Here is a 288,358-nt window from a genome sequence, read left to right on the forward strand (position 1 = left end):
AAAAGGAACCCTTTCACAAGAAGGAAGCTAGGGCTCAATCCAGACACTTGATTTCAGATGTTTGAGGGCACCTCCCTTGGCCTTCATCTGCTGGTCAGGTGGGTGGGTGACTTACAGCTCCTGCATGGTCCCAGCCAGGCCCATCTGGGAGTTTGAAGAACTGAAATACTGAATTGATTCCACAGGATGGAGCTTGCCTTGATGGCCAGGAACCCACAGCAACAGGATCCTGAGAAAGGCCTGGAAAAGGTTTTTGCCAGATAAGTGCTGGTATGTACAGTGGTGCTCCCTCCTGCTCTCTGCTGAAGCAAACAGGGTTTGTTAGTACACATGCATGGAAAAGCCATTCCACTGTTGTTCACAAATCCAGAGAACTCCAGGGGTTTTCAGCTACTTGGGCCAAAGAGTAAGACTTGCCCTTTATCCTCATTCTTCCTTTCACAAAACAATGTGGTATAACAACTCTCGAGTGTATATGAGTTAGACATGGCAAACAGTGCCACCAAAAATCAGCCAGTGCTGCATCTGCCAAGGAAATCCTCAGATTGGAATCCAATTCTTTAGATCAGAGCTGCTTTAGAAGTTGCTGGTGCTTATGATAAGATTCTTAACACTAATGTGCAGAAAATATCATAGAATCTTATTGTGGGCAAAGCTGTATTATTTACCTTTGAAAGATCCATAGAGTATGAAAATTAAAGGGAGTCAGGAGTTAAGCCAAAGCTCAGTGAAACAAACTGGTGCTGACATACACGGATAATGTCAACTGATAGCTTTTTGGCATTATGTATTGTTTTATAATTAGGTAATTAAAACAAGTCTGTACAAACTTTAGCTTTCAGGAAGCTGTAAAGATACATGTAAAATTATATTTAGCCATTAATTTCTTGTCAAGTCTGTCATGCTTTCTCATAAAATGTTTAATAAAGAAGCTTAAACATGCACAGTCTCATGCATTTCTTCTAGAAACTGAGGTATGTAGCAGTGCAGCCCTTGAATACCAAAGTACAATAGTAAAAATATATAAAACTCTTTGCTCTTCATTCTTTTCAAATTGAAGATGTTATTACAGCTTTAATCCTTTAAAGGCAGGAGAGCACTTAAGTCCCACCAGAAGCCAGTCCCACTGACTTGGCTGAGATTGTGCAAAAATGCCAAGCTTTTTAAGCAGGTTCTCTAGACTGAGAACTAAAACTGCTGGTTACTGTTCCATTGCCAGAAAACAAATCCTTAGACTTCACAGGGAAAAGAGATGTCATTTGAACCAGCACAGGGTCTTTTTTCTGAGTCTTGTAGGTCCAAGTATTGTACACAATATACAGACAGCTCATGGCAGACATGGAGGAGCTGAGGATGAATGAAGGCACAACAGCAGATTCATAGTAAAAAATAATCAGAATAAAAGAGTATAGAACAGGCTTAAACTTAGGATATCAGTCTAACTCTCAGCTGCACTTGGAAGTCAATGAAATTTTGTATGTGTAGCTTGAAGACTAATTTCTGTATATCTGAATATTCAATTATTTGTCTGTATATCTGAATTTTCAATTATTTGTCCAGTGGACCCAGGTTCTTTTAAAAATATGCAAACTAACTTGCAAAAAGCTTTCTGTATTTTTTCAGGGACTAATGGTGAGGGGTTTTTGCACACTACTTTTAGTTTCAATAGACTGACATTTTTCACAGAATCAGGCACCACAAGCTATACAGAACAGACAGAAATCTATCATGGACATATTTTGTGCTGGATATTTCCTTCCAACATTGAATAAACTAGATGGAGGAATTAATGTAAAACTAAACTGCATTAAAACAAACTGGCAAATCGTGGATGCAAAAAGGGCTGAACTGACTGATATGAAAATTTCCTCAGTTTTGAGTTGTGGGCTTTTTTGGGGGGTGAAGACTGTTGCTGAGCAGTCCATACTGCAACAGTCAGACCCTTCCACAAAGATGTAGGTTGCTGCAGCCACATGCTTGGTCCATTAAAAGTGCTTAACTATCCAATACATGTTTGATCTAAATGCATTTGGCTGCTCACAGCAGTAAAACCTGTAGAATTTCTAAGGGCATGTTCATTACTAATCTAACCTGAACTTATCCTGTTTGCAGCTGCTAATATCCGAAAAAAATACAGATAAATGAAACAAAATGGGTAAGACATAGGCAAACTGAATGCTGCCAATATCGATTGCTTTGCATCTTGCCTTACACAAGCAGTTTCCCTTCACTGGGAAAATACTGCTGGCAATTAAATGAACCTTAAGGTGCTCTGGGGGCTGGCACAATTTTACTTCCTTTGTTTCTCTCATGCTTTATTTATGACCTGCCAAGTGCTTGTAAAAGAAAAGCCAGGGCTCGCTCTCTCAGCATTTCACAAGGTTTTTTAATTATTGGAGCAAAGCTTGAACGTTACTAGCATGCTTTCCTCTTTAAATTTTAGGTAGAGTACCACAAAAACAGTAAAATAAGCTGACATACTGGTATCTAAAATGTTTTTCTCTTCCTGACTGTGTTGTTATAAAGATATATCAATAGTGACAAGGGGCTGTGGTCATCACCAAATCTGGATGAAGGTTGCAGTTTTCCCAGTGCACATGTTAACTATTTGCATAAAGATACGTACAGTTATTGGAGCTTCCAAAGTATAATTCTTCAAAAAGGACTGGTCATAGTAGTTCCAATGCAAACTCCATTAAAACTTCAGTTTCAATTTTATAACTCATTCTCTAAATTGGACAACACAACAACAGTGAGTTTAAAATACTCTTCCTTTTGTATGCACCTCTATTGTCAGTTAACCATGTTGTCCCCATCCCAAAGGACAGTATGTGTTCTGCTGAGTAGCTAAAAATGTGGTTTTAAGAAGGTTTAGATTGTCTTTTGTAAAAAGGAGATGTGAAGAGATTTGGAAAACAGTGCCATTATAGGCAAGAGAAGTCATAAATTGCCTTAATTGTTTATGTCTTGATACTTCAGCTTTTAGGTAGCCAGAATTGGAATTGTTTGCCTATCAGCTTCCATCTCCCAGTGATGGAATAGATGTGCTGTAGCTGCTGGAAACAAAGAACTTGAGGTTCATCATGTACTTTGACACTGGTACTGGCATGCTCTGCAGAAAAAATAATAAACTCTCAGCAAGGGATCTAAAAGTGCATTTGGAGATCCAAGCCCTTACCTGTGTCTTTGGTGACACTTCTTTATCTGTTTTAATCCACTCACCAGAGGTAGTTGAAACAGCAACCCAGTCTAGTGAAAGGTGTCTCTGCCTACAGTAGGGGGCTTGGAATGAGATGATCTTTAAAGTCTCTTGCAATCCAAACAATTCAGAGATTCTGTGATTTTCTGTGTATGGGCCTATTGACGCCCCACAGGAAGGAGGGAATCAGCCAGGCTGGTTTTAGTTAACTCTGTAGAACGGCACTGAGACCCAAATGCAGCACCAGCCTGGCGCCTCCTGCATCGAATTTATGGGACTCCTGAGCACTCTCATTTCCTCCTCATGAGCCATTTCTAGCACATTCTCTGTCCTGATTGCAAAGTAAATACAGTATGTTGCTTGTGACTGCTGATTTGCAATGAGAATTTAGTATTGTGGCTGGGAGGCTCCAGAAGGATGGCCAAATCAAGGCTAGGTTTCTTTGCAGTCAGATTCTCAGTATTTTATTTCTGGTTTTTGTGTTTCTGCATGCAAACACAGACATATTTACATTCCTCAAGCATAGAGAATGACAATCCAACTTTAAATTCAAAGAAACATATGGGCTCACATGCCTAATGCCACATCTCTATAGTATAAGTATATTACCAGTCCACATAGGTTTTTTCTTCCTTTAAGGTGGCTTTATGCTGGAGGAGGACAAATGATATCTGGAATTACCTGGAATTAGACCAATGTAGCAAATTGTGAGCTATGTAGCAAATTGTAAGCAAGAACTGATTTAGCAATGATAGTTAGATCTCCAAACTTTCCCTTCTAATGGGTTTGTAATGGTTTAATGCTTTGGTTTCAGGCTTTTAGGCCCTCAGTGTCCAACATGAAGAAAAACTTGGGCCAATATATGTGACTGACGGAATCACAAAATGGAGTTGGGACACACAAAGCTCTGTTTGGGACCACAGGAGAGCACTGTAGCATTGAAACTGCTATAAACACACTAGGTCACATTTAAAGTAGAAAATAAATGTAATTGGGACCAGACTGAGGGAAAATCTCTGCATCCTCCAGCAATTTTTCTTAATGTGATAGATTGCAATATATTTTTCCTACTTGCATCTCAGGAAAAGGGAAGGAATGAATTCTACTAGGCTGTTTCATCTGAGGGAGTGGAAATTCACTGTGTAGACTTGGATGAAAGTTTTCACTCTCAGATTCTTTGCAGAATAATAGCTTTGTAGCCAGAACTTAACAGTTCCTTGAATAAATGAGGCCAGTCAGGCTGGAGGGGCTGGAGGTGACTGCACAGCCTTGTCAAAGTGGTTGGGGAGGAGGGTGCAGAGCAGCAGGGGCAGCCACCAGAGAATCAACATCTTGAGGGGAAAGAGGCCCCTATCAGTGAGCTGTGGAGTCACACTTCAGAGATTTAATACAACAGGCAGTTGTAAGTGCTTAGAATTAAAAAATTACCTTCATCTTCTGCAAGTCTTGTTCTGCATGAGTGGTGGGTCTTGGCTGGATGCTGGTAGCCTTTCTGGCCTGCTTTCATTATAAATTACTGTTTAGGAATTGTTGGCTTGTCCATAAAGCAGTATGGGTTTGTTTTTTCCAAAGATCATGTGATAACTGGAATCATGTACCAGCTGTAATTTTCTTACTTCTGCCTAGAACATAATATTTTGACACAGCAAATAATATGGATACCTACTGTTCTCATCTTGCAACAAACAGACCACCATGCAATGTTTCTGAGCCCTCTGTCTTGTTTAAGAAATGCTCCACAGTAAGATGCCAGCTTCTCTGGGCTTGCTGCGCCTCATTTTATAATAGATATTCTTTCTCGAGATTTGGGTTGCAGGAACAGGGAGACTGCAGTAGAAGAGAACTTTGCTAAAGGAAAAAAAAACCCCAAACAATCCCTCCTAGCACTTGCACAGAGCTTGGAAAATGTGAGTCAGGTCCACTCTCAAGCTCAGAAACCAGAAAGCAAATAAAAGAACCTAACAATGTTGCCCAAAATAAATAACCACAGTGTGGAGGCACCTAACTGGGGGACGTGTGGAGGAGAAGTTACTCATTTTTTTTAATCCTCAAGCTTGGCACATCTGCCACAAACTAAATAAACGAATTGTTGTTGGAGTCAGGAAGGGACAACTAATGTAAAACAGGCTGAGATATAAATTAGTAGTCATGGTAATCTGTCACAGGTGAGTGCTCCTCAAAGAAGTGACTTGAAATGCCAAACAAACCTTCTACTGAAATCCTGGGAATCTGTTTATCCAACCACTTCATTTTAATCTAAGAATCAGCTACAGCTACTATGAAAAATGCATACAGAGAAATAGAAGCACTTCAAACTGTTGTAAAATCATTAGTAAACTTCCTTCCATGGCTTCCCTGCCATCATAGCACCTGTGCAGCCATGTGCAGTACCCAATCACAGGCAGGCCTGCCTAAATCAGAAGCCATGAAAATTTAAGCACTGCTTTTTTTCTTTCTAAATTCCACCATTTTATGGAATACAATTCTTTTTCTTTGCAACCATTGGAATTATCAATGGCAAAGAAAATAAAAGGCTAAATTCCTGCATAATCTTCGCTCCAATGATGGAGTTTGTGGTTTTATGGAGAAAAAACCTACTCATGGTGCAAGACCAAGGATAAAACAATAACAGCTGGTAACAAGTATATGGGCTCATCTTTAAATGCTTTCATACTCACAGCAACTGTTTGAGCAACTTTGCCAAAATTTGTCAGGAAATGTTATATTATTTCTTTATATTTGTTCTATGGGTTAGTGCTGTCTTGTAACATTTCAGTATCAAGACAGTACATTAGGCTAAAGAAGGTGATCATATGAACACTGAGCAAACTGTTAAGTAGCTGTCAGAATGACTGGCTCAAACCAACAAAAGATTAACACTCCTAACTTAGACCAAATGGGTCGACCTAATAGACACAAATATGTGCTCTGAAAATAACTGAGCGGGGGCTGTTTCCGGAGGGCTTGAGGAACACTATGACAGTAAGTTTGTTCTTACAGTTCAGCCAGCCTTAATCATCACCTCCCATTTCTCACTTCAGATTACAACTGTCTAAAAAAATTACTTCTGTGTGAAGCACTGATAAACTTGGAAAACAATGTGGTGGGTTGACCCTGGCTGGATGCCAGTTTGCCCACCAAGGCTGCTCCAATACTCTCCCCTCAGCTGGACAGGGAAGAAAAAAGTGTAACAAGAGCTTGTGGGTTGGGAGAAGGACAGGGAGATATCACTCACCAGTTATCATCATGGGCAGAGCAGACTCACCTTCGCGACATTTGTTTAATTTATTGTCAATCACATCAGAGTAGGATAATGGGAAATAAAAACGAAATCTTAACACACCTTAAACTGCCCCCACACATCACACCCTCCTTTCTGGGCTTAACTTTACTCCCATTTTCCTCTCCCTCCTCTCTCCCAGCAGTGCAGAGGGATGGGAATGGGGGTTGAGGTCAGTCCATCAAACATTGTCTCTGCCACTTACTCCTTAGGGAGAAGACTCCTCTCGTTCTTCCCCTGCATTCCCATGGGAGACAGTCCTCCAACAACTTCTTCAATATGGGTCCTTCCCATGGACTGCAGTTTTTCATGAGCTGTCCCAGCATGGGTGGCCCCCAGGGTCACAAGCCCTTCCAGGAAACCTGCTCTGGCATGGGTTCCTCTCTCCATGGAACCACAGTCCTGCCAGGAGCCCACTCCAGTGCAGATCATGGGGTCACAACCTTCCCAAGGCATCCCCCTGCTCTGGCTTGGTGTCCTCCATGGGCTGTGGGTGGATCACTGCATCCCCATGGTTCTCCACCGGCTGCAGGGGCACAGCTGCTTCACCATGGGCTGCAAAGAAATCCCAGCTCCAGCGCTCGGACCACCTCCTGCCCCTCCCTGTGTGCTGATCTTGGTGTCTGCAAAGATGCTTATCTCACATATTCTCACTCCTCTCTCCCCACTGAACTTGATGGTTTGGCTTTTTTTCACTTTCTAAAATACACTACCCCAGAGGTGCTGCCACCATTGCTGATGGGCTCAGCCCTGGGCCTGTGGTGGGTCCATCTTGGAGCCAGCTGGCATCGGCTCAGTTGGACAAGGGGAAGCTTCTGGGGTCTTCTCATAGAAGCCACCCCTGTAGCCTCCCTGCAACTAAAAACTTGCCACAAAAACCTAATACAGCCCTTATTTTGTGAGATGTACTGACTGCTCAGGCCCACATGGATTTGGTCAGAACTCAAGGAATAGTGCAACTTTACATTTCTTTCTTAGGTATGAAGCTGAAACAACAGTCCTAGAGGCTTTTTTGAATCTCTGTGACCTGTGCTGTTTGGGTATAAGAACAAAGCTCATTTGTTTGATGCCTGGACAGTCTTAACAGAACTAAATATCTTAGAAAATCTTTATTTAGATTTAATGGCAGCAAATCTAATTAACAGTTGTATATTAAAGACTTGAAAGTCTCTGATCTCTTAGAAAATCACCAATACTGCCAAAACTGCAAACTCATAAAAACAAGGAGACTGATTTACGTTGAGAGATCTTTGCACTGAAGTAGTTTATGCAATTTCTTCGAAAGGAAAATAATAGCTGTAATGAAAAACTAGCAGGAACACAAATGTGATTAGAGGGCCAAGCCTCTTGTGAAAGCATGAAATATTGGAAGAACTAGTAATGCAGGGACTTGCCAAGTGTAAGCAGCAGAATACTTCAGTATCAGTTAGATACTGCAAAGTTTCAGGTATCTTCATGCTATCATAAGGAGGAATCTAGGAAACATATTTATACTTTAACTACAGAGTTCTAAAGGCGAAACTGTGCCCCTAGCATGGGTGGGTACAGCCCTGCTCTGCCTGGCTGCCAAGCGACGAGGGAAGCCTGTGAGCGCCAGGTAATGTGAGGCTGTAGCATATTTTTCACATTTCTCTGCAGCAGTACAGACACTCCTTGGTTCACCTGATCTGATGTGCAGAAAGGAAAAAAGAAATTGCCATACTCCACTGAAAAGGAGAGCAGAAAAAGCCAAGGTCACCTACAAGTATCATAGAATCACGGAATCATTTCGTTTGGAAAAGTCCTCCAAGATAATTAAGTGCAAACTTTCACCAAACATCACCATGCCAATTAAACCATAGCACTAAGTGACAGTAATTTTTTAAACATTTCCAGGGATAGTGACTCTACCACTTCCCCAGGCTGCCTGATCCAGTGCTTAAACCACTCTATCAGTGAAGAAATTCCTCCTGATGGCAAACCTGAACCTCTCTGGTTATGGCTGAGGTTACGCTCTCTTGTCCTGTCACTGATTGCCTCAGAGAAGAGATCAACCCAAACCTGGCTACACCATCCTTCCAGGCAGTTGTAGAAGGTAATAAGGTCTCCCCTGAGCCTCCTTTGCTTCAGGCTAAACAATCCCCATTTCCTCAGCTGATCCCCACAGGACTTGTGTTCCAAACCCTTCCCCAGCTCCATTGCCTTTCTCTGGAAACACTCCGGCATCTCAATGTCCTTCTTGTAGTGAGGGGCCCAAAGCTGCACACAGTTCAGCGCAGCCTCACCAGTGCTGAGTACAGGGGGATGTTCACTGCCCTGATCCCGCTGGCCACACCTTTGCTGACACAAGCCAGGATGCCATGGGCCTTCTTGGCCCCCTGGGCAAACAGCGATTTATGTTCTGTTGGGCTGTCAATATGCACCCCCATGTCCTTTTCCACTGGGCTGCTTTCCAGCCACTCTTTCCCAAACCTGCAGCACTGCCTGAGGTTGTCATGATCCAAATGCAGGACCCAGCACCTGGCCTTGTTGAACCTTGTACAGGTGGGCTCAGCCCATAGATCCAGCCTGTCCAGATCCCTGTGCAGAGCTTTCCTGCCCTTCAGCAGATCAACATTCCCAACCAACTTGGAGTTCTCTGCCAACTTACTAAGGCTGCACTCAATCCCCTCCTCTAGGTCATCAGTAAAGATATTAAACAGAACGATTTTGTATCACTCCTCCCTTCAAAATCCTTGACTTCTGACTGTCTTACCAGAAGAAAATACAGGTTTAGAAATAAAAACAAAGAAAAACCCATGTGACTTTGCTTTTGTTTATCATCTTTTTGTTCCTATTGCTCTACGGTAGATGACTAATTTCCCCTTCAGTCCTCAGGGGGGACTGACAGTACAGCATGACTCCCAGCTGTTTCAGGAATAGCTCTTCACTTTGCAAGGAGAAACTTCTCTGGATGCAGAATGTGCAGCCCATGTGCAGTCTCCATTCTGTGTCTTTCCTAAATGCAGCTAACAACCACACCCAGAACATGAAAATAAAGCCTATGGCTGCCTTTTACCAGGCAAAAGGGTTCCAGAATAGGATGAAGACCATAACTTCTCTTCCTCTGTCCCATAAGCTCTTTACATTTGGAGAAGACATCTGACCACGACTGTTGTACAAGAAAGAGAAGCCTTGCACTTATCTACCTACCTCAATGAGTTCCCTCTAATCTTGCAACCTGCAGCATTTGCCCAGGTCCCATCACCCAGCTTTTGGCCTTGTAGATCCCCTCCAAAGAATGCCACAGCCACACAAGGAGAAAATATAGAGATCAAAGCAGTGACAGGCAAATATTCAATGCAATTCTGACAAAGTCAAACAGTTGTTTTATATTTGATCCCAGCAATTTTTTTTGTGAGCAGTGAGATGCAGCCGTACTCTGACACTGCAGAAATGGAGAAATCAGAAGTACCTACACGTTAATTAGACCATGAAGATTGCAAACTTAGTTTTTTGCCTTCTGCATGGATTTCTGATGTGTTCTCTATAGCTTTTCTCTGAATTTCTTTTTTTTTTTTTTTTTTTTTTTTGACCGAGACCAGTTGGGAATATTAGCCCCCCAGAAACAAGTTTTGCAGGAAAATCTAATTACATACACTATATTTCAACTCAGAGCACATTTTACAGCATACTCTGAAAACAAAGCTACTAGTTATGGTGCTGTAATGTTATTACTGATGTTATAATAGGGATTTTGTGTCTGCCTTGACTCCCATCTCACCAGTCTATCAGACTGGTTGACTTTTGCAAAGTCTGATTAAGCACTAAGTCAAAACATAAATCCTAAGGAATTTTCCCAGTCACACTGACATTTACTAGTTTTCTGCCATGCATAAAAACACCATTCTGCAAAATCCCATGCTGTTGCTTCAGTGAATGAATGCAAAATACTCTTGGAGCCATGGTAAATACAGACTTTTACATCGAGACACGTAATTTATTCCAGCTGCATAATCTCTTGTCTATTGCTATGTCCTGTACTTTCCTAATGAAACCACCTGTTGTTTCAGATAAATGGCTAAAACTACTATCTGTTTAAAGTTTACAGTCCAAAGAGGACACAGTAACATTCAATCTGTATTCTCCAAACAGATAACTAAATTCAATATTCAGATGAAAGACAACTGTTCAGCTGGACAGAGAAGCAGCTGAAGCAGCTTGGTAGCCTGCATTCCTAGCAGGAAGAAAGTCCTCTGCTTTTTAAATCTAGGCTGTTCTCACAGTTAGAAACACCCTTAGGAAACAGCAATCAGATTCTCCCAAATATGGGGAACTGCACAGTTCCCAAATAAGGAATTCTCCACTGAGTCTCAAACAAAGGAAATCATCTGCTTTTCCTACTGTAAGTCAAATGAATCATCTTTTCACTAGAAGAGATTTAACTATACTGTCCTACATGAACACATTCACTTCAGCATTTTGAAGTACCTGAGCTTTCAGTTTTGTTTTTGCAAAAGGATATGGAAACAAAGTCTCAAGTCCCAGTAGGCAGACTTGTTTCTCTAGCTTCTTTGTATTGTCTGCCCCAACTGATTTGGGAGAACCCGTTTGTCTGCAGCAACAAGCTGAAAAGCACTTTTTAAAAAATACAAACTGCCTGAAGTTTGTAGAGAGTATATTCACATGACAAATATTTGCTACTGTTCCCAGAACAAAGGGACCAAACCCAAATGTGCGCAACTCATTTAGGAAAGGGGAGAAAAGTCTTAACCACTGTCTAATCTGCTTTTGCTATATTAGCTTTTTGCTGAGTAACTGGCTTTATGAACCTACAACCAAGGTCAAAGATTGTTACATGAATGTGAAAAACTGCCTTAGAGGCCATAGCTCATATGCTCTTGCATTCCAGATCCAGCAAAGACATTTCTACCTCTATGTTACTTGTAATGCCAGCTCGGGAGCACCTGGACACAGCTGACAATGTGACCTGGAGTTAGGATTTTTCTCCTATAGAAGTGCTTTGTATCAAGTTCTTACTTGCAACTTTCTAAGAGCTGCTTTAGCTTACAGGCAGACCTCTCAATTACTGCTGCAAGATCTCCCAAGAAAATCAGGACCAAATTATTAGGGATTTTTTTTTCCCTTGGAGAAGTTGGTAAGCAATCAGATTTAGTGGGAGCATGGCCTCTGACCAGCCTACATCTTAAACATCCTCCCGATACCCTTGAAGACAGCAGTGGCTTCTAGGTGCTCCAGCCCACTCAGTCCTTGGAAGGTGCCAGCAGCCTCCTAGTGATGCTTCCTCTGAGTTGCCTTCAAGAACAAATAGAGTTAGGCCCTCTAAAGAAGGCAACACAGCTGGAATTTCCATGAATGTCATCTGACACTCACTTTCCATTTCTAAACTTGAGAGCTAGGTCTCAGTTCAGAACATTTTTCAGCTCCAGCAGAGACTGGAGCACCTCACACTTTTTTTTGCTGGTAACAACAGCACAACTGATTAACAATGCCAAAGGAATACTGGCAGGAGCGAAAAGGTTGTTTTTTGCTTTAAGGAAAAAACCTCATTCCATAAGGTTTCCTTTTCTACTTGGAAAGAGCAGAAAGGTGGAGAGGTAAGACAGGACATTGACACTTCTGTTTCACTTCTCTACAACACAATGGAGGGAGTTGTGTTCCACATCTGGTCTTAAAGTGAGCACTGGACAAAGCCCAGCCCTGCTGCACAGTTCAGGTCTCTCAATAACCTTCTCTCAGCTGTGCTCATCCCTGGGAAGGCGCTCCACTGCCAGGATGTTCCTGCCTCCTCCCACCCACTCACCCACCCGAGTTTCCCTGGCAGCTGTGTCTTAGCCTTGCTCCAGCCCTTAGGATATCTCCACCTACCACTTCCTGCCATGAAAACCTTTTCGATTTATACCACATCTGCTCGCTTGGATAACGAGGCACCAAATGCTGAGCTGTATCATCTCTCAAAGGCACAGATGGGGGATGGGATGCAGAAGTGGCTTCATGTACCAAGGCAGCTCTTTTTCTGCTTGGGTTCTAGGGAATAAGCACACATCAAGAACTGAATCTGTTTCAGCAGCCCTTGAGTTCCTTTGATTCATTCCAGCAGCCCCAATGGTACGTAAGAGCCACCACAGTGAACACTCCCTGCACAACAGCTACAGGTGGGGGGTGTTTTTGACTGTGCTATACAGCACTCAAGGTGTGACAGTTCTCTGCTCCCACTGTGATCCTTCACAATTCCTCAGCTGCTGTGGCCTGGCCTTGATGTGATCCTTAGTCACTGACAGGGCTCCTGGGCTGTGTCCTGGTGCAGAGCATGAGGACAAATACACAGCTCTACTACAGCCAGGTGTGGAGGTTGCAAAGGCTTGTAAGACAGAAAGAAGCTGGGAGAAGGGGCAGGAAGAGATGAGCTGTCTGGCTGTGTGGAGATCAGGAAAGAGCTGCAAAAGGCTGCAGTCCTTTGGGAGGAGACGTTGCACAGGAAGCTCTGCAAGAAAGAGGAGTGTTCTTCAGACTCCTCGACATGTTTTTTTTGTGGAAAAATGAGTGAATTGGTTCAATGCATTGTTATTCAGGCGGTGATCTGTTCATTTTGCTGTATTAAAAAGTTATTAAAAATGGAAATACGAAAAATGAAATCAATTTTCCAGACTCACTCCATCAGTGGCTGAAAGGAAACAAATATTTTCACATTCTGTTTCTAGCAGGTATGTAATTTAATGTTGCAACACTGTAATGTTTGGGCTGTAAATGCTTCAAGGAACTTGAAAGAAAACTACTTCCATTGGATTTTAAATCACAGAAACCTTTCTATTACTATGAATTTCTCACATGGTACAAAAACGAGCTCTGATTTTAAATTTAGCTCTTCTTTATTTACCTCATAACAGCAGGAAAGGGTTCATAAATACTGAGTATTATACCACAAATAATGTCAAAACAATGAATGTTGAGATTCCTAAAGAGAAAAGCTGTAGGTTTATGACAGTAGGCAACAGGGACAGAAGAGAGAGACAAAGAGAGAAGGTAATTTATTAAAAGCTGAACATTATACAGAAGCAAATATATGACTATGTTTCTAATAATGTAGCTCTCACAATCCTTTTGAATCCCTTAAGACTTGTGTGTGGAATGTAATATATGCCAGAGGCCCAAACCAAAGAACGCACACAAATACTTCAAGGAATTAATTATAAATACTATAAGATTCCTGTGTGTAGTGTAAATTATTGTTACTGCAATTTCAAGGCTCTTTATGCCTGAGATGAATAAAAGCAAGTTTGCTGTGTTCCCAGAATATAGGAATAGAGCTGTAAAATGAGCAATGTCCATAAAAATGAAGGGCCTATGACAATTCTGATATTCTGCTCCATGGCACGATAAATTAGGGCTTTTACTCCTTACTTTTACTGACTTTCTTATACTAAGAAAATCTCATTGCTGACCAAAAGCCATGTAGGTTTTTTTTTTCCCCACAAGAGACCAGTGATTATACATTTCCTAACTGCCCTACATTTCTATCTCTTGTTTCCTGGAGAATATTTGTCCCCAGCATGCTGGCCTAATTGCCATCATAAAACTGCTCAGTTTCTGCAAGACAAAACAAGATCCAAATCCAGGGAAGGGTTCATGGCTGTGAATCCATTAAGGAGACTTCCTCCAGTCCAGAGTTAGTTAAGTAAGATCCTGAGCCTCAAAGATTTAGATGTCTAACTTGTATTTAAAGGTACCTAATTACCTTTAAGAATTTGAGCCTAAGCCCCTTAGCCCCTTGGGGTTAACTTGTGGCTCTCTCCTTAGCATTTCCTACAGCTATTTTGGAGAGATCCCTGTTCAATTTGCTGACATTCGGCATTTCAGGAGGGAAGAGGGCTCATTACAAATCTGTGGTTGCTATATGCTAAAAGCTGAGATTCAAAGGGGTGCTGGCATCTTTTAAATCCCCAGTGTGAATTTACCTCCTAATTTCTACTGTCTTTGCACACACCTGAAACCCTTCTACTGTCCCTTCCTATGCTTTCCTCCTTTTATACACTTCAATGAAACAACTTCTTCCATGAGGCCTACACAACACACTGCTTTCCTCTAAGAAGCAGCAGCAGCTTTTTCTTCCCTCTCCTCCTCTGCAACATCCTTGCTTTGGAATCCCTCCAGTAAGCTCCTTAAGCACATGGAGTCACAAGTACTTAGCACAGAAGAGAATTACATAAATAATAATAATAATAATTAATAACCCCTAAATGGAACCTTAAGGGGCTTCTAATCTTCACATGTGCTTGGAAAGCAACTCTCTGAAGCTATTTAATTTGGGTGAGAGTTCTTAGCAGCAATATAATAATCAAAATATCAAACAAGCTTATACAGTTATGTAGCCAAGTAGGCTTCTGCACAAGGCAATATCTGTATAGAGCTTGGCTAAGGCAGAGCATTGCCCATCCTGGATTCCTGAAGTTTGCAGGGAATGTGTAGGATGTGTTACTCTTCTGTACTACTCACTTGAAACTGGGTGCCAGGTTGGAGGAGTGAATCATTTGGAAGCAATGGATTTCCTTGAGTTTCCTAGAATTAGACATGACATAATGCATGCAGTTACATAGCACTCGCAACGCACTGCTGATGCTTATATTTAATGCTCTTGATTTTTTAAAGTTAAATTATTTCAATAACCCTGGTGTTTGTAAAAACATTTTGTTCTTCATTTTCATGGAAGACTTCAGTATCAAAACTGTGAATAAAATGAAAAGAATTAACTGTGCTGCTGTGGTTTCTCGTCTTTCTTGTGACTGAAACGTTGCTTATGTGTAGAAAAATGGAGATACCCTTGAATGAATAATGATTTTTGTTTCAGACCAATTTGACTACAGTGTCATCCCCCCCACTGATCAGCAGTGGGACCTTCGAGGAGATACTAACGGCTGAGTTTTCCATTGACTATGTTACTTTAGTAAAATCTTGAGCGGTTGAGAGTGGAGTGTTGACTGCACTTGGCAAAGAGCTGTCTGGAAAGGCGCGTTCGCAGCGGCTCAGGAGCAGGCCACAGGCCCTCTCTGTGGCATGGCATGCGTGTGTGCTGGCCACGACTTTCCGCTTCTGGCCCTGGGAAGCCACCGGTGTGCGTTCCACAGGGACACAGGATTATCCTGGGGAACACCACCCTCCTCCTGGAAAAAACAAGCTGTTGCTAGTCCACCAGGGACGGGAAAACTGCTGGCTCGGAAAGGGCTGCCCTGAGGCGCTCAGCCCCTCTCACAGGCCATTCCCTGAATTTGCGTAATTCTCTGGGGTGAAAAACAAAGATTTACCCCTATAATCTCTCCGGTTAAGTTTTCGCCCCCGGCTCGCCGGAGAGGCCTCCGGGGCGGCTGTCAAGGCCGGGCCGCTCCCGCCTCTCCCGGCCAGCAGCGGGAGGGAGGCGCCGGGCCGGCTCAGCGGCCGCGGCCGCCATGGAGACGCGATCCGGCGCGGGGGCTGCCCGGGGACTGCCCGGGGCCGGGACACAGCGAGCCCGCCCGGGGCTGGGAGAACCGAGAGAGCTCAGCTGGGAGAGCCAAACTGAAAGAAAGCAGCGCCACGCAGTGCTGGCGCGTCAGCGAGGTTTCTTGTTTGGTGGGGTTTTTCTGTTGTTTTGTCTGGGGTATTTTTGTTTTGTTTGGGGGGGTTGGTTTCTTTTCGGGGTGGGGAGGAATCGTCCAAATGTAGTCAGCATTTAGTCACCACTTGTTATATTTACTGAATTTAATTAACATAGGAAAGCGGCAGCGGGCCGAGCTGGCGGGTTTTTTCCCCTGGGTGAAAGAGGAGGAATTGAACGGGGGGAGGCAGCGTTGGGGCCGGCGGCGGGAGGTGACGGGGCTGGAGAGAGCATGAGGCGGGACTGGGGCGGCTGGAAGGGCGGGAGGTGACGGGGCTGGAGAGAGCATGAGGCGGGACAGGAGCGGCTGGAAGGGTGGGAGGTGACGGGGCTGGAGAGAACATGAGGCGGAACTGGGACCGCTGGAAGGGCGGGCGGGAGGTGGCGGTGCTGGAGAGAGAGCATGAGGGGGACAGGAGCGGCTGGAAGGGCGGGCTGGAGCCGCTGGAGGCAGATGGTGCTGCAAGTCTCCTCCTCCGGTGTCTGGCAAGAGCGGAATGTGGCGGCTGCAGCTGCCTGGAGGGACGGGGTGTGCGGGGGGTGGCAGGAATGTAAAACCAGGGCTTCTGAGCAAGGCAGAGATACCCAGCGGGTTAGAGGGGAGGGATCTAAAGTGTGCCTAGGAAGTACAGAGGCAACAGGAGTACTCTTTATCAGTTCCTCCCGAGCCTGGAGGAGCGCCCATTACCCCTCGGGGCCGACTGACCACAGTCGGTGCGGCCCCAGGGACACCGCAGCAGCGCGCCTCTGCCTCCATCCCTCTTCATCCCCGGCACTGCCCTGTGCTCATCCTGCCCACAGCCAGGGCAAGGAGGCAGAGCGGTGGAGGGGTTCATCCCTCCCAGCTGCAGAGCTCAGGGCAGCGGGATGTCCTCTGCTGATGGAACAGCTGGGCTGGAAAAGTGGACCTGCGCCCACAACTTGCTGTTCCTCTGCTGTCAGGAAATAACAGTGAGAAACCATCAAGCTCTTGCACTGCTCATCAGTGTAAAAGATGGCAATTTGCCACTGACAGAGGTTAATCCTCCAGCTCAAATGGCAGAAGGCCATGTTGTGGAGTTACGGCATTCATCAAGCCTGCTAATGATCTTGTGGTGACACACATGAATTCTGATGATGGGTGTCCTCTCTTTGCTTTAAATATGATCTGAAAGATTATGCTGCAGGGCTTGTTCTTAATTTATCCTCCTCCTGCATATATTCAGCATGTTGCAGGTTGTAATGGTAGATTGTGTGTTGTTTTCCACAGGGTGCCTCTGTTCCTCAGTGCTTGAGGTGGATGGTGTTCTGGGGATGAATGGTAGCTGGGCACTTAGAGGAATGTTATCTGGGTGGCTCCTGTTCTTGTTTTGCAAAAACTGGGCCATGTACAGTGAGTGATGTGGGGGAGGCATGATGGAGCTGGGATGGTCTCAGGAGCAAGATAGTTAAATGCCACTTAGCATGCGTGACAGAGCTGCTTACACAGCTCTGGGCAGCAGCTTAAACTCCAGCTTGCTGGCCACTGCAGGTGTGTGCCCCATTCTCAGATATCCAACCTGCATTGTCACAGCTACAGCTGAGATTACCAGACTTCTAGAACCCCCCTCAAAAAAAAGCTAAATACTTTGAAAAAGTAAGCAAAAAAAAAAAGTTGGAGGTGTCTCAGACTGAGAATCCACAGTATCATGTCCTTTGCTCATGTTCTCTGTCAGCCATAAGGTTTAGTTAAATGAAGATTTTCTATCAAAATCCAGTTCCTGCACGTTACATCTGCCCTTATGCTGTTCCCTGCTCTGTGTGGCAGCTACCAGCTCCACAAACGCACTAGTGAAACTGTCTGTGGGCTTGCAGTGCAGATGATTTACAGGCCAGCCTTGTAAATGATTGTGTCAGTGCTACTATGGAGGCAGCCAACTGTGCTGCCAGAGTGGGAGTGGGAAGCTGGAGACAGGAACCAAGACAAGAGAGGATGTCTTTGTCTGCTTTTGCTATGGGAGGAAATTTTCCTGTAACAACATCGTGAGTCCATCATCACTCAAGTAGTAACACTGGTGTGAAAATTTGCCCCTCTGCTCCTGAAGGTGTCTAACAACATCTGCATTAGCTTTGGTGAGAAACTGTGCTCTCTGAGCCCTGAGGAACTCCAATGAATAATCCTCTGTGGAGAACACAGCTGGGGCAACATTTGGCTTAGGAAGATGCACAAACACAGGCAGAACAGAAGAGAAATCAAATTACTGAGCAGGCACCAAGTGGTCACTGGCTGTTCTGCTCACCAATGATGCTAGAATCCCACAGGAAAAAAAACACCTTAGAACATCTCATGTAATTACAGGCTGCATCTTCACATAGTTGTGCAAGAGGCAGGGTTCTAAACCAGCATTTGACTAAAATAGTAATATCCTTTGAGATATTCTGTTTATCCAAAAATACCTCTCTTCCCATTCAGACCTGGTCCGGGTGGCTGTTTTTCCATTTCAGCCTGTCAGAGTGAGGCCCCTGGGAGGGTGCTGCAGGCTGTGAGACACATCCTGGAGCCCGAGGAGTGACAGTGAGCTGATTTGGCATTCCAAGTGCCACCTGTTGCTGGGGCAACCCAGCCCAGCCCATCGCATCAGCCAGCCTCGGCTGCTGCCTTCATTTCCCTCCCCTGAGCTGCACGGGTGGAGAGAGGGACTGCATTCCCCGGGACAGGGCAGGCTCTGGGATAGTTATTGATTTGCTGGGGGAGACTCTTGCTGGAGGGCAGTGAGAGAACAGGGCAGCTGGGCCCTGTGAGAGGATGGTTTGCCCAGCCAGAGATCAATATGCTTCAGCAAACCAGGGAGGAGGCGCTGGCAAAGCCAGAAGTTTCCTTTGTTCTGTTTGTCTTGTGGAAAAAATAGACAAGCAAATAGGCTTAAGGGTTCTGGATACAGAGAAGGGGAAAACCTCCTTATTTACAGAGTAGCACAACCCATCCAGCAGTGACAGTTTTAAACCAGACTGTTTTAAGTTTGTGTATAGCTGAGGAAATGGTGACCAGTTAGGGTGGGGAATCTAGAGAGTTTAGTGCATGTCTGTTGGGTTCCTTTTGGTTTGAAATAAGGGCAGCTTCTGGGACAAGTGACCAAGTTCCCAAGTCAGTATTTTGTGGTTTTACAATCACACTTTCAAAAATGTTTTCTCATTCCTGTTGCTGGTTGGAAGATCCACCAAAATAGCTCTGAAGATTGCCAACACACCAGGCGAAAGAATAAAATACTACTAATAGCATCTGTTTTGAGGTTTGTGCAACATACAATACCAGAAGACAAATAGATTTGAAATGCAATTGTGTTTTCTATTGTTTTTAATTTGACAGTGGCTCCTTAAGAACATAACATTGCCTCCAGAGTTTATTTTACAGTTCACAGTAAGTAAGAGTTAGGCTGCCAGGCATGGTTACTTTGTTTTGGGTTTTTTCTTTCCTTTTTTTTTTTTCCAGTTGCTCCTAAAATCATGGTCTAAAAATTCCTAAAATGCAGATTGAACTGCTGCATGGTTTTGGAAGGACTGGGTCATTGTGTCCCCATAGCACCCCATACTCTTCTTACCTGTTGCACAGTTGCCTGTAAGTCTGTATTCAAATGAATTGTTTTCATAACTACTTTGTTCTCTTCTGAAGAGCACTTCCCTTTTTTTAATAACTACCATATAAAAATAATGAGCTAAACAGGGCACAAGTGGTGACTGATGAGTTCATGCTGACAGCATGCTTCTTGGGATGGCTTTGGTCCGTGCAGCCCATACTTCTCAGGCAGTGCCCAGACACAAGCCAGAAACTGTTCCCAGGAGACATCATGGAGACTTGTTTTGGGAGACAAGGAAAATACTGTCACATGGACACAGGCTGGGCAGTGCCACTGGCCTTTAGAGTCAGAGGACAGGCACTAAACCTGTACAGTGTAATACAGATGTAACTGTGATCAGGTAACTAGAAGAAAAACCAACACAAAATTTAGCTTCATTAAGTACTTAGCTGTCCTGTGTAATGATCCTGGTCCTCTGCAGAATCTGCTAGGAGGGTCTCAAGCTGATAGAACATGTAGGGTGCATGGAGCTGCTTGCTTGGATTCTTTATAGAGTATATAGTGATTTAAGTTAAAAAAAATACAGATTTCAGCAGCACCAGATATATCTGAGGAGTCTTTTTATCAAAAAATGTAGGTTTCTTTTAGGCTGTGAAATATAAACTACAAGGTAAAGGGAGAAATAAGATGGATGTAATTTGTGTTTTCTTCTTCTACAAGTCTGTAACCTCTGGCAGTGAGTGTCATGTCAGCTGGGCACTTGCATGCCTCAGACGTTACTGCTAAGCCTTCCAGCATTTCTCTGTGAGAGAGCAATTGGACGGAGATGGAGAAAGGAGATGTCAGGAACCTGCCTCCTTCAGCATGTCACTTCAGCTGTTCAGCCACTAAACTTAGGGATTTAGCTGTGAAACAACAAAATAAATTCCAGCTTCCCTTCTTCTCCCTCCCCAAGCCCCCTGGGTTCTCCCTAAATATTGTCTGTGGTCACCCATTTAGGTTATTTGCAAAGTTTCCACTTACCACAGTAATTTCGTAGGAATGACTGTGTTCCTTCAGTGCTTTGTGATAATAAGAATAGAAATAGGGAATGGAAAAAAAGAGCAGAGGAGAGTAGAGGCCTCACCTAACCTAGAGCTGCCCTTTTACTAAGCAGCCTGAGCAAAGTGTCAGGGAAAAGCCAGGCAGTCCTTCATCCTGAGCTATCACATCACTTCAGACTGAAAGCAATTACTGACATTTTCACAGGGCTAAGACCACATTTAGGGTTGAATATGTTTGTTCAGGCATAAGGTCTGCCTATGCAGTTAACTTCAAGAGATTTAGTTAGTCTGATTTATGGGTTGTCGCATCTGAAAACAGTGAAGTCCTGTTGAACTGGGAAACAGAACATGAGGACCTGTGTGCACCTTTAAAACTGCCTTCCATAAGAATAAGACAGTGAATGCAAGCTCTCACTTGTAAAATAATTGTGCCTTAAAATCCCTGAGGTTTTGCTCCTCGCTCCTTCTGTTAGGCTGTATGAATACCTGGGGACTTTAATTCACAGAGTTTCCCTGGATAAGTGTGTTGATGACCTGAAGCTTCATCAGAGCAGTGTCCTTATAGCCTGCAGCAGCTGTCTGTACAAGACCAGGTGGGTTGTGCACTTGACAAGCCTGTAAAACCAAGTAACAAGCTCACCTGCTACATACTTAAGGTAGGTCTTTTTTAAGGCAGGGGAAATACAAATGTTAAAGAAAAGGTAATATGCATGAAGTATTGTGTGCAGTTTGGGGCACCATAATATAAAGAAGCTGTTCCAGAGCATCCAGGAGTGAGCTGTGGTGATGATGAGGGGCCCTGGGGGCCGTGAGCAGCTGGGGACACTTGGTCTGTTCAGCCTGGAGGAGACTGAGGGAAGACCTCATTTCAGTTGAGAGCTTCATTCTGAGGGGAAGTGGAGGGATGGGCACTGATCTGTTCTCTGCAGTGACCAGTGACAGGACCCGAGGGAATGGCCTGAAGCTGTGTCAGGGGAGGTTTAGGTTGGATATTAGAAAAAGATTTTTCACCCAAAGGGTGTTTGGGCACTGGAACAGGCTCCCCAGGGAAGTGGTCACAGCACCAATTCAATTCTTGACAGAATTCAAGAAGTGTTTGGATAGTGCTCTCAGGCACATGGTGTGACCCTTGAGGATGGTTCTGTGCAGGGCCAGGAATTGGGCTTGATGATCCCTGTGTGTCCCTTCCAACTGAGGATACTCTATGACTCTATGCATACAATAGTGAAGGAGAGCTATTTCCAGCACAGAGTTGGGTGTGTGTGGAATCAGGATGTAGCAGTCCAGATTTGCACAGATAACATGCTGAATTCACATACACCTTTTTCTTGGGAGTTTCAAATGGCTGAAGGTGCCTCTTGTATTTAGGTATTCAATTTGCAGTGGTACCAGGGTGCTTAAAAGCAGTAATTAGAAGTACAAGTTTAAGACATAAAGAGAAAAGCTCAGAGATTCTGAGTAATAATTCTATGACTCAAAGCATTGCCAGTGTGTGGTCCCAGCTCCCATAGCTGTGCAGCATTTGAGCAGGAATGGTGTAATGCCACCTCCCTGGGAGTGTTTAAGGCCAGTTTGCGTGGGGTGTCGAGCAACTTGGTCTAGTGGAAGGTGTCCCTGCACAGCAGTGGGGTTGGAATTAAATAGTCTTTAAGGTCCCTTCAAACTCAAACCATTCTATGATTCTCGAACAACTCCAACCACTGTGTTGTAAATTGGATTTAAGGGTACTAAGCTTTCCTCATCAGCATGGAGGAGGAAAAGCACCCTGAAATATTTATTGATATTACTCTTTACCTTACAAGCTGGGCCATCCTTGGCTTGACCCAAGGAAACTTTCAGTGCTTCAGAAATGAGTTGTCACTGCTTTTGCATTGCTCTTAAATGGAATGCTTTCTGTGCCTGGCCTTCTAAGTGTCAAGCCTCCAGCCTAGAGTCTACAGCCATATAACTCTCTGTTCCCCTTTTTATTTCAGTCTTTTCTCAGAACCTCAGAGTACAGAAATATGGTTCAATTTCCCCAAGCAGTTCTAGTAATCAAATATGAAAACTGTAGAAAAATCTGTCTATGCAGTTAAAGAATATCTTACAGAAAATTCGAATGGATTTTTGAATAGCATAGTTTTAAAGCTCATTAGTAGCTAGAAGTGCACTTCATCTTTGTAACTTCACATGAAAACCACTTCTAAAAGAAAACACCCCAGTTTCTCCTTTTTCTTAATTCCTGGGGTAATTGCAACAGCTTGTATTTTGTGTGGTGAAATTAGTGTATTAGGCACTGAATGGAAAGAAACTAAACTATACTTGTGCTTTGTTTATCTTGTTTATTTTCTGACTTTTTTCAGACCTGAGTCAATTCCTCCTGTCCTTTACAGAAATAACACTCTTTTACATCGTGGGGCTGAGCCACCAGCCCCTTGGAACAGCCCACATTTTAAGCAGTAGCAACATCTCCCCTCCCTCTTTTAAAAGGCCAGTGAACTGAACTTGTTAAACTCTTTCTGTGGAGTCTCATGACATGTGAAAGGGAGTGGCAAGGACAGAAGGCCTGAACATGGCAAAGGGAAAAACTACAGTGCACTACATAGCCAACATATATAGAAGATGGCTAAAGATGGTACAGAAAGGCTGAAGAAAGAATAAAAAACAAACCAACAGAAAACTGTTTTAAGACCCTTTCAACAAAGCACTCGTGTGCCTACTCTATGATGCTGGGTTTTGTGGCAATGCTTTACAGAGTTTGTCAGCCAGACCCTTAAAAAAATCTTGGCTTCCACCCTACTCACTGACATTGCTGGCTAAGCCAAAGATTTCACTCTTTCCCTCCTTCACCTGCACCCCCTAGGAAAGTTCCTCCTCTCTCTTCCCTTTACTCCACACATGGTGCTTGTTAGCTGTCCACTACCTTCTAGCCCTTTACCCTTCTGAGTCTGACCATATCTCTCAGATACTTTTAAAATATTTTAGAAATTACTACATTAGAATGCCTCCAGTTTTGAAGCCTCTCTTCTTACATTTCCCTCAACTGTACATTGGCAGATCAAAGGAGAAATTGTTGCCAGTTCAAAACATCTCCGCTGCATCTAAGCACAGCTCTTGATGAGCACAGACTGTCCTATCATTTTTCTGTTCCTTCCCTGTGGCTGCTATAACTACAAGCCCATTTTTCAGTTTTCTTCCTCATGCCAAAACCAGGATCCAGCTATTAAGGTATAATGAAGTGCATTAGAAGGACTCAGAAGTTTATCTTTACAGCAGGCCAACAAGCACCAGCCTTTCAAAAAGCAGGGCCAACAAAAGGGTGCCTCCTTCTCCTCCTAAGCAAACTGAGAATTGTAAATTGTACTAAGATGTGAATTACATTCATATGAATGGCATGAGTAATGTAGAGAAGTGTTCTCAGAGAAATAATTGTGATTACCTGAACAAACAAGATAGGCACCTTGTAGGACATATAACCCTAGCCCTCTTTATCTGCGCCACCACTTTCTCCCTAACACCATACATTGCCTCCCATCTAGACTTAATTCAACACCTCAAATTGTGTTTGATCAGGGACAGATCAAAGAAGTTGCCACCAGACATCTTTGACAGATTTTAGAAAGACCTAGTTTTTTATTTAAAAACAGAAACTTAAAATGTCTGGTGGCTTGTCCTCAGAGATAGTAGTTTGCTCAGTTTAAAGCACAAAATTCTCTGCTTGCTGTAACCTGCCAGGCCAGGATTCTGATATCCTCAGAAATGGTTTACATGCGCACTGGCCTTTGCTGTGCTGAGGAACACTTTCAGTTCTAGTATTTCAACACAATCTTTTTGTCTCATGTTCAGGATGAAAACTGAAAAAAAAAAATGACCGCCGCCCCCCAGTGAAATATGTAGAAATACTCTCATGTGGAAAGTTTCATTTTGAAGTCTTCCAATTCAAACTAGTTCATTTTGGCTTTGTTTCACATGGAGATGCATCCTTACAGGTGGTTTTACTGCTTTTCAGTCCTTGGGATCTATATCCACTCAACACTGTCACAGTTCTCATGCTCCACTCCAGCCAGAAAACAGAATGCAGTGAGGGGAAAAATACCCACCTTGACAAGAACCACCATCCCAAACTTGTTTCTTGTACGTTCCAACAAGACATGTTTTATTAAGATGATAGAGTCATTGATCAAATAGTTCAATCTTCTAGGGAAAAAAGAGTCAACTTCTTCATAGTTGCATTTTCCTATTAAAAATTGTTTTGGTGCAAGTTTTAAAACAGCTGTAAAATGTGATATATATGACAATTATCCTCTTAATTATGGATCTTAATGTAGACTAAAGAAATCCAGATTCAACTCTTCAAAGTTTTGGTTAGGAAAGAATGTATTCAGATGTTTACTGAACAGTACTACTATAAATTGGATTAATCTCTACCATATTTTTCCTAGATGGACATGTCACTTCCAACTTGATTCTCCCCCAGTGTTGATAATCCCCTCCAGTCAGTGAGTACTGCCTGCAGTACAAGCAAAAGAGCTCTGTTGTGAAAGAACAAAATCAGCTTGGCCACAAATTGTCAGCTCAGAATAAAAATATAGTCCCAGAAGAAGGGCTGAGGTTGAAGGGCACCATTCAGAAGATGCAAGAAGCCAAATTAGTCAAAATTAGACCAAATAGCAGGGAAATGTTGGGTGAAATTGAAGCAGAAGTCCTCAATACTGCGGCTTTCACTACATGAAACCTGCATTTTCATTTTCTGTCGCAAGTCATTAGAAATGTCAATTCCTCTTCAGAGAACCTCACTGCTGACTGTACCTCAGTTGGAGGTATCACTTTTCTAGTTTGATTTGTCTTTGCCTGTGCCTTAAGACAGCTGCACTAAATTTCCAGTGACACCTGCAGTTAAGATCACTACAATGAGAACTCAGAAATTCTTCCCATCTGTCTGTCTGAAGAGCTGTGGTAGCCAAGTGTTTCCTCTGAAGTCCACGTGCATCCTTCTCCCACACAGCCTTTGTACCTGTGCTCTGACACAGCATTTGAAGTCAGCAAGTGAGCAGTACATACTGCAGAGCCTCCTTTCTGGACTGAGGCATTGCTCTTGCCAGCACACTCTCCCCTTCTCCCTGATGAAACCTGGAGTAACAAGGAGGAGTCATGGACTCGAGCTCTGTCCAGCTTCCACTTTGGAATCTAATCTAATTACACTAGATTTGTCTGTATCCCCTCTGCAGATTTAACTAGACACAGTGCACAATTCACTTCCCGCTAGAGCTTGCCATGTAGTTTCTTGGGTGATTGAGATACAGTTCAGCAAGAGGATAGTGGATAGCCTTTGTGTATCTGATGAAAATTAAACAGCACCTGAACAGACTGAGCACAGCCTTGGGTCTTTAGTCGATGAAGAAAGAAAAGCCCTTACATCTGCTCCTGAAACCTGATCCCTGATGAAATATGCATCACACACCCTGGATCCCACCTTAAGATCAGAGGAGAAAAGCATCAAAACCCAAGTCAGACCTCTGCAGCTAATGGCTCACAGCTTGGGGCTCCTGGTGGCAGGAGGCTGCCCAGGAAGTTCTGACACCCCGAAACTTCAAGCTGCCAGAATGGCTAAGAGAGAGAGAGCCCTTCTGCTTTGTACTGGTAACACAGTGCAGGCTAAGCAGAGAAGCCCATAGCCCACATCTCATGGGAACAAAAGCAGAAAGTACCCCTAACCTATGTGCCTCTCCTCTGTGGGTGTCAAGCACATCACCACATCAGACAAAGAGCACATTTGCACACACATTTCATCAGTGCTCTGCCAATTCTGGGTCCAGTTCCACCATCTGTCCACATCTTCTTGTTCAGGCTGTGAACCAGCAGGCTGACTGCCCAACACATCTCTCACCAGCCCACTGAGATAACTGTTACCACTGTTATTTCAGTAGCCATACACATGAAACACCATTTCTCTCTTGAAGGCTAGGAAATCAGAGCACCACTATCCAGAAAAAAGGAAAAAAAAAATCCCCAAACCAACCCAAAGCAAAATAACAAAAGCAACCAAATCAGACTCAGTCAGGCCTTCTATATCTTTCTCTCTGGTGAATCATAAGAAACTTGAATCACCAAGACAAACAATATATTCTTTTCCCAAACTAGAAGCTTTTGAAGTCTTTGAGGCTGGGACATGCAGCCCTGTGAGTCAGTTCATGCCAGCTGTGCCCATCCACACCCCCCGGGAGGGCAGCTGCCCTCTGGAGGTCTTAAAGAGCCTCCCTGGGCTGTGATATATCCCCAGCACATAATGCTCTCCAACACTTGGTAGCCATTTGTTGGCTTGCTGATGCTAATGCTCTGTGAACTCTTATCAGATGTATTTATTACCACAGTTGTTAATGTTTTGGGAAGGCACTGGCTGGCTTGAGTTCAAAGAAGAACCACAAGAACAGAAAATAAGCCCTGAAGGTGCTTATTTCAGGAGTCTGACTAATGCACCTTACTGAAGAGAAGGTTGAAAATGCAATGTGGTGAGTGGGTGTTGATACTCACAGCTGCAAAAGGTGTTTTAGTGCAGGGCTTTTCAGTTCTTCAGAGCAAGATCCAGTTTCTTGCTCTCAATCTTAGAATCTTCAGCAGTATATGAAGTATATTCCTGAGAGGGAAGTATAATTAATCACTGGGGCTGGAGAGTGGGGCTTTTGTGATTAATTGTAATTGATCAGCAGGGAACATAGGGGGCATCAATTAACTTGCTGTTGATAAAGATTTTAAAACAGAGAGAGAAGGCTGAGCTGCATCACATGAGATGTGATGGTGTGTTGAGGAGATTAGTGCAGGTGAAGAATGTGAGGTAGCAACATCCTGAGGTCTCTTTTCTAATGCAATAACATGCAAATCATTTGTGTGTCTGCAGTGTAGCCTCTAAGGGTGGCAGTAGAAACATGTTCAAGGTCGTGTTGTGATCTAAGAATACAAAACAGTGAGGTGCTGCACCTTATACTGCTCTGTATTCAAATAAACTCATCTTACTAATGGATTTATTTGAATACAGAGCAGTATAAGAAACAACCATGGTCCCATTTAATTCCAGAGAGGCAGTGCTGCATGTGCAAGAGCTTAAGTCTAAAAAACTTAAATGCATTTTGTCACTCTCATCTCTGCAGATGCTTTGTTGAGTGCTTATTAGCACAAAACTCACATGAAGGAAAACAAAATGAAATCACTTGTTGCTCTTCTAGAATCTCAAATAACTCTCTTCTTCCCAAGGAAGGGGATAGTGAGGACAGCATGGGGCTGGTACTCTGGAGGACACGAAGCCATGGGGAATACAAGCTGGATTTTTCTAGAAGATGTGTTGCTTCATAGAAGATTAATGTAGGCCAGGATGAAAATTACAGTTTAGGTGCTCTCCTAGTTAATTTCTGTGGCTCCTTTCAGTGGCTCTTTTTTCCCTGAGCTCTTGGGGTGCTTATTTGGAATTCAGGTGCTTGTCGGGATTTCAGTGATCAAGGGAAAGAATATTTTTTCCATCATGTTCTATGTTTCTTTTAAAATCAAGAGGTTTAATTAACAATATTCATGCTACAAGCTTCTTAACGATTTTGTGGAGTTTGGTATTTTTTGACACTCCTTATCACATTCATAAGTATAGAATACGTACATGCAGTTGACTACTTCAGACTATCCAGGCCATTTCTGTCATGTTTCCTTTAGAGAAGAAGAATCAAGACAAGATTTTCTTGCCATCCAGGGTCAGTGTGTTTCATACACTCAAAAGATTTACCAAAGCTAAAATAATGTTGCTTAAAACCAGTGAGAAGGAGAGAAAATGTGCACAGGGCTTCAGGTGTTCTTGCCTGGTGTCAGCCCTGTGAGAGAGCAGCTGCTCCAGTGTGTGGGAGCTGCAGAGGGATGGGGCCAGCCCGGGCTGGGCAGCTCTGCTTTGCCTCCTGCTTCTGCCAGAGGAAGCACCCCTGGCTTGTCCTTGGGAGAAGGATCATCTTCCCTGTTGACTTTCCAGCTGACTCTGCTCTATTCTGACATTTCTGCCTATTCTGCTCAACTCCCTGTCAGCTCAGGGAATGCTTCAGCCCTGCCAGCAAGCCTGGTCTGCAGGGACAGGATACGGAGGGGTCCCAGGACAGGCTGGTAGAAGGGAGGCAAGGGGATGAACTGGAAAAAAAAAGGTGGGTGTTTTTTCAGAAGTTAAAAGAAAAAAAAGCAAAATAATAAAGAGGCTGCCAGTCACAGGTTTGTTTCTTTATTTTCTCTGCTTAGCCTTGCTGTGAAGAGCGTACTTAGGCGTTCCTCTCTGTAGATTGAGTTCTTTTATTGTATAAAATTGTAACTGTAACTTGTGCAAAAATAAAATGAAGACATTAGAAGGAGCTTTCCATTTGCAACATTTTTACTGGGAGTGATGCCTTAAGTTTTAGTTTTCATGTTTTTCAGATTCTGTACTGCATTAGTATGTAACTCTGAGCTTCATATAAAGTGTTAGCAAGTTCTCTTTGTTTGCCGGGCTGTCCTTTTACGAGCAACCGCAGCCTTCACGGTTCAGTCAGACAAAGCAATCCTTTTCCAGCCTGAGAACCAAGGACACCCTTGCAGCTGGAGGTATAGAAGTATAAACGACAGTGAATAGAGGAGAGCAGTCTAGGAAGATAGGACTTCAAACAGTGAAGCTGCAATTAGACAATTAACCCCAATATATAAATGGACCAAAACTTATAAAAGTGTGAAAACTCATGTCTGGGAGTCCACCTTGGGTGGAGCCATGGCCAGGCTCTTGTACTGCCCAAGGTGTATCTTTTGAAAGCCTTTTAATAAATATCTACTTTATTCCTTTAATAAATACCTACTTTATTCCTTTAACTCTGTCTAGGCTCTGCTCTAGGCAGCCTCTTTAGCCATCAGGAGCTGAATCAAGCCTAACTGAGGTAAGCAGAAAGGATTGTGGAAGGACACACAGCTTAACTGGAGACACAATGGGGAAATGAAGTTGAATTAAATGTAGGTTTTTACATATATATGCAGCAGTCACACAATCACTCATATGGCAAGAAGGCATGGATCAAAGAGGAAGAGCCTAGCATGAGATTAAAGGGGGGATAATTGCAAGCAACCAGAAAGTTTTATAATAGAGGTGATAATAATATACAGCAGAGGAAGGAAATGGCAAGGAACAGAAATGAGGATAAAATGCAAATATAAGAGATCCTTTGATCCTTCTGGCTTGCTCCTATATAACAGAATTATTTTATCACCCACTTACTTCATTTCCCTTCCACTTTCATCTTGCTTTCCTCTGATAGCTTTCTAGTTCCCCTGCCCTGACACCATACCCCCTCTGCCTCTCTCCACATGTCAGTGCAGTACAGTGCAGGATGTGTCCTTGTCATAAAGTGCTGGTTCTAAATACGAAACATCTTCAGTGAGGGATTGTACTTCTCATTTTGCTGCTGACTTTGGGAAGCAACAAGGAGGAGGGGGAGGAACGCAGAAAATGAGCACATGTAGTGAGCCAAATGGTCTAAGTTCAGCCTGAAATGCCAAAACCCCTCACCACTGCTGTGGGGGAAAACACAAATATTTAAAGAAAACAGAACTCAAGAAAGAAGCAGCCTGGGAGTGGGATTTCACAAATATTTTTGAAAATTTCTGGTTTTTAGCAAAGCTGCGGAAGTAAAAAACATTTTCCTTCCTCCTTCCTTCCCTTTTTCTGCATCCTGTTTAGTTTCATAGGTCAAGAGGTCTGTGACCAGAAGGAAGGAACCAGCCCTTTTTTAAAGAGGATGTCATTTAAGTCTCTGAACAGAAATCTCTGCCCTACAGCACTGCAGAAAGCCTGGTCAGCCCTGGCTAAAAACTCAGGCTAAACTTGGTTCCGTGAGTCACCACTTCACTGACTTCATACTGCAGGCACGACGGAGCAAGGCGGCGATGCTGATAGACACCAGGGCAGAGAAGAGGGGAGAAGGAATGAGAAACAAAAATAAAGTCCCAGTTTCTCCTCTTCCATGGCTACAAGGTGTGTCGATGGCCTCAAAAAGACTTACAAGCATATCTGGCAGTGATTTCTGGGGGTGGCTTGCTCACTGTGCGGGGGTGGGACTTGAAAGCACAGGATCTGCAGCTAGGAGGATTTTGTGTTTGTGGTTGTGGCTGAATAGCAGTTCCAGCTGTGGGGTAGGATGAAGGCATCTTGAAGGCATCCTCGGTGTGCTCTGGTTTCAGAGGGTGCACTGGGAAGGCCTGCTTTACACACAGTGCTGCTTCTGCCAGTGACAAAAGAGCAAGTCTGCAGGAATAAATTTGTTCCCTCTTCTGAGGTAGGACTCAGAGGTCCCTTCTTTCTGAACGCTGGTATGGGCACTGTTGGTCAGAGCCGTGTGTGTGTGAGGGTAGGGAATGCCCTGCATCCTCTGGAGAGTAGGTGAGGTGTATCCAGCGACAGGGAAGCAGGCCTAGTGGCACAGGTATACCAAAATGAAAGGGTACCTAGTGCAACTGGACTTCAGGGTGGGGTAAGAATATGGTAATTCTTGTCTTGTCCCAGCCCTCAGGTTCTGACTGTTCACTCCTGGCAGAGCCAGTAGTGTCTGCTTCCTGTGACCTTAAATGGGCTCCCCACTGAGGGATAGTGTTAAATATATTTGGGTTCCCACTTTCTGACTCATTTTCTGATCCTCTGGAGCCTAAATGGAATGAGTGATTTGAATGATGTGAGCGAGCCCATAGAAGAGTGAATATTGAGCTGCAGAGCATGTGTGTCACCTCCCCTGGACAGCTGTGGTGTGCGCTGTGCTGGTGGGGAATGGAACAGCAGCAAAGGTATCAGAAGTGAGACAAAAGACTTGGCCTTCCACAGATTAATTAGTCAAATGGTCTGAAGCACAACAAGTGGTTGTACATTGTGAGATAACTCATGCCTTGTACACTGTGAGATAGCTCAGTGTTGGTGATGACACAAACACGCCTCTGACCTGCAAGGATGAAGGACAAGATTCCAAGCTGAAGCTGCTCGTATTTCTTTGCAAGGAATTTAGAGCAACCCTTCTCAAATTTAGGAACTGTTTTTACCTGATTCATTCACCATGTTTAAGTATTGGGTAAGATGCAGGATTTTGTGCGCATGAGAGTTAAACACCAAAGTTTAGAGGGGTGTGGGATGTTTGTCCTCTGGGACGTGCTCCTTGTGTTCCCTGCGTTCCCAGCCTGGCAGTGGAGGACCAGCCTATCGCTATTTCTCCGACCTCGCCGTGCTCTTGACTTCTGGCTACTGTTTTTGGCGACTGCAGATTCCTTACGTACCACAGGAGGTCAGCACGGGATAAGTTTTTACTTCCACTGAGTGCGTGGAAAAAATGTGTCTCGATGTCGAGACTGTGCAGTTCCCACCTGCTTCAACAAACGTGGTGTTGCTTTCTGGTATCAGTTGTATGTAATATAGCTTTAGGCCGCTCATATTTTTATTCTCATCTTTTCTAATAAGGGCTAGTTTATAGTTTTTCCCCCCTTTTTCTGGATGTTGTCACTATGAAAACTAATTTTGTGAAAAGCATCTCTGAAATATATACACACACACACACATTATCACATGTATGTTTTATAGATATACTGCTTATAGTATTTAGAAGGAAAGCTAAAAAGCCTGCAAAGCTAACAGTTTAAAAGCCTGGGAAGGACAGGTAAGTTTGTCTTTAGCCAATAGCCAAAGGGGAATGTTCACATATTACTGAAAAATACTGAAATGAATGTTTGGTGATTGTCATAGTTAGACAATCAGATTGTCAGAGTCAGACAAGACACGCGGAGCTGTGGCCCTTGCTTGGTTAAAAAGAGCCTTGGTGGTTTAATCCAGTCCTTGGTAGTGGCTCCTCCCTTTCTCACCACCTGTGACTTTTGGCTTTTTACAATTTGGAACAGAACCAATGAAGTCTTGTCTCAGAGCAAGACTTTACAATAGGTATCACAAGGCAAAGCTGAAATAGAGTAATGAGAAATTTGCTTGACATTTGCCTTGCATTGAAATAAATGTGTCTGAAAAACTCTTCTCCTTTCCCAGAAATTATGAAAAAAAAAAAAAAAGAAGAGCTGTGCCTGTTCACAGTGGTATCTTCTGGGGATAAACAGGCAAAATACAATTCAGGAAGGTGCAAATTATTTTTCCTCTCCAAAGTTAATTTTATAACATAAATCTTAACATAATGTTTGGGGTTTTTTTATTTTGTAAGCCAGAAAGAGAAGTGTAGCTTAGTCTTCAAACAATTTTTATAACATAAATATTTTTCTTGGCATCATAGAGATGAGTGTGTGGGAGAGGGAGAAAAAAGTTGGCAGTTTAAGCAAATAAACTGGGAAATAATATGTTCCATTAAGGGCACCAAAAAAATATTATTGTTGTCTAAGTGACATTTGCATTGCTAAAAAGTTGCTTCTGGTGCAGCAGATTTCCATGAGGACCTCACATCAGAAGTAATATTATAACATAATGATTCTGTGAGGCCACATTTGAAGAGCAGGTCCCAAATGTAGTAGAATAAAGCAGGATGATGGCAGCATGCACAGTACAAAACGCACAGGTCATTGAAACAGAAATTGTTTTCTTGCAGCTAAGATTATTTGACATCTAAATTTGAATCTAGTGAATTATTTTACTACAAGGAATGAGGTTAGAGGAAGTTACTGATGCAGATAGACTGAATAATTCGGTCTCAAAATTTTCTCTGGGAAGTACATGAGACAAAAAAGAGACAAAGTCTGTGCAGAAGTGGAGGGAGGGAAGCACAAGTATTGAATTTTGGTCTAAAATGGAATCCCTTTAATGTAGAAATATGATAAGAACTCTAATTCTGAAGACAGCCCATCTGTCTTCAGAAACATCAATTACAGCAGAGATTATTATCTCTTAAAGTGGCATTTAATTAGTGGAATTTAGTCTGAAATATCACTTAAATGCTTCTTTGGTAATTATACGACTTCAAACCCCTTCCTTTTTATATCTACAGGAATCAGCCATAGGATTCCCCACTCTAATGGTACAAGTGAGGCAGCGCTGAGTACCTGCGGGGCAGTAGCGGGGCTGCGGAGCCAGCTCGCTGTTCCAGCAGCAGCAGCTGCGAGGAGCGCTCCAGCAGCGCCTGGGGCTGCCGCATCCCTGGCTGCGGACGGACGGAGGGACGCGCCCGGCTGCCGGCACCGGGACCGGCACCGGGACCTCTTGCTGGGAGCAGGGCGGAGCCTTCTGGCCAGAGCTGCTCCGCCTCGGGCTCAGAACAGGTTTGTTCACGGATTTCCTCTGCTGGAGAGGGGACCGAGTGCGCACGGGTGTGGCGGGGAGGTGCTGCTTGAAGGGAGGGAAATGCAGCACAAGGAGAGTGATTAAAGCACTCATTAAGTTTAATATCCTTGCTGTTTACATTGGACTTGGCATTGCAGCAGGAGGTAGGAACGCATTAGCCAAAGGAAAACCTAAATATGACCTAACAAGATGGAAGGGGAGTCAAGAATTTGGAGAGAAATGGTATTAGTTTTTAACTAATTTTTTTTTCAAGAAACTACTCCCTTTTTCAAGAAACTACTAATTTTTTCAGGGATGCCTCTCCAGCTTGCAAGCTTCAAGCAGTAGCTTCATCAGCTTTCCTATGGCGAAGGCACATCCTGGCCAAACAATCCTTTGCTGCCTGATCTGTATTTTGCAAAGAACACTTCTAGGAGGGTAAAACTATGTGTGGCTGATAATGAGCACTGTAGTAAGCTGCAGCAGCTGCACCAGGTCCTTGTAATCCCAGAGCATCATATTTCCAGACCTAGGAGAAAGGCATTATAAGAGATGTTATCCAGAGTCCCATGTGATTTAGAGTCACATGCACCATTTTTTAAAACTGACTTACTGAGAAGTGATGGGCTGGGTAGGGCCTGTAGAGAAGTCAGATGGGCATTTTTGAAAACTGTACCCCTTATTTTAAAAGAAAGGAAACATGAGGCAACCACAGCTGATTCAGCATCCAACAGCCTCAGCCAAGTCATATTTTACCTCTTCTCTTCCCTCCCCGCACAAAACTTCCAGGGAAACCTGCAAAGAAAAGGCATGTGTGGGTAGGAGACCTGCTTTTAATTTCTGTACCTCCTTTGCTGCCAGGATTGCTCCTTGCTGGGCACAAGGAGGCTGCCAGGCAGGAGCAGGACAGGGGAAGTCTTGCTTGCAGAATGCATCAGGAGGAGCAGGGTGAGCCTGGAAGTGGGAAACCACAGTCACCAGCTAAAGGCTGAACTTGAAATTGACAGGGGCAAAACTCAGAATCCAACATCCCTGTCCTATGTGTTTTTGCTCACAGTGTGTAAACATCAGCCCTGTGATGAAAGGGAAGGAAATCAGCCCTGCTCCTAACAAAGTCAATGCACAGGTTATCACCGACTGACTCCAGCTGGTCCTTGGCTGAGGCACAGACATTCATGACTGTGAAAGAACTGAGGTTCACATAAACAACTAACAGAAGTTATACACAAGGGATTTATTACATGAATAATTTGACATACTCCATGGCAGTCAGATACAAGTGCATTTAATTAATGTTTTGTGGACATCATAACAGTCGGAATATTTCAGCTGAACAGTCAGTATTTGGCTGAATTCAAGCCAGTGCAATTCATGACATAACCAGAAACAGGGAGTTACAGGTCTACAATGAGGTTAGACTAGATAGCAACAGCATATTTATTGTCACATCAAAGCATTACAAAGTATGAAAGCCCAATATTTCAACTATCTAAAATGGTATTTGTACAAAGCTGTTGTAGATACTTAAATGTAAGGATTTGTCACATCAGTAATGGACCATGACTTTATTTTTGGAAGTTATTTGAATATTCAAAACTATTTGGGGCAACAAGAAGAAATGTAAACATCTGACAGTCCTTTGAAGGTCCCTTCTGAGAAAATACATTGTGTGCCACAGGAAAAGTGCATTCTAACTGGTGTGTCTGCTATGGCCAGTTTGACTCACATTCACTTAGCACCAGGTATTTATCCATTTCTGCAGTAAAAAGTTAGAAAATCTTTGTATTAACTCAGAAAAGAGAAAACTAAGTCAAAAGTTTTTTTCTTCTTCTTTCTTTAGAGGAACAACAGGTAAATTAAAAAAAAATCCCACCCAACATTTAAACAGTTACCTCTTATGTACAAAGGAACCAGGAGCTAGCAAAGCGCATAGCCCCTGAACAGTCTTTATTATTTTTTTCTTCAGGTTCATGTACCTGAATATATGAGTTTATTTACAGGTGGACAGGTATCCACAGAAGTAATAATCAGAATTTTTCTATTTGGCTAAAAGTTGTATAAAAAAAGACAAAACACTGTTCAAATACTTTCCAAATATATATATATATATTAAAAGCATTCAGTATTTCCATCAGTGCCAGAGTTGGAAGCTCTTCCTCGTTGTAAAAAGTTAACTTTGTGATAGTAAGTGACAGCAAAGGACTGACAGGGTCAGTCAGAGCTTTGATTTGAGGGACTGCAGCTGGAGCTACCCCAGGCCCACAGGGCAGTTGCAGATTGCAGGGAAATGAATCCATGTGTGTCTGTTGCAGTGACAGGCCACGTCCTGGGAAGGGTGACCTGCTGCTCCAGAGAGCCTCCCACTCACGGTGGACAGTCCTGTGGAACTCTCTGGGGCAGGTTCCCTTTGAAAACAACCACCCAAAAACCTCTGAAGTAGTGGAAATATTCTTTATGCAAATGAACAACTAGCATGGGTGGGCAGGTAGCTCAAGAAATGGAAAAATGTAATTGCCACATGAATTCTTGTAAAGAATATAAAATTAAAGACTTGGCCCCTCAAATGCAAATACATATCGCAAAAATATTTTTAATCAACATAACCTAGATGAGTGCAAATCTCTGGATACATAAGAATATGACTACCTTCATACTGATATCAAATATTTAAACAGTTTGCATATAAACAAAATCTTTCTTTGTTGTTGAGTCCATGCTTGCTTTAGTCTAAAGCAAGGATATTCTTATTACTTCTACTTTTTTGGTCTGTCTTCCTGTAGGATAAAGCATAAGAAACACACTTCATTGAGTAGACTGGGCTGATGTATATTACAGCGACAACCCAAAACTGAAGTAAGAAATGTTGCATGCAGTATCTTTTTCCCACATTTAATTACATCAGCTACAAGAACAAGACATCCATTTTCCATCTTTCCTGCTCCCTTCCAACAGAAGGTACCTAAACCCGAGGTCTGATCCTTTGTCCCTTGCACACCCCAGCCCTGAAGTCCCCCAATGATGAGGATGAGGGGCTGAGCACTTTGGGCACTGCATCATCTGGGGAGGTGCCAGCAGTGAGACCACAACCCCTGCGGAGCCATCCCTGCCTCGCACGGTGGGAAAGGGATGGTCAGAAGGAGCCTGGGCTGCAGGGATGGCTGGAAAGGCTGTCCCAAGGGCAGGATGACACCTGCAAGCCCAGGGGCAGTGGCCTCTCCTTGGCACAGCTCTCTGAGTGTGGCTGCAAACTCCTCCTGAGCCCAGTTGAGAGCGGCTGCTGGCCCCGCTCGGCCGCTCCAGCGCCTGGCAGGGGGAGCACAGACAACACACTCTGCTTGGCCACACTGGGCCTGACAGCCCAAACTGGGCCTTGACTTGGCCACGGGCCCCCAGCCCCTCTGCTCCTTAGGCTCTGCAGCTCAGCATTGCTCTGTCCTGCAGCTAAGGATTTTGGAGAGCAGAAACAAGACAGGAGACAAGCATCTGCCAAAGGAGGTGGGAACACCTCCTGCTCCTTAAGTTTGGGGGTTTCTAAGCTAGGGGAAAGGTTGAAGTGATTCAAGATACAGTAAGCAGCTGTGTGAAAATGCATAGTTTGTATGTATACATTCATTTACAAAGACCAGAGGAAGGTCCTTTGCTCTGTAGTTTAATCACCATCTGCTTTTAACAAAAATGTGAGCTGACGAAGCTACAGGATGTCAGTTAGACACACAACCTGGGAGTTAACGGTAGCTGAATGGCATTTCCCAAATAGAGAATTAACTTTTCTTTTTGCTTTTTTGAGATAATTTTAAAGTAGTTTTTCATTTGAAGCCTGTTGTTTCTCTAATCACACATTTTAGCATTTCAAGAGATTCCTATTCAACTGTGGTCATCTCAGCAATGACAGACCCTGCTTTGAAGGTTGTTAAGAAGTAAAAACCCCAAAAGACAAACAAGCAAACCAACAGAAACCTAGGTTTAGCTATGGTGTGTGAACTAGATCAAAACATGGCTCTTTTAAGCTGCTGAAATTCTAGTTCAGTAGTGAGTAGTATTTTTTGCTGTTTTGTTTTTGGTCCTTTTTTTTGCAATAGCTGAGCTAGTACTAAGAAAATCCTATGAGTTTGCTCACTTTCTTTTCATTTAGTTGACACTTTGGAACCTAGCTGCTTCCTGTGAGGAATGTCTGTTGTCCTGAGCATTCCTGAACATACAACAGTAATGTAACAGGTAGGATGGGCTTAAATTGAGAAAATCTTGGTCTAAATGATCTATTTTAATGTTTTTTTTCCGTTTGCACATTTTCTGAAGAAAAACTCCTTTGTCACTTGTGGCACTAAAACACAGTAGTCTGCTTCTAAATGTAATTTTAATAAAGATCAGTACCTCTGCTAATCAATGTGTTCTATAAATATTTAATTCAGCAATGGATTGACTTTTCTCATGAGACTTTATCTTCATGTTTGTTTCATGTACTTGATTTTTACTTAGCATTTGACTTTAGATTCTTCCTTGCAATTTTTATTCAACCGTATCTATGGAAATTGCACACAAGCATTTTTGAAGGCTAGAAAAAATAAGGATCCCATATAACCAGATTCACGTGGAGGAGAGTAAAATTATCTAAGCATATTTTGCTATCTAAAGTCAAGAAACACTGCCTGTTGCTTAGTGAACTGATCATTCACTGGGAAATGGAAAAGTAGTACAGGGTTTTTTTCCATATAAACAATGAATATTAGAAGTGCAAGAGGATAAGATTTGCTCATTCTAAAATGCATTGATCAGAAACAAATTATTCATTATTTGAACTACTTGAGTAACTTGAGAAAAAAACAAACTTTCTCAATTTTTATAAAATTACTCTGTACAAAGGTGGTTTACTGTGTTGATGAAACTCAGGAGCTCGTGCTTAGCACATCATGAATTCAGTAGTCATTCTTTAAAGTTTCAGGTGCAAGCAAATACTTCTCACTACCTTAACCCAATCATTTTTTCAACTTTTAGTTATTAATATACATATTGGTAATTTTGCAAATGTTTCTAATTCAAGAAAAACAACTGAAATGTTTGGAGTGTCCTGACTTGTACCGAGAATGATTCCCAAGATATCTGAAGTCCACTGGAAGTACTCTTAAGTTCAGTAGGCAGAATTGACTAATTTGCTGATACAAAGATTTTAACACTTTCTTTCTTATGAAATAACAGCAAAATTCTCAGAGGAATTTTGCAGGGCCCAAGTCTGGGTGGTTTTGATCCAGCACTAAATCATTTTCAATGGCAATGGACTGCAGAGGCTTTTTGATGAGTTATGGCCAAGGTCCTCAGAATTCCTGAGTTCTCCCCAGCTGCTGGTGCTACAGGAGACTGTGAGAATTTGACAAAGGTCTGTATGGTGGCATTTTGTTGTGTGTTTTTGATGTTGTAAGAATGAGAAAAGCACCTGCTTCTTACAAGAAACAGTTTTTTGCAGTGTCTAAGTCACTGTTAGTGGAAGCCCCTTATCTAAATGTGCTGTGCCAGCCCATAGGCTGCCCCCAGAGCACAGAATCCAACCAGACTGTGAAGGAATAGCACCTGCAAGTCTTCTCTTCTAAGCCTTCCTTCAAACATACATGGAAATACAGCACCCAACTGGGCCACAGAGCTGTTATTTGTGCTGCCTGACAGAACCACCTTGGACAGGGCCTGTCACTGCTCCTGTTCCTCAGCCAAACACGGACTGAGTTTTCAGACACCCTGTGCTCACTATAAAGGTTTTAAGCTTGCTTTGCCACATAGTTCCAAGAGCTGAGCCATGCTGTGCAGCCCTCATTTCTGGGGTGGGATGGACAGGTGGCATCAGCCCACACTTCTCTTCGGCACAGGTACCACTGATGTTAAGCAAAAGGCTTGCACACCACTGGCAGTGTGCTTACCTCAGTCCCTGGAAGGACACAACAGCTTTGCGGCACACACAAATACCTGGATCATGCCCATCTTTTGCAGGAAGAACTGCAGCTTGATTAAAAATGGCAAGGTGATATATTTGCAGTCCAAGGGGAAACTACACCCAGGCTATTGGAGCAGCAGGTAGCTTTTACTTTATCTATGGATGTAGAAATGAGCAGAATGTCTGGAAGCCTCTGAAAAGGAGCTGGGGTCTCTGGGAGGTGGCCAACTAAGAGCTTTTGCAAGGATGGATCTTACATAACTTCCAAGCTGTGCATGGTCCATGCACACACACACTCAGCCTGGGAGAGGGGAGCCCAGCAATGATTCACCCTGGGAAGGAAATGAGCATTGCTGTCTCTCTCTCCCCTCTTCACTGCCATGTGCCTTGTTTTCCCCACTTTCCTTCGTGTGATTTGGAATAAAGAGTTTGGACAAAGTAAAAGTCAAAAAGGTCTTTATTTTTCAGCATGCTCCATAAGATTTAAAAGGAATCTGTGCTGGGGCAGAGTAGCTGTTCTTTGTTTAAAATGCTGAAAATGGCATCTACCAATTAAGACAAACTAAGTGCAATAGTGTGAGTGCTGCAAGCTTAACACCAAAACCAGAAGGAAGATGAGTTCATTAACTCACTTAGGAACAAAAGGATTGTCTTTAGGACACTAGTTCCCAAAACTAGCGGGGATGAAGTCAGGAAAAACCAAATGGAAATACTACTGCCAACCTGGCAGTGGCCCTGCAAGTTGGGAGATTGGCTGTTTGAAGAGGAAAATCCAAACTCTCCTATGGCTTCTGCTGCTGCCTTGTACCAGGAGGAGTTCACTGCCTGCAGAGCCCAGGAGCTTCACAGCCTGCCCACTGCACAGCACAGGGAGAAACAGCTCCTGACTGCTTCACTTAAACTCATTTCCAAATTTCTATGGGCTCCTGGCATTTTAAACTTGTCTATTAAACAATTTCACATGTCTTTAAACTAGATTAGGCTATTTTTTTAAACCCTTATCAATTAAACTAATGCAGGTTTTGCATATAAGGAAATCTACCATCTAGAACTTTGTGTCCTTCTCATTCACATTCCACTTTAAGCCATGATATCCATAATTGTATTGAATTTACCAAATGATACATAATTTCAGAAGCTATAATATTTCTCAACATATTATTTAAAAAATGTCTCTGACCCAAACAGATTATTTACTGTATTTTAGGGAATTTGCATTTTTATAAAAACATCTAGTTTCATGGTTAATTTCAAGTTAAAACTAGATTAATAAAACCTTTACTGTTCTGTGTATCAAAAATACATGGCCCAAAAAGTGAAAAAAATATATAAAGTGCAATGCAGAGCAAATTAAAGCTCTGTAATTTTACACTGAAGTGAAAGAGGAAATGTTCAGCTTCTAAAAACAATAATTCAGAAAAAATGTTTTTACAAAAGAACTGGAACTTACTTTATACTCTCTGAAACAAGATTTGATAGGAAACAAAGGAAGAACAATATATGCAGGCAGGTATTTCTCTTTTGTAACTCAAACAAGAAAAAAGGATGTGTGGATATAAATACTGCAGTCTTCTGCAAGCAGAATGTTTTAGAAATCCCTTACTCATAAAAACTAGACAATTGGGTTTTTAGTTTACTACAGCTGCTTACCCTGTGCTAAATTAACCCCTTCTATAATGGAAACACTTTTCTTACATGAGACAACATGAATAGCAAGTGACAAGAAAACATGCTTGCTGTTTCAGAGAGTTAAAAAACCCCTCAGTGCCACTGATGGTGATGGTCCTTTCTCCAGTTACCTGATGCCCCTTTACCTCTTGCCCAGCATTCCCATCACTATTAAACTGAAGCTGTAATAAAAAGAGGCTGAAACTCTGCACTAGTAAAGCAGCTGAGGATCATTCCTTGTTGTTACCATGTCTGGGTAAGAAGTATACCCTGGTTCTCTGTAGCCCAGAGATTTACAGAGGTCATGACTTCCCAGTTCCTTGCCTGAGATTACTGTGAATAATTCCAGACTGGTTCCAGGGAGGAACAGGATCCAGTAATGTTGTTTTTCACATCCCTTAACTCCTCCAATATCTGCTTAGCAAAATCATGGTGCAGTTAAGATGCAGTCTTAAGATGCAATGGATATAAAGTTATTGATCTAATTTCTTTCTTTTCCCCCATATATTTAATTTCATACCAAAATCAATGCCACCAGCCATAGGTGGAGCTCTCCTGAGTTTAATGCTGTAGGGGTATGTGCAAGTTCAGGTCCTTAATGAGACTCCAGACAAGACAGAGTGGGATAAAGGCAGCATAACCATGCCTGCCCCATAACAGAGCAGGGCACAGACCCAGCAGGCCATAAGCTATCTAGCATTTTATACAGACCTACACTTACAGGACTGGCTCAAGCCAGCATAACTCAGGAAACTTCTCTCTAGGAATGTCTCTGCTGAAGGTAGGAAGAGCTTTTTCAACAGCAGCACAAGCTTATGTGACCTTAACCTGCTGTGGAACTACAGCCTGATGCAGGATGCAGAGGTCTAAATCTAAAATAATATCCCCAAACTCCATGACTGACCAAGATGATGTCTGGCTCTTTGCAAATGCAGCAGTGGATGGTGCTGTGTTAGAAATGCCAAAGGCAAGCGATGGGGCAATGTCCCCTTTACAAAGGTCTACTAATGAAATACTAACTTAGGTAGTATAAGAGTTGGGAAAGAGCTGGGAAAGAGCTGGAAAGAGCCTCCTTTACTGGGGGTCCAACTTGGTTTAGGGCTCAGTGCTGGATTCCGGCAAATGTTTGTGAAAAACTTGGTTAAGGTTCCAGGGCTCTGTGAGAGCCCCCACGGGAGCTGCAGCAGCATGGCTCTGGAAGGAGGGACACAACCATGCCTGATTCAAAGTCTGACAATGCTGGGACTCATTCAGCAACTCTCTGTAACTTAAAAGCCATCCCACAGTTTTATTTTAATAGCTGAAAAAGAGATTCTTTCTCTTCAAAAGAGTGTTCTGTACTATGAACACGTCATGAATGCACGTGGATAACCAACCTCCCCCAAGCTGGACACAGCAAAGGCAGCACTGGAGCCAACAGCACAGGGACTGTGGTGGTGGTGACTCCTTTCCCAAGGGGCTGGCTATCCTGGATCCCATACTGAGAACCCCCTTTCTCCGTGGGGCTGGTGTCACTAGGATGAATTACAGGCTGAATACCACCAGCCTAACAGCTCAATCGGTCACCAGGTAACACATCCAGAGGGCTGCCACTTTGGTATTACTAGAAACTCTTCCAAGAGCCCTGCTCATGCGCAGAGGCATCCACTGTATCCATCCCTCTCACAAAGCTGAATGCACAATCAAGCCCTCAGAAAGGGAGATTCACAATTCCACACTCCCAATCCCAGTGGAAAGTACCCAGAGGAAAACCCTCGTGCCTTTGTTCTACAAGCATTACCTGTGTGAACAGCCCTGACCAATGAAGTTATTAATGGGAATTACTGAACTCTCCTGAGAAAACCTGCGCTGCTGTGAGGGCTCAGCTTGTTACAATGTGATCTGCATTCTGCTCTTAATTGTGCAGTAAGACTTTTTACCAGACTTGTAATTCACAAAAAAGACCCCAAACCACCAAAAATCAACCACAGAACTTCTGTAATTGACTGCTTAAGACTAGTTTCCTCCTACTGGATCCAATTCTGAGCAATTTTTTTCCAGTTTTGTCTGACTGGCTCAAGCCCCTTTGACTAATGTCTCTGCATTTGTACTTTGGCCTTTTGTTACAAGTCTGTCAAACAGGGAAAGAACCAAACAGTTTCTGTTCAATAGACCTGATTATTTCTGCCTTTCAGTTAATTCTGGACTCATAGCACAAGACAAAAACAGTAAGAGAGATGGGAAGATGATCTGTATTTCATTATTTATCAGCAAAAAAATCCCCAAACAGGGGAGGATAGCCAGGTACACTGTACATGACAGCCTGTATTCCATCAACCTGCAGTGCAGATGGAGAGAAGAAATTTGTGAGTGGAGCTTTTAGTTTGATTGTTCAGATCTTTCTCACAACTGAACAATGAATGCTCAATGCAATCTTTTCCTGTAATCTTCTGCTTGTATGAACTCTCTACTTAAGCTGGAGCAGATCATGTTGCATGATCTCATTCAGACTGTACAGTATCAGGAAGAACTCAATTTTAAAAGTTTTTTTCAAAATGATACCATTCAAGCCAAATACTGGTAAATTTAGGGATGTTTTCACCATCAGGATACAAAAAACCCCAAAACTTTGAGAAAATGCAAGACACAAATTAAGGGAAATTTCAGACTAAACTATCTCTGTAACCAAGGGAAGTAGATTTTTTTCTTTCAATAATCCAGAATTTGTATGGCTTTGTAAAGGTGTTTTAGTTTAGTGTTGTCATGGAAAATAACATATCACTAGTCTATGTGATTTACAATTTCTCCCTCCTGCTTTTAGTTCTTAGGAATTCCCAAATCCTGTTTCATAATGTATAACAAGCAGTTATAAAATTACACCAACATTACAATTTCAGAGGTATTAAGATCCCAGTGCTATAAAAGTTCATTTTCAGAGTGCATGCTTTCAGTGATATACAAACACACATCACTTGTTTCCCTAATTTAGCCCTTTGTAAGTATTGCACCTGGTTAATAAGGCTACTGTCTATTTTCTTCTAACACTAAAAATTACACATAGGCAGCATCATGTGTGGCTTAAAAACATAGTATTCCTAAAGTTTTTAGGTAAACTCACTTATTTCCTTGCATACTCAGAGCTCCTATGCCTCCAGTTGCCTGGAGGAGTGTTGAGTGTACAGGAAATACAGATGGAACACGAGAAATTGATTTAATGTGACCTGCTTATCATGTATTTTTTTATTCAGTGAGCGCAAGTGGATTTTTTTGAGCTTGATGTCAAATACACACCTTTTACAAACTTAACCAGTGCTTTCACATGGTGAAATGTACAGCTGAATTTGTCTCTTTCTCACCTTCCCTTCTGCAATGCAAAAAACCCTAATAAAAAACTTCTGTAAATTTGTCTGGTCTTCTAAACACAAGACAAATTGCATAAATCCAGGAAAAGGTAGATTGTCCCACAAAGTGCATATTTCAGACAAAGCTATAGGAATATCTGCTCTTGCCAAGGCCTGATTTCAGAAGAGCTCAAAAATGTGTGCCAAACTTTAGGAGCACAAGGAGTCTCATCAGCAAACTCCACAGGTGGAGGTAAACACATACTCGAGTGCTCTGATGAACCTGAGCCTACATTTGCTCCTGTAACACCAGCAGTTCTGTGTCTGTGCAGTTGTAATTGTAATTAAAATGTATTTTTAATTCACTACGTGCTTCCCCTTCCCTGAAAGATTTGTTGGCATCACTTTAAGAATTAATTACTACAGTTCAACACTGATACTGAAAATTCTGATACCATGTAAATGCTATTTACATTTGTAGTTCCTAATACTGAGGATGCTCATTTTTATTCACTTCACTATACACATTTGGGCAGTTGCAAAACAGAGTGCCTGCACACAGGAAAAAGAATTTATAGGAAAAGATTATTATGGATCAAACAGGATTTTTCTGTGTAAAAATAAAGCAAAATTGAGAATTTGCAAAACTTGTGGAATTTCAAAATCCTAGACAGCCCAATTCAAAACCTTGGTTTACTGAAGCTGTTACCTTTGCAGATATGACAAAAAAAGAAAGTGATGATGACATGTTTTCTTTTAATTTAATGTAGAACTAGCCCTTTGCAAAGTGCAGTACACCACTCTCCAGGATATCATGCTGTCATACTGCTTTTTTGCTTGCTGAAGTCATTTGGTAAGAAATAATTCAATTACAGACAAAGCATGTTTTGACCAAGAAACTTTGTAGACAAGAAGCCCTTATATTTACACTAGATCCTGAAAAGATTTACACAAATGTATAGATTTACATTAAAATTAGGTTATGTTTTAAGCTAATTTTCTGTATTTTTAAGTAAATGGGTTTTTTTGTATTTGGAACTTGCTAAGCTACAGCATTAAGTAAGATCATGTTCATCAATTAGTGCTTCATTCTAATTTTAATAATTCAAGTAGTGACATATTGCTTTTTCCATTTTGCCTAAAATAGAAAAAAAAAAATTCTCTTAGATATCTTCCATTCAAACAAACTCACATCCTGCCTTTACAGTCCTCCCATGTTCCCTGAGGAAATCTGTTTCAACTGTTTTCTTTTCTCTTGTCTTCCAGAGACAGCTTTTTACAAACATTTTAGTAACTTTTGTTTATCTGGCCATTGCCATTAAACATCATATATTAATTGATGCTGGGTATCACATACTATGTTAAGGACTCTAGAATCAAACCTGAATCTTTAAGAGGATTGGCAAGCAGTAAATACCAACACTTAAACATTTTAGAATGTTCAAGCCCATCTTTAGTTTTAATCACATAAAGAATTCAGATTTAATGCTGAAAGAGCATTTATATTGCTAAATTTATTTCCCTCAAGGGTATATGAGAGATCTCACATTCAGATTCAAATACATAAGGAGAAAAATCTAGGTGTCAAGATGTGTCAAAAACTAGCAGAACACCAGCTTGTTACTAAATTTATCTATCCTCTTCTGTTCATCAGCTGAAAAATTTTCCGCTGTGAATGTGAGGAAACACCAGAGCAACCTGTATTTTCTTCTGGCTGCTGCCACCAGAAACAGGCTGATTTCCCTGTTCCCAGAGTCCTCCTGCACTGCTGTTACAAATGGTCTGTGTGAAGCACAAAGAACATGATGAGTGCTTTCTGAATTGAGGAATAAGCTCAAAAAGTTGCAAGTGGAGACACACACCTCCTTAAACCTCCCATTTGGATAGAACTGAGAGCATGGTCAGTGTGAAAGCGCTGTAGTCCAAGATGGAAAGAGCAGTTCGAGTGGGCACTCTCAAGTGTAGGTGTACGTTGGCTGTTAAGATTTTCCATACGGATGCAAAGAAAGGCTGTTCCCATCTAGCAGACAGGGAGTGTATTTAAATGCTCATTTCTGTCCATGACTTCCTTCTAGGTATTTTCCAAAGGTGCCATAAAACTCTGCTGAACTTGTATTAGAATAAAATCTACACTACGATACCTTATACCTGCCTGGTTATGTACTAGAAAAACCTGACAAATGCAGATTAAAGCTCAAACTCCATACTGCTCTCAGTTCCACTGCTACCACCTCACAGGGAGATTGAATAAAATATAAGCTCGAGATGAGGCTTTACAAATGTTTCCTTATCAAATTATTTCTAAGGAAAGGTGGTGCACAACTGTCTCCAGCAGATACCTCTAACTTTGAACCAATAGAAGGAAGACTCACTAGCACCCTCCAACATCTCTACAAATGGCCAGCAAGCCTCTAATTCCATGTCCTGCTTCCAAGATCATGTTCCAACACATTTACAGGCAGCAGAAGAGAGAAATCACTTTGCAGTGTGACACTCACAGCGATTGTCCTGGATTCTCAACAGGGCCATTTCAGCTGGCCCCAGGCCACAGCAGGTAATAAGAGAACCACCCCAATGCACTGGATCAGAATGAATGACAAAATGAAATTAGTGCCAAGAACATCTGGGACACTGCATGGAGCTGGAATCTTTTGTGCAGATTCTGCAAGAGCTTTTGGCTAAAGCTTTACCTCCTGTTGTGCTGCCTATCTAGTCATCATTGTGAAAAACAAAAGGGACAAGGAATAAAGATAACCAATGACTGCAAGGAACCTGTAAATAATTAGACGGTTAACATTCATACCAGGGTATGGATGCGGGAAAAGTAATCTGACAGACAGGCATTCTGCTCAGCTTACTCACACAAGCAGGGCTGACCTGCCAACAGGTACATGCTAGGTGATGACTGGTATTGGTTAAGAGTGTAAACTTGCAAATTGGAACAGAAACTTTACTCACTTTGCATCTTGTATTTCCTGTTGTGTTTGTGCAAGGCACTAGAGAATCAGGCACATTGTTTTGTGTGGAAACCCTTTTATGACTAAGATGATCTGAGTTTTAACGTTCAATAGCTTCATAGAGGAGCTGCTGGAGCACAGTCTGTATTAAAAATTGCCATTACAATTTCCCACTTCTAAAATTATCTCGTTTTCCAGATCTTTTGGGGAATGGGGTGAATGGGGAATTGGGAAATAGCTTTGTTTTAACAAAAAAATATTTTTCTTTTCCTAAAGAAAAATATTTGGGATGAGTATGGTTGATCTCCATGCTGATACTGATGCTAGCAATTTATGTTACCAACATCAATAATATTAACAATAAAACAGATCCTTAAATTTTTATATCAAGTTCTGGTTCTTGACACAGATGAACCCCCATCCAATTCCCTGTAGCACACAGACACTGCATGATGTGTTCAAGACATTCCTTCTGACTTCTCTGGGAGGTCAGAGACAATGACCTACCTCCCACAGAGAAACCAAAAACTGGAACTGCCATCACATGTAGTGATGACAACAAATGACCACAGCACTCAGGCTAGCTCCTCCTCAGGAGAACAAAGAAATCTGACTGGTTTGGACTGGTCAGTGCAGAAGTGTGAGATAAATCAGGTGTTAGGAGGACAGCAACACAGCCCAAAGCAACACAGAAGCAAGAGACTGAAAAATGGAAGCGATTACTCCAGATTCTGATCAGTACTGCCAGCAGCAGGAAGGCTTAGCTGACTTTTCTGTTCCTGCTGGTTGTGTGAGGATCACAGAGGGGATCTCAGCAGGTGCTGAGCTGCTCGTGCAACACAAGTTAACTGGAGCTCAGAGCACAAAGTGACTGCAGAACTCTCTGTGCACGGCCAGGCTGTCACCGGCCTTGCCTCACACACAGAACCTCGACAGATGCCTGCTTAGGAATCAAAATGCCACAGCCAGAAGATCCAAAACTGATTTAATATAAACCGCTGATTAAAGGTTGAGTAAAAATACTGGTAATTTAGCTTTGTCCTGCAGGATTTATCAATACCTTCTGACTCATTAACACCAACTTTCTCTCCAACTTTGATGGTTTGTGGCTTTAGTCCTTTATGTAATCCATATTCAATTTGTACCAGAGGGCAATCTGGTCTGGCAGCAAAACCATTCTTCTGTGCAGAAATTTATAAAGAATAATCTTATTACAATAATTCCTAAAGTGCCCTCGGGAAAGTTGCTCACAATGCCATGACATTATAGAAACAACATACAATCTGATACATTATTTTCAAAAAAATCCTCCAAAGCAAAAAGGAGGTGAACAACAAATATATAGGCAAATACTGTTAGTCCAACAACAGTTGAATTATGGAACGCTTTATGGTCTTGGAGTGCCCTTAAAATGGGAGGTGGGGAACAAATTGGCAGGAATATCTTGGGAAAGTCCCAAATTTTTTATGTTTTATCAAAGTAAGTACACCATCAGCAAACCCAGTGTTTGAAGATGAAATGTCTGTGAATTACCATGAGGTATTTAACCATGGAAATTGAAAAAATTCAACATGTAAAGAAAATCCATGTTTTACTAAGAGGAAAGAAGATAATACAGTGTCTATGTATATCCACTGACCCTTAGTGTCTTTTTTTCTATTTGTTAAGAAAACAATCTTTCTCTTCCCTGTTAATTTCAGATTTTATATACACATATAAAACTATATAATATATATAGTTTTACATGTATATAAACACACACATAAAAAATACTCATACACACTCACATGTGTATATATATCTCAGGGTCTTACTGTATTTCAGAGTCTGTTTTTCTTTTTTTTCTGTGACTTAGAGAACACAATTGGGTAAAAAATCAAGTAATTGCATGCATGCAAGCGTATCTTGCCACTTGTGCATGTAAATTACACAATTTTTAAATAACTGCAGAAATAGCATGCTCAAATTAGGCACCTGATTGCCCAATTAACTTGCTCCCAGAAAATCAGATGATAACCTTCAGTAGCTCCTATTATAGATTCTTCTTTTCACTGCTACCCTATGGAATCCACAGTGTATATTCCAAACAACTGCATTGTTATTTTGTGCTTTTACACAGACACAAGCAGCGCTACACACTTAATAAAGCTATCAAGTGAACTTTGGACCAGATTTTAGAAAGTTGCTTAGATACTTAAAAGTCCTCTTAAGAGAATGAGCCAGCTTAGACAATTAAAAAAAAATAGAAAAATATTTGGTCTAATTTCAACTGTTTCAAATGTTATGGAAAAAAATAACCCAGGCATTTGTGGCCCTTCAGCCTCTATTAATAGGCAAAGTTTTGCTTCTGAGTCTTTGATTTTTTTAAGGTGTATAAGTATTATTTTGCCATATACATTCACTTCCTAGTAAATCCTTCCTTTATTTTGCATTTTGAAATAATCATTAATTAACAGTAATTTGATACAAGTGGACACAGAACACCAGGCTGCTGCACTCCAGTGTATACCTCTTAATGGACAAACTGAAATACCCAAATCAATCCAAGTACTGCAAACAGAGAAACTCATTAATTCATCTATCAAAATGAGTTAAGAAATGGTCTTTTACCACAAATATGCTGCTCCTTTGCTGTTGTACTTCTTTTCTGAGATGATGTTGTGGAAAGAGGGTATTTTCTTTTCTCTACCAATTTTTTGCATCAAATAAATCTTAGTAACTTTAAAAGAAAAAGCTGAACAAACCATTATCTTAACAACAATCTCTGAAATAAGAGAAAAGGAATTAAAAGCAGAACTGCTGGGCTGGATCGTTTCCCTGAATTAGGTATTACATATAATCCTAGTGGCTGCATTTACCAGTTCTTCACAGGCCTCCTGCAGCAACAGCTGTGCTAGTCCAACTGTTCATCCCCCCTCAGAAAGGGGAGAGTAATAACAAAAGCTACTGGAGCCCCCTTATATCCTTGTGGGTTTCAACCAAGCATCACCGTATTTCTTCCCTCAGACTTCTCGTGACAGTATCTGCTGGTGACTTGCCATTGCTGCTTTTCTTCCTCTAGAGGATCAAAATCCAATTTGGTACTTAAATTACTTTGTTCCACTCCACTGATCTGTGCCTCTTTTAAAAAACTTCCAGGAGTGCTGCTTGTCCTTCTTGCAAAATCAGCTTTGCTTTTCTCCTATAAACAATCAAACGAAAATCCCAACTCTTCCCCACATGCCCTTTTCAAAAATATAATCATGATCATTTATATCAGGAGAATTATTTAGCAGTCTCCAGTCTTAGTACAGCTTTTGTTGAGAAAACTGTAGCTTATATGACTCTGAAGTGTTTATTAGAAAGCTTTCAAAAAGAGATCTTCGTTTCAGGAAAAGAAAAATTGTTCAGTTTAGCAAATACAGACGTTCACAGCAGAAAGACTGAAATGGTTAAAAATGATCCTAGGGAGCAAGCAGCTCACAGAGTTAGCAAAATAATTAACATTTTCCTTTTTTTTACAGAAGAACACTAATAGCTGCTCTGGTTTCCACACTTACTGAGACAGATTTTGTTGTGTGGTCTTGGTTTTGCTTTTTTGCTCTATTGCTCCACACAGGTTTTAGTTAGTGCTTCTCCTTGGCTACAAGTGCTTCATTTTGAAATACAAAGCTCTTAAAAAAAAAAAAACCAAAACAAACAAAACAAATAAAACACCCCAAAAAACCAAAACCCCCAACACCACATCACTGGAGGGGAAAATGGGAAGTGTTGTCCTCCCCCTCCCCAAATCCTCTGCATAATTTCAATGGTTAGTCGATGAACCTTTGGCAGGCCTTCTTCCACCGGCAGGCAGTGCACCACATATCTCTGTTCTCCATCCCGTAGACCTTCCGACACTTTTTCCCCTCCCCTCTAGGCTTCCTGTCAGAGAGAAAGGGAAGCTCGTTAACCAGATGCTTTTGTAGTTTTGCTTTTCACCCTAAGACCAGGACAACAAACTCAAAGGAGTGCAGGAGGCAGAGAACCCATGGCCTTTCATGGGGCTTGGCCTGGTTTCATTCCAGCTGGGAGCTGATGAAGTGACAGACACATGTATGGCTGTGACTCCATCACTCTCAGGGACCAGGCCTTCTCCTTGCCTGGCTTCCACAGCTTCCACAGCAGCTGCTGAGCCTGCTCCTCTGCTCCTGGATGATCCCAGGAACATGCTGCCCTGACTTTAACCAGCAACTAAACCTGGACTTAGTGAATTATACTTCAGCCACATGAAGTGCCAAGCTGTAGTGGGCAGCCACAGCTGTTCCACAATACAGGCCAGGCCATGTCAGGCTGAAGTGCTGCAGAGCTGTGGTAAAATATTTAGGAAAGCTCAGAGCAGCAGACTTTGACCATCAACAGGTATCAGCTATGCCAAAGCAGAGAAAAGCTACCAGCTCCTAACCTTGCTGGTCCTTCCTGCAGTTTGCTCTGAGCTCATTGACTGAAAAACAACAGAGTGAGTGGGAAGTTTTATCCCTGCTCTCACTCGCAGCACATTCTTGTGTGCACCTTCTCTGTAGTGCCCAAAGCCAGCAAGGTGGGCAGCACCTGCTTTTAAAGCTGTAACAATTGTCCTGTTTTCCATCTTACAACCACACTGGAAAGATCACAAGTTTAGAAAATGATCCAAGTAACTGTAAAAATGGATTTTTTAATTCAACACACAGCAAGACAGCAAACCTGAGGAGCAATGCTTCATTCACCAACGTTCACTACTGCAATGCCACCCGTCCCAGAATCTTTAAACAAAGTAACTGTACCAACAGAACTGTTTAATACCTGTTTTACATGCTGCATGGCACACATGGGATTCCTTTCTTGCATACCCACATATTTTTTGATAACTGAACATTAATTAATGAGCACAATCCATGAATTGGGAAGATCCCAAGTTTGGTTTGTAGCATATGCAATGATCTGAGAGTCATGAGGAAAATGAAAAGCATGAAATCTTTTTGCCTCATTTTGGGGCACAGTCACCTTTAGGACTGTGAGAAATAAGGAGTTTCTTTACTGTAAGAAATTTAGCATTACAGTCTGATTTTTTAACCTTTTTGAAGACTTTAAAAGTAGATTCTGGTCAAATATCAGTTAAATTTAGTGGTAATGAATGCCGCTTGTGTCTAGGAAGACAAGGCATAAAAAGCTTTGCCTTAGTCTAATTTATTGTAATACAGGGCTGCTTCTAGTTCAATTGAAGCCAAATGCCATTCTGACTGAATGGTGATAAACATATAAGACAGTCCAGTCTTTCAGGGAAAAGTGCAAAACCAGACAGTGCACCTGAACTTTACCTTTGATGGCAGTGAAAAGAAAAATAGGTTCTGAACGCTTACTCTGAAGAGCTCTAGCAAGAACCTGCCTGACAAGTGCAATCAGGGTTGCTGGTGGGCTTTTTCTGATCCTCTGGCCACTGACAACTTATTTACAGAATACCCTCCAGGCTGTGAGGCTGTAGTGTCAGCAGGAGCTAATGGTCCCATACCTCAAGCCAAATGCTGCTCGAGGCGGTGATGAAAGAACTGTGTGGGTCTGTTTCTGCTCTCCACTCCCTGCAGCACGATTATGGGTTGGTGAGACCTGTCAGTACAGACAAAAAAGCTGCTTACAAAGAACATACACATATGAATGCAGTATAAACACTTTTTCCAAGAAAATGCAAATTATGCTGCATGGTGGCAAGGATACCCAGGAAAGGTGACTATACAACATACAAGCATGATTAAGTGAAACATTAATTTAGCATTAGGTACATTACATTAACTTCTCTTTGTTTCTCTGTATTTCTAGTCATCCTCCTAGAGCAATCCAAAATACAGATCAGCATCACTGAAGGTTTTGAAAAAGACAAGAAATACATCCATTCTTATTTAAAAACTCTGAATAGCTCTTATGAAAACCTTCTCTAATTTAAGCAAAGAAAATAACTGGAAAAATAAACTCTGTCCTGTGCTGAGATCAATATCAAAAGTCTCCTATGAAATAAAGGGATTTCACTTGCTGCTCCTGACTGTCACTTGGCACTCTTTGTGGAGAGACACCTTTGGAGAAGAGGGTTTGTTGAAGAGCACTTCCAGTGGGGCCTCTCGAGGTTTGACAGGCCGGGAGCACAATGCAGCTTCTGATCAAAGTTGCTAATAAGATGTATCTCCTTACTCCACACAGTAAACCTTCTCAGCAGGCGTCCTCTTTGTGAATATTTCCAAGGGAAGGGTGTAGTTTGGTCTTCTGAGACTTTCCAAAGAAGTCTCCTACACGACCATGGGGCTTGGCAACATCAAGTGATCACACGGCATAAAGCTCGGCCTTAAATAATACCTGAATTATTTTACTATGGTCTTATTTTGCTCCTGTGTGAAGGCCATAACCACTTTACATCTAAAATACCAGAAAAAAATTCTGAACACTCATTTTTTTTGTTGTATATTGAATGTAGCATCTAGTGCACAGAAAGCCTCCTGCTGCCAGGAACTGCAGATATGGTCATACTTCTCTGCACTGCTATGACTTTTCCCTCCTGCCCTTTTCAAGTTTTACAATATCTGGAAGAGAGGGAACTGACTGACCCCACTTGAAGAGAATTACTGTATGTGCTTTGATTTTTGATACAAAGCCTATTTTAAAGCTACTCCATAGCAGCAAAAAACTAATGCTTGTAATTGAGTGCAGACACTCTTTCAACTTTTACCCTTGGCTAGTAGCAGGAGAAATTTTTGATTTAACTGCGTATGTGGCTCACACTCTGAACAAACTTAGATCATTACTGATATACAAAATATACCTGCAAAACTTGGAAGAAATTTCTTCTCTGCCAGCTTACCATGTTTTGTACATCCAAAGATCAAATTAGCTCCTTCTGTTCTATCCCTCCAGAATACTAAGGGCAGTTTGTTCCTTGCTACTTTTTTCCCAATTTTTATCAACCACTTTCCTTGTTTTACCAAAGAATGATTGGAACACTGAAGATAAAATGCAAAGCAATAGCACTTTTGTAGTATTTGGCATTCACCAGACACTGTACAGTCTTCCAGTCATTACCAGTAGCCAGAGAACTCCAGTCATTGTGCTAGGGTTCAGAAACATTTTAAAAACCAGAAATTATTCTACGTCTACCACTAGTAACTCACACTCAATGTATTAGCAGCTTGTCATTGAACAGAAGAGTACTTGGATGGCCTCCTATGTTATAAGCAATTATCTTGCTTACTTCTCAACAGAAATCAGGCTGGAGCAGTAATTGCAGCATGCAGACTCCTCCCTTGCATTCTTCTGAGAGGGTCTCTGCACGATGGTTCCACAGACTGGCACACCAAGGCAGCTACACAGCACTGAAGCTGAGCTTTAGTGTATTCTGATAGGCTTTGCAGCAGGTCTAACCAATTCCAGTCAGCTGCTCTCTATAGGGAACACTGAGAGCAGAGTAAGAGCAAGCCCTGAGAAGGCAATCCTTGTCCTTGGAGGCTGTCTAACGCAGAGTGAAATAACGCTGTTCGTTTGAAGCAAGGACCTGGAGTTTCCAGTCACAACTCCTGGGGGGGAAGCTGTGGTTTGAGAGAAGATTTGTGACCTGTAAACATCAGATTATCAAAGATCTTGCCTGTTCAACCTTTTTGGGTCTCATAGCAGACAGATGTAAGTATCAGACGGTGGAGATCATACTGACATTCAGGAAGACTTTTACCATGCATTACATAGAAGAGGAAGTACATGGTCATTATGTTAAGTCCTCCAGTACCAAGATATATGGACTTCACCATGGCTCATCCCATTTGCATCATTTAATTCACTCTCCTCACACATCCCTAAGGTGTGGCTGATTTATTCTCCTAATTCAGCCTCCACTGGTAGAACAATCAGTCTGTCCTTTCTGCTTCATGCAAAGAACAACACCTCACAATGGCTCATGACTGTTCCAACATTCACCTTTCACCTGCAAAGTTACCTTAGAAAAATGCTATGAAAAAGTGCATTTCCCATCTGCCTTGGAATCTAACCTGTGCATGATTCAGAGCACAAAGGGCTTTGGAGGTTCCCCTAATTACAGAACCACAGAATAACCTGAGCTGGAAGGGATCCACAAGGATCATTGAGTCCAACTCCTGGCCCTGCACAGAACATCCCCAAGAGTCACACCATGACCAGTACCTGACAGCACTGTCCAAACACTTGAACTCTGTCAGGCTGCTGCTGTGACCACTTCCCTGGGGAGCCTCTTCAGTGCCCAAACACCCTCTGGGGGAAGAATCTTTCTCTAATACCCAACCTAAACCTCCTCTGACACAACTTCAGGCCATTCCCTCGAGTGCTGGTCACCACAGAGTAGAGATCAGTACCTGCCCCTCCTCTTCCCCTCACAAGGAAGTTGCAGATTGCAGTGAGTCTCCCCTCACTCTCCTCTTCTCCTGGATGAACAGACCAAGTGACCTTGGCCATTTCTACTCCCTTATGACTGCAAGACATCTAAATAAATGCCTGTGTTTAGATGTTGTGAACACTCCTGACCCTAGAGCAGCCACATACTGAGCCCAACTGATCCAGTAGCACGTATGGGCTGTTTTGAAGTGCTCAGTTACTTGCTCATAAGTACACCCATATTCACAAAGGCCTTTCAGTGCTGCTCTGCTGAAGACTTTCTGAAAATAAGGACTTAATGCAACTCCTGGTGTTTGAACACCCCAGTTCCCAGGACAGAAAGCAGGAAGTGCTCAATGTCATTGAAATTCATTGTCCACAGGAATGAAAGGGGGAAACAGTATATGTCAAAAAATAAATGTGAAAGGAGACTATATTGAAAATATGTAGACCTATGCACTTTTTCAAATCTGTACCTAATCTTTTCCTGTTCAGTGGTTTGTCCAGGCAAGAAAAATATTCCAAAGCCATTTTAGAAAACTGCTTGCCTAAAAATTAAGGGTCAGGCAAAAAGTAATGGTTTGGACTTACTCTCTGACGTTCTCTTGGGTGCTACAGATTTGTGTCTCATCTCAGGGACCAGGTATGTCACAATTGTCTGAGTTTGTTATGCTGGCTCTGTTACATAGCCTGGCCTCAAATGAACCCCATCAGAAAAGGAGAAAGTCTGAAAATAGGTTAAGTACCTACACTGAATGTAAGGGTGGGAATTGGCAGACCCCTGATTTTGTAAAGCAAGATCTAATTTACTTTGAAACAGAAATAAAACTTTAATTTAATATACAGGTATTTAACATAAATTTGCATTTGCACCCTCACTTACTGCACATAATTTCTCACTGCAAGCAAGCCTTTGTAATTCGTAAATTATCACACTGATGACAAAGTAGTCAAATGTGTGCAAGCCTGGAAGATTTTTTTATTTTTTTTTTTTTTTTTTTTTTTTTTTTTTTGTTAAATAGCCTTATAAATGTTGTTAGAGCTATAATGGCAGTTCAAACGGTTCCCTGAGCAGTTTATAATTCTGCATCACTGCTTCCCCAGGCTTTTGTATTGGGATTACTTTCAAATTATACTTAAATCATTGCCATCTCCATCGAATTCTCAGAAAGTGATTTAGCATTTCTTAAATTCTATTGAGAACTCTCCACTCTACAGCCACAGATCAGCGTTGTTGCCTGAACAAGTAAACTCAACGCATACATGTCTAATCCTGCCCTATTAAGTGTCTGATTTACAATGTGACTAATTGCATTTTTAGATTCCCAACACTGCTGGCACCAGTTTCTGCTACTTCACAAAAGGAGCCAGTTTCATAATTACTCTGTATCAACCCCTTTGTTGGGAAATCAAATTCTCAGGGAACTCTGTGGATAGCACACTCTGTCAAGGCACTCTTGTTGAAATTGCTGCCAGCATGATGTCTTTCACTGTTAGTTGTTCCTTGATGGAATTTAATAAATATTCATTGGCAGAGTGCAGTGTAATTGATTCAGTCACTTTCATTTTTATCAGCTCTGCAGGATGCCACAGCTTCTGCAGAAAATCTCCAAGATTTGCCAAAGGTTGACAGTAAGAAGCTTTGGAGATTCACTTGGTGAAGAGAAGGGAGGGAAATAGTATCTCTTATCACCTTGTCTAATATTCACTGTCAGGAGAAAAAAAGCTATATGGTTCTTTGGGTGAGCAATGTGCCTTATATAACACACTTTAAAAATTCATAAATTCATAAAGTGTAATATTAAATGAGATGTTATGATATCAAAAAGGTTTATGATTAGAGAATATCAATTTATCATGAAAACAGTGCTTTCCAATAAATGAAGATACTTTACATTAATATGTATTTCTATTAATCATAGAGAAGATTTCCCATTACTCATAAAGAGTGATTTGCATTTACTTTCAGCAGTCCCCACACCAGACACTACAAGCTGAATTCCTTGCAACTCTTCATGAAGGTTTTTCACTCCCTCCACAGTACCACACCTACACTGTGGTGTACTACGTGTTTAGAATCATTGCAATTCTGTGTTTAAGCAAATATCACATTTCTGCAGTCCTGTTGATGCCTTAGGATTTTAGCATCACGGTTCATAGAATTAGGCCTTGTATGCCAGTTGTTTTGAAGAAAGGGTCAGTGTTGAATTTCTATCTAACACATCCTCATTAAAAAGCTATCAAACTGCAATATGTATTAATAACAAAATGCAATAGATACTGAATATGTTTTCTGTATAAAACAACATTTTCCTGCTATTAGTAGGGGCTACATACTTGCAGCCTCCTAAAATGGGACTTTGCATTTCATTTTATTGTTTCTTTCAACTGCCTTTCAAAAATGCTTCACCTTCAGAGTTCATTTAGGTAACAGCCCCACTGCCTGAATCCAACTGGCCTGTTAGTAAAACCATCACCAGGCTGATTTTCCATCTAGTTTTTTAAGAAATCTCTTAGTGGCACAAAAATGAAGCACATAGTGCCACGCTCTGCACCTACCACAATGTTCTTTTGTAAGCATATAGTTAAAAAAATATATATATACTATAGATTCAATTGTCTGCTTGTAGATACTGATGCAAAAATAAGCTAACTGCACTGATAAAGAGTTACAAAGGTGTTAAAAACAGTCATGCTGGCAAACTCGGGCACATGTTTAATTTGTTTCCTTTTTGTATCTGCTGTGTCACATTTAATTCCAAAACTACACACTGTGAAACAAAGCAAAAAGATCTAAAAAACCCTTTTTTCTCCCCTTCTTTCCTTTTCTGATGTGCACTTACTGGAATGCCGGTGAAGGTAACTGGAGGCGACTGCCAAGAGATGCTAAAGCTACTGCCATTGGGAGTGAATTTGGCTGACCCTGGAATGTTCACCGGAGGAGTGGCCTGTGTGAAAAGAAAGTATTATTCCAGCAAGAAGAATCATTCTCTTCCAAAGGATCTTTCATTCCTTGAAATGGTAAATATGTGAGAGATTTTCCAAGGCATAAAAAACTCCATGGTGACAAGCATTTTACCCTTGTGAGAGGGATAATCATGGATAAGCTAGTAAGGAAGGGACAGAGCTATATATATATACCAGTGTTCCTGAACCTTGTTTAGAGAAAGAGGATTGCTCTCAAAAGAATCCATAGAAAACTTTTAAGGGCTAGATCTGTTAATAAAACAGACAAAATCAAACATTACATACAAGTAACTTTTAAAATAATGCCAGCAAGAAGCAAAAACTAATTCACAGATGACCACCTGTTCCACAGTGATAAACAAGGCCATACTTAAACTCATGGCAGTTGTTTTGCACAATTTTAGTGTGGACAGCAAGGCTTCTTGGATGGAAGCGATTAACAGTAAGTGTTGGCTGTTTCTCATTTATCAGAAAAATGTTTAGAGTCATCCCAATTCAAACAGTTTTTCCTATTAAGAACAAGGAGCTGTAAATCATCCTTTGGATTCAAAAAACACCTCTTGAAATACTAAAATGAAGCAAATATTTGGGCTCATTGAACTCCTCTATTCGTCCCATCTGGGCTGTAATACCCAGCTGCTCTGGGGTACAAGGGCAATAACCTGAGCTTAGACCGCTGAGCATTTTTCATCTTATGTCTTTCCTTTGGTTTTCTCACTGGGTTATGAATTTCCATGAATTCTTCCCTGCCTCTTTTTTAATCCCATTTAATTTTCAGAATCATGAAATTCATAGTTGTGTAGCTACCCTGCCTAGCAGGAGCATGAGCAGCCATCATGAACAAAGGCTCACTTTGACCCTTGAATTTCAAGCTGTCACCACAAAAAAGAACCCTCCTTGGTTTAAACTTAGAAAGAATTTGCTAAAATGGGTTTTCACTTCTGCTTTTCAGTTGACAGTATGTGACAATAACACAATACACTCATTTAAGCAGTGTTTGTGTTTGGGGTTGCTGAAATTGTTTCACTGGTTCAGGAAGAGAGTGCTTCCTTGAGCAACCAGGCAGAGAGGAGTGATGAAAAACTACAACCTGATAGTCCCCATTAAAGATAATCTTACAAGTAAACAAGGGTTTAAGCAATTCCCTACAGCCTTTCCAGGAAAAGGAAGGTGAGACCACCAAATGCCTCTGTGTATGACAGTGATGCTCTGTGGGCTGCCAAGCTGCTGACAGCTCCAAGAAAATCCATACAGACATGCAGAGCAAACATCCACTGAGCTCCATAAAATACAAAAACCTCTCTGAAAGGTGTCAAGAACAATTTGGCAACTTCAGATGGTACCAGTAGTTGTTCAAATGCAAAGGACTGAATGACCATAGAGCTCCAGACAGAAAGAACCGGAGAGAGCTGGAAGAGCAGTGAGGCAGCACTGCCTCTGCTCAGCATCCCCCAAGGATGGCAGCTCAAACCCAGGGTCAGCTCAGCAACTTCCTCAGGTATTTGAGTAAGACCTGGAAGGGAAATCCTAGGTGCTGAAAGAGCCTGCCTGTATCTTCTCTGTACTTAAATACAACAGGTACAGGCAACAGTTTTGTAAAGAAACATGAAGTTTAAAACTGATGCAACCGGCAGTTGCTTAAAACACCATAGTGCTCAATTCCTTTTTCTCAGTGCCTGAATATCTGCCTCAGACATGATCAGACTTAGATAGTCAGTCACTTGTTCACTTGTTTCCAGATGCGCATCTCTGCTCATCAAGCACAGTCTGCTTTTTCAGGCTACCATTTTAGTCAATCTCTTCCACAAGGTAAGCAACTAAAACATTACAACCAACTGAAGAATTCCTGTACCCCAACTTTAATTTGCTCACAGACCTCCATCTAATTGGCAATCAAGATATATTAATGAATAATTTGCATTTTTTGTGCCAACATTACTCTTATATCTGAAATAGCCCATGCTTATCCTCTTCCCCTCATGCCTGTCCTTTCATTTTCTTCCCAGGCAGCAATTCCATCCTGTTCTTGTCTCTTGCTTTGCCTGAGGTATCAGTCCTACGACTGGAGAGCCTGTCCATGTCCTCTATGCCCTCTTTCTACTTCTTCTGGTTGGAGCCCATCATATCAAATTTGGCTGACCAGAATTCTAATTCAGGATTTCAGCTGTAGTTATATGGGGGTCCTGTATAATGGCATTAAAAACCCCTCTCTCTCCCAGCTATTTCTTATCCAAGAGAGCTGACAACTATTTTTCCCCCTTTACAGCTCTGTTGTTGTTGGCTCACAGTCATTCTGTGCTTGATTAATGAACACAGGCTTCCTTCTTACATAATTTTCTAACTACCCTAGTTTATAGCAGAAAAATCGCATTAGTTTCTTAGATGCAGGACTTTGCATGTTCTGACACTTAATAGCATCCAAAACCTATCATTCTTAAGATCACCCAGTCATGTAAGCCTGATCTATAACGCCCTTACTGCTGATGTCTCCCAGGTTTGTTATCAGTGAAGTTTATTACAGTATTTGTGTATTACCAAAATGATTCAATGAAAGTGAGATCAGGGCCAAGAACAGCTTTTCATTTAACTTCATTAATGACATTCAAAGGCCCCTTCAAAATAATTCACTGCTGCTCTCTGTGACTTTCCAGCTCCTTCTCCTACACTAAATTTAATCTCTTGATTAACAAATACTGCCTCTATGTTTTAAGATCAAATGCTCTCCTTGAATCCAGAGGGATTTTTCTTTTGCTTCCTATATTGTTCTAGCATCATCTTTCTCTGGGGCTCCCCAGTGCAATTTGCCTCAACTGCTGTACTTACCAGAATTTCTTCAATTATTCTTCTAAATAATTTCTCACCCATAGGATGGGGTCAGGGAAGAGCATCAGGACTTTCCTCAGTTTCCTCTATGACTGGAAAACATCAAATAGACTACAAGTAGTTTATTTGATGTTTTCCAGTCATAGAGGAAATGGCAATCAACAGATCTCTTTAGGATTCTTGCGACCAAACTTTGGGTTCTGTATTTTCCCCCCCTTTTTTTAACAGGAATCCTGTGAAGAACAATATTCAGCCTCCCTTATGCAAGTTCCTCGAGCTGCTCCCAATGAAGTGATCTCCACTTTCTCCTCTGGCTGGTGAGATCTGAATCTCCACCCTGCCTCCAGGCCCTTCTTTCAGGGCAGAAGGGATCTTGGCAGAGGATGCCACTGACCTCTATGGAAGCTGCTTCCTTTGCCATGACAGCCTGAATGCTTGAGCAGGGACCCTGCCTCCTGCTTCCAATTAGGAAGCTGTGAACAGTGGGGACTGTGTCACTCCTCACTGATGAAATCAAGCATTGAAACCAGAGCAACCTGAAAAGCCCATGGGGCTCAGGCACTTGTAGTCTTGTGTCATGGAATACATCAATTCAAATCCAATTCAAGGACTTTAAACACTTTAATTAGGATTTCCTTAGCCAAGTGCTTTACTCAGAGGTTGCTTGTAAAAAAGGGTTGAGTGGGTCTCTAAACAGCAGGGCAGACTGTCATGACTGCAAATCCCAAATGTAGCAAAACTTGTCATCAGCTTAGATTTGTTGCCTCACTCACTGAGGCAGGGCTTAAGCTACACTGAGAAGCAAGTCTTTCTCCTAGCTGGTTTCATCAGTCCCCAGGCTGGCATGCTACCTGATGCAGCTTCCACCTGCGATGCCAAGCTTCCACCCATGCTTTTCAACAAGCACTGAAGTCTAAAACAAGCCTGTGAATTCTTTATAGCTCCCTCTGACCTTTTAGTAGGTGTGCTCCAAACACACCACAAAAGTTTTATCCGCACAATGCTACGTATGATAGTTATTGAATCTGATAAATTTAACAGAGTTCTCCAGTGCACACACAGGTCATGGACCACACTACTTCAAAGCCTCTATTTTTCTTTTATCGTATGGTATCCAGACCAAAACATGTCAAGTTTTAGTGCAGTTTTATAATTAATGCTTTCTGTCAAAACTTAGCTGGAATGTTCTAGGACAGCAGTTTTTGCCATTTGGAAAGCATCACCTCCAAAAATAGGAAGGTACTGTATTTGTTTTTTCATTCTTCCTGCTCTACTTTACAACTGCAAACTGACATCTCACTCTGTACAAAAACAGGAAATGAATTGTTCCTGGCATCCTTGAGATCAGTCTTACACTTGTTGACTCTTCAAGCAGAGCTTGTACTTATTCAATAAAAGCAAAGCTGAAATGAAGACTCTGGGAGGGATTCAGCTGACTGGATGGGAATTTTTGCAATGCAGGTAACCCCATCTGAGCACATCACCTAGGGTTCTCCTTATGGTCAGGGAAAATTGAATTGATGTTGGGCAGTGGGATACACAGATCAACTCTTCTCAGCCTGAAGTATGCACCTATATGTGGCTGGATAAACAACACCCCAAAATCCACCAGCTGTGGCCGGCACGTAAACAAACAAACAATGAGCTCAGAAGAATGCATCTCAGTTTAAATAAAAAAAATGCCTTTGCTCTGAAAACCTTTCAGCCCATTAAAAGCCAAACACTGTGCTGTGACATTTCTTTACACATTAGTGAGATGAGTGTAATCCCTGGAGCTCACAGCACTGGTGTTACCTGGTAAGCATGGTCCGTGTGTACGAGGTAGAGGTTGGTAGGAGCTGAGCGGCTCAGAGGTGTCATCACTTTAGTCTCGCTTTTGGCACAGGAAGTTTCAGGGACGGATTGTGTCTTGGGTGGGAAACGAAGGAGGAGATGCTAAAGATGGAGACACTGGGGAAAGACTGCTTAAGCCATCAGCTACTGAGTCCGTGTTGAGCCTGATTTCTGTATAGTAAAAATCCTCCTCTCCATCACTGTAGTCAGACTCTCCTACACGTCTGTATCAAGAGAAAGAAGTAAGAATTGATTGAAAGCAAGAACCTTGAGGTAAATTTTAAGTTCTAGATGAATTAGTGAATATGTTTATATTGTCAATAAATTCATATCTGCAGTTTCAGCCCCTCCTACTTTATCTGCATTCTGACTGCAGGTAAGGGGAAGAGGAAAATCATCTAATCTGAAGGGAAAAGAAGTAGGAATTACTTTTTTCCCCTCTCTGTGTTATTCTTGACCAATTCTTTTAACTTGGAGTAGATGTTTGACTCCCTGAGATCAAGTATCAGCTTCTCATTTGTAACTATTGTAAAGTTAAGAAGAATCTCAATGCACTCTGTCTTTGAAAGGCACAGCAAAGATAACAGACACAGGCAAGATATACTTCACTAATGTTACAGCAAACAATATGCAATCTTATCAGAAGTTACTTAATTATACCAAATATACTTATGGCTGCCATTCACTGTAACTTTCTGTAACATAATGGAAGGATTTACTAGAAAACAGTCTCATCATACAACTCCCTCAGACACAGAGAAAGCACTCATATAGGCTGGCTTGCCACAGCCAGGACTTTCTGGTCCTGCTCTCCAAAGGCAGACTTATTGAAGGAAGGCATGTAGGAGGTTTAATTGCCTTAAAGTTTCATCTGATGTGCATTTGAGCACAAGTGCTAACAGTGAACAACCCAGTCAAAGCAGTAGCTCCCAGTAGACTACACTTTATCTTTTGAAGTCCAAACCAGAAGGTGCTGAGAGAACACACGTCCTAGCAGGCTTGAAAGGCTCCACCAGAGGTACCATCCATCAGAATGCAGCCACTCACCAAAACTACTCTTTCCAGAAAAGTTTCTAGCTCCAGCAAATTCCAGAAAGGTTTTGCTGTTTGTTTCTGCCTCTCCCACACCACAAGGAGGATGTCCCCATAATATAAAGCACAAATTAACATCCCTAAATGCATTTTGAGAGAGTTTTTCTGTTTCCCACAGCCTTACTCTTAAGCCCAATGGTAATTGTTGACCTCTTCAAGGCCATCCTGAGCTCCAGATCTTTCTTGTGGTGGCTTTAATTTTTAAGCTGTGGGTAACACAGACCTACAGAACAGAGATGTATTTTCACCTAACAGGTGAAGACCATGAGTCCCAACTGTAATTATAAATGAGACAGGTACATCACTCAGTGAATTACATGGGAGAGTTCAGCTGCAAACTACAGCTCTGAAACAAACTTGTCTCCTAAAATAGCAATTTGCTTTTGCTTCTAGCCCAAGTAACATACACGTGGTTTTGTCTGGCCTGGAGTCAATTTTCTTCCAAGTAGCTGACCCAGAGATGTTTTTTGGATCTAGGATGAGAAGAGTGTTGATAACAAACTGGCGTTTTAGTTGATGCTGAGCAGTGCTTACTCTAAATCAAGAACTTTTCTGTTTCCCATGCTCTGCCAGTGAGCAGGGGCACCAGAGGCTGGGAGGAAGCACGGCCAGGACAAAGGGATATTCCATATCATGGGATGTCATGTTCAGTAAATACACTGTAGGGAGCTAGCTGGGCGGTGCTGATCACTACTTGGGGACAGGCTGGGCATTGGTCAGCAGGTGGTGAGAAACTGTAATGTGCATCACTCATTTCTCTTCAGTTTTGTTTCTCTCTCTCTCCCCTTTCCTTAGAAGTAATAGAGTCATTAGTATTACTGTTACTATTTTCATCAATGTTTTATTTTGTTTAAGCCATTAAACTGTTCTTGTCTCAACCCAGGAGGTTTACTCTTTATTCCTTTGATTCTTCCAGGGAAGGAAGAGGATGATGAGTGAACAGCTTTGTGGTACTTTAAACCACGACAACAGGTGGCTCAGTTTCCTTTTATTTTTAGGTTTCTTATGTGGTTTGTGGTTTTGGTGGAGTTTTTGGCATTAATTCAACTCAGAACTGGCAAAAGCACCTGACCTGATGTGAAACAAAGCTGAAAAGTATTCATGCAAGACCCTGAACCTGTCTACCACAGAGCGTCATCCCAGACATGACGTGCACACAGCACATATGATGTAATGGCACTGAGCTGTGCAGCTGACAGGGAAGTGCAGCGCAACCTCGAGCTCCATTTGACCTTCTAGCAAAGCTGACAGAATTTCAGGAAAGAAAGTGCCTCGCTGCAGGAATCAGTGCTCATTCACCTTGATGCACTATTCCACAATTTCCTCAGAAACACAGGAATATGAGACAGAGGAGCCAAGGACAATCCAGCTCATGTCTCCAGCCAAGGGCTATTGCTCCTCTTCTCTACCAAATCCTTTAGACCCAAAAAGATTGCTCTCTTACCCAAGGTGAATGGTCCGTATGTGTTTCTGAATCCCTGCAGCTGTGCTCAGTACCTTCCCACAGTTCTTCCATAGGCATTTGAACATCACCTTCATGGAGTTCTGAAAATTATGAGTAAAGCAACATTAGTTGTATGAAAGTTGTAGGGATATCAGGAAAAATTTCTTCCCTGAAAGGGTTGTCAAGCATTGGAACAGGCTGCCCAGAGAAATGGCTGAGTCACCAGCCCTGGAGATATTTAAAGGACTTGTAGATGTGCTGCCTGGGGACATGGTTTAGTGCTGGACTTGGCAGTGCTGGGTTCAGGGCTGAAAATTTCTGCGATTCTGTAATTCTGGGAAGGTAGAAAAAACCCCAAACTACCCAAACCAGATAAGCAGTTACAGAATACTGTGAAGACTCAGAGCCTTTGACTCCAAATTCATAATGATCTAATAGTCTCTTGTCAAAAGTGACACCCTACTAAATCCAAGAGAATTGAGCAAAAAGCTGCAGGAGAAACTTGTGACAAAACTTTACTACTCTCTGTTTATTGGCAACACTTTTCCATTTTTAAGTTTCAGTTCCTCCACTAAGGGAGGTAGATGATATAAAACCTTCCTACACTTCTTTCAAAAAAACCCTGATGAGGATTTCTTACTTAATCCAAGGCACCTTCTTAAATTAAGGTCTTTCCAAAGCAAGCTCTTGCAAATGTTTCTGCTCATGATACTTGCAGCACAAAAAAATATGGTGCCAGAAAAACATAGCTTCTGTTATGTCCATACTTGCTATGAGCTGGCACAACCTGCTTTCGTTTCACTCAGAAGCTGCTGTGGACCTTACACAGACAAGAGAATGATAAGTTATCAGTCTGTGTTCAATATTTTAAAAATACAGGTATAATCTCATTTAAATATTCTTTTTATATTCTTTACTTAACTTCACTGATCCCCACTGAGTTATCATTGATTTAGAGCACATACAACAAGGCTATTACAAGCCCAATCTTCAACATTTTAAAGACTCAGGAGAAAAGCAGTCTTAAAACAACACAGATGTTACAAACTCTAGAGATATTTAAAAGCTAGTTTTACCCCAAAATGTAAAGTTGTACAGTTATTGTACAGTTTAAATAAAAAAAGAATTCTAAATAGCTTGTAATTCTTAAAAATTATTTTCTCTATTATTACAGAACACATTTTTAACATGAGGAAGAGCATCAAAATACTGTATTTTTATTCTATAATTTCTGTTACATATAAGATTAAATTAATATATTCATATAAAACTCAATTTAAAAAAGTGGGGGGGAACAAGCACATCCTTAGGGTTAAGTACACTTTACTGTGCCTTGAATAAAAGCTGACTTGGTGCTTTCTTCAATTTGGACCCTTTGGAACTGCATGCCAGTAGATGGTTTCAGCATTTGCTAGAAAGATGATGATTAGAATATAACTTAAAAAAGAATCTCAATGGATGGGCTTTTTAAAATACAAATTGATTGTAGTAGCATGTTCCCATAGTTCCCTGCGGTCTAACATCTCCTGTTTTAAAGTATGAATGCTTAGGGCTTTGAGATTTGAGGTTCCCGATCATACTGGTTGTATGAAAAACTTCTGTTTGGAATAAATTGCACATAAATTGCCCACTTTTTATTTGATAATACAACTATCAGCCAAACAGAGAGAGAATTATTTCTTTTCTCAAATTAAATATAATCTATCTAGCAATTCTGATTCATACTTTTCTCATTTCCATAATACAATACTAAATACTATTATCAGCTCAAAACCACACAACCAACCACCAACTATGCCAAAAAGATGAAGGCCATGTTTATAACTGATATCCTAGGAATTCCAATATGACATCATAAACACCATACACATCTTTATGAGCACAGAAGGTTTAACATCCATCCCCAGTTTGATGGTAAAATCTGTGGTTTTTGGATTTATTGTCACTGGTAGGAGTTTGCAAAAACCCACATGCTTTTAACATAATCAAGCAAAAGTTCACTCAGTAGAAATAAAGAATATGCTTACATTTCTTCCATTTCCTTTCCAAAAATTACCTATTCAGGCTTAATGTTCTATTTAAGAAAATAATTGAATGTAAATGGTTTGGTGAGGAATAACTACCTTAGAGGAAACTTTTAAGCAAATAGTAAGGTTACCAATCTCTATTTCTGGGTTTACTCCTTCTGACTTTTGCAGCCCTGAAGAAGAAATAACATGAACATTTTTGTTTCAGCTTCTAAAGGTGCTAACCTGTACTCAGGTCAAATACCATGCTGGAACCAGAATAAAGAAAAAACATGCAGGAAAGCAAGTTAATTTATAAAACCAAGTTTGGCATGGAAAGTTACTGTTTATCTAAATAAAACATTTGCCATATAAAGCCAAATCCTTGTGAACCAGAACAGATAGTGTAACAGACCTATGGTGAGTACATAAATAGAAATATTTGAAAGCAACTTAGAAAACAATAAAAATGGCAGCTGCAAACCCATCTGTCTCATCACAGCTGAGCAGTAAGAGTGGGGCTAATAAGATGAAGGTTAACTGAGAAGTAAAAGGCAAACCAGGACATTTCTGCACTCCTACTCCTCCTGCCCCACACCTCCCCAAATTCTCTCTCTGTTTAGTACAATGCTCAGCTCCAACTTCTAATTTATTATAACAAAGGTGTCCTCCAAAATGCTTTTTCCCTTAGCAAGATGCACAAACATTTTCACCCCTTTCCCATGAACAAGGGAACAATTGCATGGGTCAGCAAATAAGCAGCTTCTGGACCAAGAGGATAATCTGAACAGGTTTAAACAATCATTAAAACTTCTTCCTTCTGGTGATGAAGCAATTAACTGTCTCAGACTGAGCCAGAAACAAATTCACTAAGGGAATAAATGCTCTGTTTTTTCTCCTTACAAAAAGCCCTTTTACATCTTGCTATGTAAAATCTCTCCTGTTGCGTTGGGAGGGAAGGAAACTTGGACTAGTGCCATCTCTTTGTTTTCTTTTTCTTCCAGAGAAGCTTGCTGGCTAGCAACGGTGCTTTTTTGGGGTTAGTTTTGGACCTTTTTTTAATGTCATGTTTTATTTAGCCTGCTTTTGCACTCCAACTGAGGATAAATTTGGCTAATGTTAATACTATATCAAAAGCTATCGGGTTTGAGCTCTCTCTCTCTCCATTTTCACTCCATATGTTTGTGCAGAGAAACCTTCACAGTTTTAAGGTATCTGACACGCTGTCAGACAAACAGCACTTTCAGGGAACAAGGAGTATTAAGGCCATAGTCAGTTTTTGTGATGACATGTAAAGGCTGCCTGTTGCATCCTGCACACAGAGAATTTGTCAAAGTAGGACAGAAAACCCTTGAATGGCCAGAGGCAACACCTTCTGGAAATCCCTCTAGTGCTTTCTGAGCAGGAGGTTCTGTAGCACCTCACCATCTGGCAGGAAATATGTGGTGCTGATGGCAGCATGTATGTGCAGGAGGTGACCACGTTGAATGAGACACAGTGACTACATGAAGTCCCTATGTTAAATGCATGCCAAGGGAGGATACACAAGCAGAGGCATCTGGGTGACCTGTTCCCTTCTCACAACAAAATAACCCTACCAACATCCCATCTACCCATGGATGTGGAATTTAACATAAGGCTAACCTTTCTCTTCCGAGGAATGGGTTCATCAAAGAGAAGGTTGCTGGCTTCCCCTTCATCAATACCATCATCTGCCTGGGAAGGTGTCCGAAAAGCTTTGAAGCTGTCAGCTGACAGAGGTGGAGATGGGGTGGATGGGTTGGACTGGTCACTGGGAGCATTCCAGCTCCAGTATCCACTGCTGCTGGTGCTAGAAGGCACAAATCCTCCTTCTTTCCAAGATCCATTCAGGGATTCTGCCAAGAACAACAAAAGCTATTATTACAACAGTATCATTCTGAGAGGGCTAAGGAGCTCTTTTTTCTAAGGTTTAAATGCCTGGTAATTAACTGTACATTCACTAAAGGAATGTGAAAGCATTGGATGTAGAGAGGACAACCATATCTAACCCACTGCACACAAATTACATATTCCACACTTGATTTTTATTTTATTTAAAACAAACAAACAAAAGCAGTAAAGTATTTTTCTAAAAAGAAATGTTGCATTTGAAAAGATAACCTGTTCTGAAGCATAAACAGCAATAAACCATCATATATTGCATGCAGGATTTAAGGAAAACATTTAAATTGACCTTTAAATTGACCTCTATGTTTCTAAATACACCCTCAACTTTCAACAGGAGCACATGACTCTGGTGTGGCATCAAAGCAAGCTCTAAGCCACTGTACTGCCAACAGATCTCCTGGGAAGGGGACACACACTCTGAGCCCCAAAACACTAAGCAGATCCACAAAAACATGACCATCTTCCCAGTACTAAAACACCAAAGAAAACCATAGTTACACTCTGTGTTCTTACAATCTGCCAATACACCTGCCTCTGCCTAATCTGAACCTCTACACAAGGTGGTGTGTATCCCTTGGGATACACAGATGTGCAGGCATCTGCTTTCAGAAGTGAACACACAGACACTGGATCACCTCCAAACCCACTGGAGGAACCGCCTCCTGAGTGCTGCAGCTCCCCATCCATTACAGGCTAAAAAGACACTGGAACCAACAGCTACCACTGTGCAGCACCACGGGTGGGAGCACCAGCACTGGAACAACAGCTACCACTGAGCACCACGGGTGACAAGCACTAACAAAGCTACACTGTGCAGCACCACGGGTGGGAGCACCAGCACTGGAACTAACACTACCACTTGCAGCACCACGGGTGGGAGCACAGCACTGAACTACATAACTTGCAGCACCAGGTGGAGCACCAGCACTGGAACCAACAGTTACCACTGTGCAGCACCATGGGTGGGAGCACCAGCACTGGAACCAACAGCTACCACTGTGCAGCACCATGGGTGGGAGCACCAGCACTGGAACCAACAGCTACCACTGTGCAGCACCATGGGTGGGAGCACCAGCACTGGAACTAACAGCTACCACTGTGCAGCACCATGGGTGGGAGCACCAGGACTGCCTGTGCAGTCTGAGGCACAGCTCAAGCCATGCTTCATTCACATGCAGAGGTCCCCAGGCTTTAGACTTTGGCATGTCACCCTCGCTGCCCCTAAAGGGCTGCTGGCAGCAGAGGAGCATGCAGGTCATCAGCTCAGTGCAGGCATGGCCCAAGCACACCCAGGGTGCAGCCACAGGCAGCTCTGCCAGAGCCCTCAGGTTCTCACAGGGCTTGGGCAAATGAGCAGGGACTGTTTAGGTGCAGCTTCTCCCTAACTCAGGCATTGGAAGCTTTTCCCAATGACACAGTGGGTGCCTGAGTATTGTGCAACACCTGACTTTGGAACTGGCAAGCAAATAACATCTTATCTGTTCAAGAAACAGTATTTAAGTGTGAGACAAGTCTTTTCAAGCCAGTGCCTGTCTTTAGAAGATCTGCAGAACTCACTCCTTCATTCCTTCTCAATTTCTTACAGATAAATTTAATTAATGATATTGGCAAGAAAGTGAGCTATCAAAAGCTTACCCCCAAACCAGTGAATTTTTGGGGTTTAAACTTTGGGGTTTGAATTTTTGGGGTTTTTTCTCGTAATTGAGTTGGTTTTGGACAAAATCCTTAATGACTAACATCAGCTGCTCAAAAAGCAGAACACAGTGCCCCCTTGAGTAGGCAGCTGCTACAGTAGTACTGATTTACTGATCAGGACCACACAGCATTAATGGAATTGATCCTCTCCCTCCAGCCTGCCCAATTCCTCTTTGGAAAAAGACAAACATACACGTTCTGGCAGCTCTGAAGCTAACATGAAAATGTCATGTTTTGTCTCATGATTACAACCTCCATGTGACTGTAATGAAGGTGGGTTTTGTTTCTTTTATATATTTGGTACTTCAGTCTTGTGCCAAAGCCCAAAGTTACATCTGGTATCAACTTGTGACCTTAGCACAGCTTAAAATTTTCATGTCTTCCGAAAAACAAAGGAACACTCTTTCAACTACTACTTTCTGAAACAGTTCTGATGCTATTTGTGTGTTCTCAGTGTGTACAGCTTCTCCTCACCTTGCTGAGAAAGAGATGTAAATCAAGAGCATTTTTTAAGTAGCATGGAAAAGATTGAATGAGGTTAACAACAGGAAAAAAACCAAACACTGGTTCTCATTCATACTAACAAATCTGTTAATGTAAAGAAGTTTAATATATAAATAAATGCAACTTACTCTTATTTTGGGGCTCTTTTCACACTGCTGGAGTTGCGTGAAAGAGAACCAGACCAAATATTATTCAACTGCAGAGAAACAAGGGCCAAACTCTGATCCAGTTTACATGGGTGATCATTCCCAGGAATTCCAGCACGGATCTGACTTTAATATTAATGCTAATGTAATTTTTTTTTTTTACTTCTAGGCAAAATTCCATTTGTTTTAACAAATGGTCCTTTAACTATACTGCTAGTTTTTGCCCTTTTTGGAAAAGTGTGTAGAAAAAACTAATCACTAATACATTTGTTGCTTGTATTACTAGGATCAGAGCCTAGCCTTGCAACACCAAATAAGCTTTAAATTATCCAGTGTTTACAATTCTATTCAAGTCTTTAGTGAGCCTTGACTAAGGCAAAACTAAGATATTCAGGGAGAAAGTACCCAAAACTAGCTTCAAAATCTTGTCTGTGACTATTGAAAATATGTGGATTACATTTTCAGGCTAGTCTTCCCAGATTTTGGGAAACAAGCAGACAAGCTAAATGAAGAAATATCAAAGAGCACTCAGACTACGCTGAGAAATATCAAAGGCAGTTAAACAGCCACCATTTGCCTATTAGCAATTCAAAAGGGCTTGTTTGGAAGATCTTGCCAATCGACAGCAGCAGCTAAAATGCACTGCTGTTCCTGGCAAGTGTCACCTGCTCAGCCTGTCTAAGGTGGCAAATACTGCTTCACCCACAGCAGAGCAGCTCCCAGGGACAGGGATGCAGCAGGACATGTGAGTATGCCTTGGCCACACCAAATCCCTGCCTGCCACATCAAGCACAGATCCATCTCCAGCTGTGGTTTTGTCTGTGAGCTGAGCAGCTGGAGAGCAGGGGTGCTTTTATCCTGCTGGCCTTTCCCAAGGGCTGGCAACATCCTGTCCTGAGGTGTGACAGTCACCAGGGATGGCACTGCCTGAGGATTCCCAGGGCTCCTCAGAGCAGTGGCACTCCAATAAACACTTCTGGCTTTCAGCACTGGAAAGCACATGAACAAAGGCCATGGGTGCTCACGGCCAGAATTCCAACTAAACGGATAAAAGTTACATTTTCTGAAAATATCACAGCATTGACATTTGCTATGAATTTCTTTAAGAACATCATACAGCGGATCATGCCTGTTTCCATGAAGAAAAGCAAGTATTTCTCAATCTTCCAAAGACTGACAGTAGGACAGTATCTAGTGGTTTTTAGCAGTTACAAGTGAGTAAGAAAAGTCAGTCATACAAACAATGCTGAGGTACCCTAACAAGGCTATCCTAATTCAAATAATTCCTTAAAATAAAAAACTCCTAAAAATTCATTGTAACTCCAGTCAACCTCGCATAGATCAATTATATTTCATAATTGATCTCCTCATTACCTGAAACTTTTTATATTTCTTTTTATTTGTGTGTCTTCTGCTACACCGTGAATGGTCTTTAAAGGGATTACGGATTTGATGGAAGACCATCAGAGAGTTACACACAGCACAGAACTGGAAGTGCAGAGAGAAGCAGACTGCTTGCTGTGCAGGTTGCTACTGCACAGCCTTTCAGCCAAGGGCTGTGATCTGGAAGTGCTTTGCCTTATTGTGGCTTTGGGTAAAATCTGATCTCATTTCCAAGGAGTGGATGACAAGAACAGCTGCTCTCATGTTTCCTGGATATGGCGCTCAGGACATGGTTTAGAGGTGAACATGGTGGTGGTGCCAGGTTGATGGTTGGACTTGGTGATCTTAGAGGTCTTTCCCAATCCTACTCATTCTACAATTCTAGAACTGTATGTGTGCAAATGCAAACAAACTCTTTGAAAAATTAAGTGTTTCAAGAGACTTTTTGAAATGCTCATATCCCATTTATGGAATGGGCACATCCCATTTCATAAACCAGAGCTACTCTCCAGTTAAAAGAAAATGTTTCTTTTAATTCCTGCCAGTGCTGCACCAAAGACTTTGACTAGGTTGGAGCAAAGCTCAGTATGGTCCCCAGCATAGCAGAAGACAGGCACTCACCATTTGCTCTCCACCATGGGCACAGCTCCTGGGAACAAGCCCCCCTTCCCGCAGCCCCGGGCTCCAAAGGCTTACCGTTGGGTCGGACAGGAGGGCTGCGGACCAAAGGGCTGGTGGATAAACTGGTGAGTACCATGGCTGCTGTTACTTTATCCATGTCCAGTTCTTCCAAAGATTTCCTGAAACACAGTGAGTGGGAGGCAGGTAACACATCAACAAAAATTTAACTTTTTTTTAGTGTTTTTTTTTTTTAAATACCAGCCGAAATCCTAAGCCAGCACAGCACAGTAACAAAAACAAGCCACTGCACAAAGTTCTCCAAACATTGGTCTTCTGGCAACCTGAGCATATCAAGAGGCTTCTATAAGCAAACTAACTCAGTGTTAGCAGGAAAAGAAGAGGAAAAAGAGAATACATCTTTGTATAAAATTTTCAGGATTACTGTGACTCTCCATAACTTTGACTTTGTCCCTTTTTTATTTTTCAGAATTTCAGCTATTCATATCCTTAGAGCGAAGTGTGTTCTTAAGGTAGTTTTCTTGAAGACAGAGATGCAAAATTGGGTGAGATTACTAGCAATATTATCAACATATGTTAGTCTCTGTAGGGTTATGAAAAACTGTGATCTGGAACTAAGGGATGTGAGTTCATTGCTTCTACTTAACACTATTAACATTCCCATATTCTCTGCAAAAGATTGATCCTAAATTTTTCCTGGTCAGATTAGAAACCAAGTATTTTAAGTAATTAGGAAACTGGCATAAAAATGGTGCAGGAAGGGTAGGAGGGCAGGGGAGAAAAGGGAGAGAGGGAGAGGAAGTTGTTTTGCAGGTGTGAAGGGTGCCTGAACCAGCATGATGGCACAGGGGCCCACTGCTGCCTCAGCCTGGTCTCCATGGGAGCCTGTGTAACTCAGAGGAGAGGACATGGAGAAGGAGTAATAAGGAAAAGGAGAGCAGCCAGCTTTTCAGGGAAAGGAAGAGAAGATTTGGACAATGGTAAATGCCACCAGGAACAAGGATTCAGTGATCCATTGCTCAAGGAGTCATGGGGGTTTTTTAGGCAAGGAAGGAAATTTTTTTGTCTGTAAAAATTATGTTCTGTCTTTTTTACCCAAGAGTAACTCTCTCACAATGTAAAATTTCTGAGAAGTCAATGCACCAAAATAAAACTACCAAACCCACTACATTTAGCAGACTTTTGCTTTCCACCCTTGTGGGCTGGAAATCCTTGTGGGATTTCCGCCTTGTGGGTGGAATCAAAACAGACAATTTTTTGAAAACATTCGCTTTCAAACATATGACTGATCATCCAAAATCATCTTCTCAATTCCTAGAGATCAAGTTAATTTTGTTCTAACAACAGGACACTTCCCTCCACCCCATATTCTGCTTTCTGGGTCTGTGGTGATTATCTCTGTGCCTTGTCAGGAACTCTACTGAGCAGATCAGGTTGAGTCTAATTTAAAGCCCAAGATAATAAGTGGTCAGCTACCTGCTGTTTCCCATCAACTGTTGGTCAGTAAGTCACCAAGAGGAACAGGATGTGCTGGGTGCACTCCCTTTTCTGGAATCCTATCTCACCCATCAGGTGGAAGGTTCATTAACTGGAAACTATACTACAGTGAAAGGCTCTTGGTATTTTAGTGAGCAAACCTTGAACTTGCCCATGAAAGACTCACAGCTGCTCTCTGGCTGATGCAAGGACCCACACAGATGCTGATGAACACTCTCCCACGCTGCACAACCGCTTAACTCTCACAACTGTCTTTTGCAAGACATTAGTGCCTGGAGCTGAAACACTGATGATGGTTCCTGCTGCATTCTGATTATATCTGTAGAAACCCTTCTTTCCTCCAGCCAAGGCTTCTGCAAAGAGCAGAGCAGCCATATGGTCATCATCAAGTATTGGAAAGGTCTTGGAATGTCTGCTATAATCAGCTGAATTCTTAATCTGTCACCCATTAGCTCCTTGTGCCTGCAGAGGAGTGTTTCACTCAGAATGCCAAATTCCTCTGGGCTCAGAAGACCCTTCCTCGGGGTTGACAAGATGCTACACTTTCCCAAGACCAACACTGCCAGATGATTTTCCAATTACCTAATATCCCAGTATGAAGATCTAGTTTCTGAGAAGGCTTCACCTGCTCTCTAGCCCATTCCTGCCAGACTACACCAACAGTCCCTGTGACTATCCAGTTGTGAATGAACCATTACTATCTGCATTTCTGCAACTTATGAGGACAAAATGAGCAAAAGTTCCTGATAAGATGGAGAAGCTGATCCCTAGTGTTTGCAATTAGCCTTCCAACAAAGCTCTTCTGTCTGTGTGGCAACAGCACTAACATGTTCCCATCCAGGCCTCTCCAGAATTGCAACATCTCACTACAGCAGTTGTTGCAAGTGTTTGCCAAGTTGGTGTCAAGATGTCAGAGTCTAGACCCAGAGCTAATCACAAAGTTTCCCCAAGCAGTTTATAACTAACTTCTAGTTATTTTGATTTTTTTTCTCCCCTCTACAATGATAAGTACTGCTGTTCTGAAAATCTAGCCCTTGCTCCAAATAATTTTACAATGTCCTAAGACTGTCAGCACTGGCATCTGTGCTTAAGGTGGAAGTTTTCCCAAGCAGGCAAAGAATAGGAATAGTCATGAGAATCCTTGCCATTTCCAGCCATGCTAAGCCACACTCTTGCAATTACTGGAATCCCTTTTTCTTCCTGATCCATTTTACCAGGATAGCAGCCCAAATAAAATGAACTTTGGACTTTCTCTCTGCCCATTCTGAATGACAGTAATTTTTACTATTTACTGCTCCTCAACTGCATCCAGCAAGCAAGAACACTCTGCTCATACTTCCCAGCCACAAGAATTTTAGCAGCTACAAGTGTTGGCTTATGTGACTCTGTTCCATTTTTACAGTTTGGCTCATAAATGTAAACACACATATTTCATATATCATTCAGCCAGTACTGCAGCAGCACCCTTTGAGATACAGACAAGGCATAAAACTGAAGATAGCAACCACTAAGGCCATCTGCATTTAGTCAGCATCACATGTGAGTTCATGCCTTAATATTTCCTCAATATTTTCCAGCTTTCTCTACTGGAAAGCTGAACCTGCACACAGCTGTTCAATGCTATTTGGACTCAGAGGGGAGAATAACTTGCTACGCATCAATTGTTCTCAAAACATTTATCTCACCATTGCTAAGGCAATTTTCTGTGCACTGAAATCATAAGCCCTGATGTTACTGTTATTAGGTGCAATAAAATTTAAATCAGTTGTCAGATCATCTACTATGTCAATTATGAAGACTTCTTCTTTTCTCTAACCTCAAATCCCAGTCTCCAAATTCCATCTCCCAACTTCTGGATGGATGCATTTCTGTCAGCCCAGTCTGCATTGGAGAACCAAGCAGTTTTGGATCCTTTCCTTCCAATCCATGTAAATCCAAACACATGAAATAGCCGAATTACAACGAATCAGCTGAGAATATTAGCAGTAGAAGTTACAGGTCCTTGGAGGTAGACCTTTTACCACCACCCCAAGTCTCTTTGTTTCATGTCTCCCTGCTTCCTCAGCAGGGGAAGTGCTTTCACTGGATCCCTGCAACACACTGATCTAGCCAGCCTGGCAATTAAGTGTCCTTTTCTTTAACACTCAACTTGGTTACTACACTTACTCTTGATCAATCCTTTCTTTGATTTTGCTGATGAATTCATTGCTTTTTTGATAATAATTTATCAATCAAACCACCCATCACAGTTTCCCCAGTCAAAGCTATCTACAATGAAAGGCAGGGTTTAAGCTCCAAGAGATGAGAAAAAGAGGGTCCCAGACAAGTACAAGGCTATGCAAGTGTTCCAAATCAATGCAGTGTCCAATCTCCTACTGTCCCATTTCTTCTGCCAGCTCCTGGCCGCTGTTACCTTCAAACTCCCTCCTAAGTATTATTCCCATCTGGACACACCTATACAATAGTTCTATTTTTTTTTCCATTCTTCAGGCTTGCTCTCAAATAAATCTTTAGAAATACAAATTTTATTCTAGTTTTTCAGTCTTTAGACTACTCTTTATTGCTTGCCTGGCTTATATCAAAAAGCCTGCCGTCCTTCCTCTTGGAAAGACTGCATTTTAAGTCAGTACTTTACCTAAGCATATTTTAAGGGTACTGGAGAATATCCTCAGAACAGAGAAAGTGGTAGTGGTAGCAGAGGCTTTTGATAAAACTGACCCTACTGAAGAGCACAACGAAGTTTACTTGAAGAAAAGAAAAAAAAAATCATTAACTAGGATTGATAACAAGAGAAGCAGTCAAGCACAAAAATGCTATTGTCTGGCTGTCTACTGTCCTCCACCCAAAATTCAGTTTATGACAGTGGTTCACAAAACACCTGGACCTGTTGTAAGAAGTGCCATATAAATATGTGTGCATTAATAAGCTATAACTGGGATAAAATAACACTGTATTTAAATTTCTCTCTCCCTCCCATACTTACATGTGCTAAATTCTCATCAAGAAACCTCTAAAACCTGAGTCTGGTCATTGACTAAAGCCACATCACACTGACAATGTCATACTGAGCACTGCATCAATACTGATAAACACAGTGTTAGAAGCTTTCAACACCAAAAATATGACTCATCATAAAATGAATCATTGCAATCAGTATACTAGTAATAACAGAAGCACTTCTGAAGTAAAAATCCTAAATTACATTTTACAGGCAAAATAAAAATATTTTAATTTTCTTCAATTCATCATTAAAGGCAAAAACCAACATCCCAACAAAGAACCAGCAAGAAAACCCATGTACATGACTGTGACTCCATGTATCTCATGTAACTACAAACACTCTTCTATAAAGATCTACATCATGCTACAAAATATTCTTAGTCCATACACAACTTTGCATTTACCATAATACTTGGTTACCGTGTAATAACTCAAAATACTGACAGTACAGATAAATTATCTTTTGTTTTTGTGTTTGGTTGCTGATTATGGAGATTAAAAATTACTCACTTGCCAAACACAAACCCAAAAATTACAGAGGGAATGATCCATACAAATAATCCAAGGTCTTCAGTATTCTTCAGTAAAAGCCATAACTTTCACAATAAAGCAAAAAGCAAAGGAAAATATTTTCAAACATGATATTAAATCAGCATAGTACTAGAATGATGTATCTCAGAACATTGAGAGTGTTACTGTTTACATATTTAAAAAGAGAACTGGTGTTTTGATATTTAAGAGAGAGATACACTAATAATGCACTAATTAGAAGTTAGGGATTTCTGCCTTTGCTCATTGTGGTCAAACATAAAATTAACATTTTCCACACTAGCTTCATATTTGCAGACTAATTCATATGCAGAATGAAGGCCCTTTGTTTCAGCTGTCCTTGTTATACACAAGCAATTTTTTTTAATACTGACAGTGACTAGAATTAATTCAGATGAAAATACAAATATAAGAACTTTTCTTCTAAAAAAACATGTATACCTGAACTTCTCAAGGAAGAAAAGAAAAATGCATCAAAGACCACCTCAAAGTTCCCCATCTCCTTCTGGCCAAGCTAATGGATTTTGTGGTTCAGTTATCCAAAGGGCCTTTGGAAGTCTGGCTGGTGTGTTAGAGCCTGAGAGCACTTGACAGAGTCCTCAGTAACTGAGACATTGACTTTGCATTTGGACTGTAAGGCTTAAAGACAATAAAAAGTCTCTGCACATCAGTCCTAAGAGATGGGAGACATTCACAGAGTGGTTCTCAGCATCCTGGAGTAGAAAATACAGTTCAACAGAACTGAAGAGAAAGTAGTGAGTAACACAGGCAGGCTTCTCTAAGTGTTTTATTAGAACTTGCATCTAGCACTGCTCCACAAAGAATGGGCCTGTTTTCACAAACACCTATTTCTCTATTGTCCCCACTTTCACTAAAACCACTACAACTTTGCAGAAGAGAATCCATTCATTTTTACTACCAATTTGTAGATGTAGATATCCAAGAAATTGCAGTATTTTGTTCCAAAGGCTGGCTGATGTACTCTCCCACACACGGGGCTCTCCCTTGTCTTTCCCTGTGCCGCTCCAGCCACCACCTCAAGCTGGATGGCTTCCCAAGCCAGGTGTGTCCCCAGGAGCACCTGGAGCACCCTTTCCCAGTGCCCTCTCCCCCCGGAGGAGGTACAATCCAGTGATTTCACCCAGGCTGCCATGGAGGCTACCACCACACCAGGCCTCTCTGTGAGTGCTGGCAGAGCTGCATCAGCAATAAACAGGATGTCAAATTTACTGTGGTTTCTGATGTAAACACATCCCGTGGACATGCTCCGGCTGCCCCCTCTGCAGTCCAGTGGCAGGAATAGCTGCTTCGCATCCAAAGGCTGCCCAGAAAAGCTTGCTTAAGTTTTGCAAAACAGATAAAAAATGCCTTTCTCATAGAAACCTTTTTATTACTGCTTTTTGAGCAACTTGTTTGACTTCCTTAAAGATAACTGAAATTTTAAACCTATCCATATGGAAACAGGATTGAACTCTAGATCTTACTATCTGATTTACAAAATATGGGATACAGTGTGCTGGGAGTAGGGAGGGAGAGGATGGGCAGTAAAACACTGCTCTCATTATTGGCTGGTGATAAGATCTCCAGTTTTAAATGCTCTGCATAAACAGGAACAGCGAGGCAAGCCAAATTCCACACTGGGAGATAAGCTGCAGTTTATAGGAACAATTTCTTCTATATATTGAAAAGATCGATCCAATGAATAATTTTACTTTTCAAACAGCTGCAACCTATCAGGAAAACTTATCTGGTGAAGAGCCCTTGGGGCAATGACTGAAGATCAAGTAGGAGTATGACACAGAAACTGCTTCAAAACAGTGCAACCAAATAAACAGTAATCTCTTTATAGATTATGAGTGCAAAGCAAAAATTAAATTAAGAAAGGAATAACAGAACCCAGCAGAGAACTGTTATCCCTTATGGTCATCCACAAATCTTGAGGATTTTTGGGTAAGATATTCTGTTCCATTTTTTCTACTTTAAAGGCCACTTGCTGATGCAACAAATAACTCTGTCTGCAAACCAAGCCTCAATAGCGCCCTGAAGCAATAGACCAGTTATTCCAAATTTATCCAAAATATTCATGTTCCATGCCTTTCCTGCCTGTGCCTTATGCTACTGTTCTAGTTTGTTCACAGGTACATCCCCACTCAAAAATGAGATCACTTTGACAGGGTACTGTTTACAGAAAGATAACTTCACACTTCTGATGCTTTCCTCAGGGAAAAGGGCTGGACCATTTGCTCAATGCAATACAAATTACATGCTGAACATGAAAAAAGATGGAAAAGAAACAAAACAAAAAGTCCATAAATCTTCCTTAATTTTTGAGAAGAATGATTAGCTGAAGATATCCTTACAGCAGATGCTACAGGACCTTTGTCTTTCCCAAAGTAAGAGAAAACGTAAGATCAAAAATGTTTTGCTTTTCCTTCTTCCCCCCTTATCTATTGCAAACAGTGTGATTCCTACACTATATGAATATTCCCAAAATATGTTTTATAATATTACTGCATATATACAGTCCTAATGCACATACAGGGGTGATTTGCCTAGCACAATTTATCTCTAAACAGTTGCTGTAAGTCAAGTTAAAAATAATATTTAACTTTTTTCTGCCACACATTAAAGTATAATTTTTTTCTAATAAAATATACATTGATTAAACACTTGAAAAAACCTGCAAGTCCTCATCTCACCAAATCAAAGAGACACAGGCATGTTGTTCTGTTACTAATGTGAACACTTTCCTGAAATCAAGCTAGTCTCAAAAATGACCCAAGGGTCAGTTTCTGTTTATTGTTAATATTTACATGTTGTTCTTTCTGCGCTTTCCAATTATTTGGAAATAATTATTTTTTTCAAGCAAGAAGCAAAGAGAATTGTAAATAAAAAGCTACTGACTCTGGACAATGCTGGCCAGAGCTGCCAGAACTGCTGCAAGAGATCTGGAGACTCCAGGCAAGAAACACCTCTGAGAGGATCCCCTGCTTCCTGCCAAAGGGAGATTGTACCTCCCAAAGAGTGGAACCATTAAGCCATTGTTTCTATGGCATGCACAAGCCAGACAGTCACAGCACCATAAACCATCTTCCAGGGTTTCTTTGCTATTGCAGGCATACAGGAGACACACACTACAGTCCACCTCACAACTGGCTGTATTTCTGTCCTTCTCCATCCATTAGAAACCTGCTTCAGAACAGGTATGGCACAGAGTTAGCTCATCCTGCCCTCTCCAGTCCCCACTTCCCTTCATCTCCCGTCCTTGGGCCAGTTCTGCAGGGCTCCATGGATTACAGTACCTGTGGTAGCTAATTCAAAGCTATGTTATCTATGCACACATTCATGGAGAACATCCAGGCACACCTCTCAGATGGGGTCCCTTTCCATTTCCCTGAGCATCCTGCAAGTCTGTGTTCATCTCTTGTTAATAAGAGTACATCCATCATGAAAAAAGGTGCTCCAAGTGTTGTTAACGTGGTCATGTCAACATCATCTACATGAGCAGTATTATTTTCCTGTTCCTGTTGAAATCTATGATTTGACTCACAAGGATAGCTCAGTCACCTGTAAGGAACAGTAGAACCCCAGTGCTGCTCTCTTCATCACTTGTTTACAACTAATGAAGTTGGATTTGGTGCTAATGAACTTTTTGTTTTGCGATGAACAGGTGATGAAAATGTTTCCTTCTAAATACAATAACATACACAACTGATATTTATCTTTACGCCCAACCTAATTACAGGCCAGATTTTAATGCTTTTCCTTTCTTGGTTTTCATTTTCTCAGGGAAGATCGAGATAGCAGCACTTCCAGGTACTTTTCAGGCAGAGCAGTAGGGTGCATGGTACAAATACCAGTAACACATAAACTGTACAAATACCAGTAACACATAAACTTTCATACCTTACATGTGGGACTCTACAGACCACTTGCAGTACTCTGCAGCCAGCACGAACTGTGTCAAAGGAAGATGCAATAGGGACATTCCCACAAGTGATGTATCATCCTATCCCCATGATCGACAAATTTCCTTACACTCTGTGACCAGACTAGAAAATCTCAAAAATATTATATTCTAGATATTTCAATACATCTTCTATCAGCTATGGTTCTTCTTTTATCAGCTATTCCTCATTTTCTCCCTCGTCCATACATTGTCCTCATGTCTGGGCTTCAGCCACATTCCAAGCAGGGAGCAGAGAAATCTAATTACATTATTTAGGAGACAAACTGTGCCTTGTAGCAGGTTTGATTTAGTTACTTCTGCAACTGTTTGTTGTTTTCAAGCTACCAGGCATGGAGAGCAGAAGCTCTAAGCTCATCATTACTTTATCTGTTATGACATCACCTCCTATCAATTGCCTTTTTGATGTGAGCAGATTCAGTAACTTCAGCATTTCTTTACAGCAAGCTCCTTCCGCGCTTATCAAACCACAGTTCAGGATACACCCTGAACTAATGCTGAGACATGAAGGAGTTTCAGAATGAAAATGTCTCAGTCAGCCAGAGATGTGAATGATGTACTTTATAGCAACCCAGAGTTTTACTGAATTACACACCAGAGATACAAAGTGAAGCCCCTGAGGCTATTCCAGTGTCAAGAAACTGCCTTCGCCAATTTTATGCCACGATGACTCAAGAGACAGGCTGATGTTCTGACAACACACTGCAATGTGTTGAAGAGCTATAGGAGACCTGAGTCCTTCTGTTTTAGGAAAGAGAGTGCTAGTTTACAAACTGAAATAAATCCCATCACATTAAAAATACATTGTGCGGTAAGCATCACCACCTTGTACACACTCTACACCATATAAACTTGTTTTGGGTGACACACAGTTTACCACTAGGTCTTTCAGATTTTTCAGATAGGTTGCTTTTTTAAAAAAAAAACCTCACAATTACAGATGAGAGGTTTCTGTTGTTTCCTTAGCACTTGAAATTTCAACTGGACATTTTGAACTGTGAAGAATCACCACCAGATAATCTCCAAGCCTAAACAACACAGTGTTTTTAACAAAGGCAACTGACTTTGAAATAATTAGGGCACAAAGCCATCTCTTCACTGACCCATCTCTTATAAAGAAGAAATACATTAAATCAAACATCCATCTTTTGTCTTGCTTTTTAAACAACTCTTAAACTTTTCAAAGGTCCAAAACAACTTAATTTCTTCCAAAGGAGTCAAATACAACCTCTTAGACAGTCATCTCCTCATCCCATGAGTAAAACTTTTGCTGAACAGGAACTAAAGATGTGTTAAAAAATGATGGATATGAAAACAGAGATTACAAGTAATATCAACAAGATTTGAGCAGATGAATGGACAGCAAGGAAATACCACGGAAGCTTCTGGGCAGAGTAGGACCTATCAGGCATGAGCCAAAGGTGCTTGACACTACCTACACATCCATGTTAAAGCATCACTATGGTTGCCAACTTTCTTTTTTCTTTTTGGCTGTGCAACCCATCTGCACAGTTGGTGTGTGGAGAAGTTAGGGCTTTCCAAGATCACTGTCCCCTGCACGTACAGTGTACAGTATCTGCATGTGACTGTCAAAGAAATCCCAGGCAGGAATAACTGCATCAAAATGTATGTATTCATGTACAGCAGAGTAATATCAACAAGAAAATGAGAAAGTATGGACCATCTAGACTATCTATTCTAGACAGCAGCCAGTGTTCATTGATAGCAGGTATTAGACTCCATGACTATATATATTTCTTCACAACTCAACACTAACTACTGCATTGAAGATGCTCCTCCTTAATAACCCCACTGAAGATGAATTCAAAATAATCTGAGGTAGAAGGCCCCTCCTGAGTCTGTAAAAAATTAAAATTGCTCTGTATTTCCCAGCTCAGGATGTTCTCCTAGGGTACAATTTTCTAACTGATAGATGCTTCCAAGGAGAAGTGGTGGCAGATTAGTCATACTTTTGTTTCATTCATGTAGTATTGTTAAGTGTCCAGCATCCCAAATAATGAGAGTTAAAAACCCCAACACAAGACTTAGAGCTTTGATTTAAACTATACCATGGGTACCACTCCCATTGTGAAAAGGGATGTTTCACACATAGATCTGGTGACGTTGCAGCTGGGAATGATCATTCTTGCTGTAATAGCATGAACTAAAAACATTTGGCATGGCAGGAAAAACAGTACCATGCACCTCTACTTTGCATTACACTGCACTAAGGCCATCAAGCAAGATGCCACAGTTCACTTAAACTATGTGACATTATAGTATCTATATCAGACTTTCAGATCTACCTTAAATTAAATTAGCATTTCACCTTTTATCCCACCACCACCATTTAAAGTAGACTTATTCACTTACAAACAGTTGTAGCAGCAAAACCAGCAGTATGAGCAATGATTTGTGACAATTATGGACACATAGTGGTTTCTCTTTAAAGCTATGGGCAAGTCACAGTCCCTCACAAAATTTCTGAGCTCTGGTTTCTCACCTTTGATTCCCTTCTTTGAGGGAAGTGAAAACATTGCCCTTTTAGAGAGAGATGTCAATGAAAACCAAAACCAAAACCAACCAAACAAAAAGTTTATCACAGAATGGCCTGTGTTGGAAGGGACCCTAAAGATCATCTAGTTCTAGTGCCTTTGGCCTGGGCAGGGACATCTTTAACCATACCAGGGTGCTCAGAGCTATGTTGGTTATGTTTTCAAAACACATGCCATAATCCTGGTGGAACAAAATGGACCTGAAGTTAGAATCTGACCCTGTAACTGAGACAACTGCAACACAACAATACCAAATCATCAACAATTAAAGGTTGCATAGTCAAGCAGAGGGTGGACAACACACAATGTGAGACCAGAGGAAGGCTGATATTCAATAATGTGCAATACACAAAACACCTTCCAAAGTGGTAGAAGATGCAGAAAAAGCTGGAGGCAGCAATTCCCACATATGGTTCTACAGGGATAGTAGGAGATTTGGGCAAAATTAGTCTGCAAGCAATTTACCTATGATCTGTAATACCATTACAGGGAATAACCAAAATACATATTTACATTTAGAGTGAAATAAAGGCAGAGCTTCATAAACAATCTGGAAATATGAAGATGGATTAAGAAATCCTATGAAATTTATTTTTAATAAAGCATTGTAAGCATACAAGATGGTCAATTTAGATGGAATAAAACTGACGGGAGGTTTTGGGAATATTTATAAGTACTCTTGATCTGAATGCTTTTCCAAGATGCTTTTAACATTAAACATTCATTGTGCTATAAAATATATTTGCTCAATGAGTCCAGGGCTTTTTGTTGTGTTTCTGTTTGCTTTTTAATTACTTGAATACTTTGTATTGAAAAGAATGAAACCACTGACATAATAAGTGGTAGCTGAAGAATGCATCTGGCTTAACTCTGCTGTCATCTTTAGTCTTCTTGCTCTGGATTCAACCTTTTTTTCATTACAAGAAACCACCAAAACTGTGCCCTGCAGGTAACAAAGGGAAATTGAGAATACACCACCCAGCCTCTGGTTAGTGCTAGGCCCATCTTGTTCACCAGTTTGGTCTGCTAGACAGAAACACTTCCTTGGTAATATATGAATGTATGTATTTGTGTTAGAAGCTGTTTAGAAAACCAAAATACAATAATGGTCTACAGACTCAGTTGCTGAGTATGTTCTTGTAGTTTTCAAATCAGGTAGCAAATCTGCTCACCACCTTTATTTTTCATTATAATTTTTGTCTAGGAAAACACTGCTCTCACAAATATTACAAACAGTAATTCCCATGACATAAACCAGCCGGTCACTCATTGTGGGTCTGGCATTATGCTCATGTTATCCATTCTCAGACTTCCATAGAGTTACTTCAGCTGCTGAGGGAAGTACAAACATCCTAACAGTCACCAAAAGAAATCACACAAAACATGATCACCATTAACATCTTTGCCACTTTCCATACTGTCCTATGCAAGCAGTGTTCTGTATTAAACTACAGATGCATGTTGTAAAAAGCTACCAAAGTCTTACTGAAATGTCCGTGTTACACTGGATACTACAAACCTTATTTCTGTTTCCATCTATCAAAGACAACACAGACTTTAATGACAAGAAGGCATGGTGTTCCATTACAGAATTCAATTCTCTTCTTCCTTGCAGAAAAGAACTCTACTCTTTTCCACTATTAGTCAATAAAGTACAACATTTTCCATCTTTTATTTTCTATTTTCATACAATTTGCAATTGCCTAATGGTCTAGTTTCTTTGTCTTCAGATCACAAATGCAGAAGTGGCTAAGCATGTGGAATGCTCCACACGAAGGAATTGAGTATTTATAGGCAGAAAGGCATTGACATTTAAACATTCAGCTAAAATTATTTAACGAATTCTCTCTATATGCAACAACAGCACCTCTTTCTTCAGAATAGAGTCTCAGAGGAGCACTGTTATTAGTTTACTCTTAAAATTATACCCACTAGGAACACAGGCTTGGAAAGCTGAGAGAACAGTAAATGCAATCACATCCCACTCTGCACGCTCTCAGGCAGACTGTCCACAGTTTTCTTAAATTCAAATATCCTTGCCCCTCATCTTAGTCCCTCTATGATGCTCTGCTCCAGTCTTTCTATACTCTGTTTTCTTCCTGACACCAGACTTCCCCTAGTATCCTTGTCTTTTCCAACAACCATCATAGAATTTCAGGGAGAGAAAACCCCCTACAATTTAATGAAAATTCTAAGGTTAAGGCAAATAAAGACACTAACTAATAAATAAATCTTTTCATAAAACAGATGAAAAGGAGAAGCTTTAGCCTGTGAACAGCTGGCAGGTGCCTGCTAAACATCTGCTTTTATCAAGTCCTCTCTGCAGTCCTGGACAGCCACAGCCTCCTCCTTGCTGCTCTCTGGTGAGCCCCCAATTAATGTGTTAGCTACTTTGGACAAAAGAGAAACACCCTTCACGGAGATTGAGTTACTTCTTCATGAGTCACTGAAAGCAGCACTCACCTGACAGCAGGTTTTAACACAATACAAACATGAGCACTTCCATGGGGAGATTACATTACTATCCTGTAGATACACTGTATTTTGTACAAGCTGGAGCACTGCAGCTATACACTATTTTTGCTGAACACTACAGCATTTTGAAAATTTAACAGTTTTATTTAAAGAATAAGCTATCTTGAGAACATCCATAATTTCTGATTGTTTTTCCCCACAGAAAAATGAAGGTGACTGAATTTATGCTTTCTTCATTACACATCTCAATACAGATGTAAAAACTGCAATGCAGCTGCAAGTCTCCAGTAGAGCTGATAGCAGTCTCATCTCATCACCCTCTGGCTTTTAAAAACAGATAAACCATATTATTTCTCTCTTACTTTCCTTCAACAATCTTTTCTTGTCCACACACAACCTTGACTCTTCTCCTACCCAAGCACAACTCGGCAGGTCACTAATTCCTCTGGCTAGCTTAAGGTAATTTTTGCCTTATTGCATCTCCAGCACAAAGTCCTCATATAACCTGCCATTAAGGAAAAGACATTGGTAGGAAAGTACTCCTGGATCCCCAGGATGATCTGCCTGACACGAGTCACTATGGAGAAGTGTCTGACAAGTGGCACAGCAAAGAGCTCCTTCCCTGGGCACAGGGAATTGCTCTCTATCCTTTGTGTGACAGGATTTTGCTGTTTGCACTGCAGATCTAAGCAGATGAGGAAATTTAGGCCAGCATCTTTCTTTAGAGCATGCTGGGAGTAAGGAAGCCCATGTGATACCAAGTGCATCTTGGTAGGATGTTTCCTGTTTGCAAATAAAGATGATGATACTCTTACAGCCCTGATCATTGGGGCTGCAGCTTCAGCAGTAGGTTCAACTCATCCCTTAGTCTGCATTGTCACAAAGATATTAATCTCAGACAGCACACACACACATCCCTTCCCAGAATATCTGTATGCTTCAGGCACTACTCCATACAGACAAAACTATTAAAACTGCTTGACTTGGAACTTTGAGAACCATGGGTCTCGCAACTTGGCCAACTAAATTAGATTAAAACCATATTTGTGACAAACAAACCCAGCAAAAAAAAAAAGGCATTTCTGTGCTTCAGAGATGACAGCAAACCATGAAGAAATACACAGCAGAGCCATTGACTACAAAAGCTGGACATTTTTACTCATGTTGTGATAATGTACAAGATAATGTACATGATCAAATTGGGGCAAAATGGGAACAAAAAAAGGAGCATACGTGCACATGCACATAAAACTAAAAAAGTACAATTTTATAACTCAAATATTTTTTTTCTTTTTTACATTTCATATTCCATCCTCTTGCCTAAGACCTTATAGTTGAATTTTTTTGTTCACTGATTACATATAAAATAAGATAAAGAATCATGCACCCAATGTATATTTGTCCTTCACTTCAAAGGAATATCTTAAAAAGATAATCACTAACTTACAAAGCTGGAAGAAAAATCACAGTCACGTGTTTGTATCTGTACATGGGCCAGGAATGGATTTCCTTACAAAAGATATTCAGCTATAAACAGCAATATGCAGAGCATGATAAATCACTTAGAAGCAAGCATCTGTAATAACACAGCCTCCAAAGAACATTTCACAAGCAAAAGTATTATTAAAACAATAACACATGCTTTCAGACTGATTTCTCTGGGTCTCAGTTTGCAAGCAGGGAGTTGTTTTGAAGATGTGAAGATAAACTCAAGGGCAGATTGAGCTTGTGACAGTTTCCATCCGCCTGCCCTCCCTCCTGCCCTCCCTGCCCACTGCTGTGCTGAAGGGATGCTCTGTCACAAGGGATACGTCAACCAGCCGACCAGCAAGGCTGTTATGCAACGCCTCCATCTGTGGTTCCTCTGCTGGCATTGACTGCTCGCCTCAGGAAAGCCAAGAGTGTCAGCAGCCTTGCTTTGGAAAGACTCTCCTTGTTCTTTAAATGACTCCAAGGATGACGTTTGTGTGACTCCTCGCTGCCATACCTGGCTCATGAGGAGTAGTGTATGGAGTCCTGGCAGTACAACACCAATTGCATTGCACCTGGGACTGCAGTACTGGAAACTGGGAAAATCCTGCCTTTCCAAAGCAGAAACCCAGCAAAAAACCCACAACACCCAAAAGAGCAGGAGGTGAAAATGCAACAGCTTCATCCCTGAAGCATTTTATTCTATCTGACTCTTCATCCAGGCTGACATCTGATGACCAAGCATGTTTCTGGCTGAGCACAGATCCAGACCAGGAGAAAGAAAAAGTTGCTCCCTCCTGCTCCCATTGGTCTGTCAGTGGCCCAAGCATGCCAGCATGGGAATGGGTAAGACTCCCACTCATTTAAACTGGTCTGGTTTCTGTATTTCTGCTCAGATAACAGAACTGCTGGTAACTGCAAAGATTTGTCCCCAGTTTAGTGGTGTTTATATAAACACACTCCTAAGTAACGCCTACACTTTAGCCAAAGGTGAATAATTAGAAACTGAACACTTTCAACTGGATAGTTCCGGGTGCAAACACACAGCCAAATAAAAAAAAAAAAAGAAAGAAAAAAGCTTTGGCCAACTTCTGTAATTCACACCTTCCTTCAGAGCACCTCAGACAAATTTAAACATCTAAAATGTGACAAGAGACAAGTGCGCCATAAAGCTACATGTACTGGGCTGTTTAAATATATTCATGTGCTGTCAACATCAGCAGACAAATGTTATTTTGGCATCCACTCAGGAGGACCATGTCTGAACCACCCTAATCACTTGATGGTGGATGTTCTATCAAAAATGTTATCTTTTCAAAATACCTAATGAAAATCTAAAGCAAAATAGAACTGTGCTGTTGCATGTGTCCCCACACTCATGCTTCGTCTAGAATAACCAGTAATTTGGGACACACAACCCAGCACAACATTTTAAGGACCAGTTTTTCAGAAAAGTCTTTAGGTGAAAACTTTCCCAAAAGTTAAAAGCAAAAACAAAATGCCATTGCAATCAGTTATTGCAATCAATGTGATCAAGACAGCTTCATGCATCACTCTTAAATCAGAGAAGTGCAGAAGTAAAGCTGGCTTCACATTTCAGCCTATCTGAGTTATTCAGGGAAGCTCAAATGTCCTGCACAATTCTGCTGTGGCATTATTGTCATGGTCAACAGCCATGATTTCAGATCAACTGAATGCAATAATCAAAAAAGTAATCACAGCCTTCATTTTTTTACTTTCTTACCTACATTTAATCTCCTTATTTTTTATTCCTCAAGAATTACTCAGTTGATTTTTTAAAAAATACCATTATTTAAAAGAATCAAAGAAGATTCACTAAATCAAACACTAAGGTGACTTTAGAAGTTGCCTTCACACAAACATTCACAAGTAACTTAAGTTTAGAGTAAAATACAGCAAGTAAAGGCTGTATTCTCACTAACATGGAACATACTTCTATATATAACATGGAACCATACTTCTTTAAGTGTGCAATACGTTCTCTAACACTGCAAAATGTCTGCAAAAGTAATATCCAGTATTTCTGAGTCCTTATGAGTGGGTTGGGAGTTATTACAATATCAGTCAAGAAAAAACGGCTTTTGCTCCAAAAAGTGGTAGAAGAGAAACTGCTATTAAAGAGAGAGACTTTATCTCATTATTTCTGGCAAGGATCTGCCTAACGTCTGTTCCCAAAGCTAAATCACAGGGACAAAATCTGTGGGGTCAATATGTATTTTTGTTAACTTGAGCCTCACTTCAGCTTCAACTTGTATGAAGACAAATCTGTAAAAAATAAACATTTAGAGAAGCTTTTTTGCAGCCAGAATTTTTACTGTACTTTAAAATCCAGCTCTGGAGTATCCATTTCCCAACGTTGTTTTCCCATGGAAGTTTTCGTCAGATGAAAATCATGCATCTTAGAAGACGACACTGAATAGTTACATACAGAGTCCAGAGGATCCCAGCACATTTACTGATTGCATTCTTCCACATTAGACTGCTGGGAGAAATCAATAGCTGAAATTCTGTTTCAGTAACCTAACAGTCCTCCATACTGAAGAAAAACCACACATGATGAAAAGGGCACTCTTTTTGGTCCCCACACTTGCACTCAAGAAATTTCATTAAGTTATATGTTGCCTTTCTCTTCTCTTAGTTAGAATATAATTTGACAAGGGAAGTTTAACAAGGTGAACCTCAGCTTGCTAATGTGGAATGGTAATTGATTGCATAATGCTTTTTAGAATCCATTTACAGTGGGAACAAGAATATAGTTATTGGTGGAAAGTGCAAACAAATACCTGCTCCACTCAGAAATCAGCTGACAGCCCTGGTGACCTGCTACTTGATTTAATTTCCATTAATTTTCCACTGGAGAAACTCCCAGCAGGGAACACAAAAGATTCAACAAGAAGTTTCTACAAATATTTGGCTCCTTTACCCAAGCAATCCTTTTTCCTGTGCTGTTTTTAAGTTAAATGTGCTAAAATCAATGTTTTTGCACATGACTGTCTATTCCGAGCCTAGAGGAAACAACCAAAACAGAGGGTACCAGCAGTGCACTGCATAAAATGCTTCAAGAAGTTCCCAAATTAAGAAATCAAATAGTCAGCTAATGAAAACAATGTATTTTCTTCAAGTTGTCATAAATATCAAGGATCTAATCCTGTAAAATTTAGTTCACACCAGGAATTCTACCAAAATTAATCTTCTTTTTTCCCCTCTAAAACAGAACCTCCATCAACCCAGAAAATGCCTGTTTGGCATTTATTATAGGATTAAAATGTACTGGTATTATGACTTAAGCCCTATAAAAGGGAGTTTGATGAACTACTTCAAATTTATTTATTTATTTATTTATTTATCTATCTATCTATTTAGGTAAATGAAATGTGGAATTAAACAACAGCTGAGTGGATAAATACCCATGCATTTCAAAACCAGGAGAAAATGCTCCAATTAATTTAAAACACCATTCTGCAAACTGAGTACTAGAAATGGCCACATGCAAGTGTGCACATCAGGTCACTCTGAAACGCTCATTTTCAAAATGTGAGCTCCTCAAAGAATAACTAAACAGGAACACAAATTAAAATTAAAATACAGCTGCACAACAGCATTTATTGATTTATTTAGTTTATACACACACAGACACACAAGTCAGCTCCAAGTTAACAAGCTGAAGTCCCCCTAAGTAAGATGTTTGGTGCTGGGGAGAAGGCAGTACAACACCGCTGCTTTCCATTAACATGACAACTCAGGAGTAGGCCCAGGCAAGGGACCATGGGGCACAATGCCAGCAGATAAAGTTCAAACTTGCACCCACTATCTTCCAGACAAGGATCTTACAACTGCAGGAATCTGGAAATCTCAGCTGCATCTCAGGAAATCAAAACCCAGCCCTGAATTTAAAAACTGCACCCTGTTGAGTTTGCTAATAGATGAAACCAAGGGATGGTTTCCCTCCTTCCACCCTCAAACCCATCTTCTCCCATTGCACCTGTATGCAGCAGTATCTTAAAAAATACAGCAAAACCCAGAAAAAATATTCAGATGGCTTTGGTAACAAATCTAGGACATCCATGCCTGTGTTTAAGCTTTTAAATGTAGTAAAATATTGCCTCCAGCTCGATTATTTAGCTTCCTGGGTACAAAAAGGGTATGGTTGAGAGCACTGAGTACTCTCACTCTCCCGCAAGCCACATGCAATGACACTTGATTTGTAGTTTCCATATGCTTAACTACTGCAATTGAAGGATGCTTTTTAGTCACAGTTCTGAAACCAATTTGTATCTTTATCAAGGCTAGCAGGAAAGCAGCACTACCTCTCCCTCTGCAGCCCCCTGCTGAAATGCTCCACATTTTATTCTCAGTGCTTAGACCTGTGCGCTTGCTGGTGCAGCACCCAAGGCTGCTCCAGCTGTAGGATCTGCACTGGCAGTCTTGGTTTCTCTCAAGAAATTCTTCTCTTACAGAAACCTTTTCACATTTGGAAACAAAATGTCTTTAATGCATCAGTATGTTTTAGAATCTACTGCCATAAGCAAAGCATGTGTTTAAAATAGTCCTTTTGAGGATTTCTAAAAGAAAAATACATGGGATATATGACATGGAGCTTCAGTTAAAAGGATGGGTTAGAAATACATGGAAAGCTGTCTGACACAGGGTGGGATTCGGGTGCTGTATGCCTGCACTCCTGTTACTGCCAACAGAAACCTGGTCACAATAATTAGCAAAACACAAGGGTAGGCGCTACCAGCAGGGTTAAGCTTGAGCTTACCTAAATCTAGGTACCCAGCATCTTTGAGACGCTCTAGCATATTCTCCCCTGTCCACCACAGTCACTAGCTGCTGCATGAGTCACACACAGAGCTCCACACAGGCATCTCAAACACCTGATGGCCCCTAACATGGCACTGGATGTTTGTGCTGGCCAACTCCATCTCCCACTTCATGTTTCCTTCAGGTAAGATGAACTGAACTCAAAGTCAACTGGCCACTGTATTGAGAAGATACCCTGACCACAACAGCTTACACAAGACTTATAGTCAATCCTCTGAAAGGAAGATTCCATTCTTAATCATTTTTTTCAGTATAGCAAAATAGTCCTAACTTTGCTTATGGAAAGGAAAAAGAGCAAAGTATCAGCTGATACTGAGTTTGCTCAGTATCAGCTACGCCACCACAATCAGCTGGGGCTACCAACCCAGTTGTGAAATCCAGAGCAGATCCCCCTCCTTTGTTACTCCTGGAAGCAACAGCATCCCCAACAGCATTTCATAGCAAAACAATTAATTAACCTTTACTTCCAAAAAATCAAGGTGTGGGCTTGTCTCAAAACTTCTACATCTCTGTAGCAGGCTTATTTTTGCTTTTGTCTCTGAATGTGAAGATTAAGTTCATCCTTGAGCACAGCTGTACAAAACATGCTGTAAATACTGGAAACTAAAAAGTGCTTATTGAAGATTATGTTTTATTTTACAGAGGGACATGCTGGGTTGTTAGTCCTGAAGTCATTTTGAGTTCACTTCTGAATAAGCGCATTTTGGCACTGCTCCCATTCATGGTGTGAAATTAAAAGATTACTATTTTGAAAATATACAAGCTGGCATATATACAATTTGTCTGTCACAGATAAAGCTGACTACAAGGAAGCCAGCACTTAAACTGCAAGTCTGTTTGCTTTCCTCCAGACTTTCCTAATGCTCCTGGAGTGGGAGAAGAAAAGGAAGCATTAGCAGGCTCCCAGCTGAAACATGTTATAGGTGCTGAAGAGCTGTTACCCATGCTTCTAGAATATTTTCATGAAGTTGAAATGTATCCTGCATCTTCATCTGTTCAAGTTATAGAGTCTACAAGAATTACACCAGGTCCTTCCACAACTTCAGTAGCAGAATTCTTTTAAAAACCTACCTGAATGTAGAAATACCTGTTTTGTGTACAAAAAAATATTCTTTTCCCTTCAGAGAAGAGGACAGCCAGTGCAGAATTGCCATGCTCTACAGGCTGCAGTAATTTTTAGAAAACAATTATTTTCTTACTGGGCCACTTTTTGGTGAACAGACTGACAAACAAGCTTGGCCTTTGGACTGAGTTATTTTCCCCAAGTTTGAGTATTATTGCCCAGCAAATAATTCATCTTTTTCTTCACTTCCAGGATATTCAGTTTCTCCCCAGAACCTGAATGCAAATTGGAAAGGGGAACAGTACTTTTAGATAAACCCCACAGCTTACCTCTATTTTATTTCAGATTTCTCTGTATTTGTATTGCTTACTGTTCTACAGCTACCAAGACAGATGCATCTACAAGAAGTGGCTAAAGCATCTTACATCAGGAATGAATAATCCTGTAAAGCTGTTACAGACAGCAGCAATAATTAGAATTTAGAAGTACAGCAGTTCACCATATCCTCAACTCAGAAGACAGGCACTGCATTAAGGGAGAAGGTACAAGGCACTTAGAAGAAACCAAAGTAAGATTTATCTTACTTCTTAGAGGTGTCCTGAAGTATTTTCAGATGCTAGGCACAATTCACCCTTTGAAAATGACATTTAAATCTAACATCTTAATCTTTAGAAATATCTGTTAAAATGCATTTCTGAGAACTTCACTGACTCTAAATATGCAAATACAGTAACACCTCTAGTCTGCAGCCAGGCAGGAGGCAGAGTACAGCTGATGCAGTTCCCAGGTACTTTAACTGAGTTTCAAATAGCTGCTCTGACCCATCTGCAAAATGACATGGTTTCTGATAAACACCCAGACTGGACTGTAAGATATTTTAGGATTTAGAATTTTTATTTTTATTTTAAAGTTCTGTACAGAAAAGCTTACCCTATCTTATATTAAACACCAACAAATTCCTTAAAATAGTGAAAGGCAAATCTATTTAGTTCTCAGGTGCTTTCTTGTGGGTTATTAAAAAAAAAAAGTTAAATAAATAATTAGTCTTAAGATGGACTCTATAAACAGAACATGCTTGTTCTTTTCTAACATCCCAAGTTTTAGATTTAAACTCCTATTAGAAATTAAAACCCAGTTCTGGAGGGGAATAATACAGCTTTGCCAGAGCTACACTGCATCTAAACAAGAAACATATATACACACACACACATTAGTTCTACATACCCACATTCCACAAAAAGGTAACTCAGATTGCTGCTGAAAACTAGTAGTGCAAAAACGTTAAGTAGCAGGAATGGGGGGAGAAAAAAACAACCTGCTTATCCTTTTGGGAATGGCAGACATGCCATTCTCTAACAACATTGTGGAAGCAAATAGAGAGTTCACTCTTTTGTTTTGCACTGATGCTTGTTTTTATTTAGTAGGAGCTCTCCTAGGTCTTTAAATAATTCATAATGCAGTGCCTGTTGTTCAGTTCAAGGAGGGAGCCTGGAGAATGTTAATCAAACCAGAGATGAATTGGCACAGCTGTAAATGTGCAAGGCCCCTCCCCGATGAGCTCATCCCCGAGCAGTGCAAATGAGAATGACATCATGCTTGCCAGCCGCGGGCGCACTCACACTGCTCCCTGTCTCCTCCTCCCGCACAGGATTTCTCCTACTTTTTTCACGTGGCTTTTTTCCCCCCGAAAGATCATTAAAGTGATACAAGTAGGGAGAAGGAACAGAAGCTGGAGGACCTGCATTAAAATCCTGGGGTTTGTTCTCTTGTATCTGTCACAGGTCCAGCAGAGACAAGAAAGATACATCTTTCTATTTAGAGAAGAATGAAACTGCATAGTTATCAGTCCAGCTGAAAAAACACTTTAAAAACATTAGAGACATGCCTTTGAATAAGATCTACAAGTACTTCACAGAGTACCACTTCTACTTGCTTTCTTATAGAGCATGCAATTACATGACCTTTGGATCACAAAAGCACTCTCAAAACTAGGTCTCAAAGAGATGTATTTGTAAAAGAAAATGTTCATACAGCCATGCTGCTGGAATCTCTCATTTCTCTAACCCTGTTTCAATTAGTTGTCAGACACTGAAGGCACAGATATAAAAATATGCAACACGGATGAATAATCAGAACCTATTAATAGTGGGTAACAGATAAACTGAACAGTTAATAAAAAGCCCACAAAAATAATGCATGGGAAAAAAAATAGTCCAGGAACAATTTTGATACAAACCTGCAGAAATCCAAGATGTTTTCCTATTTGTCCATGAAGAGAAGGGCTAGCTCCATTTGTTTACTTTTATGAATATGTTAGCCGAGGTCCATAACAAGCTTAGTAACTTCAAAAAGTACAGTAAGCATTAATATTAACAAGCTCATTTAGGTCTATTTCATACTCTTCAATAATTAAAGTTATTATTTACTGGAGAAGTTTATAAAATTACTGATTGCAGTAGAAAGCCCAGCTCAGCTGTCTGATGCAGCCAGCATACCACTCAATGAAACTAAATTGGGAACACCTCTCAGTCTCATAGCATTCACTAGTCTGGTAAACAGCCCATGCCAAGATCAGGTTTCTTTCCTCTCACTAAGGAGATACTATATGAACTCCCATATGAGAATATAATGGGGAAGAAATATAATCTAGGGAGTTTTAAACCCTATCATCACACATTCCTCAGAAAACACATAAAAAGTATGCTTTCTGCAATTTTGAAATCTCACTTTTTTTCCCCTTTATAAAAATCCTTGTAACAACTGAAGTCAACATACCCAAAGCTATGTAATTTAGTTTTAACAAGCAGTATCACCTTTTAGTCCAGACCAAAAACAAGTTTCTGCTTCCTGTGAGAATGACAGAATGTGGCTGCAGGAGGTTTACAGGTTTGCTAATTACATTTCCAAACTCCTGGATTTTCTGTGCCTCATGTTGCCTGTTGAACTATGCTCCCTAATATCCATAGTTTGAGGAAAGAAACCAGGCACGTAGTGATTCTCAGTGATGTCTGAAGAGCTTTGCAGACAGCAATACAGAGGTGAATTGAAACATGTCTCAGAAGGAGAAGAGTATAGCTTCTTAAATGCACAGGAAAAATAGAAAATGAGAAGAAATCAACCACAGACAAACTGCAGAAGCAGCACACTTGACAGTGATGAAGGATGCAAGGCAGCAGGCTGCACCCAGAAGTCATTAACACATGGCCTAAGCCAAGATAAAAGATGGGCCACAACACAAGAGGTCTCCCAGCCATGCAGGAATCACGGCTGCTCCCTGGGGAACACAACTGGGATATTTCCAAAGTCATAGAAATGTTTGAGAAGCGCTTGAAAAAACAGAAGGAATTGGTTAGAGGAGGGTTGGAGAGGAGTTGCAGAGGGGCAAAGGACCTTTACAGCTTGACACAACCTGCCTGGTGTGAAAGCGGAGGAGTAAAATGGTCCAACTCTGAGGTTAGAAGACTTTTTTAGCTTAGAGAACTTCAGTACTACAACTTTGCATAGCATTTTTAGTGTTGAATACAGTGGTGTCATTCTGGACTAGGACCTTTTTCAGATATCAACAGAAAACAAAATCGAAGAGGTTCTTTGCTCAATAAACTGTGAACTAATTCTTCCATTAACAAGCAGGACACCTTGTAATTCCAAACTAATACAAGTCCCAATTATATTTTTATATACGAGATTAAGAAACCCAAAATACATACACCCAGAAAATAATAAATGCATTAATGAACCCATACTTTAGGTACAGACTCTGGGACATGTACAAACACAGGATGCCACAAACCAGTGCCTGCACAAATGCTTAGGATCTTTCTTCCATCTCTATTCCAAAGAATCCCGCCTAGCAATCCTATGTAAACGGCTGCATATTGATATGCTCAAGATTTCAGAAAATGAGATTTCAGCAGAGGAAAAAAAGCCAAAACATCCCTTCTGATCCAAGTGCAGATTTTGAATCTTGTAAACAGACTCTGTATTATGAAGAACTGGAAATCTCCCATGTTAGCATCAAAGTCTTTGGCAATTATACCCCAAATCCAAATTCTGTAGCTTCATTCTACCTCAGTTTGAGGAAACATATTTATTCTTCATATTTACTCATAATGTCAAACAGCTTGTACCCCTCCCTTCTCCAAGCTTCCCCCCTGCCTCCAGCTCCCATGTGGATGCTTGGAACCTGGACAAAGTCTAATGAGAAACTTTAGAAAGTTTAGATGAAACAACAGATTGTTTGATCTCTCTGTGCTATCACTCTGCCCCAGAAGATGGTAACAAAATGTGCCAGTAATGCCTCTGCTTAAAAAAAGAAATTTTAGATTTGTACTTCAGAAAAAAACCATTTAACCTAAGCTCTTCCACATTTTGTTTCCATCTGCACAAAGCAAGTGTTTAATGCAATCTGGTGACTAATGGCAAAAAGTTTTAGCCCTTAGTGCTTGGTAAGTCTCTTCAAGCAGAAAATATATACATGAATTACAATATGGAAAAATTCTGTTGACATAGAAGACTTTTTATTTCTGTGGCTTTCAAAGGAGATCCAGAATGACACCAACTTGGACCATCAAAATGATAGGTGCACTTTCATTACTTGTTATTAATCTTTTTAAAATAATCTAATTCTGTAAAAGTTATTCTGAAAACCTGTGGAATTATAAAACATCTTTTCTGGGGACTGTGTACAGGCAAATGCAACTTACAATGGTTTAAAGGATGGTTTAAAAAAACCTTCCAGAAGTACCATAATTGCATGCAAAACTTGCTTATGTGGCTTTTTAAATAATGGGATGTGTTAATTTACATTTCTTTGATCTGCATAACACAAGCTCAGAACCAAGGACTGCTGCCAGTTTCTCACAGGCAGGGATCTAATCCATAAGATGCAAGATGGGCAGGTGCATCAATGCCAGCTGCAAAAAAGAGGCATGCCCACAACCAGAAGAGGGAAAACTGTGGTGTAACGTCAGGCAGAAGTGGCACTTCAAGGAATATCTAAAGATCTCTGGAAAGATCTGGTTATGCAAGCCATGGAAAACACACAGCTGGGTACAAGGGAAATATATACAGAATATGCAAGAAAAGGATTTTTGGAAGAAATAACCAGAAAGACCTCAAGAGCTATGATGGTTAGATATAAACAGAAGTGGACAGCAAAGAAGGACAATGAGCAGAGAAAGGGTTATGTGCAAGTGGAAGTAAAATCATGGCTGAGAACAGAATTTTCACCCCAGTGTAGCTTCCAGTGGACTAGGGTTGTGAAAATGGGAATGAACAGATCCCCAAGAAACAAAACATGCAATCTGTAGGACAAAGCTCTAAGAGACATGGAAGCTCCAGCAAAGGTGCTGAAATGCCAATGGGCAGAGCAGAAGGGCACCCTGGCTAGTGCAGGATTTCAGAAACCATCAGAAAAGACAAAATTGCACCTTCTCACTAGACATTTCATTTTTCTGCCTATACAGTTTCTCTTCAATGTGCTAGTGAAGCACTATTAAATGTTACTAATAAAAGAGCAAAGAGAAAATCAGCTCAGTTCTTGTGCTGGCCTGGTTAAACAGGAAAATCACCAGTTCACCAAAGCACAGCTCTACGCAATGTAAAACACAATCAAGTTACTGTTGGTTCTAAATATGATTACTCTCCATTTAAATAGCACCAACATCATCAGGAGAAAGCTTTCTCTGCTCTTCTAAGCTCTGCATGATCCTAACAGCTGTAAGAGAACGTTCATATTGGTTAAATGCAGCTTTTCCAGTTTCAATAAGATAAGGCAATACTCTGTTTGGGGGATCACCATTACTCCAAACTTAATGTATCTGCTGCTAGATAAACAACTGCAGGACACTAATACACTACTTCAGACCATCACATCAATCATTTACCACATTCTCTTCGGCTGACTTATCCCTGGGTTTTTTTGCTTAACAGCAGACAGTCATATTTCAAACACAATTTTGTTTTCTTTGTCTCAGAAGCTTCTGTTATGTGGACTAAAAAGATGAGTTTATCTAATGAGATTAGAGTCTTTTAAGCATTTTCATGCTAGTCCATCCTTATGATGGGATGCTTAATTTGGAGAGTCTTGTTGAACAAAAGCAAAGCACTGCAAGAGACCAGCAACATACAGTGTAGGAAGCACTGATGCTGTAACAGAGCCACTTCTACCACTGTGACTGTGACTGACATGGATTCTGTAGTACTGTTTATTTATATAGGAAGTATATATAAACATATACTTTTAAAATATGCACACATGCTCTGCACCCCATTTTAACTTTCCCACTTCTAGTATTTCTTCATGTAGCTTAGGTTGATAAGTGCGTAATTGCTGAGAACAGTACACAGGCTTGGAACCCCCCATCTCATAGAGACAGAGGAATCATCCAGCTCATTCCTGTGGCTTGAGCTGTGGAGAATATCAAACACATGAACGTGTATTTTCTTCCCAAAAATCTAATCTCTATTTACTTTTATGTTTGGGTGAGGTGCAAGGGTTGGTGCCACAGACGCTAAGCTCTTCATAAAGTAAGCTACAATGAAAGAATGAATGATGCTTTTATTCTGCTTTTAAATCTCAACTGCTATGAATCACATTCTTCTGTTTGAAGACCAATATGACTGCAAAATGGGCTTTAAACCAGATAAAAACATAAACGTCTCAGTTCTTTACTGTCAGACCACTGTTAAAATTTGCTATTTAACACCTTGTCTGGACTGATCAGAGAGACTGGCAATAACCTAAAATTGCAATGGTGCAGCAGGACAGAGAGTCAGAATGTACTGCCAAGGCTAGCAACTCCCTTGTGTCAACCTAGACTGTTCACTTAGCCCATCATTTTTAGAAAGTGGAGATTCAGTTTGATAAACTCATGTACAAGTCTCACCACAAAATGCCTGGAACAACTGCAAGTCTGGAAGCTCAGCTGCTTTAAAACCACACTTCACATAATTTGTGTAAACACCCAAAGATAAAAGATTTTAAATAAATAAACATCATTTTCAGAATACATGCTTTTGACCATCATTTGAATCCAAACACAAGAAAATAAAAAGTAATTTAACACATAAGAGAAACCAAGGACTTTTCCAAGGTCATTTGGCATAAAGGCAGGAATGGCACAGATTTTAAGTATGTAAGCCCTCATGTGGAGTAGAAGGTATTTTGCTTTGTGCTTGGATCAGAGGTTTTTCCCTATTTTTCAAGTCAACTTTGAGGCAGAATTTTGAACAATGGACTTTAGATGGGAAGTGTAATTGGGGCATAAAAGTCAGAAAGAGAAGCTGGCTGTTGGGAATTAAAAGAAGGAGGAGAGCAGGGCTGGCTGTCAGGAAGTCTCCACTTCTAATCCTAGTACAGTCCCTGCCTTGCTGGACAGCCACTTCCTCCTGCTGTATTGCTTCTTGGACATCTTTAAAGTGGTTTTGCTTAGTGTTCCCAGTTTAGAGCACATTAGTGTCTGTACAGCACTGAGTCATAAAAATGCTGTACGAAGAGCTATTACTTTTACTGTCAACACAGTTGCTATCCTATACACACCAAAGCAGACCTTTTCCCCTAAAACACTCATTTTTCTGTGCATGTCTGAAGTTCAGTTAAAAAGCAAAAAATTATCTCTCCTAAATCACACACACATTAATTAGCTGTGCTGCAGTACATAACTGTGTGCAGACATGGACAAGGGAAAATAAATGGGAAACGATTCGCAGCAAATGGAGTTAGTAAAACAGCCATTCTCACAGCAATTAATTCTGGGAGGACACGAGTTTCAACTGCATGATGCACTTGAAAACACATGGGTAATGGTCCTTTACTTTTAACTCTGGGTCATCTGCTCAACCATTCCCAGGTCTAACTTCAACGTAATTCCCACAGAAGACAATCAAAGTATTTTTGGATGGGGGGAAGGGAAAATAGAAGTGATCCTTGAGACTCATCTAAAATAGGGACTTCTTGAACTGATGTTCACAAGGCTTTACAGGTATGCATATATATTGATCTGTTCTATACACACATATACACGCTTACATAAACGTGTGCTTCATCAACACTGTTTGCAATCTGGAGTTTGTCAAAACCTATCTCGTGCATCACTACTCAAACAAATAGTAATCAAGTTTCAAAGCTGCACAGATGGATGGTTGCCAACTTCCCTGTTCCTCCAGAGTGTAAAATAATGCTTCTGCTTTATACCTGCTGTAAACAAACTGTGTTCAAAGCACTGAATCCTCAAAGCAAGCCTCCCTCACTCCAGCAGCCCTATGCTGTTGGGAGACTACATACATTTTAGGGGGGCACAGAAGCAAGGAGGTGGGGGCAGAAAGCGCAGCTGAAGCATACTAGGCATCATAAAAAAGAGACTACTCAGTTTAAATTGCAGAACTAGCAGTGGTGATAAGATTACTGCTTTGCAAGTGAACAACAAATATGCCTTCTCTAAACTAGATCTCATGCCATTCTTTGGTGGATAGAAGTGCTTTTCTTGGCTTCCAACCATACATGAACTACAGCAGATTGGGTCAGGTCCAAGCTGTGGCCATACAAGGCATCAATGTGGAAAAACAAGGGCAGGATTCAGTTTTCAGAACAGGTTACTTGTATCATCACACTAAAATGCCACCAATCTCACCTGGTTATTCTACTCACCAACCTCATACAGGTACTGAAGCAGCGCTGGAGCTCCTCTAATCCTCTCCACCACTATTTTACCTACTATGTTAAAACTGGAGAAAAGAGGCAGAGGGGGAAAAAGAATAATAAAACCACAGAAAATACAGATGCTTAAAAGCATGACCAAAAAAATTCCTCATGAGCAACACAGAAACCACAGGCATCTTCAGTTCCTGCCTGTGCTCAAGGGTTTCTGCCACTGTGTGTCTGTGCTGATTGCTGTCAGTCTCATCCCCATCCCAACCCATTCCAAATCTGAACCCCAGCTTCCCAGAGGGTGCTTCAATCCCTTGCCCTTGGTAGAAGGCCAGAGCCTGAACATCTATGACACAATGAAATGGGATGATCACCCATGGGATGCTCATTTTCAACTTTATTCATGCAACCTATATTAAATAGTAATTGCATATATGGTATCACTTCCAATATGTGAAACAATGGCAGAGAAAATAAATAAATAAATAAGGTTATATTGTTTCCATGCCCACTGGGGCATGGGGAAGAGGCAATGCATGCAAAAACAATGAAGGTTTTAGCTGTAATTGGAAAAAAATTACAGCAGAAAAAAATATTTAAATCCTGGAACTGACTGCCCTTCCAAAGGACAACCTGCCAACAGGTACAGACTTTGAAGAACAGATTAGACAAACAGTTATCAAAAGGGGTAAATAATACTTATCTTACACGATCTATATGCCCCATGGAGGATTTTTAACCTATGGTTATTCTATTCCAATGTTATAAATCATATTATGCCAGTATCTATCATATCTTCTAAACACATCTCTGAGGCAACAGTATTTAAGCTACCAGTGTAGTAAGTGAGCAATTATTTGGCATGATACAGGAAATATGGCAATACACCAGAAATAAAATATGCAGTCATGCATATCCTAAGCAATAGAGTTTGGGCATATTTTTTAAACAGAACTTGGTATGAGTTTAAGGCTGTTAAAATCTGTTCAAATATTTTCCATTAAAACAACATCAATTCTCTCTATCAACAAGGCAAAGCTCTGCAGCAACAACAGAATATCCATTTTGCCATCAAGATAAACTCTAGCATAAAGAGTTTACTCTATGCACATACACATGGATATGTTCCAAGGGAAATCTTTATCAATTACCACCTAGATTTCTGTAAAGTCTTTTATCCATAACCTTTCTCTGCAAGTTGGGTACTGCAGATGATGGTCCCACCTTGCTTTGCTTTCACTGAAATCAACTGGGGAGGCTGCACAGCAGCAGAGTCCCTTTGCTTCAGCAGAGAAGAGCAGCCCACTTCAGGTACACTGTGGCACTGCTCACTCCCATCTCGAGCCTTTATTCCACAGGTAGCTGCCCTCCTGAGTTACAATGAACAACACTTCCCAATAGCCCAAAAAGGGCCCAGTTTTGTGTGCTGGGAGGAAGCAAGGTACCCTTAAGCCCATAGAACATAATTTCCATAACAGATACCCACTCACATTTGTGCAGAACTGGCAGACTGGCAGGCTCCTGTCATTGTCTAGAGATAACTGTGTGTGTTTTGTCTCAAGTATAGCGTGAACAAACCCAACTCATTAGACTTAGCAATATATACTGACAAAACTGGTTTAGGAACAGAGGAAATTAGCCATGTGTTCATAATGGTTGTTCTCCAGGCTTTTGGCTGTCTATCCTTCACTTGGCTTGTGTGGCTTGGTTTGGCATTTTTTAGTTTGTTGGTTTTTTAATATTTGTTGTGTTTGTTTGTAGTTAGAAAGATAAGCTTCTTCAAAGTCAAGTGTTTTCTTTAGGTTGTACTGTTTACAGAAATTGGAAACAATTTGTCCCTCACTGCTTACATAAAGAATGTGCATGTTGTTTGTGGCCTCACCACAGGCATTACTCAGCAAATTTTAATTATCCTGTTGGTGATTTAATGTTGTGTAAAAACATATCCTAGCATGTATACACATCTGCCTTGCTTATTAAAATCTGTTAGTTTTGGCTAGCTCACAGACATGAAGATACTTCTCACCAACCAAACAAGATTTTGAACTTTTGTCTGTAGTTCACTGCTCTCTCTCAAATAAAACTGGGTATAATCATATACCAAATGCTAATTATTTCATGAAAACAGTAGCAAAAAAATTACGACTGGGTTCATGTATGTAGCTAGCCAGATTTGCTTTTTCTCAGCTACTTCCTTCTCTCCATGAGCTTGCACAGCTCTCAGAAGCTTCCTTCACAATGTGGTGGGGCAGGGAAAGGTTGCTTGGATATTTTTCCAGGCACATAAATACAGCTAGTGCAAAATGTGGAAACTATGTGATTCCTTAATAAGCATAATACAACATATTCCATACTTGGGTTTACAGAATACATCACAGAAGCATAAGATGATTGGAGGTGTATCTTTTGTAGGGGAAGAAAAAGATTTTCCTCACTGGAACTGAAGGGAATGCTTTAGAAGAGTGACCATGAAAAATGTCAAGTATTTCAAAGAAGGTGAGGTTTGGAGAGTCGGTGGTGGTCTTAAAGCGGTTGCTAGGGAAGAAGCATAGCCATGGATGGAACCTGGGCAGGGCAAGTGGGAGGAGGAGAACACACAGTGAAAGGTGGGAAAGGAGGAGAGGTTTGGAGAATCAGTGGTGGCCTTAAGGGATTGCTAGAGAAGAAGCATCCCCACAGATGGAACCTAAGCAGAGCAAGTGGGAGGAGGAGAATACACAGCAAAAGGCGGCAGGCTACAGAGCACAGTGAGCCAGATCTCACAAAGCAGGAAGGCACTCTAGGCCAGATACTTTCTGAACTCCCATGATATCAAGGGATACATATAGCTCAGACAAGCTTTAATTTTAAAAAGTATGTAAGAAAGGCAGAAACACAGAGAATGGCTAAGTGTTTGCCGCCAATATAGGAATGAACTGAAGGACAGCTTGTTCTCAGTTTTGAAGTCCAACTGAAGATTTTATCTTCCATATTTGTTTCTGATACATTTGTAGCAAGTAAGCAAGCTATCCTTCTAAGCCACTGAGAGGCAAGTAACAAGGGTCAACAGTACTTTCAAAGGTACTAATGACACTGAAGTACTGCAATGAATTGCAGCCCCGTTATAAGGGTTGTATTTTACCAGGCATATAGAATAAAAACTACCTAGGAGTCAGCATCTCCCCGGCTGTACCCAGGCAGCCCCTCCATCTTGGGGGGTGAAATGAGGCCAACATCTCCAACTGCTCTGGAGGCTTAGCTGCAACCATGACTGAGGGGCAGCAGCTGCTGAGACCTCCATCCTTGTCCCATAGAAGGAAGCCACAGACTGATGGGTAGCACTGGTAGGTGGGACATCTACTGAGTCATCATGGTTTCTTTCACAGCAACTGTGTTTTTCCCTGGCTTTTCAAGTCCAACTCCTCACTGCAGAATGCTGTCCCTCATATTCCTCTGCCATAATAAGGACAGGAAAACTCAATTAACACTGTGAGCAGTTTGGATGTCTGCACAACAGGTTGCCAAAAAAAAATCCCAAGGGGAAAAAAAACCCAACCAAAGATAACTAAGAACATTTGTTGCATAATGTAATTCAAAGCTTCTATCTGTAGGACCAATAAAATTCATGTTTATTATGTCTTAAATCAAGATGTAAAAGCTTGGTTTTGAACTGCTTTAATGTTAATGATTTATTATACATGCAATACGTATCTAGTTTGGTAAGACTCATCCTATACATTCAATGCAGATTTTCTCTTCAAGCTTCTTACTGAGATCAGAACATAATAAAATTGTGCATTCCCCTGCTAATAATTTATTCAGAGATTAGCAAGAGAGTAATGTATCTTCCTTTATAATACCCTGGATTTCTGTCAACATCATCATCAAATATGTACCACAAAATACAATAAGTGTAACCACAAGCCTTTTTATATGACATATTTTAAAGAACTTTCAACATTGATTAGATCTTTACTACAGCTGTTATTATTCTTGTGATCTAAAAGTGCTCTAGACAGGTACTTGAAGTAGAAACATTAATTTTGAAAAATTAACTATCAGGAAGACATTTCTCTAGATACTAGAGATGAGCACACAAGTATGTCACCAAACAAACGCTTACCCCAAATTTGAAAAAACCAAAAGTGTGTGTGTGAATACACATCCATGAACATATTATTTAATAGCTACTCTTCACTAACTGTGAGAACTACTCATCTGTAATCTTGGAGCCAAAGGCCCAGTGAACCCCATAAAAGCAACCACCGTTATATAAAATAAACTAAGCTGCACTGAGAAGCAAGAGATAACATAAACATTCCCCATACTAACAGCCTTTCTATTAGAGAGAAAAGAACAAATCATCTAGTCCAAGAGGGCACTGACAACAGTCCATGACTTCAGGATGCAGTTGTGAGGAGTTAAGCAAGGAAAGAGCAGCCAAAACATTCTTTCTGAAGCATCAGCACAGGCTTATAAGGAAGTGACAGCAAACCTTTCTTTCACAGACACTTTTCATTACAAAGAAATTTCAAAACAAGCCCAGCACACCCTCTTCATCATCTTCTCTCTCCTCATCCAGCCAAGTGAGAAATCTCCTCACACCAAGCCATCAGGTGACAGCACAGTATGTGGCACTGTGTGTGTGTATAGGAAAGCACTAAGTGCCTTTTTTAACACCTTATGTCACTGCCTGCCTTCAAGGGAGGAACCAATTGGACATACACAATGAAAACAAAAGACATGATCCAAATTAACATACACAGCAGGGAGCATAAGCTTGGGAACACAGGATGGGATGAAAAATGTCCTTCACATACAAGATTAAGACTGCAAAGTATTTAACACAGGTTTTCCTGGGGAAAGCATTACCTAAACACATGCTCTACACTGCATTATAAAGCTGATGATAATGACAGTACATCTGCTACTCGTGGAAATATCACCCTCTGTTCTTCCTCAAACAGCCATGACATTAAGTTTTGGGTAACAAACCAAATCAAATTAGGAGCAGCAGTTACAACAACTTACAATATAAGAATAATTTACTAAAAGCATCAATTGGCTGTTGACTCCATTTACCATCTGGAATATTGCCATTACTATAAAAAATACATAAGTCAACAGAGCAGCAGCCTCAGTGCAGTATGCTGCAGAGGACAACTATTTCCATAGGATAACACAGCTCAGTTGTCCAGCCATTTGTGGGCTTCTGGTAGGCCCCTGGAGAGAAGGAAGGACAACACTCAGATATCTAGAATTTAGTAGAATGTATAATTAAGGAAACTCTGCTACTGTATTTTGGCAATTTTATTCTTTACTTTTCCCCTCAGTTCCCCAAGGAGGCTATCACATATGCAGCCACTAAGAGAGAAAGTTTTATCCCAATATAAGAACAAACAAATGTTTCTAAACACTGGTTTTATGAGAGCAAAAATGCATTTGCTTGGGAATGTTAAATATTTTTAGCAAAATTTCTAATCTAATTTCATTTTACTCATTTGATGGAAGAGCAAAGAAGCAAAGTACTTTGGGATGAACCTTCTCTGCTGGGACAACTAGTAGCAGAAATTCTATATTCTATATTCTAAGCACAGTTTCCCCCCAGTCCTCTGAAGATGCTACTACCTCTGTTCTGGTCACTGGGTACCAAGCACAGATGGGCTGAGGTCACAGTATCAGATCACCTGTAGGAATTCTGATGGCAGAATTTAAAATAGAGACCCAAGCAAAATTGCAAAGCTGTTTATATAATGAGCTTGACTATCATACTTGAAGAACATAGCCTATTTTTTATTGTTTGCTTGAGAAAACTGTTAAACTTTTGCAAGTTTCCAAAGAGCAGCTGTGTGTCCAGGTATGGAGCTAGGCTTTCCACACATAGCACAGGTGTGGTGCAATACCACACCATGTTACCCACTGCTGCTTCAGTTACAAGATCAGATGGCATCTTTTTTGAAAGACTGACAGCTGATAAAAATTTGTAGAGGCTTTATGCAGACCTTGTGTATCTAGCAGCACTTGTTTCACCATTTTCTCAAATGATCAGGGATTTGAGAGGACAGACTAGAGTTATAGACTATATTAAGCTATGCAGATTAGTAAAACCACAAGAAGATGGGGTTCTGCTTCAAATAAAAAAAGCCCTTTAGAAAAAACTAATTTGCACACATATACTAATCTAGATACTGGTATTTTTAAGTGATTAAGTGCTCTCTTTTTTGACAAAACCCTTATTGTCACAAAACCTGAAGTAGTAATAGGCAAAACAGGTATCTGATGCACATAAATAATAATATAAATATTTCTTATAGTTATTAATAAAAGACATCTTAAAATAGCCTTTCTTCTACACAAACCACCTATACAGCTAACACACCACATGAATAAGAGTCATAGGAGTTTCATTGTAGTGTAGTTGTCTTAGGGATATAAACAAAATATTTGTAACTCCTCATACATGCAATGGAAGCATTTATATTACTATAAATGGAGAAAAGCAACACTTCTCTCTCTCCTTTTTTCAAAACGTGTAAAATGAACGTTTTCATGCATATGATGTTAATTGAGTTAAGACAAAAACTTCTAAATATATTTTACAAATAACTGTCAGTGATATGACTTCTGTCAGAAAGAGAGGCTTTGTTTTTGATGACTTCAGTGATACAACATTAAACACTGAAGAAACTAGAATATTTTAATTTTACAGCATTTAAATAAAATTATAGCTATGAACATAGCTATGATATGTGTAATCTGTGTATATATATAAAGTAGCCCATTCTTGCACGATTTTCACAGATACACAAGTCACAAACCATGTACTCATTGACTTTTTTCTTTTTCTCAGCACAGATGGCATTTCAAGAGGAATTTTTTTGTGCCACAGCTAACACAAACCACAAAGAAATTACTCTTATTGAATATTGCCTGCTGTTGAGGAGTGTTTTGAAATTACACTCCATTTTTTAAGGGAACTGAAGAGCTGAGAACAAGCCGTGCATTCACATCAATGGCTAACACGGAGAGCAGCAGGGCTGGCTGAATGCAGCTCTTCACCAACCAGCTCCTGATGGTTGCTGCAGATTAGGGACACATTTTCCCTCTGTGCCACTTTTGAAGAATTCATTGAAATTTGCTTCGTAATGAGATCACTGTCTGTTGGCAACTTCCATCACACAGATAAAATTATGCAGCCTTTTGTACTGGCTACCAGTAGAAAAAGATTTTTAGGAGAAGTAGGAGTACTTCAACAGATGAAGACAGACCTTCAAAGCAGTGCTTTGAATACAGGATTTCCTAGAGAAATGGGAAACTTATTTATATGTGTATATTTATACACATGCACAATCAAAGCCTCCATCTGAAGGTAATAATTGCCTAAAATAATACAGACTCCAATATCAGGCTGTAGAACAACCTAGCTTTACCACACTCAATTGAACCATCAAACTTTCACACATTGTATTTTTCACTGGCTAGCAAGTCCACAGTTAAAAAAAAATGGAAACTAACACTGGCCAAAAATCCAGATGGGCAAAGTCACCAGCTGGTGTTAAAGTTCCCTCTTCTAACATTAATACTATGGAAACCTGGGAACAATGAACTCAGAAATGATGAACAGGTGCTACAAAAGGTCCCACCAAAGAGAGAGTCAGTTTTTCATGAGAAGTAAGCTTCAGCTGTATCCTTGTTAGGTCTATTCCTGTTAAATCACATCCTGCTCTCACAGAATCAATTATGGTAAACCAGGCCCACAATCACACATAGTTGCCATTATGCCCCATTGTGTTACAATCATCATCAAATATGAAACATTACAAGTAAAGAACAGCAAGAGCGTGTTTTTTTATTCAGGAGATTAATATTCCTTATGCTTTAAACATAACTGGGAAAAAATACCTCAAGAGAAATGTTAACTAATCCAAAATTTGTGCTTTGAAAAGAAAATTACACTGGCAAAATCCTCCTGGGTAGGCCATCCAGCATATCCAAGACAAGTGATGAAAATAAATTGTACTGGTCAGATAACTGGTTCCTCTAGAAGCTGAGACTGATTGAACATGATGGTCGTGGGGACATCAGTAACACAGTCAAGTATGAAATATCTTGCAAGTGTCAAATCTGCACACAGCACAGCACAACGGAGAGAAATGGGGGAACTGACAAAAGGTCCACTGAAAAATAAAGATACATTATGCACAATTTCAGAGCAAATTTTTCCATCTGAGAATGCTACACCTCTTTAAAGAAACAATCCTATCCAGCATATTGCTGTGGTGCTCTGGCAGTGGGGACTTCTGAAGAGTAGTGCCTGAGTCCATACCACCAGCTAGGAAATACAAGCTTATTTATAGCAAGATTACCCCTCCCAGTGGTCAGCCATGCCCAAAATGGGACAGCCCCACTCTGCTCCCCAGAGCAGAGTCCCATGTTTGAGACTTGACATCTCATCACTTGAAAGATGAGTTTACACCAGTTTGCAAGCTGTCAGGAATGCTGTCATCTGTCTCAACATCATGAGAAGCTGGTCCAGCTATCATGGCAACAAGCACTATGCACACCAAGGCAACTAACCTGAAGATGGCCTTCCAGTACCTAGAAGGCACCACACCATTTTGTAGCAGACAAAATGGCAAGCAATTTACTACCATCAATATTAAATATAAAAGGTTTACTGACTGACTGGGTAAAATTCAATCAAGCTGCACACATATTTAACTAAACAAGTGTAGTAAACAAAGCAAAAATTTACTACTTCAGTAATTCACTGGTGTATGTTTGGAGAAGCTACTTTTAAATGCGTGGTATTGTCAACTATCAGATTTTTTACAGAAGCTCTGAAATACAGGAATCATACTGGGAATAGTTTTTGTTATATAAAACCAACTGTTATCAAAGTTTCTAAGTAGCATGAGTATAGAAAATGAAACTTAATAAACAGGAGCACTCAACCTACAGTATTGTGAAAAAATAGGAGAAAATATCACACCTCCATGAAAAGCTATTGGCCTAGCAGGGAAATTCAGAGGGCTCAGAAGCTCACAGAGCTACAGTCAGTAACTCTGAAGCACAGCCTGATTTCCTTGCCTTTTGTTTTCACTCAATTAAGCTGAAAATCCTCAGCAGCCAACAAATAGTTGATGCCCTCTGAAGCTGCCCCATCAATCCCCTCAGCAAAAATTGTGAGAGATCCAGGAAAGAAGCTCCCCCAAGGAAACTGAGGACTTGTCTAAAACAGATGGAGAAAAATAACAAAAGACAATCTCTGAATAAACACCACCTCTGGATAAACAGAAAAGCACATCTTGATCTTCCCTCTACAAGCAGATTGGGAAGTCCTTCCAGTGAGGTTATCATAGTTAAGCAGATACTGCTTTTGATCTTGAAGTCAGGCTCCTGGAGAGTTCTGTCTATGAAAATATGCAAATGTTTCCATTGGAATGCATGGTGCATAATCCATCATGCCTAGCAGGCCTTACAGATCAACAACACACTCTAATCAGAAGGCTGCCCAGAGCTATATTCCTGGAGAGACCAGGCAAGAAAATCATTTAGGAATGAAAACACATCACCATCTGTACTATTTCTTTATAATGATGGTCAGGAAATATGGCTGAAATTCATTTTGTCCCAGCTTTCTGTAGCTATTGTACAAAGACCTAAAGAGACAATGTTGGAGAGAATTCCTAGAGGTATTTAATTTACTTTATTTCAATTATTTAATATATTTTTCCATTAAATTATAAACTAATTAGAAGATAAAATATAGGTACAGAAATAAAAATTATTTTCACAGTAATAGAGCAGCTTTTTTAATATAAAAGCATCAGAAGATAGCAAAATCCAATATATTATTGTCATGGCAAATGTCACTCCTTAACAGCAGTAAAACCAAAGAGCACACCAGCTAGGGTTTATTGCACAATAACTATTTTAACACTCTAAGGAAGTCTTTAAGGAACCGATGTTTAGCTGTGGCTTGTCCTTTAGCAGCACAAACTATGTAGAAAAAGTTAGGCAGTTAGAAAATTTATCTTTTGTTCTTTTCTTCAGAGACAACAGAGTACAGGAGGGCTGGGGGAACGAGGATGATATATCAAGAGGATAAGACAAATTTCACAATATTTTGAGGTCACCTAACAGAAGACTAATAAAAGAAAATCTGTTGATTTATTCAAACACACCCACGCATCACAGGGGTAGAAGTGATGCGTGCCTAGTGCCTTCTGTAACACCTGAAAAGACCTCCTCTGACACTACTGCACTGAAGTTCTGAAGGGTTTCCAGCTACCATTGGTCAAAACACTTCAGTCTTAAAAGGCCTTCAACACCACCACCATTTTCTGACATTTATTCTCACAACTTACTCAAAAAAAGGAAACTTCATCCCCTGCTCTCCACCAACCACCCTTCTATCCCCCTTCTTCCAAGAGGCAGAATCCATTCCCTGTGTACCTGGCCTGCACAGGGTCCCTCCTCACATCCTCACACCCACAGTATCAGCAGTCCAGGCTCTTTCATGTCTTTCTTTTTGACATGCTTTGGAACTATGTGTCCATGATGGTAAGTAACTGAAGAAAATACAAATGAGCAAGAAGGTCCTGTTAACTTCCACACCTCTGCCTACTGGGAACATCCTCTCTGATTACATTTGACCTCTACAGACATAGCTGTCTGAAATAGTGGCAAACCTGGGCCTGCTTCTGCCCACCAGACAAGGCGATTAGTCCCACAGCGACACCGCTCTCTTTTTACAAAATGGCCTTTCACTACTCAGATCCATGGATCTGACTGTGTTTGACTGCTGCTGTTTGAACTGGAGATCAACCAAAAGTGTATTTTCTCTTTTCTACAGATAACATCTCAGTTGTCAGAGATAACTGCAGTTCAAAGCCAGACCACTTTTTCCAAGACTGCAGCTCTTTATGCATAAAAAACTGACAATAAACTCAATATTTAAAGGAAAAATAAAGAATTCAAGTTTCCTTATTATATCAAATAATCCATTTGCTCAAGCTGAACAGTTTCATTTATGCTTATCTGCATTTCAGAAGGAACACAATTTAGCTCAGATAAATTTTGTTCAAAATGACCAAGAGAAGAAATCTGAAAAGGGAAAGAATTAATGCTGTTAACTGCCATTTCATTTATTGCATTCCAAAAATAAAAATCATTATGAAAAAGTCATGCTGTCGTCCTGCCTTAATCCAAAAGACACTTCCAGTATAGGACATAACATAGAGAGAAACATCTGTAGTATCTTCACAAGATGAAATAAAAATGTAAACAACGAACTTAAAAATTTTGCATCCAATGAAATATTTATTTTACTGTAATTTCCATGCACCTGACTACCAGGCACACAAAACACTAGGACTCAGTTAGGATATTTTAACATTTCTAAAATGTCAGAGTCCATAAGCAATAATGAAAGTCCTGAAGCTGAATGCCTCCAAGAAACATTATGCTGGTGTTTTGCTGAACTGTTAGTTATTTTAGATACAGTCCCTCACAAAGATTTGCATTCTTGTTCATTGAGATCCTTAAAACAGCTAAGAAGGGATGGCTTTTGTTTCATTTTGTGGAAAAAGTGAAGTAAATTTATCCATCTCTTAACAGCTCTTTTGCAAACACTTCTTCAGAGCTCTTTTGGACATACTCATATGCCTCTGCTAATAATGAATCCAAAACTTTTATAAACTTCTGTCTCAAAATCACTTAAATATTGTCATGGGTTTAGCTGGATACCGCAAAATGTAATCTCGTCCTTCACTTTGGCATCTTCAAAGTGAAATGGGTTCTGCTCAGTTCCACTAAGGTTTTAAAACAAAATAAATAACAAGTTTCACTTTGACTTATTACTACATAAGCCCTCTTTACAAAATAAAAAATTGGGTTTTTTTGTAAAGAGGGTATATGTAGCAATAAGAAATTAAGACCATATTAAACCCCTTATTTGTCCCACATAATTGCAAACATTATCTGATTAATTCAAGATGACCTTTCACAAGTGGGCATAACAAATCTGCAAAGGCAGGTGGATTTTCTCATCAGAAGAGACGACAGTCGACCCAATGAGTCCTGCCAGGAGGCAAAGGAACGAGGAATTCACCCCTGGGGAACTTGCAACTCTCTCAGCACAGTCCTAGACAGAAGACTGGAAGGGGCCTAGAAAGAGGCAAGAAATGCATGGAGTCTTCTTGGAGAACGTGACTTAGAGATGAAACTGTGTTGTCGAGGAAGAGAGACTGGGTGCCCCCCTTCATTACAACAGCAAATATTTAAGAGAATCTTCAAGCAAAGGTTTAAGTGTTCTTCCCGTCAGTTGTGGACAAATGGCCCAATAATTCACCTCAGCTTCAAAGCAAAACTTGACCTTGACTGGAAATGTGTAGCAAAAATGACCAACATATTTATTATGCTACTGAACATAAATTCCAGGTTTCTTTCCTACTTCATTCTTTAATTCTGCTAATGCTGGGGTTCAACCCGCATGTCTGAAAACACACAACAATGTAACACAGTAATTTTTATGCCCCTAACAAAATACATGCAGATGGAAAGAACAACTTTAGAAGACACCTTTATTTCCTATCATCTTAAGTATCCTGTGCTCAAAACTGGTGTCACAATTAGCCTTAAGAAGGCATTAAAGATGTTTATTCATCCTCTTTTCCAGCTGATTGGAGGAAAAATATTCATCCCTCCAAGGAAGGATGATCTTGTAGCTACAGAAAATGGGGGCTTGACTACTACTTCAAGTAGATTATCTGCATGAAGTCACACAAAAATGCACTTAAACCCTGTACCTTAGCAGCCTGAATTGTTAAATGGAAATGCTAACATATGTTTGAGCAGAAGGTTAGCCTAGGTGACTTCCTGAGGTCCCTCCTGACCTACATGTTCTTTTGATCCTATTTGCTTTGAGACACACAGGATGAATGAGAAGGGCACTCAGATATTACAAGGTTGATTACTAGTGAAAATCTCAAATAAGTACCCTAACATTTTCAAGGTTGTAATACATAGCTTTTTACTACATATATATGGGGGGAAAATCCTGTAAAATGCTCATGGACTCAGTGCAAGAGACACCTATGACAGCCAGAGAAAAACATCAAGCGATCCTGCTCTGGATGATGTGGTAGAACCTGCTGGTTATGTTGGTTTTCAGAAAGCCAACAAACTGAAAAACTAAACATCTGTTTTGACTACAAATTTTTTAAGTAGCATCATAAACTTGAAAGGCCTTTTACTGAATTACGTGCAAGTAAATTTACCAGGCAGATTAAGCAGAAATCTTTACAGACAGACTGATGCTAACATGAAAAAGCACTTGTCATCTTGCAACACAGAATACCCAATGAGTATAAAATGTCTGCAAGTATGACAGTGAAAAATTTGAAAAATAAATTGCTAGCAGGTAAGATGATTCTGTGTCTAATTTAGAAGATTACTTCTCAGGGTGAAGCCGAGTCAACAATCTCTTCTTCTTAAGATACATCCTCTTCCCCAAGTACCTCAGCTGCAGCACATTCTAAAAGCAAAAACAATGCAAAAGCAATAGCAAGTCCTACTCTACAGATGCTCTCATTTTCTGCTACTGGTGTTTTTCATTTCCCGGCAGATCTCTCAAATAGGAATGTTGTGATTGACTTTGGACTGCCTAGGCACAAACACTAGCCTTAGCAGCTCATAGTGCTGCTTACCAAACTTGTATCTAATGTTACATTAAAAAAATGGCAGGGAAGAAAAAGGAATAAAGCTTAAAAGAAAACACAACAAAAAATCAAACTCACCTTGCTGGAGGCACATCAATATTTGAAGAAACAACCTTGCGCTTCTGTTCCAGAAGACAAACAGAACGAGTGTTTTCCTTTTCATGCTCATGAGCTCTGTTAAGTTTTTTGGTCTCTGCTGTTTTTAAATCTTCCTCCTTTGTGGTGAACAGGAGAAACTGTTGGTCTGGCAGTTTTCGACTGATGTCACTTTTTACATCCTCCTGTTGAAATGCATGGAAGGTCATTTCACGCTTGATGTTGGCTGCCTGAAAAATTGAAAGCAATTATTAAATTTTCCTTTAATTCACCTAAAATGGGAAACAACCCACTACCCACAGGCATTTGCTTCTAATTAATTATTTTAATTAGTGAATACCATTTTTTTGTCCTTCATAAAATCTGAAACTGCCATTAATTTCTCCAAAATGACTAGCCAGGAAAATAAGCAATTTTTGTCCATTTGATAAAGCTATCAACCTCTTTATGTTAAATCAAAAAGGTATTTGAATTAGAATGTCAGAAACCAGATTAAAAACAACATATCTTTAATGCACACACATCTGTGCTGCATAGCTATGCAAAAGAAATCCTAGCTGCCTTCCTCCTAAAATGGCAGGAAAAAGAAGTCAGATTTTTTCCAGATTAAACATAACCAAAAAATTAAAGTGCTTCCTACAGCCACATACTGGATTTTTTAAAAGCTATATTTGTAAATAAAGTTTTTTCCCAGAGCAAAAAATAATTTCCTATGATCCAACTCATCTGCCAGAAGGCAAAGGGGAGCAAGTGATGGCAGCAGGATCTCTGTGAGCAGGGACATACACCCAGGAGCAACTCCAGGTTGTCTCTTTGCCAGCACTTCCCAGATCTTCTGGTCTGCCACTTCCCACAGACAAAGACTTCCCAAGCAAACAGGTGCCTTAGCAAATACACTCCCACTCTGGAATACAATGTGCTGGTATTTATAAAGCAAACCACTGCAGAGTTGCAGGGAAGACCCTGAAAACTCATCAGAACCAAGCCACTCCATCTTCCCAGCAAGTAAAACAAAGCACAGGACCTACATTTTCCTATGAAATTCATTCCCTGGACAGCTACACTTCCATAGTTTCACAGGGGCACACCTATCTGTGAGGCGACCCAAACAACCAACCCAAACAACCAAGGAAAATATGGCCCAACAAAGTGGCAGCTTCTCCTGCCTTGAGCAGAGGTACTTCCACACCACATGCACTTGCTCAGAGAAATCCAGGTGCCTTCTAGAGCTGGCAAACTGGATTTTAAAATATTTGTAAATTATTGCTAATCATCACATTGGAGATATCCAAGCTGTACTGTCCTCAGTAACAGCACCAATAAACTGAAATTCTTATGTCAACTCTTCCAACTTATTCCTCCTTTTCATCATCCAAAAAAATTAACCAATGTATTTGTGTATATATTTATGTAGTAAAATATATTCCTCTCTCCACAGATCTCTGTAGATTTCAAACCTTGGCAGTTACAAGAATGGTACAAGCAATTTTAAGTTCACAGGAAAGATACTTGCCACAGTAATTTTGCTGTATTCTGTAAAGTGTATCACATCATTAATGCGTAACTATTTAGGACTGATGATTTAATCATTTCTAGTGCTTCCACTGAGGGGCGTCAAGAACAAAACAAGAGTTGTTATTCTATGAACGTAAACAGTAGAAAGAATTAGACACTTTACACTTCTTCACACACAAACAGATGACACATTACCAAGAAAATCTGCCTGGAAGACAAAACAGTCAGCATGTGATCACGCAGAATTAGAAGAAGACATATAAACAACACAAATTGAATTCTGATTTAATGATTTTTTAAAAAAACTTAGATTTACAATTAGCCTTTTTCTGTGTGCCTGAGAATCACTGAAATGCTGAGTTGCCTTCAATTTTCATTAAAATTGACTTTTAAGTAATGCACTGAATAACAAAAAAGCCTGAAAATACCCAAATTCCAGTATCCAGCCCTTAGAAATTATGTAACACCAAACAGGGGTTTACATAAGACTTGATTTCCATCCCCTCCACTGCTGCATGGTCTTCCCTTGCATGACCACACCTCCCTTCCTCCCTGGCCAGGATTTCCACCCCACCTGCTGCAGAGGAGGGTTCTGTGCAGGGCAGGAGCAGCTCCCCGCTGTGCATGGCAGGGGTGCTGGTGTCACAGGTACTGGGCAGCACCAGCAGCTGCCTCCTTACCCTCCACAACCCTTAGCGTGGAAAATGCCGAGAGCACCGGACAGGGACAGCCTCCCTCATTTCCTACTCTCCAATGCCTGGCTGAAGTCAGTTTTCATCAGGGTGGTTTTAATTAATCTTTTAATGGGCTAAGTGCATGACTGTACCAAAGAAAAAAAGGTATTTTTGTCTTCTATTTATGAAATTTTAGGATTTTACTCAGTTTCAGCAAATATATTGTGCCATACATTGCTGAGTTTTCTTTACAGACCTAAGTAGTGACGACAGAAGGTTGCAGGCTCAGACTACAGCTGTAACATAAAGCCAAAACCAAAAATAGCAGAACACTTTTACTGTGATAACAGATAATCTATTCTTATATATCAAATTTATCCACATCCAATTCAAACACATTTCATACGTCAATATGCCACAATTAATAGTCAGCCCCATGCACGCATATGGAAGTGAGGAAATACAAAAATCACAGAGCAAATGCTCAGGTTGCAGAAGCAGCTCAGGTTCTTCAGCCAATGGCCAGAAAAAGCAGAAGACCAAATCCAACGCTTAGACTAATTCTCTTCTTCACCTTCAGTTTTCAACAGATGCTTGGAAATATTAACTTCTTTCTAAACTTTCCCTTGAGAGTGACCACGTGTAAAGAATCTTTTCTGCTTTAGAAGTAGGTGAGCATGAAAGAAAGCCAAGAGTTTTCCTTGGTGGGCTTTCTCCAGTAGCTTTCTCCTATTCCACATGCAGTTTTTCTATTTTAATTTGTCCATGTCTCTGGAAGCCATTTCCCCTTCAGACATCTGCTCTGTCCTGAAGTGTATGGTGTCTTTTGCTGGAAATCCAATCACCTACACAAGCAGCCATTGATGTGACGAGTGCTGAGGGCCATGGTTATCTGAATGATCGGGTTCCTCACTTCCTGGCAAACATGATTAATGACCAGGATGCCTCTGACTTCAAGCTCTGCTTCACCAGCACTCATAGTTCAGAGATAACACAGATAATTTCCAATATATCTTTCCAGATAGTTAACTGTTCTGTCATATTTTATCAGTAACTTTATTTTTTTTTCATAGATCCTTAATATTCTTTTATCTACTTGAGTCTTGTGGTGGTCCTTCAAGTCTAGAATGTTTCAGCAAAAATTCTGTGGAAGATCTAGTCTAACCTATCTAGGCCTGTCTCACAGACAGACAGAATGTAAGACTTTGACACCATTTTATTTCAGCTAACTTCCAATACTTCACATTTCTCCATCCTTTGCTGTTCTCAAATTCCATGATTGCATTATTCCAGAATGGTTCAGTTTTTCTTGTCTTCCAAATTTGCCATCTTATTGCCTCCAGTATCAACTACTGGTAAAATTTCTGTCCTTTTCATGCATTTGATGAATTATCACTCATACAAGCCACTTGATAATAGGCTGTTTTTCTATGCAATTCACTGTGTATTTTCACCCTTAAGCCATTAGCAACCTTCAGCTTATTTTCAACAGAGTTCTTTACAACCTGGCCTCAGGCAACCACATCACTTGGAAGTTCAGTCACAGAAAGAGGAGCTATAAACCACTTGTAAATTAAAAAAAACTAGTTTGGTTTCTCTGTGCAGTTACCTCCACCTGCCTTTGTCAATTCCCCCCCCAGCATCACTCCTGGGCAAGGGAGGCTTTTGTTACTGTGCTCCTTGGAAACAACCATATCACCCAAGCCTTCCCCACTGGAGCTCGAGCATGGGGCTGTGCCAGAGCTGACGTCTGATGTGGCGTTACTCCTTCAGTAATCATCCTGCAAAAACTCAAAAGCATTTCTTGCTTTGGTTTCTAAGTAAAAACTTTATTAAGAAAGCCTTTCAATTTCTGTTTCAAAGTTGTCAAGACAATCATATATATTTAGCTCAAGGGTTTTACTTTTAAGTTAAGAGTTTTACTTTAAAGCTTGATTCATTATTATTAAATGACAAAGTTTAATAATCCATGTGACAGCTAAATTATTAGCACAGCTACTATTTTCAGCAGTATATTAATAATTTTTCATTGCAAAACCTATCTTAACCTGCCTATAGAAAGTTTTATGTGGTGGTATTTTGTCATAACCAAATTGCTGGTCCTGAACTCCACATCAAGGCCATGTGTTGCAATGTAAGTCCTATCCAAAATGAGCATGCTTGACACTGACACAAACTGAGGGATTTAGAGAAGTGTTTCACTATTACTTACAAATGATGTGCAGGCTGCAATTTTTCAGTAGTTTAGGCCTTAACTTATGTGCAGTGAATTTTTGCCCTACCCAAGAGTACATCCTTATAAGACGCTGACATTGCAGTCAAACCTCAGTCTCCTCCAATTTCAGTTAAATTTCAGCTTGCATTTTACCTTGAACAGCAAAAAATTATTGATCAAAAAGACAACTCAGGCACTGAATTGCCTATTCAAAGGATCAGCAATCACTAGAATAAGTAGACCTATCCCATTTATATGGAAACACAGAGACTCAGATTTGACAGATTATTATGTCACACCTCGAGTATAACCTGACTGGACTTTATCATCTTCCCTTGCTTATGGTACACTGCTGCTTAAAAACTGGGGTTATTTATTTACAAATAGCTCACTAGCATTTAACAGGCATTAAGATGTCTGTGTTTCCTATACAATGGAAGACATTGAATTTCCAAGAATATTAGCATTGTGACCTAACTGTATGGAAATATATCTTCAAATGTGAAAACTGAATCCTACCCACATTCTTTCAAATTTCCTATTTTTTTGGTGCGGAACCTGTGGATTCCGGTGGGCACAACAGGAACAGAAATGTAATTTTTAACAGGCCTTGTAACAGACTACACAGACAGATGGAAATACAACAAACCATTGAAAGAATTGCCACACCACATACCATGCCTACTTTGCTGACAGTTTAATAAACATCTCAAGGGCTAATTTCCACATGGCAGCTGCCCAGCCCAAGAGAGCACTGCCTCCTACCCCTGTGACTCAATGAAGTACCTTCCATGAAGCTACACCGATTTACACCAGATGAAGAAGATCCTATCACTGCATCTGCCTGCCAAGAAATAGGCCTGCAACCACAGCCTGGCACAGAGAGGCTTGCAGCTCCCTGTCAGGCAGCACAGCAGTGAGAGCCCAGCAGGCCCCCTTCACCTTCTGGGGGGACACTGGCTAACTTCTATTTCTCCTCATAATGTCTGCTGGGATCTGGAAGGACTAAGACATATGAGAAAGCTGAGCATGTCCCTTCCACACACACTTTGAATCCTAAAGGACTCAAAGTAAAATGTAAAGTAAATAATCTTCCAACTGTGGCCTATTTTGCGCCATTATGTTTTGTTCATACAGATAATAAAGCTAATTTTATAATAAAAGCAAAGAAGTATCTCTAAAATACAATAAAACTATTTTACAAGGCAAGTATCTGTAGAAAAGCTGACTGCATCCAAAGCTCCCTATAAACAAACACACTAGTGGAAATACATTTTGGGAATCTAGCTCAGAGTAATCTGTTTCTTAATAATCCTGAGCCGTTGTCATGTGTCCATTTTTGAACAAACTTCTTTTTCTCCCTCAATCCATAAAGTTGTATTTCCTTTGCCTCACCTACACACCACTCTAACTGGACTCAACTCCAGTGTCACTTCATTCCAAAAACAAGATCCCTCACAAGCCACACTAGGCTGTTTTCCAGAGTGGGGGAGGCAGGGTGGAGAGGTGGTGGTATGTGTGTGGGGGTGTAACATGCTAATTAATAAACACATATCAAAAAACCCCACCCCACCAGCAATCACCCAACTCACTGATCCAATTCTGGCTATTTGCATTGTCAATAGATAAATAATTTTAACAGTGAGTCCTAGGCTATGCACAATACTAACACTACATAGCTGATGAAGACGCAGTTTTAGATGTGGATTTTTGATTTCCATCGGATTTATGATGTAATCAGCTGATCTAATTCCATCAAAAAACTCTTTAGATTAAACACCAATTAAAAAAACACCAGATTAGACAGATTAGCTATGAGATGGCTTAGCACCAGACAACCTGCTGTATAACTCTGCTGCTTTTCATAAACAGTTTTTAGATTCCTGCTTTGTGACCACCTCTTTCCATTTTCTGAAATAGACGTAACCATCCTAAGTGTTTGGGACTGCCAATAAAACTCCCAGCTGATAAGAAAACAAAAGTTCCAATATTTTTTTAATTAAACAAGGCTTTAGCAACATTACAGAACAAATAGGCAGCTCAATCGGGAGGTGAAAGAAGGAATCAATATATTTCAGCCTAGCATCTTAATGGGAAACAAGAATGAGATGTGTATATGTAACATGACATACATTTTAAATGTTCAGCCAAAACAAGAGCTCAATAACTGCAAGGCCCTTTTCAGGCCAGCCTGAACAGCCAGGCAATGCTTTAGGGACAGGGATAAGCCATTTTTCTCAACAAGAAAGAAATCAGGAATAAAGCTCACAACAAAACACAACAAGCAAAAATGAGAAACACCAAACCTGCTACCAAAATTAAATGCAAGTAAAAAATATTTAAATTAAATCCCTGGAAGGACAAAGATTTTGGTTCACTCATATTGCTTCGTACAATATTTCCAGTTAAGGTTCCTGTAACAGAGGGAGTTTTTTACGTTAAAAAGCTCTAATTTTTGACATTCAAAAACAGTGTCCTCAGTGGAAGGAAAGAATGCATCAAATTTCCATTTTGCCAGAAATCTCTATTCATACTGGCACACAAAGAGATAAGACAGATTCTCGTAATGATGCTTGGAAATAATCTGCCCTGAATTTCAATGTATTATTACATTTTCGAGCATACTTTGCATTTAATTACTCGCTTCACCAGCAGTTGCTCATTACATATAAATCATGTAGATCTAATTACTCTAAGCATTTATAAATTGCTGGTCTCTAACAATATAGAACATAATGCATTTTAAGATCACTGTAAGTGTTCTTTACAATATATAGTACACATTAATATACAGAAATGTACTATTCATCTTCAACCAGGGTAGGAAAAAATCCCTATCTTCATTTGACCAAACATAGAAATCCATCCATAGAATATATTTTCTATGTATTAAAACACAACTCTAAGCATGTTAAGTTGCCTGGATTCACAATACAGTGTTATGCAGCAAGAACTGGAGTCAGCAAGAAGTTTCTACTCTCCCATTACCCTCATGTGTATGTCAGCACTTACCTGGCTAAACATAACTCATCTACAAAACCCACATATCATAGCAACAGTTTAAGGTGTTTCTGAGTTATAGAGAATCTACCCAGATGAATGACAGAAACTTTCACTCCCACATTTGAAATCCAGTACCCAGCCAGGTACCTGTTGTATCCCAAATAAAACCACCACCAGCTTCTGACATCTGAAATACTACATGAACTGGCACAGGAAGCATAAACGTTATTAAAACTGGACAGAAAGGTCTCCCTAAGATTACAAGGGGAGACAGCAAGGAACACTGGGAATTCATGGTCCTTCCCATACACCATTTTCAGGTCTGAACAAAAATAATTCAGAGATATTTGTACCTTTTTCTCTCCACCACATCAACAAATTACTGAGGATGTGGAAGTGTGGTAGCTTTCTTTCCCATCCCATATGCAGGCATAGTAAACTCCTCACAGAAAAGTACATGACATAACTTCTAACATAATCAGACACCAATGAGTAACAGTTACCAAATTTTACTACTACTTACCCAAAGTGCACATCTTCAAAATTTGCTTGCAATGTTTAAGTCTCAAAGAAATAACTCTGTGTTCTGTGTCCTGGCTGTGCTGTGCACACAGGGGTGTGACCTGCAGTGACCACCCTGCAAACCCAACTACCTGGGCTCCAAATGGACACTGGCCCCCAGGCTTGGCATCAGTGGCAGGATCTCAGCAGAGCTATTTCAGCCCTGTTTTCCTTCTCTTAAATAAAACAAGTGCCTGAGAAAGACACTGCCTCTAAACATCTAAAAATATACATGGTACCTTGGAAAGCCTTAAACAGGAGGAAAGTGGAGGGTCATAGTTGCAAAGAACAGGTTAATTTTTTATTTAGGAATTCTGTTGCTTCAATCTTTGCCAAGCATGCTCACCACTGAGTGCTTGGTACTCTACCACACTTTTAGCAGGACTTGCAGGCCAGGAATGGGCAGTCATAATTGCCTTCCCAATTACTGGTTGCACAGAAAGTGAATTTAAAATTAACTAAACCAATTATCACATTTTTTTTCTCACAAGGACCTACGTGCCTGGCCCTGCAAGTGGGAAGGAAGGGTTCCTGCCAGGCAGCAGGTTTCCCTCACCTCTCCTGCAGTGAAAGCAGTGTAAGCAATGCCCAATGCCACCAGAGCTACCTGTGGTCACACAGAGAACAGATGAGGGCCTGGAAATGTGTGCCCTGGGCCGGTCAAGAAAAATAGGAAAAAAGAGGAGGATACACTTGGGTCTTTCTGGTCACCTCTAGGGAAGCTTAAAAAACCCTAGAATAGAAGAAAAAAACCAAGCATGCTAATGTGGACTAGCAGGAAAGTTCAAATAAACCTTTTCTGTTCTTATTTCTGTTGCATTACTAGATGTACTTACAAGCTGCAAGTAGTGAGCAACATCAAACCAGGTGTTCCCACTGCACTGACTGAAGTTCTGAAGCCTCATGTCAGGGTATTTTTTATGGTATGCCTATGAACATCTATTTTGTATGAAATGGTGATTTTACTTGTAAGAGATGCAAAAAGGGTCCTAGAACTCAGTGGCAAAGTACCTACTGTCTTTTCTGCTCCTGATTTATCTGTCTAGATTCAAAAGTTGTACACAACAGCTTATGTAGCTTAATACAGCCATGTGTATGGACTGTCTTACTGATATATCAATATGGCCTTTACTAGCTGAATTTCATGTGCAAATGAAATATCTTTTCACTAATTCAAGACCATTGCTGAAGATGTACAAGACACTCCACCTGTTTGTCTCTTCATCTGCTGGTGGTCTGGGATCAGCAAGGATGGCAGCAGCTCAAAGAAGTACTACATACTTCTATAATCTCATTCAGGATCAAGTAAGTAAGAGCTCACAAAAATCAAACTACAAAGGCAGTGGGGAACTGCCCACACTTAGCAGAAGGTTTTGGAAATGCTGCCTCTCTGCTCCTCAGCAGAAAACCCCTTGATTAGTACATCTGCCTTTGAAAGCCCTCCTCCTCTTGACTGGACAGTAGGATATTTTTAGTGAAAAGAAAACCAGGTTTGCTTTATTTTCAAGATCTCTTGCAATTAAGATACAGAGGTGTGAGATTTCTGAGGTCAAAAGTTATTGTCTGAATTTGAAAGCAGCCAGCTGAGATAAGATACTGCAGATCTTAGATCACTTAAAAGGGTATAGAAATGCAATCAATTTGCCTTTACATCCTGGAACTTTGCTCTTTTTTATTTGTTTGTTTAAGTTATGGCATTTCAGTGAAATAAAACCAATGGAGTTCACAGACGTATGCAACTGTTTTAACTTCTGAATGAAGTAAGTGCTGTGAAGGAAAGGGCCAATGCTGATCCCTGATGCTGAAAGCCTGGAGGAGATATTGCAAGACAAAAAATAAGCACAAGTCCTTATCTCCTCTAACAGATCTTGAGCCTGGAAGTAGAAAGCACAACCCCTCAGCAGAGTAGAACAAGCAAGAAGCCTGCTCCAGTAGAAGATTCTCCCAAGTCTGGGTTCAGCTCGAGACAAAATCATGCAGCAGTTTCTCTGTTCAGATTAGGAGAGGTGCCAAAAAAATGAGTTTATTTTTGTGTCTGACTACACAATAAACAGTATCACAGAGTTACAACCCATTACCCCTGGAAGCAACAGAATAACATCAGTAAAAACATGCAGAGGCGAAAGGCCACCTTCTCCAGCTGCTCCAGAAAGCAGCCCTCTATCAAACCTCTACAGGGATGCAATAATATCTCATGGGAGAAAAGCCTTCACTAAGAACCTGAAGGACCATCAGGCCCAAAGTAAAGCACAGTCCAACTCCCACATGGCTTCTGCCTTCTAAAGGATGAAGGCTCGCTCCATTTCTAACCTTCTCTTTCCTCCCTATGCCTGTCCTAGCTGTGATATCCCATCTTTTACTCTGCACTATGAAGATGCTTGGCAAGCTCTTCCTTGACCCACCATAACTGAAGGACAGCACAGAGTCTGCAGAGGCTGCTGCACGTGTTTTCCACTGTTTCAGTAACCCACAAAAGCACACAATGAATTCTGGCACAACCACAAGGCTGCCCAAGTAACTGGGAGCAGGAGGAAAGGAAGACTTTACCCTTTTTGGAACTGATGAAACATAAACTCCACAAAGTCCAGTTTGTGGCACATCCAGTGCCCAAGCACAAAGTGCTCTATGCTACCCATGTTGCTGCTCCAGCAGATGGACCTACCAGCATGGAGAAAGAAACACCTGCAAGACCAAGCACTTCTCTCCTGCTCTGAAAAAGTAGGGACAATTGTCTGAAACAGTGTTGGTCACACATATTGAAGCAAAGTATCACTATAAATCCTTAGCAACCACCAATTCACCCTTATTCATTTCACTGCTTCTTCTGTACAGCTCTGTAAACCAGATGTGAACAGCTGTCCATGGCCTTATGGATCACCACTGATCTGGACCTAAAGGCAGCAAGGGCTGAATCACAGTGTTCTCTTTAAAGTATTTTAAACTAGAAAAATCAGAGTTTTTCCTCTGGAGGTACTCGCATTTCTCATCACTGCCTTATAGAAAGAAAACTGTTGAGAAATATGAGGTAAAAAGCATTTTGGATCCAATGAGTTTTTTTATACCATTTTAAAGGGATATGCATACATACATAAAAGATCAGGCTGGCTCAAATGTTTATCTTGCCAGCTTTACAAAGTCCAGTTTATAGAAGGTGATTGTACAATTTGCTCTCTATGTCAGTATGATGTAGGCATCAGTCACCTTATCTGCTGAAGCACAAAATAAAATTTAAGTAACCATTCAATCCTGACTGCTTGTTTTAACAGCACTGCCTATCTAAAGTTCAAATAGTCTTTTATCCACCATGTAAAAAAAAGCATGAAAGATGGTAAAACACTGAGCTATATAATTTCACACATCAGTGTCTGATGACTGAGGCATTTTACCTTCCCTCTGAGTCTGTGTTTAGTGATCACAACAGTCTTTTACAATTATTAGGACCACTATGAAACGGTTTTAGTCTACTAGTAGATTTATACTCGTGTTCAATTAATTGGGCTGAAATCCTAAATCTGCTTAAACTAGCAGGACTTTTCCATCAACTTCAGCTGGGTCAGGATTTTATGGAAATTAAATTCTGTATGTTTTGAAAAACACAAATAAAAAAATCTGTATTTTTATTCAAAGTCCAAGCAACAGAAGTTGTTCAGTTTCCTGTCTTCATTAGTTTTGTTGTCAAACAACAAATACCACCCACACATGTACTTTTTAATACAATACGACAAATGTCACTGCAATAATCATTTGAGATTGGAAAGTTTGGCAAGGTGCCAGAATAGTAAAAGTGATCCTATCACAGATTGTTCAGCAGCAGCAGTGGTAACATTAAATTCCTGCGTGCTCTGCTCGGCAACATGCTACAGTGAAAAACATGAACACAAATTCATGAAATTAAAGCTGATGCCCAGAGGAGCTAATGAACGTTCTTTTCATTCACCTTCTATTTCCTTTTCAAATAAAAACACTTGAGAGTTTCTCGTCTGACCTATTGTCCTTCTGTAGTCTTTGGGCTGGCCTTAAACTGCAGTATTAGTCAAGCTGCTAACTATTTTTAGAAATAAGCAATTCAATAAATCACTTGAAAGTATTATAAAGCCAATGTGGACTCATTCTGAGGGAATTAAAAAAAAAAAAGCACCATTGCTCAATCCACACAGTATTTACAAAGCAGACACCAGCAAGGACCAGCATGCTCCTGGCTGGCCAAGCAGCCAAACTCTCATCTTTGAGGCACCGATTTATCCCACAGTCTAGTAAGAGCTCTCCAGTGCTCTTGTAACACTGGAATTTCTCATCTAGCAGCCAGAAAACAGAGTAGGACTTGAGGGTTCAAAGCTGATTTACAGGATTCTAAGACTTCTCTGTAACCTTGGGTCTGAAGAAAGCTCAGAAGAGCACAAGATCAACAAAGGCACTGATGGTCTGTGTGTTACGCGGAGAAGGAAAAAAACTCTACAACTTTGCAAAAGTTGTAAAGCCTGCATGTTGTTTATTACAGCGCTGGACGCATGTGGAGATTGCTCTCCTTAAAAAGGGCATGCGCACCTTTGTGAACTCCAGTCCTTCCTTTTATCCCCCTTTCAAATGCATATGCATACAATTTCACAATAGGCTCATACATATTCATTTTTACGAATTTCGCAGTGACTTTTGCTGTTAGTTCTTCTTTATCAGAAGGAATTTCTTGTGTCCCTACCCTGTTCCACAGCATCTCTGTCTCTCCTTTATTTCTCTTTTTGCTGTCTCTTCTTTATCTTCTTGTCTTTTACTGAAGCAGCTTTTTTCTTTGGCCTTGGCATTACACAGAAAGGCACATTTCACCCCTTTTTTGCTCTGGGGGTTTTTACTATGCCTCATTTCCCCCCTTTCCTAGAAAATAAGTAAATTCTTTTACTTAATGCAAACTTCTATGGCAATAAGTGTCTCTCAATGCTTTACCATGTACATTTGATAAGGAGGTTAACACTGCCACTTGTCATAGTATTTTACAATTCTAAATTAGCAATATAGTAGATAATCTTAAACTTATTCCAACTAATAGTAACAAAACTACAATGGGATGACATAACTTATTAAGCATTCCCTCTGCAGTTGGTGACCACCTAAAAATCACATCTCACCAGTGATGATCTGCATTTTGTTTTATTCTCTGTAGAATTCGGGTTATTTCTTTTGTATCATGTTGGACAGTAATTAAGGTCTTCTTTCTGCTGTCTTGGATCTCTCTCAAGATCTCCAGTAGGTCTTGGTGCTTAATTCATTGTTTTACTAATGTAAGGTCCATCTCAATAGGGGTAGGTGATAGCTTGTGATACATTGTATTGTTGGTTTTAATCAACTGGTGGGATGTCACTGGGGCTAAGTATGAAAAATCACACTCAATAATCTTAGCAAAATTACATATACAGAAATTAGAATGACAAAATAACATCGCTGCTATCAATTTTTACAGCAGCACAAGCAGTTCTCAGGCACACACACTTTCTTCCAGTATATACGAGCACAGTTTTCTGGTCAGTGACTGGATGAATTTCGAAGTGGCAAATACTCTGTTCAGTGTCTAGACACACATCCTGGGCATTAATAGTATTGCTTTCACAAATGAATCCCAGCTGTTCTCTAGTAATGCAGGATTCTAAGTTTACTGTTTGCCACTTTTCATTTATCTTTCGTGCCCACACTCTATGTTCTGAAGGGTAGAGTATTGTTTTTTCATGATTTAATCTTAGTGCAATGATGGGATGGATAACATAAACAGTGGCATTACGTATGGTAAGCACAAAGGCAGTGGCCACATTAGAAGCAGGATCATAGGTGAAATTTACCATGGTCCACCAGGATTGAAACTTCCTTTCAAAATCAATCGCATTATCCCAGACAATTTTCCAAATTTCAGCTGGAAAATTACCTTCACCCCCTTCCCGTATGATCAGAGCTGCTGTTGCCTGCATCCATAACTGTGCTTGTATACAACTGAAAGCTAAAGACACATTATCTTGAACTGCACTAAGCGCTTCTACTATTAACTTGTGGTCTTGGTCCCCGGCCTTTTCCCACTTTGGCAGTACTTTTGAAATCTGCCACTGGCTAGTTCCTAATGCCAATAGAGATGACTGTAAGGGCTGCTTCAATTTTGTTAGGCCACCTGCTGCAGTTGTCAGCTTATTCATCAGTATTTCTGAATCAATTCTATTTAAAACTCTTAATCCTGTCCCTAATATCCCAGTTAGATCCTTTTTATCTTGCTCCTGAGATATACTTGTCTTTGTAACCATGTTGTCCAGCCCTCAAAGGATGTTTTTAGGAAGGAGGAGCAGGCTGGCTGGATTTTTGAGATGTTAATTTGCATGAGCAACTCAACATGTTTCAGAGACTATTCTGGATTGAACAATAGTTGTTGTTCACTCACATTCTTCACTATGTAGGGGCCTATTTCATACACTTCAGGTTCAAGTTTGGGTTGAGTCTGAACTATGTGAGTTGTAGCGTGGGTATCAGGTCTTGCTGTTGTAAAAAGTGCAGTGTCTATTTGAAATGTAAATGAGAGTCTGATAGCATCTCGAGCCTAAAGGCATGTTACTTCTACAGGCTGTATCAAGGTGAAATTACACCAACAGTCTGATTTGTTTAGGCTATCACAAACTTCCTGGTGCGTGTATACGGGAGAGGTTGAGACACTAATTGCAGCTGGTCTCTCATAAGCCGTGCCATTGACGACCCGGCACTCTACTGTGATTTCTTCTCCTCTGATCTCTTGAAGTGTCCACAGTTCCCGTTCCTGCCACTCTTGCTTCTCATATACCTGACTTCCGTTAATTACTACAGTGGACAGGTTTAGATCTTTAATCTCAGAAAGTTCTCCCTACTTTAATGGATCTACTATACTGATTAGAAGCCTGGGACCAAGGCCATTCAGCATCGCTTTGGATAGAGGTACTTTCTAGTTCTAAAACTCCAGTTATAATTACATACAAAACAATTCTGTAAATCAAAGTATGAACTACCCCCGACCGCAATATACTTATTTTGCCTGAGTAAGTTTTAGTCTCAGTTCATTGTCTCCTGGTGTCACTCTTTAAGGGGCTTCTGGGGCCTTCTTCACTCGAGAGTGATGGATCCAGGCGTTCTGCTCCTTGATTTTGATTGCAGTGAAGGTGGTGAGAAGCGCTTGGAACAGTCTCTCCCACTGTGGTTCCAAAGTCTCTTCTGCAAGAGGCTTAACATATACATAATCCCCAGTCTATATGTTATGTACTGGTCTATCTAGTTCCCTGCTCTGAGTTCCAGCCACGTGCTTCTCAATTTCTCTGAACTAGTTGCTTAAAGCCACCATGTAGGTGGCCAGTGTTACTTCCCCAATGTGGGTGGACATTCCCTTTTGTATTCCATATGGTCGTCCATAAAGCATTTCAAAAGGATTCAGCTTTCCTTTAGCTTGAGGTTTAGTTCCGAATTTGCAGTAGTGCCAGTGGAAGAGCTTGGGGTCAGGGTAGATTAACCTCCTGCCCCAGTCTTATAATTTGCTGCTTAATCAAATGATTCATTTTCTCTACTTGGCTGCTTGATTGGGGGTAGCATGAAGTGTGAAGTTCCCAATCTATGCCCAGGTGGCCACTAATCTGTTGCACTACTTTGGAAATGAAATGTGATCTTCTATCCGAGGTTATTGTGGCTGGAACTCTGAAGCGTGGTATTATTTTCTTGTAATAATACTCCGGTCACCTCTCGAGCTTTGACAGTTCTGGTGGGGAATGCTTCTGGCCACTCTGAAAATGTATCTGTCAATATCAGTAAATACCGGTACCCCCCTTTCCTTGGGAGTTCTGAAAAGTCAATTTGCCACTGCTGTCCAGGCCCATGGCTTCTCTCAATCTGACCGAGTTTCAGCCTGGGGTTTTTTTTTGGGGGGGGGGGGGGGGTTAGTCTGGAGGCAAAGATCACACTGTCAGTTTACTTGAGTAATAGCGGACAAATAGTGGACAAAAAATACTATCTTATTTTCTCACCTCCCCCATCTCTGCCTCCAGTAATCCATATTATGTATAAACTTTTAAAACTTTTCAAAAGGAAGAAAAAAAAATCCCAAGTCTAGACATGAATTTTCCACACCAATTCACTAGACAGGTTTTCACTCAAGAACAAGAAGCAGCCAAATGAAGTTTGAAATTTAAAAATTAATTAACTTTATCTACTGACACAAATATGGCTAAGCTGCTGGTGTTTATCTGCCTCTCTCATCTCACCCTTTAGCTGTTCCTCACAGTTCATCAGTGTCCATTCATATCTCACGTTACTCTTTGTAGAATTGGACAGACCAGGATCATGCTTGTTCTGAGTTTGTACACAGGCTAGCCTAACAGGCTCCAAGTTCAGGACGTGAGTTCTGGTGTTCTAATAACTAGCAGTATTCATAAAAATAACATTATCATTATTAGTCTGAAAGGGGACATTTTATTTTCCTCTTAAGTTCCTAAGGTGTCTTGCAAGGTCTCTTCTCCACTGAGTAAATCTGGTATTTGAAGCTCGTATTTTGCAAATTGCCTCTGAAAAAACATGTACACACACACATGAAAGATAAATTAAATAACACTTACTAATCAAGCAGGAAAACCCACTTTTTTGTCCACAATGACTATACAGCCCATTCAAACAGCAAACCTGAAAGTCTGATTTAAAGGACAGTGATGAATTCACATTGGCTTTAGAAAGAAGGAGCAAAAGAGAAGAGAGTGAATTCAATGCAGCTGAACAACACATAACTAAAAGGCAAGTAATTTCTTCCGTACAAGCTCTAAAGATTCTTCTGCATCGCCTGTATCACACAGCTGTCTTTATCTTTAAAAAACAAAACAAAAAAAGGGTGAAAAAATCAACCACACAACAAACCACAAAAACTGTGTCCAAAAGTATAATTTTTCATGAACTCCTACCAATGTGTGCTATCTCCACTCTGAAACCTCTGGATCAGTGGATCAGACCTGTACATGCTCCTTACTTTGCACCTGTCACAAATTTCACTTCACATGGTGGGTGAAACTTTACCCAATGGTAAAGTGTAAGCATGAAGTTAAAGTCTTGCTTACACTGCTTGGGCTTTTGTATGCCTTTGCCATCACTACACAGCTCTCTGGGCCTTTAGTTTTCAGACTCTTCATATGACCATTTTCCATCTTTTGGGGAGCTATGTACTTGCAGGATCAAATCCACTTGTGGGAAATTCATCCTTCTGAACTACGAAGAGGTGCTCACAATCAAGCCAGTATCTGGAACAGGTAGTTCCATGGGTGAAGAATAGGTGCAGCATCCATAGTCAGCTGGATTAGGAAAGTCCTGTGTCCATACTCTCAGCCTGGGGACAGAAACCAGGCTGGAAATAAACTGGCAACTCCACTGGGCTGAACAGAAGAAAGCACCAACCCCTTTACTATTCATAACAGCAGAGAAAACATTGCAACGTGCTGGCATGTTATCACAAGCCCATGTTCACTACTAGCCCACATTCTCAATCATAGCACTCTGATGGTTTACAGACAAATTAGCATAATTCTGCTACTTGCAGTGGGGTTTTCTTCTAAGTATCTGATAAAGTCAGCACTGGAGACTGCTGATGGACCCTACTTCAAAACTCCTTTCCCAATCATCAAACTCAGCAGTTTCCACAAACTACATCAACCCCAGCATGGTATTAACATGGCTGTGCTATCTGAACTAGGCTACATACAAAAGATGAATTAAACAGGACTGCAAATTAACCCACAGTTCAAGACAAAGTACTAGCAATTACACTATTTATACTTTTCCATCTCATTTTAAATGGCTGAAAATCCAAATGCAGCCAAAGCAAATACAAGCTGCACAAAAAGGGTTTCATGTGCAAAATGAGTCTGCATAATCAGCACCTTGGTGTAATTTGTTTCCATATAGAGATTAATGAACTAGTTCTGACAAAGTAAGAAGACACAGCACTTCTCAACAAGGCTTTACAGGCTCTCCAAGACTCTCTGGCTATTCTGCCATTACCCACCAGCAACACACAGCACACTTGAGCCTCTTCCAGCATGGTAGCACAGCAGGGCAGAACAGGGAACAAAAACATTCTCCAGTGTTCTCCTCCTGGACAGCTACACAGCTACAGCAACATACAGACACAATTTTTTATCTTCCCGATGAGCACCAGTCTCTCTTTTTTGTCATATATGTTCTCTCTTTCCACAACTTCAGAAAATGGAGAAATAATATTTATCTTTATAAGGTATCTCTCTATCCCCATGCTTAAGAGTGAGGGTCAAAACTAGACCACCAAAGGCACAGCCACAGAGTGGACTCCTTTCTGGAGCAGAGAATATGCCTCTAAGACCTGATAGTGCCAGTACTATGCTGATTTTGACTAGTGGATCAAATTCTCAGGCACCTTTTAACAGTATTAACTCCACTGCTGACCTATGATGCCTTCATCCATGTATCACAGGCAGTCCACAGAAGTGACTGCCACAAGCCCCTGAAATCTGTAGCTTTGAAGTGCCATTCCACCCAAGGGCACAGACATCAAGTGTACATGTGAATACACACCAGAACACCGTGTGAGGCTTCTTAACTGCATTATCCAGATAGCACACACTGCAAAACCCAGATCACTTTGCTTTCAAGTCCAAATAAATTCTGAAGCTCTTTAGGATTTCTCTTATTATGAAGGTATTGGTCAATGCAACAATTTATGCCAACTCTCAGGAGTGGAGACCCCTTCAATATACTTTGCTCCCAGTCCCCAATTCAGAAGTCTGTGTCTGGGAGTCAAATGCTGCTGACTCCATGCCACTTCTCCATTTGGAAGGAATTCCAGCTGACAAACCACAACCAGACTGCACCAGTTCTATTACCCTCCCAGTGTCTTGCAGTTGGACCTCAGTATTCAATTTATGCCTGATTCTCTCATTAACAGACATACAACCTGCTTGGAAAATCCACCTTCTGACACACTCAGGGCCATATAGCCAGAGCTACTTTTGGGAAGCACCTTTGCAGTTCAGTCCCTTCAGTTTAAAAGCACTCAGAAACACAATGCCAAAGGCAGAGAAGTTTAATCTGTTGCTTTAAAATTACTTGGAAGAACCGTCCCATAAAGCTTTGAAAACTCCCACACTCACAATCTCTAAAGAAATACACAGAAACCAAAGGTAATTAATTTACAATGTTAAATTTTAAGCCCTTGTAGTTTATAATACCCAAAAGTACAAACAGAGAAAGAAATCGAGGTAATGACAGTTAGAAACATTCATCCAGAGGGTAAATACGTGCACCTGGTTATCAACGGTGACTTGACAGTTTATTATGTACACTAAATGTAGCCTAACAGGCATTACTACACTAATCTCACCTCTGAAGTAGGTTTACTATTCAAGGAAGTAAACACATGCAAGCACAATATTTTTGTATGTACTCATACTCCTAGGTGTAAGGCAGAAATACCAGAAACCTCTAACAGTCCTGCTACTTGAAAGCATGTTGAGGGTTGACAAAGAGGACAGGACACTCCCTTGTTATATGCAGATTATACCTATGTAATCCAGTTATATTTCAGTTAATTGTGCTCCACTTGAGAATTTCACTCTTTTTTCCTATTAGGTACACCCAGGAAGCTCCTCTAACACTTAAGACCTTCATCACTGTGGGGAGAATGATGGGACCAGAAGCCCACTATGGTGCTCTTCATCCCAAGGCTATCACTCAAGTGTCAAGTGCTGGTTCTGTAGCAAAAAAGTTGTTTCAGCCTGTCAGGCCTCAGTACCATGGATGGTCTGACCCAGACACCATAACCACAACTCATGGCATTTGACAGACTCAGGGAAGAGCTACAGTCTCACTGATTCTCTCAGTGCTGTAACAAAACTGCTCTGAAGTAATATGGGAATAATGTGCATTTCTGCTGCTATTTTTCTTTCTGTATTGTTTGTTTTCGATTTGTTTCCTTCTTCTTCTCCTCATCTGCGGATACAGGAAAGACCCCAGTGGTAATACAGCACTCCTAACCATCCAACCCTGAACTCTTATTAAGTAAGAATTATTACCTAGATTGGAAAAAATAAAAATCAATTAAAAAGGGTACCCTTTAAACTTTCATATACATTTATTTTCCATAACCAGTGCACATCTATCACACGAATCCTCTACACTACTACTATACATAGACTTAATCCTACTACCCTGGTTATCCCAAGGAAAAAATAATTACAGAAAATGCCTCATAATAAAATCATTAAGCCTAAATCTGCGGGATCTCAGCCAGTGGGTGTGTTCATCAGGTTGTTCCAAACCGCACCGATTTCAGCGTACTGCCTGCGCACGCTTCGATGGGATTTGAATCGGGCCTCTGCACAGAAGGGCTGCATTCCTAAACTTTCCACAGATCTCCCACCCAGGCCTCCTGACCACGGCCACCCGCGCTCGCAGGAGCCCTGTCGGGCCCGGCAGCTCGCCCGCCCCGCAGGCACAGTTCTCCGAACACCTCTGCGCACACAGCCGGGCTGAACATCCTTCAACAACCCCCGCCAGCCGTGCGCTTCACCCAGCCAAGTCTGCACTCCCAGCGCTCAAACTCCTTCAGACCCCGCTGGCTCCCCACGCCCCCCGTCCGCTTTTAGCCAGCCGCCCCCGCCGCCCGCTTCGCCTGGGACATGCGGAGGGCCGGCCGGCCGGCCCGCCCGGCGTCGGAGTCCCCCGCAGGCTCCCGGTGCCAGCCCGCTCCCAGCCCCGCTGCCGGCCCCAGGCCGCCCCCGGCCCGGCCCGGCCCGCCTCACTGGCCCCGCTCCCCGGCCCGGGCCCCTCGACCGCCCCCGCCCCGCTCCCTCCCGGGACGCACCTTAAGGCTCCCCCGGAGGGGCCCTTGCCGTGGCCGGCCAGCGCCGGGGGGCGCTCCCCAGGCCGCCCTCCTCCTCCTCCTCTTCCTCCTCCACCTCAACCACCACGTCCTCGTCTTCGTCCTCCTCCTCCAGCGCCGCAGCGGAGCCCTCCCGCCGGGGCGGCCTCCAGGCGCTCTCGGGCTTGGGGGGCCGGACCGCGTCCACCTGCGGCGCCGCCGCGCTCAGCCGCCGGCTGCCCATGCTGGAGCGCTTGGCCAAGCGCCGCGCCTGCATGGTGCCTCCGCCCGGCCGGCCCGGCCCGGCCCGGCCGCCTCCCGCCGCGCTCAGCCCCGGCCGCGGGCAGCGGCCCCGCCGAGGTGCCCAAGGGGCGGCGGCGGCGCTCACCGGGGGCGGCGGTGGGTGTGTGCGGCGGGCGCGCCGCGGCCATGGGGGCCCGCGACCGCGGCCAGGCGGGCCCGCAGCCGGCGTGGCCGCCCCGCCGCTCGCCCACCTGCCCCCGGCGCGCTCCTTCTCCGCCGGCTCTTCGCCCGGCCCGGCCCGGCCCGGCTGTCGGGCGCAGCGCGCGGTCCCCTCCCGCTCGCCCTTCCTCGCCGCCGCCGGTCCCCGGCGCCAAAACCGGACTGGATTCCCTCCGGCCGCGGCTCCGCCAGGCGCGGGCGCTGGGGCCGCGCTGCCGTCGCCGGGAGCCGCGGGCGGGTTTGGCTGCCGGGCAGGCCGGCCCCCGCCGCCCACCCGCCTCGGCCCGGGTGCGCCCTGCCCGGGGAGCGGCGCGCCGGGCCGGCCCCAGCCTGGGCTGTGCTCGCACGGCAGGAGGGCCAGGGCCGCCCGACAGGACATTGCAGGGCTGCAGCCTGTCCAGGGAAGGGCAACAAAGCTGGAGAAGGGTCTGGAGCACAAGTCCTGGGAGGAGTGGCTGGGGGAGCTGGAGTTGTTTGGCCTAGAGAAAAGGAGACTCAGGAGGGACCTTGGTGTTCTCTACCAGTCCCTGAAAGGAGGTTGTAGCCAGGTAGAGGGTGGCTTTTCCCCTCAGATAAGTAGTGACAGGACGAGAGGATAAAGTCTTAAGCTACCCCAGGGGAGGTTTGGGTTGGACATCAGAAGGAATTCCTTCATAGAAAGGGTGTTTAGACATGGGACTGAGCTGCCCAGGGGAGATGGTGGAGGGAGTCACAGTCCCTGGAGGTGCTTAAGGAAAGACTGGAGATGGCACTTGATACTGTAATGTAGTTGACACGGTGGTGTTCAGTCATATCTCGGATTTTCCAACCTCATGGATTCTGTGACAACCTCCACCTGCAGGACAGGCTGTCAGATTTCTCGGGCCTCAGCAAAATAAAATTCTTTCCCTTCTCCCTCCTGAAAAATATAAATGGGGGAAAATGGAACTTTTGAAGGAAAAAATAAAAACCCAAAATGAAGAAATTGGGTTTTTTCAAGATCAATAATTGAAGCAGTGGTATCTATACCCTGTTGAGAAGAAAATTATCTGGGACAGTTAGGGAAGTAATTTCTGGTTTAAATTATGTGCTTAAAGCTTTAAAATACCTCCCTGAAAAGCTTTAAAAAATTAAAATAGTTTCCAAACAGTCTGAAGTTACTGTGGCCAGCATTTAAATTTGCTACAGGCTTCTATGCCATTCATTAATGCCTCCTGAGATAGAATTATACTTAAGGTTGTCACATGCTTTTCCTAAACTCTTCCTCTATAAGTCTTAAGTCTGCATTTACATGTTATTTTTGAGCCATATGTATATTCTTTTCCATCTACAAGTGAATTACAGTCATTCCCTTCTCAGTGTTGAGTACTTTTCTCCCTGCACATTCTGTTCTAGAAACCTGCCAACAGGCCAAATGTACACATATTGTCAGCATGGGGCCAAGCTTCACCCTAGGTTAATTCATCCCTCTCAAAAAGTAATGGTATTCTTGTTCTGGAATATAGCCTACAGCATTTTTAGGCAAGAAATCATACATAATAAAGTACCCATTCTTAAAGAAATACTGAAGTTATTTTTCATGTCAAACTCTATTAGTTGTTTGAATTCTCTCAACCTAACCCACAAACCACAAATGTTTGCATTCATTATTTCAAGGTTCCCACAGATCTGGGTCTAGATCTGCAACAAAATTGCTGGCAAATTCTGGTATATCAGGGCTTCCACCAATATTACCCTACCCCTCCAAAAGTGTCTTTTCCAGATGTTTTGCCAGTGGTTTGACCAGCTGCATTGCAATGTCTGTTCAGCCCACCTCGGCAGAACAGCAGCCAAAACTCCTGGTACATGCTGCCACAAGATGTTCTGTCTTTTTTCCTGCCACTTCATGTGTACTTAGCTTCTTGACACCTGGCTGAGTGGATCAGTCATAGTTTTTTGAATCTGATGTTGCATAAAGGAGAGTGGAAAGAAAAAAAAAAAAAAAAAAAGAGAGATAAATGCTTTTCTGGTTTTATTCCCGTACTGAATGTTCAGATTTAGAGCTTAGATTTGACATAATTAAGTTATGCTTAGGTTGTATCTTAAACATGAATTTTAACATGAACTTCATCATGAATTTCAATGATAGTCATAGTTCCTTTTACGCCTAGGTTTTACCTTAAACATTAATTTTAACATGAATTTCAATGATAGTCATAGTTCTTTATACCTTAAAGGCATGGAAATGTAATCGTTCCAATACCTCCTAGTCTTACAATTATTTGAAATGTTTTGTATCATTTGAATACCACCTGAATCTAATTGTGATCTTTCCTAGTGGCCTGTGTTCACAGTTATCTGAATTATAATTGTGTTACTAAGGGTCCCATTCCTATCTGCCACATACTGGGGTATTATCCTAAGAGACTTCCTTCACTTTTTCAAAGTCCTGTATGTTTTAATTGCAGCAAAACAAGAAACAAATTTAGAAACCATATGCAGCAAGTGTGTTATCATTGAATTGGATTATATGTGCTAGCATGAACACCACAAATAACAGAATGGAAACCAAAGGATCTCTTGCAGGAAACAGTGGTGTTAAAGGATAGCTAGGCTTGTACAGGCACATCTGTTAACTCCCATGACAGCTCACACTCCAGCCTCTCTTTGAACTCCCTATTCAGCCTTTTTTGCCAGGTTTGTTCTGGGATTTGCTGTAAGGTACAGCTAACCTGACACCTCTTGCCCCGGGGTTAGGTGGGTGAATATAAAAGCAGAGCTTGTTAACCAATTATCAGGCTTTTAGTTGTCAGTTCAACAACTGTTTCAAGAATTACTTAGCTGGGTTCTCTGGTTTGGGAGCATGGTGGCAGGAGGCAGAGAGGCTCAGGCAGGTTCTCAGGAAAACACACAGAACATCCCAGGTCTGCCTGCCTGCAGGAGGATGCTCCATGCCCCAAAATGCTGCCACTTCTTCACAGAGCTCTACCAGATCATGGCCCATTAGATCTCAAAGCAGAGCAGGACAGCATGTGAGCCCTACAAGAGTTGGTCAGGGTGACAGAGGAAAAGTGTAACCAAATTCTGGTGTAGGGAGAGGTGCCAAAATAGTTTTGGGATCCAGAGGAAATGACAATCCAGAGTTCACTAGGCTGATGGCCAGGTCAGTCCCAGGAAGGGGTTCAGAGAGGACTGTCTTTCCATTAGTAATCTGAGCTGCTAATGTTTTTTACTCCCGTTGGGTTATCAAATGCAATGAGAAGCCGGTGTTGACAACTCTACAACAGATTGGTTAAAGATTTCTAGCACTTCTCGGGAGAGCCAGATTGGAGCTGCAGTAGGAATAACTTCTCTCACAATATTTGATACAAACAAAGGATAGAAATGACTGTTTGCTCCATTTCTTCCAGTCTGCCTGATTTGCAGTATGAATGGAGCTGAAGCTGAACCCTTGCTGTCCTTCCAGTGCTTCCCAGGGGAGCTAAATTATGGAGGAAGTCAGGGAATCCTAGATACAGTCTTCTTCTATATCTTTACATTCACAAACAGTTAAGAGTCAAACATAGGTCATAATCCACTATCACACATCAACATTTTTTGCCCAGGACTCAGTCTTAGCACTCTTGGGGTGATCTGCTGAACAATTCTGGCCCATAGCCATGGCCTGATATCAAGTAAATTCTTGTGATACATGGGGTAATATGGTATCAGTTAGCTCAACAGAGATATCTCATGATTGTACCACAGCATAATATGCCTCTAATGCAAGTACAGGCTCTGGATGGAATAAGAGCTGTTTGCATGTCAATGATTTCCAAGCTTATTAAAAGTTAATGTGCACATCCACACTCCCTTTGTGCACACAGCTCTCCAACACAGCAGAAATGTTTCAGGTGCTTCTTTGCCTCTAACCTTAACAATCTGTTCATACTTCCAAAAATGAAATTTCTCTCTAAAGATGAGACAATTGGAATGATAAGTACATATAAGCATATATATCTCCCTCTAGTTCTTCTAGAGCAAGTGAAGCTGAATTACACTGACAGCTTTTCAGTTCATCTTGAATAATTATTGTCTAACTTCTTTTAGTATACCCACTCAGCAGCCCTTCACACTAGCCACAGAAAAAAGAAATCTGGCTTTCCCTAGTACTGCCCTAACTACTCTGTTCTGATTAGCATCAGGTGGAGTTGTCTTATGATACATATTTTTCATAAACATTTCATTTAGTCCATTGTTCAGTTAAGTATTCCTCGAATTTTTAATATAATTATTTACTGATCAGTTTGACATTTTGTTCTATTCAGCAGCTGCTACTGTGATCATGACTGCAGGCAAAGCTTGCCTGACATCACATCAAGGGAACAAGTTCCTTTTTCTTCAAAAAGCAGAGATTTTTCTGTAATGCTGAAGAAGGCACTACTCTGTAACCTCCCTGCTCGCTGGTCTCAGAACTGCTTCCACCAGGGACCATCAGTCAGCAATGCAGCTTCCAGCAGGGATGAGCACTGGCCACAGCCAATAAGCACTAGTACTGGTGTGCGTGTGCTGCAGTTTGCCTCTTAGGAGCAGGTGGCTACATCACAGCAGGCATTTTATTGGACCACCCCGAATCCTGCCTCAGCTAGCTCTCCTTTTTCTTTTTATTCTATTTTTTCCCATGCCTTCAATGAAAGAATACATTTCTTGTTATTTTCTTTAATATCTGAATATTTTTCCCCTTGTCCACGAATGCCAGCTTTTTATCACTAGAGGTAAGACTTCCCCTGCACCTGCCTCCTCCCAGACTGATGCTATGCTTCAGTTCTTGCCATTAAAAAGTCTAGCAGCAGTACAAAACAAAGAAACCCTCCATTTACTGCACATTTAATCACATTTTTTTTCAAATATAACCCAATCAACAAGTCATTCACTTTTCACTTTTTAGTGTGCAACAAATGTATTTGTTTGAGCTCTGGTATTCAAACCAGCATGTGCATTAACTGTGTGTGTGTTCCACTTTCCTCATAATCCCAGGCATTTGAGCCCCTGCCAACTTCTTTATTCGGGGACCTGCCTTCTCCACACTCCCTTTGTAAACTTTGCATTTGTTTTGCTTTCTAGTGATCATTGAAGTTCTCACTCCAGCTGGGAGGACAGCCAGGCACCTTCAAGAACAAGGGAATGATTGACAATATTAGGCAGAAAATTGTCTACCAGATGCTGCTCAAAAGGAGAGGTGGCAACCTTCCGACCCCCTTCTCAGTACGGGAAATCATCGCTTGTGTGACACGCCTCTGCCCCACTTGTCAGCTGAGCGGGGAGCACGGGGTCGCTTCTGCGTCTGGCTGTTGTGCAGAAAAATGCTACCCCGCAGACAAGGCTGTGCCTTCTGCCTGAAGGAGGTCCCAGTGCCAGCCATGTGGTGGAATGAAGTGGAAAAATTCACCAGACATTACACATTACTTTTCAGTTACCACCCTGAAATACTGACTAGGTCTGAATAACCTTACTGGTACAGAAACGAAAGGAACTCCAGACAGTTCATCCTTCGACTGTGAGAGCATAAACACCAACCAGTCCTGCACAGCTTTTTAAAAACCCCTCCCCGGAGGTCTTCCTGTTGCCATTAGTACTTTAACATGATTTACATGTTTATGTCTCTTAAAAGGTGTTGTTCCTCTCCTGAAAAGAGGCCAGCTCACTGGAGTTTCATGCTAGTGCTAATACAATGACTATGGTTCCCCTTTTTACAAATTAACTAGACTGAGAAAAACAAAGGGATGAACTTGAAAAAGGTAAGACTAACATTTTCCTACTTAATTAGCTGACTGAACATGAAAAAGAAAGCAAGCAGAGAGAGAAAACACTTTTTCTGAACAAAAGCAGTGGAGGACCAAAAAACCCAAAGAGTCTACGTGGAGAGCTGACACACAAGACAGATAGGCCTCTGAGCACAAAACAGAAATAACCATAAATATGTCGTTGGGCTTTTCTTACACTCAGACACACATGCACACACAAAGCTATTTGAGGGAGTTTCTATGTTGTTTGTGCTCATTCATGTGGGGTAACAGCAATGTGTGTGAGTAACAATCCCTGAAATGACACCAGAATTAAAGGAAGGATATAGGAAATGAAAGATGATAATTGAAATGCTATTTTAAGCAAATGTATTCATTAATTGTCTTAATTCAGGTGGAACTTCCCCTGCAAATTAGCATGTCAACTTCCTCTTTCTTAGTGAAGTGTCAAGGAACTCAGATTGATTCTAAAAGTCAAAGCTGAATTTGCAGAGGTAGCAATTACAAAGAAAATAACTAGCTTTTCCTTTCAAAATGAACAAATTAGATCAGGCACTCAGAAAAACATAAATATTACAGGACCCATAAAACTTATTTCAGACTCACTCTTTACATGGAAACTCCTTTATAAATCTTGTGGAAGCAAGAAAAAAAAAAAAGACTACATAACTCCAAGTCAACACCAGCAATAAAAATATTTACACCAATAAATTAAGCAATGGGTACAATTTTATAAGATAGTATCATTTGCATAAATTCTGTATCTTGGACATGAATACTTTCCTGTGAAAAAAGGTACTCCACATTTTTTTACTTGCATACCACACTGACAAGGCTCCAAGTAAACACCACTAACCAAAATTTAAGGGAAACAACAAATAGCCAGATAACTTGAGGATCACATCAAAGATTCCAACATGAAAATATCTCCTACCTCTCCAGCTAGCGAACTGCAACTAGCTGGAGAGATAGGACATATTTTCTGTGTTGAACATGTCCCTGTTTTGTAGTGAGTGCAGTGCTTTGTAAAAGCTAATTTTTGGTGCTGGTGGAGTTTTTTGTTTGGTTTGGTTTAGTTGTTCTGGTGTTTTTTCAGGAAAGCGCCCTGAAAAAATGGAAGTTACTCTGGAGTAACTCCTCAGTCAACTCCTTGGGAGTGTCCAGAAATATAATATGGACAGTTTTGATAGCGTTTTTTTCCCCTGAAAGGCTGAACGAGACCACACCAGTCTGTTTGTTCCGCTTTACTCGTCCGTTCTCCTTCGGGATCAAGCTGTCCCGTTCTCCATGTGGAAACGCGGCCGACCTCTTCCTGCCTCCCCCACCCTGCTCTCCTCCATGCAGAAATATCCCGAGTAAACAAACAGGTCACACAGCTCGGAGCTGGACGGGCACAACTGACGAGGACTGACATGGAAGCGGGCTGTCCCCGCCAGGTCCATGGCGCTGTCACGCCGCTGCTGACGGGCCGCTCTCCGCACCGCCCCCCGGTGCTGAGGGCCGGCCGAGCCGCGGCAGCCCCCGCTCCATGCTCCCCGCTCCATGCTCCCGCCCGCGATCCTGTTCGGCTTTTGCCTCAGATTCGCGCTGCTCCTGCCGGCGGAGCGCGGCCCGTACACACGCGCGGCGGGGCCGCGGGGCCGCCCGGCGCTGCGCGGGAGGGGCGCCGGCACGGCCCCGGTCCCGCCCGGCCCCTCGGAAGGGGCGGCCCGAGGGCCGGGCCCCCGCAGGGAAGGGGCCGTGGCCCGGCTGCGGTGGGTGCTGCGTGGTTCTTACGCCGTGCTGGAGGCGGGCGCTGGTCCCGGCTCCGAGCAGCTCTCGCCCGCAGCCGCCTCCGCTCTGCCCTTCTCCATGGCCCCGTGCGGTTCGGGCTGGGCAATAATCGGTGCCGCGGCGAGTTATAAATAAACACTGTAAAGCCCCCACTGCTTACGCGTCGGAGTGTTGTGTAAGACTTTCGGCTCCCTTAAAAAAACATCCAAATAAAGCCATTGTAATCTTCCTCTATGAGGGGGAAAAAAAGTTCAGAAACTTTTATACAAAAGCTCAGGAATCGCCAAATGAGTAAAATGACCCAAACTTGGATCTATCACACCTCATGATCGTTGAGCTGAAATTGATAACCAGGGACCCTCTGACATGAACGCGGTTGGCACAATGTGTACACGAGCAGTTCCCTGCTTTGCAGGCACAACACAAGTGTGAGCGTGTACTGCTAAACACGCAGTGGGATTTGGGTGCAATACACATTACGTGAAACGCAGCCAAGGCCGCAGCTAATAGCTGTGGCAAGTTCAATTCAACTGCAGCAACCCCCCTGGGAACAGGAAAAGGTCTTAAGTTCCATCTACTAAATCTCACTCATTTCTCTTCCGGTAGATTAGGGCTTTGGTTTTGTTTTGAAAGGGAAGATGTTGTAAAATCAAAACTGAATTTTAAAGTGGTGGTGTTTTAAGTTTTATCTTTTTAACTGTAATGTTTTGGCTTGAATTTCTAAGTCTTTTGAATTCATTTTTTTGGTTTCTAAGTGGTTGGGCTTTGTTTAGAAACACTTCAGCTCTTCTGTTCTGCTGTCTTCCTTTGGTAGAGGTGTGTTGTATTTTAATCTATGATTTATGTAAGCAAAAAGAAAGCCTTGTGGGTACTAACATGTTACTAAATACAAAGGGTTCAAGTGTTTATAGAACAAACTTACTTGTGTATAATTTTTTTCTTCTATTTAAGTGAACTATCAAGTCAGGCTTTATTGTGGGAGGAGTGGAGCAGCAGGAAGGAGCAGAGGGAGAAGCCAGTCTTCCTGCAGGCTTTTTGTCTTATTGGTATTGAAGATATTTGGCCAAAAGGTGTTAACACAATGCACAAGTTTGGTGTAGATGGCAAGATAAAGAATTTCACTTGAGCTAGAGCTAATGAAGCATCTACTGCCTTGTCTGAGTTAGTAATTTGGAACATGTTACTTGGATAAACACAAAAGTGGAAAACAAAGGCAGAGTGAAGCATCTGAGGGAAGCACAACAAAGAAAAGAAGGAACAGGAATGGATGGTTCTAGTCACAGAGGAAAGACAGTAGAAAAGGAGAGGAAGGGCAAGGGAATCAAGTAGTAGGAATGGGAAGCTAGCCCCAAGCAGTGAATAATAACAGAGATGGGTATGAAGCCAATAATTTTGTTTCTAATCCTTATTTCCTCACAATTTCTCCTTGAACACAACTCTTCTTGATGGACAGCTTACAGAGAAGAAGAGGACTAGACACCCTTGTAAAAGAGGCTTGGGATAATTGCACATGACACAGGTAAGTGTACTGAAGATACCTGATACAGCTGTTGTTAAAAGTTTGGATCGTTTTCCTTTTGTGTCTCCATTCCGTGGTCACATTGCTCTTTGTGCTGCTCAGTTCAGCTGTGTGCAAAACCCAAATTTAGGAGACTTGGGACCTAGATTACCATTTTGGTCAAATTCTTATAGAATAACAGCATTGATTTTAGAGGAGAATTAACCTCTTCTGCCACAGAGCATTAGGTGAACAACCTGATACATGAATTATTATTTCAAGTGTTTTAATTTTAATAACTAAAGTGTAGCATAGTTCTTTCAAAAAGGAGATTAGTTAACTGACACCACCCATCTTGCTTGTTATCTACAAGTAGATTACAGAGAATGATACTCCTTTGCACATGCATTTTGCAAATGTTCTCCTCGGTTGTACCCTTTATTTTGCAAATTGCAGACATTGAGATGAAGGGTCTATAATTTCCTAGCTTGCCTTTCTCTTGGAACACTGGTGCTGCACTGGCACGCATCCACTTTGCTGTGACTTCATTTGAATACAGCAAATTCTTTATTATGATGAACAAAGGGTTGCTCTCTGGTCTGCTTTGAATCTCAGTCTGCTCATGGAGATTAGTGGGTTTTGAGCAATGCCAAATCACTAAATATCTCTGCTTCACTGATCTCAAAGACATTTGTAACAATGGACTTAGTAGTACTTTTCATGCATATTCCTGCCTTTGAATGGATAATACCTTAGTAGTTCTGCTTCCCATTGCTATTAGAGTCTCCATTTCATTCAAAAGGGTTTAAATTCAAAACTTCTCTTTACTCATATGTTGTTGCTTTGAGATACATAAACACATTTGTTTGTGGTTTTAATCCTTGAATACAACTCTCCTTCACCTCTTTGCTTTTATTTGCAATTTGGGGTTTATTGTCATTCATATTACTAAGAAATACCTTGTGCCTAAACAATGTCTTATATTGATGTTTATTATATTGCTTCTGTCAATGCATTGGACAAAACCTTGTATACTAAAACAGGATCCAGAAATGACAAATTAAAAATTTTCTCAAAGACTGTTGGTCAGACTTTTTCCTGAAAATTTCTTAAGACAAGGAGTATTACTTTATCTTGATGTATGAGACAGAAAGTGATAAACCTTTAAAAAACACTGGGTTAAATTTTCCAGAAGTGGACAGATTCCAGAAACCTTGTGTTGCTGCCAGATCAAGCAGTAGACTTCTCTTTTAGTTGTTCCAGGAAAACAGCAATTAATCTCTATAGCTGGGTTTGGTTTCAGAAAATGGATGAGCACAGTGAATTACTTATTAAACTAAAGAAATTTACTAAGCTGACTTCCTTAAAAGAGTAAAAGCAAAGGTGTTCAGAACTCAGTTAACAGAAAATTCAGATCAACCAACACAGATATAAAGTAGGTAAGAGAAGTATTAAGAAAGACTTAAAAAACCCTAAATAGACCTATGTTGGTGGTAGTTTCTCTACAATGAAGTTACTCCTAGTTCAGGATTTGGCTGTTTTACTTCCAATCCATGCATGCCAAAGAATATAATTTATTCATAGTATTTCAGAAACTTTTTCTATGTGAATCTTTGAAGATTTGTCCTACTCAGTACCTTTACCTGCATTCCAAAGGCCTGTGCTGTCCTTTTAATTACAAATTCACCCTGATGAATCCAGTGGATCAGCCAGGGCCTTTGCTCCTGTACATAACACACTCTGACATCAGCAATACAAAACCAAAGTGGGTGGCACAAAAACCTTTCAAGAAAGCTGTGTCACTGCTTTGCTACACTCACAGCAACAACCGCAAAGATTGTGTTTAGGGGGAGCAGCCTGCCTGAAAGAATTTCTGTCACTTCTCTTGCTCCAATGCCAGATCAGCCTGAGCTGTGAGCCCCTGATCCCTTCCACCTGCTGTTCATCATGTTAGTCAAGAAAGATACCTGGCCTCAGGCTATTAAATCTAGGGCAAGTTTTCACTGCAGGTGCTGTCCAAACTATCACCCAGCAATATGACGTCACCCTGCATCACTACTTGCCCAGGGATGTAGTAAATCTTGCTTGGTGGGATTTGTATAATTATAAAGTGTTAAAAAACTGACTCTTGTTTTTGTACTCAAATAGACATTTTGCTGAAGTGTGACCCTGGTCTTTTCTTCTCAGGTAGCCACTTCCAGCTCTTCTTACCAGATCCAGGGTTTCCACATACCAATTTTCAGCTGTGCTCCACAAGGATCCCCTCACCTTTGCTGATTTAGTTTAAACATCTTCCAGCTATCAGCATTTCCATTTTGGGTAAAAAAAACCACAGCCCTCTAATCCTTGAGTTCTAACCATGTTCCAGCCACCTTGATTCCAGTGTTCTGACCTGGCCTGAAGATGCCAGCAATGGAAAAAGATATTACTGGTTGCCCTGTTTCTTCCCCCAAAGCATAGTTATAAGCCACAAGTTTTGCACGTAGACATGTACCAACAGGTGCTAGACCTGTAGAAATTTTTCCATTGATCAAACTTGAATTCCATTCACAGTTACAGTCAGGGAAGCAGCTTCTAATGCAGGCACAGAGCATTTGCTAGATAATGAAGAATTTAAAAATCTGTCCATGAAACTTTGTAATACTAGATGAAGCCAGAAGGATTGTTACTGTATCTGCCCAAAATTCCCACTGCTGAAAAGAGCAAGATGATTGAATAAAAGGCAAGATTTTCCAGTTTGCCTGTCAGCAATTATGAGGAACAGGAGATAATGAGGAAAAATTAATGGCATTAATTTCAGACCAGAGTGAAAAAAAACCAACCAGTGCATGGTTCATCATAGGGCTAATACTCTATAATGATTGATGATTCTGTAATCAGAGCCCACATAGAGAGAAACAGGCTGTAAATTAAATCGTGTATTTCACAAATGGTTTGGAATTGTAATGCAATGATCAAGAATTTGCAGAGAAAGACTTTATGCCCCTTTATAACAAGCTGCAATGCTTTTAACAGAAATAATTAGGGTTCTGACAATGTATTTGTTTGAATGAAGAATTGAGTTTGACAATAAAAAATAGCCTGTAATCTGCATGTCACATGCAGCTTTCTACTGACACAGAGCCTCATGGTCTAGTGCACCAGCATTCACAGCAAATTAGTCTCAGTTTTACTGTATTGCTTAACCACACCAAGTGGTACCTAGAAAAATGAAGTTGTTTTACCAGGTCTCTGCTAATTAAATAGTTCTTACAATGGAAAAATAATACAATTATTCAGTGCTTAAAAATAGACTTAAGTGTTAAAATATGTCTTGCTATGGTTTGAACTTTCTTTTTTAGACTTAGTAGTAAGGAAAAAAGAGTAGGAGGAGGAATCCATTTCTCTTTCACTTTTGAAATCTCCAGTTTGGCAGGCCATTGGTTTCCTCAAGCAATTCACTGCAATTCCTTCCTGGAAAGCTTCCTTCTCTCCAGAAGCAAAGCAACCCTCTTAGCTTTCTACAGAAGAGGAAAAGTGCATATTGAAAGTACATTACAGTGTTCATTTGGGAAGATGACTAGAATTCTGGTTAGGAAACTGGACTAACATGAGAAAACATGCACTGAAAAGTCCATGTCAATTTGAGTTAAACAAAACAAGTCTTCTTTTGGTCGAACTCATCTACATCCAGCACATGGCAGATCAGCCATGCAGCACACAAATGCCTTTGACACCTGTAGGAACCACAGGACCTGTTGCAGCCTTTCAGAAAATCTGAGTAATCCATGAAGTTTTGGATGTCTCGTGCCCCTGTTCCACATCACATATGGACATGCTCTATTTTGGAAATCCCACGGGCAGCAGCCTTGATTCTTTCTAATGTTAGGTGTCACAGCACAGCTGACCTCTTTCTTAAGGCAGTCTAAGATGCTCTACAACTGCCACTTCTCAGAGGTTGTGAACACAGTTTTTCAGCAGCTCATCAGAAAACTGGCTAGTGTTATTAACCATGTCTTAAGCAACTGATAAATATAAAAGGATCTTACATTCTGTGATGGCTGGTGTGATCATACAGTTTAACCAGACACCATTTCTGAGTTACTGAACCTTTTTGGGGGCCAGTCTAATTGTTTCAGATCCAGAGGAAGGCAATTCCAGCAATGACTACTTTTGGACATTCAGCAACTGCTCACAGAGAAGCCTGAGTCTGCTCAGGTTGGGGCAGTCCTTACCTGTGGCATCCATACTTGTGAGAAATTTGTAAGCCTTGTTAATACCTTCTCTTTTTTTTTTCTTTTCTTTTTCTTTTCTTTTTAAATAATGATTTGTTACAAATTTCCCAGCTTTTAAATATGTGACAGAGTTCTTGTCCACTTGTGGTGGCGCTTTTGAGTCAGATTTTTCGCTGATGCTGGGAAGGTGTGCGTTAGCATATGGAGGAGATGAGACAGCCATTCACAAGAGCTGTGTTTCTTGGCTAACTTTTGCACCAGTCTGGTTATGACAAGATATGAAAGTGTGTCTGTGCCATAGCTATCATCAAGGATTGTGGTGGCTGTCCCCAGGCTTGCAGGAATGAGCATGTGACAATTATGAAAAGGGACACAGCACAGGGTGACACAAGCTCCTCTCTATTGACCTCTGATTTTGATCATGAAGATAGTAGGGAGAATTTGCAATATAACTGTATGGTTCAGTGCTTTAAGTCTTTTGTTTCAATATTTTGTGCAAAGTTTTTCTCGAGTCTCCCTTGTGTTGTGCATATAAACTTGCATGCACATGGCAAATTGTCTGATGTGTGTGTGATGGATTACATGGCTGGGGGGGATGCTGTGCTGTAGCCACGTACCAAGCTATCTTTGAGGGTGAGGGTACTGACAATAAGAGCACTCCCCATTGCTTCACTTTTTGCTTGTTTCTCCACAGTAGCAACATCACAGCAAGATGTTGTAGTGTTTAACCCATTCCCACAAAAGTTTAATGAGTCAAAAACCCTTTGGTTTTGTCCCATGACCATGTGGCCCTCTCAAATGTTCATCAAGTACAGGAGATAGGCCTTGAATGTGGAATAGAGGATGTAATGGTACAAAGTGCTTCTATCCCCTGTTAGCTCCCAGATGTGGTCAGCCACATGTGGTTGCCCCAGAAAAACAGTTTCCAGCTACTGCACCAAAAAAGTCTCCTTCCAGTGCTAAAATCAGTGGTCTCAGGCATGTTGGTAGCAACAACAGCTGTTGAATTTTTTCAAGTGAGCTCAGCAGACCCAAAATGAAATCTGGGTAGCCACCAAAGTCTACCCTAAAGACATGGAAATTAGAGAAATATTTTCAGTTCCAAATTTGCACAAGTGAAACAATCTTTTAAAATTTAATCCAAGGAGGTACCTACTGTGCTTTCAACTTGTCATGAGTGTTTAATGCCCTCATGACAGTTTTAGGGCTAGAGACAAATTTGAGGGGTGTTGAGCCAACACTTTTAACACATATTTCGTTTATTTACACTGCAGCTTGTTTTGTACATTGCCTACAAAATTATACTTCATAGAAGAAAAGCCTGGCAACACCAGCAAAATTGTTGTAAACAATCAGAGTGAATGCTCCAGCCTGTGTACAATTGACATGTTAGAACTCAAAATAGCACCAGAGGGAAAAAAAACAACCTCCCTTAACAAACAATAAGAACATTGTTTGTTTTTAAGAAACACTGAGCTTTGTTTTCAGTTTCTAGATTAAGCCTAATTGCCAAAAATGCCTTTGTTACTGCCTAAACCAAACTCAAGTTGGGAAGCATGGTCAATAATTATTTCAGTTAAGAATGTACCATCAAAAACCTAAGGGTGGGAATGCAAGAAGTGAACAGTTGTTCAAAATTAAGAGCCTCTTTCTCTCCCTATCCTTTGCCTCTTTTTTTTCCCCTCAGGTATAGAAATTGCAGCTTTAATGAACAGCGGTAGAAACTGAGTTTCTGAGAAAAACTAAGTTCAAAATGGAGAGCTTTTGGCAGCAGTCTCCCTCCCCCTCTCTTTGAGATCCTTAACACATGCCAATTTTTTCCTCTTAATGCATGCCAGGGCTATTGAATGCTGAAGTCACTGTTTTGAACTTAAAACCTCCTGGAACTCTGAGACATCTGTATGGAGGGTTCTTGCTGCCCTGCATATCTGCCAGAACCCAAGACTGAAATTCAGCTTTGCAGTCTTAGAAATGAAAATTATCTCAACTGCATTCTGTCTCCCATAGTTTCTCTTCCCCTTCTGGCTCTTCCACCCCAGCAGGCACAAAGAATAGAGTTTCTTGTACCCTGCAGTACCCACCTTCTTCCCATTAGGAACAGAACTCTTGGCAATCTTCCCGGATACCCATGCTGTCCCAAAATTGTCTCTGGGACACGTCTTCTTTTGTGGTCACTGGAGTGAGGGAATGTCCTTTGCAGAACAAATATTACTCAGTAAAATGAGCAGGAACAGAAGTTGTTCACTAGTGACTGTTCCTACAAGTGGATGCATGTTGTATAAACAGTAAGTGTGCTAAAGCTGTCCAAGCCCATGGATTCTGGGGACTGCCTCTCTCCACATCCTTTTGCTACTGAATCTGTTCATCAGAGACAGAAATGAGTTAGGGAATTAGGCAACTTAATGGCAAGGTTTTTATTTCTGCCCTAACGGGGAGTACAATTCCTAAATTAAACAGCCCTGAGAAAAGCTAGGAGAGGGCCCCAAAACCTGCATGCAAGGAAGAAGAGCATTTGAAGTTCTGGACCCTGTGGAGACCACTGATGGATTCAGAGCCAATCATGCCAAGGGCTTGCAGCTTTCTAGGAAAAAGAGAACATATTCTGTATGGTGAGGAAAAGCAAACATGCAAGAGCACTTACTTGATAGGCCTTTGGTGTCAAATCTACAAGCTGGGTGTAGTAACATGGCAGATGTTGGCAAAGTCTGTCTGATTAAAATTCCTGTAATTTTTTCACCTACCTTAAACTATCTCTGTGTCTGTGAAGAATAAGTAGCAAGAACCCTTTGTGATGTGATAGCATTCTTATTATTTTCCTTTGTTGCAAATGTACTTTACAGAGGAGCAAATGAATTAGCTTGATCATGAATTAACTACATTTCGAATGGCACTGTGTGGCTGTCAGTGTTGCAACTTTCTTCTTCCTGCAGTATGAAAGTTGCATGTGCATCACTGGAGACAAATCCCTCCAAATGTAGTTTCTGTTGCTATTTCTAAAATACCAGAAGGAAATCTGGACATCAGTGTTATCCATGAGATATGACCTGGCCTGACCAGATATTAATCTCAAATGAGTACAAGCACTCCTCTAAATCAGTTCTGAATGCAGCCTAAAGTGTACCCAGCACTTTATATTTCCCACCATACTATAACAGAGATGACTCATGCTTTAAAGTGTTGGATTGATGCAGATTTGCCAAGAGGGCAATGGTGCACAAATAGAGCTGTGTTTAATTGAAAGGACATGCGCTCCCCATACGGATGCGGTCATGGTTGCTTAGGCTCTGAACGAGTTCATATTGCACTTCTCCAGAAGAGAACATGTGCTAACTATTTCTTCGGGCTAATTTTTTCATGCTACAAATAGTAGTTGTCATCATCTCACCCAACACAGAGGTTTCAAGACACAAGCTGTCAGAACATAATGGAATGGTTTGTGTCTGTGAAAGATGACTGCCAGGAAGTACCTGCCTATCCTACATTGGGTGAGCAAACCCTTAATATCATCTCTGTGTTCCTCAGTGTCTACCTCAAGCCATTTGTTCTCAGTACATTGCCTGTTGGAGACTCTTTTGAAGTTACCTAACTCCCTTAGTGCTGCAGGGGACCCAAACACTCAGCTCTTACTTTGTGGTAACCATCTAGGGCTATAATAGCCTCACGAGTATCCTCCATACATGTTAAAGTGTTTTGGGTTTTTTGTTTTTTTGAAAGCAAACAGAAAGTTGCTCAGCTTGGGTCCAAAAAGGAATAGTTTGTTTTTTGAAGGGGTCTTTTTAGACTAATCTAAAATTACTTAATTTATTAAGAACATGCTTGTACAGCCACCACAGGCACCAAGACAGTAATTTTGGTTTTAATTTTGTCATATATGTGGCTGAAAAGCGCAGGATAACCCCCAGGCCATGTTCTCTTTGTGGAGGGGTTCCTCTTCCTGTAGCACCTCATGGTGGTGTTGCCTCCAGCTCACATATTTCCAGAGTTCTCTCTTCCAAACTCTCTTGCTCTGTGAACCACACAAATTATCACAAACAACCTGAAATCTTTCTGTCTTGAGTTTGAGGCCAATTTTCACTATAGGCCATTGCTCAGACAATTCCAAGTGGAAAGGTGCATAAGAAGAGCTTTGACAAGGGAAGATACATGATCTCAAACGTGTGATGCTCCTTCTTCTCCTCTCCCCTTGACATCCATGCATATACATAGTTAAAGAAATACATCTATCTGTCTGTCTGTCTATCTATCTATCTATCTATCTATCTATCTATCTATCTATCTATCTATCTATCTATCTATCTATCATCTCCCTTTTGTGGGGTAATTACCTAGGTTGAGGCCAAACTGCAGTGCTGGTGCAGAGACATATGAGCTCTATGGGCTTGCGTGGTTCTGTGCAGGCTCCTTAGCTGAGGCTTGGAACTGGACCTGCCAGGAGCAAGGCTGGAGCTGTGCTGAGGCAGCTTAGGGGATGTTACTCCATGTGCCAGAGGTGACTATATATTCTGGTAACATGGGCTGCAGAGGCAGGCTGTGCCTGGGCTAGGAGGCTTGCCAGACACCACATGTGTTGGAGAACACTGTGGATGAACCCAGGAGGACCTAGTGGGAATTTGGGAGCCATGGAAAAAAGTAATCTCACTGTTTAGAATATCATAAAAATCTATTACAATGAACAGCAGAGAATGGACTTTACTCCCACTCATCTCTTTGCACTCATCTGTCCAATGAGTACTTTAGCTGCAAATTTTAAAGGATGGGATCCTTGTCATCTTATGCTTCCACTTATCAGTCTTCATAGTGTCAGCTGCAGACATGCCACAGACAAGTGGCAATCAACATCTTTCAATCATGTACCAAACCTTCAAGTGTTACCTAAGCTGGAAAATCTGGAGGGAAAGAAACCTCAGGTTTACAAATAACTTCACATACTTCATACAGTTTTGTGCTATTTTTTATGCTTACAACTACTGAGACAGTTTCTGTGGGCAAAACCCCACACCTCATCGAGCAACTAAAGCCATTGTAAATAAGGTCACAATACTGCTTTTCTGTAAAAATCCTCTTATTTGGTGAATGAGGTGGCTGTATGGGATCTGCTTCAAAGAGTCCAGAGGGATAAGGCTTTGGAGGGATCCAAGAAAGCTGATTGATATTCAAGCTTCACTTCCTCCAAGGTCAACAGGGGTCCATCTTAAGGAGCAGGAAGTCAGGCAAAAATACCAGGAGACCTGCAAGGATGAACAAGGAGCTTCTGGCAAGATTAGAACACAAAAATGAAGTATATAGAAGGTGAAAGTAGGGACAGGAGACCTGTGAAGGATACAGAGATGCTGTCCAAGTAGGCAAGACACAGGAAAGCCAAAGACCAACCAGAATTAAATCTGGTGAAGGGTGTCAAAGGCAACAAGAAGACTTTCTGTAATTAAAACAGTCACAAAAGGAGAACAAGGGAAAATGTGAACCTGCTGCTGCTGAAGGTGGCAGGGGCCCTGGTGGCAGGGGCCCTGGTGACACAGGACACAGAAAAGGCTGAGATACGCCGCCTTCACCTCAGTCTCTACTAGAAAAACCTGTCTTCAGCAATCCAAGGACCTGGAAACAGAGAGAAAATTTGATGCAAGAAACACAAAAGTGAGGTAGAAGAGGATCAAGTTACAGAATGCTTAAACAAAATGGACATGGACCCCAGCGGGATGCACCCAAAAATGCTGAGGGAGCTGGCTCATGTCATTGCATTTTGATTATCTTTGGATGATCACGATGGCTTGGAGAAGTGCATGAAAACTGGGGGAAAGCAAATGTCACTCCGATCTTCCAAAATGACCTGAAGGAGTACTCAAGGAACTGTGTGTTTGAAAGACAAGCTACTGATAACTCTCCTCCAGTCTGTGACAGCCTCAGCCCTCTAACCTAGAAACAGCACAGTGGTGGCTCTGCTGCTGGGTTGCAAGATTCATTACATTACTTGGCGCAGCAGCTGTTTGCTTCCTTCAGAACCCATCCAGACTTCATTTTGCCCAGACCCTTCTTTATCTTTGTACTTTGCTGCTGAAAATAAGCTGCAGGTGAGAAATTAGGAAGACCTCTGAATGTTAGTTTGAGTGCCAACTTTCAAGTATCTGCTGGACAAGGCTTGGCTCTCTGCTGGTTGACATGCAGCCTCAGTGCAGCCTTAGAAAGTTCAGGTTCATGTTTATTTGTTTGTTTTACAGGCTCCCATAATTTTCCAGAAAAATAAAGGAAAGAAAAAACCAGTGACTTTTAGGATAATCTGACTCTTGTAGCTCAGCCAACCCCTTAACAGAATTTTGTGGCATAAAGGAAAACTGGAATGCTAGCCTTAGCTTTTTGTTCTTGCCAGATTTTAAGGATTACTACATAAATGTGGAGCATGTATGTGGTTTTCTAAATAGGTGACACAAACCTTTTGCGTTATAAAAATACTTCATCAGCCCAAATTAGAGATTGCAACCAGATCTTATTTTTTATTTCATCTTGTGGCAAACTGAAATCCTGAATAATAGTTATCCTCGTTATTATTATCTTACATTATCCTAATAATCCTTAATTACATTAACTGATAATGGGATTTACATGCCATTTCAGTCACATCTGTAAATATGCAGATCTTGACTACTTTGGTCAATAAGCTCTTTAGCAGGAGCCATTTCAGAAGAATCTATTGTAGCTCTAATTTGCTTTCTAGCACCATGACACACACAGGATCCCTGTTTTCTGCCTGAACTGACAGTTCTCTGTTCTTGCCTATCAGTCCTTCCACAAAGGCTGCACAGAAATTCCAGTCGTGTGAGTTATATGAAAGGTCAATCTCATTTATGTAATAGCCAACTGAGAAGAAGTAGTGCTGAAGTATCTTGCCAGCTACAGTGCTAGGAAGATCATGCCACTGTAGTTTTGGGCTTTTGAAACAAATCTGTCAGACACATTTTCTACGAAGCAATGTCAAGCCACTCTTTAGCTCCAATGCTTTGTAGTTCAACATAATGCTATGCTCCATGAGCACAGGATGAACTGGGAGTCTTTCAGTGAATGTGTACCCAATTAAAAGTAAATTGTCAGCCACACTTCACAGGGACTAATTCTACTTTAAACACCAGGTGTCACTGCAGTATACTCCTGACTCCACACCAAGCTCCCATCAGGTTAAAGCTTTTCTTTTAAGTGATGTCAAAGCTTTTGGAGAACAAAGATGCTGGCACTTTCTGTTCCCAAGTATCTCCACACAGCTATATGATTAGCCAGAATCTGGGAAAATTGTTCAATATTTCAACCAGCCACATTTATAGTTCTATGTGGTTGGCCTCAAACATGAAGCTAACCACAGTAATAGAGCAATTTTATGGCTGAGAGCAACTATTCAGAATGAAGAATACAAAAAAAAATATGTGAAACAGTTCTCTTGATAATAATGCTGCATGCACTTTTTTTTTCTGAAGAACAGCCTGTATTGGATAATATTCAACAGTTACTTAATACAAAATTTATATCGAATTGCATAATTTGCAGCTTCTTAGCCCATGAACAAATGTTCAGGAAAAAGCAATCTTCTTTTACACTTATCAGATCCTGAATGATTTTGCACATGAAATATTCCTTAGTTTTACAAATTCTCTTTTTGACCTATAACCTTGTATCTTTTGAGTATTAAAATATACTCACCCAGATTAAACATTAAAAAGCCATCACTTTGACAATGAACAGATACTACTTGTCTGTCTAATTTCTTCAGTCTCCTAGCTTGGCATAACTAATCCCTGTCTGCACTGTGAATTTTCCAGAAACCTGTTCATCAGTAAATACTTAGTATTAAGTGGGTAAAGCTGCCCTTTTACTATCTGTAATTAAAGATAATGAGGAGGAAGGTGCAAGTCATGGAGAGTGCAAGCCCCAAAAGGTTAGGTAAAACCTAAAATTAGCCTCATGCCCTAGTGTACAAAGGGACCTTGTTCCAGTGACATGCTTAAAAATGACATTTCTTTGTGTTAGACTTACAAGCAGAATCTGTGTTACATATTCAGCAGTGTCCTAAGTCACCTGCCTCTGAAATGCTTCAGGATGCTCTTAAAAGTATTTCTACACAAATGAGTCTTGCTACTGACAGAGAGGTGCAGCAAATGGATGGGGAACATTACCTAGAGAGCATCTATTACAAAGGAAAAGGAATCAAATGCCACGGCAATTTCAGAGGATAATCCATAGGGCTGATAATTGCAACTTTAAAAATGCTGAAAGCTGCACAACTTTGAAAGGCTCAAACCCAGTATTCTCACCTGCATTAGAGAGCATAGTGCCACTATTCATGGCAGTCCCTGCTTTAGTCAGAGACAAAGTTGATGCTGTTGTGTGCATGCTTGAATCTTGACAGGATTGTGGCTCTGGGAGGAGTGAGGTGCTATATATCACAAAGAAGTCTTAGTAGTTCTTGTCAGATAATGAAATCGGCACAAAATTCCCAGAACAAAGAGAATTCTGTAAAATAATGCAGGTTTAAGACCTGCAGGATGAAGTGACTGCAAGGACTGAATAATACATTTGTTAAGAAAACAACTAAAAGAAGAACAGGTAAAAACCAACCACACAACCAACCAACCAACCAACCAACCAACCACTAAAACAAAGGACAAAGCTTATTTATTGTAGTTTATTCTGTCTGGCTATTGAATTTATGTATAGATTTTAATCCAGTGAATTTTGCCAGGATTTTTGAATTAAATTAATTTCATTGCAATGTAACATGTTTCCCATTTGACATAATTTACATGGATTTCCAATAAATTTGAGTTATTTGCAAATATAATAACCAGAGAAAATGGCAGAGCCTCTTTTAAATGCTTTCAGAGAATACAGTACAGAATCATATGAATTTTCTTCTGCATATAAACAAGTAAATATTAGGATGCTACTGTACATAAATAAAACTTGCATTTTTTATTATTGGCCTATGTTCTTACTTTTAGATAACTGCTTCATATGTTCATGTAGCATTTTCCCCCAGAAATATTTACATAAAACTTTCTATCTTTACAGTAAATAACCATAATTGCCTACTGTGCTTTCAGCAGCCAAAAGCTGAATTGGCTATAGAAATATGTGATGAAGATTCTTGAAACAAAGGTATGACTAAATGACATCAACTTGTGTATACTATTACAAAATATTGAGAGGAATTTAATGGCATTTGTTAATTTACAAAATGCAGTTTAGTGTTGGATCTGAACTGCTCTAACAGTAGGATAAGCCCTGCAATTACAGTTAAACTACAATTTATGGAACATACATTCTGCAAAACTACAGTATTTCAGTGTTTGCAGTGATGTTGATTAAAAAAATTTGATTTCAAACAGTTAGCAAGCCAAATAACTCTTCTTGTAGCAAACAAGCCTTAGCTAATGCCATCTCAGAAGTCTGCATGCACTGACTCCATGCATTGTGTATATGGCACAATCACTGAGCTGCTCTCTGTGCCCACAGAGCTGAACTTTGCAGGATATTCAACTATATCCACTCTATGATAGCCAGAACAGTCCTAAGCCTCTCTTTACACAAGCTCATACTGTTTTGAGGATTTTTTGCAGTTCTGTGTCAGTGATCAGAGACTCAAATAGTTGTCCAGAAAACAAATTTGTTGCTAGAACACTATGTAAGAGAACTTTGCTTGGAGATATTCCAGTAACATGTATTTTTTCCATTATAAAACAATGGATAAAATAAACAAGTGTCTGTATTTACAAATTCTTATCCACTATGTTCTTGGTATGCAGTGTTCCATATATAAAGCAATTTTATGCTGAAGCTCATATAGCACCCGATTTTAAGTGACTCTTATTGAGGCATGATTTTAATAATTAGCTATTAGACATAATTATCCCTATAACTGACTATTTTTTGTTGTTTCTATGGAAGTCATATCAATTCACTAATATAAAAAAAAAAGAAAATACATTTCACTGAAAATACAAACAAAAGTACCTATCACTAAACCAAACTTCTAAACTCTTAGGGCCCACTCCTGCAGCCTTGGCTCATGCAAAGAATTCTATTTAAATAAAGTAATCCAGTTAGAGTTGGGTTTTTTGTTCATTTGGGTTTTGTTTTTTGCTAAAAACCCCATATGATGCAAGTCCAGATCTACACATGGTGCTTACTTTAGTGCATTTACATTTGTCCTTATTGGGTTTCTAATAGAACAAAAACATGTATTTAGAATTTATTAATTTCCATTCTGTTGATATGGAGGCTTGATGAAAGATAATCCAGCTGCATCATGGTTGGGTGGTGATGACTTGATCCTGCATCTCTCTATATAGGGAATACTGAGAAGAATAAACAATGTTATCTGTCTCTTGTGAGACTCTCAGCAACTCCTCCCTTTACTGTAACCTTTTCTACCTTAAAAATGTTTCAAAACAGGTTGTCTCTGGGGTGGGGAAGTGCAAATGAAATTTAACATTGTTACTTTACCTTTCTTCCTAGCTGCTGCTGTGGGCTGTACCTGTTTTACCCTGACAATGAATGCTCTTTTGTGGTTCTGAAGGTGCTCTTAGCACACTTTCATCTAGAATGACTGATCAGACTGAGAAGAAGCAGCTCACATGCCCTTCCCTAAGTTAAAGAGGTTGGGACTGTGAATAAAGGGCCATTCCTAAGTAGTCATGCCACAGAGATGAGATGAGATGAGATGAACCCTGCTGGAAATCATGAAGTTGGTACATACATGCAGAAACTCAGAAACTCAGGAGCCAGCACAGTGGCTCATTTCAAAGACCTGTCTGCTGGTAGGATGTGCTGAGGAGACTGGTTTTGTGACCTTTCTCAGTCTCAGATACAAAGAGCAAATTCCAGTATCCTCAGACATGTAAGAAAGCAGGTTCTTGTGCTCTTAGATAATGCTCTTAGATAATGTCTCTTTAATAATGCATTTAAACATTGTGATGATTCACATCTTATATGTGTCTTTGACTGTCATGTGAGTGCTTGCAAGCTACAGAATTTCTTGCCTAGAAAGAAAGTGAAGACCTCCACAGATGTCCTCCAGACAGGATGCAATTACCTCAAAACATCAGACTGAAGTCCAGGCTTCTGAATCTCACAGGCACATTGAAAAGGTCCCATTCAGAAGTGTTAATGTGATGCAGTTTCTGTGCCCTCTGTACAACTGTCATATTTCACTAAGGACAAAAGAGATTCTCAGGTGGTGACAGATGAACACAGTGGGGAAGAGCAGTCCCATAAATAAGAGGGTAGTCCAAATCCCACCTATGCTGAAAGTTAAAATATGAGTTATAATTGTTTTCTTTTTAGACATTAGGAACTGAAAACATCAGAACTGTCTCTTTTTTCTTTATAGTAATAAGATTCGTAATGTTTAAGCCCCCTTCCTCAATATAGCAAGATTAAAAGGACAAGAGTTGGTTATATTGTCTTGTAGTGAATAGGAGGCATTCTGAAATCTCAAATGAAGCATTCTGAAGTCAAGTTACTTACATACCTTATAAATAACCTAAGCCAATTGTTGCATTATCATAAACTATAGGAAATAACATACCTGCTTTCTAAATGAAAAAAATTGTATTTTCTGTACAAACACATGCTAGTTAAAATTAGCCAATGAATTTGCAGAGACAAAGCCCTTGTCAGACTGTGCTATTATTACAATAAAAGAACACCACAAATGAAAGCCAATATTTAGGAATGTGTATGGCAAGAGAGCACCACATACAGTAGTCAAGTGCAATAACAGTGAGCATCTTTAATTTTACAGAAACATCCATATTTTTAGGCACTTTGCTATCATATTTCTAGTGACTGTCCTTCTGGCCAGCTTAAAACTGAAGGCCTCCAGAAACAAAACCTCACAGCTTGTAAAAACAGAACTGTAAGATTTATATTTCCCATAGACTAGGCACAGACCAGTGTGTTTGTAATTTAAAGATAATCTGTGCATTTCTATGGAAATTGGGGTGCCAGAGCTAAAATATATCTACATTGTGTAGACACTCTTGCTGACCTTTGGATTATATGTAAATTAAGTATTATCAATTAATCAATGGGAACCTTGTATTACAAATAAATTGTCATTTTTCTGCTGTTCAGGAGAAAAGAACAGTGCCTACTGTATGTGATATCCTAATGCACTCCTGGAAAATCACCACATAGGCAATTAACTTGTTTAACAAGCTTTGTAAGCCTGGCATATTTTATGCTGACCAGCCAAGGGGGTTCTCTCTCCTTGAAGAAAGGGAACCCTGTATTTTTAGCTCTGTGATGTTCCATTTATCTTTAACATAATCCTGAACACATGTTGCTTGCCAGCAAGATATATATATTTTATATATATATTTTTCTTTTCTGAGGCTGAGATCTGCTCTGGCAATGACTTCAGCCACCACCCTGCCAGAAGAGATGCTACAAATCAACTTCAGCACCAGGATATGAAATTGTATTAACAGTAATTATGTTCCCTGCTCCCAGGAAGGGACCTGCCCTTGAAAGTCTTCAGCACACCACCAAAGGAGCATCTGTCAGGCTAAGCATCTTTCTGCATTCTTCTGTTTTGCAGCAGACTACCACACCAAATTACTTGTGAGGCATGTAAAAGCCTTATTCAGGCATACTTCAACCTCAAAAAATAAAACTCATCTGAAATAACTGGTTATTTGCCTAAGAGCAAGAGCCCCTCACTGGAGTGTGGTCCAAATTGAAATGTTTGATACAACAGATTTCTTACAGTCACGTGGCAAACAAATGTATATGCACAAGAGGAGACAGAAATCAAGTCCTTGAGCTGGGGTATGATGTTTCCAGTCCCACAGTGCACAGATGAGAGTCCTCTCTAGCTGCTTCCAAGCCAAGTCACCTGGCCTGAATGGCTGCTTTTAAACACCCGTGTCCCAGCCTGGGCAGGGCTGCCACATGGGGTGACTCTGCCCTGGCTGCAGTGAGACGAGCAAGAGACAGGGCAGCACTGTCAGCTTCTGTAGTCAAGAGCAGCACAGTTAACATGAAGTTCTGGAAAGCAGACAATACCAGAGAGAGCACTCTGTGTCACTGCTTTACACATGCAAACCATTTATCCAGCATCTTACAGAAGCACCATTGAGAGATTGAACTGAGAGCACCGCGAACACGGAATCGTGTTCAAACCAGCAGACAGGAGCTGTTTAGGGAGCCATGGAGAAGCATGCAGCCCCTCAGGATGGATTCCTTGAAGGCACGATAGATGAGAGCTTGGAGAAAAGGCAGCTGGTCATCAGCCAGCTGAAACTATGGGGATGAGCCAGCTCTGGGTTACTCATGAATATGAATCCCCACACTACTCATCCCTCACCCCATGGATCCTGCTACATGTAAGCAAGCCTGCAATTTATATGAATAGAAAGACTAAAGCAACAAATTGTTCACAGTTGACATGAACACCACCTCCCTGAATGCTCACTATTGTAAAAGCTAGGTTCTTCAAAAGAAGACTGATAATTCTTATTGCAAAGCTTGGTCATCATAGCTACATTACTGGGCTTTTTAGTGGATGTTTGTGAGTGACTATTGCTATTGTAGGGCTAACTGAGGTCTAGTTAACTGAGTTAACATTAAATGTGTCTCTATAAAGATGTTTCCAAGTTGGGACAAGTAAACGTTGGGGTTGTCCCTTTGTACTTTTGAGTTAAACACATACAGTATGGAAAAGAGTATGGAAGTACTAGCTACTTTGTAGAAAAGGCACTATAACTGATCTAACTGTGGTAATTAGGTACATGCCCATGCTACAGGTATCTGCAAAGAATTTATTTCTCTCTCTGACTGAGAAAGTTATTCTACACTCATGGTAGAACAGGATGACTGGTTTACATATTGGATTAGCACTGGTCTAGGTATGTGGTAAGAACAACTCTCATGGAAGACACAGATTCGTGGAAGAGATGTCTGAACTGCATTTCCTATTTTCTACCCGTTCCCAGAGGGAAATCAAAAAGACCTCTTCACTAGTGCAGTTATATACACATTACAGCTTCTGTTGGCCTTACTGTGGCAATTTGCTGGGAGATCTTATTGTACAGTTGTGCCAAAAAAAGGAAGCAAAGAAATAGACTGTCAATCTTCCCCAGAAAACATCACCAGGTAACAAACACTTCATTTTGGATGTTGATATTTTATTTAGGGATATGGTGAAAGAGTTAAAAAGAGCAGTAAAGAGACAAGTAGAAGAAACTCCCTTTTCTTTACAGTCAGATGAATCTCTTTGGGAATTACTGCTGGAAACATCTGTCTATCAAATGTATTAATGAAAAGGAAGCATTGACAGCAGCCATAAAGGAACAGGTATTACTTCTGGGAAGAGGGAACTAAACCAGAACCTTGATTCTTTGTCAAGAAATGTAAATACTCACTTACCAACCTAGGTCTGAATTCTAAACCATTTTCATTTAGCATTAAACTACATAATGGAGATTGCAGGGGAGTTACGGATTCCCCCATACATCCTTGTTCAGGAGGGTAATTAATTTTTGCAGCTTTTAAGTCCAGTGTGTGTGAGTCTCAAGGCCGAGGGCAGGTACATATCCCAAAAGCAGCAATCCGAAATGTGAATTGCTTCTCCATGAGACTGAGGTCTGATGAACCATTAAAGGGTTGTGACCAGCCTGAAAGTAACTGAAAGAGGAAAGAATGTGCCACTGCCACAGCACTGCAGACATGGTACCAGCTCCCAGTGCAAGGCTGTAGGAGACAGGTTAAAAACAGAAACCAAAGAAAGAAGAGAGGGGGAGGAAAATTTTTCTTTCACTATGTAAAAGGGAAGCCTGGGGGGGGGTCTCAGAAGCAGTTGTCAGAACAGAGGAAAGAAAGAACGGAAGGATTTGTGTCCCTTCCTACAAAGCAACATTTCTGATCTGGCTGTGAAAGACAACAGAATGACTGGACAGTCCTCCACCATCCTTTGACTTGCTGGTCCCAATGGGGGTATTTCTAGAGTGATGTTTGCTTTTCTTCTTTTGCACCTTAAAATTTTACAATCAAGAATTCAGTGCTATTCTTTGCTATCAACTGACATTATCTAAAGATACCTTTGAATTGGTCTTGAAATTGAATCCAGTGAACCTGGCAAACCTTATGTTCCTACTGTTTCTCCAAAAGCAGTCACCCATGCAGAACAATAACTACATCTTGAGATGCATTTGGGAATATCAGGAGTTGAGGTTTGCCTGCCACTAAACTGCAGGAGTCAGACTGAGGACTACATGTATAAACTGGTACCCCTGAGCAAGGAACAGACAGCAAACACATAGTTAAAGACTAAAGAAATTCTCCAGACTTAGCATGACAAATCTTCTGAAAAATGGTGTATCTTTGGCCTTAAACAGTGTGAAGTAGAAGGAGAGAACATTCAAAGGTGAACTTCATGAATTCACATTCAAGGAAACAGAAACAAAAACTTTTATAAAGGGAAAAACTCCAGAAAGCAGAACCACAGTCATCCTTAAAAAGCACTGAAGTGGAATCAAAGGGTTTGCTGCAGCTGTCAAAACATGGCAGCATGGTCAAGAACAGGATGGATGTGGAGTGGTCTGAACTGCTTCTCCTCCAAGGAAGAGTTGTAGATCGATTGTGTTGCACTGTCACACAAGGTCAGGATCCACAAAGTTTGAACCACCCCGTGGGCTGACTGCTCAACTGCACTGCTCCTCAGAGCTGTACTACTTGCAGGCAAAGCCTGTAAATCAGCACACTTCTCTCAGTTATGAAGCTATTTCTAATAAATGTGTTAACTAGATCTATGCTTGCTCTTTATAGTACCAAGTCATGTTGAGAACTGACCAAGGATCCGAGAAGGGCTCAACCTTCAAAACCCAGTACCAATTGAGCTGAAAGTAAACCAGTTTTGTTTACTACAGAATAAGCCAACCTCAGTTTATGTACTGTTTATTTTGAATTAAAAATAAACTGCTCTTCAAGCACATGCCAGATATTATGTATGTGAATGTTGCCAGCTTGGACTATAACTTATACTTGTGTCCAAATTACAAGTGTATGCTTATATACATGGGGATATGTGCACATGCATGTCACGCAATGCTAGTTCTTTACTCTTGGACTATTCTTGTACCATTGTACTATTTATTGTATTATTATTGAAGAAAAAAGGTACCAATCCAGTACCTGCTTATTTCATCCAAGCACTGTACTTTTTTTTCACAGTAACAGAATAACTCAGCATTTTTGAAAAGCCAGTGGCTTTCAAACTGTTTTTCAGAGGCCCAAGTAGGTCTTGGTTGCCCTCCTGCTCCTTTTAGGAGAAGAACAAGGAGGACCAGTGGCTATGCCTGACTAAATCCCACTGTCTCTTTTGCCTCTTTTTTGCCCTTTGGCAGTGTTCTTTTACATAGACTCCATGATTTTAGCTTAAAAACAGCAAGGCATGTTCCATTTCCCTGCTCAAGGAGACAGAAAAAGTCAACAAAACAACCCCAAAGCAATTTTCATTTATCTACTTTTGAAATAGGAAAAAAAAAAACCAAAACAAAAATCAAGCCCAAATAAAGAATGGGATTCCTCCTGTTACAAACCCTAGTAAGTTAATCTATAAAAACTTTGAAGATGAAAAATATGTTGTAAAAAAAAAAGTATTACCCACTGAACACAGTACAGAATTTTTCCTATATAAGAAACTAGACAAACATTAAAATAGCTCAGTCTTTAAAAAGGGCAAAATTCTGCAAAAAAAAATTACTTAACACTACTAAGGTTAGATTACACATTATGCCAATGCATTCAATTGCACAATTTTTGCAACATGACAGTGGTCTGGGGTGTGTATGTGTAGGTGTTTATGTCCATTTGAGGGAAACAGTGCAAGAATGCTAAGGGTGACCGTTGCCATTTTAAAGGGGTATTTCACAAATAATCAAACAAAACCCCTACAAATACCAGTACACATCTCAAATACTGCAAGTCACATTCTACAGCCCTTGACATTAAGAAAAAAAAAAAGAAACAGAAAAAAGAAAAAGCCAGCAGAATTAATTCAAGTACATTTGGAGTCAGTCCCTTGTGAACTACTGTTGTTTGCACTTTAGTTGCAGTGAAGGTGGACAGAGTTCCCCAAAAGACACAGAAGTGAGTGCATCTTCCCCAGCCCCACAGAGTAAGTCTGAGTTGAGGTACAATTATCCGTGGTTTGCTCAACATTGCAGATGCCAAAACTTGAATGAAAAATTATGCTTGAAAAACACTTGGAAGAAAATTACATAAAATAATCTCTTAAAATGAGAAGCTAGTTTTGTGTAAAGGTAGTCTTTTTGGTACGTAATCCTATCAGGACAACAAGCGTGACACTCCTTCCCAAATTGCATTTGCCTTGGAGCAAATAACAATAAAGAAACCTTTACATTTTCCATTTACATCAGGTCATCTTTCTGACCTGATGTACCCTTTCCCATGAGCCTTGATCCACCACCCAGAAAAACAAGCAGGTATCACACCCTGGCTGAAATGTGCATTGCTTCTTCACAACTTGTGTTCCATAGGAAAAGCACTTCCCTCTCCATGTTTCATTGTCCTTTGCAAATAACAGCGTGGAAATCTACTGCCAGAGTGGTTAAAGTCTGGTGAATTCCCTGTGGTGCTGCAAGTCCCCTATGCTCTCGTAGTCGCTCTCTCCTGAAAGAGCAGTGTGGTTTGTGTTGGGCACCACCAAGGTCCTGTCTTCCTCTTGGCTCACTGCCTGGATGGCTTCATAGTCCGGCTCCAGCTCCCCGTTTGCTCTGTCCGCTGACTGAGGCACAGTGGTGGAATTGAGGGCGTTTTCAAAGTCCTTCACACTTGCATAGAGGCCACTGCAAATGGACGGGGACCTCTGAGATGCAATTTCTTGAATACAGGTGTAAGGAGAATCCAGTGCCTTGATGGTCTGTCCCGGCTTACTCACCGATGAGTACATGGCTGAGATCTAAGAAAAGGAGACACCTGCTGAGTATGGAGCATGGCATAAAGCTTGTGCACCAGTCTATACCCTTGTACTACAAGGATGTTGGTTATTTAAGAAAAGACAGGATCTTCTGATCCAAAGATATCCATTCTAAAAGGATATGACTTTTTCCTTGGAAAAAAAACCCCAACTATTTCTTACAAATCCTTCCTTTTCTGGCATGCATTTATAGATTGGTTTTCTTAAAAAAAAAAAGACTGCTTTATAAAATGTTTATAAATTTAAAACTTCCTTGAATATAAAACCCTGGTGAGAAAATTAGAATTAGGCAAAAGGGAATGGCTTTGTAAGCAGGAGCTCTTGCAAATTTTACTATGGTCCTGGAGTCAATTTAGATTCAACAGGGAGAGAGGCATCAAAGGGAGGATCAGATTGAACTGCTGTAATGAAGGATGCTGTCTGATCCTTAGGGCTTTAAAAATTATTATTGTTACTATTTTTAATGGTAGTGGCCACTTTTCTGCTTTTAGAGACACTGCAATAGAAGAATAGTTAATTAATAATTAATAGTTAATTGTTCTTGTAGGCAGGACTTGATAGGCACCAACACATGTGAAGACAACATTAAAAATCTGTAGATAAATTACTCAGATAACAGCAAGTAGTGCCAATACTGATATGCAAGGTCTGCTCTGTTGACTACACTTTGCCTACAAAGAAGAGCTGCTTCTCAGGCATTGAGTATGTGAACTTTGGACTGGAGACTGAAACCTCTCAGCTGTAAACAGCAGAAAGGGAGCCAGCATTTTATTCCTAATTAAAAGTTTCCTCTGGTGAGGGGGTACACTTCAACAAGTGCATGAAAGTGGCCCTTCATGAAAAGGTGAGGAGAAGCCCATATCCACACACACGTCCCTCTGCTCAGGGATTACCTGGGCTGTTGCCAAGCACAGGAATCAGTCTTAATTCCCTCTCCCAGGCCAAATGGATACTAGCCCTTGCACAGGACAGATGGCTGAAATTCCCTGCACAGCTTCTCTGGTACCCAATATCACAATGCAACATAGCTCTTCCATTACAAGTCTTTCCCAAGCATGCAAAGCCATTCTGGGTTTGTATCAATCCAGTTAAAAGAGTAGATTAGCATAAAAATGTCCATTACCAATAGGCAACGCAGACTGAAGCAGACAGACCACTTCTGATAATTCTGGGATTTTTTTTTTTTGTATGCCTGTTTGCGTGGGGCTGGGTTTGGTTGGTTGATTGGTTGGTTGGGTGGGTTTGTTTTTTGTTTTGGTTTGGGGTTTTTGGGGCTGGTTGGTTTTTGTTTGTTTGTTTTAGAGGGATATCATCTTGAAGATGGCAATACTTACTTTTTACTGACTTCAGCTAACAAAAAATGGCTTTTCTGCTCATCTATACTTCAACTCCTCTCAGTATTAGATTACATTAACCCACTTCAAGGTCAGGTTATTCATTAATGGCTGGGAATGCTTCTCCCAGCAGAAGGCATTAGCTCACTTAGCTCATTGCCAAGTTTGTGTTTTGCTTTATGTCCAGAAAGCATATTTATAAACGGCATGGGTGTACTGGAGATGATCACAAACAGCCTTATTTATGTTTAACTTTTCTTTGTTTAACTCTCCTCCATTTATCTGACCAACAGACAGTTGGCCACAAAGAACAGTTTATGTTCCAGTGCTTTTACTGTGCTTCAGCTTACTTCCCAGAGCCCCAAACACTTTGCATGGGAAAGGTGGAGTATATGTTTCAAAAGGTTGCTGGTTATTCTTCTTGAGAAGGTTTTGTCATCCAAATCAAGAAATTACCCTAACAATCAACTAATCGTGGCCTCCTGTTGTTTTCTGACACCATTTTTAACCTATGGGCCTGATACAGCCATGTTTTAGAATACCTCTGATTTTAGGAATGGTTTTCTGTGCAGAGAACCTTGGGCTTTCATTTTCCTTTCACACAAGTTTCACCTTTCTTGGATTCTGCTTAATCACATAGAGCTTATGCTAATTTCTGCCTAAAAATTGGTCTCTAGTTAGTTACTGAATTTCATGCAAGAAACCTACCTCATCTTCTGTAAGAGATGGATCTTCCTCTCGAGACTTGTAAGACACTGAACTCAGCCTCTGTAAAAAAGGAAGAAAGAAAGAAAATAAAAGGCTCATTACTCATCAACAGTGTGAAATCTATAACAAAACCCTCCCATTTTAATCAATACATTATATTTTATGGTCGTTTTCTCTCAAGTTCCATTATACATAGCTAATACCCCCACTATTCAGAGTACTTCTCAGGAGATAACAGCCCTGAGGTTAGTAAAGCTTTTTAATGTATCTGCTGTTATCCTGACCCAAAAAGGGTAAAAATAATGTAATGGTTAAAAAAACCACTGCACCACTGTACCCCTGCCTTTATACCTCTTATGAAGTATCTGCAGAGGCTTCTGAACAATTAGAAGTCAGCTGTTGGGATACACCAGTTGCCCTTTCACAGGATTTTCAGATACGCTTTTAGATGACAGAAGAACAATACTCAGCTGACACCTTCTGGATGATTGTTACCCTTCATCCTGTAGATCCTGGACAAGCTGCATGGGAGAGCTGTGTCCTCCACCCCTGGAATGCAGTTCCAGGGTGCAGAAGTGCTCAGCAGCCTGGCCTCACAACTACTCAGACCTGCTGCAGCCCACCCTGAGCTGGAGCCAGGTCACACAGCAGAGTCACTGAAGGATGGAGGGCTTGGTTTGGTGTCAAGTCTAATTTCAAGCATCTAAAGTGTTCTGTGTAAAACAGGTCATGAAACATCAGGGGAAAAGCATTTTGCTCTTATGGAAGTTGCCTTTGGACCTTTACAACAAGAAAGCCCTGCTGCTGCACAGCAGCTGTGGGATGCCTCCTCCCCGGGCCAAGAAGGCTCTGCTGGAATCCTGCTCCACAGTGATTCAGAGGGAGCCTTCCAGCACTGTAAGGAGCTGTATTTTGGACTTTCACACAACTTCTCCAACTACAATACTTCATACCACCTCCAGTGCAAGACAACACAGAGGACTAGAGCTATTTTTAGCACAGTCAATAAAATACCACTTCCAGGCACACAACTTGTTTTTTTTTTTTTTTTTTTTCAGAGGCTCATTGTGATAGATTCTTTCCTCCTTCCCTTTTCTTGTTGTTTTTACTTCTGGTAAATACCAAACTCCAGGCTCCTGGGCACTTCTGACAGACTCTATCCCAAAGCACACTGAAGTTCTGCCTGCCGCACCCAAAGAGCTTCCCTCACTGACAAACTCCCTCACTTCTTTCTCACTGACTGGAGAACAGTGCTCTGTAATCTGTGGTTTGTTTACTCTTAGAAAAACCAACCAACCAACCAACCAACCAACCAACCAACCAACCACCGAAAAAAAACCAAAAGAAAAAGTTCAAATGTATTTTGGCCTTGTATTAAATCTGCTTCACTATAGCAACTTAGTTTAGTCTTTCCTATCTGCATCTTTTTCTGCTGGAGAGTAAGCTACTAATTTCATCCTCACACATTAAAACAAGCATGTGATCATAACATTCTTCAGTGATTTTTCTGTCATCAGTGTGTCTAGAAGCACCATGTGTCAGGACCCCTTCTACAGTTTCCCACTCAAGTACTGATAAATACCCCAGGGTGTTTGCCATCCTGTGCTGTTCCCTGATACAGCAGTCTTTCTTCTTCTAAATGTGAAGCTTGTGACACATCAGTTTTGGAGGATATTGTTATCTTGGAAACTTAAATCCCCCTTGCCCCTAAACATTTTGTACCTAGCAACATTTTAAACTACGCTGAAGCCTCAACAGCAGCAACACAAACAACACATGTCCTTTTTTGCCTTCTGCTTTCCTTTTGTTCCTCAACAGCACTTGATATTTTGCTCTTTGGCTCAGCTGCTGCTCCTGACTTGGGCACAAGGACAAGAACATTCTCCTCTGATGCATTTGTAAGAGATGCTTTGCTCACCCTCAGACAGTGCAAGGCTGAAATCAGATGGCAGCAGCTAAATGGACACACAGATAGCACTTCTACCAGTGCTCACTCTGGAAAGACCTGGGTGAAAAAGGAGATTCATACTTCCTTTTTAAATAAAAGAAAGAACTAAAGAAATCTATTCTGCTTTTTCAGTATTATTAGAAGAATGATGTTCAAGGTTTTGCAGGTGACGGAGGCCTGTAAGAGGCCTTGTGCTATTAAAGGTGTCCTTCTTCCCAAGTCTTTCCAAATTATTTGACTGGGTCACAGCCAAAAACCTGTTTAGGTAAATTTTCATCCATTACTGCACAGCTGGTTCTTAAAAGGATGCTTTGTAGTTTTCATGCTGTTATACTTGGTAATGGTCTCTGGCTTGGTCCACCTAGTTCTCTCCCAGACTGGAATGCTTCAGGGACTGGCATGGGCTGGGGATCACCCTGGCTGTCCTCTTTTAGCCTGTGAGACTGAGACAGCTTGGACACACTCTGTTCTCTCTGCTGGCAGGTACAAGCCTTGGTTACACAGGTGCCTCCCTGCCTGTCCCTTCTGTGTGCCCTCATTATAGTGAGGGAGACTTGCAGAACGTACACACAACCTCTGGCTTCATCAGGGCCAGGGCAGAAGGTTGAAGAGTTTGGGATACAGATGCCATGCTAAACAAAGCAGCTAAGAAAATTCATAGAAAGAAGCAAAACCAGGAACACCTATGGGGTCTAACTAAAAGAGTTATCAGTATAACATAAATTTCCATGAACATCTTGGTTTTGGTTGCCACATCGCAAAACCAGGCATTGCTCTGCATTGCTTGAAGCAGCAAAATACAGGGAAAACCCATCATCATCACAACAGAAAAACAATCCCCCAGCCCCCTCCCCACACAATGCCAACAATAATGACATTTATATATTCCATCAATTACCATCTCCAGCTCTGCTGCAGCTGTAGCTCTCAAGGACAGGACAGGCACACCCGATGCATAATGCATGTACCCAGCAGCGTGCACAGCAATGATCTGATGCTGCCCAAGATTTAACTCAGGGTGCCTTCAGCTCTGAATAAATTTTAATTAGACAAACACCTTTTTTTCTGGCACTTAGGGGGCTGCATGTGTCATCTCTTGATTAATCCTTCAAAACCTGAACCATTTTAATCAATTCCCACTCCTGGCAGTTACTGACACTGCATACACGGTGTGCTGGGGAGCTACAGAGCAGCAAACGCTTTTCCTTTGTATTGGTGCCTGGGAAGTACAATTACTTTCTGCTAGTCTGTTCACACCTGAGAGGGAAAATATCACTTTTACACTAAGCTGTTTATCTAAAAGTTTAATTAGAAATTACTTATGGCTGGAATGTGGGAGGGGGGAATGTTTCTGGATTATTGTTGACAGTCACATCTTAATTTTTTGCTTTAATGAGCTCATTATTGTAAAAATGTGCACTGAAGAGTCTAGCTAAGCAATTTTTATACTGCAAGTCTTCAGTTTATTCATTTGGACTATCTTGTGCTTTACAAGTTATATGGTTGTTATTTATTTATTTAACAAGATACTCTTCTGCCTTCTTCCTGGATTACTGAAATTCTTCAAATAAGAGAACAAACAAAACCAAGTAACAATATCTTAGCTCTGCTGCGATTTTTCATGTAAATGTTTACATTAAGAAGTCACATTGCATCTTAAGAATTTTTTTGAACTTTTCATCAATACCTACCTAACATTATTTGATGACTTGGACACCAAAAATCTGCTAAACCTACAGTTCTTTCATTCACAATTAATAAGAAGATATCAAAACATTCTGAAAAATGCAAACTCAACAGTTTATGAAAAGTCTCTGCTATGATCTGAAAGCATCCTTAAAATGACTTCCAATAAAAAAACTACAAATGGGAAGAGAAACTGTTGAAAATGGCATAATTTTATATTTCAAGGAATTCACCACAATTTGTTCCTAGAGAGGAAGCATAAGCCACTGAGAAAACTTAACTTTTGGCTGTGATTTCAGCACTTAGAAATTTCTTACACTCTGTTTATATGTGACATGCAGAATTTGACAAATATAAAAGTGTATAAAAGCTGCAATCTCTCTCTCTTTCTATCCCTCTCTCCTACAGCAAAAGACGAAGTGAGTGCCGAACACTTGCACAGCTAAGTCAAGGTGGCCCAATGAAAGAGGCAATCTAAAGTAAGGACATCCAACAAGGATGCCCCTCTCTCCTTTCTGTAAGATGCAGTTTCATAAGAAAAAAAAAGAAGAGGGGGCTTCAGAACAATATATAGATGGTGACAAAGGTACTGGATGCCCTTTGTAATAGCTTCTACAAGTATAATACCATCAAACAAAGAAGCAGAAGCCTCCTATGCAATTCCTGGATAATATTTGAAAAAAGCCTTTTGTAGTGCATAGCTGCAACAATCAAAAATACAGGGAACAATAGAATGAGCATATACCTCTAACACAAAGATTCTACTATACATTATCATATTTCCATTTACAGTCTTGCTTCATCTTGAGTGGGGTTTCTTTCTTTTTATTTTTATTACTGAAAAATAAAATCCTCTCCCACCCATATGTTCCCAATAGTTATTTGGCTGTTTGATGAGGACAAATATTTGCAGTATTTACCTTTTCCGGTTTACTTGCTCCTTCTGTCACTTCTTCTTCCACTTCTTTTTCTTGCACATTTTCATTTTCATCAAGAAGTTTCATGGGTACTGGAGGGGGAAGCTCATCCTCTACATCTGGTATGTTGTCAAGAGGACTTTCTGAATTTGCACTTTGGCGACTCTTCTTATTTCGGTCAACAGATGCATATTCTGCTGACTCAATTCTGCACTCAGGAATCTGATTCTGACCTTCAGAAACTGTCAGTGAGGCCTTTGATTTGCTGCTAGAGTTCCCTTCCATGCTGACTACTGCTCCAACATCTTTAATTTCCTTCACAGTTTCATACAAGCAGTCTTCAACTATGTTCTCCTGAGAGGAGCTATCTTTCAAGACTTCATAAGGCCCTTCCATTCCAAGGCCTTGATCATTTTCTGCATTTCTAGATGAGATTATAGTTTCCATAGGGTTGTTAGGGGGAATACTGGGTAGCTCCCGGCTCTGGTGACATTTTATAGACTTTCCCAGACTATCCTGTTGATCTAGTAGATCAGATGTCTGTACTTCTTCATAAGGCTGGATACAGGCAGCTGTACTGTCCTCAGAAAGAACTAAAGAAAATTACAGAGAAGTATTACAAACAAAGGCATAACTAAAAGGTGTGATTTGGTACTCTCTACATCACTTTGGTTTTGTGACATGCTGGAAAGGATAAATGATACTAATGCCTGGAAATTAGCATGCTTTTTGCTTATCAAAAGGTTTCAGTTAGAGACATTTCTGCACTCTACTGGTAAAATATCTTTCTCACAACATCTAAAATGGTCTGTACACTGCCAAGTCACATTATATGGCAACAGTATTCACTGTCAGAACAGGGGGTGGGAGGTTAGCTGTGCATGGATTTCAGCTGCCTTGTACTCTGTTTCACTGAATGATTACAGAATGCTCAGCAGTCTCAGAAGGGAAAGAGGTGGGAGGCCTCAAACCAAAAAAAGCCTTAAAAAATCCTCATCAGATTTTCCTCTTTGCATTTCCCCATCCTTTGGAATCAAAAGGAAAGCGTTCCTTCTTCCTCCCCATCATCCTTCAGCTTGTTTAACATGCTGGCCCAGCTCTGGTTGGAGCTGCACTTTGCTCAGCCCTCCCTGCAGGCTCCAGCAGGAGCTCCCCACCGAGGGCTGAGCCATCCTTCTCTTAGTCTCGCAGCACATAATGCTGGTTGACAACCTACTAACGAGCTGGCCATATGCACAAGAGACAAGACTAGACTTCAGGAGGTAGTGTCAGGCAGAACATGTTGTTTCAGGTCCCAGAAGTGGGCCACATGTCATTGTCACTAGAGGATATACTGAAATGTATGGGGCTTCTCATCTTACAGCACACGTCTGACATTTGCATGCATTCATGGGCATATACAAGCATGTTTCAAGCACGGTAGGTAACTTCACCTCACACTATTTCTTTAAAAAATCACTTCTGAACAGCTTTACTTTTCCTAGTACAGTTCCTAAGGCACTATCTCAACAAAAACAACCCATTCTTCTGTGTCCTTCAGTGTGTTTGACATGGTGACAGAAGTGTTGCCAAAGCAATCGATGCCTTTGATTTGGTGGTTGCCATGGACATTGCTTTCTCTTGTGTTCAGGGCATGCAGACACAGTCAGCACCTGCAGGGAGCCATACCCTGACTGCAAAACTCAGGACAGAACTGGAGGTGTGAGATGATAATCACTGTCTGAATGGGAGATAGGAGTTTTGCCTTTCTGCTCCTTCATTCTAGGGATTTCTGTGCTGTGCTGAGCACCCTTACAGAACCCAGAAAGCACACACCCCATTCTGGCTGGAGGGGATAACCAAAAGCAATGGAAGCTTAAGTTTCTGTATTTTTGTGGTTATGGGTGGTAGCACAGAAGGCATTGGTGTAGCTGAAGGGCTGGCATAGATAAGACAATGCTGGCAGGTTGGGTAAAGGAAAAAACACAGCATTTGATGGTTCTTCTTCCCTAGCCCTGCCCCTGCTCAAAAAGCTAGCAGAAACAATAATAAAAAGAACTATCAACAAAAAGTGCATAAAGTATAAGTAAGAAATTAAAGCACAGGGTTCCTGTTATTCAGAAGGGCTGTTATGTAGAGTGTAAGCTGAGTATAGTATCAGACAGTCTGAAAACTGTCTGCTGGTTGACAGCACACCTTTTAGCAGCAGCTCTGACAGCTGCACACGTGGTGACTCATAGCAGAGAGAAATAATTCCATTCTGAAGGGTTTTGCTCTGCACATCAAGTCCCTCAGGGAACCACACACCTACATACACAACAAGCCAATGGATGGGAACAGCAATTAGCTGCAAAATCAAAGTTTAAAAATTACTTTGGGTACTTGTCTCTAAGGGGTAAAGTCTGAATAGCTTAGCTTCTGGTTGCAGGAGATGAGGAGAGAGCTGTAAGTTGGAGTGCAGCCCCTGGTGTTGGTGTTAGTGTGAAGACAACAGCTGGCTCCCAGTGGCTCTGAGCTGAGAGTGAGTTTATTTTTAGGTGCAGCTGAGTAAAATATTTTCCAGTGATACTTCAGGGTGAATTATTTTGAGTGTTCAGCAAAGCAAATACTAGGGAAAAAAAAGGAAGCCTATTTATGTTGCCTGTTTTCTAAAATATAAAAATATAAGTGACAGCACAGCACAGGACTGTGACCCAGAGCTGTAATCTCTGGAGAAGGACCTAAAATATGTCCATAGCCTCCTGGAGCACTTTTGAACCTCTAAGGTGTAGCTTCATCTTCTGGTTTTATCCCAGTTCCATAGCTTACCAAGGTTAGGGAAGGTCCCATTCTCTGCCTGATGACCTGGTCAATCTGCAGTTATGGCTTGGTGACACACACCTGGTGACCCAGGAGAGGACCTCAGCAGCTCCCAGTGCTGGCTGGCGTGGAGGGCTGGGAGCAGCAGCGTGGGGCTGTGCCAGAGCACACCCAGGAGTGTGTGGATGCCATGGGACAGAGAGAGAGAAACGGCAAGCATTTCTCACGGCGCCTTGTGAGAATTTTCAGGCAGTTGTAACGATGTAATAACTTGTTAGTATAAACAATCTGCAGGTGGTGTTTTTCTACTTTGTCTCTCTGTTGTTCGCAAAGATGGTGTATGAGAAAGGTGTTTTTGTTAACTAGCCAATCAAATAGAATGTATCATTTATTATCGTTTTATTATAGTTTTATTATCATTTTATTATTGTTTTATTATCACTCTATATTATTATCATTTATTATCACTCTATATTATTATCGTTTATTATCACTCTATAAAAACCACGTGGTTCTTTAGAATAAAGCCTTCTTTGCTCTTTCTGCAATACTGCCTCTCACCTGTTCCTGTGTCATTCTCAACACAAGAGTAACAGGAGTGGAGATGCAGCCTAAACCACCCAAATCTCCATGAGATGATCACCTCCACTGACCTCCCAGCAAGGCAAACGACTCCATGGCATTTTTTAACTTGGTTGTAAGTTCTGTGTGATGTGGTGTCAGACCCACAGAGGTGTGCAGAGTATTCTGACAAATGGCTTGCCTGTGTGCTTGGAAAGCTGCTGGCTGGACACCTGAAACCTGAGGGATCAGCCGTGTTCAGCTGAGGAGGGAGCTGTGAGCACCACGGGCTTATCCCACCCACAGGGGCTGCCAGGACTCACCGTCTCCATTGCTGAGGGCTCCGTTCTGTTCACTGTTTGGGGGAGGCTCCGTTACAGAACTGGTGATGGAATGGCTGAACACCTCCTTCTCGGAAGGCTGCAACACAGATCAGTGACTGCTGGATCACAACCAACGCTCACGTGAACACACACACAACGAATTGCATTCCCATCTCTGGGGCTCTGACCCACAGGTATTACTGGCAGGAGAAGCAAACCATGCCAACTAGATTCATGGATTTAAGTGCCTGTGTTTACAGATGTTAAAAAGAAATAAATGCAAAGATGTCCAGAGTGATGTCCTTTTCAAGCTTCATAGCAATAGACATTACTGTGGCTTAACCCATGAGAAGACAGCAGCTGACAAAGGGTAACACTGCCTTGGGCTGCAGATGGAGCGAAGGGAAGGCTGGAGTACAGTGGTGGCAGAAAGGGCACTAAGAAAGTGCAGATTATCAGGATCTACACAAGTTTTCCTCCTCTTCCCGTTCTGCAACTTTTAAAGTTTCCCATGCGCAACCATCTCGAAATCCCTGAGCTATTTTCTAATCTGTTGTATTTTGCAAGGAGCTTGGTACAAATCAACCAAAAGACAGACAAAAGCTGCCAGAAATAAACACTTACCACATTCATCAGATTTTCATGATCTCCATTCTGATTTTTGGCCTTCTTTTCCCTTAATGAAAAAGACACATGAATTTTTACTACAAATTATGCTAATATACAAATACCAATCATTCATAGACCTTACACTCCTGCAGGGAACAGAACTATGATTCACAATAATACTGAAAATGGAATAACTGAAAATTATTACAGGAATTGGTATGATCTCTGTGTAAAAACACCATTGAGGCAAATGGTGATAAACATAACTGAAGAGGTACAACAAACACACAAAACCCTTCTTCTCACTCGATGTAAGATCACAGTGAGAAGTGACTGATGCTTATTACAATATAATATAAATAATTATGTAGAGATGGGACATGGGGGAATGGCTTCAAAGTGAAAGGGAGTAGGTTAAGATGAAATATTAAGAAAAAATTCTTTACTGTGAGGGTGGTGAGACACTGGAACAAATTTCTCCAAGAAGCAACTACTGGCGGATGCCCCATCCCTGGCAGTGTTCAAGGCCAGGCTGGATGGGGCTCTGAGCCATCTGGTCATGCCCATGACAGGGAACTAAATGATCTTTTGAAGTCCCTTCCAACCCTGGCCATTCTATGATAATAAAAATATTATTCTTTAATTTAATCATATCTGAAATTCTCAGATATACATTCTGGTTACAGACTACTTAGTAAGTCTCCTACCATGCCAGTAAAAAGTGTGTATCCTATGAAGAATTGGAAAAGGCCAACAAAATCCAGACAACTTCTACTAAAAATGCCAGTCAAACTGATAATAAGCATGAGCAGTTCAAAAAGGTGTACAAATTTCATAGCAGCAGGGGCCTACATTTTTAAAGGAATCCTGCTTCCCTGGGTCCTTCAAAGGAGTCTAAGTATGGATCACATTTCCATTTTTACCATTTGGGTAATACAGTTTTTATTCAGAAATACTGCAATAAAGTATGGACTTGAAATAATGTTAGTCCTTCCCCTAGATGAAAAGTCAAATAAAAATACAAGAAAATATTGATAATAGAAAACTTTTGCTTCTTCTAAAGTCTGCAGTGAACTGTACTTCCACATTAGCAACTGTTAAAATTCTAATTGGGAAGCAACAAAGCAGCAAGTGAGCATGCACCAATGCAGAGAAGATCAAGTTAAAAGTTGAATTTCCTCTCTGGAAATTTTTCTGACTCTGATATTTTAGAAAGAGCAAATTTTATTCAGTTTTCTATGTCCTCATCCATTTTTAAGAGGAAGCTTGCACAATTGCATTTATGCATAAACAACCTGCCCTACAGAATGACCTGAAACAAAAGATACTATGTCCAAAGTAGCAACACAAGAATTTATTAAAAAACATCACCAGAATATTTCAGGCAATGTATCTCTGTAACTGCAAAGATCACTCAGTGGTTTGACCCATCTTTCTAGAGATGTTTCAAGGATTGGTGTGTTACAAAACAAAACATAGAATCATAGAATCATTTGGGTTGGAAAAGGCCTTAAATATGATACACAGTACCTAAATGCAATGTCTGTGGGCTAAAGAATATTTTTTAAAAATTCTACTATTTTTTACACAGATATCACAGGAAACTGTGACAATAAGAAGATACTTAAGTGTCAACTTACAGTTTACAAAAGTGTTTCTGCTGAATCGCATGAAATTACATGTTCTAATTTAGGCTTTTTAGGGTTTCAACCAACTTTGGGATCTGGTTTTGCACACAACCGTTTTTTGCATGGTGGGCATTAGATAAATCCTGCTGAAATACAAAGCCTTCCACTGTAGACACATCTTGTGCCAATACAGTGCATTTTATGGCTGCACAATTTCCTCAAAGCTGAAGGGGTGAAAGCACATGCTCCTTATAAGCATATGCACCCAAACTGCAGATTTTGCTGCTGTACTGGGTTTTTCTCCCCATAGACTTGGCTGATTCAGCTGTGCTTAGAAAATACAACAATAAGGACCTCAGCAGTGCCACTCCTCACAGTGAAGGGTCTGCCTGCTTTGGCCTGTGGAAGGGCACCATGGGCAGACTGCAGGCTGCCCAGCCTCCCTGTGCAGTCAGCAGGGCTCAGAGTACGTGTCATGAAGGAGCCTTGAAACATGCATAAACAAAGTCAGGAGAAGTGCCTGTATTGGTGAAATTGAATCCTCTTATGGAGAAGAAAATAAGGATAAGGCATTAATTAGTACCACAAGTTTGATCCTTACTCATTTTTGCTTGAAAGGCAGGATCAATACTACATTCCCAATACTTCAGGAATGGCCACAGTAAAGCTGAAGTACATAATCACTTCCCTTTTCTTTTTACCTAGACTTTTTTTTGGTCCTGTTTAGCCCACCAAATGTTCTCAGTTTTAGCTTAGGGGTGTGATTTGCTAACACTCAGTGTCTACCTGTGCTCCAGGCTTCTGCTTAGGGGAAACCACCAAATAAACATAATTGTGTACTTCCTTCACGGCAAAAGAAAAACATAATTAGATTTTAGAATGAGTAGAACTGTTCAAACTGAAGTTTGCTCTGAAAAAGGTACCTTTCTTTTTTATACTCAGTCCTCAGTATTTCCTCAGTCCTCAGTATTTCCTGCTAACTATTTAAATACTCAGTCCTCAGTATTTCCTGCTAACTATTTATACATAAGCTATGTTGAAAGTGAACCATAAAGTCCTGGAGCCTTACCCATTGCAGCTGGAGCAAAGGAAGATGAGGAAGGTGAGGAACAAGAGTGTTGTCATGGCTGCCAAACTTCCCCACAGGATTACATGGATCTGTCCAGTGCCTAAAAAAACACCCTCTAGCCCCATGGTACTAGCAGGAGCTGGTATCACTTGGGGTTGAAGAAGTTACTCCTTGAAGAAGACTGACATCTGTGCTGCATGCACCTTCTGTTTCTGCAGAAGGAAAGAAGAACACCATCAGAGGTTAAGAGAAATTTTGAAGATAATGAATCTGACAGCTACAAGTCTGGCAGGAGAGATTTTCAAATCCAGATCTTATGAAAACAAGTTTCAAGTACAAGCCAGCCAGCCAAAGAGATTTTCAGCTACATTTCTGACAGTAACATAGAACAGATCTGTCAAATATTAACACAAGCTGTTACCTATCTACAATCTCAATGTGAATAAAAGGTAGTACAGCATCTCTGTACTTGTATCTTGAGGAAAATATTTATAAATCTGCTTTGAGGCCCAGAGTAATCTATTTTGCGGTTATATTTGCAAATTTTATTGAAAAGTGAGCTTTTGAAACCAGCTCCAATTTCTGCAGAGTTAACAAGCCACAAGAGAGCTGCAGCAATCATTCACCACCCTCTCTCTCAGTCTCTCCTGCCTGCATGTGATTGGAGGCTTAAAGTGCAGTGACAAATAAACAAGGGATGTCTTTGAAAGGAATACCACAAAAACCTTTCTCACAGCAGATAAGATCCAGTCTTATTTCTGTGTGACATGCTTATTTTCTTAATAGTGCGTCTGGAGAGTAACAATACTGAACTTGCTTTTTTAGCTTCTCCCCACCTGAGTCTGAGAAAACAACAGAGCAAGGTAAACAGGGTGTTTTTTAAGAATTTGAATAAATACAACTTTTGCTACAGCACAGCAGCCCATGAGGAAGACTCCTGGGTAAATCCTATTTGTGACATTCAAGTTTTGGTATACAATATATTCTAAATTTCTGTACATACATTTAATGCAATACATTATTGACATGGCAAAATTAAAAAGAAGTTACTAATGCTTCACTTCTGAAGGTATCAATTCCTCCATAATCTGAGAACAGGTTATGCAAAGCCTATTTACAGGCTTTCAGCCTGACTTGATTGATAAAAACTGAAATAGAATACAATGGCTAAGAAATGAGCAGATATATTTTGGGAATGAAAAAGTAGCACAAATATAAGATTGACAATGTCTAAAGCCACTAATGACTTACTTTAATGCATATATTTCCTTTTTTTTTCTTTTTGTATAGAAAATATGTATGTACCTATATTTATTTCTTTGCAGCAGAAGCATCCTTTCTAAAAACAAATTCAAGTAGGCACTAATATCATACTTGTATACAAAAACATATCACCATTTTGTTATTAAAATCTTACAAGAAAAAAAGATTTATTCCCAGAAAAAGGCCACTCAGATCAAAGTAAATCTGGTGAATCAGAGAAGATATTAGCTACACATAACTAAGTTAGGTGACAGGGTAGCTTGGGTAGCTCTTACAAGTAACATTTCTGTTCCTGCATAAAATGGACTCATTCATTTCACCCATGCAGGATCAGACTTCTGAACGCCTTCCAAGAAGAACCTTACTAATTTATCCACAGTGGATAAAAGCATTTTTAGCATTAAAAAGCATTAAAAAACTTTTCCCTTTAGATAATAATGGCATTGGATATAAATCAAAATGGGAAGAAACAAACAAAGATGGGAAAAGTTGCTGATCCTGAAAAGACCAATTTCAAGGTGCAGTTAAGTATTTTTAGTTTGGTCAAGAAAGAAGAAAGCCAGACATTGTGTAACTTCTCCAAACCCCTAAATGCACAGGAAGAACAGGTGCCACACACCTTGGCAAAGCACAAACATCTCACTGGTGATTTTGAGCACTGGCGCCCAAGAGCCACCTCTCCTCAGCGATGACCACTGCCAAGCAATGTGCCTCTCTGGTTGTCTTGGCAGAGCCTGGAAAATCAAACACTTAAAAGCAATGGCAGATCACTCTAAAAGTTGTGTATGCAGCAGATGACACAGCTCTGCTCATCCCTATTTTAAAGCCCAGGTTGGGTTATTTCTACAGTGAGTCACAGTCATAGCACTGACTGTGAAATGGAGAGGCCTTAAGGGAAACGGAATCAGGTTTAGTCAGGAGAAAACTTGGTGTAATGCCCACAAAGACGTCTGTGATGTCATGCAAGGGCACTGTGCATTGGTATGGATTCCTGTAAAGGTGATGGACTGTCCTCATCTAGAAAACATGACAAAGCACACTGTGCTGGCTGCCTTAACTAGCTCCAAACACCTGTTAAGATGGTTGAATAGAAAGTATTTCCCTTTTAAACTTTTCTTTTTTGCGAATTTTCAAAGATATTTTCTGCCCTGTTAAAACTTAGAAAAAATCCTTAAAATATATTTTTATTTATTTTGTCCAATCCTTTTGCCTTCAAAACCCCCTAATTTTCTTTCTTCCTTTGAAAAAAATGATGAAATGAAAATGAAATGTAAAAACAAAGGAAACTGAAAAAACACTTTTTCAGCATTTTTGGTGTCTCTTCTTCCTTGGCTTTCCCAAGAAAAAAAAAAAAGACTGCAAATGAAAAAAAGAAACTTTTTTTTTTCAAATATTGAAAGAAAGAAGAGAGAAAAAAGAAAGAAAGAAAGAAAGAAAGAAAGAAAGAAAGAAAGAAAGAAAGAAAGAAAGAAAGAAAGAAAGAAAGAAAGAAAGAAAGAAAGAAAGAAAGAAAAGAAAGATAGAAAAGAAAGAGAACAGAGATTTAAAGTCTTTTATTTAAAACAGAAACACATTTTTATTTTCTTTTAGAGCAGACACAGACCTGTCTTGAAAGATACTTAAATTATTTTTACTACTCAGTTCATAATTTTGTATCTACTCTGAAGAAGGATACTATACTCTTAGAAGACTGAATAATCTAACTTAAGCTAATACTGTAAGGAAAGTGTTTTTTAAAAATTCTAAATATATATTCCTAAGTTTCCAGGACTTTAAATAAAGATAATATTTAAGCTAAGGAAAGCTAAGGCTACATGGGGAGCAGCCCCATGGAAAAGCTCTGCCTTTGAAGGCTTCAGTATAGAGTTAGGAAGTGTTGGGATGAGCTGGAGCAGATGGAGCTCAGACTGAACTTCAAAAGGAGTGAGATCAGAAAGAGTCAGTCAAGGAAGACCTCTATGAGTGATGTCAGGAGTAAAGCACAAGACATGAGGCATCCCACAAGGCAGAAGTCAAAGCAGCAAAGGGAATGACCAAGGCCAGAAGATGTAGTTAATTTACAGGAAAGCAGCACGAAATGCTTTGACTATATGCTGAGAGAAAGAGGTCAGAACAGGACAGAAAAGCACAGTGGCACTTGAACCAGGGGAGGTGACTGCTGCAGACACCTGTGCAAGCAGAACAGAGAAATAACAGGAACAGACTGATGACAGGTGAAGCCCTGAATGAAGGAAGCTGAGCAGGCAAAATGTGACAAGTGATTCCTCTTAGCTCCTTGAACAGCAGGAGTTTAGCATAAGTGCTAAAGGACCTAGAATCTGCTCAGCACACATGACAACCAGAAGTAAATACAATTATAACATAAAAACATCTCAGGCTTCCAGTACCTACAGGGGACTTCGAAGAAAACTAGTGAGGGACTTTTTTTAAAGGGCATGTAGTGATGGAACAAGGGGGAGTGGCTTTAAACTGAGTGTAGGTTTAGATTAGATCTCAGAAGGAAATTTTTTTTTACAGTGAGGGTGGTGAGGCACTGGAACAGGTTGTACAGAGAAGCTGAGGATGCCCCATCCCTAGAAGTGTTAAACATCAGCTTGGATGGAGCTCTGAGCAATCTGGTCTAGTGAAAAGTGTCCCTGCCCAGGCAGGTGAGTTGGAATTGGATGACCTTTAATGTCTCTTCCAACCCAGGCCATTCCAGGATTCTGTGGTTCTAGATTCACCCTCTGTGAATCGTTACCATGTAGTGACATCAGAGGGCTTACTCCTTCTGTTTAATGCCTCCCAAAAAATCAGGCTGAAATAATATTCACCCAGGCTGGGGAATATCCCAGGAGAGCTCTTGGAATGCTTGAAGCTGGACCAGCACCCATCAGCTGCCCCAACCAGCCCTGGACAGAAACCTGGCAAAGACAGACTGAAAACACAACTGCCTGAAGTCCCTCTGCTTCCACTACGTGAATGCCTGGACACTAAAACATCAATACCTTGGATTTAGGAGATGTTCCAGAGGTTAGCCTTAAACAGAAACTTATTTGAAATCATAATGATGGAACAACAAGCAGCTAATTTTTAAGAGCTTTCTGACAGCTGAAACGCCTGCTCTTACAATAGAAAGTGATATTGTGCTGCCCTCTGGTGAATCTCTCCGTTCGGGGTCTGGGATTTGTGACTCTTAAGAGGTGCTTCAGAGCTCGGTGCAAACTCTGGATTTCAGTGGGGCCCTTCATCTGTCAGGCTCAAAACCTGAGTCCTACCTCCACCCCTGCAAGTCTGTCAGACTCAAATAGTTCAACCTTGCAGACAGACACTGCTGAGACAGAATAGTGGCCAATGGAACTGACTGGGGTTTTAAAAATTATTTTCCCGTGTGACAACCCTTTAAAGATGAAGATTTCTTCCACTGTACCCTTTCCACAGAACTCTGCACACAAGTTGTTGGGGACGCTGAACTCTTAAAAAGAATAACAGAGAAAGGCCTGGAATATGAAGATAAAAACCTTGGTTATTTCATCTATGGCAAAATCTAAACAACAGTCTGCATTCACATGTGAAAGTCACTACCAGTTCAGAAAACGAATCTTTACACTATATTGGATAAAATTTCTTCTTCTTGTGGGAACTTCTTGCTTTTTAGACATCAATATTTGCCATTATTGAAATCCCTATGATAAATGATGCCTGTAGCCATTCCTCAAAATTGCACTTAAATGCCCAATTATATTTGTAGTTTCAAAATGACAGATATTTTGTTGCATAACCCACGCTTTTATGGTGAATAATGTGTTATTTTTGCTTGCGGCTGTTGCAGGGATAAAGCAGAGCTGAGGCAGTTCAGGATGAAGTGATGATGAGGAGAATGCAATTTTGGTTCCAAAAAACCTGTATCTGCAGTGAAGCAGATAGACAGGCTGCAACTCTGGGGAGCACATGAAGCATCAATTTTAACTGGTGGGGAAGCTGCTGCAAAAGTTTGGGGTGAGACCCGAACACCTTTGAAGGCGTTCCTTCAAAGACAGGTGCATGCAAAAGACCCAGTGCACTTCAGGTCCAGGATCTGGCCAGGATTTTCTGAGCAAAGTCCTGCCTGGGTTGATGGTGGCACATGCAAAGGATGTGCTTGTGATAGGCAGATGCCACGCTTTGGTGTCCCGGCAGGAGATGGCAGCGTGTCCCTCTCCCACCACCTTCCCCTTGGTTCTGGGTTTAGAGCAGCTTCATTCACATCCTGCTGCAAAGAACTCAGCCCATGCCTTCCAGAGGGAAAAGAGTGGGAAATGTCAACAGCTTCACTTCTCTGGGATTCTTAATGAATTATAGATGGAGCACAGGCAAGAGACTGAATTGTTCTGACAACTGTGCGACTTTGGATGTGAGAAGCCAAACGCGAGAGGACAGGAGGGATTCACGGAGGCTGCGGGACTGGGGCTGTCAGGCTGTGCTCAGCTAACGGGGGCACTGCCCAGGTGCCTCATGTGCTCACCCCCGAGCTCTGTTAGGGACTCCCTTGGGAGCTGCTCAGGCTCCTACTGCTCTCTTTGCCCTGCCACCCCTCTGGCTCCCAGGGCTCTCAGTTATCCACTGTTAAACTGCAAAACAGATCAGGGTGATGAGAGAGTTTGGAAGATCCCCTCCACCCCACAGCAGGCCTGGCAAGGAGCAAGGAAAGTGGGAAAGAAGGTTGGAATTTTTATATGAGATTTTTATTACTCTGGTAGCAATGCCCCAGAGAGCTCTATTAAACTAGAAAATGGGGAAGTGCAAGATATGTGAACCCACAAACTCAGACAGGAGTTGAGAAGTATGAAGCAATGTCTTGTCGACATCCAGCTGCAAATGCTGTCATTCAACCACAAAACCAGACCAGAAACCTGGGCTGCAACAAACAGGCAACAGCAGAAATTGTTCTGCACATGTGACTAACACCTCTCAGTGTAAGAGCCTTTCATCTTCTGTTCCTCCAAATCCTGAAAATACATTTTCTCTATGAAGATAGCATCCTACAGGAGACCAGAGGACTTACCTTACTCCTGCTCCAGATAATTCCCTCACCAGCTCAGACACCAGCAGGCAGAGTATGCCTCCAAGGGCCCAAAGACTGAGCACACCCCTTGTATGTGACACCCTCAAGGCCACTTTAAAGAAAACATCTGAAGGCAGACAATCCCCAACTCCTGTACCCACCACAGCTCACACCAAACTACACAGCTCATTTGGAGAAGGGGGAGGACGTGGCAATGCACTTTGCTCAATCCATAACCATCTCCATGTCAGGACTGGTCTCTGCATGCAAATACCATGGTGTTGGCAGGAAAATGCCATTTGTGCTCCTGAAACAGCCCTTAAGTGTAGCACTGTGCTGACCTGTGTTAAAATGAAATCAAAGCACCCTTCCTTCGCCTAAACAACCTTCCTTTAAACCTCTTGATTTTAAATTGAATGTGTTTTCTGACCTTTTCCACTATGTGGCCAAACCAGGCTTTAACTGCAGAGTAGCTGGAGGCAGCTGGAGTGTCTCCTTTCTGTGACTTGCCACAGTTGGTGGATTCCTGACTGCATAACCCAATAAGACATCACATACATGCTTAATGACATCATCAGGGCTGCATTTCTTCTTGTGTGGGCAAAATACCTGGGTCAAACTCTTCACAGGTATCTCCTACTGCAAGTCCTGCCAAATTTGGAGCCTGTCTGCAGAAAGTGGTGGGAGTTGTGCTTTAGTGAACAATAAGGTTGGGTCCATTGCAGTAAATGAAGCATATTAGAGATAATTGTCTTGTACAGCCCAAGCCCACAATCTCATACTTTCCTATTCTCCACAGAATGGGGGTTGTATTATCTTCCAGGAGTGGTCCCTGACCAGAGCTAATTCCTGAGTTATGCATGGGATTGGCTTTGGGAAAAAGCCTTTTGCCTGCAGCCAAAATAATGCTTCAGGCTGTTATAACTTAGTAAAACCACATTTTTTGTGTTTCATACTGGGCATCTGATAACAGTGGGTCCTTTGGACCTTAATCCCCCTGTACTACTCTTCTTTCAGTACTTCTCTTCTCTCAGTACTTCTCCACACAGGACATGCCCAGTTTTCTATCTGCTCTCCTCTTCCTCTCTCAGTTCCCAGTCCTGTTTACTGCCTGAGGCAACCACCTCTGCTGCAGGTGACAAAGACTAATTAAGATATCAAAATAGGAATAAGTGTGCATGAGAGCCTAATAAAATAAATATGAAGATACCAAAATTTTATCAAAAAGAGACATTTCAGATAACTCTCAGGCATTGCCAAATTAAAATAGATGATACTATGGAACAGCTTGAATACACAAATGTGTTCCTTGCTTTACATTAGTAGTAAGTGAATAAGAGCAATTGCAATTAAATGCTTCTGGAGACAGTAGGTGACAGGATTGCTGTTTGGACTGAGGTGCTGCCTGGCAGAATGTCTCCTAACACCACAGTGTTACTGGAGTCAAGATAGTGAACTTTCTTCACAGGCACTTAAAAAACATCATAAAACATATTTGTAATTGGGCAAATTGCTGTTTCTGCATCTGCAATGGCTTCTTTTGGCTTCTAGCTGTCTAAATGTAGATCCAGTACTGAGCTACACAAACCTTAAGACTAAGATCCCCTTTCTCATGCAATACCTAGTGCATTTTGCTTTTAGGGTTCCTATGCACTAAATCAGGACAAATACTTTCCTACAACAGGTTAAAGCTCTTCTGGTGGTGCAGTTCTGTTTTGAGCTGCTTGGCTTGGCAGCATCCAGTTATGAGAACAGTTCAAGACAGACACATCTTATTCCAAGCTGTGAAGACCAGATGTGCACATAATTAATGCCTGGTCCTGAAAGCCTGACGCTGGAAGGAATTACTGACATGGACTGAGCTGCTCTTGCAGGCAGATGAACCTTGCAGAGACTGTGCACGCCATAAGCCTTCAAAACAGTTCATGATTCTGCTTTGCAAGGCAGCAGAATAATGAGGTTCTGATCTAATCTACCTGTACCTACTTCAGAGATCATGGCTGGTTTACCAAAGGATGTGTGTGCTCTATAATGCAAAACCAGATCTAAGACAAAACTGAACAATCCCAAACCACTGGTCACTTTTAACCCCTCCTAAACCTTAACATCTTCTAGAGAGAAACCAAGCCTCCCTGAACCCATCTATCTGTGGCAGTGCAGGAAAATTAAAAAGCCTCTTGCAGCAGCAAAGGCTGATCTATGCCACAATCTGCATTCATACTCCAAGCAACTCATTCATGCCTTGTCAGACCATGTCACCTCAAGGTTAATGTATTCAAAGTTGACCTGACTTCTACTGCCACTCTTTCCTTTCTACTCCTACTAGAATTCTAGTAAGTGCACACAAGCCTGCAGTGCAGACAGCCTCTCCTCTGAAAGAGAGAAATTTGGGAAAGTGGAAAGAGTCAGGAAAGTTGTATGAGCAATTAAGTGCGTGAATTCAAGGGCTCGCTTCAAGACACTTCAAGAATAGTTTTCCTAAAATGATGGAGGATTTCAGAAAATAAGAGATGTCACCAGCAAGGTTTCATACCAGGCTGTAAAACTAAATGTTCAAAGGAAGATGAGCATAATTGCATGTGAATGTGATTATGTCCCCGTAAAACACAGGCTGCATCCTGGGGTTAATACACATGCATAATTATGCACCTAACCTGTCACAGAGCTATCACATTTATTTCCCACATTCACAAGGTTTTTCTGTGTATAAACCATACACAGAAATCTCTGCCAAATGCAGCTTCCATTATACATCAGGCCCTGAGCAAAGAGGTTTGTAACAAACGTTAAAGCTCACAAATTAATTCCACAGTGGCTAATAAGGTTCTCCCCATTCCACTACCAGCAGTACAAACCTCCCCAAGCGCAAACAGGGAGAAGGGGAGTGCTGAGGCCACAGCTCTCAAATGCAGAGCACTGCCTGGGCTTGGCCAGCTGCTGAGGAAGAGACCCATAATGAAGCCTCTGTGTAACAGCTCCTAGGAACAGCACCACATATTTTCCCTAGGCTTTAGCAGCCAAATAATGACTGTCTCAAATGTGACAGCAGAAAAGCTTTATCTGCTGAGTGACCGTGCCAAAGATTACAGCTTAATTGTAGCATTATTGTGCTCTTTCCCACACCCCCACAATATCCCATATTGCTTTCTGGCTGCAGCGAGGCAATTAGACCACGATTACTGCATATTTTAGAGCATATAGAAATGAAAGCTGTCTTTGTGTTTTCCAGCTCTGACACAACTACTCCTGATAGCTTTGCTTTTCCTGGAACTAGATGCTCTTCCATATTAAACAAGGCCTGTTTATAATTTCACTTTGCTGTTTATGTAATTCTACCATGCCAAATCCCCTTTCAGTTTTTGCAGTGCAACCACATTTCAAGCAACCCTTTTGCCATCTCAGGTAATAATAATGGAAACTGAGAAATTCCCCCTAGCTTGGGAAGTAGGCACACACAGAGTTTGTCTCAGTCATCTGACCTAAAAGACCTCTAAAATCCATGGCAATTGTACTTGTTCTCAAACTGCTGTTTGAATCAGGCCCATGACACAATACAAGTAGATGGTACTTTTCCAAATGCTACTCCCAATTTCCAAAGGACCCCAACTGTATAAAGTTACCAAAGATTGCAAAATATGCAGCAGCAAAACACTATGCTTTGGTTGTCTCCAGCGAAATATTGCTCTTTTTAGTTAAAAAAAAAAACCTCCTACTTAGAATGAGATTCCACTTCTGCACATTTACATTTCTAAAACCAGGCTTTGGTTTACTCAGATGCTATCTACAGGGTCCCACCTGTGAGATCTCACCTCTGTTCCCATCACAGGAGAAGACTAAATGACTTCTACTAATACCAAACTTTCAGATTGCTCAAATTGTATTACTTATTATGACAATAACTCTACCTAAAATGAGAAATTAAAAAAATGTATCCAACTGTTGGGACATTACAGCCTTTTAATGTGCCTTGAGTGAGATGCACCCCCAAAATGAAGCACATAAACATCATCCAAATTTTTTAAAAAATTAATCAAAATAATTTTAAATTCAAACAGCCCAGATTACTGAGTGCCAATGCTACCATAAAATCTATGGATATAAATGTCTGGAAGACAGGAGTGTTCCAGGGAAGTTAAGTGATGGTCCTTGGAGGTAGAATACAAATTAAATCAGAAGGGCCTGTTATATTTATGATTAAGTAATCTTGAAACAAAATGAATTAGTGAGAATTGAGCTGTGTGATATCCCACAGCAAGAGAGGCAGCTGTGATTGGACTTGGTGACAAATCTATTTGAAGAAAACAGAGTTCACCTTACCATGTGCTTTGTATAGGTGTAGAGTTATTTCAAGGCCAAATTTCATTTCACTTTAATTGATTCAATAAAATAATATTTAACTTTTTAGCATTTGTATCTCATTAGGAATGCGAGCTTTTCTTAAGCATTTGGTGCATATATACAGAGCCTTCTTCATTGCTGGAGATGGTCCCTGTCTTGAAGAGTTTACTTTTTGTCAAGATAAGACCAACATAGCACATGAGAGAATCCCTGACTAAATAACTTCATTTTCATGAAAAAATGTCCAAGACAAAGAAGGATTTGGTGGGTTTTGAAGAGCTCTGGCAACTTATCCAGATACCTGGTGTCCCCACTCAGTGCTGCCTCTCCGTGATCTTTGTTTTCTCTGAGTTGGAAACACAGCTATGTGTTCCCTGAGGGAAGGTGCCACCTTAATTCAATCTTGTAAAAATAATCTAAGCTGGCTGCCTCTATGCTCTGCATGATCAGTAAAGACTCACTTCTTCCTGTGGAGAGAGGGGTACCTTCAAAGTCAGCTGTGAAGGTCATTCCTCATCTCTGACAGAGCAGTGACCTTCCAGACACCTAGAATGAGGAGAGGAGATATCTATAAATCATGGACAAAACCAGGGGAGGTTAATGTGTGCTGACCCACTGGGAAGGGCCTCAGATGCACTCCTCTGAGCTGACCTCCTTGGCTGACCCATCAGACCAGACGATGTGGATAACTGACCCTTTGGGCAGCAGGAGCAGCCCTGACAGACCACACCTTTTCACAGCCTCACTCTGTGGCACAATTTCATTGCAATTTCTCCCCAAGACCAGCATAATGACATTGTTCTGCCCTTTCAATTGGAAGCAGAGCTGGGGTAAATGAAAACATCACTTGCTTTTGACAGTCCAGAATATCCTGTGGATTCACCTCCCCACTGAGCCACACGCAGTGTCCTGCTTGGCACTTGCAGCAGCATGGAGCAGGGAGGCAAAATCCTGTCCTGCCCCCCACACCAACATTGTGACACATGGTGCATTTTATCCACCTTCTCTCCTGCTCTGCAGAGTGAAATATAAAACCCTGGGCTTGACCCCAACAGACCTAGGCAGCAGAAACTAATCATGAGTCCTGCAGGAGTGATCTACGAGCTGGGTACCACCCCCCTCAACACACCCAAACCTCTTACTGCTTCATCCTGACACACAGCAAATGCAATTATGAGATCTAATCAACTGCAACTAATGTAATTCTGAAAGTCTCCACAGCTAACGAAAACCAGGTCTTCCCCTTCTTGATTTAATTGAGATGTTTGGTTGTTCACACAGCGTGGAAAAGAAACCCTCCATAAAGCTTTGTATGAATATTGCATTTGCATATCCAGCCTGTCACAGTATTGGGCTCTTTTTCCTGGCTGTTGGATATTACATGGTAGGAAACTGTCTGTGAAGGGACTTCAGAAAATAAATACTTTCTCACATTGTTTCAAGGGAAATCTCCAATCTGAATGTCATCTACTAACTACCACTTTGTAGCCTGAACTTGGCATAAAAAAGCATTTCCTTAACATGAATAAATCATGATCCCTAGTAAAAATACCCTCCTCCTGCATTAAAGCAAGAATCAGAAGACAGAATTTGGCCCGTAGCTTGTAAACTCAAATTTGTTGAATAAAAAATGACTGAAGAAAATCCCTTTTCCCCCCTTCCTCCAGCGTGTTCTTCTTGTTTGTGGGAACTCTGCACATCACTTTGGATGTGAGGAGTCTCCCGAGACCACGTCGAGAGCTGAAACCCCGTCAGGGGGCTCGGAGATCTTGGCATGATGCCCGGAACACTTGGTGGCTGGATTTTGATCCTGCAAATGAATTGCCAGTTTGGTATGAGGGCTGGAAGGTCACACAGGTTTAAAGGGTGTTTTTATAAGGTGTACACAGGGTGAAAATATAAGTTTTAAAAATTTTGGTATAAGGGTAATGGGGACAAGATGGAGGGAACAGGGCGTGTCTCGTCCTTCTTCTTTCTTCTTCTTGTTCTCCATCTTCTGCTGTGATGTTGGCACTTGGGGATTGGTTTAGAGTAGAGGTGCACTGTCCAACATGGGTGATGGGTATTGGAAGGTAAAGGTAAATATGGTATACGTGATTTGTAGTATAAAAGACAGCGCAGCCTTGGGAGTGGGCGGAGAGCGTCGTGGCTGCCTTGCTGGTCAGACCTCTGTCTGGCAGGGAGAAAATTTTGTAGATAAGATTTAATAAACAATCCAAAGACTGAACACCAGAGAGTCCAGTCTCATTCTTCAGAGCCTGGGGTCGCTCCCTGGACCACCCAACTCACCTCGGGGGCAGAGAACAAGCAGCCGACCCCAAGACTTGTTGCCTGTTGGAATTGGGTTTTTCTGCAGTTTAAGCATCACTATTGCTTCGAGACTTCCCCTGCCTCTGTGCTTTCCTGTGTCATCATTAGCATTACTTTCACAGGAGGCTCTACAACATGGGCAGCACTGCAGAGAGAAGGATAAATACATCATGCCTCCTGCAAAAAGTTTTGCTGCTACCTTGAGTTACGAGCTGCTAAAGCATGATAACAGAGAAGCAGTGGCTGGTAGGCAGGATAAGCAGAGTGCTGCATCACTTCATGCAATCAATAACCAGCTGGGCTTTGCTTCTCCCAGGTTTCTCTGCTGTGCTCACCCAAATCATTACTTTTCCCCCACAGAATGTAGTCTTGCTAGGGTTTTGAAAGAGAAGACTAAGTCTGAGATTTGATGAAAGCCTGTCAGGATACAGAATAACTGCTCTCCAGAGACAAGAGAGACAGTCAAGACAGACCAGGTAAGAACAATCTTTCACCAGTGATGTATGAGGGAAGAGCAGATAATAAGCTCAAAACCTTTGTAGGACTCATCACAGTAAGCAGATGTCATTCCCCCAGCAGCTGAGAAGTCTCCAGCTGTGTGGGTGTGACCACAGCAGGCACAGCAGGCCTGGGCCCACAAAAGCAGACCCTGCCTCTGTTCCTGTGTGGCCAGGAAGCCTCCACCTCTGTTATCCTGCCTCTTCTTGGCACCTTCACCCACCCTCTGCAACCCACCCAACCCTGTTCCTCCTTCCACAACTGCCCCCTCCTCCTTTCCAAAGGCCACATCAGTGTTGTCACAGCACCACAGCTCCATGAGCTCGGTGCTTCTGGCAGAGAGTGCAGCCACCCTGACTATTCACTGAGTATTTCCCACCCTGGGCAGCCTTTTTGGTTTATCACTCCTCCTTTGGATTATTTTTCTGTAATAATGTGCTGATCAAACACTCACAAACTCTTTTTAAAGCTACCAGTACTGATAACAACATATATTGATTACTTTGGTTATGGCCTGCTGGCATCAGGATGCCCAAGTGGTGAAGAAAGTGCATGTCAGAAATACAAAGAGCAGATGCTGAGAAAACATCCTCTCAGAGAGAGAATGGAATGATAGGAATTAGGCAGTAGAACAGCTCACCTAAAATGTGTTAAATAGCCTTAAGCACTATACCAGACACAAACATACACAATAATGAGCAGTCAGCTGAAGAACATATACAGCTACAATACACCACATCCCACCCAGGAATTTCAACAACTACTTATTTTTTACAATTTATCATTACATCACTGTTATAACATCCTGTTCAGGTTCCATTTTCCTGAACCAAGGAATCTGGATTTCATCTGCTTTATTCTTTGAGAAATATGCCACGCTCAGGCCTCTTGTAATACATCCTGAACATGGTTCATTTTAAAGGATAACCTAATGCTGTATGGTGAAAAAAGCTTTTTCATCCCTTTTCATCACTTTGGGACATAGTTTTATTGCAAAGCAATCCAATTCTGCAGAAGGAAACAGTTTTCAAAGAAACCACTTGTAAGTCAAGAGAGTGACCATTAGTTATTGAAAGCTGAAACATTTACAGGTTGATTTGATGGCAGTAACAGTAAATTAATTTTTCCTTCTGTTGAAAAATTTTCTTGACTGCAATGAACACCTGGCAAACTGCCTGACGAACAAAGGACATCTAGCTCTGTATTTACTTTGATTCAATACCAAATTTATGTGCTACTTTCAGAAAAAAACAACCATGCCATTCTTTTAGAGAGTCCTTTTTGAATTTTCAGCAGACATGAATTTGGGGCAGCTGCTAAACTACATGCTTTGCTATGTATTTCCATGAGTTATTCAACCAACAGAAGAATTGCAAGACTTAGTTCATCTGGAAGAAAGCAAAAACAACAGAAAGACTCATCACGCTACCCCAGTTTCACAAGTGTAAAAATAGCAGAAGGTGCTAACAGATACTATGTGGGTAAGAATGATAACTAGATTGGCGTTGGAGAATTTATTCTTAGAAAAACCCTCCTTTTGGAATTGTTACAGGCATGCACTGACCCAAATAGATCATGGCTCCTATCATTCCCTAGTGCATGCGAACAGATAAAATGCTGACATGCACCAAAAAGGTTTGGGGCAAAAAAAAGCAAGCACAATCTGCACGGAAACTGCCAGAAAAAGGAAAAGCACAGCAGCTGGGACACAACTGCTAACAGGCAAAGACAGCACTGCTGGCAAATGCAGGTGAAGTGAAGGAAAGGAAAAGGCAAAATGATGTTGGGAAATGATGTCAGCCAAAGAGATGGAGAAAACAAGCCAGTCACCATAGGGTACCTACTGCTGTCTCAGAAGGACAGGCATTTCAGTAATTTCAGGATGCACAATTTCTTCCACTGGGCTGGTGCTGCCCAGTGATCAAGCCTCAGGGCCACTGATGTCCCTCTGGTGCAGCTTTCTGACTTGGCTTGGCTGCCCAGTGGCTGTTTTGTGGCTATGCAGGTAAGGCAGGACAACTGGGAGACCACACATCAAAGCCACAGTGCATCTCACCAGCTGAGTTACAGAGCACAGCACAGAGTAACACGTGCAGAACTAGTTTTCTCTCCTTCCTTCCTCAGTCCTTCCATAGGTTTTTTATTTTCTCCCAGCCAAGTCCCAGCCAGCTCTGCAGGCTCAGTGAGGTGTCACACTTGTGACAGGATGTGTGGAGTCAGCCACTCATCATGAGATGCGTGAGATGCCCAAGTGTGTCTGTGTGTGAGTGACGTGTTTGAGTGTCCTGGGCTTCCAGGGGTACCAGGTAATGGAGCCTCACAAAAGATGCAGGACGCAGCCCAGGGGGCCATTTAGTTGCCTAACCACTGGCAGCTAGAACAGCCTGAGCTGCCTAAAGGCATCCAGGATGTTGGGATGTTCATGCAGATGTGTCCACAGAGATGAAATGATGCCTCAGGTTTTAGCTTTTATGTTTCTCAGATTCTGTACTGCTTTAGTGTGTAGTTCTGAGCTTCATATTAGGGGATGGTAAGCTCTCTTCACAGAGCAGCTAGACAAAACAATTCCTTCTCTAGCTGGGGACCAAGGACAAACTATCCAAGTTTCAGGCCCAAGAGCATAAACAACAGTGAAATGAAGAGAGAAAAAAAAAGGATGGCACTTCAAAAGCTAAAGTTACAATTGAACAATTAACTCCAATATGCAAATGGACTAAAATTTATAAAAGCGTGAGACCCTGTGACCAGTTGTCTATTTTTGTGACCATTTTGGGTTCGTCTTGGGTGTAGCCGTGACTGGGCTCTTGAACTGCCCAAGGTGTGTCCATTGAGGCCTCCTAATAAATCCCTACATTAACTCTGTCTAGTTGAAGTGTCTGTTCTAGGTCAGCCTCCACAAGGCATTAGAACAACTTGATGCATGAACTGCAGGAGATGTGTGTCCTTCTGGAATGGCAGATGGAGGCCAAAGGGCACAGTTGATGGCATTTCAACCACCATTCACTGCCCTCTCTTTAGGCAGTGATGAAACCTGCACCTGGATGAGGGCAGCAGACATGGCACAGGGCCAATTCTCACACTTCTCAAACAGCTATTAAGAAACGACGAAAAATGTACCAGGGCACCTCAAATGGCACCAGCTGCTTCTGCAAGAGCAGCTGAAGGGGGCTCTGATTGCCACTGACTATAACAGGGCCTGAAGGTGCCCTGCAGATACTTGCCTAAATTTAGGAATTTTCAGTTGCACTTGAATCTCACACCAGTAATGCTATACTTTACTATTGTACAGGCACAAACATCTTCCTCTAAAATAAATTCCCACACAAAGCTGAATGCCCTTAGTACTTAAATCCTTCTCCAAAAGCCAAAAGGATTTATTCAGTGATGAAACATTTTAGTCTAATATCAGAAAAACACTTTTCTCCAAGTGAAACAATGCCAGAGCATCACACTCCTTCCAGCTGGCAGGACACAAAATTAATGTCCAGACTTTCAGAAACGTTCACTATCACAGACCCTGTAATGTTTAATTATCTGATGGTACTTAGGACTTTGGGTAGAAAAGAAAAGAAGCAAATAAAACAACACAAATCTAGTCATCATATGAATATTTAAGACCCCTCTGCTGGAGCATCAATGTGTGGGCTCATATCAACATTGTGTTTAATGTCCCTATGCAGCTACTGAACACATGTATAAGCATAAAATTAGCAAACAACTATCAAAAGACCTCTTTTCAGGCAAAAAAAAAATCCAGTTCTTTTCCCTTTATGAACATTTTAAAACAAAGTGTTCTTTTTTTGTGTAATTTTTCTCCATTAAAATTTTATGTTACTGCAAAGAGATAGAAGGCAGGGAACTTCTGGCCCAGTTTTGTTCCCAATTGCTCTTGTATCATAACTGGAGGCAAAATTTTGTTCTCTCTGTAGAATTAAGTACAACTGTAGATTTCCTTTTATTTAATGCAACATTAACATACAGATATACAGACTCAAATATTAAAACTAACGTACAGGCAACACTTCTCCAATTAGCTCATATAAAGGTAGAATAAATAATTAAGCCTCTTGCTATCCAGTTAAAGAGACCAGCAACATTTCTAAAACTACCAGAAAATGCAGAGATGTTAAGAAAAATAAAAAAATATTTCTGCTGCAAGAGAAAGTTTCCAGGAATCTCAAAAATCTGAAGTCCAGTCATGGACTTCTTTTGTAGGCTGTTCTTGCTTTGTCTTTAATACTGGTGTGCTGTTACTAATAAAATAGCTCAGTGTCCTGCAGTTGGTGCTGAGGACTAGTTACTGTTTTCTGGAAGTAAGTTCCAACTGAAAATGTCAGCCTTCAAAGTAAATCAGCCCAGATCGAGCTCTTCCCAGAGTAAATCTATTACACCCCAGTAAATAGATGAGATATAAATAAAGTAGGAGCTCTGCAGAGTGTAAATCAGGCATTGCCACCATATTAAGAGGCTTATGGCAATGTTACTGAGCAGTATTTGTTTTAAAGTCTCAGCAGGCTTGTCCTGCTGAACGTTTTGTGTAAAACCATCTGCCCAACAGACAGAATCGATCTCCAAGTGTGTCCTGCTTGGTTTGTAAATTTACCTACTGTGACTAAGTACATAACTCATTATTAAAAACAGTCAGACCTGGCCTTTCCTGAGGGTAAACTAATGTTTCTCATCATCCTTAAAAAAAACAACACACAACATGAGATAAGGAAGCAGCAAGGCATTTAAATAAGAGCTGTTATTTGAAAGACTGACTCCCGTGGCCTGAATCAACATGCAAACATGGACTCCCAATCATCTTCAGAAGATAATTATTATTCATAATTGGCACTTTAAAGCATTTTCTCAGAGCTGTGCAAATATTGACTAATTAGCCACACCAGAATCCTGTGGGGTAGGCAAGCAGGTACCCTAATCCTCTTTTTATCTGAGTGAATTGCTGGGGAATAAAACCCCAGCCCTGACCTGCTGCAGGGGAGGAGAAGGTGGGGAGGTTTCCAGCCCCATTCCCTTCACCCAGGCCACCCTGCTCCCACCATGGACATTTTTTCTCATCTAGAGAGGGGATGAGATGAGCTCTATACTAGCAGAGCTCTGGAAATAGTGGTCAAACCTCAGTTCATTAGCTAAAGTCCTGTCAAGCAAAAGGTCTGGATATTCAAATGTCAAAATAAAGACTGAGGATTTGATACAAGTACATGCAGTATTTATATGCAGCCTCTTCTGCTGAGGAACACTTAAACAATGATGTACTGCACAATTATGGCTTATTCTTGGAAATAAAACATTACACTGGTATTTGTAACTAAATAGGAGGAAAAGAGCTCTATATGTATGAAGTAAGACACTTCTTTCCTTAAAGTTCAGAGAAATCTCATTATTCACATTAGGAAAGATTAGGCTGAAGAAAGTGTGGTGTCCTGTTAGAGCCTCCAAGAGCTCTGCCTTCACCATGCAATAAAATACACCAGGCAAACAATATCTTCAAGATGGGTCTAAAAATGAAGATCCTTGGAGGCCACAGCAGCTAGAAATGAATACTGAATACATCCTCTATTAAATCCAGCTCTTTAATTAAATTGCCTGTAGGAAAGCAACCATTAGTGATTAGTGTCTCAGGTTTTCTGGTTTAAACCAGCAAACACTAATGATGGCTTTATTCTAGAGCTTTGTTACAAATCACCACATTCAGGGGCACAAACAGGTCTTTTCCAAATAACTGTATTATTACAAGCTTACAATGTACACAAGATATGCAACAAGAACCATTTTTATTTGGTGTAATCCTGCTTTGTCTATTGAAATAATTGGTCATATGTTGTGTCTAATTTCAGCTACAATCTCTTTAGGGCAAAGATTGTGTCCCTATGGTTTTGTAAAGCCTCATTCACAGTTATAATGGTGTATAAATTAAATAAATAATGAGAAATTATGAACTGTGGGAATTTATTCAGCATTTATCAGGAATTCACAAGTGAGGATTTGCATTTTTTTAAAATGGATTTTTTAAAAGATCTTCCAGCGATCTGGTTCTGTCCTCTGTTTTAGAAATTGGGAGGCGCCTTTCAACTGTAGCAACTACTTAGGTAAGAATAATAACAGGAAAAAAAACAGGTTAGTGTGGTGACTGGTTGAATAATAAATCCAGGGTTATTCCACTCTGAAGCTAATTCTTCTACATGGTTCATGCATAACAGCTTTTGAGACAAGCAGGTTTTCATCCGTGGTAAAGAGCATTAAGATGATGGTATTTTAACTACTGCATTAATTATCTACTCTGAGCAGGGCTAGACAAAACAAATAGTAGGAGTAGAACAGAACTGGATGCCTTAGTGAGCAAAATTCATTTAAATGCCCAAACCAGAAGAGTACAGATGAGGTGGCTTGGGCTGCAATGTGATAAAAAAGGTTTCTGTGCTCAGAAGGTTTGGAGAATCATGGAATAGTTCAACAAAAATTAATATTTTATACATTTGGCATTCCAAGCCACTTATCCCACATGAGTCCCCCAAATGCTGGAGCAGGGGTTGAGGGATCATGGCCACAGCAAGAAACAAACTCTTGGTAGTAACAAGCCAGTCTTAAGCCAAAGCAAGTCTATGCTAAAGCTCTGTATGCTACACCACTTTTTTTTGTGTGTGTGTGCAGTCATTTTTTTTTCCTTTTCAGGAGGAAGAAAAAGGGGAAAAAGCAAGAATTTTTATCTCAATAAAGAAGTATGCTCATGCAAAGAAGCACTCAGTTTGCTCTGAGGAATCAATGAGCAGCTCAAAGGATCTCAGGAGTCTGCTGGGCTCCCACACCTGGATCTGGCAAGTTAGTGGGAACACAGGGTGACTTGGGTCTGTAAGAATAAAAAACAAATACTAGAGTGAGTGCCTCTTTCCAGGTACCCAGTGTACATCTATGTTAGGTAAAACACAGCAATAAAGTAAAATTAGTCAGCTGTGTTATTAGAAATGATAATTGTTCTGGCTGGCCTTTTGCCCTAAGACCTGCAACTTCCCAAGCCTGTAAGGTGAGAGGTCTGGTCCCCACAGCCTGAACATGTAATTGCAGATGGACATGCCCCATCCTTCAAGATGCCAACCCAAACTCATCAAATGCCTAATTTTTCTCATTTTTCTTTTTGGCTAACAGAACTAAAACCTGCAAAGGGAACAGCGTGTGAAGTCAACTCTGTACACTAAGATGGAAAATGCACTGATTTGCACAGAGTTAATAACATGCCCTAAAATGGCCATTCACCCTCAAAAGACATTAGCATGTAATAGCAGCTGCTTATCCTCTGAGTGCAGATGAATATTGGAAAGAGGTGCTGAGAGGCTTTGTCCTAGAATTACATGTCACTGGTTTAAACATGATGTGTGGAAATTATTTTAATTGCCCATATTAGTCCAGGGCTGAAATGGTCTGGTATTGTTAGGAGCAGTGCAAATGTCTTTCTCTGGTCAGGGTGTTGTGTTAGAAGAACATGTACATACCTGAATGTCTAGAAAGCCTCACTACAACATGAAATAAAAAACCAAAAAATCACCCCAATAAAATAGCTTTGAAAAATACCAACTAGTTAATGATGTTTTTTGACTGTCTTACATAGAAAGATTCAATTTCTTGCAAGTATGAGCACTGAAAGAGCAAGAACTGCTATTTTTGAGATAAATGTTACAGTTCAAATGTCACAGACTGTATTACAGACATTCACAATTGGCTCTGAGATTTAGGAAAAAAAAAACAACTTACACTGTTGTATGAAGGTTGGCAATGATCACAGTGCTAATGACCATGGGAGAAATAAGGGATTTTTTTTTTAAGCATCATTATCTAGTGGCCTTGAGTGCTAATCAAAACAAGGACTATAATGCCTGCTTTAATGGGGTTTGTCTCAGCAATGCTCCTAAATGGAATAAACTATATTAAATCCAGACAAGCTACAAAGAGAGAGAGAGACAAATGGCAAAACAATACACAGAAAACGTAAAGATTCTTTTATCTATTATTAACTGAGTTACCATCCATGACAGTCACAGTTAACTGTGGTTTTGTAATCCATTTGCTGAATTGTACAGCTAGAATAGAAATGTTGTCCTTCTGTTTAAAACAACAGACTAAATAAGGCCCAAATCAACCCACAAAATGGCCAAGCAAAGACTGTATGTAGACAGGCTGCATGTCCATTTTCTTCTTTAAAATTCAGGAAAGCGCCTCCTCTGGAATTTTTTCTCAAAGTAGAGGGAATCTGATCCCACTGAGGTAGTCCTGCACATAAGCTGAGCTTCTCTGGACCACAAGAAGGATGTCCTGGGAAGACAAAGGGCCCCACACTGTCCCTCACTGTCCCAGTGCTGCAGGGACAGACACTAACTGATACGCACAGGCTTTGGGTCATCCTCCTAATGTTACAGGAAGAGGCACTGAATGCCAGGACAATGAATTCATCACCATCCTCCTCTTCCCCGTCTGCCTTGTATCTTTGGCCTTGCTCATCCCTCCTCCTCTGCATATGCTGACCAAATGCAAAGACAGGCTGAATTTCTTCAGCTTGATACCTCAGAGGATCAGTCACATTTGACTTCCTCAAAAGCAAGTAAATAGGTTTTCTGATGCATCTATTTTGCTGTATTTCTCACACTGCAATGGGAGGATGTGTAGCAGTGGAGGGGGAAGGCAGTCTATGGCATTTTGGGCAGATCCTTCAGGAAGAGGTGAAAATTTACTGGTAAAATGACAGCCAAGGTATAGAGGTAGTGACACTTTTATGTTCATTTAGATGCAAGAGTGATATATTTCCAGGAGTCCAGTTTTAAAAGGATGGATTAGCCCTTTGTTCGTGGTATACACAAAATGCAGGATCATGCATCTTATCTTGAAGAAATTTTCAATAAAGGTCTTTATGAACTGAAGCTGTAGCTTAGGGAACATAAAATTCATTCTGTAATTAATGAGTGCCCCCCAGTATTACAGAGAAAAAATTCCTATGGTTTTATTGCTTTTGTAAAATGCTTGTTCTCCAGCTCTGAAGGGACTGTGAAAGGTCAGAGGTGTTGAATATACATGATTTATAAAGTCCTCTGGGATGAGATGTGCCGTGTAAATATAAAATATTATTAGAGCATACTCTCTTTAATTCACATACACTGAAATGGAATTGGCTGTGCCACAAAAGCAAAACTAAGAACCCAAGTCAATCTGATGACAGCAGATTGTCCAAGGCTATTGACAGTCCAAACAGCAGAAGGATAAATTCATTTCACAGACATATTTACCTAATGCTGGAAGTTACTGCTATTCATCTGGAGCTGGTTCTATGTAGATATGAATGTGAACACTGTGTTACACAGAAATGACTGAACAGGCAAAGATGGTGTATTGCTCTGTACCATGAGGAAAGAGGGGCTTCTGAAAAGGCTGCAGGCACAGGAGCAGCCCATGCAGCCCATCCACCTTCTGCAGAAACTCTGCCTTGCCCAACTCTGTTCTCAAGTGTGCGCCAGAGATGCCTGGGATGCCGTGGTCCTCACGTGCTTTGTAAAGTCACACTCAGATGGCACTTCCAGCCTCAAAATATGCATCCTATTTACCCCTGGCTTTGACAGAGGCTTCCAAGTTTCCCTTGAAGATCTGAACCTTGAGATTTGTTCACCTCTAGCTGTATCTATCCAAAGAGGCTTCCTAAAAAGCAGTCTCTCAGAGAACTGGGTTGGAATGAGCTGAACTGGACAAGCAGTCCCATTCCCTCTCAGGGAAGCATAAATTATACTTTCAACCCACTTTTTGGGATTGATTCCAATTTCTCTTTTTCTTTTGTCCACAATAGTCTATACTTTAACACTGCAATAAATAATCAGTTTGACGTAGAATTCAAAATATTTTAACAGCTGGAGCAATGACATTCTCACTCAACTTTACTGTAAATGGAAAAATTCCCATTCCCCCCCACAAAGACAGAGATTGCAGATCATATTCTGAATTCTTTCTAAAACTTTGGCCAAAAGATATCACCAGCACAGTCTGTTCCTCTTCACATTATTATTCCCACTCTCACAGATTCTTTTATCTAACTCCCTTCTGCCCTGAAGTTTACAATCTCCTTCCAAAAATTTTTCAACCACACTTCCCATCTCTTAAATTCCCTCTCTCTCATCAGCTTTCAAATAATAAGACCTTATTTTAGAAAAATGATGCTGTGAATTCAGCACTACAGACCAATCTGTTCCTACCTTTTTTCCTGTGCTAAAACACAGCATCTAATTTAAAATCCTTTTTAAAAATTATTTTTTAAAAAGGCACAATACAGCCCTTTAGCAAAAGTACATGAACTTCCTGCCCATAAAGGAAAAAAATGAAGTTCTTACTTTTGGCTGTATTAATGCTTTCCCATGAAAATTGATACATATGTCTGGGAGAAAAAGGAGATTTGGATTATCTGTATTCAAGAGAATAATTAAAAGAAGTTATTGCACAAAATGATTAGATTTTCTAGCAACACAAGTTTGATTCTGTGATAATGTTTAAGTTATTCTCATCTATGCAGAACACTTTTCATCCACACAAGAGGTGCTCTTCATTTTCTCTGTACCAAAAAAAACATTGTATTTTCACTGATGATGTTTAACATTTGATTTCTTCTACTTTCTTTAGATAATTAAATAGATAGATTTGCTCATTTGGCTATAGCTAAATTGCTGTAGTAGTGGCAGACAATGACACTTTCAAGGCTGCACTATACATGATTAATCTTTGCTCCAACTAAGAGCCTTTATCGTCTGGGGCTACTCTTCCTGTTTGTCTTTTCCTTGTGTTTTCAGTTCTCCTTTCCTATCAAGGAGAACAACAAAAATCATTATGGGTTTTTAACGTAGGGAATGACATTTTTAGCTCTGAGGCCTATGTGTAAATGTAAATTTCCAGCTGTTATAGCAAAGAAATAGCAAATGTGAGGCAGACGTTAATATATTATCCATTGTTGGTAATACAAGCAAAAATCAACCTTAAAAAATCCCCCAGCTTTTGCAGGAATGAAAGCTTACTCACTTGGGCATTTACATGAACCTGTGCCTTCAGAAATAAAATCTAACTAGTTTCTTTCAATCCATGGAGTCTAGACAAATCCTCTGTGTTGTTTCTTCTTCCTCTGGCATTAACAATTCAAGGGCCAGAACATACAGCCAACCAAATCATCTCCAGATGTTTCCTCTGCTTAGCGATCTGATGAATGCCCAAAGACCATTTACTGCACAATGAAGTCTAGTGGAATCTGGGAGGATTCTGGATCCCATGCTGTTTTTCAGGACCAATTTCAGTACCAAAAGTTAAACAACATGTTTGGTTTCTATCAAGCACCACTTGAATATAAGTCTTCACACACTTATGAAGCCAGTTCAGGCAGAACTGATGAGCAGCCACTCTGAGCTCCCTAACAACTCTGCCTTCCTTTGAATCCACTGGCTGAAAAATCACAGCAGGGCTGTGAATGCAATAAGGGGCTTTTTACTGAATCTAGCATATTTATTGCTTCTACCATCTTCTAACCCTTTAACACTTCTGAATTTACTGTCCTGGCATGGTGAACACAACTCATAGTCAGTGGCACAGAGAAGCATGGACATTCAGAGCGTATTTAGAAGTGTAGGTTTCCCTCCAGAGAGTCTCCAGCCTTTGTTTAGCCCTCACCATAGCACATCTCTCATCATCTTATCTCTCTCATCTCCCATCATCCTCCCCATAGACCTTGGATCCCCATGAATCCTGAAAAGTCCTTCATTCTAGCATTAATACAGCAGCAACTTCCTAATGCCTTGCGCCAGGCACATTTGTGTTTGTAATTCCTTTCACACTAGGCAATTCATTAAGGGCTCTGTTTTGATTACCAAAATGTGTGAACACAATTTTGTATCTCATCTATACGGGGTCACTCTTATGTCAGCTCGTTTCTGACTGCGACAGTCTTTTCCCATCCTAAAGGCAAAACAGTGTTTACATTTGCTTAGCTAAAATATTTACATTACACATTCAAATGATGCATTTTCCCAGTGACAGGGCTCTCCCTGGTATTTCCTCCTGTACCTACTATGCAGCGGAAATGATTAAGATGAATATTCTGGGTGTCTCTAAACAAGCAGATGAAGGAAATATGCAGCACAGCTGTACTATACTAACACTGCTAGACTCTGCAACATGCATGCAGGCTTGTGAATGCCTAGCATGAAAACCTGCCTTTAGGACCCCAGAACAGAAGAGTTCCACACTTCCTCATCAATTTATTTCAAATAGATTCTTCATTTATTGACAAATGATTTGGTGGCTCAGTGCATGAGGCCCTGGGAGAGGAGGTGAGAATGGTGCTGTTCACTGATCATCAGTCTGCCTGTGGATAAAAGCCTGGAGTGCACCCTGTCTGCAGGGGAATAGAGGTGATGGGGACTGCTACCGAGACAGAGACCAGTGTAGAAGGAAAGGTGACACTAAAGCTGGCAGGGGAATGCCACGAAGTGACAATATTTCTGGGAATCAGAAAACACACTGCACACTCCTGTTTTAATGCAACATTACCAAGTTGGATAAAACACTGCAAGTGATGCTGCACCAAGAGGTCCTCCAGACCTCAGCAAGACCTCCACACACACAGCAAGAGCCTTTCCCCACAGGGACAGTTTGAGGCTCGTAGCAGAGAAACTGAAATTCAACATCATTTAAGACATATCATCATCTACACTGTAAACAGTTAGTCTTTCTCATTTATTTGTCACTACCAAACAACAGTCTCTCTGAGAAGAAATTAGATAGAGTGCAGCAACTTCTGACCCAGAAACTCTGTAGCAATGCAAAATTAAAAAGTTAAAGAACACACCAAAGGTGTGTATCCCTTACCTTATAACATCATCCACACAGGTCTTCATACAGGCTCTCCCAGTGAGGAAGCAAAAGCTTCTGGGCTGACAAACCAATGAAACACTGGTTAAAACATTATCTCAAAACCCCTGTCTGTGCTTATATCCATCCCAAACTCTGCTGCATCTTTTTGTTTACAGAAACATATACAATAGACTGAAGTTGACTTCGTAAGCAAAAACTATTTATTTTAAATTGACCCTGCCCTCTTAGTGTCATATACTCTGAAGGAAATGGGTTATTAAAGTCTCTGTATAAGTCAGGCATGCAACATCTAGCAAACAAATATTATTTAGTAGGATTATTTTGTGTGGTATGTGCATTTTCTCCACTTTTTTAAACTAACAGCAAATGAAAGTTTGTTTGCCAGCTAAAACCAATCAGTAGAAGAAAAGTAACAGGAAAGTAACAGGCTCTACACCAGTATGAGGCAGTGTATTCAAAATAATAAACAACCAATTTTGATTTAACCTAAAAGCCTGCATGGAGGGAGTGAGCAGGCACATTACCTGCCCACCTGGTGCCCAACCAGCCCCACCACCAAGCAGCCTGAGGGATGTGTAGCGATTAGTGGGCAGGACACTCCTGCAGAAAGGGGATGCCAGAAATCCCTGGGCTGAAGGGGCCGGGATAAACACAGATTCTGCATTTTGAGCCAGCAGCTAGCAGCCTCACAATTTTAATTCAGCTCTTTGAAAGCTGCTTTCCTTTGGCCCTCCTCGGGAATACAGAGTTTGCAGCTCCCAGCCTTTGGCAGGCCAGCTCACAAAGCCCCGCCGTTTTTGGCAGAGCAGCGTCCGGGATGATGGGCAGTGGCTGCCGCTGTCACTAGCAGGATGTTTTCTGGAGTTTCTCCTACAAGGCAATGTGTTTATTCTTTGAAACAGTTGCTCCCTGAAGATTAAAACTGAGCAGAAGCACAAAAGCAGCGTGTGTCCTCTGGGGCCACTATGTGCCATCAGGCAAACAGGAGGTACAAGCTGTGTTCTCCCAAATTACACAGAACAAACGGTGCTGCACTGGCGGAACCCAGTCACGTTCCTCAGTACACAAACCACACTCTCCTCATTTTAACCCCTTCCTAGGAAAAAACCTTTCAAACACCGCTTGTGTTATTAAGAGCTCCAGATTTAGAGTTGTGTGTGGGGTCTTCAATGCAGCTGAGCCCGTTCACCCCAAAAGCATGTTAGCCTGGGCACAAAAGGTGAGCAACAACCACAAGGTTTGTGCTTTTAAGACCATGCTTGTTATCATCCCCAAATAGCAGTACACACTCTCAAAAACAGACTTGTCAACCACAAAGAACAGACAGCAATATGAACAGTGAACACTTGGACAAAATATATCTTAGAAACTAAAAAAAATAGTCATTTAAAAACCACTAAAATAGGATTGATGTACTAAGAGCACATGAGAAATGCTGGCACAACAATGAAAAATCTGTTTGGCACAGTCTGTGTAATCATAGTTATTGCAAGGTGGCTGGAAAAATAAATGCAACAATGATTTTTCTTTCTGCTGAGGTATGTGCAACAAATGTTAATATTTTTATGACTGTACAGGATGCATTGTACTCCAGGGAGTACTTTGAGGGGTGAGGAACTGTCTCTGGTAATAAGAAGTATTTGCCTTGCCTATATATCAATGTATTTCTACTAGCAGAATTCATTTAATATTGTACATAAATAGTAACTTTTGGCTTAAAAAGATGGAGAAGGAAACTAAATAGTCTTTTCTTCCTCTGATGGGAACACATACACAGATTTTCTTATTACTGGTAACACAAACTAAGCCCACATAAAGGGGAATAGCCAAACTTCAATAACCCTCAGCATGATGGCCCCACAAAGCTTTACTCTCCTGCAGAGTGCAGAGCACTTCATAACTTTCCTCCCTGTTGTATCACTCTTATTTTAATAAACAACCAAACAGCAGCGATGGCCACTAACTTATGCTACTCTAAAGACAAAAATATTACCTTTGATTAACAAGGACCCCTCATCCTAGACCCTCTTTGCATTGTGCAGAAGAAGATACCAGGAGAAGCTGTTTGAGCTCTAAAACTCCCTCCAGGCATTAACGCAGCTCTCGGAGCTGCTCACCCTGTCCCGGCCGCTCACCGATCCCGTATGCAGGGCTCGGATCCCGCCTTCCCCGGCTGCCAGGCGGGCACAGCCTCACTGATCCCGTATGCAGGGCTCGGATCCCGCCTTCCCCGGCTGCCAGGCGGGCACAGCCTCACCGATCCCGTATGCAGGGCTCGGATCCCACCTTTGGCTGCCAGGCGGGCACAGCCTCACCGATCCCGTATGCAGGGCGCGGATCCCACCTTCGGGCACAGCCTCACCGATCCCGTATGCAGGGCTCGGATCCCACCTTCGGGCACAGCCTCACCGATCCTGTATGCCGGGCTCAGATCCCACGTTCCCCGGCTGCCAGGCGGGCACAGCCCGCGAACAATGCCGCCTCTGTCAGCCTGCCCGGCGAGGGTGCCACAAAGACACGCTCATCCGCAGCCCCGCACCTCTCTTTACTTCTTCTTCTTCTTCCTGTTGGAGCACAGGGTGATGAGAAGGGATGGGAGAGAAATGCCGATGTGTTTATGATCAGCCACGGCTCCGCCGTGCCCAGGAGCGAGACAGTGGCAGCGCACGACGGGCGCCCGGGCTCCCAGAGAGGAGACGGGATCTGCGCTGGCAAGAGCCCTCCCTGCCTCGCTTCACACATTTTTGTTTCGGATCCGTGGGTGGTTGCATGAGCAAGCAGCCAGAATAGGGGAGGAGTTAGACAAAATGCAATTTAGGACTTGGAAGCCTTGTCTGCCTTTTCGAGAGCAGGAAGAAGAGGCGAAATCGCAGTGCCCCGACAGAGCGACGTGCCCTTCCCAGCCCGGCTGCTGCCACCTGCCTCTCCAAACCTGCCGGGAAAGGAAAGCGGCTCTCCCTGCCCGGGCTGATCCCTGGCACAGCACAGGCACAGCAGCTGCTCTCGACCCCCGGTAACCACACTCCAGAGCCCCTGAGCACGCTGGCTCTTCGCTCCTGCCCCACAGCATTACCAGTTCCATTTTCAAGGAGGCACGATGCTTCATGATCATCATGAGCAACCAGAGGATGAGACAATAAATGACATCTTCAGCAGATGTTTAGAGCTGTCACTACGCAGAGGAGGAGACAGCAGCAGCTTAAATCCCAGTTTTCTACAAAGCTTTCCTTGGAAATCAGAGAGGCAAAGCCAAAAGCATTTTAAAAATCAGATGTCCATAGTTCTCTCGTGCATATATATCATGTGCATATAGTTCATGCAACTTCAGTTTTGTTTTCCTTTCTATGAGAAAATGAGAAGCAATGTCTGGCTCAAGATGAAAAAGTGATAATTCCTGCTGAAACCAATTGGAATATTACACTTTAACTCAAATATTCACAAGCCAAGCTCTATGATAGATGTGAGATGTTTCACGCTTCTCCACACAAATTGTAGTCCAGATCTAAAAACATTGCAAGTGAATAGAGCAGTAAGCAACATTGTGTTTTCTTCTTGAAGTAAATACCAAGGGACACACAGCCCTTGGGTGCAGCACAGCTATGAACTCATTCCAGTCCCTGCTGAACCACCCTTACAGTATTTTCCCATGCAATTAGTATTAATTGGTGACTTGCTGGCAATGTCCCAGGGGCCTATGTCACCCTTTTAGCCAGTCCTACCAGATCAGCCTTGAGATGATCATCAGGGCTAGGCAGCCATCCTGCTGCCCCACCTCTCAAGGCTCTTTCTTGCTCTTGCATTTTCGGGGACTTTGGCAAGGGTTATCTTGAGTAATGAATAATCAAAGACACACCTCTTCCAAATTAATATATGCGAGTTTGTAACATGAGACAGCAAAGTAAGAGGGTGACTTCTAGAGGGAATTTATAAGCACTTTTAAAAAATATGTTCTTTCAAAGCATTTCAGTGAACTCCAAAATAATTTTCAGGAGAACTGAGCAGCAGCCCTCAGTTCAGTGTCTGGATAGAAACAGACCTGTAAAACTGCATCTTGCACTCAAAATTAAGCTGATACAGGACAACTGTGAATGAGCAATCATCTCTTCTAATTTTATTCTTTATTAACAATTCTGAAGGATTTCCTTTTATCTATTAATAAGATAAAATTTGTCTTAAGCATCTTGTCAAATGGAGTTAAACATCTTGTCAAATGGACTTAAGCAGGTTCAAGAGTGCTTTATTTCAGCAGAGCCCCACAATTCCATGGCAATTAAAAAAATCAGATGTTCTTTGACTGAACATTGTAAACATCTAGAACAAATTTCAGAGTAGCTTCCAGGGGCATTTTCTCAGTATGAATCTCTTTTTCCAAAATGACATAAGTAATGTCAAAACTTTAAAAACTGGTGCTGAGGTGGTTATTCAGAGTCAAAAGAATGTCTGAAAAGAGAACTGTGCAGGGGTCAGCCTACAAGCACCACTCAAGTTCTAGTAAAGGATGCAACATCTAATGGTAAAATACATTAGGAAATGCTTGTGGCCAGAGGCAAGCAGAACTGCTTCGACTAAAACAGGTCAGGTATAATCAAGAGTAACAGGCCAGCTTTATTCCTTCTCCTTTTTCTGCTTCTCCTTTTTCTGCTTCTCCTAAGTTTCCAGTCCACATAAATCAGTGGTCCTCAGTGTTACTCTTCTCATATCACTTTCGTCTTTTACTGCACAATACTTAGAAACCACAACATAATGTAAATTGGCACCTAAAAGTGGTGTATTTTGCATTGGAGGTAGTTAAGAACACTGAACATGGTTATTTCTCTTGGAAATCTTGAGTCTGGAGTGGAGGAGCCTGCCTGTGCCATCTCACTTCATCTCTAACAAGTTGTACCTTTAGATTTCATGTACTTAGTCTATATAAACTCCAAAGTGAAAGCCAAAACTCAATCTCTACACAGGTCAACAGATGTAGAGAGATTTAGCACTTACATGCAAGTTGTTTATATGACATGGTTTATGGAGTTTTTCTTTGGAGATACTTCTCCTTCTGAACCCTTGTGATCCTACTTGATTTTAATTTTTTTAAACACCTTACTTTTTTCCCACATCTATGGTAAGTAAAGATCCAGATATTATTTGTCAGGGCCCCATGAAAAAATGAATACTTTCAGACTATTCTCACAAGTATATTAGAAGTACAGAAGACCACCTCAGTTTCACTGGTGTAACTTCCCAGCAATTCCATTAACTTGCAGTATCTTTGGATGTACACCATCAATCTGAGATAGCCCTCACCTCTATCTCACTTTTTTTAGCTCTCAAGGTGTATAAAACCACAAGGATATTACTCAGGGCAGCCTAGGTGGTCATTCAATGGATGGATGGATTAAGGAACCACAGAATAAAAGTTTCAGAGAAGAACTTCTCCATAAAATCATGCAAAGGATGGAGAACTGCACACATCCTCTGGCAGGGACAGGAAGGTGCCATATGTGTCTTTGGAGATGTAGAAAAACTATGAGATTTCTTACTATGATGCTCTTCTAAAAAATCTGGTTTGCTTACAGGATTTTAAAACACACACATGTTCAGACTGACACTTTACATCTACAACTAAGAGAAAGAGGGACTCATTCAGTTTTCTGAAAACACAAGGCCAAGAGATTCTTTCTTCAAAGACGCGCACCAAGACTTAGCCACTGCCACTCTAATTCCCTGATAGCAAATTCAATCTTTACAAATACAAAGCAAACATCTTTAAACAAATTATGAACATCTCTGGCCATACAGATAAGACTAACACTTGTAAATTACTTCTCTAAATAGGTGTTATATCAAATCTCCAATGAGTGCAGATAGATGTGTTCAGCCTGCATTAGGTGATAATGAAGCCTGAACCCAAGAGATCTTAGTTAAATTTGGATTAGCTGTTGATGAAAACCAACTTGATAACACTGCTTATTCTAGACTTGCCTCAATTACAGTTTTTCCAGTCAAACTTGTCACTGCTATTCCTTCTTTCCAAGAGCATTACTTTTGTGGCAGTTTTATTTGTAGTGTTACGTGACATTGGTACCTGCACCTCATCAGGTCCTTCTACTTGCCTGAGACAAATGCTGGATCATACCAGGTCCTCTCCACCTATGGGAGACCAAACACAAAATTACACTTACTCAAGCATCACCTCTGCCTCTGGCTGGGAGCCTGGCAGAGCTGGGAACTGCAAATCTCCTACACATGCTGAAGACAAATAAACACCAGGCTGCCCCCACTGCTAAAAGATCTGTATTTCATTTTGAGCTATTGATCAAACTGAAGTATTTTACTTGGGCACAGATCATTTGGGTCTACACTCTGTTCTCTGCTAAAAGCTCTTTAACTCTTGACTAACTCAGGTCATGTGGATTTTTAGTTTGGCATAACGTGCATATGGCCAAAGCCCCTTCTCAGAGCTGTCAAGTCAAAGCCTCACAAAGATCTGACATCTACCAATATAATAATAAATCTAATCTTCTGTAGTAAAAGGATGAAAATAATTTTCATAAATAATTTTTCTTATGGAATCTGGTTTTCAACATTACAATACTTATGAACCACAACACATCCAGTGAAATATTTAAGAATAACTGATGTAAACTACAAATTTATTTCTCACCTGTCTGATAAGCACTGATTGTGGAACTGAAACTTTCACCTCATCTGAGGTGAAAGAATTTGAGCGTGGCTCTTTGGTTTCCATTTGTAGTAGCCAGAATTTCCAACTGTTTTTTCACCCACGTACTTGATAGATTTGGGCTTGTTTCCTTCAGACAAGACCAAATGTATTCAATCCGTTACAGTCAGGACTAAATACTTACATGTGGCTTCCTTATGTTACACATTAGGACATAGATGGCTACAAATGTCCTTCCTTCAACTTCAGCTGTCTTTTATTCTCCCCTGCAGCTTGCTCATTTTTGTTAAAAATGAAGAAAGGAATCAAATTACTAAGCTTCCATTTTCCACTCTTCCTAATTTTCAAATTTATGCCATTTCTAAGGATCAATTATTCTATGAAAAGACTTTTTTACACTATTTAACAGAACCAAAATCTTGAAGGAACAGAGATTTTTTTGTTTGTTTGTTTAATCCTCTCCTGCATCCACCCACTTTTCCTATTTTCCATTCCTTAATTAATTTCAGGTCAAAGATCTTTCTGACTCAAGATATCCAAATGTTTTCAGATTTGGCTAAAAAATTGTGCAAATCCATTATCCTATATCATCATATCCAACACGGAGAAACTCTCATTAATTATTTGAATATATGGACAAGATCTGATTATCAGAATCAAATTGCTAACTCAAATGCACAAGGGAATATAATTATTTTTAAAAATGTAAAATATGATTAGAGTATGCTCAAAATAATCGATGAGATGGTAAGATCCTAGTGGGCAGAGCTTCTGGAAATGGAAGTGACACCACTCTAATCAGGAAAACAGCCACGAGAGGATATTTATCTATTTATGAGGGTTTAACTTTGAGATTACAAGTGCAAGAGAGAAAAAATGTCATCCTCCTGTCATTTGTTGACAGGCTGTGATAGAGAGAAGCTTTGTCAGTACTTCATCACCATCCATGACTGCTCTGCATCTCACCTCCAATGGCTGCCTTGCATTTCTGAGTCCTGATCCCTTCAGACCTGTTTGAATTATCCCTGTTTTTCTGCCATGAACGCTGGCATCTTACTCAGCAAAAGCATATCACATAAAACTGTTTGTGCTCAGGAAATTGCATTATATGAAAAGTAATTATTAAGATGTGATTTTCTCTCTGCCAGCATTTGCACAAACTGTACAAGTCCTCTTACTACAGCCACTGCCACACAGAAACTGTGGAATCACATTTAAGTATTACATCAGTGACAAAAGTGTCCACAGCAATTATTTATTCATAAAACAAGGAACATAAAAACAAAAGAAAACACCTCAAAACCACAAAAACAAACAAACAAAAAAAATCCCCCCACTCTTAGAAACCTTTATTTAACTACAGTGAATTGAGATAGTGTAAATACTCGAAGTTTAACTTCAGGAAAAGCAGGATGGGATGTAGACTGTCAGCTAACCGTTCTTGTTCTCTTTGATTATCACTCTATCTTTCAGAGTGAAAACTGGTTTACAAATCAGGAAAAACAAGATGGACAACCTTAGACCCAATCCAAACAAAAAGCTGGTTAATTACATCAAATATTTCTTAATGCAACTAAAGCTCTTTGTGCTGTCCTCCCAAGTGCCCACAGGATAGAACAGTGAGCTGGCTGCCCCTGCACCTGCTTCATGTGACACTAGACTGAAATCTATCAATGTTGTCCAAAGTTTCACCTATGTTTCTGATATAAAAGAAAAAAAATATCCTAAAGGACCTGCTGACCCCTCAGATTCAAACAGCTTTTGAAGCTGAACAACAGATCAGTAAGAGATGGTGTTTCCACCTTCTTTCTGCTGTTGTTGTTTTGCCTGCCCTCTACACCACCTGTGAGAGATCAGACCTGGTTTTGTATCTCATATTGTCCTTCAATACTTTGTTCTTCCTTGGAGACACCTGTCATGGATGCATTGACACATGCCTGAAAGCCTCACCCAAGCTTGGTTCACAAGATTGAACTGAAAGAATTTATAGACTAATTAAAAAAGAATTTAAAAGAGCAAATCTTTCAAGTGTCTGATATAGCGAGTCTTACGCAAGGGTGCTGAGAAACTGAGCCCTGCCCTGACTTTAAAGTTTACTTTAAACAATCACTGCTGGGAGTGGAGTGGCCCAGTAAGTCAGAGGTGTCTGTCCACCAGGGGAGTTCCATAAAAGCTCTCAAAGTATCTGCTAATAAAGGCTTTGCCCTGGTGACACAGCAAGGCTGTGACAGAAGCTGATTGGCTTTGGTTTTTTTAAATACCTAATATCAACATAATGAAAGCTATCTTGGGCATGGGGAATACATTCCAGCTAGCAGGCAGAGGCCCAGCCTTTGGCATGTCCCTACTCCACCAGCCTTTGGCACACAAAAGCCACCTGCAAGGGAGACTTGACCCCAGAACATCCAGGCTCTACAGGAGCATGGCTCAGTAAACCTGGAGCTGCCACAAGGAAGGAGCTGAGGCAGAGCACCACTGGGCAGCCTTCCCCTCCATTTCAGCAGGGGAGTTTTGCAGATAGCTGTCTTTTGGGTGCCAGCACCCACCACCCTCCTCCTGGGCACCTCCTGGGAGGTGATCTGTGCAGTGGACTGGCGGATGGAGAGTGCAGAGCATCGCTGCTCTGACCAGTGCCCCAACAAGGAGGACTCCCTAGAACATTTGTATGTCTCTCTCTCATTTGAAAATGACCTTTAAAATCACTCTGCCAGCAAGAACTGAATATGATGTTTAAAGGAAACCTTCAGTAACTTGTGGATGATAAGAATTATTTTTTTTAAACTCTTTGAATGTGACTTCTTCATTTACATGAGTGGCTGAGACAGCCAGAGTGTTAGTGTGCATATTCAGCTCCACCTCCAGACTCCACACTGGACCAAATGCACCAGAGAAGACAGTAAACAGAATTTCCTATGCCAACTCATTGAACTGGGAGAGATGCTAGCATAAAACTCTAAATCCCAGAAATGGGATTTGCTTAATCAAGCAAGCTTTGCCAGAAGATGTAATCGCACACCACAGAAGATTACATTAGCCTTTTAGAAAAAAACCCACACTTAACCAACTCCTGAAATTCTGCTTTGATATTTGCATGAAATCCATGCAAATTGTATGGGCTTCAGCATGTGTTTTCTCCCACACCAAAGCAGCCAGATGGACAGCCCAGGATGTGAGAAAAATATTTTCTGCTAAGCCTGAGGGGAGATGATGAACAAGAAAAGAAGCCCCCACGTGCTTCTCCCCAAGTCCAGTGCATACATCCCACCCCTCCATACTGTGAGCCTTCTTTTCACAGAGATCCCTTCCTTTGGCCATGGAGAAAGCAGTGGCCTAGCAGCCAGGGCAGTGCTCCTGCCAGCACCTCAGCCACAGCCAGGAACTGCACCTGGGGTGCAGGAAGGAGACTGGGGGTCCCCACCTCCACCCTGCCATCAAGCAAGGCCCTGGGAAGAGGGGTCACCCTGCGGCATAGCCATCAGTTATTGCAACACAAAAGGTGGCTTTGTATCAGCTGCTTTGAAGGAGCACGAGCTTGCTTCCTTCCTAGCAGTTATTAATGGATTTCATTACAGTTTTCCTCCTTTTTCACGTACATTCCTCGCTCCATGAAGAAAGCATGGGAGCAGCTGCAGCCAGCTGTGAGCTTCCCCATGGGACCCTGAGTGCTGCCTCTGAGACACCAGTGACAGTCCCAGGGGGATGGAGAGCATCTTAACTGCAGACAGGATTGCTTGCTGCTGCTGTGGGAATCCGGGCAGAAAAGCGCTGCTCACATTCCAGGCAGGGACAACATGAGGGTGCCTCACACACTGCAACAAGGAGAAGCACTTCATTTGAATTCAGTGGGGCAGAAGAAACAAATTCATCATGCAGAATGTTTAGGAAAGTCTCACCCCCTCTGAAGTGTTTCAGGAATAATGTTCAGCAAATGGTAATTGTACCCTCTCCACCTTTGCTTTTAATAACTGAGGAAGTGAAAAACAAAACATTCATTCCCTTTTTCCATCATTTTTAAAATCCAATTTTTGGGTGGCTGTTAGCATCCTCTCTGCATTACCAGTTACCAGAATTCACCATGAGTAAAAGCCTGAATATCTTTGCTTGGGCAAATCTCCTAGGAACATCAGCCTGGAAAGCAGGCCCTGGGAAACAAATCAGTTCTTCCTGACATGGGAAGCATCTCAGCCAGTAATCCCAACTAATGTGGATCTCTCCACAGGTTTACTTTACACAAAGAAAGTACACTCCAATAAGGGTATTTCACATGTGCATGTCTGCTATTTCAGATGTCCAGCCACTTCAAAACTAAAACTCAGTTATTAAGAATGTGAAATACCAGACATTCAGATATTCTCCAAGTGATCCTATTAGGACAGAGATATAAGTGGGCTGGCAGATACACTTTCAAAAATTACAAGTCTTGTACACACAGAGAAATCTCCTTGCCTCCCTCCATCAAGCAGTTTTACTGTTTGGTTAGTTGGTTTTTCAACTTCAGTCTTCCATTAATTCCAAATCCTGATAAAATAAAACTTTTGCTGCTTGATTGTAAGTTCATAAAACACAAGAAGAGCTTAATGCAAAAACGTGAATAAGTTAAGCAGTTTACATAAAATTTACATATTTGCTCATTTAAACAGGGGGCACTCTTTGCAGTAATTTGATGTTCTCAAGCAAGCACGGGAGGCATCACATGCTTTGACTTTTATGTTGCTCCTTACTGATATAATAATAATTGCCAAGACAGCCTTTACAAAAAAAGAAAAACACAACAAAAAAACCAAAACCACTCCCTATGCTGTTTGGGGATTTTATAACAATATTTAATAGAGGGGAGAGCATAAAAGGATAAGGGCCTGAAGTCATGCTTCCAGACAAAGTTCATATTTACCACCCACTATGAACTATGTGCAAAACCACTGTGCAAAACCACTGTTCATGGGTACAAAGACAAGACCAGTCAAGGTCTGCTGTTACCTGTGACCTGCCTTCTCTCAATTTTGCTCTGTGCTCCTGTTCTTCAGCCATCCCTTTGCTGCAGCACTAGCAGTACATCTCACAGCACTGCACGTTGCCTACTTGATTCATCACTGAATCAACACAACATAAATCCCCCAGGCACACCAAAGCACTGCTACATTAATGCTTCATCTATGCTGCAAGAGCATCTCTTAAAATGCCTACAAAATTTGTTTTAGAAGACCATGGTTTTGTTCTTGCAGCACTCTAGCCAGGAGGTGGTTAAAACAAAGGTGAAAAATCACAGCAAATAATCTGAAAGACTGTATTCCCATCATGTTTGCCACTTCCAATCCTATTTTGTCTTTGTGCAGTTGCTCTGTTGAAATCATTAGGAAGGTTCTGGCTTTCTGCAGGTGGAAAAGGCCAGACCCTGATCCTGCGTGCAGGAGCAACACCTCTTCACCCACCATGAGCCTGCAGTGCTGCATCAGTCCTTTACTTCTCTAGACACGCCTGCTTAGGAAGAAACTTGACAGGAATTGTTTTAAATACATTCTGTCCCATGCAAGTATGTGGCCAAAAAAGTTTTAAACCCTGCTCTTGACAGTCTTTTTCAATACAGATGGGAGCTCACAGGAACCATTTGTCTTTCACATTTGTGTTTTCAGCTTTATAATTTCCATTTGTTCAATACCTCTTGTCCCATCTCATTCTTATTTTAGTGCTAGCCCTAAAAGAGTTAAAGAGAAGATAATTTTGACTCAGCATCATCCTCCTGTCCTCAATTTGCCTTAACATAAAAAAGACAAAAGAAACAGCCCTACCCCTCCATATAATTTTATTTTCTCACTTCATTGTCTGAAGGGTGGATAAATGTGTGAAAACAAAACAGAGCTGCACATGTGAGAGAGGAAGGGTTCCTATCACTGCTAGGAGCCCATCTTCTGCACTTCCCTGACTCGGCAGTAAACTAGAGACACTCCTAAATGGTGACAATGGGCAAGGAAATTTGCTTTGCAAACAATTCCCTTTAAAAAGCTATCAAGGAACTACTTGATAGCATTTAAGTTTTTGTCTCTTAAACATGCAATTCTCTACAGAAAGCAGATAATGTTAAGTAAAGTACTGGAAAATGAAGTGGCTTAGGATTATACACAGTCAGTTGGGCTTTTTCTAAAGAAACACTACACAGACCCTCTACAGCCTGTGAAGCTGAGTTTCTAGAAGCCAAAAGAAGCAGCATGGAGTAACTGAAGGCTTGTGTCAAAGGACAGCAGCAGGCAGGACCCCGCACAATGGGTCTGCATTGCAACCACACTAATACCCTCACTGCATAAAGAGTAGGAGGAATACATAGGAATTAAAGGGAAGATTTATTCCCAGTGGGTTTTACAGCTAAGAGGCATGTATTTGGGGCAGCAGCACCAGCCAGAAAATTTTGATCACTAACTTGGTCACTGGTCCAAACCAGACCCTGACTCCGTGACACCACAAACAGGACACCCTGTGAGCACTACAGATGAGGAGGCTTCGGAGAGCTAATGGGAAAAACATATAACACAGCATGCCTTGTTCAAATAACCTAATTCATAGCTTTAGCTTTTGAAACAAACAAAAAATAAATGCAAAGATATGACACTAGCAATGCTTGCCATCACTCTCAAGACATGGAAGTTACCATATAATCTGAAAAACTATAAATACAAGAGTTTAGGAGTGTAGAAAGCATTATGTGAAATCACCACAAAAATGTGTCTTGCAACAAAGCTATGAAGAGAGTAACAAATAGAACTGGTAAAAATACTGTTACATTCAAAAAATTAAAACTATATAAATCATCAAATTCAAATTAAAACTACTTAGACTAGCTATAGGTATGAAAAGAAATACACCTAGAAGGAAGAAAATAAAGCAAAATGGACTTAACAAGAAATAAGCTTAAATAAAGTCATATTAAATTCTCAGCAAGTTGTGAAAGATTCTTTGCCTTTTTTATTTTTTTATTTTTTTATTAAACAGTAGAGCTCGCCATCTGTTTGTGGACAGCACACAACAAGAGTCCTGAAGTGCTGAAAAAATCTGTACCAGAAGCCTTCATGCTCACTCTGTATCCCACAGCACAGCCACACCAAGTTCAGCTCTCCGTACATTGCTGAAAGTGTTTCCAGGCAAACCCAGCGGCTCCACGTGGAGCGCCATGGGGTCTCTGAAGAGCTGGCATGTCTCCACCAGCATCGTGCTTCTCACAAATCCCAGCACTCCAGGAACAAACCCTTTTGGCACTAAGCTCACCTAGGGCCTCAACAAAACCATCCACTCTGTCCTGTAGCAATGGAAGTCCCCTTGGGTGTGACCCCTTGGCACGGTGTCTCACGGACAGGCCTGCCTCGGGGGGCTGACTGCCTGGGAGGGCTGGCTGGAGGGAAAATGCCAGAACAGAGAGAGAAACTAAGACAAAAGCCCTCTCCTAATTCTACCCTGTGCAAGGATCTGAATCTTCAGCTTTTATAGCAAATCATCACTTTTCAATTTTTTATCCTTTCCGTCCCAAGCACTGCTACCGTGAGCACTTCCAGGCTGAGGAGAGTGCCACCACATCAATATTCATCAAAGAGATCCTGAAGAAAATTCACTTTTTTTTCAAAATTATTACAGTTAATTGGAAACATCTGCTACAACTATCTGTATGCCAGAAGCATTCCAATCTTCTAGGCAGTCTCTGCAGGAATACCCACTCTGTCCTTTTCTGGCTAGGCTTTGCCAACGGCATCTTTATTGTAAAAGAAAAGATACCATAGGACTAATTGGCCAAATGCAGAGTTTAAATTGTCTCTGCTCATTTTCACACAAAGTACTAACACATGTTGTGCTGTCACAGCTGTGAAAGATATTTTCATCTCCATGTTGGCTTTTAACTGCTTTCTTGCAGTGAACCAGGTCAAAGAATTTTGGGAGCAGCACTCCCCTCTGCTACCCAGTAGCATCCTTAACCTAATAGAGTGCTGCAGTGAGAATGTCCAAGCACAAACAATCAACATTTTACATTTATACTGAGATTAATGTCAACACAGCACATGAATGTAAGTACACTATTTCATGCAATGTGAATGTTGAATATTTGTAAAAGTATTTATGTGAATAAAGGATAATTATCTGAATGTCCAATGGAAAAATGTTCCCGTGGGGACAGAATGCAGCCTAACTATGAAGTATTTGAGAATTCCAATAAATATTCACTAAGACCTAGTGAAAGTCTGGGCTGGAACTTACAAACACAGAATTTCTAAACAGGTTGTCAATCATAATGAAAAATGCATGTGCATACTGGACTTCCTAAGTATTATTAGCCTTCTGTCTAAATCCATTGTAATTTTGTTTTTAATAGGCTGAAATGTGAGGCATGATCTTTTTTAATAAAAAGATTCTGTCAAAATTGTGAATTATTAATGTAAATCATGATGTCAAATTAATTTTTTTAAGGAATAAGATGAACAAGACATTCATATTAAGGAGTGAAGCATGATTGTATCTCTGATGAAGTGAGATGAATGTTTATACTATAGACCTTGCCCATAACAGCTGGAGATTTCTTACTGTCTGTATGAGGCAGCATGATGGAAATATTTGTTAAAAAGGTAAGGAGAATCTCCAAAGACATCTTTGAACTCAGAACCTCCAAAGACATCCTTTGAAGCAGATGCTCTTCCCTGAGATGCCAGACGAGGAAACCTTACTCAGGGAGAGAAAAATAAAAGCAAAAAAAGGCACTGATTTTTTGAGCCAGATTGTTTTTTAAAATTAAATTACTATGGGTAAAATATTCACACAGATGGCCACTATGAATTCTCATCCCAAACCAGATTAGAAATAGATTTTCTTTTTACATGAAGAACAGAAATCAATCTTTTGTAATGTAATCTTCTTAGGTCCTTGCCTATCCCAAGGGTAAGAAGAACCACAAATTTCTTGTTTGACAGTGTGGAAATACACAATTGTTTGTCGACACCATTAAGAAGTTTCAAATCATGGTGAAAGAACTTGCACACATCAACAGACAGAAAAAATGAACTGTGAAAAGCAAGAAGACCATGTAATGTCTGGTTACGTATTTTCATTTGGCAGAATTGTGATGCTGATAGAAATAATGCAAAAATAATAATGCCTCTGACTGAAAGAGCATGTGTTCCCTTATTGCCTAGAACAGAATAGTTTTCCACACTATATTATAACTTTAGCAATAATTAGGATGTGAACTTCTGGTCCAGTTTTCTTCCTTTTATGCAATAAGGTTATAAGGATCTTCATCACTTCATCTCATGAGTTTGAACAAACTGGTTTGTATTTTTTTCTGCCTTCCTCAAGAAGAGACAGTGATAAGGCAGGGAGTGATTATCAAGGGATATTAAGAGAATAAACCCATGAATCTCAGTGTTCAGGTTAAAGTTCAACACCAGTTAAGAAGTATTCTTGAACCCTCATGATACTGCTATATAAAAATAATACAACTGCTCTGCAATTTAAAGGCATAATCAAGTAGAAAATTATAGAGTGAAATGTGTGGCCCCTGAGCACATTCATAGGTCTTTATGCCATGAAAAATAAAACCCTTTCACTCACTTGGACTGTGAAGCTTTTTCTCAGAGAAATGGGGGACAGTGGGCAGTGCCACAGCTTCCTCTGTCCCCTTGGGGAAAGCCCTGTTCAAACTTTTCTGGATTCACTGCAGAAATGCAGAAGCTGTACTCACAAGGAAGTGGGAGATGTGCCATTTCTGTTGGTATTAAACAGAACTAGATGACAGAAAGAAAATCACACATTCTCGTCTGTAGCATCAAGTCACTCTTGGTTCTCGTGTTTGTTGGCTTGCCATGCTGCACGTCTGACACAAAAGACAATCTTACTCTCAAAGCACAGTAAATCAGCAAGTAAAATTCTTGGAATAACAACACTGAAATCTGTCCAATACTTTCCTAAAAATGCATACTAAATCTGCTTCAGCCATGGAAACTTGATTAATGTGTTTAATATATTTGGAAGAAATAATCATTCATGTCAAGGGTAAACAATGCAAGTACGGAAAATGGGTGAGAATAATATGAAAAGAGAAAAGAAAAAGAACCAGAAGCTGTAGGATACAATCCCACTATCGATAACCATTGTCATGGCTAAACCAAAAACCAGTATGCCCTAAGTGGAGTAAATTATCATCTCCACTCTGTGATAGTTAAGGCAAAATGAGCATTAACATATGAATAAATGAAGCTAATGGCTGGATTTTCTGTGAAATCTGAAATTCTGCTTTTTCAGGATTAGTGATAACAGAAGTAGTGACACATGCTTCCTCCTGAAATCCACAGAGCCCAACAAACCTCAAAGGAACATGTGCAAGGAGGGACGAGGAACAGCCACAAGAGTGGGGAAGAAGCAGCACCTGCTCCAACCCAACACAAGCATCACAAGCTCAGCCACAGGCTGGTCCTGGGGCCCGGCAAACCGCCCACCAGGTCCTCCTCTGACACTCAAGGTCCCTCCTCAGTGCACCAAGGTCCCCTCCCCATGGCAGTATCCAAGCAGCAGAGAATCCAGGCTTTGGCCAGAGCACAGTGGTGGTACCCTAGAGGTACCTGTATATGCCTGCCCTTACTTACCCATAGTGTGCCTGGCACAGAAAGTCAATTTGACCAAACAATCAATTGAACTGTTCCAGCCTGCCTTTGGGAACTGCAAAAATGTGGGACGTGGCACTTACCTCACCATCAGGACACGGCTCTCTCTTGTCTTCCAAGAGCAAAACTTCTGTGCTATAAAAAGGGATTTTTTCTATTTCTCTGCAGGCAGGCCAATATTTAGGTTGTGCTTATGAGCAGTGATGGCTGATGATCCAAAGAGGAGCAGAAACTCAGCACATTCCCCCAGCAGCAAAGGGCCTGGGATAGGCAGATGTGACTGACAAGCACCCCTCCAGGAGCTGCAGAGTTTGCTCTCTCTGAAGTCTCCCCCTTTCCTGCTGGGCTGCAGCTGCGTGCACAAGAACACATCATCCTTCCCACTGCTCCAGTGCACAGACACAGACACCACTGGGGAATGCTTCAGACACATGGAAGCAGCTAGCAATTTAATTAAAACATCCACACACAGAGAGGCACATGCACATCCCATTCCTCAAGAGAAACACATCAAATAAATACAGGAGCACAGGACTGCAAGGAAACTTACAAGGCCCTTCTATGAACTCCATGATGCTCCATCCTAAAGCTGGTCTTTATTTTTACCTCTGCTGCATCTGGAAAAGTCTGTTAACAAACCTCAGAGATAATCAGGGACTGGTTTTTATTGCCTGGCCTCACTTTACCCAGAGTAAAAAGCATGGCATTGCACCATTACATTTTATGCCATATCTATCACACCAACTCAGAAGAAAACATAATCCTTGTATGATGCTATGATCCTCTTCTGAAATGCCAGTGACTCTTACACCTTTGAGTCACCTATGAATTCATAAGAATTCTGTCACCTGTCAACTTCATAAGCATACTGCTGCTTATTTACAACAAGGATAGGAAAATATGAAACATGCTTCATCTCCTTTGAGGAATTTAATTAGCAGATTCCCTTTGGCCCAACACTCCCACAATTTTAAGATAATATTGACCTCTCCTCTTTATTCAATTCTCTATATATTTAATATTTCTTCTATGAATCTTCTTTTTCTCTTGCCATATTGATAGATCTCCATGTGGGTACCACATTCAAATTCTTTATCAAGATTGAGATGAATTGCATCTATTGCTTTTATTTAGCAACAGGACTGAAGAATATGAAACAGCCAACCTTGGCACAAAAATATTTATTAATAATTTTTTACTTTATCCCATTTTCCATTAGCTTCCCTGACTTTATTATGTTGTTCAACATTCATTCTAAAATATTATGTATTTTAGAGGTTGCCTTAACAGGCTGTTATTTTGCCAAATCCACTTCCCCTGGAACCATCTCAAAATCTGAAGTTTACATTTTATATTTCTCATTCTCATGCCCCAGTGTTCAATATATTAAGAAAAAAAAAGTCTGCAATCCCATGTAACAAAAATGGCTTTCCAGGAAGGAGCAAAAATGCTTTTTAGAAGTAAAAATCTGATGACCTCTCAGTGCAAGCCTCTGGAAAAGAAGTGATGGATATTGTTTCTATGCCTTGTCTGTGAAACTCCACTGCTGTTTTAATGTTGCACTACACTGGTTTTCTTCAATAGCTAATATGGGAAACCTGATTCCTTTTAAAGAGGCCTCCCAAATCAAACCTAAAATCAAATACCTCCCCATAACTTAATTTATTAGGTTAAAAAGGTCAAGAGCCTCTTTACCACCAAAGTACTTGTCCAATTCTCAATAGGAAATTTAATTTCTGTCATCTGGAGCAAATGTGTATAATGCAAATGGCATTCAGAAACTCTACTGCACTTTGAAACTAAACCCATTTTTTGCAGCTGCTGCTTTAAATATCATCAGAGTCTGGAAACAAAACAAAGTCCTGTCTCACTGACATATTCCTGCATTAACATGAACTCCAACAAATGAGTTTAAGTGGGTTTGGCCACCAGCTGTGGAATTCTGCTGTACATTCCACTGTACACTAGTCTACAGCCTAATTAACAGCCCTGCAAATATTCCAGATATCTGCTAATATTATGCACAAAGACGTAATTAGAAGTGTGCGTGAACACAGACAGGTTTGAAAAAAAGAGAGAACAAATGTGCAGCTCCAACTGCTATCATTATTAACTCCTTCTCAGTGGCAGCATCATGCACCAGGTTAGGATAAGGTTAATGCACACCCCACACTGTGACCTTTCAGACTGAATTTAATTGCATCCCTACCAACGATATGGCAAAATGATAAGGTGCATCCTGATTGATTTTCTTCCTTGCAGACCACAAGAGCTCATTCCAACTAAATCCTGCCATTAAATTTACAGCACAACTGGAAAGGAGTTTTAAATTATATACACCCTAATCTAATATTTGAAACAGTTATATCAAAGACTCTCTATTATAAACTGCAAAATCCCTGTTTGCCTCTTCTGTAAACCCGCTACACTATGTACAGCGTTATCCTTCAATTGTTAGCGTGCTTAAAGTGTGTGTCTAACACTGTCAGAGCCATGCTGTCAAGCATTAAAGAGCACTTTTAGGCATTCTGCCCCTGTAATCCTTGGGGACTTCAGTAGCTACAAGTCAGGGGGAAATCAAAGTAAAGAGAAAAGACAGGTCATCATGAACCTAAGTGCAGTGTAGTCTCGTGATAGACATTTCTACTCTACATGCACAACACATTTAGGTTCTACAAGAATTGTACTACCCCTACTTTAGGAAAGCTGGGACAAGTATCTTTGTTAACATACCAGCCCACACTGAACTGGAAAATTTTGTCAGAATATTTTGTACACTGTGATTACTGTATAAATTATTATATGCCTCATTATAGCAGGGTTTACTCAAGACTTAGTTGTTTGATAACAGCTTAGATTTTCTGTGAATTTTTAATTATTCTTTCAAATAAATTTTTGGTGGTATTTTCAGATATTCAATACTATATTCTGCATTAAAGATGCCCATGGGAAACTTTGAGATGTGTGTCTGTTTTAAGCAGCTTCCACTCACAGTGGATGAAACTAACAGCCAACCACGCTGGGATTTCAGGGTTTTTTCAAGGAGGTGATGGCAGGCATATTCTGTTATTACTGCATAGGAGTTTTAGCTACTGCACTCATCATCATGGTCAGAACAGCTCATCTGCATTGAAGTTCTGAAGAGCACTGTGCACAGCTGAGCCATCACTTAGATCACTTGCATTTAGATGAACAGAAACTTGGATGAGCCCCAAATGATGGCAGACCTAATGTCTCATTTGCCAGCAAATCATCTGTATCAGAAATTACTTTAAATGACAATGCTAAAATTGAATTTGTCCCATGTTTAACATGCCCATTAAAAGGAAATCCTTCAATGCCATTCACTGAGGCTCAGATGCAGAGAGTCAAATGACCATGTGGTCATGGCCACAGCCCGCCCTCAGCAACATCCCTGACTTTGATAATCTGTAAATGCTCTGGAGTCAAGGAGGAACTTCCCACTCAAAACCTCTCACCTTTACAGTTGTTCTAGTTTCATGAGTCTCTGATGCACAGAGAGTGCTATGATAGACTTGCCTACAAGACAACTTGTCACTTTACCATGACTCAATTTTAATTTCACAGCAAGGCCTTACCCAAAGCCATGCTGGAGCCTCCTGAAGCCTCCAACCACCCCTAGCTTCCCCTGGATGGCCCTCAGGAAAGAAAACACAGTGGCAGCAGAAGGCTGGGGGGGACCTGAGACTGGGTGAGTTTTGCATAGCTTTGAGCCAAGTCATTGTTCTAACAAAGCAACCTCCTGAGAGCCCACTGTGAACCTAAACACTGAATTTCTCATCCAATGCATCAGAATGCAAGTGCAGTGTGAACAACTCCACCAAGGCAAAGACAGAATTAGCCTCATCAGACATGCAGCAGCATATGTCTCTTTCAACATGTACTGCAAAATAGATACTGAATGGAAAACAGATGATTTTTAGCCTCCTATTCTGTCTACCGGTAAAAAAAAAAACCCTCAAAATCCTGCATATCTTCATGTAAATTACTGTACTGCAAAGATAAATATCAAAGTTATGCAAGATGCTAGATAAGTAGAAAGACTTAAAAGAACAAGGAAGAAATAAAAACACCTACAAAACCTCCAAAGACAAAAAATAAACAACAGTTTATTTGTGTTCCCAGGCAAGTCCAAAGCCAAATATTAGCATTTTCTTCTGGAGGCAACTTTCTGTGTATTGAGAGCCAGTTTAAATAAACAGCTGGCTTTTCTTCTCAGAATATCTCGGGAGCCTGCAAATTTTTTTCTCCTTTGAGAAAATATATGAAAAACAATGCAGGAACAACTTCACACAGGAGTAGTAAAGAAATTCAAATATCTAGTTATAATTATAAACGAAATTTTGGCCATGCAAAATCCATATGAAATGCTCTCAGGTTGAATGTCTGCCAGCCACTCTTCTGAGCAACAACCAGAGAAATCTACCTTTGCTATCTCCTTGTTGATCTCATTTCCCCATGCTTCATTTATGCATTTTATGTGGCTTTTTAGTTTTATTCCCATATTTCTCTCTTAGTCTTACCTGAGCTCATTCCCTGCTAGATCCCCGGGTTTTTCTTTGGTATCCCAAAATCTCAGCTGAGGACTTGCTGGTGTCTAACATTAGAGGTTCAGGGGCTCCAGTCAGCTTTAAGCTGCAGTAGTTTTTTCTACTCTGTAAAGCCTGAAGGGATAGTACTTTTCCTTCCTTGCTAAATAGTAAACATTCCCCTTCCAGTGGGCAAACAAATTATCTTCTGTTGTTTGTAAAGAAATCAAACAATACCCTTGTTTACCTTTATAAATGTCTTTGTGCTATCCCCAGTCCAGCCCAGTAAACTGAGCGAAGGTGGTGCAGCCAACATACAGCAGGCAGGAGTAAATGCCTGAACACCAGAGAAATCTCTGCCCAGCAAAGAACAGAAACAGCCACTCTGATGTCTGAGTTTGGGCTGAGATAGCAGCAGCAAACTGAATCTCAAGACAGTAAGTATCTTTAGTAAGCAAATTAATTTTACTCATCAGCTCAGCAGAAACACGGTTTTCTGCCTCCAGGGAAGGGTGCAACGTGTACTCATTAATGACTGTTTATTCAGATCAACACTTCTGCTGGATAAATTCCGCCCCACCACCACCTTACACGAGCTATTTCATGATCAAAGTATTGAAATCAACCCTGCCAAAGCGACATCATTTGAGCAGTTGCGTTAAGCACAGGCATGTTTGAAGGATCAGAACCTAATGAGGTTTTCTGGTTGTTGTTTTTGGCATGAATACAACAAACACCTTAACAAAAACATAACTCTGCCCGTGCAAAGTACAGAGGTCTACTCATGCAATTATCATCAACAAGCACAAACACTATTTGTAAGAATCTACCAATTCATTCCATATTATTAGTTTATTTCATAAATAGGCTGATTACTTCCGAAATAGCTGCTTTCTTAAACTACATGGCCGATATGCAATCTGGTAACCTCCATTTACCATTTTCATTTAAACGCATCCTATGAATCTGACCCTACTTCATTAAAACCAACAAATGTCACACAGATCTTTGCACATGGAACTCAACATATCCAATTGAAAATCAGTCTACTGCTGACAAAAAGGCTGAGAGCAAACTAGTGCCTCTATCCTGGTCATCACAACCTCAACTGTGTGATGTGCATCAGCACACACCTTAGAAAATGTAAAGCCTGTTAACTCGTGGGGTCCTTCTGAAAATGTGAACACATCCACTGCTCACACTGCTTCGTTTAAAAGCTGGTTCTAAATTTATCAAATACAGTTTGAAACTGAAGGTGACTGGAATGTTTTGCACTACCATGTCACTTCCTAAGAAAGCTGATGTGAAAATACTTCCCAGATGTGGGTTAAGATTTCCAGATGAATAGAGAGAGCAGGAAGATGCAGGCTCCTGACCAAAAGCCACTGACAGCGTGCATTAAACAGCATTTGCCCAGGATGTGTCAGACAAGAGACCTGAGGCTGGGTTCCTGTTGCTACAGGAAAGTTCCTGGCCAAAATACACTTGGCTGCTCTGGCAAGAGTTTCTCTCCATATTGTTTTGTTAATGTTTCCAAAAGGTCCAGTTTTGGTTTTGTATGGAAAAAACTCCAACCCTGCAAATTTCAGCTCTCTCACTTTGCACCAGAATAAACTGTGGGGTTTAAACGCTCACAGCACAGACAATCAGACTTCCAGTGCATCCCCTGAACTAACGATGCACCACAGAAACTTAATAGGAGCTTTTCATAACATTTAATAAAAAAACTTACCTATCTCCTCCAAACTCTGATTAGTATCTGCCATACATAGATTATTTTTGTTTTTTCTGTGCATTTTCCACATTAAGAAACATTTTTTATGATTTTAGGGGTTTTTTATGGCATCAATAAGCTACATGAGGAATGAGACAGACAAAACCAAAATGTAACACAAAAGGTCTCTAAAATATATTGTAATGTTGTCATCCACAGACAGTAACTACAGAAACATCATGGAAATAACACAGGCAATAAATTGAAGCTATGTGAATATTTACTTTTATTTTCAAGACAACTGAAATTATGAGATCAATTTGGCCTTGTTTTTCTCTCATCACTTTTCAGACTTGTCAGAAGGATGTGTAAAAACACTGCAGTCAATATTCCCTCTTGCTAGCCTGAATTGGTATATTTATGTTAATTGCAGACATCTACATAAAAACACCTCTTAGTATTTCTCTTCCACAGGACTTCTACTGAGGATGAAATTCTGACCACACAAATGAAGTAAAAAGAAATTTTTTACTTTATTTTTTTAAGGGAAAACTTACCTTGTAGCACATTTTCAGCAAATGTCACAAAAAGGTCTGATTGCTTCCAAAGGCTTTGATCTTGCTATCACACAGGAGCTCCTGACTGAACCAAGTGACCTGGAGGAGGCTCTGAGGGGATGGGGATCACTCATCTTAGAAACAGTCTCCTCACATCAGACATGCTTTTCATACTCTGTTTACTTCCAGGCTGGACTGCATGAAGTATCAAATCTCTGCAGTTCCAGCTGATGGGATGGGAGTTCCCAGCTCCTCAAAGGCTCACACTTCTCAGCTGGGGACAGGACAGCAGGACACCTGCTCCCCCTGAGACCTGCTGAGTCTGGCAGGTGCTGCTCAGCTTCACCTTGGTTCTCTGCAGAACACCCAACAGTGAACTAACAGAAAGCCAAGTAGCCAGCATGGAGCACTCTCAGCTTTCAGCCAGGGACAAAACCAGCAGAAAAAGCCCCAGCCAATGTATGGGGATTTTGACTTTTCTTTCAATAGCATGAACCAAGACCCAGTAAGCATCAAGTAAAGAATGAATTGCTTGTCCTGGCTAACCACTGAGCTTAGATAGTGGGACAGAAACTAACAAGAAAAATAATTGAAAATGCAGCATCTGTTGACATTTTCCAGCATGCGCTGACCTTTCCAGCACCATTACACTCGGCTTTGCAGCACAATTACAGTTCCGGCTCCACGTATCGATAAGATCTTCATTATCTGAATTCTATCAAAATCTTTACCCTTCTCAAGAGAGCAGAGGAAAATGTCTGTCTGAAACAATATTCAGTTCAGTGACACCAGAAAGACCCCAACTCAGCTGCTGGGGTTGACTGTTCACACCACTGCACTGTAACCTGGCCAGGTAAGTAGGGGGAAGAGGCTGACAACTAACGTGAGGACGATTCCTCGTGACAGTGACAACAGTAGAGCACAAAATGCAATATTCAAGGAGAGAGCCCAGAAAATGACCCTTGCAGTCACAAGCTCACCTGCAAACCAGAAATCATTTCATGATATGTGAGAAGAGCCCAAGTTAATTCGCCACTCTGACCTCAGAACCTCAGGCTAGCCCTTGTTGAAGTCAACTTATGAGGTTATAATGGCTAGTTTTGTTTCTAGCAAACCTACAGACCTGCTTTCCTTCACTTCTCCTCTTCCACTGATTTCATATTTTATTACAGAAATAAGGAAGATCTGCATTAAGTCATGTCCGCTTCAGAACTCAGGTGACTCCCCACCAGCTGGAATCTATTATTTGATTAAAAATGTTGTTGTGCCAGCTGCCATGCAGCACGTTTCACTACTCTGATTCCAGGAGGAATTAAATCCATACTGAAAATGAAGTCTAGCACGAATCAGCCTCTTCTCAATACTAATGCATGCCTGGAAAAAAAAAAGGCATTAAAATACCACCACAAACCTAGCCTTCCTAGACCTGGCCACCCCAATCTCTAAAGCAGAAGGTGTTCAGTGGGGAAGAACTTCAAATTTCACATATTATAAGGTAGTAATTTCATAAAGCAGTGTTCTAATTATACACTCAGGTTTGTTTTTAAAGTGATCTTTCTCACCATAAAAACAAACCTAACTCCCCTTCCAATAGAACCAGCTCTGAAGTTAAAGAGAGTTGCAGAATTAAAAAAACTAAAAACTTTTGTATCTCCCTGATACAGTGAAGTATTTAGTAGTAGAGGGTAATTATTAGAGAATGTGCCCAGAGTAAAAAATAATTTATAGTTAAGTCTGTTACTGCTAATTCAGTTAGAATGAGAGACTGTATTGGGCAAAAAGCCCATTTAATTTGAGGGGGATTTCTGCCTGTTGTGGACTGCAGGAATACATGTCAGGAGTATATACTGTGAACAAGCACTGAAAATGTTGCTTAGCTTCTTGTAGTGCGAGAACATTAAAAGCTTTAAGGCAATTATTTGCAAAGGCATACTCACAAGACCTCTCAATAGAAATACAGCAACGGCATATTGATAGGTCTCCTTCTTACTATTCTCTTTTTCTGTTAGCTCAAAACAAGTTGCAGACTACAGCTTCAGTAGCTCTGAAAAAAGTCCATTGTTAGCTCTGAAGAAAGTTTACATTCAATGGATGTTTGCAACTTTCTCTGTTCAATGGAGGGTCATACAGTTAGAAAATTAAAAGGTTTTGATGGCTTTGGACAAGATAGTCTCTTAATATGCAGACATAAGAACATGCAGAGGTAAAGCTGAAAGCTGAAGCCCACACCCATTCCTCGTGGTGTCAAAGCAGAGACAGAGTGCTGAATACTTTATTTAGAAGCACTAGGTAAATATCATGCGGCTATTTAACTGATTAAAGTGATAAACAACAGTCACTCTAGATTCCCAAGTGGCAGTTATGCCATGTATACAATAGCTCAAAGAGAATACAGTAGGCTTTAGTCACAGCACTGAACATGACTGAGGGGTCAAATCACTGCTGACCCAAGCTGCTGTGACTTGATGTTTGCTTAAATGGAACAGAGGCTCTGAGCAGGGCAGAGAGCGCCCAGTGTGAGCACTACAGAAAGTGCCATTGTGATGGGCAGCCCTGCTGGCAGTGTCTGCAGAGAAGTGAGCCTCTGCAGCTGGAGCCCCACAGGTACTGAACTCAACCCTGAACATGGATGCCCAGTTCCGACTCTCCAGAGAAACAAAAAGAAATGAAATTTGTTGCATCTTAGAGATCTTCCTTTCAAATATGTTTTAATTCAGTTTGGGAAAGCTTGACCTCTTCTCATTTTGTGGGTTGAAATTATTTCCATTTCCAGACCAATTATATGACTTTCTCAATAAACAAGAAATGGATTATTTAATCAATTTTAAAGATTGAGCTTTGTGTATTTTAACTTTTTATTCTACATCCTCCTTCACTCTAGTACAAAGTATCATAGGGTAGCCTGTTCCATGCTTGTTCAAGCACCAATTAGAAGTGCAGTATGGGTGCACATATTGACAAACACCCCATAAAGACATGAAAATAATGCTTATGCACTCCTCCCATTCACTAGCTTTCCTGGCAGCATAAGCCAGCAACCTCAATCCACCATCATCAAATGAGACATCTCACTGTCTTCGGTTGAAAGGTGTAGCTGGGGGTGTGTATTCTATTTCCCATCTGTTAGAGGTGGGGCAGTCATCTTCTGTTAATTGGGCAGTTTTCTTTATCTCTTCCACAACCAATCCTCCCTCCAGGGAGAAATCTTCTGTAAATGGGCCATTGAGTCACTGCATGACTGATAAAATTACATCATCCCATAGTGAGATGCTCTGCCCAGGGGGTGGAGCCAAGCATTCTTACCAGGATATAATCTGAGATTTGGAACACCACAGGCAGCCCATTCCCACTGGATTCCCAGAGGAGCAGCTGTCTTCTCCACTGGATTCTGGAGGAAGACCAGACCCATCTACACCACCACTGGACCTTCAGAGGAGAACTCCACCCTTCTACAGGATCAGATCTGTCCTGCAGGAGGGCTGCAGCCACCATTTAATGGGACTGTTACCAACACCCTGACCCACAGGGAGTCAGGTTGTATTCTGACCCTGTCAGTGATTTGTTTTCTTTTTTTGTACTATTGCATTTGCATTTTTAATTTTCCTAATAAAGAACTGGTATTCCTATTCCTATATCTCTGCCTGAGAGCCCCTTAATTTAAAAATTATAATAATTCAGAAGGAGGGGGTTTACATTTTCCATTTCGAGGAAGGCTCCTGCCTTCCTGAGCAGACACCTGTCCTTTCAAACCAAGACACTTGCCACAGATGCATTCCTCTTGTCTGTCACGCAAAATGGAGATACTCTCCATGCCAAAGACACAAGCTTCCAACAGTACCTCCTTCACTGAGAGAGAATAACAGCTCCTCCAGAGATATCACAAAGAGGATTTACACCACTGGAAAGGAACTTTAGTTTCTCCTTTGTATTATGATGCTCGTATACACATAAAAAAATATTGAGATATATATTGAGATTTAGGATGATTTCAGGAAGGGAGCCCTGTATAATAGAAGCACAAGTCCCGGATTTGTTAACGGAGATATTAAAAAAAATGATTCAATAGCAATTACAATAATCTTATCCCAAATGGCAACTAAAACTTTATCCCATCCTACACTGGCATGTATTGTGTGTAGGCCTTACATTTCAATAAAAGGAAGCAAATGCTTTTAACAGCACACTACAGAGTACACAGGAAGGCTACACGAAGGCTATTAGAACCTCAATAAATATTTGCTGACTAAATATACTATTTCAATTAACATAACCCTTATTGAAATCAAAAAAGATACAAAAATTTAACTAAATGTTTAAGAAAATTACTGAGTAGTAACAGCAGTAAGGTTTTTTATGTAAAAAAAAAAATCATGTATTTATATATTTCTACTTATATTTCAACACCACTGGTGTAAAATCCTCCGTAAACGCTGTAGGTGGGGAGGAACTTTTTGTGATTCCAGAGCAAAATCACCAAAATCTGTACAGGCTGATGCTCTCTCAAAAGGTGGGGTAACACACAGAACCCATGACTCTGCCAAACACGTGCTTGAATGTGGCAAAACCCACACTGCCCTGAAAACACAGCTCCTGGTGCCTGCAGTGCTGCCTCAGCCTGCCCTCAGAGCCCAGGCACACACCCTGCCCTCACAGGAAAGCTGCTGGTCCACACAGTGGTGCAGGGGAAGGCTCTGCATTACTAATTTCCTGAGTATTGCCAGCCCATAGGATTGTGCTCCCTTTCTTCCATAATCTGTAAGGCAAAAAGTCATCACCACAGGAGACCTGGGAAAGTGTGAGGATTAAACTTGAACATAGGTTCTGGCAAAGAGCTCCTATGGATGCCTGGGAAAACACTGACTAAAAGTCCCATCCATACTCAAACCTCCTTTTCCCAAGCTCCTGATGTGCAGTGCTGAACATACACCTGTACATGGAAGCTCCAAGAGATCTGAAATACTAAGGAATGCCAGAAGTCCTTCTGTTCCTAAAAAAATGAGATTTCCATTTCAGCTTAGATATTTCATAATTATCAGAAATCTTTGAGAACATCCCTTATTAAGGACATACGCCATCATTTTTTGTAGGGAGAATTGTAGGGGGGCACAGTATGTAATCTTATCCCCCAATGAGTTGCAGCTGGGGCCAGTTAAGAATCACACCTGTAACCAATTATGAACAAGTAGCATAAAAGGGTGGAGTCAAAGTAAGAGTCAGAGGACTGCAAGAATCAGGAGGAGGCTGCTGCAAGGACTAGGATAGAGGACCCCAGGAGAGGACCAAGAGACTCCCAGAAGAAGATGGTGAGTTCCCCTGGAGGGGCTAATCCCAGAAGAGGGTAGACCCCAGGAGAGGATTGGAGAATCACAAGGAGACGATGGACTCTAAAGCTATGGATGTGCCAGGGCTCTGTAGCAGTTTAGCAGCAATATCCTTCATTGGATTGCTGCTGGATTAGCTGCAGATGCTTCTGGCTGCGTGCTTCAGGAAAAGCCCCTGGAGGGGATGGACTCTGTAATGTTGTTGTAATGTTTATTGTAATGTGTAAGTATTGCTGCAAAATGTATAGGGCAACTGTGACCCACTGGGACGGAGTGGGGGAGGCAGCATTGGTGTAGCTGAGAGTGGCAGGTGGAAGCCACAAGGAGGTCCAGACCTGATTTCTCCTATCAAGACACCTGGAAATAGGTGAGCCACCAACTAGTAATAATGGGACATTTGAGGTGTCTGCTTTGTGTTGTGACCGCCTCGACAAGAAGAGATAGATGTTGTAGTAATGTAACTGTTGTAATGTATTACTGTAATGTAGAAGTATTGTTGTAAATGTACATAAAACAACAATTTTTCACCTTTACCATATGATAATATTTGTTTTCCTCACATGGTGCTATAAAAAAGTTTGTGACAGTTGTGAAGCACTAAGCCATCACAGTTACATTCTCTTCACTGTGTTAGGGTAACATGGAATCCTGGAATGATAGAATGGCCTGAGCTGGATAGGACCTTAAAGATTATCTAGTTCCAACCCTCTGCAATGGGCAGGGACACCTTTCACTCTACCAGGCTGCTCAGAGCCCCATCCAACATGGCTTTGGACACTTCCAGCGATGGGCCATCCACAATTTCTCTGCGTGACCTATTTCAGTGTCCCATCCCAACAGTAACAAATTTTTTCTTGATATTTAATCTAAACCTACTCTTTTCCAGTTTGAAGCCATTCGCCCTTGTCCTGATACTACATGCTCTTGTAAAAAAAATCCCTCTGCATCTTTTTTGCAGGCTCCCTTAAGGTACTGGAAGGCCACAATTAAGTCATGCTGAAGCCTTCTCCTTTATGGACTGAACAATCCCAATTCTCCCAGATTCTCCTCCCAGGAAAGGTGCTTCATCTCCCTCATCAACTTGGTGGCCCTTGTGCTGGGGACCTCATCCTGCAGTCCCAGGTAGGGTAGAAGCACACTGAGGGCTCTGCTCAGTGAGAATAAAAAAAGACAATTCTTGCCTGGAAAGCCACATTTAAACATAAAAAAAAAAAAATCCAGTAAGAGGATATGGATTGTTGACAAGGAAGTAGGAGAAAACAAAGAGACCACATCAGTCAACACAAGAGGCAGTGGCTATAACACCTCACTAACCTCCTTCTCTCCTTTTTTTTTTTTCAGGGATTATGGCAGAAGAGACTCTTAAGAAGGGATTTAAAGGGAGAAAATGAGGTTAAGTGTGTTGATGTCTGTCCACAGCTCATCCTTAACTTCAGTGTAGCAGTGAATAAAGCCTGCAGATGCTGTTTTGAAAACACAGCAGGTCAGCGACAAAGCTGGTATTGCAAATGAACTGGAGGGCTGTGCGCCAAGAAGAGCTTTAGATATGAAACCAGACTGCTTCTTCCTACCATTATTATTATAAGAGAAATACATGAACATTACAGAAACACTCACAAGAAAACAAATTTCTTTTACCAGCAGGTTTGAACAAGGTAAAAGTTACATAAGCCATATGTGAAAGCCTCAGACCATGCTGGACTGAAGGATGGCATTGCTCCATGGCCACAGGCATCCCTAGGGCTGGCTCCTAAACATGTCTCAGTCACAGACATCTCTGGAGGAAAAAGAACACCTTATTCAACTACTTTCATGGTTCATTTCTTAAGATCAGGACAACATTTACTATGTTGATTGTTTTAAGGAGTTACTATCTTCTAATGACTCCTAAAATATCTCTATGTAATAGCTGGAAACTTCTGCATTCCTTAACTAATTTGGTCTTTTATAAACTGATTTACAAATGTACTTGCTATTTAATTCTGTTAGAAAATATTTAAGGTAGTATTTTTTCTGTCACCTCCTTAGCTCAGCCACTTACAAGTTGAAAGAGCAGTGGCTTAAGGGGCCCATTTGAGCTCAGCAGCAAACCTTGGTCTTAAAACACATTTTCCTCTCAGCAGATGATAGTTTCAACAGCAGTGCAGCCTTTTGTCCAACTGACCATGAGATGGACTGGTGTTTGCCATCCTCTTAGCAAGCCTCTGAAAACACCTGTTTGTTTGGTAAGGCTAGGTGCTGTACCAAAGATATGTTGACATTAGGTAAATTATTGTCACATTAGGCAAATTACTGAAAAAAGAAGGTAAAAGATAGAAAATGGCAGCAGACATAATCTTCCCACACAAGGCCTGTTTAACAGTGGTTTACAGATGAACCACCTTTCATCAAAGGTTCCAGCAAAGCCTCAGAAGAAAGCAATTTTAGGAACACAATGGTATCACAAAGTTTAGAAAATCCTTTCTGCTGTGCTGCACTTTATTCATGCAAACCTTAACAACAAAAGGCCTGTTAAAAATGTGGACTATCTTTTATTTTGCTTAGCACTCTTCTCTATGTCCTTTAAAAACTAGTAAATCAGCACTAGTAAATCAGAAGAAAAGCCAGGAGGTAACACACCAGCTAGCTATGCGTCACTGTCACAAATGGATTGGAAAAGCACACCAGTTGGGGTCCCAACACCCTGCTAACACCAAGGCTGTGTCCAGCCCAGTCTTTCACCCTTTGTGAGGGATTCCACCAAGCAGAGCCTGGCTCAGGGAGACCAGTGATGCTTTCCAGGCTCTGCTGGACACAGGGAGGACATTCCCACTGACTCCAAGGGAGATGCTCTGCTCACATGGACACGCAGCTGCTCAGAGAGGAACTCAGCATGAGTGTGTGCCAGCCTGAAACTGAACTCCACCCCACAACTGGGTCCTTACACTCAAGACTACTGCATCCTGTAAGGTTTTTATATGACACAACTCACCATGCAATTAAATAAGCCTGCAAAATATCTTAAAGAACCATGTCCTAAGAGCAGCCACTTCCTTGCTGGACCTTGGGCAAACAGTTCTGGCGCACAAATCCTGTGCCTGAGTGTCCTGAAGAGCTCTCCAGGCTGGTGAAGCAGAAAATGTATGTATTCATGTTTCAGTGCCTTATGTGTGGTGGGTACTCCCCTGCTGTCGAAAAGCCAGGAGTTATTGTTCCTGACAACAGTAAGGACAGGACTAAATCAAGAAAAGAGTTCAGAGAAGCAGAGAAATTCAGATGAGCTTTTGATGAACAAACCTCATTAACTGACTGGATATCAGCTATCCAAATAGATTAAAAGAATTATTATTACAGCTGTAGTTTACCAGTTTGGAAAAGTGACATTTAAAAGTCACTACACAACACTGTCACCTCTAATGCTATGCTGTAAATTTGTTGTTTAAAACCTACTTGTAAATACACAGCAAGTCTTGCAAGTTATTGGCAGCATTCAAAAGTACTGGCAAGAGCAAATAAAAATGCATCCATTTTGGGGAAATTAGGTATTCTTATGTTCTCATCAGATAGCAAGCATTAAAAATATGCCCATTGCAATGTGTACAATAGCCCAGAAAAATGCTGCGCTTGCTACACTTTCTCCAGATTGAGTCAACTGAAATAAGGTTTTCAAATCCATTAAAGACAGGCAGAGTCAAACACTGTAATGCTGTCCCAATGCCATCATATGTCAGAACACTGCATGTGAAAGTTCATACATTTGATTTCCTAGCAGATACTGCTTTTCCCTTCTCGTGAAAGCCATATCATTTCCCAGGGAAAAAATACAAATGTGTGCATGTTCCAGACAGTCTTACTTGTTGTGGATGGACTCAGATTATGCTGTCCCAGTTGAGTGATTTAAAATTGAATTTTTTTTTGATTCTTCACGATTGAAGAGGTCAAAGCCTTCCCCAGAGAAAACAGCTGTAAGATGTTCTACAGACCAGTTTAAGGAGTACACGTAAACTTCTTAGCTTCACAAGGTTAATGTGTGTCTTGGTTTCACTGTAAGTAACACAACCTTCTTATTAACCACAAGAAAGACAATAATTTTCATGTCTATAGAGTAGAAATGAATTATTTTCCTACATTTCCCCTCCCTCCTCAAAATATGCAGAGCAAATTTTGAAATTCCCAATTCAATACATATCAAAGAAGAAGAAGGTTCAAAGTCAAATCCTAGAAAGTCAAGAAATGCCAGAACAAATTTAGTTCAGCTCCCTTGTGCTTATACATCAAGATGAAATATTTAATTACATGATGACATGCTATTTTTTGAGTGCATTATCTGTGCTTTAAAGAACAAGGAACAAATTCCATAGTGGCCTGATTGGACCAGATGTTTAGATGTTCATTGCATTTCAAATATAATACTTCAGTAGTTATTTATCTTATTGAAAGAAGTATAAGGTCAGATTAAAATTTTCCTAAGATTACCCAATAGTTTGATTTTTTTTTTCAGTAGAAAAAACATTATTGGAAATATATCTTCCACCAGCAAATACTGCTTGATAGTATGCTGTGATCTAGTTTTGAATGAACAAAACCAGAACAAATCTCATTTGGCCTTTTTTTTTTCAGACAGGTCTATCACAATGACTAACTCATCAAAATATTTCAAAATTGCATTCTAAAAATACCAGCTATTTATTATTTTACTCTGCTGTACAGACATCAGCCTAACACTCAATCAGAGTAAGTGGTGATGAATCATGCACATTTTAGGAATGTCTTGGCTCTCTGAACAATGTTTGGGTTCTAAATCTTTATTGATAGAAATATCTTCCTTCCAACAGAAATTTACATACAAATGTGCAACTCAGGGCTAGAGCAGCAAGCCTGTGTTATGGCTAAGAGGTGGCTGGGCTTGGCTAGCTGCCTTCAGTGCCTGCTTCCACCTTGGCTCGGATAATTGGAATAAAGATGAATGAAAATTTAGGCCTGCAGTTTTAATAGTAACTATTTGTTATTTAAATTTCCTGCTCCACACTAAATGATTGCAAGAATGTGTGCTCAGAATTAAAAGGCTGCTCTTTAGCATCAGCACATTGATTTCTTGGGGTCCTTGCAAAGCTTTTCACATTGTTTCTGGGCTACAGCTCTACACCCCTCTAACTGCCTGTCAGATATCATTTCTGCTTTATGAATAAATAATATGATGCCCAGGGGAAACGTTGGGCTAAGACAAAAAAATCAATATGTGTCTAGCACGTATTAGGCAGTTGTTCAGCTGAAGTCTGTCTCAAATATGTGGAGTAATTTTAATAACAAAACAAATTCTTTCTATACTGAGCTTAAAAGAAGGCTATTAAGAAAGCACTACTACTATATCACTCTGTATGCTATTTGAAGATTAATAATACTGTTCTCCTGAAATGTGAATAAATGTTCTGATTGCAAAGTATTTGGTGATTATTTGTCTACAAATTTCAAATATTCACACTACAGGAAAATGTTAGCAAGTGATTTTTTATTCTGCTCCTCTTGGAGTGGTGCTGGTGCACATCTGTGTAGTAAAGCTGTTGTTACAACTGACTTGTTTGTTATTTTAAAAACATCTTCCAAAATCACCTTTTTTTTCTTTCCAGAGGACCCAAGATCAGAAGTGAAACAAAAGCAGGGTAAATTAATCATTCATGCAGCTCTGTAATGGTCTTAGTCATTCCTGCAACACAAGCCTATTTTTGCAGTCAGTGCAGTGCCTGGTTCAGTCCCCCACCATGCCCAGATGCCAACCTGCCAAGAAATATTTGAATCCCTCCACTTTTACAGGACCTGCCTAAATAAACAGGCTTAACTCCTGTCATGGGGCAGCTCTCAAATTCCCTTGCATTATGCCCGAGAAGGGCTGGTTATGTTAACTGTACCATGCAGGAGGCAGCACTGTAGAACTGCTGCCCACTGTTCTCCCACAGAGAGAGAACCCTTAGTGAAGGCGGCCAAGCTTGACTCCTACACTCCTTCCTTCCTTCCATGTGCCCTTCCTCACCAGGAAAGCTTGGGCAGTGCCAGGCAGCAGCACAGAGCCCCTGCTGAGGGGACAGCACATCTCTTCCCTCCCAGGCCACTGATGGCCAGCGGGGCTGAAGTCCCACCCAGCCTCACCTCCTCAAAAACGCCAGTTTCCCACCATGCTCCTTGAAAACATAGATGTCATGCTGGAAAATAAGGAGATGGATAGGTTATTTTGGGACAAGGGGCAAGCTGCCAGTGCTCCTAGGAGCCCTCATGAAAGCCACAGGCACCCCAGGTTCAGCAGCATGGCCAGACAAACAGCAAAACCAGAGAGGTAAAGACAAACTAGCAAGCTGCAGTCAGACCCATGGATGACCTCTGAGATGCCTGACTCCAAGTCACCAACATTCATGGACATTGCTCTCCAAGGGGTTTTTTCACCCCCCTGCTGTTATGCAAACCTTTTAGTGCAGATCCTCCCCATGGGAGCTTGCTGACAATGCGGCTCCTCCTGCTACACTCAGTATAATGAAAAGCACAAATTTCATGTGTTTATGACCCTTTCAGGCTGAGGAGCTGCAGCTGAGTGCCCTTGCCCCGGGGTGCTTACTCCTGCAGGAGAGCCAGCCATCTGGAAGGGCAACTTAAGGAAGCAGAGGGAAAACCTGACATCTCGGGCAAAGAAACCTGCAGACATGCAGAAGCCACCAGTGATAGTGGCAGGGGTATCCTGAGGCTCACACCAGCCAACACGGTGGAGCCCATTAACATCAACACTGATAGAAAATGCTTTTGCCAACTCAAAGAAAGTGAAATGATAAAGATAACGGGGGACTTCTAAGAACAAACAAACCAAAAAGGAGCAAACAAAAGCCCCCCAACAAACTCAACCTAAAAAAAGCCCATTAACAAACAAAAAAGCCCCACACCCACTCCTCAAAACCCACACAGGCAAAAAGGAGAAGCCTGAGGCTGACATTTGTATGAATCCCTGTTGATTCCAAATACCTACAAACCCCAATCCCTGGGTGCCTGGTGTAAAACAGCCAGAAAGGAAACTGAAAGCAGAACAGTAATTTCCACCACAGGCAAGCTGTCAGCTGTAAGCACCAAACCGTGTATCCTGTGCAAAGTCACTCTGATGGAAGCAGCCCTTCATCCCTTCTCGCTGCCTTTCTGGTGAGGGCCATGGCCAGGTCCCTGGCAGTGTTCCCATGCCACCAAGCCCTCTCCAGCTGGCACCTGGCTCACACATCGTCCTTCAGCCACTGGCCTTGCACCTCTGCCATGCCAACACCAGGCCAGACAGCCCAGAGCAGAGACACTGAACATGGGCAGACCAGTGTGGTGCCCAGCCACGGCCGCCACAAACATGGAACCAACCAGTCCTGCACGTTCTCTGCAAGACCCAAGTCACTGGGGACGACTGCCAACAGCTCTGCTGTCCTGCTGTAGAGACCTTCCCAAGAGACTCCACCCTGCTCTTCACCCCTCACATGTCCCTCAACCCCCCCACCACAGTATCTGTGTTAGAAGCCACTCCTGTGCTTCTAAAAAAATGACTGTACAACATGTATTTCTACCAGCCCCCAGCAGACAGGACCACCTGGCCTTGGACACTTGACTCATGACCACTCAGCTTGCACCTTCTTATCCTTTTGATGCTATTTAAATGAATAATTAAGCTTCCTAAAACTGACATTGGCTGTAACCTCTCAATGCTGCCTTTGAAAGCCACAGGGAGGAACCTCTCAGTGAAACAAACACCCGAGCAGCGTGTGCGTGCAGTGCCTGCAGGTGTGGTTCCTGCCTGGCTGAACAAGCCCTCAGCTCAGCAACCTCCTTTATCACCTCTCACACTTGCCTTCTGCACCTCCATCTGAAGGTACTCCAAACCACACCCATCAGGCGACCCATGGAGGGGTCATTTGGTTTTTCTACACAGCCCAAAATCCGCCAGGCTAAAGACTGACACTGTGTCACCACCACAGAGCTTGTTGAGAGAGGATCCTGTCTCACCTTCCAGCCTTGCTCACAGCCAAACAGCTGTTTCTGGGCTGATCTATGCATCAGAGAAGTGCACCCAGATTTCTGAAAGACCCTAGAACCCAAATAAAACTTTTTTTTTCCTCAGCTCTCAGGTTCCCAGCTTTTAACTGAAATGATAATGCTCTGGACCTAGAGTTGCCCTCAGATGGCACTGTGTTGCTGTCTAATGCTGATAGAGGATTACATGGCTTGATAACATCTGTTCACAAGTTCTGATTTCCTCTGCAAGAATCCAGATTATGCAGGTCTGTCAGACACGCTTCAGTCATCAACACATTTTTATTGCAAACAGAATTTGCAATAACAAACAGAGAAGAGAGAGAAAACCCTCAACTTTCAGATGTGTTTCATTTCCTGATCTGAGTATCTTTCACAGAAAATTTCTCTCTTCCATCAGAAAACGAGAGCTCAGAAGTAAAATGCTTCATCTTCGACAGATTTAAAGGCAACTGTCCCAGACCTCTAGCTTCCACGAGGTAAGACACTAGAAGCATGAGTGGTAATAAATTGATTTCACATAAATTTTATCTCTAAGGTATCTGTACAAGCTCAGGGATTTTTATACTCATTTTAAAGACAACTATTCCCAAGAAGCAATAATTTTATGAACCATATTTATGTTGTATTTATTTATGCCTCTCTCATGAGCTCAAAAGCATCTCTGTCCTACACAGAGATAACAAAAGGAGATAGAGAGGGACTCAGAGTATTCATACAAACTCATACAACCAGTCACTGTGGCTTAGGAGGCACCTGGTCAGACAAGTTGTGGTAACCAAATATGTTACCAGAGAAGTGCACTCCCTTTTGCAAAGGAAAAGTTAAACCTGTCTAGCGTTTAAAAAGTTAAGTTTGTCTGAACAATCCACCTTTCCTTTAGGAAAAGCTAGGAACATGCAGAAGGTCAGTTAGCACTGTGGGGTTACCCTGAAGGATTTTGTTTGCAACACTATCAATATGTATTAAGTGAACACCACCTGCTTGGTGTGCAGTAGCAAAGCACTGATTCCTCAGAAAGTTTCAAGGCTCTTACTGCATTAAGAAAGGGACTTGAAATCTTCCCAGTATTTCTCAACTCAGCCACAAATTGTGTGCATTACATACAATCAAGTCCAGTCCAGCCTGGCACCATTTCACTTACTAGTAACAGCCACCCAGCAAAGGCTGGGACACTTGGAATTCAAATTAACTCCAGTCCTTGAAATTTACCTTTTGCCAGGTGTTGGGAGACATTATTTAAGAGGCAACGCAACATAAATTTGGTATTGCTGAAATCTCATCATTCCTCTAGTAAATGAGGGCAAGCAGCACCAGCTGAAGGCTGGATGTTGCTGGTCTCCATGCAGAGGTACCAGTTCTGCAGACTGCACACCAATTTCCTAACCACAGTATCCTTTTCTGCACCCAGCACAGGGGGAGAGCTTTGTAACTTGACCATGAAATATGAACCCCCAGCAGTCTATTTGGTTCATTTGCTGTCCACACCCATAGTGACCTCATTAGCTATCCTTCCAAATGGGCTTTGAGATGAGCAGGTTGATGTATAGATCTGCAGCATCTGCCACAACTGCAACAGCAGAAACAGCTTTCATCAACTTAGCAAAGTGAGCCAGAACTGTGATTTCCATGAGATGGTCATGGCTTTGCTTGACCAAACCATTTACACTGACCCAAGCCACCTTCCTGGGCAGGAAAGCCTGTGTCAGCACTGCAGGACACAGGATGCCCCTCACGCAGCTCCAGGAAAAAACCCACTGAAAGGCTGGGATGCTGAGGGGTGAGGAACAACTTTCTGAATGACCACACACAAACCCACACGATATTCAGCAGATTTTACTTTTCAGCTGGGACTGGCACTGCTCCTTCTTAAGACACAAATACAAGAAGGGCATTTTCAAAATGTATCACATCTTTGTTTTATACGCACACACTGGCAATCTCACCCAGCTCACCATGGATGGTGAAGCTGTAAGCATCAGTTTCTGTAAAAGCTACTTACATTGCTGCCAAACACTTTAGTGGCTCAGCACTGGCACCTTCATAAATTACAGGAGTCTTCACAAAATGAGCTAAAGCCAAGCTGACCCCCACAGGAAACAGAAAGCAGTTGTATAAACAATTACCTTGTAGGCTCTGTAGGGCTTGATGTTCAAGTGTGACACAGTATTGACAAATGATTCCTCCTAGGCAGAAAAAAAAATACAAAAATTCACAAGCCCAAATTCAATTATGACACACTTTAAGAATATGAAAATATACATTACATTCTCCAGTTCATCAAGTTTAAAATCACATCCAGAGAAAAGCATTTTATGAAAAGTTTCTTACTATTCTAAAAATACCCAAGAGTAACTAATACAATCTTTAAATTCCTTTTTATTATTTTTATCTGTAAACTATCTTTTGGCTTTTAAAGATTTGATAAAATTAGGCTGAGAATTAGGACATTTTTATTCTCTCACCTACGCAACGTTGCCAATAATACAAATGTCATAGAACAAATCAGAATTAAAGGCTCCCATATGTAAAGTTAGGGTGGTTTATACTCATGCAGTGACAATATCTTCAGAGAGATTTCTGTAACTGCTTGGGTTTGATATGTAGAAACTCACTGTTACTTAGCAATTTGTACTGGTTTAGTATCTAAAGAAAAAGCATCCAGGTCAGTGACGAGAGATTTACCAGAAGCAGAGAAAAGTAAAGAGGCTGCAAATTTTCCCTTGGCACCAGCCTTGGAACACATACTTTTGTTTATGGGATAACAGAGGGGCCATATGGTGGCAATTTGTCCTGCAATGCCTACATAACAAAAATTACTAACTTTGCACTTTGTTTTTTCCCCATTGCTTACATGAAAAATTAACTAACTTGGTTTGTAAATTGACTTAGCTAGAAGAATGTTAAATGTCCTCCCTGGACATTAATTTCAGATTTAAAGGAACTTATACTGTTTACTTTGCAGCAGGCTAGCTCACTAGAGTATTTAAGACTGGTTTAAACCAAAATTAGAGCAATAAATAAATTAGGCTCTGAAATACTAACCTGTAAGATTAGGAAATATAATTGACAGCAAAGTAAGGGAAAACAGATATAAAATAGACTCTCTGAAGGAATGTGCCATTTCTTCTACACTGTTAATTTTCAGAGGAGACTCAAGTTACTAAAGCAGCTTAAGAAATCAGAGATACTGTCAGGCTATCTGCTTGTTCAGACCACAGAAGGATATAGTGATTCAATTACTTTCTTTTGATGTAAATCCAAATTAAAATCAGCATAAGAACATATTACAACTCAAACTTTGTGGAAAAATATTTTTTTTTCTTTTTAGTAATAATTACTCAGTTGTTTTGCTCATTCATACCCGTGTGTGTGTCCCACATCCCCCCACTGTACTAGTGTACTCAACTAAAAATAAAGCAGTGCATGCTGCTGGAGAACTGTTGCTTAGCTACATTCTCAATTATCACAATGCTGGCCTTACCCATTCAGTGACAAGGTCAAAGCAATTGTTTCTTTACTTTAATGATGAAGTATCCTGTTTATAAAAAATCTTATCTGTTTCCTACTTGGTAAAATATTGCACATTTCAGTCAATCATTGCTGGCAAGTCCCCCAGAGAGACACAGTGTGAGAACACAACTGGTAGTGTTCATTTTAGCCCTTAACAGAGAGGGTTTTTTTTTTCTTCCCAACCCCACCCTGAACATCAACTACCTCACACTGACACACAGGCAACCAATTATACCAACATTTGTTTTCCTTCTCTGCTGTGTCCAGACAAATAAGGCAGAAATGCAGTAGATATATATTGTATATTTATTCTTATTCTTCCCCCCATCCAATAATAAGCATAAGTAAAGTGGCAATTTTTAATTAGTATGTACCTAGAGTCGGTGCTGCGGGAAAGCTAAAGAAAAGAAGGATTGTCCCCATCACTTGTAAACACAAGAACTTTTTGGTTTTTCTTGGCCTTTGAGGGCAGGTGTTCAGCTGCAAGGACTGCAATTCTCCCATGGCTAGTCCAGGCTGCTGAATATTTCATAGCCCCTGAGAAATGCAGCTGTAATCAACTCGCAAATAATGAAATGGGCAGCGATAATAGAGCAGAGGTAAAGTGCACCATTAGAAAGCATCAGTGCTTTGACTGCTGCTGCTGCAGTCTTGCTGTACCAATTTATCAGGTTATTTGATAAAATAATAATGCTATCAACTATGAAACAAAAATTAATGTTATGCCAAAAAAAACCCACCCAAACCCAACAAGTGTCTCAGGTGGCCAGCATGAATAGCAAACAGAAAAAAGTCAGAAAGCATGTCAAAAGGAGTCACATTCAAGACTGAAACTCTATTAGATGTATTAATCACATGCCAATTACACACAGCCACATTCAGGTATTAAAAGGAAAGTTACTTAATTCAGGAAAAGCTTAATAAATATTAAAATAAAACAGTGAAAATACTTTGGAAGTAATAAACATGTTCATCTTAATAATATCCTGCAGAATAACCCATCTGCTATCTTAACTTCTTTGTAACAGGATCTTGAGGTTTGACATTCAGAATCACAACCACCTCTCTAGGAAGCCTGTTCCAGTCTTTGACCGCCCTCTTGGCAAAGAAATGCTTCCTATTGCCCAGTCTGATCCTCCCCTGACACAGCTTTGAACCATTTCCCATGCATCCCATAACTGAATAACAGGTAGAATGAACCACAACTCCTTTTCCACTTCCCCTGCTTAGGAGGTTGTAGGGAGCAGTGAGATTGTCCCACAGCCTTCTTTTCTCCCAAACTAGACAAACCCAAAGTCTTTAGCTGCTCCTCACTGGACATTCAAAGCTGTATTTCAAGTGACTCTGTGATACGTAACTGTGGGGAAAAGAAGCTGAGAACCAAGCAGAGGCTAAAGAATAAACAGTGCTCCAGTCTTGCCCAAGTTGGAGGCAATTCACAGAAGTCTGTCTGTGCCTCTGTTAGGTAACCGCTGATACCCACCAGAATATATGAATGCTATTCCTAGAAGTTAAAGGGAGGTCTGGATGCAGGACTGTTGGCAGGTTCACATACAACACAATGCAAAGAGAAGTCTTGACAGAAACATGAAGTTGCACAAACACCTGTGCAAGCAGAAGTCTAACAGCAGTGGGAAATAGAAATTGCTACATGCTTTGAGAAAGAATCTCTGTGCAGGAAGATTTCAATTTGTGTCAGTCTAATCATATCTTACATGTAATTCATAGGAACTCAAGCAGATTGTGAAAGAAGTCAAAGTGAAAAACACACCCTCTTCCTTCAGTGTCTTTGTACTTGTTATGTTCTCTACAAGGATATGCTGTATTTTCATTTCTTTCCTCACCAGCAATAGATACAGGTTTAATACTGCCAGAGAAAATGTGGTGTACACATGTTCAGTGCAGCAGCAGGAAATGAGCTCTCTCTAACATCCCAGAAACACATCACCTGTCACTCTGAAAGAAAATGGTGTCTCAGGGTGATATTGAACTGGAGTAATTCCCATGCTTTGATAATTAAAGTACTCCTCCTAATGCTATCTTCCATCTGCTGGAGATCACACAGATAGACCTTCCAGCCACACAGAGCCCCCAAAAATTCTCTTCAATGATCAGAAAGCTCAGACACAACCAAGATTCCCTCATTCATATTCTCCTACACTCCCTCCTACAAATACCCAAAGATAAATTACTCAGACAAACTCCAATTTGGACTTTAAATGTCACAGGCAAATCTTATGTAGCTCATTTTTCCTTTCACTTTTTTCCCTGGGATGAAAGAATTATTATTAACTCCCTGGGGATCATGTCTTCACTCTACTATGAAAAAGCACATGATAGACAGAGGCAGACCTTGAACAATATAAGGCTGGTAGAGCTGCTCTACAAGCTTATCTATTAAAAATTCAAATATCTATATCAACAGCTGTGTATTTTCTGTAATATCACTAATCCTCTTCCAGATATCAGCATCCCAGTCTAGCCCTTCCATAAAACATTGAGACTATGCTGATACAGGCTGCTGTAATTTGTGAGGGGTCCTATTTTTTTTTTAAATTTACATTTCTAGAATTAGTCTTAGAGCAAGGATGATTAGGAGATACACACACACACATGCAATTCTAGCATCAAGGGACTCACAGACCATGCCCAACTCCTAAGAGGGGCACCCACTCTCACACTTCCAAAGCAGCAATGCAGGCAGCAGTTACTGCTCATGTGCTGCCTCCTCCCTGGGCAACTCACTCTACTGGGAGCCTTGGGAAATTTGCAGCATCATATTAACTCTTTCCAAGACTCTGTATTTGCCAATATTTTGTGAAAAGGACTTTGAAGACATTCAAACTCAAACTGGCATTTTGTGATGATAACTATAGGAGGTGAGGCTAGCAGCCTGTTACAGCTGTTGGCCACTTTCCCCTTCCTTGATAATTTTCAATTGTTAAAACACGTGGCATCGTGCTAAATGAAGTTTTGGGTATCTCCATAAAACAATGCATATGTTTCTGAAAAAAAAAGCCAAAGAAAAGTACTTTTCACAGCACAAGTTAAAAGGTCTTTTTCTTTGAGAAGCTCATGTATCTCTTCTCTTTGAAGAAAGGACTTGACTAGACCCAGGAAAAAGCTTTATGTCAGAGGGATGCTTTTTACTGCCTTCTGAAATGAGATAGATGTACTCCTGTGAGAACAGGAACAAGAGTAAGGAAATTGGAGAAAAGTAAGGAAAAAGGGGGAAAACTGGGATTGAGAGATGTGTTGGCAAGATGATGGATAAGAACAGGCAAGGAAGTTTCGCTGGGGAGTCTGGGAGAAAAGCAGGAAGAAAGAGGGCATGGGAGCAAGGAGGAAAGATGGCGAGAGTCAGTCAATCTAGGCAAAATCCAAGGAGAAAAAAATGGGTGAAAAAGGAGAGTGAAATCAGAAGTTACTTGGATGAGAACAGGGTGAGCTGAGACCCATCCACCATGCAGCTGGTACAAGGGGGGACTCTCACTAGGTTGGCAGAGACAGGACACAGGGCTAAGGAGGCAGCAGCACAGAGCTGGGAGCCTGGATGGGAGACTGGCAGCAACGGGGCATCAAGTGAATGGCAGAAAAGTAACAGAAGTCCTTTGGGACAAAAAGAAAAATATATACAACAGATTGTTAAGATGAAAACAGCGGCTGCAGGGAGAAATACATTTAGGAGAGCTGTAAGTGTGAGGAAAACATTCAAGAATAAGGCTTAGGAGAAGACAAGCAACACAGAAGTAGAAAGGAAACATGTCTAAGTCAAAAGCAGAAGGTCAGAAGAGACCATCTTTTGGCAGAACTAGACAAAAGAGCCTGTATCACAACAGAATATTCCTCTCCAGAGCCAGACCCATGACTGGGTGCAGCAATCCAGCCACAGTAATACACTCACTTTAGGGACAACCAGGCTAGAACATATTTTTTTTTCTTTGCCTAATTTCTCATCTCACCTGGTACCAATGGCACAAAGCAGTAGAGCAATAAAAGAAACAGATATTACAGGATAGTTCTTTAAAATGTGAAATGTAACACTCTGTCCCTGTTAAGGATGTGACACCAATCTACATGAGTTATGGATTTTGTTCAAACTGACTTTAAATATGCCAGTGCCTCAAGAGTCTGCCACAGGGCCATGACTGTCCTTGGAAAACCAGGCTGGCCTGCCCTGTGATCCCTCATACCCAGAGTCAGCAGGAGCTGTGAGGAGCCAGCTACAGCTCAGCAGGGCACTGATACCTCCCATCCTTGAAGTGCCTCCAGCATAGCTAATGCTTTCCAAGTACTACCACAGGGTTGGGAAAAAAGAATGACCCTTAGCTTTTGCTAGACAAGACAGGGACACAGCTGGCAAAGTGCATGAGATGGGTGGCAGGATCTTTTTAGTGCTTGTGATGGAAGGAAAAAAAACACCCACCTAAGTAAAAAAATGCCCCAAACTTGCCAGAAATACCAAGGTGCTGTTGTCACTACAGATCAGGGGTGTAGGAGGCTCCCTTGGAACCCCTCACCCAGGCACTATTCTGGCAGAAACCATGATGCAATGGATGGAGAGATTAGAAGTTCTGGGACACTTCCTCAGTTTCACTCTGATGGGTCATACTCACTGTACACCCAGATCTGGTACTGGCCCACTGGTCTAAGTGTGCCCTGAATTATTACAATTGTAGGCACCCAACCACCCCCTTGTGCTTCCATTTTAATACACAGAACTGATGTGTAGAGCCCTGGAAAAAATGATGGTGACATTTATTTCTTTATTGAAAGAGCCTTGCCTCTTACTCCTAACACTGACCAGTACAACACACCATTAACAGCAGTATCTAACTGATGGGTTTTTCAGAACAAATCAGGATAAGCTTACAAAAGCTTTCTCCCAGAATTTCCTCCCTTTCCTGCAGAGTACACACCAGCTACACACACCATCATGTGATCTGGTTCACAGCTCCTGAGCAAACAGGCAAGGTTCCTGTCCTGCATCTCCAGAAACCTTTCTGTAGCAACATCCCCGTAAATTCCCACCACCTGGGGCTGCACAGCTTACTTCTGAAACAAAGACACCAACTTCAAAATAGCCAGTGATTTTAGACATGTTTTATATTAACTGGGGATTAGATGATTTCCTGCAGATTTAGAAACACTGTTGCTGAATCTTTTACCATTTACTATTATTTTTTCATTTGCTCAGTTATCTGCTACCTCAGACTGCTTTGCTTACACATTCCCAATGCAATGGTAATAAATATGAAAGACTAAAGGTCTCCATGTTCTTCTGTAATAATCCACCACACTGACTGAATCTTAGAAGAAAATAGTGGACAGAACTCTCTTCATCCCAGAAGGATTCATGTGCTGCAAATCATTCCTTTGAAAGTGGGACACAGCAAGAGGCAACTAATAGAGCAGCTGCTGGCAAAACACCCAAAATGCTCCCTTCCCCATTAGTCTAGACCCAGCTGCAAGGCACCAAGGGTATGTTTAAGAATAGTGCCCACACACAGTTTTCTTTCCTGTGCTCCTAAAGGCCCAGCACAAAGCAGTGCTAAGCTGCCTGTGGAACAGCCAGCACAGCAGATCACTGTCACATGCTGGGATCTTAGGAGACTTGCCTTTAATCAGGCAGCACAGTCCAGAGCCAGTGGAAAAAAGGCACCAGTAAGAAAATGCCCTGCATCTCAGGCCCAGAGATGCAGCAAGCTCTCCCTGGCTTCGGGGAATCTGTGGACAAGGCTGCAGAGGTAGCAATTTAAAACAGCAAAATGGGACATAAGAGCATTTACCTTTTATCTAAACGTGATTCATGAGGCAGCCCTGCAAAGTGACAGACAACAACAAAGCAGTTCATCTACTATTGATAACCCAGCATTCCTAAACCATCAATAGCCATTTGAGTACTCCCAAAGTAAATTTAGCTTCATCTTCATTACTTTCTGTATTGAAAGAGCGAGGACATATTCATGGCTGTTTACACAATGGCAGGAGAGCACAGTATTGTATGTTTTATTACACTGCCACAGCAGCATCTCGTTCAGACACTGCTAGCATATAATTTCTGCCTCTCTCAAAGCTGGAAGGCAATCATTAGCATGTTGAATCTGGCAAGTTCCTATTATCTATCTGGTAATTATAGAAAGATGGAGAAGCCTTCAAAAAATACCCTCCAACTTCTGCATTTACCACACACCTGATCAAAATACCATCCCCATTACCTAAATTAACAGACACTTCCCATAAACCATTATTCAGAACACATTAACACTAGCATAAAAAGCATGAAAAAGCATGAAAAATACAGACTATTAATTTATCCTCCCTTTCGACTTCAAAAATATAAAACTATGCAATGACAACCTGAATGCAGGAAAGCAACTTACTGAAGGTGATGGCAAGCTAGGCTGCCTGGTCACTTGTCAGGCATTATGAACACTACAGCACAGCTCTAGGTTTTCAAAACATGTATACCATTACTCAATGCTATTCACACTGTGGCAGTGAAAATATGCTAAATACACACTCACAGATAATCCCATCCTCAAGAGACTGCTGTAGAAAAGGGCAGAAGGATGAGAGAGAAGGCAGTGGGTGAGGCCATACATATGCATACATACACAAAGTAATTGGGAAGTGCTGTATCTCATTATCTCAGTTATTCATGCTGCAGGTAGAGGGGAAAGAGGGGGTGCCAGGAAGAATACAGAAGCTGGGACAAGATTGGTACAGAAGGAGCTGGAAGAACAGAAAGGAATCAAAGCAAAAAAAGTGAGGCAAGGGCAACAAGACCGTGAGACCATGAATGAAGAGAGTCGGCCAGCACCAGTGATTAGGGGTAAAAAACACCAAACAAATGGGGGACAGTCTGCACGGGGAGCAGAGGACTGCAGGAAAGATCTGTGAGATGCTTCTGTTGTTTTATTCTCAGGCAGAGGCTTCACACAGTCTGGCACCTCAGAGGCTGCAGCAAGCCCATGTCACAGCCTGAATGACACCAACCAAAGCAGCAGAGCTCCTTATCTCTGTGGCTTATGCACCATTCCAATTACACTGCTTGTCCCAGCCCTGGGAAGGTTGTCCCCACAAGGCAGGGCAGGGGGGGACAGCTTCCTGGCTCAGGACCAGCACAGATAACCAGGGTGTCCCCAGGGAGCCCCCCAGCTCTTGTCCCAGCCCCTGCCTGAGCTGCAGCATGACCAACCCCCATCCCAATGCTTGCTTCTTGTTTTTTGCAAAGAAGCCTCATGATCAGGAAAGGCTATGAAGGCTGCAGCAAAAGTGTGTCAGTACATGCAATTCCCAAAACTACAGCAACAAACAAATAGATTCAATTACCAAGATAGACACTGGCCCAATTCAAGGGGATTGGTACATCCATTACAAGAAGATGCTGGAGCTGCAGCCTGATCACATTTACATGAAGAAATCACTTTATGCAAATCTCTCATCCATGGGTGAAGGCTGTACAGGAGAGGAGAAACAGCACTCTACAGAGATTCAGGATGCATGGCAGATGGGCAATTTAAGGTAAATCACACAGTTCAGTTATCCAAGACATATAACCTGGGGAGAAAGTGTGTGGCTTCAAAGTCATAAATTATTTACAAATAATACAGCCTTCTCATGAAATATCCAGAAGGCCAAGCACATATTTTTCACATTATTTTTCTGCACTTCCACAAATCACAGAGAAACTGAAGGTGAATATCTTATCAAGAATGAGTTAGGTTTGGAGGAGGATGGACTTAGAGTGCGGAGTTAGTCAGGGGCTTGCAGGTGGGACAACAAGAACAGAAGGCAGCAGGGCTGCTGTGCTCACCTGCCTGGAAGAGAAGCATCAGAAGTCAAAAGGAAGGAGCTGGAGTGGGCTGAGGAAAGGAATTGTCCACCTGGTTATCCACAGCTTCCCAGGACTGTCACTGCCAGCCTGCTCAAAACCACCACCTAATCAAATATTTCAGGGTTTTAAAAATGAAATCCATTGCTCATATTCACAAATCACAGCTGCAGCATCCACACGTGTGGTGTGTTTTCTGCTAGCAGTGATGCCTCTTCAGAGCATTGGCCTTGCTCTGCACAACACATGGTCACACCTCTGTACTCAATTTTCAATTCTCCGGCTTTCTTCAGCATTTCTGTTGTCAGACCTCAGCAGTTTGACACCTTCTCATCTTTGTTACCCAACACAACACCTGCCCAAATTCTCCTGCAATGACCAATTCAACTGAGTCCTTTTTTCTGATGTCCTGCCTGGTGACCCTGCTTGCCTTCCAGTGCTCTTACAGGTATCAACCTTTTCATAGATATATACACAGTTCATCATTTTCTTTTATGTCGCAAACTCTTTACTCTTCAAAGTCTTTTTCAGATCTTCATGCTCAGCTTGCATCCAATTCAACACAGTCTGGCTGGGGTTTTTTTGTTGGAATCATTAGGGGCAGATACCCATCTGCTCGAGGATATTTCTGTAGTCTGAGTAAATCCTAACATTTGTGCTTTCAGCAGACCACTGTTTCTGCTTGCTTACATACACATGCCTTAAGTGACTTTTACAATGTGTTTAAGCAGCTTCCCATGCTGAGCCTGAGGATACTAATTTTCTCTCTTCTGGCTTTCTCCTATTTTCAACTGATCTGCTGTTAGTTGTGTGTGGGACAAGTACTTCAGTGTATAAAAAGCCCTTGAGGTTAAAAGATACATTTTTACACACTAATTCAAAATTTTTTCTGAAACTCTTCAAAGTCTTGGAGGGCATTTTCTTTGTATTACAGGTTTGCCTAAATGCAACAGCAGTGTTATTCTTGAGTTCACTGCTTGAGTCACATGTGCAGCCACATAAGGCAAATAAAATATACAACAGGAAAAAAAAACAATTTATTTTCTTACTAGCTACAGATATTAGCAGGTCTTACTTGTATCAATTGGTTGCAATAAAAAGACACAAATACCAAAATATTTCTTTCGCTTTTTACGCAACTTTTTTACATGACGCAGCAGAAATAAATGACCTCTTGTATAATAAAGAGCAAATGTAGCACCAAGGGTCACTTCATCCATGCAGTTATCTCTCTGCACCACGGGTTCATATATATAATCCCCCCAAAGCCACCACAGGGCATAAAATGCAAATTAAAAAGTGACATGAAATCTACATTTTCAATTATCATGGAAATCTACTCAGTAGCTATTGCTCATGTACACCTATGCCTGTCAACACTTGCAACCTTGTGGTTAACAAATAAGTCTGTTTCTGAACATTCCTAAGTGTTTTTAAATCAACTAAAATACCTGGTATGAACTCCAATTCTCCCAAGCATTTTTCTTACTATATACTCCACTTTGGGTACCAAAGCCAAAGAACAAAATCTCCTTTCTGGAGGAAGGGATATTTCTCTTGGCTAAACTTGTTCCTACCTAAGTCTACATCCACTTCCTAGGTCAGATGTAAAAAGAAGTTGTCACCCATTTGCAGCTCACTGAGATCTCGGCCACTCTGTCACTCATGCAGCTGCTTCTCTTTTGAAGTCTTTGCTATTGCAAGTATATTCAAATCTTAAATAGTACATACGCTCTTGTGAACACCTTTAATTGAGGAAGACCTATGTAAAGGCTGGGATTTCATACTATCCTAAGATAGTAAGGCTCCTTTGGGAGAACTACACAACTTATCATAAGACTGCTACTCTTTTGCATCAAAAACCTATCCCCGAGCTGGAAAGGCCACCACGGTCTCCAAGGATTGCACTAGAGCAATAATATTTACACTGAGAAGGCAGCACTCATATATCTAAGATCAGGCTTTCAGCGAATTTTAAAAACCATGAATGCAAAGTAAATTTATATGCAAAATACTTCAGTCCTAGTTTTTCAGAGAATCAGGAGATAAAGACAATTTGAACATCAACAGTCCAAGGGTAACACTACAGTTGCTATCCTGTTGACAAAGATTAAAGCTATGCCTGCAATTAATACAAAATCAGCTTGCAAGGCAAGGAGAGGAGGCTGAGGTCACTGATAAGAGCTCCACTCCTCCCCTGTGCATCAAAAGCAGCACATTTGGTGGGGTTCATTTCCAGGGGTGTTAACTCACCAGGAGGAGGGAACACCTAACCACTGTGGTTTACAAAAGGCTTGTGTTGATAAAAGTCTCCTGCCTTGAGTCCTGGGTATGATACTGCTAGAGGGCCTATTAATATGACAGCCAACCTCAGCATCTCATCTGCTATGCTGTGGAGGCACACAGGACATGATGCCATAATACAAATTGCTTGAAAACAGTTAGTAAGCAATAGGCTTTAAAGGAAAGGATACACTTCAAAAAAGCAAGACAAGGGGTTTGCAAAATAAGCATTATTTGTCCAACAGGCTCAAGTCTCTGCAAAGAATGAGATTTTCCCCTATTTTTCACCTGCATATTCAAAACTGTGACAAGTAACTGCTCTTTTGCACACATCCTGCAGGAACAGGAGACAGCAGATCCTGCTCCTTGCTTTACAATCCAGGGAACATGTAAAATATTTTATACTTTAAAAATGGAAGGTGAAGAATTAGGAACAAACTGAAAAGTGTATCACTATCCTTTTTTCAGTGAGAATGGAGAAGCTTTTTCAAATTTTTAAAAGAGAAAAAAGAGAACTGTTATTTTAGACCAGGCTCTCTTAAAAAACCTGTGTCTGCAAAGAAGGAGGTACAGACGTAGTCCCTACCACCCATCCAGCCCAGCTGCTAAAGAGTGCAGTTGGTGCTGTCACAGAATCAGAGTGAGGTGGGAAGGGACCTTTGGAGGTCACTTGATCCAACATCCCTGCTCAACCAGGGCCTCCCAGAGCTGGTTGCCCAGGACTATATCCAGGTGGATTTTGAATACCTCCAAGGATGGAGACTCCACAGCCTCCCAGGAAAACCAGTACTCAGCCACCTGCACAGTCAGAAAAAGTGTTTGTGGGTGTTCAGAAGGAACCTTCTGTATTTCTGGTTTTGCCCATTGCCCCTGTCTTCTCACTGCGCATCACTGAAAACAGCCTGGCTCTGTCCTGTTAGTGCCCACCCTTCAGGTATTTCTACAAATGGACAACATTCTCCCCTGAGTCTTCTCCAGGCTGAACAGTCCCAGTACTCTCAGCACCTCCTCATATGAGAGATGCTCCAGTCACTTAATCATCTTCATGGCCCTTTGTGGGACTCCCCCCAGTATGTGCATTTCTCTTTGGTACCTGGGATCTCAGAATTGGTGTGGCCTCACAAGTGCCTGAAGAGGGGCAGGATCACCTCCCTCCACTAGCTGTCAAGATTTTGTCTAATGCAGCCCAGGACACACTTTATCTTCTTTGCCACAAGGGCTCATTTGCTGGCTCACGTTCTCCTTGGTGTCCACCAGAAGCCCTGCACCTTTTCTGCCTTCAGAGTAGTCACCCCCTGCACATATTGGTGCCTGGGGGTGTTCCTCCCCATGGGAAAGGACTCAGCACTTCCCCTGCTCCCAGCACCCACCACTCAGAAGCTCAGTTCTGGATGTGGGATAACTCCAAGCTGCTCTCTGTGCAGCAGAGCAGAAGGTGCCATGCCCTGGAGGCAGCGCTGCTCAGCTGGGGCCAGCCACAGCAGGAAGGCAGGCTCTGGTCAGCACTTCAGGACCTGTGATCCTTGCTCCTGGTATGCCCCAGCAGGGCCCACCCTACAGCCTGCACTGTATGAGCATCTCCTCATTTAAAGCTCCAGAGGCACTGAATTGCCAGGCTGTCCTTCTGGAAGTTAACCCTTTCCTGTACCAAACACCATCACTTCCAGAGCTGAGGGACAATAATCCTTTGGAGAAGATCAAGCAGGAGGGTGAGAAAACACACATTTAAGTTTCAGCCCCAGCACTTTTCTTGTGCTAAACTGAAACAGGAAGGAATCGGACACAGGAAGGAAGAGAAGGCAGCACTGCTCTTCTCCCTGACACCAAAACCTCTCTTTACCATACAACTGGCTTATTTATTTATTTGCAAGAGCTTGCTCCTCTCTGCATGCAATCAGGCTGGTGCAGACACCCACCACAGGTACTGGAGTGTAAATAAAACCAGGTAGCCAGGTGTTGAAAAGGTATCAATCTCACAGCTCTTGTCCTGAGCATTCACCCACAGCAATCGTCACACTTATTTTTTCTGAATTCAGTCTTTTTAAGTGCCAGCTGCTGATGAACCGCAGGGAGCATAATTTTAATTAAATGATGAACACTAAAACATTAGCATTATACCTCATAAAATCAATTTCCTATTGCCTATGGACAGATAGCTAAAGCCCAGAAATTCCCAAGGGTTCTCTGTGTGCACTTTTTTGGTTGGTTTTGGGGGTTGGTATTTTTTTTTTGGTTGGTTGGTGTTTTTCTCTCATTTCTCTAGAATCTAATGAAAGAAAGCCTTTGGTGTTTAAAGTGGTTGATTGTTTTTAAAGACCAGTGTAATTAATTATACAAGCTAATACTTAATATAGGAAATACAACTGCTCCGTGGAGCAAGGCACATATCATGCTGGCTGGAACATGGAAACTGCCAAGACTTTGAAATTCTGCTTCTCAGGGAATCACACCACTGCAATGTATAATTTCTGCCTAGCTCAGAAAACCAAATGAAAACAAGTTTTCTTGTTTACTATGTTTCTTGAATAAAACATTTACTGCTGATTAAAACGAACAACTTGTGCTAATTTCACCACTGTCCAAGAACTATTATTTCAGTAATTCCCACAGCTGGGAGAAGCAAAAAGTGACAAAAATCAACCAAGGGTTTCCAGGTTCCCAGATTGCCAACCTGAGGTCCAAACCTCGAGGGCTTTGATGTCTCAGGGTAGCTGCAACCAGCTCCTGGGGCCATTCCTACAGGAATTTGGAAGTTCCATCACCCATTTCACAGCCTGGTCTTCTCTTCCCAGACCAGATGTTGTGCCTGTTGAGAACCAGCAGCACCATGTTACTGGTACATGCTGTGCCTGAGTGCTGAGTAAACATGAAACACAGAAATGCTGAGTTATTTGCTGCCTGCCTGCTTTGACAAGTAAATAATATAGCTAATTATGCCTCATAATAATGGCTTCCTGTTTTGGGGGGAAACCAATCCTCTGCTTCTAGTTTGCTTTCCCCAGCTCATCTTCAGGGGTGGTTTTAGCCAAACCTGCTGAGGAGAATGATAACAGGATCACCTGGAAACCAGCATCTATTAAATCAGCATAACTGGTCAGGCCCCACACCAGACCCAGATATCACCTCCTCCCCTATCACCCCCCTGACTGTTAATGCTAATCAATTCCTGGTGTATTAGATTTCTAGGAATGAGATGGACTTGTCAAGCAAAATTAAAGATGGAGTCACAAGTGAGTAAGAGCTTCAGGGTTCACTCACACAAATTAAAATATACAATTGATACCAAAACGTAAATCAAGAGTATGAAATAAAATTAATTTATTTTTTTCAATTCTTGATGATTATTTCTTGCACTTCAGTCAATATAATTGACTGGAACAATTTAAAAGACTTGACAAACTGTCCTAGATACCCTGGAAAACCAAACTGTTGTGCCTCTACATTACTACCATAAAACCATTTCCCAATGAACTGGCAAATTTCATGTACTAAATTGCCAGGAATATTTTCTTCCAAATTCAGTCACAAACACCAAAAGGTGACTAGACATTTGCATCTCTTTTGATTACCAAGGGGCATAGTTAAGAAAACAGATAAAACAGAAGGGAAAGAAAATCATATTAGGAAAGTCAAAGTGCATTAGCAGATAATATTTGAATACACATTCAGTATAGGTGGTCCATAGGTAACTGTTTACCTCAGGTCCCCACGCATGATGCCACATGCTGCTGCTCCCTTGAGGGATTAATTCACCCACAGAGCAATCTCTGTGACAAGTCCCTTCACAAGTCACGAAATGGAGGTCACTGTGCCAGCCAGCAAATGACACATTAAAAAGGGGGGAAGAGGCAGGAAATGCTCTTTATTCTTTCCACTTCAGTACAAACATGAGGGATTTATTTCACTAATCCATGGCTGGCAGTGTCAGGGCTACTTGGAGCTGCAGAGACAGAGAGAAATAACCAATTTTCAAATCCCCTCCAGCTACATGAAGGTAAGAAAGAAGAGCACATCTGCCCCACAGAGCTGTTATTGCACTGCTGCCACACCATCTCCTGAAAAGGCTGAGCTAGGGGAAGGGACAGCCCCTCCTATAACTACAGGGGAGTCAATTAAGATGGCCAAGATAGTTCCAAAATACACCTTTTTACAGGGTTCTCATTTGAAATTTATTTTGCTGGTCTGATTACAGCATTACATTCCTATATGTAGAGTGTGAAGGGACCTGCACAAGTGACTTTGCCTACACAAATATGAGCTTACTCAGACTATTTAAACATGAGGTCACAATTTACCTTTCTGGAGGCAAAGCAGTGTCCTTTCTTACAAAGTGTACTAAAAATCAGGCAATATTTGACAGCACATCAAAGTGTGAGACAGAATACATACATATCCACTTTGGCCTTTCTGTATTTTCTTCTTCTTTTTCCTTAGGCAAGCAAATCTATAGAGCCTCTCATTTAATGTGTTAGATTAATAAATGATGAAGCTACAAATATGAGAGCCCCAACCTTCCATGGCATGTGTTCAATTATTTTGCATTTAACAAGAGTAAAGGAAAACTAATTTAATCTCTGTAATTGCCAAACTAAATGACACAACCTTGCCCATTACAACAGATCAAAACAATATGTGCACATTTACCAAGTTGTTGTAAAACCTAATTTTTTACTCTGTAATTTTTACTGTGAATAGTTTTTTTTTGAAGCATTAGCTTCCATTTGTGGAAAAGTAACTACCAAATGTTGCAGTAGAGGCCATGGAGACTGTGCTACTCTACACAGCTAGGCCCGGGATCAGAGCTATCTTTAGGCTAACCTCTCTGACAGCATTTCAAAAGAAAGTGAAACTATATTTTGGAATGTGCTTGGTGACTATTCCAAACTAAAGTAAGTCTGCAACCACAGGCATTCTAGTTTGCAGGCTCTGACAGTCTGGATGTTGGTCTATGCACTCTGCTTGAATGAAAAGTAGCTGTTATTCATTGAAGGAACAAACTTCTGGAGACAGTGCAGTTTGTTAGGAAATCACCCACAACACCATCAGCAGCAAATTCTTTAGCAACCTCTTCAGCTGTCTTCCTGTCTCTCCTCATACTCCAGTCTCCTAAACCAGCATGCCTGGGTGGCAGTCTGAGCAGTGCAGGTGTCAGAACGTGGTGTAGGCACCAGTGCTCCTCTGCACCCCTTCTGCCCAAACCTGAACCCCTCCTCCATGGCTCTTAACTCCTACTCTCACTGACATCCTCATTAACTCTCCCCCAGCCACAGCACGAGCCCTAGGAGAAGGCTTCAGGTCACCCTTCACTGCCTTTTCCATTGGAAACCACCGTGCTTGGACGTGAAGAACAGCCCACTGTCAGAAGCAGCCCAGGTAAGCTCCCTCTGCAGCCCTGCCCCATGGCAGGAGCCCCCTCACACCTGGAAAGAGCCCACCTGAGGCAGCTGAACACTTGCCTTTGCCATTTTTCATGGGCACACGCCAGCAGTGGCTCACAGCTGTGTGGCAACAAGCATATCCAGGGCTTTCTCTCCCTCAGTCACTTCAGAACCACAAGCCTCTAATCCCTTTGGCTTCAGCTGCAAAACTCCCATTGATTGATAATGGATTTTCCACTGATGTAGAATCGAGCACTTCGACTACACCACTACGAATTAACAGAAGAGAGCTCTGTTAATCCTTTATAAGCAAGCTTAATCTTGTGGTTTAGAGAAGGAGCAAAGGCTCCGTTCTTTCCAGTACCAGCCAGAATGTGATTACCATTTCAGAAAATCATTTTCATTTTCTTTGATTGATCCAATATTTCTTTGGAAGACATAAATCCAGACACCACCACAGATGCATGCTTCTGCCAAGTAAAAAAGGAAGAGTTTAAGCTATGACTCCTGAAGCTGAAAGCTGGGATCAGCACCCTAGGACTTCCAGTTAGTCCATAGAAAGTTCTGTCATCTAGAAACAGCAGTCTGACAAAGCCTTTACAGCATTCACCTTTCAATTAAAAAGAGTAACATCTGAAACCTCATATTAAAATGGCTTTAAGATTTGTCAGGGTTCTCTCTTAATTATGTGATTTGATCATTTCCTGTACATTAGCAATAGTTAGGGCTATTAAATGCAAGCAAGTGTTAGCACCTTTAAAGGCTTAGAGAATCTGGCTAATAACTCTGAAGCAATCAAGTCATCAAAAGATGAACTGAACTTACATTAAGACACTTTTTCCATTAAAACAAGATTTTATTAGATCAACTCAGGCTTTAGGTCAGTGGACACAGAATGGTTCTCTTTTTGCAGAAAAGGAAATTCATCACTATGCATCAGTGTCTGTTAGACAGGAACTCACTCTCGCTCCAATGAGAAAGCACTGCTCACCAAGACTTGTCCCATTTGCAGCAAACAGTCTGAGCAAGGATACTTAAGGGTATCCTTAGCAGTAAAATCATGAAAGATCAAGCCCAAATATTACAGTTATAATTGATGTCCTAACTTTGATGTCCTGTCCTGCAGCACACGAGATGCAAACATTTCATTAACTCAGTAATTCAATGTACGCGGTGCCACTATGCTAGGATGCAAAGAAGCCTTAAATACAGCAGCTTAGTGGCTCCTCTAAAACACTGGAATGCCACCTATCTCCATAAAATGTTTATCTTTGTCAAGTATTTCACTGCCATGTTCAGCTGGATGACCTTTGGAAGGAGCAGCAGAGGCTGATGTGCACCTTCATTAAAGCAGCGCCTCCTCCTTCCCCCGCCTGGGAGAACAATGAGCGCGGGAGGGAAGAGGTGAGCAATCCACAGAGTAATGAAGAGATTTTGTTTCAGAGGGTTATCAATTATTTATGAGCAAATCCCCAGATGAACACATCCGAAGCCGGGCAGTTTTTAATACATTTCACTTCCGTACACACGGCCCAACACAACGAGATGCGAGCTAAACTGGACTGGTCTGATCATTCAAGGCATCAAACAGTGAGTTCAGTCTGGACATTAGTACATCACCATTATGTTTTTCAAAGTACAGCGGTCTTCTAGATTTAAATATCTTTCACAAAAGTCCTCTAAGACTCATAGAAATCATTCTTTACAGTACTTCCCATTCATCAAGATCTCAGCAAAGAAAAATCTCATCCTGAAGAATTTCTGTAATTATACTGATGCAGTTGTCTAAATAGTCTAATACTCAAATTCTCATATTGCCCAGCTGTGAATGGGATTTTACTCAACAACAGGATTAAATGGATCTGAAGTTTTCTTATTAAGAAAAGGTAAAGGTCTTTTTCTCCAGAGCAGGGTTTAATATTTTTTAAAACAAAGACTTCCTTCTAAAACAAAATTGTTTTACAACTGTGCTTTTTAAAGAGAAGATCTGAAAACTCGTCCCATGATATGGGAAAGGCAAACATTACACATTCTTTACAAGCAAGGGCAGTGAAACCAAACAGTTGTATGTGCAAGACATGCTTTGCACAAAAAGTCATTAATGTTTACAAATGCTATCATTGGAAACAGTCATCCTGCAAGACTTGAAATGAAACCCAAGCCACTGGCACGCAGTGAATGCCCAGATCTGCAGAACTGTGCTTTGAGCTTCAGCTTCCCACAGATTCCAATCAACAGGATGCTGCCAAAGTCACCACCACCACTGCAGCCACAGTTCAGTGACTGTCTGTGGCAGTGTCCTGATGGCCCCAAGGCCACCTTTCCCTCCCAGCTCAGGTGCTCTGAGCCAGGATGCTCAGGATGGAGCCAGGGCAGTCCAGGATGTGTGCTGCAGAGCAGCCCCACAGCCAGGTTTGTGCCTGGCCAAGCAGTGGCCTGCCATGCCCAGGTGGCCCCAGAGGAAGGCAGCCAGCCATCCTGAGCTCAGGGAGCTCTTGGTGCTGCCTGGAATGAGCACAGCCAAGGGGGAGCAGACAGCAGGCCCTGCAGGGTCCCTGCCTCTTGGAGCCACATCTGCAAGCGCCTTCCAAAGGGAAATGAGGGGAGACTCATCAAAGAAGACATTTGAAACTCCACATGGAATGCACACTTCCTGCCTTCACTGCACAACACCCCAGCAGAAGAGCTGGGTCTCTCACGTTCCCACTGCCCTGTCCCCTTTGGGCCAGCATTCACCTCAGCATCTGCACAGCTCCAGGAGCAAGCTCCACTCCTGGCCTAGCCTGGCTAGACTAAACTGCTCCAATATTGAGAAAACAAAAAATAAAAAGTCACTTAGAAATCCATTTTAGATTTGTTTGCATTACTTTAAAGGGTTTGCTATATATTTGGATGAAAGAAGTCCATTAAGTACATCTATATTTACTTCATTACAGCGTGGCTCTTGAAGTTAGATGAAAAGATTTACCCTGGCCACGTTTGTTTATTCATCAACATCAGCTAGATATATTTTCAAAGGCTCATCCTTATCGCATTTACATGAAAGCACACAGATTTTTTTTTTCCCAACAGTTGTAAGGCATTCTGAGAGGTATGAAAGGGCAAAAGAAACTTTAGTGAGAATTACAAAATCAAGGAACAGTAGATGCACAATTTCTGCTTATTAATGGAGGTGGAAACCCACTCTTTCCCACCTGGAGTCATTCTTCTCACCCTGCAGATGTATCAACAGCAACAAGCTGCAGCTGGATGCTCAGTGCCCCTGACTCAAGCCCCCATAAAGGCACCTGACACAAACACCACAAGGGAAGCATTAACCCCTCCTGAAGCTCAGGATCTTAAGCAAACATAGCCTCCCAAGTTTCTGAAGTTTTTCTCTGCACTTTGACAAGAAAAATTAGGGTTTTTTCCCCCACAGGTGGCATCGAAGATGAGCTCTTCATTACTGCTAGCAAAGTATGAAGCAGAAGCACAGCCTATCAATGATTGAGGCCAACTGTACAAGTCCCAGCTATCTTAGACAGGAACCCAAACATAACTTGGTACTTGCATGCCTTTATTATCAAAATTTTATCCTCAAGTTATTTAAATATTTAAATGACATTTATGGGCCCTGTCTTTCCTCATGAGTTTACACTTTCCCACGGAAGACTTCCAGAGTGATTAACAATGCTGATCTTTATCCTTCACACTGACTATTCATTCATCCTTTCTAAAACGAATACTGCTTACATACGACCCAAGAGGGCTGTAACAAGGCAGTATTTATCTACCCTAATAATCTGCTGTGCCTGCTTTAATTAAAACTGGGTTCTATCACATCCATGAAGCACAGGCACACCTCCTGTCACTCGTCATCCACCTCACAGCTGTGCTTGGTGCACCTTCTCAGGAGAAGCTTTGGAGGTCCCACCACCTGCAGTCTGCCCACCCCTGCCCAGGTAACTGAGGGAACAGTGTTGCCAAAAAAACTGCTTCACCACAGAAGAGAAACAGAATGAAACTGCAGAGAGCTTTGCAGTCTGGGGCCTTGAAGGAGTCACTGAACACCTGCAGGCTGCCATTCACCCCAGTTCACAGGCAGGGTACCACTGCTGGCATGGCACATGGGGATTTTGGGAGGTGAGGGACCAGGGGAAGGAGTAACTGATGGAGAACCTCTGGCACAGCACAGCAATTCAGAGCACGATGGCTACCAGGATGGAGATGGCGGAACAGTAACCAAGGACATCTCAACTACCTGTAGTAAATTGGCAGCCAAATCAGGATTCAGTTTCCTCATCTGTGTTGCAGCTTTCACAGGTCCTCCATGAGCCCACATGATTGCATAGTGATTTCAAAATTTAGAGTTTACTTCTCACAGTATTGCACAAATGAGTGTACACTGCTTGCCTTTCCACGTTTCACTCCATGCAAGCAGTATCTTATCATATGAACATTTACAAATGGACCATTTCCCCATGGAAGAAACTTGAGCTTCTTGCCTCACCAGAACTTTTTTGGCATTATTATACACAGTATAAGGCAGCAGCAGTATTGATGGCATCCCTGGGATGCTGGGATGGGCAGCAAGCAGCCAGGGCAGCCTGCCTGCAAGCCACAGGCTGTGCAACCTGAGCCTCATGCAGCACCTCTCCCTGCTGGCTCCATGCAGGGCCAGGGCCAGCAGTCACCATACATTTGGCAAACCCTAAATCATGGGAGGGGGCCACTCTCCATCTCAGCTTAGCAGCCTGGGGATAAGGGTGAGTGGCAGCTCTCTGCTCCCCTTGACCCTGCCTGGGCTCCCTCCCAGCCCCAGCACAGCCACCACACTCCAGGACACCTTCCCTCCCCACTGCTGCTCCAGGGGGCTACCCTCCCATCCTCTGCCTGAATCCTGCCCCATTCTCAACACCTGGAAGCAGAGGCATTGCTGTAGAGGCCTGGGTAATGTTATTTGAATGATTTATTGTTTTAATTGTCACATGGTTTTGAGTCCTCTTGGTCTATTAATCTTATTTTTGCATTTTATTTTACAGTTTTAAACTATATGGGTTTGGAACTACTTTGAAAAAGCTCCTCAGTTCTCCATCCCCATCCTTACTGGAGGTAAAATTACTGTCCTGTTCCAGCCATTGAACTCTGCAGCACTTCACCACGGGCATCAATGAGCTGATCAACTCATTTAACTCCTCTGTGTGTTAATGAAGTTCCCAGTGCCCCAAGAAAGAGGGTTCCTTAAACTAAATGCCACTGCACATCCAACAGGAAAAACTTGATGGCTTTTCTTGTGGACTCTTCAGTGGTCCCTAAAATATAAATTAACTCTCAGATCATCCTTATTTAGGACTTGGAATCCAGTTGCCACTTTCTGATCAATAGAACTGTAATAGTAGAATAAATTCAGAACTTTAGTTATCTAGTAGTAGTCATTTGTACACAATACATGATCTAAAGCCACATTCACTTTCAAATGCCTGGCAATGAGACATATGAAGATCACTGTATCTTAAAACACAGTGGATTACCTGTTTCTTTTCCTCATTAAATGACATCTCATAAAAGGAAAGACGAGTGGGTTTGATGACTGTCATATCCCACAACTTTTACTCATATGAGCAATGCATTGCCTCCAGATCAGGTTCTCATTTGGAAGTTGCAGATCCCAATTGCTGACCTGAATATTGATTTTATGTTAATAAAAATCTGTGTTGAAATGCTGGTTAAATATAAAATTGCTCTAGTACTTCAGGCCTGCATGGTGTTACACATGCTGTACTATTTCCTTTTTCAATGAGTGCAAAAGACACTCACCCCTTACAGGCAGATGCCCCACAGACTGCAGAATTTGGCCTTTGTTAAATAATAAGACCTGAATAAATCACTTTTCCAATTAGGGAAGGCACTTTTGCAATAATGAAGCTGTGCACCTGAAAAATTTTTAAAGATGTAAAATAAAACCCCCTGGAATTTGAAATGTCTTGTTCTGTATTGCCTAAGAGAAACAAATACAATAACAAAGTACTTCCATTTACCTACTGGGTATCTTTAGCAGTGTTTGCTTCTACAAATTCTCTTAACAGATGCTGCTCCAATCATCATTTATCTGCAACACAGACAGACTTTGAGAGGACTAAAGAGGATTTGCCTCTGGTTTCACACAGCGCGCTTGTTTTTTTGAAGTTTAATTTCATAAAATAAGAACTCTGGATAAAAGTTAATCAAGCACAGCTGCTAGGCTTCCTAGGCTGCTAGGAAGGGGGGAAATATTTTCTGCCAAGATTTTTTCTTTGCTCTTTCTCTGTCTCACTCCTTTTCTGCATTTATTGCTTAATGGCTTAGTATTATTTCAAAGGCCGTTCCTTTCACAAATGTAATCAATTCGTGTATTCAGCACCACACACGATATGTTACTCTCCTTAAAACCAAATCTCTGAAGGATAGATGAGAAAGAAAGGTTAAAGAGCTCTATCTTCAAAGTGCTATAGTTCAGACACCTATAAATCACTGTGTTTGTTTATTTAGCTAATTGCCCCATTAGCGTCCGTCGCATCTCAAGCTGCACAACTTTCTGCTGTGACCGTGGGTCAGTTTCTCCCCTCCCTCTCCGGAGCACCGAGAGCCGCAAGCCCCGCGCAGCACGCCCGGCACTGGGCGTTAGGGACAGTCTGCGCTCGCAGCTCTGCTGGACGAGCAGACCCCGCTCGCCCCAGCGACCCCGTCCTCCACAAGACTTTCCAAGCCAAGAGCAGATGCCTCAGTGACACAAACTGGAGCCTGTCACTGCCTAATAGGATTTCAATGGAAACAGGGTTACGGGGCTGGCTGGCAGCAGCGGGGAGGCGCGGTAACCCCGCGCCGCGGAGATCCGCACAGCTGACCCGGCCGGGGCCGTGCCCCGCACCTGTGTCCGCCCGCACCGCCCGCAGCTCCGCCCGTGCGCAGCGCAGCGCCCGCAGCGCGGAGCGCGGCACGCAGGGGCAGCCCCGCAGCGGCCCCGCAGCGACTGCGCCAGCACCCCCAAAACACGAACACGGACACGGCAACTTCGCGCACCGCCCCCAACTCACCGGGAGGAGCCGGCCCCGCGAGCGGAGCGTCCCTGGGTGCCGCCGCCTCCCGCGGAGCGCAGCCCGCAGCGGCGCGGCCAGGGAGCCGAGGGGGGAGAGGCAGCAAGTTGCGGCGCGTCTCTCGTCTCTTCTTCTCTCCTCTCCTTTTCTCTCCTTACCCGCCTCCTCCTCCTCCTCCTCCTCCTCCCCCCCTCTCTCCCTCCCCCTCCTCCGCCCGGCGGGAGGGTCGGGGGAGGTGGCGGAGGGGCCGGAGCGCGGCCGCGGAGCGCGGCGCGGGCACTGCGCATGTCCCCGCGCCCGGCGGCGGAGCCAGAGAGGCGGCGGTGGCGCTGCGGGCCGGCAGCGAGCGCGGCACGGCACGGCACAGCCCTGCGGAGGCTGCGGGGCACGGCACGGCACGGCCCTGCGGAGGCTGCGGGGCACGGCCCTGGCACGGCACGGCCCTGCGGAGGCTGCGGGGCACGGCTGCCGCCGCAGCGCCTCGCTCCGCTGCCCACCTTGCGGCACTGCCGCGGCCCCGGGGGCCTTGGCCGCCCCCGAGCAGCGGGGAGCAGCTGCGGCCGGGCCGGCGCTGCGGCGGAGGATGCTGCGGCCGCCGCCCCGATCGCTACACGGGGGCCTGCGCGGCTGGAGGATGCTCCGGTGGCCGGCCTGAAAAGGAGAAAAAAGGAGGAATTGAAGCATCCTGGTCTTGGTTTGTTTTTTTTTTTTTTTTCCTCGTTAAGTGAGCGTGACTAAAGAAGACAGTTATTTTGGCAAAATGAACCTCGGCATAGTTACTGGTGGCCTTTTAGTGTTGTACCAAGGTCTTTAAGCAAAAGAAATAATCGCATTTTTACATGATATAGGGAAGCGCAAGGACTGCAAGTGAAGAGCGCTGTAACAGCAAAGGCAGGAAAGGCTGCAAAAGCAAAATACTGAACTGAGATCTCTGGGGATTTTTTTAGGGAAATTGCACAATTACTACGAGTTTCCACCCATATGTAAGGAGTGACTTAACACCCAGTGAGCTTTTTCTTCCTGAGAATAAGTTTAAGCCCCATATGCCATTCTGCAGTAGCAGTGCCGTCAGATGCGTTCAAGGTTTGAGTCTAGATCTGCTCTTGGTGTTTTCCAAGCAAGGATTTGCCTTTCCAGGAAAGTCCTGGTTTGTTGCTTAGTTGGTTGCTTGGGGTTTTTTTTGAAATCCAAATACAGCAGTACCACCAGCATTTTCATTTTCACCTAATCTTTGGCAAGATTACAGCTCAATGTATTATCTCCATGTGTGTCCATCCAATGAATCCTCAGAGCTGATCCTTTCCTCATCCCACCTTTCATGACTGCCAGCTGTTGGGTTCCTCTGTTGATTTGTTAACCTTTTAAAAATTTTTTTTAACCTTCTTTGAGCTCTTTATCCAACAACTTCTGTCTGCACTGGGTGACATAGTCCGTGATTAGCAGAGTCCAGCCCATCCCAGTTTGTCCACGTGGCCCCTGCCACAAAATGCATATTATTCTAGCATGTAACCTGCCAGTTCCTGTAATATCCAGCTGATGGTTGCCATTTTACCAGTCTGGTGTTGCCTTTCTTCTCTGTTCCTGACATGCCACTATATGGGCGCTGTAGCTGACCTAATGATGTTTTTCTCAGACTTTGTTTCTCTGGTTTCTTTTAGCTGCAGTTCTGGCAGAAAGTTCCCATCAAATCATTCAGTTAGAATCAAGAAAGCTTTGTGAAACCCCTAACATCTGTATCCACATCCCACATGGTGAGTCTGCAATGAACCCAACTACCCCAGAGACTAACTCTTTCACCTCCAGCTGATTTCTGTAGTCAGTGAAGATTTGCACATGTGGAGTTTTGAATCAGCACTTTTGTTCCACCTCTGCATTCCTTCATTCTTGACCAGTGATTCTCCTGCTCTACTCAAGCCTTGTTGATGTCCTATAAAGAGTGGTAGGCTGTCATTGCCATTTGGTGCCTCTGTAGTGTTTTCAGTTTAAAGTATGAGTTGTGAAACTGTGATTTGTAGGAAATTTTGGAGGCTAAGAGTAGGCTGTAGGTCCAAAAAGACTGGAAACAAATGTTCTAGCAGCTACTCCCCTTCATCTGTATCTTTTGGCACAGTTTGATGTCATCAGCAAAATACAGTTTTCACTGAGTCTTGTACAAGGGATGCACAAAGCATGCCACTACACTGAAACCCAGAGGAGCTCTCCATCTCTTTAACCCTACTGTAGACATTCCTGGCTCCTCCAGATAGTTAATTTATTTGGATTTAATTAGTTGGAAAAAAAACTTTCAACAATCATAAGCTTAATCAAGTCCATATACTTGCTTTTGAGCAAGAGTCATTACATACGGTATAAAAGGGGATTACCAAAGCAATCTGGACTCTCACCTTAACCTGTGCTCCTGCTAAAATGGAAACAAAGCCAAAGGCAGTTCCAAAGGAGAGGGTGGCTTTTGCTGGCCTCTCCCTTTCTTTTCTCCCACCTCTCATCTGCCCTTTACCCTCCAGCTCCAAATACCTTTTGGTTTAATTTATCTGCCTCTGCATTTAGAAGAAGACAATATTGGAAGTTTCTCTTTTAAATCTGGAGAAGTGGAGTTTGCTTATTACTTAACCTTTATCTGCAGCCCTAGTCAGCAGAGAGGCTGGCCAGGAAGGTCAGGGAGGTCAGAAAGGAGAGATGCAGAGAATGAGGGGCAGGAGCTTGTGATCTCTTGACAAAAGGGAAGGATCAGGCATGGAATCAAAACAGAGGAGTAGGAGGGGGGTCTAAAGGTGATGGGTAGCTGGTGGAGATAGAGGGATAGGAGTTGCATAGGCAACAGGCAAAGATGAAGTCCTTCAAAAAGGCTGGCAAAAATCAAGCAATCTCAGACATGACTAATTCTGCACTCCACAAGAGTGAAACTCTTCCTTCCTGTCATTTCTGTGACAGGCACTCCCCAAGGCCCCCACTGCTGCTAGAGCTCCATTATCTGAGGCATTGTGCCTCACACCAGTGACACTCTCTGCCACAAGGAGCTTACAGTTTAACATGACCCAAAATGCAACAAAGGAGTGTAACAAAATATTGTACAAGACCAGGAGAGGAAGGACAACTGGAGCCTTGGAAGGCTACATTGCGTTTTATGTTTTGTAATGCCACAGTTATATCAGAAGTAAATAACATACAAGTAATGTACACACACAGCAGCAACCCACCCTCCATCTCGGGCATCTCCACTGTCTTTTTTCTCCCAGTCAAGAATGAGGAAATCCCAAGCACCCCATTTAACCTCTTGTCCAAGGGCCTGTTGTTGGTGGTAGTTAGGGCAGAAGGCTAGCACAGGCACAGCTGAAGCACAGCACGTGCTGCTAGGGGTCACAGCCTTTGACTTGCAGCATTCTGTGAGAGCAGCAGCAAGGAGCAGCTGGACATGTACAGGCTCTGCTCCGACTCAGCCTGGAACAGCCCATCTCTGTCCCTTGCTCTGCCCTGCATTGCACTCTCACAGCTCTTTGCAAGTGAGCTGGCTACAGAAGTTACTTTTCAGCTGGACCAGTTCCCGGGGAAGGCACCCAAATTTCTGCCAGCCTGCGTGGGAAGAGTGTCAGGGACAGGCAGGGGGGCAGCAGGGCTTGGAGAAGCTGCTGGAGATGTTCTGCTCCATAGGCACAGGACTGGCCTCAGCTTTGCTTGTGTGAAGCAGGTTTTTTTACTAAACTGCATTTTCAGATGCCTGAAATGGATTTTGGTACTCAAGCTGGACACTTTAGGTTTCATTTTCCTCGGATGGCCATCCCTAAGCCAGCAGTTCACCTCCACCAGAGTGAGGAGGCCCTGTTCCCAGACATGCAATGCCATCATCTCTCTTCTGTCAGCCCTGCTGCCTGTGAGTGAATGAAGCCCTTCAGTCACCAGTGTTGGTCACTAACCAAGCAGAAACATGACCCTGAAAGAAACAGCTGGTTTCTGGTTTTCTGCTGTGTCATTGAGTTGTATCAGCTCACAGGCAAATCAAATAAACTCCAGAGCCACCACAGATGAGGGGGCAGGCTCTTTGGCTGGGAAGAAGTTTGAATTAGAGGAGAAGGAAAAGAAGGAACAAGACTTCCCCCTTATGGCAAGACCAAGCCACTGGATATGCTTAGGTGCTCGCAGGTGCAGCTTGAGAGGTCAATTTACACGTGTTAAACCAGGAAAACACAAACTCTGCAGGAGCAGGAGCTGGAAGCACTGCAGTTTGCTGCAATCCCTAAATTCATTCCTATTTTACATAAACATGATCCTAGTTCCACATCTCTTATTCATGTAGAAATAGTCATTAAAGAAATTTTAGTAAATAAAATAGGAGAAAAATCAGTTCTCAGCCTGCAGGCTTCTGCACTTTGAGGAAACAAGTACCTTTTGAAGATATATTGAGGTATGTCCCCCAATTATCATTTGTACATAGTATAGGCAAAACTCATTATAAAGAGAATGCATCTTTAAACCACACAAGTGTAAATTTCCCATGAGTTCCTAATGCAGAGCAGTACCATGGGTTTAAATGAGCATTTTCAATGTCCCTCACCCGTGCCAGTTCCTGGGATGAAGTGTGTCCTACCTGCCTTAAGACAGGGAAGATGTTCATCCTTGCTAAGCTCCCTCTTACCACACACTGGGAAAAAAGTTCAAATAGACTGATGTGTTTCCTTCCTCATGCCAGGCCTGCATCACTTCTAACTGCTCATCCCTCCAGCATGGGCTTTGTCCTCACTTAACAGAGTGTATTATGGCATGGCCTGGAGCTACCCACAAAGATAGCAATTACTCCTCTCTATATTGTTGGCCTGGTTTTCAAGAGGCCTGGGCAGTCCTACTTCTTCAGGGAGCAGAAGGGCCTGAGGATAGCATCCCCTCTGGAAATCAAGCCATTAGGGACAAGAAGAGGATGTGAAGGAAAGCATGGGGGCTTGTGGGAAAGCATTGCTTCCATTCAAGGACCACATCAGGGAGAAGCTGCCACAGTCAAGGGGAGGGAGTAAATAATCTGATAGAACTTTCTTACAGGCCAAAAAATTCCGTGAAAGCCTGGATGGCTGCGCACCACATCTCTGAAAGCAATGACAAATCACATTATGTTTGAGGTGTGTAAAATAGTTCTGTCAAAGCAGTGGCTCCTGGCGTGGCTGATTTGGCTGAGTGAGACAGGCATTGTTAGTGCTGTTGCCTGGTTAATGCTGAGGCCTTGGGGGCAAGGAAACTGTTTTGTGCCTGAAGTGTTGGGCCAAGGCTTCCTCCAAAGGAGAGAAAGGTATCAAATGGATGTGGTATTTTCAGGGAAGAAAGATGAATCTGACTCTGTGTTCTTAGAAGGCGAATTTATTATTTTATGTTACTATATTATATTAAAGAATGCTATACTAAACTATACTAAAGAGTAGAGAAAGGATACTTACAGAAGGCTACAAGATAATAATGAAAAACTCGTGACTCCTTCCAGAGTCCTGACACAGCCGGACCAGGATTGGTCATTAAGTCAAAACAATTCACATGAAACCAATCAAACAATGACCAGTTGGTAAACAATGTCCAAACCACATTCCAAAGCAGCAAAATATATGAAAAGGAAATCAGATAATTATTGTTTTCATTTTTCTCTGAGGCTTCTCCGCTTCCCAGGAGAAGAAATTCTGGCGAAGGGATTTTTCAGAAAATATGACGGTGACAAATAGACAAAGCCATTGCTGGTGATGCCACCCCTGGGGGTAGCTCAATTCCATGCTTTCCACCAAGGAGGAAGGAGAGTAGTTGTTTTATCTGCTCAGCAGCACCTGGACCCACGTTCAGTCTCAGCAAATAATGCTCCTCCCAGCCTGGGACCCAGCTGTGGCTTCCGTCACCTTGCCAGCCTTGGAGTGCCTTGGCTTGGCTGTGGTTACTGCTCAGCAGCACAGCTGCAGGGCAGCAGAGCAAGGGCTGCTGTACATCTGCCCAGCACTTTCCACACACAGCTCTCCACCCAGGAATCCTATTGTCATGAGACATTAGATGTTTTAGGCTCATTAATTCTGGTGACACAATCCAGAAATGTATTTTTAGAGGAAGTGAGCAGGTGTCCATGGCAGCATTTTAGCTGACACTGCTGCAGAATTGCTATTCAGGAGTATTTAGTTGTTCTTTGTATCTTGATTTGTTGCTGAAAAATATGGCTGTTCTTAATATTTTACCTCTTCTTAGCTTCAGGAATGGCCTGGATGAGACAAAGGGAAACATTTGCACCCTTGAATGGACTTTGATCTATCAGACTTCTACTAGGAAACTGGAGAAGTGGTACTAATGATTCATCTGTAGTATTGATTGTAGATAATGGCTGGGAAAGAGAACGAAAATAAGAAATTAAAACTAATTACTGTATCAGATTGAAAAAATATTTTGGTTCAGAAAATTACATCAAAATCATGCTTTTTTTCTCCACAAGTATTAGAAATATACACAAAAATTATTCAGTCAGAAAATTGGTTGCTCATGTTAAAAATAATTGCAATCTATATCCACAGTTACAAATTATTTCATTTTTTTCATAACTACCTTAAATAAAATCTTTAAGGCTGCTGTAATATAATCCTCCATCAATATTTTTAAACTGCTAGGCAGAAATATATAGGCTCATAGAGCTCATTTTCTAGAAGAAGCAATACAGTGAGTTTGACCCAAAACCCATCTGAATGTAATTACTAGGATGGCAAACTGGCTTCTAATGACAGTCACAAGCATCATGCTTGAATCTACAAATTATTTCGTTTGTCTGAGCTCCCACTCTTTGTATATGTAGCTATAAATTTTTCTTTGCTGCAGCAAAGTTCAGGACATTCTGCTGGCCTTGGGAAATGAAGGACTGATTTCCTATTGCTAAATATGAACAGAGATGCTGCTGTACAGAGGCTGAAGTGATCTTTAAAAACATACAAAAAACCCTGTCAAGGGCTTCATTACTACAGAGGAGCCTATTACAAATATGTGGTCTGACCACAGAGCAGGTATTTGGAAGCAAATCAAAACTGAGTAAAAAAAAAGATTTTTCAAACTCACTAATACTCATTTCAATTAATAGCCCACCTGCTAAGTGTAACAAACCTGAACATATTGTGATCATTAATGCTCTAATGCAGTCTTTTGTCAAAAAAAACCCCAAAACCAAACTTGAGACATTGTTGAAAGTCAAATCAATGCCAGCGTCACTCTCTCACATACTGAGGTAAAAGGTTGATTCTTGCAAAGGCTAGAACAAATTCCTTGTCTTTAGGCTAAGAATGATTAATTATTACTCACAAACACACCAGAAAAATATGGAGAGCAGGAAGGAGTGCCGAGGTCCAGAGCAAGAGCTGTTGTGGTGCATGAAGAGATTTACATTTCTCAAGCTGAATACTGCCCTGCTCTTAGACCAGAAATTAATAGAAATCCAACCCCTTCCCACCCCAAATAGGAAGGGGCAGGATCTGTCTAAGTGGTTCAAGGTCTGGGCAAGTAAGGGCTCAGGCCCTGGGGGGAAGAGTGGGTTAGTGAAAGAAGTTCAGGCAAATGCTCCCTTTGAATGACAAATGCTTCACCACCGTGACTTCTTTTCACAGCTGACTGCCTTTAGGAAGAGGTTTGAAGGATTGCAGCCCGAAGCAGTTGACCTCTCCCACCTCTCTTTCCAGGAAGCTGGAGGTCAAATTAGAGGTGCTGAGTTCCATGGCACACTAAGCACCAGGGCTGGGGTGGATCTCAGGCTGTGTGGCCTGACAGGGAGCACCCCCGAAGGGCTGCAGGTGGGGACAGTGGCCACAGGGCCAGCAGCTCATGGAAAGCAGCTGCAGCCCCAACTGTGATACCGTGGAGTCCAGCTCCATGCTGTCTTTCTACCTTTGAAGTCTGCAATAGTTTTTGGTTTTGTTTTTTTCTTTCAGACTTCTCAAATGGCATTGAATTGTCAAGCAATCAGAAGTAAAGCCTGGAAGACCTTAAATATTTACAAATTTTTTGAACGTCAAAAGTGATTTTTACAGATGTGTATATCTTCTGTCTCTGTTGATGTCCTACAAATAAGAAAAATAGATTTTTTAATACAGGAATCATAATTAATTAAAACTGCAGAAATTAATTTTGGACTAAATGCATACCTCAGGTGCTCCAAGACAAGGATGTATTTAAAATGACAAGCAAACAAAATCCATTACATAGACAGAATAAAATTGAAACAAGTCATTATTTGAAATACAAATATGCAATATATATATATGTTATTTTAAAATAAGTTAGATGAATTCTTTTTCTACTTTCTTTTCCCACCTTTCTAAATCTTGTGGAAGGACATATGCCTCAGGCAAACTCTGGAACCATTTCCTTTTTGATAAAAGGTTCTTTCTGTTTCAAAGGCTATCTGGTCAGTAATATGGCTAAAGCTATACAGGAGGAGGAGTAAAGCTTTTGATTTAGTACAGTGTTAATGTTAGTAAAGATGTTTAATCCTCAATTTTCTGAAGTGTCTTTACTGTCAGATATTACCCTATACTAGTATGCAACATTCACTCTCAAAAATGTCTGCTGCCCTCTTTTTGGTGGTTTTTTTTTCTTCTTTTTGTAACAAGGTAAATAAAAAACAGTAAGACAAGTTATTTTCTTGGTTAATATTATCTCACTTCCAGGGGACCTGTTAGAGGAGGATCAGTTGTCCTGTGTTGGCTGGAACAATCCTGGTGTGCAACCCCTTTTTTTTGACATCTTCAGACACTGTTTTCTTACAGGCTGCATAGCTTGCTCCTTCCTTTGCCACCTTACTGCTCCATGGGGTACCCTCTGGGATACTTTTTGGGGGCTGTTGTCTGGGTGTTTCAATGACAGTAAAGTCTGATTTCCCTTTCTCTAACTACAAGATAGAGTAACAGAAGAAAAACGTAGAGAAACTCCTACAACCCTGTAATCCAGTTGCCATATACAGTGGTTGTTCCCCTCTTGTCTTTTCTGCTTAACACCTCTCCTACTAGCAGATGAATTTCCATGCAGCAATAGTGTGGACAGGGCCTGGAAACAATGGAAGAGGGGCAGAGGGAGAGAAAACCTTCCTTCTCCCCCATAGTCAGTGGTCTTATCCACAGCAATGGGGACACAGCAACAGAGGCTTTCCCTCTAGTTGCAGCAAGCCTCAGCAGTGCTGAAACACTCTGCTCCCTTATTCAGTGCTGTGCTGGTGCCACCACTTTTTGACTTGTCACAGCATTTATATCAATGAGCCCAAATAATAATTTTTAAAAATGGGATTATTTTACTGTCCCCAATTCCTCAAACTGGTGACCACATCTTAAGAGCTGATGAAGAAACATTCATGAAGAAACAAATTCTTTATGTATCTGTCAAACTGCAGTGTAACAGCTGAATTGCTGAATTGTGTCTTGTCTTCTTCACTAGATCCTTTTCCTCCCTTCCCCACTGGCTGCACTGTATAACCATACCACAGAGATGTTAATGTAATTACTGGCCAAGACAAATCAATGTGGGCTTTGAGCAGCCTGGGTGTTTTGTTCACATCCCCTTTTCTGGGGCAGCCCTTGTACAGCCAGTGCAGGGAAGCAGAAACCTGCTCTCTAATCACCGAGTCCTCAAAGGACTAAAGCAATGCAGGAGATCATTTTACCATTCCAGTGGTAGTGATAGAGCAGTTACAATGTCTGCCCAAGATTCTGCTGTAAAATAACATCCTTCAGGACTTCCCAATGCAGCTACAGAAAATTTGTTCCACTTTTCACTTGAGGCTGATTTTATGAAATCCGAAGCAAATCCTTAAAGAGTTTAAGATGATAATCTGGTTGGGTTTAATTTATGAGAAGTCTTTCTTGTGTTTAAGAGAGTGATTAAGGATTTGCTTTGTATAAATTCACATGTCTGTCTGCTGGATCAGAGTCAGGTATTGCTTTGTCTTTGTTTCAGAGTGAAAAGCTTGTGTCTCCAGGCCTGGTGCCCTGCACCACCTTGTTTGACAGCATCCATCGACCATGGGCACAGCTTGAGGGGCAGTGCTGGAAGGTGCCAAACAGGGGTCTGTCCTGGGCTTTTACCACCTTCCTCTTGGGCTGGTAAATATTCCAACACTCCCTTCCTGAGAAGCTGCCTTAGCTGGGAGCAAGGGCTATGGAGAAAGCTGGTGTTATTTTAACCTCAAGAATTTGTATATTCAACTGAGACACACTGTGGTGTACAACACTTAGCTGGTGTAATTTTATACACATGTAAGCCTGGGTTTAGTAGAGCTGCTATTTGCAGAAAGAAGGAAAAAAGGAAAGAAAGAAGGAAAGAAAGAAGGAAAGAAAGAAAGAAGGAAAGAAGGAAAGAAGGAAAGAGGGAAAGAAGGAAGAAAGAAAGAGAGAGAGAAAGAGAGAAAGAGAGAAAGAGAGAAAAGAAAGAAAGAAAAGGAAAGGAAAAGGAAAGGAAAGGAAAGAAAAGGAAAGGAAAGGAAAGGAAAGGAAAGGAAAGGAAAGGAAAGGAAAGGAAAGAAAAGAAAAGAAAAGAAAAGAAAAGAAAAGAAAAGAAAAGAAAAGAAAAGAAAAGAAAAGAAAAGAAAAGAAAAGAAAAGAAAAGAAAAGAAAAGAAAAGAAAAGAAAAGAAAAGGAAAAGAAAAGAGAAAAGAATCTTCCAGTAACTTTTTTTGCAAAAAGAGGAAGAGCAGCACAAGGTCATCAAAGATTATAACATATCTGGGGTTGCAGAGACTGCCCTTTGAGAAAAATTCCTGTAGGGCATTTCCATGTCAGCTCATTCCTTGTGTGTGCTTGTTATGAAAACTATCCTTGTTTTTCCCAGCATTGAGAATTCAATTTCTATTTTGTGACTCAGTTTTTGCCATTTCAGAAGATGCTCTATCCCTATAAAACATTGTAGTTTGCTGGTGCTGAAATGCCAGAAGGATTTGTAGTGACTTCCACCAAACCACCTGAAAAGTAGGTCAGTAGCTATACAGTTTCAAGAGAATTGCAATGCCACAGCAGAAACTGAGTTAATCCTGATGTATATGATGAATATACCTCCTGACCTCTCTGCAGGGGACAGTGTGGACATGAATATATCTTCATTAATCTTTACTCAACTGGTTATTTCCAAAGGGTAGGGCCTCATGACATTTTCTTTTTCATTAAATACCATGGGGCCAAATCTCTTGAGCTTGTTTGTTCAAACAGAGGCATCTAAATCCAGATTATCCCATAAAATCTCATGAGGGGAAAATAAAATTTCATGGTAAGAAGAATATGTAATAAATAAGAAGAATAAAACATGGTTTAAATTAATTTATATCTGGAATTCCTCTTCCCAAAGTAAACCTGCAATTAACTTTATTTAGATAAAGGACAAACCTCTCATGGTGATGGTTCAGCTAAATGTGTAGATTTAGGTCTAAGCAGCTACACAAAATCACCATTAAAACCCTGCAGGAAAGCCCTGGTGTATTCTAACTTAGTGAGTTTCCCTTGAGCAGTTCTTGCCTGCTGTATTTCATTTCAGCCTTGGTTTGTTGCTTTTAAATAGCTATTTTTAAAATTCTGAAATCTCTTTATAGCTGGCAGACAGAAAGCGTAGGCTGCAGGCAGAGAAATGGGAAGGGAAAAGGAGGGAAGGAGGGAGAGCAGATCTGAAGTATGTCAGAATGAATGCAAACATTACATAATGGAACATGTAAACACTTTAAATACAATGTTAAAGCCTTCTTAGATTGAACTGACACCAGAGAACAGAGCAGGGGTAAGCACAATAAACTCACATATACTGCATGGAGTCCCATTCAGAGCAGTTCCCGTTGAGCTATAAACCCTTGGACTAACATGATGAAAAAAGGCAAATTCTGTGTCAATAACTTAAAATAAAAATAGAAATATCCAAGTAACTATAGGTTGCCTCAGATGGGGACTGATGGAGAGATGAGGGGTTATACAAAGGATTTGGGTGGCTTCTTAGGTGATGGGTAAACACGAGCTCCTGGTGGGATGCATGGCTTCAGAGGACTAACAGCAGGCTGCAAGGAGCAGGGGATGACAGGAGAAACTCAGCAGTAACCAACCCACTGCTCAAATAACATCCAGACTTCAAAGGCTGCACATCAGGAGGGTGGTGGGAAAAGGCAAGAGAGCCCTTGCTGATGCTGCTGGGACGATCAGCAGAGCAGGCTGTGCTCAGGGCTGTGACAGTGTGATGGCCCTGAAAGGTTTTCTCCCATGAAGAGGGGACTGCACTGGTGAGAAGCAGCTTCTGTGCAGATCAAATGACACTGTTGAGAGGTAGAGGCATGAGTGAGAGGACCACAGCTGTCCTCCGAGGCTTTTCTTTGGGTGACGGAGCTAGAAATATCTATAAAAAATCTAATTAGCTTGTAAATGAGGAGATAGCTGAAGTGATCTGTCACAGGCTATAAATAACACTGTTCAGAAAACAAAGTTCCAACAATGGCTTTATGGGTGGAAGCTGGAGCTGGGTAAGTTCAAGATAAAAGTAAAATGTAGATCTTGACCATGAAACACCTTATGACAGGATGTGGTTAGCTTCTCTCTCACATTAAATCTTTAAATCAGGATTAGATTTCCTTCCTTAAAAAAATTCTCACATTCAGTCAGCAGAGAATTGTTCAGCACTCTGCTCCCATGGCAAAAGGTAAAATTCTAGAGAGTTATGCTGAAGCCTGCAATGATGAACTCTGGACTTAAAATCTGTGACTTTAGAATACCCACCCTTGAGCAATATGTGATTAGAAGGGTTGCAAATGTGTATTAATTAACACTGTTACCAGCCAATCAAAGTGGGCTGGTAAATCAGGCAACCATAAAGGACAAACTATAAAAACAGGCTAAGTTTCAGCACTAGAAAATATGTGGGACAGAAAAGTGTTTCCAGTGAGAAATATTGGTCTTTCAAACCAGCCCTGTGTAAGATAATTAATTTATTGTGGGCTTTTTGTGGCTGATGCATACTTAGAAGTTCCTCACTTGTGCATAAGTACATCAATTGCAAAAAAGCCTGTGTGGGGTTACAGAATTGCCATCAGGCTGTATATTTTCAGCACAGTCACACACTGAAAGCAGAGATGAGACTTGGGTCCTTCTCCTTCCCAGCAGGATTTTTTCTTTGAGTGGACGATGTTGGTTTCTGTGAGACACAGCTGAATGGCTCCAGCTTTGCCAACAGAGAAAGGCTGCAGATGAATTTGCTATAGGAAAGTAAACCTTAGAACATGTGGATGCTTGTGAAATCCTCTTGGGATTTCATCCCTAGTGTCTTAATGTGTCTGGTTAATTGTCAAGTGCCAAATTTACATTCATCAATTAAATGAGAATGATTACAAACTGTCTTACCCATTGTCACAGAGGCAAAGGTTCCTTTCAACTCTAATAAATTAAATTAAATTGGCTCAAAACCCTGCAACCCTAGACAGATTGGCTTTATGTTGAGAGGCATTAGTTTGATTGACACCTGTCTGGTTGACTGGGAATGGTTACCAGAATGAATAGCATCAGACAGTGGGGTTTTTTTGTGTTATGGGAGGGATTTTACATGAATAGGGACAGCATCAGCTGGTGGATGCAACACACAGGAGAAGCATCCAACCAGTTATGGAGCATCAGTGGCTTTAGGTTATAATATAGAAGTCTTTCCCACCCCCTGAACATGTGGATAAAGCTGTGTAAATTTATATTCTATTCCATTCTATTCTATTCTATTCTATTCTATTCTATTCTATTCTATTCTATTTATTCTATTCTATTTATTATATTATATTTATTATATTATATTATCTTTTTTGGTTTTTTGTCCATCTAATTCCAGTTATCAAGCAGGAAACCCTGTGTATTAGCAGAGCTCAGCAATTCAGTGACAAAACATATTTCACACAAGAGATTTTCTCCACGATTCTTCCCAGTTAGCAAACACTGGGGTGACCATCAACACCTAGAGTTTAACTTTGTTGCCAGGAAAGGGATTGAGGTGATCTTTACCTTGTCTGTGTGTTTTAAAAAGTTTTTT

At 41.4% G+C, this 288,358-nt stretch overlaps 2 protein-coding genes and 1 long non-coding RNA gene across 13 annotated transcripts; 1 reads left to right on the plus strand and 2 right to left on the minus strand.

The window, feature by feature from the left end:
* The first annotated feature begins 15,930 nt into the window (after positions 1 to 15,930).
* LOC115901300 lies at positions 15,931 to 30,507 on the plus strand. The gene is made up of 3 exons (XR_004060528.1): positions 15,931 to 16,061; positions 29,508 to 29,562; positions 30,360 to 30,507. It is a non-coding gene; the product is annotated as an uncharacterized LOC115901300 (long non-coding RNA).
* A 4,667-nt stretch (positions 30,508 to 35,174) lies between these two features.
* ZNF704 (zinc finger protein 704) lies at positions 35,175 to 139,513 on the minus strand. Its single transcript, XM_030963523.1, is given in 10 exon segments — positions 35,175 to 51,670; positions 53,274 to 53,368; positions 58,984 to 59,088; positions 63,725 to 63,826; positions 63,828 to 63,987; positions 66,300 to 66,400; positions 69,950 to 70,182; positions 74,659 to 74,762; positions 118,451 to 118,698; positions 139,293 to 139,513. Coding segments are annotated over 9 exon segments (1,239 nt in total). The 5' UTR covers positions 118,678 to 118,698; positions 139,293 to 139,513; the 3' UTR covers positions 35,175 to 51,558.
* A 22,112-nt stretch (positions 139,514 to 161,625) lies between these two features.
* Positions 161,626 to 274,495, minus strand: PAG1 (phosphoprotein membrane anchor with glycosphingolipid microdomains 1). Of its 11 annotated transcripts, none has more exons than XM_030968239.1 (10): positions 274,355 to 274,495; positions 250,418 to 250,477; positions 210,830 to 210,894; positions 186,401 to 186,515; positions 184,519 to 184,730; positions 181,837 to 181,888; positions 181,213 to 181,309; positions 177,554 to 178,143; positions 173,000 to 173,059; positions 161,626 to 170,939 (listed from the first exon to the last, which is right to left on the minus strand). In XM_030968239.1, the coding sequence occupies exons 5-10, from the start codon at positions 184,641 to 184,643 to the stop codon at positions 170,589 to 170,591; spliced, it is 1,275 nt and encodes a 424-aa protein (XP_030824099.1). In that variant the 5' UTR covers positions 184,644 to 184,730; positions 186,401 to 186,515; positions 210,830 to 210,894; positions 250,418 to 250,477; positions 274,355 to 274,495; the 3' UTR covers positions 161,626 to 170,588. The 11 variants fall into 11 exon arrangements, with proteins under 11 accessions (XP_030824099.1, XP_030824089.1, XP_030824147.1 ...); XM_030968229.1 differs by lacking the exon at positions 186,401 to 186,515 and adding an exon at positions 195,604 to 195,688; XM_030968287.1 differs by lacking the exon at positions 250,418 to 250,477.
* Positions 274,496 to 288,358: the final 13,863 nt, after the last annotated feature.

This window comes from Camarhynchus parvulus, chromosome 2 (genome assembly GCF_901933205.1).
Source record: "Camarhynchus parvulus chromosome 2, STF_HiC, whole genome shotgun sequence".
In the NCBI taxonomy this organism is placed as follows: Eukaryota; Metazoa; Chordata; class Aves; order Passeriformes; family Thraupidae; genus Camarhynchus; species Camarhynchus parvulus.

Coding starts and splice junctions, on each gene's coding strand:
- PAG1 (XM_030968268.1), bottom strand. CDS start 184,643: ATGGGGCTAGAGGGTGTTTTTTTAGGCACTGGACAGATCCATGTAATC. Junction 178,144..181,212: donor AGCCCTCAGCAATGGAGACG/GTGAGTCCTGGC, acceptor AATTTTCTTTAG/TTCTTTCTGAGGACAGTACA. Junction 173,060..177,553: donor GAGCAAGTAAACCGGAAAAG/GTAAATACTGCA, acceptor CCTTTTTTACAG/AGGCTGAGTTCAGTGTCTTA.